This window comes from Neolamprologus brichardi, chromosome 20, assembly GCF_056152115.1.
Source record: "Neolamprologus brichardi isolate AB-2024 chromosome 20, ASM5615211v1, whole genome shotgun sequence".
Taxonomy (NCBI): domain Eukaryota; kingdom Metazoa; phylum Chordata; class Actinopteri; order Cichliformes; family Cichlidae; genus Neolamprologus; species Neolamprologus brichardi.
Window position 1 is genome coordinate 628,391 of NC_142123.1, and position 288,358 is coordinate 916,748.

The 288,358-nt window shown below is 41.8% G+C and overlaps 14 protein-coding genes and 1 non-coding gene across 18 annotated transcripts in view; 1 reads left to right on the plus strand and 14 right to left on the minus strand.

Moving 5' to 3' along the window:
- Nucleotides 1-3,674: 3,674 nt before the first annotated feature.
- Nucleotides 3,675-128,360, minus strand: cacna2d3a (calcium voltage-gated channel auxiliary subunit alpha2delta 3a). Of its 2 annotated transcripts, XM_087834355.1 has the most exons (37): nt 127,872-128,360; nt 127,520-127,601; nt 97,539-97,655; nt 84,860-84,919; nt 70,676-70,838; nt 65,784-65,915; nt 64,024-64,235; nt 63,005-63,079; nt 58,467-58,556; nt 57,733-57,846; nt 50,373-50,451; nt 45,514-45,647; nt 43,296-43,313; nt 39,717-39,788; nt 39,273-39,353; nt 38,496-38,570; nt 34,994-35,077; nt 34,803-34,874; nt 34,056-34,117; nt 33,842-33,909; nt 32,664-32,709; nt 32,124-32,221; nt 31,935-32,028; nt 31,683-31,778; nt 31,423-31,544; nt 30,625-30,702; nt 18,918-18,979; nt 17,533-17,577; nt 17,395-17,457; nt 14,833-14,903; nt 12,790-12,865; nt 12,647-12,699; nt 11,921-11,976; nt 9,388-9,502; nt 5,665-5,780; nt 4,652-4,731; nt 3,675-4,552 (listed from the first exon to the last, which is right to left on the minus strand). In XM_087834355.1, the coding sequence occupies exons 1-37, from the start codon at nt 127,994-127,996 to the stop codon at nt 4,460-4,462; spliced, it is 3,279 nt and encodes a 1,092-aa protein (XP_087690481.1). In that variant the 5' UTR covers nt 127,997-128,360; the 3' UTR covers nt 3,675-4,459. The 2 variants fall into 2 exon arrangements, with proteins under 2 accessions (XP_087690481.1, XP_087690482.1); XM_087834356.1 differs by lacking the exon at nt 43,296-43,313.
- lrtm1 (leucine rich repeat transmembrane protein 1) lies at nt 22,450-28,358 on the plus strand. Its single transcript, XM_006785702.3, has 4 exons — nt 22,450-23,143; nt 24,723-25,107; nt 25,197-25,402; nt 27,014-28,358. Exons 1-4 carry the CDS (start codon nt 23,107-23,109, stop codon nt 27,523-27,525), a joined length of 1,140 nt encoding a protein of 379 aa, XP_006785765.1. The 5' UTR covers nt 22,450-23,106; the 3' UTR covers nt 27,526-28,358.
- Nucleotides 128,361-147,071: 18,711 nt separating the features above from the next.
- Nucleotides 147,072-160,161, minus strand: atp6ap1lb (ATPase H+ transporting accessory protein 1 like b). Its single transcript, XM_087834218.1, has 7 exons — nt 159,897-160,161; nt 151,993-152,030; nt 151,427-151,509; nt 149,917-150,155; nt 149,764-149,814; nt 149,391-149,634; nt 147,072-149,086 (listed from the first exon to the last, which is right to left on the minus strand). The coding sequence occupies exons 1-7, from the start codon at nt 160,028-160,030 to the stop codon at nt 148,850-148,852; spliced, it is 1,026 nt and encodes a 341-aa protein (XP_087690344.1). The 5' UTR covers nt 160,031-160,161; the 3' UTR covers nt 147,072-148,849.
- A 3,222-nt stretch (nt 160,162-163,383) lies between these two features.
- Nucleotides 163,384-173,682, minus strand: b4galt3 (beta-1,4-galactosyltransferase 3). Its single transcript, XM_087833997.1, has 8 exons — nt 173,403-173,682; nt 172,751-172,838; nt 172,138-172,660; nt 171,768-172,003; nt 167,856-168,046; nt 167,634-167,756; nt 166,752-166,856; nt 163,384-166,325 (listed from the first exon to the last, which is right to left on the minus strand). The coding sequence occupies exons 3-8, from the start codon at nt 172,418-172,420 to the stop codon at nt 166,001-166,003; spliced, it is 1,263 nt and encodes a 420-aa protein (XP_087690123.1). The 5' UTR covers nt 172,421-172,660; nt 172,751-172,838; nt 173,403-173,682; the 3' UTR covers nt 163,384-166,000.
- A 476-nt stretch (nt 173,683-174,158) lies between these two features.
- bgnb (biglycan b) lies at nt 174,159-191,235 on the minus strand. Its single transcript, XM_087834115.1, has 8 exons — nt 191,011-191,235; nt 185,037-185,298; nt 179,813-179,925; nt 178,752-178,965; nt 178,536-178,646; nt 178,111-178,204; nt 175,564-175,702; nt 174,159-175,468 (listed from the first exon to the last, which is right to left on the minus strand). The coding sequence occupies exons 2-8, from the start codon at nt 185,281-185,283 to the stop codon at nt 175,271-175,273; spliced, it is 1,116 nt and encodes a 371-aa protein (XP_087690241.1). The 5' UTR covers nt 185,284-185,298; nt 191,011-191,235; the 3' UTR covers nt 174,159-175,270.
- Nucleotides 191,236-197,602: 6,367 nt separating this feature from the next.
- Nucleotides 197,603-211,594, minus strand: si:dkey-32e6.6 (extracellular matrix protein 2). Its single transcript, XM_087833510.1, has 11 exons — nt 211,405-211,594; nt 211,088-211,236; nt 210,467-210,721; nt 210,234-210,371; nt 210,058-210,154; nt 209,721-209,836; nt 208,089-208,221; nt 207,845-208,002; nt 207,548-207,687; nt 198,012-198,338; nt 197,603-197,768 (listed from the first exon to the last, which is right to left on the minus strand). The coding sequence occupies exons 1-11, from the start codon at nt 211,592-211,594 to the stop codon at nt 197,603-197,605; spliced, it is 1,869 nt and encodes a 622-aa protein (XP_087689636.1).
- Nucleotides 211,595-215,204: 3,610 nt separating this feature from the next.
- On the minus strand, nt 215,205-222,701 carry tktb (transketolase b). The gene is made up of 14 exons (XM_087833939.1): nt 222,446-222,701; nt 220,481-220,598; nt 220,279-220,392; nt 220,057-220,154; nt 219,551-219,742; nt 219,285-219,412; nt 218,993-219,189; nt 217,418-217,582; nt 217,105-217,261; nt 216,893-217,023; nt 216,720-216,803; nt 216,524-216,620; nt 216,261-216,380; nt 215,205-216,029 (listed from the first exon to the last, which is right to left on the minus strand). Exons 1-14 carry the CDS (start codon nt 222,550-222,552, stop codon nt 215,857-215,859), a joined length of 1,881 nt encoding a protein of 626 aa, XP_087690065.1. The 5' UTR covers nt 222,553-222,701; the 3' UTR covers nt 215,205-215,856.
- Nucleotides 222,702-223,286: 585 nt separating this feature from the next.
- lrrc23 (leucine rich repeat containing 23) lies at nt 223,287-228,091 on the minus strand. The gene is made up of 8 exons (XM_087833941.1): nt 227,601-228,091; nt 225,901-226,010; nt 225,691-225,811; nt 225,449-225,590; nt 225,030-225,160; nt 224,762-224,898; nt 223,624-223,825; nt 223,287-223,545 (listed from the first exon to the last, which is right to left on the minus strand). The coding sequence occupies exons 1-8, from the start codon at nt 227,679-227,681 to the stop codon at nt 223,513-223,515; spliced, it is 957 nt and encodes a 318-aa protein (XP_087690067.1). The 5' UTR covers nt 227,682-228,091; the 3' UTR covers nt 223,287-223,512.
- Nucleotides 228,092-228,225: 134 nt separating this feature from the next.
- rbm10 (RNA binding motif protein 10) lies at nt 228,226-240,914 on the minus strand. Its single transcript, XM_087833940.1, has 23 exons — nt 240,800-240,914; nt 240,238-240,291; nt 239,615-240,158; nt 239,367-239,525; nt 239,214-239,283; nt 236,742-236,815; nt 235,780-235,866; nt 234,924-234,984; nt 234,674-234,832; nt 232,981-233,141; nt 232,734-232,831; nt 232,044-232,131; nt 231,754-231,958; nt 231,529-231,638; nt 231,366-231,447; nt 231,106-231,197; nt 230,662-230,853; nt 230,308-230,499; nt 230,136-230,192; nt 229,856-230,047; nt 229,337-229,384; nt 229,203-229,258; nt 228,226-228,975 (listed from the first exon to the last, which is right to left on the minus strand). Exons 2-23 carry the CDS (start codon nt 240,252-240,254, stop codon nt 228,885-228,887), a joined length of 2,835 nt encoding a protein of 944 aa, XP_087690066.1. The 5' UTR covers nt 240,255-240,291; nt 240,800-240,914; the 3' UTR covers nt 228,226-228,884.
- Nucleotides 240,915-241,125: 211 nt separating this feature from the next.
- On the minus strand, nt 241,126-244,599 carry LOC102798798 (rho-related GTP-binding protein RhoA-C-like). The gene is made up of 5 exons (XM_006785701.3): nt 244,528-244,599; nt 243,826-243,981; nt 243,260-243,380; nt 243,044-243,174; nt 241,126-242,947 (listed from the first exon to the last, which is right to left on the minus strand). The coding sequence occupies exons 1-5, from the start codon at nt 244,597-244,599 to the stop codon at nt 242,774-242,776; spliced, it is 654 nt and encodes a 217-aa protein (XP_006785764.3). The 3' UTR covers nt 241,126-242,773.
- A 1,420-nt stretch (nt 244,600-246,019) lies between these two features.
- usp21 (ubiquitin specific peptidase 21) lies at nt 246,020-250,739 on the minus strand. Of its 2 annotated transcripts, XM_087834006.1 has the most exons (11): nt 250,584-250,739; nt 249,576-249,632; nt 249,365-249,482; nt 249,154-249,268; nt 248,914-249,033; nt 248,768-248,832; nt 248,493-248,680; nt 247,755-247,833; nt 247,547-247,654; nt 246,761-246,875; nt 246,020-246,609 (listed from the first exon to the last, which is right to left on the minus strand). In XM_087834006.1, the coding sequence occupies exons 1-11, from the start codon at nt 250,737-250,739 to the stop codon at nt 246,516-246,518; spliced, it is 1,215 nt and encodes a 404-aa protein (XP_087690132.1). In that variant the 3' UTR covers nt 246,020-246,515. The 2 variants fall into 2 exon arrangements, with proteins under 2 accessions (XP_087690132.1, XP_087690131.1); XM_087834005.1 differs by having other exon boundaries at nt 249,154-249,482.
- A 1,139-nt stretch (nt 250,740-251,878) lies between these two features.
- arhgef3l (Rho guanine nucleotide exchange factor (GEF) 3, like) lies at nt 251,879-256,741 on the minus strand. Its single transcript, XM_006785700.3, has 13 exons — nt 256,547-256,741; nt 256,168-256,216; nt 256,000-256,044; nt 255,417-255,470; nt 255,213-255,320; nt 254,968-255,126; nt 254,510-254,572; nt 254,326-254,422; nt 253,825-253,901; nt 253,409-253,666; nt 252,623-252,793; nt 252,255-252,447; nt 251,879-252,126 (listed from the first exon to the last, which is right to left on the minus strand). Exons 1-13 carry the CDS (start codon nt 256,582-256,584, stop codon nt 251,879-251,881), a joined length of 1,560 nt encoding a protein of 519 aa, XP_006785763.1. The 5' UTR covers nt 256,585-256,741.
- Nucleotides 256,742-257,269: 528 nt separating this feature from the next.
- On the minus strand, nt 257,270-271,335 carry uba1 (ubiquitin-like modifier activating enzyme 1). 2 transcript variants are annotated; one of them, XM_087833356.1, is made up of 26 exons: nt 271,120-271,335; nt 267,928-268,044; nt 267,790-267,848; nt 267,518-267,686; nt 266,159-266,293; nt 265,969-266,075; nt 265,796-265,886; nt 265,533-265,665; nt 265,348-265,445; nt 265,039-265,185; nt 264,632-264,808; nt 264,309-264,416; nt 264,139-264,219; nt 263,300-263,452; nt 262,640-262,805; nt 262,351-262,547; nt 261,909-261,973; nt 261,316-261,511; nt 260,398-260,472; nt 260,123-260,312; nt 259,893-259,978; nt 259,443-259,535; nt 258,996-259,187; nt 258,592-258,693; nt 258,405-258,505; nt 257,270-258,318 (listed from the first exon to the last, which is right to left on the minus strand). In XM_087833356.1, the coding sequence occupies exons 2-26, from the start codon at nt 268,042-268,044 to the stop codon at nt 258,183-258,185; spliced, it is 3,174 nt and encodes a 1,057-aa protein (XP_087689482.1). In that variant the 5' UTR covers nt 271,120-271,335; the 3' UTR covers nt 257,270-258,182. The 2 variants fall into 2 exon arrangements, with proteins under 2 accessions (XP_087689482.1, XP_087689484.1); XM_087833358.1 differs by lacking the exon at nt 271,120-271,335 and adding an exon at nt 269,508-269,742.
- LOC118453872 (small nucleolar RNA U6-53/MBII-28) lies at nt 258,784-258,905 on the minus strand. Its single transcript, XR_004843476.2, has one exon. It is a non-coding gene; the product is annotated as a small nucleolar RNA U6-53/MBII-28 (small nucleolar RNA).
- A 425-nt stretch (nt 271,336-271,760) lies between the features above and the next one.
- Nucleotides 271,761-288,358, minus strand: part of camkvl (CaM kinase-like vesicle-associated, like) — a 40,598-nt gene continuing 24,000 nt past the window's right edge. Inside the window, exons 2-11 of the mRNA XM_087834040.1 lie at nt 283,137-283,243; nt 282,053-282,184; nt 281,746-281,820; nt 280,859-280,997; nt 278,328-278,448; nt 277,660-277,735; nt 276,340-276,476; nt 275,999-276,077; nt 275,834-275,921; nt 271,761-274,327 (exon numbers count right to left, since the gene is read on the minus strand). Of these exons, the coding sequence (XP_087690166.1) occupies nt 272,837-274,327; nt 275,834-275,921; nt 275,999-276,077; nt 276,340-276,476; nt 277,660-277,735; nt 278,328-278,448; nt 280,859-280,997; nt 281,746-281,820; nt 282,053-282,184; nt 283,137-283,231 (2,433 nt within the window). The 5' untranslated portion in view covers nt 283,232-283,243 and the 3' untranslated portion in view covers nt 271,761-272,836. The remainder of the gene's footprint in view (nt 274,328-275,833; nt 275,922-275,998; nt 276,078-276,339; nt 276,477-277,659; nt 277,736-278,327; nt 278,449-280,858; nt 280,998-281,745; nt 281,821-282,052; nt 282,185-283,136; nt 283,244-288,358) is intronic.

Below are 288,358 nucleotides of genomic sequence, written 5' to 3' on the forward strand. Positions count from 1 at the left end.
TGCTCAGTTTGCCATGTGTAAGCCAATGAGGATTTTCGTGGACTAGATGAGTTGGCAGAGGTCGGCTTGTAGCTACAAAGACTGCGCTGAATATGCTAATGCTGAAAACTCTCACTCAGCTTGTTTGCACAAACACAGGAGGGCTAAATATACGCCTGATTTGTTCTGGTTTTGTTTTTCAGCGTGTGGTTGATAAAGTAAGCTGACTGTCTGAGAGATAATTGATGATCTTCAAGACTGTGAATTACGGACACTCACCAAATGCTGCATGCTAATCCTAACCAGAGCTCAAAAACAGTGAGATATAGTTTCTCAGCTTCTCACACTAGCTTTCTCCCATTTTCTTGCTTTCTTGCACACAGACACACACGAATATACAAAGTGTATTAGTACAGCTGGCTGTCAGGTCCTCTAGCTCACCAAGAGGTCTCTAAGTACTGAAGGCTTTTCTTCCTGTCGCAGCAGGGGGTAGGCAGCTATGTGTGTGTGTTACGAGTGCATGTTTTCTGCTCGCTGCTCCAAGCTTGGCAGCAGCGCGTCTCCTGACACCCACAGGAACAAATTTGTCTTTGGGGTCTGCTTCGGCTTTTTCCGATGTGTGAGTGCGCGGGTACATGTGAGTCGACAGGTCTGCTCATTATCACGAGCATGGGCAGCAGGGAAAAGGTGAAGGAGAGTGAACGAGGAGGTAAACAAGGGCAGAGCTGAGGACATGATGGCGAAACTAAACACGCCGTTGATGAAAGTCAAGCTACAAAAGCGCAGTCGATGTAATGAACCATTAAACCATTTAAGCGCAGTCAGGCCATCTTGCTTTCCTATCATTGCTTCTCTAAATTAAGACATTTGCTGTAGTAACCCCACTCTATGCAAGTCCAACCTTGCACGCAGACCGTGGCTGCAGTGCTGATGCTGCTCGTCACCCTGTGGAATGTGGACAGAATCGTGTGTGTTTTCCCAGCTTGTCTCAGCTCTGCTGTGTTGTGGTCAGCGAGCCTGTGTGTGGTCCTGCTGAGGTTCAGCTGCTCAGAATCATTTCCATTTAAACATATCTGTGGTCCTCGACGCAAACCACCACTGGTATCCACGCCATTGGAGGCAACACCGAAAGCTTTGCCCTTTGCGTGACCGCCCGTGCATATTATGTTCATCGTGCATGTATGCAGAGATGCCTGAATGTGCGATTCAGCCATCGCTGGTCTTCCGATGTATTAGCAAAGGAGATTTGTCTTGTGCATAATGGTGAACAGAGTTGGAGTAGCATGAGTGCTGATGGATATGTTTGAACTTCAGGGCCCCTTTAGGGCATTGTGTCCCAGTGACTCCTCTCTGGGGTTCCTCCCCACCTCAAACAGCAGTGCAGATTGGATCACTGGGAAGGAATGTGGATAAAATACCCCCACTGTTTGTCACTTAGCTCTTCTTTGAGTGTTTCTTCTCTGACAGATGGGGATGGCTTTTTCAAAGCCTCTTCTTCAAATTAAGTTTGTCACAGTTAAAGTTCTTTTTCCTCTTTCATTGTTTCCCCTCCCCCTGTTTCTTCCCACTTTATTAAAGTGTTTTTGTCATTGTCACCTGTATAAGCAGCTGCGTGCTGTGGGAAATCCAGAAAACAGAGTGGAAGCATTTGCAGGCATTTTTAGCATCTGAATGGCTCATGTATCCATCAGCGTGAGGGCAAATAGCTTACAGAAAACACCGATGAACATTTATCACTCACAGGAACAAGGAAGGGGGCAACAGGGCTGCCATTGTGGCAACACCCCAGAAAGAAGAAAGCTTTCCCAAGTCTGCCTTTTGTACACACACTTTCCCATAACTCATCTGGCAAACAGGAAGGAATCACAGACTGGGTTGGATGCGTGTTGACCCAAAACAGCTCCAATCCCATTATGCAGTGATAAATGACCCACAAGCAAGTCAGGGAGAGAGGAAGAGAACTGGGAATGATTAAAGTCACAAAGTTCTGCTGAAGGGACGACTTCAATTAAACAGAGGAGAATAGATTAGACCACTAGCAGTGTTGGGAAGGTTACTTTTAAAATGTATTCCAGTACAGATTACAGATTACATGCCCCAAAATGTATTCTGTAACATATTCCGTTACGTTACTCAATGAGAGTAACGTATTCTGAATACTTTGGATTACTTAATATATTATCATGCTGTTTACAACTACATGAATGTACTATTGCTGTGATTTACTACTGTTACTGAAGGTCCGCGGCTCCGAACCGTAGTAAAGGGACCTCTGGCTAATACGGTGGGTTCTGTGTCGGCTCGTAGCTGAAAACTAGCTTTACTTTGTTGTCTGGGTCAACTTTGCTAGCAGAGACAGAGAGAGGCGTTGAAAGGCTGCTCCAACAGAACTTATTGTTTCAGAGGAAAACACGAACACGGTGTACAGTCGAGTCTTAATAGCTTACTTACAGCTGGGCTCGTCAGGCTCTCTTCTTGGCTGCAGTGGTTATTATTATATTTACATGCTTCCAGCTCCCGTTTCTGCTCGATGACAGCTCGTACTTTTCCTTTTTCTCCCTCCCTCGCTCACAGACACATAACGGGTATGACAGTCCATTCTCCCTGCAGCACGGACTACACTGCCCATGATGCTACATTCTTTAGAGCTATACCTGTAGCATTCTGCCTGTTAGCTTAGCACAACAACAACAAAAAGGCCTCTCTCACCCAGGAAACACGCAGAGAGAGAGCGTCACCCTGTAACCATGGCAACCGTAACGCTGCCGCCTGGAACAACAGAACGTAGCTGTCAAACAAAACCCAAACAGTCCTGACCCGCCACAACATGAAACAGGGAAGTACCGCCGTGTAATCCATTTATTTCAACAAAGTAACTGTATTCTAAATACCACCTTTTTAAACGGTAACTGTAACGGAATACAGTTACTCATATTTTGTATTTTAAATACTAACGGCGGTACATGTATTCCGTTACTCCCCAACACTGACCACCAGGACGCTGAGCATTACCTCGCCACTGGAGCTTCACAGAACAGGCTCGTTGAGAGGCGGGGAACGAGAGGGAGATGAAGCACGTCCCGTTGTTGACCACAGGGACCTCGGTGTTGATATGGAGGCCACAGCAGAGCTTCCTCTGACCGGCACCGAAAACGTCTTTGTTGCTTTTTATTTAAACTACAGCATAACACATGCATATGTGTCTCTCTTTGCACTACTCGAAAAATTGTGTTATTGCATGTATGCGTACATGTGTGTGTGTCAGAAAAGTCTCTGTTCCTGTGCAATTCCCTGCTCTATTTCTAAGCAGATACAGATGGTTGTTGTGGTTGGTCTTCCATTGCAGTGTCTTGGTCTTTATTGTTTCTCTGAACGGGAGGATGAGCCTCTGGGGCAGAGGGGGTACGTGAATGAAACAGTGAAACACCAGATGAACATGCAATTACACACACACACACACACACACACACACACGGTTGCTGCATCTCTGTTTATGGGGAGGTCACAAAGCAGCCAAATATTTCCCAGACCAAGAGCAGACTCTGCATTAATCAGTCATATCTGCCAAAAACAACAGCGCAATATAAGAAAAGTAATGATTCATATTTCATCTAGTGTTTTAATGAATATCTGCCACGCCAAGCTCCTTTCGACAACATAGCTTTTGACAACCACATAAATTTTTTAACATCATTTTATTTCAAAAGTACATAAACAGGACCAATGTTGTTTAATAAGGCAAAGCTCAAATATTAACAACCACTCACATCAGAGGACTCAGACATCTCATAGTCACAGTTTATGGGTACCACTTGCAAATCATAAATAAGACTCTTTTGTTACAATATATTTTTATATACATACACTAGAACTCTTTATTTTCTCATTGTGGAAAAAGAAATATTAACAGACAGACATTTCATTACAACCCAGCCACATATAATCATCATCAGTATTATCTGTGTTTTCTTTTTTTATCTTCATAAAAAGTCAAAGTTGGCCATGTGTATCTGTCTTTATCCGTGTGGGTGTTACGTGGCTTTAATACCCAGTTCCAAGCCCAGCTACAGACCCAGCCCATTACTGCTACCTGAAAGGACTGACCTTTGTGGTGCTCGTGTCTGTGGGTTTGTGCAGTTGTTAAGCTACTGAGTGCATTGTCAGCATTATTACTATGTGATGCTAAACTTTGTCTCCTCAAAAACCTCTGCGCAGGTCACGTGATATTGCTCAAGCACCTTATTTATTACTACTTAGCAGCTGTATCCATTATTAATCCTTTCAGATATTCACCGTGTAGGATGGCACATCAGGGCTAGGGACTGTGTAGGTGGTGAGTTGAAATTGGGCACAACTTTATACGGGACAGGAGTGTGTTTTGTTTTTTTGTTTTTTTCGGTGGCATCATTGCGACTCTTTTGCATGCCGAGCCAATCCAAGCCAAGTAAAGTTCTCAGTGGAGAGGCATGGTCAGCTCTGGTCACCTGGGGAGCAACGCCACAAGTAGGCAGAGCAGCGTCGTAGCGAGAGACTGGGTAAGATTCACAGCTCCCCCACACTCCATGGAGTTTTCCTAGAGAGAGAGAGGGGCGTTATGGGAACAGATATGTTTGAATCAGAGGTGTACGAAGCAGGACTTATAGTGAGTTATTGTACGTTGCAGTATTTGTACCTCTGGGTGAAAAGGGTGGCAGGTGTCTGGGCGCCTCCTGTCCTTTTGCATCTTCAATCTTTCGCACTTCAGAGATTCATTATGTGCAGTTGGAGTTAAGGCAATACTAGAGAACATGTGCACTCAGCATTACTGCTGCTGTATTTCTCGTTTGAATTCAAAAGGAATGTTTGTGTGTGTGTGTGTGTGTGTGTGTGTGTGTGTATGTGTGTGTGTGTGTGTGTGTGTGTGTGTGTGTGTGTGTGTGTGTGCAGAGTAAAAGTGAAACAAGAGCCAATTCTGAGCGATGTTTGATGAGGTTTCCTTTGTTGCACAGCAACAAAACAGCATGCTACAGTGAGCGCCCCACAACAAAATAAACACTGGTGGACATGTATACACAGCGTGACTGTAGTGCATAAAATTTCAAAGAAATGCACATTGTAGGAGAATTCAGCCAGTTATGTGGTGACAAATTAAGTTCCTGCAGTCTCCAGCCTTTCCGAGCTAGCTGTGTCTGCTGTTGATCAAGATCCAATCAAAGCGTGGCATGTGACAAAGTCCAAACTCACACAGCCAAAAGAAAGTCTCATTGCCTCAGCTTTGGTTCTTGTCCCATACAGCAATTAGATCGCGTACCCACACGAGGTAGAGTGTAAACAAACTTCTTACTTTAAAATGTTTTGAATTCATAATCAATGGAAATTAACTATAAAAAATCTAATTGTGAAAGTTATGGAGGAGAAACGTTGAGTAAAAAGAAAAGAAGACAACATGTATATTTATCTCAGCAGGGTTTGAAAACCAAAGAATAATCAATCCTCTCGTACTCGTGTAGTTATTCAATCCCAATAAAGTTTGACGCGAGGTGATGACTCCTAGGAGAGTTGGTTACATTTGAAGCCGTTTGATGAATTGACACACTTTTAGTAACTGTAACTGCTTCACGTAACCCTGTCGCTGTTATATGTCCTGCTTTAATATCATTCGTATACATATACTCACAACCGTCTCCCTCACACCTCAGCGAAGGATATACATGATTTCGATGGGGTCCATGGTGATTGGCTCAAACATGCTGCAGTCACACTTGTTGTCCACCACCACCATGAAGAGATTACTGCTGGGGATCTGCTGAATCACAAAGGACCTGCCAATCACAGCACAGCCAGATAGAAGAAGAAAGAAAGATGGAAAAGGAAGAGGGAACAAGAGACAGTTGAGAGTGAGATCTGGCCGGCAGTCAGGGAGCATGGGTGTGATGCAAATTTCCATGTGTGTCACGGGATTTGTGTTATGAGTCTTCACTTGCTCCCCTGGCAGAGAAGGACTCTGAAGAGACTCCACTGGATGCATGTCAAGAGCATGAAGTATCTCACCGCCAGCTGTCAATAAGCACACAGCGACACAGACAGACTCACACCAGCGTACACACACATAGTTTACACACATACTTGTCTAACTCACTCCATCCGCCCCTCTTCCTCGCTCTCTTCCTTTCCTTTTCTTAAGGCTTTGTTGTACCCTATCCAAGGCAAGCACCAATGAAGTGTTGCCGAATATAAAACACTCCAAAGGGAGACAAATGGGAACCACACTTTTGTGCTTACAGCTTCCCATGGCTGTGTTTTACTGGTCGGAGAGATCAGGCCTTGCCTCGGCCTCCTGGCCGGTGATTTATGGCCGTGGATAAGCTTTATTAAGAAGAGAGGTCGTAAAGATGATCTCTTCTTTCTATCACCCTTTCTTTCTTGATCTCCTGCTTCTCTGCCGTGCTCTCTTTGCTGCAGCTGGGTGATTTATCGAATTCACTCTGAAGCATTTATCAGACACATATGAAAACACGCACGTGTGACTGAGTGAACACACACAGATGTAAAAAACACTGTATACACAAACGCACTTCACTATTGTGAAGGAGAGCTTGAACAAAGACAGAGAGGGAGAGACCCGATAGATCAAAACAGACCCAATATGTGCAGGAATATCTCCATCTTTACTTATTCAATACCAGGACCAATTTAATCTGACCACAAACAGCCTTCAGTCCCTGAGGAGTGCCAATCGCTGCACTTAATACACTTATCCCAGCACGACCGGCCAAACCAAACCAAACCAACTCAGCAAACACGCCAAACCAGTTCCAATCAGGGTGAATTAGGATCTGCTGATGTTTAATAATCTGTGCTCGCCCCTGCACAGCGCCGGTCCGGTCCACGCTGCCCGCTGATGGAAAGCAGAGCAAGTGTTTTTGGAGAAAAGACTTAAACACATCCTGACAGCACATCTGCTGGCCTTGAACATACCCAGAGCTGGGAAAGGGAGCATCACACTGCACACACACACTGATGTGTATAATGTGCGCAGATACACAAGTGACAGACAGCAATGCATATCACAAACACAGATAGCGTAACAGACAATTTGTTGTTAATGTTGCCTCATAGCGCTGTGGCCTCTACTTTTTGGCTGGCGGGGAGACAGACAAGGACATCCAACATGTTTCTCTGAGAAAAATAACGGACGACCTTTTAAACAATGTGGAGCCTCACGTGGGAGACAAAACGCTAGAGTTTGATATATAAAGCTGAGAACTGTAGGAAAGGATTACGACATGTGCAGTCGGAGAAAGACTGACTTCTTTTTAGTTTCGACAAAACATAACACGTCTTTCTACAGCTGAAAGGATGAACGACTGTCCCGGCTAAATGATATCTTGTTACTTATGATAACATAATGCTAATTCATGGGTCAAGCTTAGTTGGATGAGCAGGCGACCATGTGCTGCGTGGCTGAGAGTGGCCAGCCCAGGTGGCTGATCTGTGGCCCTTTGCCGCCCTTTCCTTCCTCTTTCCTGTCAGTCTTCACTGCATCACTGAAAAAAGGCCAAAAAACTATATATATAAAAACAGATAATGCTAATTCACAATACATTTCGTAACGCTTCACTATAGTTTCCAAGCTGGACGCAGCCTCGTACATTTCATGGAAAAATCATTCGCTGCACAGGTTCGGATAAATGTTGTTTTTCTGTCCAGCCGAGAATGTTAATGTTTTTCTAAGGTTTTAATAACTGCAGCGCATAACCATGAATGCACGTCCAGCATGGTTTTCAGAAATATCTGTCATCACAGTTGAAAAATCTGACCAGTAATTACTGTGTGCAGTTTAACTCGTACTAATCGAGTCGAAATCGCTCCAAGAAAATCTCAACAAACAGATGAGTTTTAAGAGGAATGCTGTCGTTTTATTTCCACGTCTCCTGTTACTTTAGGGAAAAACGAGCACCGTGATTCCAATATTCTCCTTTTACACATGAGTCCACTGCATGCATCTGACAGGGGGGGGCTCTGGATAAGTTGATGTGAAATATGATGAGGATACTGGCACTAAAGTTGGAAAGGAAGATTATTTATTATTACTTTATAATTTCTTTAAAATTATTTTAAATGCATTTGCAGAATTAAAATCCATTTTTCATGCTGAATTAAAAACGCCCAAAACCTAAGAAGAAACATGTACTATCCCAGCAGATTAAGCAACGTCTTACTGTAACTGAACACCTGAAGCTGCTCCTCACTGCAAGCTTCTTTCTTTTCTTTCTGTTTCTGGTGACGTGAATCGTCCCTCATGGTTGAGAAAATGTGTCTTTGGAAGATATACAACCAGGATTATTGTCACTAATGGTCCCACTGAAGACCTTCTCCGGCTGGAGACACTCTCTTTGTCCTGAATCTCACGTTACCATCTAGAAAAGCTGCAGATGCATTAATAAAGGTTAAATCATCTTATTGGGGCACTTAAGTTACCAGAGCACTCGCCAGGGCTTGATGTTTCTTACGTTGTGTCACACTAATCGGGGAGCAGGGCGCACACGTACGAGATCCGACACACACATCCACACAAAGAGTCAAAATAGAGTAAAGAGAGGTTTAGCAGGCGAGAGCTTAGGATATATTTCCTCGAGCATAAAGCACACACACGTGTCCCAATGAAAATATGAGAGAAAGGCTTCAGTCAGGCTGTAACTTGAAACAGATGTTTATCGCCAATAACCTCCAATACAAATATGAGCTATAAACTTCCATATAAGAGAAATAAAAACTTTTTACTTTGTCAAATTCATCGTGTTTTAAAAAGATGTGTTTGAAGGCGGCATGTTGCTGAGCACACAGCTTGTTCCTGCTAATCCCATCATCATTGCAGATTATGCCCTCTTCTCTGGAGCATGTGTGGCTGGGCATGGGGGTCTCTATGTGAGGGTCTCGCTGTATCTCCAGCCACACCACAGTCCTGGCTCTGAAAGCGGAGGATACCCCGCTGACCCTCTGCACCGACAGCGCACACACAAACACACTGAGACGCACACACAGCGCTCTGAGCTCCCTGGCAGCTCCACAGCTGGGAGCAATGAAGGCCCATTGCAGGGATCCAGAGAACACCCCACAATTGCCTGACAGAAAAGCCCAAATTGTTAATGGGGACCACACTCATTTTCCCATTTTTAAAGGAAGCCTTTTTTCCACCTCTCTCCCTCATCTCTAAATGCCTCGTATTTCAAAATGCTCACTGTGTGTGTCTGATGGATTACTCTGGATAAAAGCGTTTTCAGCAGACAACAAATGATTTAAATGTGCTTCTCATTATTCAGGATTACAAAGACAAAAATATGTCGCCACGATGAGAGCTAACAGGATCATTCAGCTGATAACCAGCGGCTCTTATCGTTGATGTTTACGTGTCTGTGCATCCCATACTTGATGCAGCCGTCGCAGTCGATGTTGCCGGTGTTCTCTTTGATGGTCCTCTCGGAGATGAAGGCCGGGTACTCTGTGTCACACGGTACCTGCATGGTCCGACCCGTCCTCTGAGCTGCGAGGTGGGAAAAGAGAGAAGGCGGCGAGAATGAGCGAGACATTCAGCCAGAGATGAAACTTTGAACCACCCGTTTCAAAATCAAATAATAGCTACGCAACGAGTTACGCAAACACACGGCTAAACACGCCGCGTCCATGTAAATATTCACGTTTGAAAGAAAACAGCGTTTCTGCACCAGAGCTGTCTCTTGTCCTGCTGCAAATATTTCCGATGTAAATCTAGGCCAGGCGTCCTCGCAGCATTGCTTGAACTTTCCTGCCACCCAGAGGTTTGAAGTGACCCTGCAGAACGGTCGGTTTGAAATGTCATTAAACCTTTTTTTAAAAATGGTCGACATCATCCAAACGTAGTGTTTTCTTTTAACATGAAACGGTTTAAAAGCTGAGTCGCAGCGCGTTGCATATCTGTGCAGAGAGGCTTGTAAACGTGGGTGATTGTGTGTGATTTGGATGCTGTGGTTTGATTATTAAGAATCAGGAGTGCAGCGCGACTCATTGTGTGTGTGTGAGAAAGACTGCACTGTAAATAAACTATATGCATGTGAGGAACGCAGCCTACATGTATAAACGTCTGGGATTAGTTCAGCTCGAGAGGTTGTGTAGATTGGGTTACGGCTGCTAAACGATGGTGTTTCAGCCGTGTGTCACAGGCCTGCGTCTTTATTGTGCAAAGATATAGAAAGCGCTAAGACCTGAGGCCAGCCAGCTGTGAAATTGTCTCGACTGCTTGGTGAGCAGCTTCACTTCATTCAGGATTAAAGTGTGCAAGGAAAGCATTCTGTGGTTCTTTCTCCCCCCTGTTTCACACACTAAATATTTTCATATTAGTTTTGGCAGAATTAATGCTCCAATATGATGCTGCTTAGTGAGGCTTTCATTTCAAACAGGCGAACGGTATCCGACACTCCATAAAGCACGAGGAATCACAGCATTCATAGCCTGGCAATGATCATACGAGAATGTGTGTGATTGCATGGAAGCGAGTACGACGGAGCAAAAAAGAGAAAGGGATGAAATACAACCAGAGAAAAGGACGTGATCGACTGGGTGACACGTGAGAGACCTTTTTCTTGTGTTACCAAACGGCACCATCACCAATAAGAGCTTACAGATCATAAGATCACATAAAAACCCCTCTGGACGCACAAAGAAGATTGTGTGTACAGAGACATGTATACAAAAACTCTGAGGTCACTCGAGGTAATGGTCTGTTTTGCTTTTTTCTCTTTTCTTGCTTTTAGCTTTTGGATTGCGCCGCTTTATTCTGTTTTTCCAGTGGTCACACTGACTCAGACCAAAAGGAAATGGAGGGGAGATGGTGAAGATGAAGACGCGAGGCCAGTGGTGAGGACGTTGGATGTTTACTCTGTATGCAGTGTTGTCCCCTGTGAACTCAAACATCAGTATAAAGCAGTGCGTCACGTTTTTTTCTTTCGAAAAGAGCAACGGAAGGAAAAAAGGAGGATTTTCAGTGAAAAAGACGCATTTTTAACTGCGACTCTTTTCTCTGTTTTGCAGGAAAGATCAGACTGAAAATTAAAATAGAAAATCTACACGTGAAGCTATTTTACAGTCTGAGGTAGTTTAACTCAGTTTTCCTTGCTACACAATGTGTTTGATTTTTCTCTAATATGTTGATGAGAATATGTTGTTGTTTCTGTTAAAACAGCTGCTCGATTATCCAATCCTTTTTTTTTAACATTTAAAATTCAAAACAAATAAAAAATCACAAATGATCAGGCTTAACCCATATGGAAAAGAAATAGTAAAAACTTATATGACTTAACTCATGAAAGTGGCCACTTTCATGAGTAAATCATATAAGGCTTACATGATTTACTCATGAAAGTGGCCACTTTCTCATTACTTTCATATATTGTTTTAGTAAGTATCCAAAACATACAAGTTTCATTATATAATTTTTCAAGGGATCTTATATCTGTTTTCACTCTTGTATGCTTTTCATACAAGTTTCACACAAGACAGATACAAACTTTATAAGATTTATATATATCTTTTCCATATGGGAAGTGACAATATTAGTTTAAATATATGCAACAGAAATTTAAAATAAATTCTGAGCCACTCGTCAGCTGATTAGTAAATTATTTTTCTAGCTTTTGATTATAATCATTAATAATAATAATAATAATAATAATAATAATAATAATAATAATAACCTTTTACTGACTAAATTATATTAAAGTTTGCATTTTGTATGAATTCTTTTAAAACGCAGCAGATTTGTTTATAATAGATTTGAGTGTTTTTTATTTAAAAATATATCATTACAAAGATTGCAGTTTGTCCAACATTGTTCTAACTGAGACAGCGGTACAGTGCATGTGCATGTGTGAGTGCTGTTTAGATGGAAAGCCGGAGATCAAGCACATCCCAGAGAGATCGCTCGTACCTTTAGCGGTGAGGTCAGAGTACCACCAGCTGTACAAGTTGAACTCAACCAGGAATCTAAACAGGGAGATGACATCAGCGATAATCATATCCAACACATGCTTATATAACATGTATGTCTGTGTAATATAATATGTACTGCATACTAAATGGTTTCTCTGCACAGCAGAGAGCGTTAAATTGTGTAATTCTGCAAATTATAACTTTAAAAGTGAAAGTAAATAAATATCTACAGACAACCTCTTTTCATGTTCAGTTTCCATTACAATTTAACCTGAACTCTATAAAAGACTATATTTTAGAGAACAGCACATCAGCATGAACTGAAAATGAACACTTACAATATTCATGCACATTATAGAGTTTAATGTGGTTTGTGCTCATTTCTACGCAGTGACATCGGTTCAGCAGAAGAACAAAAACGTAAACACAAAAACACGTCTTCACTATGACAGACTGTAGAATGAACACTGACAGATCAATCCTCCCATGATGCACTGAGGCAACAACAGACCACCCAGGAAGACTCCAAAACCACAACGTGGCACCACAGGAAACATCAGGTAGCCATTACTGCTCATGATCACCGAGGATCATGTCAACGTGCATGTGGAGACACTCGTAAACAAACATACAGTTCGTACTCACAAACACACGTTTAATCTAAAAAGGACATACATGCAGCAAACGCATGTTATTAGAAACAGACATGCACACAAAGTCTTACATGACAAGCTCAGTCAGAATCCACTTCACAGCTGAGAAGAAAGCGAAGTAGGGCTACAGAGAAGACACAGATATCAGACACATGTAGGCCCAGCTCTGCATGGATTACAAACAAAGAGGCTTCAAAACATTTGCAGGGCTCACGTCCAACAGCGTGCGTCCACTGTCGCTACTCTCTGAATAGACCCAGCATAGAGCCTGGTAGTCATATAGAGTCACCCTGCAGACACAAAGATAGAAAAACAAAATAGAGAATGAACCAGAATATCAGAGATAGAGATCAGCTAAATCATTTTGGGACAACGCAGCCCTGATAGGGTGATATAAGTCTTGATTCACACACTCTCTTTGGTATTATGTGCCTGTGGGGCCTTTTGCTGTGTGGGAGCAGGAAGAAAAGATCCCATCTCTGCTATAACTGCTCCTTTGCCTACCAATAATATGTTGGATGGATGTGGCAAGAATGGGAAAAGGAAAGCATGTGAAAGCCGAGAGCTTCCTGAGAGGTTCCTCAAAGTGATGTAGGAAGGTGTGTGTGTGTGTGTAGATGATTTGGGGATATTGGGGGGATCACAGAGGATTTAGAGGCTTAGCAGACCCTGAGGGTGTGAGATCTAGGTCTGTCTGGGTGAGGTTATTGAAGGCGTTTCTAACTTGCACAAACACGCACACACTGGACACTGTTCTTATAGCCTTTGGACAAGTTCCTGTATGCTTGACAGTGCTTTGTGTGTGAACGTCCAAGTATGTGTGTGATGTCTGAGCGGGCCCAGTATATCCGCAGCCCTGGGCGATGTTCAAACCAGTACGGGTGACACACAGCTCCAGCACACCGCCAGGAACCAATTAGCACTAAGCCAGGCCACATAATAGCGTTAGCAGCAAATTCAGACCAGTGCAAAAATCTGAGTTTGTGTGATTACTTTGTGTCAGTGTGGGTGTGTACGAATACTCTTCATTTTCTCAGCACAACATCACTGTTTATGGATTTCTCTTTCTCCTGCTTGGAAAGATGGAGAGGATGCAAAGGGAACTAAAAATAATTCCCGTGCATTTATCTTCATGCAGCGTCTCCGTGCCGACCGATAAATTCAGGCTGGCAGTTGGTTTCATCTTTAAGTCGTCCACTTTAAAATGTCATTAACAAAAAAGAAAAGGCACATTAACAGTTTACAGATGGCGCTGGGTTAGGACAGATCACACTGGATTCATTAGTGTGAAGATCTGAGGGCTCTGTTACTCATCACGCTAATACTTCACCAACACGAGTCACATTATTCCTTCATCAGACGTCGACCTCGATTCTAAACAATCCCTCGTCAGCCGACATTAAGTATTCAGTGAAAGCACTTGTAGGCCTGTTTGTTTTTATGGGTGGATCTGTAAACTATTTGCTGTCAGCTTTTGATGTTCATCCCTATGACACACAGGCGTGGTTGTCTCCTCGTGTGATAATTTGTCACCCGTGATTTTTATACACTGAGACAGCTCAGCACAAATCTCTTCGCCCACGTCCTGAAGAACGGCCCGGCTGCGGTGTTGTGGTGGAGACGTAAACGTGGCCATAAGCTTCTGTGTGACGAGATGTGCAACTCAGTTCAGATTGCACACATGACGCCACGGGGCAGTTTCAGTGTGTGTCTGTTTGGCATTCCTACTCTGTGAAATTAGGAAAGGTATCCTCTTGGATTAGATTTCCAAATTAATTGCAGAATGTTGCCACCCACTGCTCTCGGCGTTTTCCAGGACACACAGCATTGCAACAAGTCTAATACTTGTGTGTGTGTGTGTGTGTGTGTGTGTGTGTGTGTGTGTGTGTGTGTGTGTGTGTGACTTCAGGTTTTGTCCTAATTCTTTTGTTTCAGGGAAAGATTTGCTGTAATCCCCTAATGGAGAACTTTGCTGAGTGAGGGGTCGGAGTTCAGCTCAGAAAAGCTCAACGTGATTGGCCAAGTTAAGAGCTGTCAGCATGAGGAGACGTGCTCTCATCCTGCAGCCTCCCTGATATGATGTACATACATTTACACACATGCAAACACTCACACTCATGCGTGCACTTGAGCTGGCATGTTCAAGTGCACCCTGAGACACACACACACACACACCCTCAGACACACACACACACACCCTCAGACACACACACACACACCCTCAGACACACACACACATGCACTTTGAAATACTTACCTCTTGAAAGAGCCCATCTGCAGAAGCTTATTCATCACAGCCCCTTCTGCTTCACCAAAGAAATTCCCGGTCTGAGAACAAAAAGAAGTCAGAATAAAGTCTTTATGTTCATTTAAATGTAAATTGTAAAAATTAGTAGTAGCTGGATCCTTTTTGCACCCAAACCCTGGAACTAAACGTATCTTCTTTACCGACTGACCTGGAAATTATTTTAGTTCGTCAGTTCTTTTCTAAAATATCAGAAAAGAAAAACAGAAAACCTGCTTGTCCATGTCACCTTTATGAATTGTCACAGGGACTGAAGTCAGGTAACTGTAGTGCAAAGTCACATGACAAGTCGAGGTTTTCAAGCCTCATAATCCTGCTGCATTACAAAACAAAGACACTAAATAATGTGGACAACACTGGACATTATATTCTTCATTTCCAGTTAATACTTGTACAGCTGCTGTTATTGTGTATATATATATATATATAAATATATATATATATATATATATTTATATTTCTTCATACATTCTTATATATTTCTATACTGTGTATTTTGATGTACAGTTATTTTATTTTCAACTTTAATTTATATATTTTATCTTATTCTTTCCCAGTTAAATTTACCCTTCATTCTAATTTGTGTTGTAATTTTTATATTTTATTTTATTTTATTCCTTCCTAGTTAAATTTACCCTTTTTATTTTCATATTTATTTCCTATCTTTTTCATAGCCTTTTCTTTTTTTCTTTAGGTCACGAGCAGCTGTGTAAGCATTTCACTGCATATCGTACTGTGTATGACTGTATGTGACAAATACAATTTGATTTGATTTGATTTGATTTGATTTGATCATTCTCCACAAAGAAACTTATGGAAAAAACAAAAGCAATAAATATTCCCACCACCAGGTGTGTCTTACCTTTAACATCACATTATCTTTCTTTCCAGTTGTCTCTGTGTGTTAATTGTCACAAATCCTAAACGTGAAATCATCAGTAAATAGAAAAGGCTGGTATGGATTAGTCCGTGGTGAGGAGCAGCTTTCCTCTGACACTGACAAACTGCCAGGCGGCACTTTTGCTGGAGTCACATGTTCTTTATGCAGCCAACTCTGTCATGAATCCGTGTATTGGTGAACACAGGCTGGTGTATATGTCTCGTAACACGGAAGAGATTTACGCCCTGAGCTAGCATTTTTGAACGCTACGCACTCGCTCCTTGCAAAACCTTCTGCCCGGGATTTCAGAAAAACTGCATCTAACATATTTTCTTATTTTATGTGTTTTAAACTCTTTTACTACTGAATGTTTCTCAGTCCTGAAAGTATTGGATGCCTTGGTCTACACAAAAATATGGCATTTTCTTGCTAAAGAGTACTGTGATATATTCTCACCATCATTCTTCCTTATTCTAATTTTCTCGACTCTGTGGGGCAGAAAATGTGACTCAGCCTATATAACCTCTGCCTAGTAACAAAATAACAACCTGATAGTCAAAGCTGTTCACACATTCAATGCAACATTTTATAATTCACATTGTTACCTTATTAGTCAAATACATTGTCACCATGTAATACTGTTATTAAAAAATGGTGACATTTGGTAGCCTGAAAGCTCTGCCACATCCAAATTAAGTTACAATAAAGCACAGAAGCCTGCAAGTGAGATACGCATGAAAAGAACATGCAGGGTAAGGCAAGGGCAGTGACAGCCAGCGGACTGGTTTCTGCATGAGGCAGAGTCAGAGTGACAGCATGTCTGGTGACAGCTAAGCAGAGGGTCGAGTCTACGCGAGAGCAGCAGCATGTCTCACTGTGAGCAGTCAAAGGGACGATATTCTGTGTGAGACGCAGAAAGAAAATTACACTGCTCAAAAAAACTGATCATTACGATATATTACAAAGTTAGTTACATGCCAGTGATATCGATATATACAGTTAGGAAACATAAAGTATGAATTAATTTCAGCTGCTTTGGTGCAAATGACTCTGTTTGGTCAGAAACACACGAGTGGCCTGCTGGAGGTCATTTTTAGAGCTGCTCCTGTTCCTCCTCGCACGGAGGAGCAGATCACGGTCGTGCTGCTGGGTTGATGTCGAGCTCTTATTGTGTAATGGCCCATCTCCTGATATCCCCCCACACAACTGGGAGTGCTGGGAGCCAGCAAAACCTGTGTGACAGCACATATGGACGAGCCATCCTGGAGAATGTGGACTAACTATTGGTCTCATGCTACAGTGACAAGGACACGTTAAGAGGAATTAGTGGGAGCAATGATCCACGGCTGCTGCCTGTAAAAACCTTTCATTTGCACCAAACCAGGTGAAACTGACACACAGTCGTTAATCCTTCTTCACAGACTGATAGCCCTGAAGTATCACCGACTTGCTGTTATGCTGTCATGATGTGTTCCCTTAATTTTTTTGAGCAACGGTTTTTCACAGGGACGCACATCCAGGGTGGAGATGACCAGGTGCACGATGGATTCAATTTTCTGTTTGCAGTGAAATCCAAATGAAATGTATAACTGTGACAAAAAGAGGCTGTGCACGCTCTTTCATCCATGTCTCACCAAAGTATAGTCCTCTGCTACCAGAATGAAGCCATTGTTGTCGATTAAGTAGCAGTTAATATTCTGTAAAACAGAAATATGTGTTAGAGAGTCGTAAGATTCACGAAGGGTCGACTGTGAAAATGAAAACAAACTGACCTCATCATCACAGCTGATGGAGCACTTCCCATCTAATGCTGCACACTGTAAAAGGAAAAGTGATGTTTGCATGTGTCAAATATTCAGGCTGGTTGAGTAACCCAACCTTAAGTGTTTATTAAGGTGTTTGTCACATAGATATAAAACAAGCTCAGAGACTGAGCGGCTGTTATAGAGAGGGTGGTTAGTTTATGTAAAAATGTAGTTTGTTGTTGTTGTTCTGGTTTACGTGCTGAAAATGGTTTTTATTTGTGTATATTCAATGTGTTACACTTGTACATAGTTAACCATGTATGATCAAATAATGTTGAATCCTGGATATGGATGTGTAAGCAATGAGATTTGAAATAAGGGGGTAGGAACAAGAAAAGTGTAAACGTCATCCTGCTCCTTTTCGAGCACACGCATTCTGTAGGCAAAGATATCTACATGAAAACTTGATGATTTTTACGTTTGTTTGTTTTGTTTTTTTCTGTTGTTATTTCAGTTATATTTGCATGTTCGAAAATAAAATAAAATTATATCTAACATAAATCCCCTTTGGCAACGGAAAACCTTTAAAGACTTGCGGCATGGGAAAATGGCGTGCATGCCAAGGAACCTTTTAAAAAACAAGCGCGTCCATGCTCACAGGTGTACACACGGGTGCTCACACACACAAACTACACCCTTTTTGGCTCCTACCTCAAAGCACACTGTGCTGTCGATCTTACGTGCTGCACAATAATGTTTAATATTTTGTATTTACTGTTATATTCACATAGATCATTGTGATGTTGTTTATTCTATTACTCTCGTTTTCTTCTGCTTGTTTTCTTTTTTCTTTCTCAACAGGTGATCGATATATGTTTTTTTGTTTGTTTGTTTTTTTCTGCTTATTCTGTTGGTTTTTGTTTTTTGCCCTTCTCCCCCGTCCCTCTTCTCAACTGTTTTTCTTTCCCTCTTTCTTTCTCCCTTTTCTTTCCCCCAGTCAAGTCTGTCCCATATTCAGCAAGTGAAAATAAAATAAATAATAAAAGGTGAATCAAATGGACCATTACGGCAAAGCTGGGATGGTCAATTTGGTAAAGAAAATCCGTTGGGCATCTTTCTTCGCCTTTAGACAATAATTCTGATGCAAAAGAGCCAAACGGGACAGGCAAAAAAAAAAAAAAAAAGACTTGCGGCATGGGAAAACTAATGGATAGTAAATTTAATTGGACAGACCGACGACCTTTTGTGTGAAGTTTCAAATTGTTATTATGGACATTTCATCAAATGTGAAATATTTTTTCTACATTCAAACATAAACAAACATAAACAACATTAGTTACAGTTTTTATATTGAGCTTGCACGCGGTTATTCTGCATTTCACATGTGCAGATTCTGTGTTATGCATTTGTACCTGTCGGCTTGCCGTCCAGAATTTCTTCTGAAAAAACTCCAGTTTCATCTGGATGCCCACAGCTGTAAGAGACACAGACAGCAGCAGGTCATGTGATCTCTGTTATACACAAAGTTATCCCGCTGGCACAAGAGAATCTTAATATACACGCAGCATCAGAACGCATCATTCATTAACCTCCAATGACGAAAACAGACAAACCAGGCTACAAGGGCGAGCGCGCCCCCGCAGCAACATGCATCAGCTTGTTTTTCTGCAAGGCTGGATGTGTAAGTCTACCATGTGTGCAGATGCCACTAACCACACATTTCACATCATTCTAAACCAGACTTCTTTCTCTGTGGCCACATGAATTCCACTCCTCAGTCTGCTTCCCTGCTGCTCTCCTGACGTGCACTTCCAGAGCTGCTACACTGAGCTGCTCTCACGTCCATAAGCCACAGCGCAGCAGGTCCTTAAACGCACAGATCTGACCAGAATTCCTCGCCTGGAAAAAGACACCGGCTGACATTAAATGCGTCAGCTTTTTCAGTTGACTACGGAAAGACTGACACATTTACCACAGGCTTTAACTTCTTCTCCTACTCGTCCTCCTCTCTCTACCTCCTGCTATTAAGACTCAGGAGGACGAGCTTCCTCTCAGTGGGGGTTTGTCATACTTTAGGTGGTCTGTAAATCTTTAGAAGCACGTCACAGAGCTTTATCCAAGAGCAGTGCAATCAGGTAGCAAACTAAATCAAAAAGAAGGAGCATCTGAATAGATTTAACAAACTGGATATTAAACTACAGCATGAAAGATTGGCGAGTGTAGATGGTTTTGAGTCCAAGTAGTGTGGATATTTGTACATACTAAAGAAGGCAGCATTCAAACACTGAGTGTGTAACAGATTTTATTCCAAACGAAGCAGAAGTTAAACATGCGCGGCCAAAACCACCGCTACAGTTCACCAGACGCACATTTAGTCACCATTCTCACTCCTCCTCCTCTCCGGGTGTATTAAAGGCAAACTGAATTAGTTTCAGCCTGATGGAAAGGCACACTTCTGTGTTTCTGTCTGATTATGCACAGAGACACACAGTGTAGCGTGTCGATGGGATCAAGATAATAAATATAAATATAAAATGCTAATTTAAAGCATGAAGCCTTCATAGATGATAACATTTGCTTTGCATTTCTTTCAGGATAATTATGTGTTTGTGTGAATATTTAAGTGCAGCGGGGTGCTGCTGCATCCTGTTTTAGCTCTTGCCCAGAGGAACAGGTGCAGCTTATCCCATCATGAGCTTTGCCAGATCCTTTCAGCGGCCCACCGTTTCTACACCCACATGGAAAACCCAGGAGAAGAGTCTAATTTAAGATGCTGGGCAGCAGCACTGGAAACACACGTGATGCAAGACCAGGAAGAGTCCACATCATCAAGACAATAAAAACATCATCTTCTCTAAAAAAGTAATAAAACAAAGGAAATGGTGAAAAAGGAGGTAAAGGTGTGTTTATAACACAAAAAGATGAGTGAATGTATATGCCAGTTAAAATTATTATTTTCTAATATAGAGACATTAATATGATGGCATGTGTGTTACCTCAGAAAGAAAATCAAGTCAATATAAATCCAGTATGAATGAGTTTGCTCTGTGCGAGATGCTATTAGGGGTTAAAAGTGCACTGATTTGGCTGCTGTGTGGAAGCTGGCTCAGAACAAAAGCCCAAATCTGTCTCACTAATGCTCAGGAATTTTCTGTACTATGGGGGAACATTTAATTTCCTAAAGTATGATTTAAGAACTTGGGGGTATTTATGCCCTGAGCTGGGTTTATGAGTCCAAACGTGAAGAGACATAAAATCCACTCTAAATCCATCCGATCACCAATCTTGTATGAGTGCAATCCCAGGCAGGGAGAGATGACATCGACTTAAAGTCCACAGGTATTTGGGGAGTCTAATAAGGATTGTGTAAATGTATATGTCCACCAGTGCAGGACTGCATCTGAATGTTAGTGCTCTTGTGCATAACCATAATTTGTTGAGCGTGCACATGCATCGAGTCACATTGCAGCGGCAGAACAAGCATGCACGCATACACAGAGAAGAGAGAGAGGAGTGATTTTCACATTTGTTTGTGCATTCATGCAGCAGCAGCAACACAGCACACGGGCGGATCATGTCAACATCCTGCAGAATTGTCAGAGGATGAACAGAACAGGAGCACACAGACTGACCTCTCCCTCCTGTCTTCCTGTTGCATTAGACTTGATTCACTGCTGTTCAGTAATACAGAAATACTGGAAACAGCTAGTTTCAGCCTCCTCGCAGACGCCTCTGTGGTGTCAAAATCCTGCATCGCCTTATTCTCAAGTTATCACATTCACAAGAACCTCTGACCTCATGAGATTTGAAATCAGCACATATGATAGCATTTTGAAAATCCTCGCATTCGCAAGATTTTCAGAAAACATGACCTCTGACCTTGAGGTCAAGGTCACTGAGATTCAAACTCATCCAAGAGTTTTAGTAGCTAGACCTCATCGATCAATTTGAAGCTTCTGCGTTGCCTCAACTCATCTGATTCACAGACTTGGGCGTCCACGCCATCTGCCTTTAATGGCTACAGAATAAAAAGGCAAACAGTTTGTGAATGAGATCATCACAGATAGCATCTATGTAGCTTCCCCTTAAGGTTATTTCCACATGCACTGAAGCATCACAGGAGATCACGTGGTGATAATATGTGGCGTCCTAGTGAGAGGAGGACATGTTTTTTCCTCTGTTTTTTAGGTAACTCGAGGAGACGTTTACACGTTACAAACACAGCCGACTGTCTGGGCATATCAACCATATGGGCTCTTAGCAAATACAAAGGTGTCATCACACATTTGAGGATGTATTTGCCTGTGTAGGCGTACAGAACCACTCCAGTGTGCGATGTGTCGATTTGTCTTTATGTGTGTGTTTGTGTGCAAGTACATGCATTTATGTTTGCCTGCAGCAGTCGCTCCAGGTTAACTCAGCAAACCTTTAGAACAATAATGATGAATTTAATATAAACTGGTGACACAAACTGACGTCAGGTTTAACATGACAGAACTAAAATAATTGTCAGGCCCTTCGGAGGGAAGAAGGGATGTAAACATGGATGGACAGGAGAGCAAAGACCACAGAGGGTACTGCAGGACTGAGGCTGCATGTAAGCTTAATCATATTTATCATAAAAAATGATAATCTCTCCAATCCCTTCCTTTGTTCATTTTTTGCTTCTCCTTCAAGCCACCCATGTGTTCCTACGAGCTTAACAGTCGATGCATTTACACGCACATACACACGCGTATGAAAAAGGAAAAAAATCCATGTGAATACATTGCAACAGCTACATCTCCTAATGTGTGTGTACATGCGTGTGGGTGCATTCGTGCATCCTGTGTTGCTGTGCTGGGGGCGTGTTCTGCCAGCCCTTCTGCCCGCGGCTCATGCATAATACCATCCAACCATGCCACAGCGATGGGCATCCTCTGACAACGCTCGCTGCGTGCTGAAGTGTCTGAATATTTGTGCAGAGGCTGCAATCCAGATCTAATTTTGTCTAGTTCGGTTCTTGCCAGAGCAAATAGGAGGTAACGTGAATGTCAGTGAATGTGTTTGTGCTGTGATTTAAGAGGCACAGCTGTCCACTGAGAGATGACACACCATCACACTCACAAATGCAACTGGGGACAGGGAGAGCGAGGGAGCGACAGAGAGAAAGACACAGGAGAGAGACAGAAGTGTTGATTTGGTTTGAAGACAGGAAACTCAACGTGAACGAGCAAGAGGAAATGTAGAAGATTAGGATGCAGAAAATTACAGACAGAGGCAGAAAAAGAGGTTGAGAGATGATAGGAGAGCAACAGGGAGAGAGAGATAAAGAGCTAGAGAGGAGAGAGAGAGAGCGCAACCAGGGAGAGAGAGGCAGAGCTGTAACTCCAGTGATTCCCCGACTGGCTGCCACTGAGCTCTGTGCGCTAATTCACCCGATCTGATGGGGTTTCATGCCCCTGCTGCCAGTGCTGGGGTTTAAGAGCAACACGGGTTTCTGCTGCTGATCTTACATCTCTCCTCACCTGCTGACCATATCAGCCTACACAGATGATTACCAGGACGAGCTCATCTCAGCCTTACTGACGGCTAATGGATCTTCAGCTGAAACACCAGTAAATGCAAGTGGCCCAAAGACGACTGGCAGAAATGAGAGGTAGGTGCTCCATCGGTGGAAACAGCATAAAGAGCATTTGTGTGTCTGTGTGTGTGTGTGTGTGTAGATGGAAAGGCTGTTACACTAGAACATTATGTAAACTGCTCCCTGACTATTGGAAAAGGGTTGCTTACGAAAGCTTTTGAATAAAAACAGTTAAATGCTTTTATACCAGCACAACTTAAAGTGATGCTGTAGGTTGTGTTTGTCATGAAAAACTTCTTTGTAGGTGCTTTGTGCTGCAGGGACACATCAGAGCAAAGTGCCTCTCTGTTTGCTTGATCTCATTGCACAAATGCTGTCAAAGAGCCGCTGCTGTGCTCGTGCGTGCATGTTCACTGGAAGTAGGACTGTTTGTGATCACATGTGACTGAAGTCATTCTTGCATATGGACGGTCATTTCAGTAACAAGGATGCAATCATCACAGGTCGTTGCACTGTATTAAATCTCAACGCTACGTTGACGCTACATGTTATGATGCGCTTTGTTTGGGGCAAGTCAAATAAAAGCTGCAAAGGCAACACCGCCAAGAGCCGTCGTACCAAACAAACACCTGACATTACAGCACCTGCGCCTGGATATCTCCACACTTGTACAACGTAATCGGAGAAGTCCACCAGCTAAACAAAGATAAAATGATGCTTTCATGCTTTTAACTGCATGTTAGAAAATAGAAGACGGCGTTAAAATGTGGTTTATTTAAAGAATGTAGCGGTGAGATAAACTGCAGAATGTTTTAAATTATTATGTTTTGCTACTTAATTCATGCTAACGTTCCTTTGTGGTCGGTTATTTATTGTGTTGTTGGCTGCAGAGTGTTGCCTAACATGATTATAGGGTTTTTATGAGGCTAAGAGCTCCTGCAGGGTAAATAAATAAAAAATATTTGGAATTGATCAGAGGAACATGGAGCTTCTATTCCTATGAAAACAGATGCGATGCAGCAAATCCATCTATTCAGCAGATATGTTTGCGACTTGTGAGCTAGCTACATTTACAGGCTTGGGTCAGAGCTTCATTTCATTGAGCCTCGAGCTAGTCAAGCCAAAGCTATAAATACTGCTGTAATGTTCCAGAAGGAATGGACGTGAAGTTATCTCAAAGGGAATCAGACACCTAATATGTGCTGCGTATGGATTTGTGTGTGGGTGAGGGGTTACGAGGCTTTGGCAAAGTCACCAAAGGCCACTGTCTAAGGGGGTGGGAGGTGGGAGTCGGCATATTAGCAGAAGTTTACTTTCTTGTTTATTATACAAAAAAACAAAGAAAAAGTTACATATTCAAGTCAAAAATGACACAATCCTGTATTTTGTTTTTCCCAGATTAAAATATGTTATTTCTGTTATTATACACTACAGATAATATAGTGACAAAATAAACTGCAAATCATCGAACGCTGTTTTGTTTACATGGAGACTAGACTGTAACAGTGTGGTGTGAATCAATTGCAATTATGTAACAGTACTGCAGGATAGTATTGAACACTTTTGAAAGCTGTAGAATGAAGGGTTACAGAGCACCTTCATCTCTGACGCGCAGCTGCAAATATCCCACTAATGTGTGCCTTTGTTCCCACAGCGATACTGGTGTGTGCTGTCCTCTCACTCCTGTCTCTGTCACACGCCTGTCCGAAGGAGTGTAGCTGCAACAGCAACACCAAAGCAGTAGACTGCCGGGGTCGAGGACTGTACGACATCCCGCGACGGCTGCATCCAGACACCCAGGAATTATACCTTCAAGATAATCGCATCAGGGGGCTTGGATCAATGGCTTTCAGGGAAATACCCCTCGTTCGCATTCTCGATATATCTAATAACTCTATAACAACGATTTCGCCAACTGCTCTGCTTGGGCTGAGGATGCTGCAGCGACTCAGCCTGGCTCACAACAACCTGAGGGAGCTCGACAAGCGGTTGCTCGGACCTATCCGCTCACTTTCACACCTTGACCTCTCACACAACAGGTTAGACCTTGATGCTAGAAAAAAGTCACATTCCCTGATTTGATTTGGCATGACTCTTATTTTATTTTGTTTCGTTTCCCTTTCACCAGCCTGTGGGGTTTGCCTGGAGCCATGGGGGACAGTTTGAGGAACCTCAGCCACCTGGGGCTAGCACACAACAGGCTGACACGATTAGATCGTTCCCTGTTGGAGGCCCTGACACACCTGGACAGCCTTGCACTACGCAGCAACCCCTGGAGGTGTGACTGCCAACTTATAGGCCTCAAACTCTGGCTGGAGACCTACCTCTTTAAAGGTCAGACCACTATCAGCTCCAGGCAGCGACTGGGAAACTTCTAGAACATTTCCAAGGTTCATCCATAACAATGCCTTTCCTGCTGGGCAAAGAGCTGATTGTAATATTTAATCACAGCAGTACAAGAAAATGTGGGGAAAGCATGGGAATAAATCTACAGCAAGCCAGAGGTCAGGATACGACAAGTGAATATTCTTAAAAAGAAGAACTGAAAATGTGGGATTTCAGCATAAAAATGTCTCCAAATGAATATCCTGCTGATCATTTTTCATTGAAGAGACTATCAGCGTTAACTGTTAATACAGAGACGGTCATTTCCAGCTGCAATAATGTATATCAGCACAGCTTAGCAGCAAGACGCCTGCACAGAACAGACGAAGCATGAAAGGAGGTTGCAAAGAAGCTTGCAGACAAGCTGAGCTTTGCTTTGTATGTATTAAAAGTTAAAGTTGTACTCTGATCTTTGAGCAGTTTGTATCATATCTCAGACTAATTAAAGAGGAAAATGACTGATTTTGCACCTCAGCCAATGCAGTTACCCTTTGAACAACCTGGAAACTCTTCTAATACTCGTCAAACCTGGTTGTTATTAATATATACTCGGGGTACTCATGATTACCGGGGAGCTCATCAAATGTCATCTGTATGGGGAACGAGTTAATGATAGTTAATTGTTGTTTTTAGTTTTTAAAACATTAAATCAGTCCAGTTGAGAATCCACTGAACACGGTGTGCTGCAGCTCTTATAACTGTGCTCTTCATACAGTGAAGATTAAGAGTTCTTTGTTACTGTGAAACACATTATTTTCCACGCAAAACTAAATCCAGCACGCATTAGATAACAAAATTACCACTATGATGAGAGCCGGGCGTGCATGGAGCTGGCTGGCACGCCTACATGCCCGAGTCACCCTGACACAGCTCTCATCTTAAAGGCTGAAAATTCTAATTACTACAAAACAGAACAACAATAATGCATGCTAACAGAAAACCAGTGGTTAATCACGCAAGCAGAGTCTCAGTGTGTGACAGAGCATGCTTTACAGAGCGATGAATATTAACCTCCTCAGACCTGAACTCTTCCACGACAGCATTTTTAATTTCTCTTTGATATTTGGGCTGATTGGGGCCTGATGAACGTAAAAACAAAGAATTACCAGATTTTTTTTACCTTATTTTAGTTTTTAAGAAAAATGAGAGCCACATATGAGGATATTCGTTTAATTTTGATAGAACAGTAGCAGCATAACGTCCTCGTAAGAGGATATCAGGCCCATGTAGAGCAAAATTGAGTATTTTGGTCTAAATAACCCAAAATGTGACGTCCACATATGTGGACGCAGGTCCTAAAGTGACTTATGGTACATACAGAAGGCGGTTGACTCATGTTACTCAGCTCTAGTGATCCAACTTCTTTTAATCACATAACACTTGCTAATGTGGCCGTTTACAGTAATATGTCCTAATACAAATATAAATGAGCTCGTGTAAGCGTAGCTGATGATTCAGGTTTTCTCTGTAAGCTGCTGCAAAGATACTTGGTTATGTTATGAACAACTGACACAACCTACTCCGTGTTGGTCATGTCTAACTATTGAACTCTGACCCCAGGTGGAGCGGTGGATGAAGTGCTTTGCTCCCAACCAGAAGAAATGAAGGACAGAGACCTGCAGAAGATCCCTTACCAGCTCTTCCACGTCTGCATGACTACAAGCTACCATTACCTATTTGCCAACATACACCACCTTGAGTCTGAGAGACTACTACAAAGCCACACCCATGGCAACCACGCTCATCCCTCCAGCCACGCTCTCCACGTCCCCATGGCGATGGGGGAGGGATTTGGTGGCGGAGGCGGAGGTGGCATGGCAGAGTGCGAAACCAAGCAGAAGCCACGGCCCGTCAACCTGCGGCACGCTATCGCCACGGTGATCATCACCGGGGTAGTGTGTGGGATCGTGTGTCTGATGATGCTGGCCGCCGCGGTGTACGGATGCGCCTACGCCGCTATCATGGCCAAATATCAGCGGGAGTTAAAGAAGAATGAGGAACTCGCGGCAGCGCAGGGTGCAGATCACGCCACGGCAGATGAGAAGGAACCACTGGAGAACGCCATCGCCTAGGAGACGACAACTACCCCGAGACTTAAAACCTGGGCCTCGACCCTTTAACCTAATTGTCTGCGGATGTGCCACGCGTGTGCTTGTGCATGTGTGTCTGAGCAAAAACAACAGAAGAAGAGCGCGAGATTATTTATTTGCGAGTATGTTGACCTCCTCTCTGAGACTCGGGTAGCTAAACTCCACAGGTATCTATGCACTGAGCAGTTTCTACTGTATGCGGGTTTGAAGGACAGGCCAAAGAATCCAACATTCGTTTGTCTAAGAAAAGCATATCACTGATAGTACAGATATATTTATAACTGTGTACTTGTAGGTATCATAGTGAAGCTCTTGTATTTAAAATGGACTTTAGAGTTTGGTTGTCGTTTGGTTGTTATTCGTAATTTTGATAACTCATAGTAGGCAGCTGCTGTCAGTCGCATCATTGATGTGAGTGTATGTGAGTGTATGTGTTTCTATCTGAGCGTGTGAATGCGTGCTCCACTGTACGCACATATTACAGATGCGTCTGTGCCTAATAATGTGACATTTGAGGAGGAAGCTGTTTTCTTAATTTATTTTTCCGTTTGTTAAAAATGAGAAATTCGCTGAAGCAATAATGAAACAAACGAAAACAACAACTCGGATTCAGCCTTGTTGTTTTTCTCTTCACTTTATGAGTCTGAGTTATCGTCACGCTGCACACAATCACACAATCACACACACAGACACACACAAGTTTTAGAACTACAGGTTTTGAGAACAGTCGTGTTTGTGATTTTATGCTGATTTCATAATGGTAGTCATGTCCTACAATATGTATTATATATAATAAAGGGAAGCGTTTCACCTGATCAGTATACTGCAGTTAATTTGATAAGGTATCCTGTCCTTAAATATTGTTTAAGGAGGGGAAATTTGGGGAAATTTGGGGAAATTTGCTGGAGACAAATCAACTCATGAAATATTACTTGTACATATAAAAACATTATTTTAATGTCTAAATTAGAAGAAAACTAACACAACTCAATGCACTGTTCTGTAACACACAGAGTAAGCCCCTCAGGCCACAGTCAGTAGTTACAGTTACAGTGAAACGAGGGTTATCTGTGTGGATGTTTGTGCCCGTCAGCTCAATGATCCGCTGAAACGATGGCACATCTATAACAATTTGTGACTTCTGAGGGAAACATCGGGAGATTTGACATTATATTTTTTGCATCTTTTATTTTATTACAAGCAAAATGTCTCGAGAAGAAACAGAATTATTTTAGATCACACTGAACATATATTTTTCTTGTGTCTACTGTTATTATCGATTTTTGGAAAGATTCGATTACTTAGCGCAGCGACAGATGAACGTGCAGAAATGCTTTTGGTTGAAATGCCGTGACTTTTATGGTTTTGTGTATATCAGGATTGGAGACTCGCTGCACGTGTGTTGGGATGTGACCACAAACTCTGATCCACACACAAGCGCACTGGAATACAAATGCGTGCCTCTGTATGCACATATTAAAATTGTGACTCAGTGATGTCTGCGGGGCCAGTGGTATGTGATGTCATCAGCCTGTCCTGTTAAGTTAGCGTGTTCGCGTATTCACAAGTCCACAGCTCAGTGGAGCGCAGTGCAGTGGAAACTGGCCCTAACCGCCCCACGCTAAATTTGCATTCTAGCCTACATCTCTCCTCCCATCTGACTCTCTTATATAAAATCCTCCGTACAGACACCCCCTGCTGCTCTGACAAACGTGGTCATCAGCACCCACTCCAACAATAAGGTCTTCACAAAGTCTTGATGCTGACTAGTCATTTGCATGCTGCTGAGTAGGATTTGAGAGAAGGTTGTTATCTTAAAACTACAGTGATCAAGTCATCAGGGTCAAATAACACTGTGGGCTGGTGTAAACTGTGGGCTGCTCGTGTAGCGCTCTGCTGGAAACCTGAAGCATACGCTGCATGCATACGCTGCATGCATGCATGCGTGTCTGCGTGTGTGCATGCATGTGTGTATGCATGTGTGTATGCATGTGTGCATGCTTGTGTGTATGCATGTGTGCATGCTTGTTTGTCTGCGTGCGCGTGGCAGCGCACAGACTCTCCCATCTCTGTCCTTCTGCTCCACTGGTTTCCCCCTGGCCAAGAATACCCACAATGCACTGCTTTCATGTCAGCGCATCCAGGCACCGTGAAATAATTTCCTCTCTCACTGCCCTTTTATTTGGTCTCTTATTTTATCACTGCCAGCCCAAAAGATTTCCCTCGTGTTTCTCTCCACATCAAACCGTTTTCTCTCCACTGGCATGAAGCTGGTCGTCGTGTGTTGACGAGAGCGTGGACACAGATTCTTTGTCTTTGGTCCTTTGTGTACATTTTCGCCAGTGGAAAGGATGGCTATACTTCACAAGTGTGCCTCACTATATGTGACTAGAACAATTCATTGATTTAAAACATCAAAGATACAGAAATTATTCCAATTACTACGAATAAACATCACAAAACTTTCATAACTCAACTGACCCATGCAGGATCACTGTAACACTGACTCTTCCTGTGGCTTTGGGGAGAGTTAGATCATAAACAAATGTCCTAAAATACAACATAGTGACAGAGAAACCATATGTATGCTTCCATTTATTCTTTTCCTCTGTAACTGAGATAACAGTAACTCAACAAGAGCCACGCTTCATACCATGAACTTTCTGACTGCACCGAGTTGCACTGTATGGGCGTTACATTGTGGGGCTTCTGAGTCACCAGGATGTGAGATGAGGCAGGCCACAAAGAAATCATCTAGGCTGCAATATGCTTTAACCAGACACAGAGGCGTAAGAAAAAAATGCACGAAAGGCACTTAAATGCAGACTTTCAGCTTTAATTTAAAGCAGTGCTCCAGTGATATGCAGTAATTAAGCATAATGACTAAAGGATGTAACAATCTACTGTAAAATGCAGGAGTAAACACACTGACAGGGAGTGTTTCACCTCAAAGTGGACGAGCGATGTGGGGAGACAAGTGTAAACTGGGGAAATGAAGCCGTGTAAGGTTGTGATGACGTGGATGTGCGTACAGGTGAGTGGGTGTAAAACAACAATACAGGGAGACACTCGAGTTCTTACCTGCAGCTATTGGTGATTTCCTCTCATCCAAAAGCTGAATAGCAGTGCTGGCCAACACAACACTCTTGTTCTCTGACCCTGAAACGCGCACAAAAGCACACACAAATACAAATAACAAAGCAGAGTTCACATATCAGTCATATCATAATTCCTTATATTATTCTGATCTGACCACAGGGAGAGAGGAACGCTGATCATAAATACCACAGAGCCCTATTTATGGCTGCAGCTAACCACCACAGTCCTGAGAGGAAGAGTGCATCCAAGGCAAGTCCGGCCAGTAAATAAGAGGCTTTCAGATCACTTGTATTAGCTGGCACTAATGGAAACCCTGAGGCTGAGCGCAGATGAGAGCTTCTGCCTCTGGAGGAGAAAGCCTTTTCTTAGAGAAACACTGAATATGCGTGAGCGGCTTGTGTGTATGTGGCTCTTTCTGTGACTCTGTGTGCGTCTGTATTTGTGTTCTGGGCAAGTCACTATGGAAAGGGCTGAACTTCCTAATGTATCTTATTTCAAGCCACAGCAATCAGTCGTGTCCACAAGAACACAGCCCAGAATTAATAAGAGAGGAAGGGGAGACGCACGGCCAGAGAAAACAGCCAGAAATGGGTGAAAGAGGGACAGAGAACATTTCAAAGGGTCCTTTTAAAAACACATTAGTCTATTAAATTAGTTTACAAAATATAATAACTGGTGGGTTCCAGTGTCGTCAGCTCACTAAAGCGGATTTAACAGTACCGATGTTTCCTTAAACACAGAGACAACATCATCAGCATCCAAGTGAACGTCACGACTAACCTGTGTTAAAAGGCAGAGAGTAAACAAAGGTACCAGGAACTTGTTCTGCCGCTCGCTTGTACCACAGGGGGAAGTGGTCGGCGTTGAACACCCCCTCTCGGTCTTCAGCTGTCAGAAAGTCTCTTAAAGCAGACGAGAAACAGAGGATATGAATGACGCACACAACGCACCAAATATACAAACTGGAATCGTAAACAACACTAAATTCAACACAAACATCAGGTCACGCACACACACATGCGTGCAGTCAGAAAACGTACTTGCTTGTAAGTTCATCTGGCACCACAAACAGGTTGATCCTGGACAGGCCCGTCCTCGTGCCCAGGTAAGCGATCTCCACTCCTTTATCAGAATTCCTGATGTGACAAACGAACATCCGGCTGATGTGAATTCATCTTAAGCCAAAGAAATCACCAGTAACTGTGCTAAATATGTGCTCCATATTATGGCATTTTAAAATCCAATATAAATAACAATTTCGGTTTCCTTTTATTTTAAATAAGGGGACATACTCTGACTTATTAAGCACGAGGCTGGTCCAGTAGGCTTCCAGTGGAGCCGTCACCACTGCATCAAAGAGAACTTCCTGAATCAGCTCCTTGTCACCTGACAGCACAAAGGCACATGTCCACACATGAATCTTGTTCATTAACTTGCTAATAACATATAAAATATGGCGGCTGTAAATGAGCATAACTAACAGTATAAGTGGGGTTCGTGCCCACTGAGGTACAGTTTAATTGCCTCTATCTGGCTCAGGTAGCGGTGCTCCGGGTGCTCGTCTGTGTTGCAGTATGTCCTGTAACATGACCAGAGAGAAAAATATGCGTTAGAGTCACAACCAGCTGCAGATCAGTTCCTTTCTTCAAACTGTGATCGCTTCAGTTCTGGTCACATGATCCAGTTGCTTTCAGTTGCTTTTGGATGGCAAAGCATCTCCAATGAATAAAACCGGAGGTAGAAAGAAGACACTTCTTTTCATTTACAAGCATTAGTTTGAAAAGCATTTATTGTAATGTGTTTAGATGTTGGTTCCCAAGCCTGCAGACCACAAGTCATCAAGTGACACAAACAATCAAGTCAAAGTTCTGCAGAAACTGTTGTAGAGCTGTTGTACTTCAGTCGACATCAAACCGAACTCTGATTTATTTTTATGATTTGGCAGTGTTTTAGGATTTAGTCCAGTAAAGATGTCCTTTGAGTAAGGGACGGGGATAAAACAGCGGCGGGAATGCTCTCACCATTCGTCTGCCAGGGCTACATCAGGATGCTCCAAGTCATGAAGTCCTGCAAAAAAGAAAACCTGAAAACTATTTGGTTCAAAACAAAAACGCAAAAACACTCAATATGAAGTCATAATAATAGAGCTAGGCATCTCCACTGCGCACACTTAAACACACACGGGATGAAAAATGTGTTTTTTGAATGGATGTGACAGCTCTGATTAGATCAGGAAGAGCCAAGTCATGCTCCGAGCGCTCTGCGTGATGGACATGTTTAGAGAAACACACAGACAGACACACACACCACCGCATGAATATTAACATGCATGGGGTCTGACATGAAAACAGACACACAAGCGGGAGCAGACACACAACACTGTCAGGAGAAGGACGCACAACACACCGAAGGAGCCGCAAAGGGGAATATTTAACTTCCTGTGAAGTTGTGGCTTTTTAAATACACAAATCACTGCATGAAGAGAAAGACTAGACAAAAGTTGTCTACAGGTGTGAAGAGGAGCTGGTTAAGTTGGGCCAAAGAGAAGTTAAAGACTTTACATACCCAACACATAACCAGCTTATAAAACATGATGAATGTTTACGGATTTAATCAGATTATCTAATGTAAACTTCATGCAGTCATAAATGTTATTTTAACCTTCATGTAATATTAATCCCTTAATACAATAATCATGAGATTTGAACGGGCATAGTTAATGTCAGAATCCAGCTTTGTCTGCACAGATATCACCGAGGACGGAAAAGTTTTTCTTCTTGTTATTGTTTTTAAAAAAGGCCGTTTTATTGGTTCTGACTAATCACTCTGCAAAGAGACTTTTAGACCATTCCTAGAAAATTTAATCCAAATATATTTTTATTAAACATTTTTGTCTTAAAATAACTTTAGAAAGTGCATTTTTTGATTGTTCTTATGTGTTTTTATACAACAAAATAATAAAATAGTATTATTATAAAACTCTCTGTGATGCTGCATTTCCTGTAGTTCCTCAGAGAAGCATTTAAAAACTAAACTACCTGCTGAGTGCTTGTTTAATGAGAAACGGAAAAATAAAGGAGGATGAAGAAGAGGGATCGAGAGAGTGCGAGGGAGAGAAAAGTAGGACAACAAAAATAAAAGTAACAAAAACAACAACAACACAGGAATGAGTCAGAAAGCCAAAAGGCTGATTTCCTACCTTCCTCTACTGTCACGTTCCCCCTGAAGAAAAACTTCCCATGGCCTCTGGAAAGAGCAACCCCTAGACTAAAACAAACAAACAAACAAACAAAAATAAACAAAAACCCCTAAAACAAAACAAACAAACATATTTCCTAAAAATCTGTTGTTGTTTACAGATCAACCACAGGAAGCTTCAGTCGGTAGCTTAAGGAAGTCTTCAGACTTCTTACCTGAAAGGAGTCCCTGTGATGTCGGTGTAGTAGTAATCATTGTGCAAAATCAGCACACGTTTCTGAAAGAGGTGAATACAGTCGTGCGTTAAACACCAGGCGGTGCTGTCTCATATCATTTCTTGCAGTCTAGCGCCATCTAGTGGTGGAAGTAGTAAAAGCTTCTGTTGGGCAGTCCTTAGCTGCAGATGGACATCAGTCCATTCTTAGAGTCTCTGGTGAGCGTCTCTGTCTCTCTATATAAATATAATTATAGAGAGACGTGTGTGTGTGTGTGTGTGTGTGTGTGTGTGTGTGTGTGTGTGTGTATGTGTGTGTGTGTGTATGTGTGTGTGTGTCTGTATTTACATACCAAATGCTTAATAATCAGCCTAATGCAAATCTCTCTTTAATATCCCGTGTGCGAACACACATTTAACACAGTCACACATCCACACACATCTCTCGCTCTCTGACAGGCAGGAAGTAAAGCAGAATCAACGGGCTGCTGTTTCCCCGTATTCAGCAACATGTGCTTTGTGGAGATAAGGGGCTCACACGCAGAGACACACACCAGTGCATGCACAGCAAACCAAATCAGAGACAAAATCCCTAAGTCCGTCCTGTACATCACTGAGCCAGCTGTAACAACCCCTCAGCAGAGTCAATGCTTGCTGGGAAGTATTCTCTCTCGCTCAGCTCAGACTATCTGACAAGTGCGTTGTTTGTGCGTTTTTGTGTTTCATTTCTGAACTTTGCATTTCTCACCCCTTTGTCTACACTCTTCTTCACCTCCATTGAGAAGGTCCCCGTCTTCCTGTTGACCATTGCGTTTCTTAGCTAGAAAGACAAAGCGCGCACACACACACACACACACACACACACACACACACAGTTGTGGTTGATGACACTGATTTTCAGAGCACTGCTGTCATGATGCAGATTTACTCGTGTCTCACCGTGTCTTCCTTATCCTCCCATTCCACCTCAGACAGATCCACGCTGCTATAGTTCGGTTTTCTCCTCTTCTTGCCGTCTCCATACTGGACAAACAGCCCAACACACACATGCACGCACAATCAGAAATACTGGAAATGACATCACAGAAAGAGTATGCCAAACTACGCCAATTCTTTTGTTGTTATCAGTTATCAAAACAAGCCACATAATGAAACTGTCATCACAACCTCCAAGAAATGTTTGTATTTGGTTTTAAATAGTCTTGAACAATAGTTGTCCAATGTTGCATGTTTGTTAAGCCACGTAGCAACTGCACTGTGATCGAGTCAAGCAAAAAAGGGACTAAACTCAAGGGATGGACCAGTGTTGTGTGTACATATAACTTGGCAAAGAATCTATTTTAAATTGAATCTTTGAGTCTGACAGGTATAAAATACTATGTTTGCACCAACAAGGTGATTCTGAAAGCACCACTAGCCAAAAACTGTTGCCTGGTGGTTCTAGACAAAACTGTGCAGGTGACAGGCCAAAGCAAACATCTACATCAGATGAACAGTATCTAAAAGTCATGTCCTTAAAAAACAGTCCAGTGGACACCAAACACGGGACCTGAAGATAAAGAATCATCAGAAATAGTTTCAGTGGGATGGAGGCAATCATGGAGCCAGTTTACCTCTTTTCTTTCCTTAAGAAGGGAAAGAGGGAAAAGACTGAGATGAATAATAGCAAAAGAAGAAACTGATACATGATAAATTATTACTGAACCAAAGAATAAATCTTTTGTAACCCCAACAGAAATGACTGTTGATATTGTTATCATAATTTACAGTTAAGTATGAAAGTAAACCCCAGAAGCCATCAGCCAATCTGTGTTTAACTGATACAGAAGCAAAAGTAAAAATCACAGTTTTACATGGTTACTGCTGCTGTTTCTTGCTTGTGGTTACTCAGTCGTGCTGACAAATGACCTTTTGTCTCTGGCTTTGAAAATTAGGACTGTGCTGTAATGTAAGGAGAAGTAGCCACAGAAAGACAAGCAACTGCTGACAAACTATCTCCACATAATCATGTTTGCACCTGTGCAATAATAGCAGAAGCTCGTTTTTCAAAGCTACTGTAATGAAAAAAAGCAGGAGTGACACAAGAGAAACAGAAAGCAAAGCTTCAAAAATGTAAATGTCCTTTGATGTAAGTGGCCAGATAGTTTTCACTGGTTAACATACAACAAAGAGACGACGGGAGTGGGCGGCGGCTTCAATTGTGCAGAATATGATGCAGCTGTAACAGTTTCTAACAGCTTGTCTCACCAACTACATGCATGAAAAAGAAGAGGATCTTTTTCAATAAGTAAAGGGTTATTTATTGAAACAGTGAATATGTTTTCTGTTTGTTCTTGACCATCCAAACCAAACGGCCTGTATTTATATAGCGCTTTTCTAGTCCCTAAGGACCCCAAAGCACTTTACACATCCAGTCATCCACCCATTCACACACTGGTGCTACATTGTAGCCACAGCTGCCCTGGGGCGCACTGACAGAGGCGAGGCTGCCGGACACTGGCGCCACCGGGCCCTCTGACCACCTCCAGTAGGCAACGGGTGAAGTGTCTTGCCCAAGGACACAACGACCGAGACTGTCCAAGCCGGGGCTCGAAACAGCAACCTTCTGATTACAAGACAAACTCCCAACTCTTGAGCCACGATCGCCCCGTGATACGTTAATACGACTTTAACTTTATTAGTAGAGTTTTGCTTTATTTCTCGTGATGAACTTCATGATTAATAACTTCATATTTCAGGGTAACAATCAAAGCTCCACAACTTGCTGGACAAAGACAGTGTTGGTAGTTGTTGTCTCTGTACACAACCACAATCAACACTTGGCTGATGTGCAGATTTTAATTCAAGGAATTTAAAAAAATGCATTAACTGTTTAGGCATTACAGCTGTTTTTATACATTTTCACCGGCTCAGTGTTTGGATCTTTCTTAAATCCTCCATATTTCCATCCATGAAGACTTCTCTTGCTTGTTGCTGTCATTTTTTGATGTTGTGAAGCTGTCTTTCTAAACCATGGAAATAATTCTGTCATCATTCACTTCCTGTGGTCTTTCAGGCCTTTTGCTCTGTTCTGTCTCTCTGACAGGTTGATTTGGTTTCTTCAGCCTCCCTCTCTTGAATTGACACATCTTTGTGAAAATTACAGCAAAAAGCTATAAAATACAAACACTTTGAATCAGCTTCAGATGTCATGTCTGTTTCCTTTGCTATGAAATAAACAGGGAACAGGCTTCACATGGCCATGACTGCCTGTCAGTCAGTTCTCCGATTACCTCTGAAAATGCAGGTCTGTGTTTAAATTCCCATAATGTTTAAACACTCAAGCATTTTTTTGTTAAAGCTGAAAGTTTCATTTCAATCATGTGTTGATTGTCTGATTTGTCACTGTGGTGACACACAGAGGCAAAACCATAAAATCTGTATTTTGTCCAACAAGCTGGATTTGAAACTACTTTGATTTAAGAATAATCTTCATTTTACGTACACCTATAAAAAGGTGGTGTCATCACACCTGCTGGCACTCGGGCCAATAGCTGCATAATTGAGTCTTAATTTCACTATTCCTTTATTTAATCAGGTGCTTCAGCCTAATAAAGCACCGATAACTTCTTAAGAATGAAACCGTGGAACAACAGTTTATGTATATGTGACTTTTATTAAGCGTCAGGATGCAACGCTCCAGGAATACACCCTGCTGGGTAGCCCACTGGCTTGACCACTGACCCTTTTTAAAGTGAACATTAAATGAAGGTGAAACAGATCAAAGTACTGAACCTTTTAATTGCATTTGATGTGTGTTTATGCGTACGTCTGTGTTACTACTGTACGTGTGTCTGCTTTTGAACCTGTCAGTGAGGACAGTCTCCCAGCCCTCATTAGCTGTTAAACACTGGTCATTAACGTCTTTAATTAGACCTCTATTAAACCATCTGTCTGTCTGCCTCACTCATCTCATCTGTTCCCCTCGCATCCATATGAGCATCTCTTCTCGCCCAGTGTTGCACCAGCCTACCTGCACCTTTCCTCACACTCAGCAGGTCCCTTGCTTCCTGCAGCCTCCCTCTCTTTCTACACTCGCTCTGTCCAGCTCTTGTGAGAGGAGTGGGTGAGTACAATAGAGTTAATCACAGCCATTCAGAAGCTGTATCTCTGTCTATTCACAGAACAGCAGAGGCCTGGAACATGCTCTCCTCATCTACATACCACCACGCAGCCAGCATACTCACACCACACAGAGCGCCACACAATTACACGCCGTTTTGTTAAAGTCAATCACAATCTCAGTGTGACAACAAAAAAAAGAAAATTGGTAAGTGACTTGATGTGAACTGGAGAGGGTGTATTCATCTATCAGTACAGTTTCAACTTCAACCTGTGCATCCTAAAAGGCATTGTTATGGTAACAAGGGTCACACTCAGGAAACCTGCAGGTAATACTCACGAGTGGCCGTAAATCCGGGTGGGTGAGGATGTAACCGTTGTTGGTGATTGCAAAGGCGTAGCCATGAATGCCCAGCTAGTAGAATATGCAAAAGCACACACAAAACACACCAAAATGATGCATAACAAATCAGAAGCTAATTGTAAATCTGGTTAATCAGGCGCCTTTCACAGTCTTTGTTTTTGTGGTAAAAGCGAGAACCGCACAACGGGAAAGGACGGCATCGTTCATCATGTCATGTCTGAGCAAATAACACGCTTTCAAATGTCAACACCTTACACACATCCAAGATTCAGATCTACAAAAGAAATCAGTGCAGGGATGTGGGTGGGGGGACACGACCAGAATGCATTAATGAACCGAGTCAAACCAGCAGCTGTGACTCAGTTCATCTCTAATTTATCTGCGACTTGGCTTTGCATTCAGTTACTGTACTCTGGACTGACTGACGGAGTATTTGATGTATTATAAGGTGGGGTTTTGGACCGCTGGTGGGACTGGAGAGGTGGAGTTCAGTGTAGAGGAGAGGGTGACTGGCACAGGAGTTGCACATCGTGTAATCAGTCATCAGGATGTGGTGGAAACAGACAGTGGCTGTTGTAGCCATACAGTAAAACATCTTCGTGAGCTAAAGCTGTGTGCATGGGTATTCAGGACTGTGCCAATGTGCACAAGTGTGTAAAACTGCTTGTGTAAGCATTGGGAACAGTCAGTGTGATAGTGTAAAACAGTAAATAATGGCTGTTGAGATCCCTAATCACATGCAGGATGTGGTACCTTATATTTGGGGATAGTCTTGAGCAGCTCAGAGACTGGCACATCTGTCCCAACCACCCCCAGAAGGATTCCCCGGTTTCTCTGCAAGCAAATATACGAAAATTGGTTAGCTCAGTTTAAAAGGTTACTTACATAACAAACTTCTACAGCCGCATCAGTGCCTCCGTTTATGTTTTTATAAAGATATTCAACGTGCAATGCGCTGCTTTGTCCCAATTTTCAAACTGCAATCAAAGTGATATTAGCATCCATCAAATACACAAAAAAATGATCAATGATTTTACCATTTGTGTCAATTCTCTCAAAGATTAATCCCCATGATGGAAGAACTCATGAGGAAAATTCAGTTTCTCAGTTAAGCTGTAATTTCATTTGCGACATCGAGCTTTGGAATCACGAGGCAGTGACGGTGAATGAGTCATGTATCACTGTATGTGAGCTTACAGTCTCGTTCTTGGTGCTGAACACTGGCATTGCCACCGTCGTCATCAGAACTGGACCTTGACCGTCCTCCAACTGATTTGTGAGGCAGAAACAGAGAAACAGAAAGAGCCAAAGGGAGGGAAGAGAGGGAAGGTAATGATGAAACTTCACTGTTTTTGTTACAAATTTTATGTAACCACAGAGCACATTTCATGCATCTTATATGAAACATCTTGCCTAGTCACACTGAGCAGTGTTTTCAAGCTGCAAAACATCCGTGTGGAACATAGAGTTTGATGGGAATTTAGCCGAGGACCTGATCATCTTCTTCAGAGACCAACTAAACGTCCACGACATGTTTTATTCATGTTTATTATTTTCCCTAAAATATGTTCAATCAGAGTCTGCCTTTGATCTCTTGCAGAATAAGCTCATCCAAAGGCAGCGCTTCTAGTCTGGATCTGGGTATCTCCCCCCTCTAAAGACTGCTGGGATAATTATGATATTTATCTTTCTACCGGATGTCTGTATCTGACGATGATATCCATTACAGATGAAAGCTTGACACTGTTTTCTTAGGAGACTGGAGGAAGGCTTGAAAAATATGATCCAACCTTGCCTACCCAGAAATGTTGAATCTGTGTAAATGTCAGTGACTTCTTCCATTCAGCATCAGTAATTGGATCATTAAGCAAAGAATAAATCCAAGATGAAAATCTACAATAGTTCTGGGAACACGGAGCGGAAAAAGCATGAAGCATGTTCTACTTACGCGGCACTAATCAAAGAAATATCATCTTTTAAATTTGTTGGACTGACTAAATATCAGCACGCATCTTTTACACCCACATTGTAAAAGTGCTTTCTCCACCCCAAGACTTTTCTTTCTTTTTTACCATGAGAGATAACAGGTAATGACAAGGAAATCTGTCAACATCCCTCAGACGCTAAGGAAAGAGGAATTAGTGGCACGAGTTTGGACAGCTGCTAAATGTAATTTGGAGTCCAATATTGGACATAGACGGGAGAACGAAGCATGCCTCGATACTGCAGCTGCAACACGTGGCAGCCGTGCTGCTACAGAACGGGATAAATGAAAGAGATTTATCCAAACCCAGGTCGTTTCAATCAGTGCAGTATATCACTGGTCCTATGGGCTGCTGTATCCCTGTGAACCCCGATAGAAGACTGTGTAACATGTGAACTCGTTGAGCAGAAATCCAGATTGTTAAAATTGGTAAAAATGCCCAGGCTTACCCAGCACTTCCAGGGATTGCCATACTTTTAGGTAAAAAAGAAGAGGCAGTGCATTTAAAGTCACCATCAGAGCCACAGAAAATCCTTATTTACCTCTTAAGACCTTTAGAGAAGGTAAGATACACTTTATTCAGCCCCACGGGGGATTTCTGCTCTTTGCATAACCCAGCCTAATTATTAGGAGCACAGGGCAGCCAGCTTGAAGCAGCCAGGCCAGTAACTGCATGTGTGAAATATAAGACTTATGGTAGAGCAGGAGGATCCACATCGAAGGCCGGCCCTAGCCTGGTGTTGCTGACTCGACCTTCTTGCTGTGAAAGTGGAAGTGGTGCTAACCCTAATCCTTACGGGATCCTCCCTAAGTCAGAACTCACACATCGGGGCCAAATCTGCATCATCATCGCCTCTGTGAATTTACCTGCATGAGTAAATGAGCTGTGGAAGTTCTTCCCCTGCTGTGGGTCAGATAATGAACGAGAACACCAGTGGGCATTAATACACTCGACACCGCACTAGCACATACCCACACACACATAAACACGAATACCCATCAGAGGGCTAACACGCACACGCTGGCCTGTGTTTTATGTTTCATAGTACACTTTATAATCTAGGTTGCTGTGACAAATTGCACGGAGGTAGAGGAGGTGACCCCTGTTTCCTTGGAGACCAGGTTTGTGTGTTTGTGCGGGAGCCAATGCCACCTCTGCAGACTAATTTGAGGAAACTAAAACAGACCCCATGGGAAACGGAGCTGGCACACATGCAGCACATGTTTTTACTGCGCAGGTGTTTGGGGATTATCTCTTAATTACCTCAATCAATATTAATGCTTTGCTTTGAAATAGCGGCGTTCATGTTCATCCAGCAAGACATTTTGAACATCTCAGCATCTCCAAAAGGCAATCAGCTGCTCACAGATTCCCCATGTTTTGGTCTTCGTACTTAATCAAGTATCAGTCTCGTTTTTTAAACTCCTGTCACTCCCACAATGTTTATGATTCTTTAATCTCGTATATTCTTTCTCCAACCCTCCCTACCGTTGTCCTCAAATATCTCCCCCTGACACATTCCTCTCACCTCCCTCGCATCGTCCCTGAGCTCCAGTGTCAGTTCATCCAGCAGAGTGGGAAACAAAGCCAAATGAGCCAGAGAATGATGAATGAAGCTGGTGGAACGAGGGATAGGAGCAAGAGGGAGGATGGCAGAGAGGAGAGCACAGGTGGAGGGAAAGAGATAGGGGCGAAGAAGCAAAGTGAAACAATAAAACAGAAAACAAAAGAAAGGTACGATAAGAAAGACGGACTGCTGGCTCGCAGTGAGAGGGAGAAAACCGGCGAAAGATAGCATGAAGGAAAGATGATGACTTCAGTCCTAGAACACAATGCTCATCAATTTTCTAACAGAGTCAATCCAAGGAGTTTTGCTCACTTCTTATCACACATGTTTGCATCTTTCTGTCACTGGAGTTGTGTATGTGTTGTGTATGTGTTGTGTATGTGTTGTGTATGTGTTGTGTATGTGTTGTGTCTGTGTGTTCATGGCACCCAGAGCAGTGCTGGGGCAATTATATGCAAAGAATTGGTTCAGATTCCTGCTAATCCTAATAAAATGATATCTATTTCAGTTTTCTGCTGAGCTGTTTGAGGTCGATCAGCTCGGGTGTGTCACACTAACAGCACTGTGTCAGCCAGCTGTGTGATGCTACTGCTGCTAGCTCACACTGACGGGGAGCGCTCTTTTGTTTCGCCATCATCACTGTTGTGATTACAGAGCTGCTTATCTCGACCCACATACGATTCATAAATCATCGGACAAATAAAACACTGAAAATGATAAAAAGGCATCAGAACAGATCGTCCCGCCAATCATTATGGACTATTGGATTTTCACCCAGAAGATGACAAAACAGCTTATTCTGGAAAATTCCACCAAAACAAATAACACAGGCAGTCTTGTTTTCACACCAAAAATCACACAAACAAAACGAAGCCTCACATTTACACACATCACCACGATGCCAGCCCAGAGACACTGGCAAAGCAAGGCTAACATAGCATCACCAGTGAAGGATGAGCGAGTTTGTGCACAGACGTGTGCGAATGCGAAATCAGACGTGCAAAAGAGAGCGCGTGAATGGCACCCGTGACAACCATGAGGCATGGCTTCAATCAGGAAGTTGACAAACAACATATGACAACGACACATAAGAAAATGCCACGAGCTGCTATGATCGTTCATTTCACAGATATTAGAAACCGAAACGCACATGCACAAGAAACGCACACGACACACAGCAGGCCTCACCACAGCACAATGCACCAATGACCTCACACCAGTTACCTTTTGTGCTTGGGGGAGCTAAAGAGAACAGATCAAGAAGGAAGAGGAGGTGAGAAGGAGGATGACGATGAGGAGGAGAGACAGGGTCAATACATTTGTGGATAAGTGTCAGAAAGCCTTTCAGTGCAATTTTCACTGAATGGAGTGCCAGTGGGCACATAAAATCCCCTGACATTGAACACAACTTAAAAACAGCGACTGTCTCAAGAGAGGCGACGTTATAGTCAAAAGGGCAGCAGAGAGGAATCAACACTCGAGTGCCGTAAGAAAACGTAAGCATTTCCTTATACGTGTTAGGTCAGTGCTGAGAGTGTGCACTTCTGTGATAAATGGGGGGAAATGAGGACAAAGAGAAACAAATGAGCACAGAAAGACAGAAAAGGGTAAAACATAAGGGATATTAAAAGGACAGCTGAGAGAAAAGCGTCTATTTTTATGTCGTTTTTGATTGCGTGGTGGGTATTTCTAGTGGAGGCACTTACCTTTGCCTCTTCACATGGCCAAAGCGCTCACACTCTTGATCTATACAGAAACTGTTGACTCCTGCTATTTTCTCTCCGTGTCTAACACAGTAACTTCAGCCAAGAAGGACCAGTGTGGGTCAGTAATGCAGCATGTTGTGTGAGGATTCGTCCTTTTCACTCTGTTATTATCATCACTCAACTATAGAGGCTGTACAGGAGACGAATGCACAATTTTGGTAAATATTTCTGTGAAGGTTCTCAGTCATCCAGGTCATCGTAGTCAAAGGAGCTTGCAAAGAAAAGCGTCTGGACTTCTTTAAGTTACTTGAAGACGTTTCACCTTCATCCGAGAAGCTTCTTCAGTTCTAAGGTCAAATGGTGGAGAGTCCCAGATTTAAACCTAGTGGGAGTTTCCCCCCACAGAGGATAGGGGGATGCTACAGGACACGACTCAGCTGTCCATCTGAATCTTAAGGTCAAAGGTCACTCTTTCGAGGATGCCAACGTTCACATTTTGGACAGAGAGGACAGATGGTTTGAAAGAGGAGTGAAAGAAGCATCTATGTCCACTGTGAGCGACCATCTTTGAACAGAGGCGGTGGTTTACGACACCAACTCTCTGCCATCTATAATCCAGTTTTGAGTTCCCTCCCAGACGCCTTAACGCCCACTCACATCCTGGGCCATCTGACCTCAGGAAGTCACATGATAAGGTGGGGCCAGGTTTCACAATGAACTCACCTGAAACTCTGGCTGATTGGGACCCACACCCAGTTCCACACCTTGGCTCAGGCGATTAGAGGATCATCAGGGGGTCCTTTTGTCCCTCTGTGGGGGGAAACTCCCACTAGGTTTAAATCTGGGACTCTCCACCATTTGACCTTAGAACTGAAGAAGCTTCTCGGATGAAGGTGAAACGTCTTCAAGCAACTTAAAGAAGTCCAGACGCTTTTCTTTGCAAGCTCCTTTGACTTTGGTAAATATTATTATTTTGACTGTAATTCACAATATTCACCACCTGCTCAGTATGTCGGCCAGTGTTGTGATAGAAGAGGAGATTTAGAGAGAACTATTCTGTACCTACCTAATGATGGCACATGTGGGAACAATAAATGGCGCATGCGTTCAGATCAGACATTAAATGTACTTTATTATAGCAGCTCCCCAGTACAGTTGCACAATGTTGCATCCATGTGAGAAGAGCCCACATAAATGCCCTGGTGACTGTGACTCATCATGCTCTGGTGTGATGCCGCCCTCTAAACCAAGCACAGCATTTCCAGTATCAATAAATCTGAGGTGAGACTTTTTCACGCGGGAAAGGTCAACTATGGGCAATGCCCCAAAAAGGATTCTCCTAAGACTGTGTGGAGTTGAAAATGCTGCAACTCACAAATGTTCTGCTCACCCTACAAAGCTCCAAGCACACACAGGAGGCTCGTTTACTTAATGGGTCCATCTGCTACACACAGACTCGTTTAACTCACAGTCAAAGGTGCAAATGCAGAAAACATCGTCAGCCCTCTGCTCGTCTTTCACCCTCGATCACTTTCATTTGGCTTGTTTAATTCATTCCCCTTCAAAATACATGTTTTCACAATACGAACTTATACAAAAGGTCCTGTGGTTTATGTGTACAATGATTCAGCCCATTATAGAGTTTTCTAAACCTACAACAGCCCAGTGGATATGTGAGGCTATCAAGGACCACGTGAACTGGAGTTTAGTAGCAAGCGAAGGCGTGTTCAACTCACAGTGCTATCGATGTAGGCCTCAGTCCAAACTGTGTCGTGCTCCCGGTCAATCACCTTGGGGCGACTGAGAACATGGAGATACTCCATCACGTTCTCTTGCACATCTGCCAGTGTGGAAATTTGAGTGAAATACCCTGTTGAGCAAAAAGTGGAGGAGAAAGATAAACAGAAATGAAGAATTGTTCATTCTTAATTAAAGTAGATTAATTATTGAAATTAGATGCTTCAACAATGAGGCAGCACAGCTCAGAGGTCTAACTGCCCAAAAACACATGCTCTGTGTCTCTAAGCTGTTTGAGGGTTGATCAGATGCCTGAAAAAACATTTGAGCTTTATGGAGCCAGCAACATATTCCAAGTCATTGCTGCTATTTTAATCATCTTGGTAACAAAGCAGACTAACTACATGTGGGATGCAGAGCTGCTGACCTGCTGTTTGCATGATGGAAACTTGGTTAAATGTATGACTAACTTTTAAAGTATCCGCCGCAAACTATTCAAGCAAAACCCATCATGGGTTTTTAATGTATCTGTATATGCATGTGTATCTAAATGTAAGAGCAAAAATATCTCAGTTAAACTACAAGCGATTCCATCTCCCATAATGGCATCGTTATGATACTAATGTGTACGTGAAGGAGGAAATATACTGTCTCAGGAGGAGGCTCAGACAAAGCGAGAGCGTCAGCACTGCAGTCAGAGACAGAGGCGCCGTGAATAAGGGAAAGAAAAAGCCCACCACATTTTCACCCAGCTGTAAAAACAGCAAACGGCCTCCATCACTGTTGGGCATTCAAGTAGAAAATCATAGTCGGAGGAAATAGATGTTGGGGTCATCTTTCCCACAACAACTTTCACTCCACAGGGAGAAAGGACCTGAAGTCTAGACACAGATCTGTGATAGATGGTGCATCAACCCAGCACAAATATCTGATAATATGCACCATTAATTATAAGCTAATATTAAAACTATATCTATAGTAAAGCCCAAAATAGAATAATTAACTAAAAATAAAATCTATTATTGAAAAAAGTGCTGATGTCACATAACTGCTGTAATCAGTAGATTAACAGACTTAACTCTGAACTTGACCTGGAAGTGAACCTTTGCAGGTCTTTTTGGAGTTGGCTATTATTCCACCAGACGGTGCAATGAGAACACACATACAGACACACATCACACACAAAGACACCGTCTAGTCTAACGGCATCGTTCATCATAGCGGTGAGTCGAGAATTACCGCTCCCTCTCGAAGGCTGAGGGCGTCCTTCGAGCTGAGGCGTCAGGGCCGGGTGCCAGGGGAAGAAAGATGAAGGCTCCCAACTTTCAGTGGATGGTGCCCATGTTGTACATACAGCCTCAGCACAGTGTGGACAGGGTGAGGGCATCAATATATTTTTACATGACCTTGGTCTGGGTCACATGTAGCAAATAAGATCCAGTAAGGTGTCCTGATTCGTGAAAATAATGGATGAGGTGGAAGTGAAAATGTATCATCGTGTAAGGAAGCGCTGTGTTGGTGCACAGCTGTAAAAGTATTTTACAACAAAACTGTTTGTTGCTTATTAGAAGGAGAGAGCTCGTCAAAGGAAATGAAAGATGATAACTTTTACTCCACAGGGAGAAAGGACCTGAAGTCTACACAACACACAGATCTGTGATAGACGTGGTGCATCAACCCAGCCGGTAAATAATCTACTTAAAGAAGACTTAGAAATGTTGCCTTGCTTCCTGTTAAAATGCCCTTTAAAAAAGTCCTGATGTAAATGCTGTTAAAATGTTCTGTGTAGATTTCATGACGTAGATGACTGATTTATAATAAGTTACATAGTTTGAAATGTACATGTGTAAAGTGTAAGAGCTAGTGTCTCGTGAGAATACCCTTAACGAGAGTACACGAGACTTTGCATGGACCGCGAGGGAGCAGATGTCTCTCATGAAGCGATTTTAAGCTAAAAGTTTGCTAAAACAAAAAGCAACACAAGGACTTAAGGACCTCGTTTCAGGACAAGCAGCCAACGAGGTATTTGTCTCGTTATTTGTGTTTGGACTTAATATGTTTACTGTAAAGTTGCTAATTGGTTTGTACTGTTCGCTCGTGACCAGTTCTCGCGGCGTATTGGCGTATTGGCGTATCGGCGTATTGGCGTATCGGCGTACTGGTGATGGTGAAGCCGAGGAGAGAAGGCCAAGTAATAAACGCCTGTTTCAAAGAACCGACCTGTGTCTGTGTTGTCATGAAGAGAGCTACAACTGATTACCTGCAGAAATACATTTAAGAATACTCAAATGACACCAGAGGAAAACTACTCCTGCTCTGGTTGCAACAAGGCAAGTACTGATGTAGCGTTTAAATCTGAATACAATTAAGATATTAAATTGCACGTGTAATAAACTATTTATAAAGAGGTGTTGATCAGCTTTGATACACATTTTGGCAAATAATTGCTACGAACATCTGAAACAACACTAAAGTTACTTGTAGACAACACGGCGATTTGTAGTGAGAATATGGAGCAGATGGAAGTAACCCCGGAGAGGAAGCCGAGGTATGAAGGTAAGAACATGTGTGAATGAGGTCGAAGGAAATGTGAAGACGCAACAAGTAGAGGGAGCGACAGGGGACGAGTTTAAATAATATCGACCGTCCAACAAACTGCACACGAGAACACGGTGAAGGTGTGGTAGTTGTGTAACAATAAGAGTATTTGTCTTTTTTTCTTTTAAAAAATGTTGCCTGATATATCAGACACATGAAACATAAACAGATTTCTCTAATATCCTCTATGTGTTGTTTATTTACTCATTTACGTCCGACTCAACTCAGATCAGCGGTTATTTTGCTTGTGGTCAACAGCTGGTGTGTTAACAGGGAAGCTGCACAGTTAGTGAACAAACTGTCCAACATCAACACTCGTAACAGGACTGAAAAGTGTTTCTCCCAAATCTTCTTTACTTCTTACATTTTCACAGATCAGCCATTATAAATACCAAAGGATCAACAATAAGTTACTATAACACTGGCCCACTAATAAACTGGTCGATTAGAGGTCGATCGCTAAAAGAGTTACTAGTTGTGTTCAAAATGTGCTTTTAGCCATTCTTTCTTATAAGAAGTTGAAAATGTATTTGTTGATATACAAGTAAAGTGATGTTATTGTTTTAATAAAGTTGTTATTGGTTTGTTGTCACTTTTATTGTACTTAGGATGTGACAACACATTAACCAGTGGGATTGACCAACCACTGCAACAGCCCTATGGAGTCAAAAATGTATCTACCATAACTGGATAAATAACCTTTGACCTTTACACACTCACCGCCAACCAAACGTATTCCTAGTATTTCAGGTGTAGTAGTAAATATACAGGGCAGCACGGTGGTTAGCAAGAAGGTCCTGAGTTCAATTCCACCATCAGGTCTTTCTGTGTGGAGTTTGCATGTTCTCCCCGTGTTCGCGTGGGTTCTCCCCGGGTACTCCGGCTTCCTCCCACAGTCCAAAGACATGCACTTTGTGGGGTTAATCGAACAATCTAAATTGCGCATAGGTGTAAATGTGAGTGCGAATGGTTGTCTGTCCCTGTGTGTTAGCCCTGAGACAGACCCTGCCTCTCGCCCTAGCTGGGATAGGCTCCAGCCAGACCCTGAAAAGGATAAGTGGATGGATGGATGGATAGTAAATATGCAGTAAATGCTGAGAGTTAGTGAAAACATCTAACATTATTTTACCGATACTTGCACCAGTTCAACCCAAACAAATTCCTCTGGGGTTACATCAGAGCCATCCAGCATAAAAATCTGCCAAATCAAACATGCGGCGCCTCCCGCTCTGGCGACTCCTCGTGAATAAGGAAGCAGCCAAAAGTAGCTTTACTTGCTCTGTGACACTCGTAGCATTTGCAGTCCTGCTAATATTCTGGGCCATGTTTTTGACAGAAGACTGTTCTGCATCATTTCTGCAGGATGGAGAGGATGTCACAGTCATGCCCCTGAATCATCATCAGTCATACACATTAACATCCGTACTATAGCATCACACACACACACACACACACACACACACACACACACACACACACACACACACACACACACACACACACACACACACACAAGTCTAAACAAACACAATGTTTTCAGCAACCAAACAGGTCTCATGTGTACATCACATTGTTTGCAACAGACTTGGGGCAACATGTGCATTCCCTGGTGCATGTGCACACAAGCGCACACAAGCGCACAGCCAAACAAAAATACTCAGACGTCTGTGAGTCTCTTTTGTCTCAGGTTTTATCATCACTAATATCCTCAAAGTCACTGGATGGGTTCTCTGATATCACGTCCAAGCAACACTGTGGATGTTCTTGTATCACACATATACGCTCACACACACACACACACACACACACACACACACACACTTAACACCCTTTGTGTGACCTGTGGCTGGCCTGTCTTATCTGCTGGAGCCTGAGGAAATGGAGCCAGACTGTCTCTGTCAGCCACCTCCAGCTAAATATAGATCCTGAAGGAAAGTGCTCTACGCATTAAGACAACCATGACCACACAGAAAGCTGCTGGTGCTGCATCGCTATGATTAATCTGGACTTTAAGCTCCAAGAAGAAGTAATATGACACATGTGGCCTGTGCAACTGGAACCCGTCGCCTCCTGTCGCATACGCCTGCTTATGCTGATGAGCGCCGACAAACTCATCCATGCTAGTGCGTGCATGCACACAGACACAAACTCCAAACACATCCTGCATAATGTAAAACTTTTCATCCAGCTGACAGCGACACGCTGCAACCACCAACACAGATTATAAGGAGAGAGGAAGTACCGTGTTTTAAGAGCCCACCTTTGTTAGCACACGCCATCCATTTGAGATTTTCTGCGAAGGCTGATTCTCGACCAATCAGGTAAGGAAATATACGGACCTGGGGAAAGAAAAGCAGATACCTCCCATCATTCATTTTAATCATATTTGATAGGGGCCGCCGTGGTACCATTCAGAAGATAACACTGTGAAAGCCTGGCAAAAGACTCACTCTTTCTCATTTAGTGATTACCAAGTCCTTTCTCCTAGTTGATGATTGAACGTTTATTGTGTTACCTTTAAATTTACATTTTCAGTTCCAGCTATTTTTATTTATATATTCAAGAACCTAAAAATTAAGGATGAGCAAAAGCAGGCGAGTGTTTTGAAAATCTGCAATTACAGTGATTACAAAAGATAAAACGCAAATTTTAATTTGAAAAAGCAAGCTTTATGTGCTCAGCACGGAGAATCTTCTTTACTCTTATGTGCCAAACCCATTTTTTCCTGGCTCATTGGCTCCAGCAGCAGGTGAATTTGGCAGGTGCATGTATGAGAGTGTTAAGAGATTTGTTGCCAGATTGGACCAGATGCAAGCCTCTGGGGGCACAGCTGCTGTGCCTATTGCATATGCATTTTCCACTGACTTCCTTAACCCCGACAGCATGTTTCTGTTTGTGTGTGTACTGTGTGTGCTGCATATGAATACACATGAGTGCGTAGACCTCTCAGAGTTTTAAACATGTATTTGGTACAATTTTGGAACTCAGAAAGTCTGAAAATTGCAAAAATTAATGCAAAAATATCATTTATGAATAGATGCAATTGACTTTTCCTGGAATATGTATGCGCTGCATTCTCTATCACATTGTTTTTAACTAAAAAAGTCTTTAAAATTAATACGTAAATTTACCACCTTGACCGTGGACAGTTCTGAATTGTTTTTCCAGATAATGTCGTCTGTTGATAACGGTAATATGTTTCACTGAATAAGCACAGTTGTTTGACTGTCATTTTTTAAGCACCGCTCATTATCTCGACCACAATAATCCTCTATTCATCAAACTTCAGCCATTTGACTGACACTGTTAGGAAAACACTACACAGCTGTTACAATCAGAATAACGCTGCGTCAGACTTTGATGAAGAGGTGTCATGTAAGCTTTTCTTTGTGTGATTATGTGTTTACTTCACTGAAAGCCAAACCGCAACAGACTGGTTATTAAATATGGACGAGGTTTACAGCTGAGTAAGAAAAACTGAGCTAGAAGAAGAAATTGTAGAACTTGAGCCACGACATGCAATCGTTAAGATAGTTGAGTGCACAAAGTTTACATACAAGGAGAAAAATGCACATGCACGAAAGAACAGACACAGGATATAAATACTGCAAATTCACGCACACACATACAGAATGCATAGATAATCATATGGATGTAATCAGTGTTGGGAAGGTTACTTTTAAAATGTATTCCATTACAGATTACAGATTACATGCCCCAAAATGTATTCTGTAACGTATTCCGTTACGTTATTCAATGAGAGTAACGTATTCTGAATACTTTGGATTACTTAATATATTATCATGCTGTTTACAACTACATGAATGTACTATTGCTGTGATTTATTACTGTTACTGAAGGTCCGCGGCTCCGAACCGTAGTAAAGGGACCTCTGGCTAATACGGTGGGTTCGTGTCGGCTCGTAGCTGAAAACTAGCTTTACTTTGTTGTCTGGGTCAACTTTGCTAGCAGAGACAGAGAGAGGCGTTGAAAGGCTGCTCCAACAGAACTTATTGTTTCAGAGGAAAACACGAACACGGTGTACAGTCGAGTCTTAATAGCTTACTTACAGCTGGGCTCGTCAGGCTCTCTTCTTGGCTGCAGTGGTTATTATTATATTTACATGCTTCCAGCTCCCGTTTCTGCTCGATGACAGCTCGTACTTTTCCTTTTTCTCCCTCCCTCGCTCACAGACACATAACGTGTATGGCAGTCCATTCTCCCTGCAGCACGGACTACACTGCCCATGATGCTACATTCTTTAGAGCTATACCTGTAGCATTCTGCCTGTTAGCTTAGCACAACAACAAAAAGGCCTCTCTCACCCAGGAAACACGCAGAGAGAGAGCGCCACCCTGTAACCATGGCAACCGTAACGCTGCCTGGAACAACAGAACGTAGCTGTCAAACAAAACCCAAACAGTCCTGACCCGCCACAATATGAAACAGGGAAGTACCGCCGTGTAATCCATTTATTTCAACAAAGTAACTGTATTCTAAATACCACCTTTTTAAACGGTAACTGTAACGGAATACAGTTACTCATATTTTGTATTTTAAATACGTAACGGCGGTACATGTATTCCGTTACTCCCCAACACTGGATGTAATTTCAGTTAGAACATGTATGAATATTTTACATATTTAGCATTTAACTTAATAACTGATTGTGTCGTCCAGAACATTCACACATGTTTTTAAAGAGTATGTAAAGCAAGCAAAGTGTTTGATGTTTCTGTTCAATACTTAACAAAGTCTAAGACCTGCCAGACAAAGTGCTGCTTTCAAAAAACTGGCTAATTCTACATTTAGATCAACTTGATGATTTAACCTGAATCCAAATTAGCAACAAACACAGAAATGGTTTGTATACGGACACTATCCAGTGAGCCTACATGTGTCTGTGCAGAAGATATCTGGTCAGAGAAGCTTTTATGTTTGCAGTCTGTGTGGGCACGGCTCTTCTATTTCCATTCAGATACAGGATCTAACAAGCTTCATCAGCAAGTCTTACACATTGATTCACAGGCTTCTCCAAGGAATTCGTTTTTCCGGTGTAGTATTAGTTTTCAACTTGCAATGAGTATGTCTCACAATTCAAATTGTGAGGCTGAGACACACTGAGACTGACACATGAGTGCTCGTGGCATCACCAGTCTAGGAGAGAGCCTAAGGATTGGCTGTAGTGCTGAGTAATCTCCACTCTCCAGGCAGTTATGCTCTAGGAAAACGAGGCACAATGTTGGCAAATGCAGGGTGATGTTGCCTTGTGATGCACTGCCAAACGGTGGTGACAGATAAGGTATAGGCAGTGCACAAAGACAACTCAAAAGCTGTGTGTAGGACAGCATATCAGATATACATGTGGCTCTCTGCAGCATCTTTCAATAGGCAGGGACGTCGTGTTTCACCTCCCTCTCAAAGAGTTTCCACAGTCATGTCTACGGTCACACTACAAGCTCCCACATCCAGTGCAGCTCTTTGCATCCAGTGGAAATCTCCTAATAACAAATCGTCTGATTCACTGCGCCTGACTTCTCAGTATATTGAAAAGGAAATAAGAGCAAAGGACACAATACTGTGACGCACTAATTAAAAACAAAAACAACAAAAACTAATCTTGAAATGATTACAATACGTCATTGGATGCAATATAGTGCTATCAGCCTAGAGCAATATCAGCAAATACAAATTAATGGAATTTGTGCAGACAGGCAGTCAACTCTTCTTTTAAGCGCATGTACACAGTGTTCAACTTTAATTGGCATTAATCTGCTCCGGCTTGGAACGCCGTATCCCGTTTACATAATACACTGATGGCACATCCCAGGTTTCTGTCCCCGAGGGCAGAAACCTGCCAAACAATTTGATCACAAATTAGCTGTCTGGGGATTTTACAGCTCAGCAGGCTACAGTCTCAGGTAATAGATGGAGTCTGGCAACACTACACACAGAAAATTGTCAGTGTTTTAAGTCAAGGGACTCGTGATTGTTCTAATCAATGCCATCGGCTTTTTCCTCATTTTTTGAAAGGCACTTCAAACAACGCTGAGATTTCCATCTCACAGCCCTGTATGGTCACAGGAAGTGCTGCATTGTGTTTAAAAGGTTTTATTTGCTAGGAGAGAAGAAAAGCATGTGCATGTAAAGAGCATGTCAGTGTTTTGTATGGTTACACTCATCATACAGGTGTGGTTATGTGAATATTTGTGTGATGCTGGTTTTAGTAAGTCTGTAGTAAGTTGTGTTTTGCTTCAAAAATGTGAAGAAAAAAACGTTTGCACATTAAGAGAAAATCACATAAAATCACATAATCGCTGCTGTAACAGGAAGAAATGTTTTAGACTGTTATTTTCTTATGGTAATCAACCCTTCATGATGTTTTTGTGTGACACATGCTGTCTGAATACAGACATTCATCATGTTTTTAGCATTCACGTTTGTATAGTTGGTGCGATTCTCAACGGTGGTGAAGCTCAGAGATGGGTTGGAAGGAATCCATTAAAAAAACAGCAGTGGTGGGTGGAGGTGGGAGATTGGGGGTGGGGGGGCAGACTGAAGAGAGTGACAGAGACTGAAGACTTCTATTATCAGTGGGGCTTCTTCTAAATGGAACTATCTCGCAGCCTTGTCCCCTCTGCTCACTGATGTTCAGCCTTGAGCTGTCAGGAGGGGAGAGCTTTCGGCAGTTTTAATACAGACTGCAGCAGACATGCAGAAACACGATGTGGAAGTGGGGCACTAATAGTAACTAAAAGCATCCATAATGATGCACAGAAACATCTACTCAGAGTTAAAAATGACTAAAATATGTCTTAACACCAACAACTGCCTAATCTCACAGCCCTCTTACCTGAGTAAAAGAACTGTTTGTTTAAAGTCATATTCACTTTTACAGTGTGTGTACTGTATATAGTGATGACAGTGAATATGTACTATTGCATTTGATACTTCTGTCATTGACCTGTTAAGTTTTCCTTTAGAGAAAAAGACCTTAGAATAACCTTTTCTGTCTCCTCCTCCTCCATCTTTTCTGCCCTTCGGTTGCATTTCCCGACAGATCAGAAAGCAGCACAGCAACACTGCAGGACAGCAGCAAAAGTGTGTTGTCTTTTTCAACAGGGCCATGCACCGTTACTTCAAAAAGATCCCATACTGCATCCACTCAATGCCCTCTGCTTGTCAAAAAGATTTATTGCACACAAACTGTGATCTTGGTGGTCTTTTTAGACAGATTTACCAAGACACTGAACATTTCTCAAGCAACTGTATTTCTAATTGAGTTATTTCACTCGCTGGGCCCACCTCCTCGTTTTAGGTGTGACAGCGTTTTAGCAGGTAAATGCTTTGACATGAATTGAGCTGCGGTGTGGGGAAGCCCTCAAAGGGGACTGGCGATGGCTCCCAGGCCTGGCACATCCCCGTGCGCTATAGAAATGAAGAAGTTAGAAAACTGAGAACAAGGAGGGAGGGTGGGCACGTAAACGAGAATGAAGAGCTTGCAGAACTGGAGGAACCTCTGTAGATGACAACCGGAAGGAGCGTGTTTGGAGGATTCCTGCTCCTGAAATTCCCAAACATAATCTCCAAAATAATTTTGCATAATTAGAAGTCATTGCCCTGACCCTGTAGTGCTCTTCTCATTCTTTCTGTTGATTTATGTACACTACATTCACCCATCTAAATGACTGAATTCAGGTGTTCCAGTCACTTGCATTGCTGCAGATAAATGAGATCAAGCAGGCATCCACACTGCTTCTACAAATATTTGTGAAAGTCGCTCTCAGGAGTTCAGTGAATTCCAGTGCGGCACCGTGATAGGATGTCACCTGTGCGAAAAGTTCTGTTGTGAAATGTCCTCTACACTAAATATTACACAATCAGCTGTTAGTGTTATTATAACAAAGTAGAAACGATAGGGAACAACAGCAACTCAGCCATGAAGTGGTAGACCATGCAAACTGCTGACGTGCATAGTGTGCAGAGGTCGGACACTTACAGAGACGGTGCTTGTCTGACCTCATTGAGCCAAGTGTAACGTTTAGCAGAGGCGGGATTATGATGCGGGGTTCAGCCTCTTAGCTCCAGTCAAAGTAAATCTTAGTGCTTCAGCAAACCAAAACATTTTGAACAATTTCATGCTCCTAACTTTGTGGGAACAATTTGTGAGTTTGGTGTAAAGAACTGAAGAAGAGTCCTGACATCTTTAGGATGAATTGAGTGCAAACCTCAAAAACTCTTGAGGAAATCTTGTGGAAAATCTTCCCAGAATAGTTGAAGCTGTTGTAGCTGAAGCTGTTATGGGATAATATATCATATTTAACCAGTGTTGGGAAGGTTACTTTTAAAATGTATTCCATTACAGATTACAGATTACATGCCCCAAAATGTATTCTGTAACGTATTCCGTTACGTTACTCAATGACAGTAACGTATTCTGAATACCTTGGATTACTTAATATATTATCATGCTGTTTACAACTACATGAATGTACTATTGCTGTGATTTATTACTGTTACTGAAGGTCCGCGGCTCCGAACCGTAGTAAAGGGACCTCTGGCTAATACGGTGGGTTCTGTGTCGGCTCATAGCTGAAAACTAGCTTTACTTTGTTGTCTGGGTCAACTTTGCTAGCAGAGACAGAGAGAGGCGTTGAAAGGCTGCTCCAACAGAACTTATTGTTTCAGAGGAAAACACGAACACGGTGTACAGTCGAGTCTTAATAGCTTACTTACAGCTGGGCTCGTCAGGCTCTCTTCTTGGCTGCAGTGGTTATTATTATATTTACATGCTTCCAGCTCCCGTTTCTGCTCGATGACAGCTCGTACTTTTCCTTTTTCTCCCTCCCTCGCTCACAGACACATAACGGGTATGGCAGTCCATTCTCCCTGCAGCACGGACTACACTGCCTATGATGCTACATTCTTTAGAGCTATACCTGTAGCATTCTGCCTGTTAGCTTAGCACAACAACAACAGGCGCTCTCTCACCCAGGAAACACGCAGAGAGAGAGCGGCACCCTGTAACCATGGCAACCGTAACGCTGCCGCCTGGAACAACAGAACGTAGCTGTCAAACAAAACCCAAACAGTCCTGACCCGCCACAATATGAAACAGGGAAGTACCGCCGTGTAATCCATTTATTTCAACAAAGTAACTGTATTCTAAATACCACCTTTTTAAACGGTAACTGTAACGGAATACAGTTACTCATATTTTGTATTTTAAATACGTAACGGCGGTACATGTATTCCGTTACTCCCCAACACTGTATTTAACCGTATGGATTAAGAATGGGATGTCAGTCAAGCTCATATGGATGAAGGCAGACGAGCAGATATGTCTGGCAGTGCAGTGCACTTGAAAGCACATTAGATCTCAGGGCTTCCTTTGAACGTTGGGTCAGACAGACGTGTGCTCTTCTCAACAGTGCGTTTAAGAAGTCCTTCATAGCCACATGAGGGATTAGCCCACCTCTCTCCACTTCTCATCAAACACTGGTAAACATGGTTACATGCTCATGACGTTGTGACCAAAGTATAATGGGAAACTGAGATGAGTTGCCCCGACTATCTTGGAACATATTTGCAGAATAATATGATGTGTTCTGATACACTACCTTCCTCTCTGGCCAGTTATACTTGGCAAAGATGGCATCGTATGTATCCACCGCCCCATCTGTCACCAACATAATAGCCTGGCTACACTCGCTGCCCCTCCCAGTCTCGTTGAACTAGACATCGGGAGACAGACAGAGAGAGACAAAGGAGGAGAAAAACAGAGCGTTACTACGTGATGATCAAAGAACACAAAGCTCTCATCCAGGCAAATGTAACCAGTTCATTTATTAACAAACTTCCACTTCCTTCCCATTAGAGCTTATAATGTATCATCACAAGACTCTCCGCTGGATCATGGACGCTAACTGTGTCGTAACAGTGACTTAATGGAATTATAATAGCACGCCTTCAATACGCATGCATGAACGCAAGGTAGAAGGGCTACTGTGAGACAAAATCACAGCGAGGCGTCACTATGCAGCATTTTATTACACTTTAAAAGATACATGCTGCTGAAATATTTAGATTGTGTGTCTTTGTCCGGATGACTGTTTGATTAATTACATGTCCATAATTAGGAAATGTCAGATCAGTAACCTGAGTCATCGAGTGCCTTGTTTACTTGGATTTTGCATGAATCAGTTGATTTAGCGATTAATTACAACCCTAATTAATTTTATGCATAAAACTGATGTGTGTGCGTGTTTGAAGAGTGCATCTGTGTGCGTCTGTGTGCGTCTGTGTGCGTCTGTGTGCGTGTATGACCGCGATCATGCATGAGTGCGTTACTTACGTCACTGAGAAGATTGAACGCCTCAGTCAGAGCTATATCCAACATCCCGATGCCTTGAGCAAACAGCTTGTCGAGGTGTTCCCGGAAATGCTGGGAAAGGTTTGAGAACATTACATCATTACAAACTCGCTGAAAAAGCAGAGAACTAAAGTGACAAAACCACAAAAGGTGACAGAATCACAGGTCTTTATGAAGAAAACACACAGGCAGAGGCAAGAGATAACTACAAAAGCAGAGTTATTACTTTTCACTGTTTCTATCCTAGATAATGTTTTACTGAATTTGCTTTGCCATCATTTATGTGTGAAGAGTTTGCATCAATGGTCTAACGGGCTCTTCACTTCAGTCCTGAGCCAGTTTATCTGGCAAACTCCCCCATTACACTGAAGTGAAATCTCACACACTGACTGAAAAAACCATAATGACTAGTTTCCTTCCCTTGCTTTTAAGCTCAACGTCATTTATTGCACCGGGTATGTGTGTATACACGAGTTTGTGTGTGTGCGCATCTGCTCACAGGCATGATTGCGTTACAAAGGATACATTATTTCTCCAGCAAATCATGGTGAGTTTAATGTTTTCAGCAACTGCACAGGTCTCATGTGCACATCTCATTATTTGTAACAGCCTTGGGGTAACAAATACATGGCGCATGCACGCACACACGCACACACACACACATACGCACACACACGCACACACACACTCCCCATTATCCAGTATAATCTACTTATAGATATTTAGATCCTGTAATTGGCATTTTGAACTCTTCCTACTGAGATTTGCTGAATCCAGCAACTTTATAAAACCAACTCCATCCATGCTGATGACTTTTACATATATCAGTCTTACCACTGGTAATAGAGGCATGATAAGCCATGAATGCAATCAGGTTTCATCATTTAGAAACAGACTAAAGCTACACCCCCTGCTCCCTTTTTCTACCACTATCATCTAGAGGTGGGAATCACCATACATCCCACGATACGATATTATTGCAATTTTTTAAAATATTTTGCGATATTCAGATTCTGTACATAAAGGTAAACTTTATCAATATTCATTTTCTCTAATATCAAAGTCTCACACTCAGTCTTTCTCTCATTTCAGTTTGATTGTTGACAAACTGAACGGTTTGTATTACAGTCTAGTCCAACTTAACTGAATCAACCATCTGGTACAATTATAGCTATTCTGAACTATGCAGTTTATGAAAACTATGCAGCCCCTTCAGCAACTGAAGAATTTGAAAGTCAATGAAAACAAAATATAATTTTACATTAAATAAAAAAGTTTTAAACTTAATTAAAATAAAACATGTCTTAAATTAAAATAAGTAAACTGTCATGTTTATTGCTGCCAAAAACAAGTTAAACACATTTGGACAGTGAAGGAATGTCAGGATTCTTGCTCAGAAAAAGGATCAACATGCTCTGAAGTCAGAGCACAAAAACCTTTTTGTAACAAAGTATCGATTTCTGCTGTCCCTGTATCCATACATTATTAGCAAACAAAATATCACCATGCTACACAGTATCCATTTTCCCCCCACCCCTACTATCGTCATCTTTTCCTGTCTTTTGTTGCTTACTCATGGGAGGACCAAAGTCTCTTGGTACACAGTGGGGGGGGGGGGTCATAAGAAACATAAGGCCATTTCAGAGCTTTGCCCTCTTGGGAGCAAGCACACACACACACACACATATAGTGCAAGTGCAATGTACAGATAAATGTGTACACAAAACCAACTTCTGCTGTTTCAATCGGCAAAAAGATAAGCTATCCATGGATGTGGATAAAAACGGCTGTACCCTGGAGCATAGCAAACTTTACCTATTGCTTGCAAGTGTGCGTGTGAGCTAAGATTGAAGTGATTTTTCTCAGCACAGCGGGCCATGTTCAATTCCTGGCACAGCAGTGTACTAAAGTGGCAGATTGAAAATGTGTGTGTCAGTGTGAATGCAATGCTTAATGTTCCCAACCTTTTGTCCTGCACCAAAAGGCTCAGAAATGTGCACATCAAACTTCTTCAATCCTTCAGACACCTTTGATTCTTAAAAGCGATCGTATCAGTGAAATGAAAGAAGCCAGGGTACAAGGACATTTTAATGATTAACCAAAATATCTCAAATTGCAGCTTGCTAAGCCAAAGCTTTTGATTGCTATGATAAGTTATTTAACTCAACGTGAGGACAGATGCAAATCCGATACCTGCACAAAACATGGGCGTTGTTGAACAAAGAAGAGAGTCAAACAGGTCTGTTTCAGAAATAAATCAACAGGCGCTGCTCAAACCAACAGTTTGAAAGTTTTCTCTTACTAAACACAAGAAAAACACATTTCTGCTCACGAGAGTCATTTAAATCCTAAGTTCAGTCTGTTTCAGATAACAAACAATCAGAGCTTCAGATTCCAGCGTAAGTCGAACATGTTTCTATTTGTACAAAGTCCAAAAGAGATGACGTTAGAGATCATCTCTTTAAAATATCTCTTTAGAGTAAAATTGCTGCACATGTGAATGACAACAAGACATGAATGACCTCCACATATTGACATACCTGTTGACATGCATATGGACAAATAAATACTATTAATGTAGTCATATTCATGTGTGTCACATGAAAACTTGATGTGGGTTTTCACGCCCAACATGAAAAAACACATTTCAAACGTCAGATCAGTATGTTTAAATCTCCAGCGTGACAACTGTTTCTTGCCCTCAGCTGAAACAGAAGACATTAGCCTTATCTACTGCTGCAGACTGCCTTCCCCTCAGCTGGCCGACTCAGGCAACATTAAACTACATTCTGAAATTAAACACACAGTGCTAATCCATATGCATAAGTGTACACTCACTACAAAGTAAACAGAAACTAACTTAAACAAACCCACAGAGAATTCTGCACGACTTTCATGTAGTGCATGGGAGGTAGTCAGTGTATTTGCTAGAAAACAGCTGTGTCAGAAGACTGAGAATGTAAGAATAGAGGTTAACTGGATTTTTGAAACGAACCTTTAACGGTTTTAGGAGAGACCAGATTTTTGATGCAGTCTATGCTGCATAAATCAGAGATGAAGAGATGAAGAGGGAATCATGCCTCAATAACAGCAGGAACTGCACCATGTTGACATGAAAATTTGAAACTACGTATGCAAACATAATGCACTCCAATGAATAAACACTGTACTTCTCTAGCACCGGACTCCTTCGCGCTAGTCTCACTACATCAGTCTGATTAGCACATCACATCGGCTTTTTGTTCATACCTAAATAATATGATGATATTAGTAATACATTACTTTTTTTGAGTAAGAACCCCAACACTGATCACAATAAAGAAGGGAAAGCTCGCTCCACAATACACAGACGTTAGCGCACACACTATACGATTAATTTGCATGAATGTAATGTCTGTAAAATGCTGGTTAGAGATGGTGGTGACTCAGAGATGAAGAGGGGAATCATGCCTCAATAACAGCAGGAACTGCACCATGTTGACATGAAAATTTGAAACTACGTATGCAAACATAATGCACTCCACACTCCTTTTTGCTACGACTGGGAATCGAGGAATGGTTCTTGTAAGTAACCAGTATTTAAAATCCTTGGAATCGTTAGTCTGCCTGCCCATCAGTTCCTCTTGCACTTGTGCTATAATCAGCTGTCCGTTTGTGTTCTCGAGGAGGAAACAGTGGTGCAGTCTACAGCATGGATATGAGAGCAAATTGGTTTGCAAGCTGCATCCAGGACAGAAACAACTGCAATATACTGCTAACATAACTTAGCTCTTTGCAAGAACTTGCACCCACAGCTAGCATGCTAACACTAAGCTAGCCAAGAACCCAGAGAGGCGCTAAAGCTGAGTGAATACAGACGCCGACCCTGAACAACAGGTAATAAACTGATGAGCCTCAGTTTCTACCTCTTCATGGTTCGACATTAGAATCATTTTAAAGTGTGCTGGTTGTCATCTTTGTTTTGTGTTGTCGGCTTTTCGTTCATACCTAAATAATATGATGGTATCAGTAATACATTACTTTTTTTGAGTAAGAACCCCAACACTGATCACAATAAAGGAGGGAAAGCTCGCTCCACAATACACAAACGTTAGCGCACACACTATATACTGATGTCTGTAAAATGCTGGTTAGAGATGGTTTTGACTCTCAAAGCGGAGCAATAATAACCCAATGAGAATCGATAAGAGGCTCAATAAGGAATCAAATAGATAAGTGATATTGATCATTCCTATTGCTACCATCTCTTGCTCGGATCATAGAATATTTCCTATCGTTAGGACACACAAACGTCACCTCAAGACTAAAGTCCCCTTGACTCTAAAATTGCACTGAGCAAATTATAAGAGTAACTTCCAGCAGCTGAACTAAGAAATGACTGAAATAGTTGTTTTGGCCCTAAAGAAAAGATAATAAAAGTCTCAGGTTATTTAGAAAGCGTTATACTTAAATCCTCAAACCAGGCTGGTGTAATTATGGACTCGGACCTGAATGTGTCTGTAACATTAGGAGATACTTACATCTTTATTGGTGACGTCTGCTTGGACCAGAGTCCCATTCAGGCATGGCTCCACGTAGTGCAGTTCCTCATTGTACTGGAGAATTACACAGGTACAAAGTGTTAATGTTCTTTGACCCCAGCATTCAAAAAGAGCTGTTTAATCCACCATGAGAAAAGCAGTGAAGATGTTAAACATTACACTGCACAGAATAACCCTTATGTCATGATACCTGTCTACCATTCAATGCCTTAAAAACAGCTCAAATTAGACTAAGAAAGGCAGTGATTCTGCGTTCTTCCAAAGTAACTTTGCCCTTTTCAGTTTATGTGCATATGTGTGAATATGTTTCTTTTAGTTTCACTTCTTTGGATGTGTCGACATTTTGCCCCACATATCCAAATCTCGCTGCATGAGCATACACATAATTTGTTCCACCTCTGCAAATACTTTAGACAAAATAAAACTATTTCCATTTTAGGATGTGTGCAACAGCGTAAAAGTGACACAGTAATAAATAACAAACAAAAAGAGGAAACACATAAGTCAAAATGACATATCCTTTTAAAGAGAGTCTGGGGAAACAATGTGTTTCTGCCTGATTGTCAAATCCTCTTTTTCTCTATTTTTCAAAAGAAGAGTTTTCAACATGATTAGGATATTAAATGATAATGAAAACTTTGCTCAGCGAGGAAAGCAGCTGAAAGTGACTGTGGAAATGTTTTGATGTGAAATCACATCAGACACACACGCACGGTCATGCACACACTCGCAGAGTTGCATCACGCTGAAATACGATAACAATGTTTTAGGTGCCTGAGGCTGGATCCAATCACAACTGCCTCTTTTGCATTTTAAATCTCCATTCAGCTGACTGTTAATTGGTTGTGAGCATGACAGGAGAGAAAGTTGATTCGTTCCAGCATTTCCTCTGATCTGAGAAGGAGAAGATGTGGGTCTTTGGGGGTTTCTGTTTGTTTTTGTGAATACATTTGCGCACCTATCCGAGTCTAACAATGTTCTCGACTGTGCAGACTTACAGCGATGATGTTAAAGAAATCGTCATCTCCAAGAGTGTCCAGTATGGAGGAAACCGTCTGCCTGGCGATAGTCAGTCTCAGGCCTTTCATGCTGCCACTTACATCCACCAGGATCACCACGTCCTTTGGGGAGGTGGCAGCCTGGATGTACCATTTCCGGTTTCGACAGTCAAAAGCAATAACTCCATGCTCATCTGGCTTCCATTTGATTCCTTTAAGAATGCCACAAATCAAATAGATGCACAAAGAGATGCTAAAGTACTGGAGTACTAAGACAAATAAAGTTACCCATCTAAGCTAAGTGATAAAAAAAGGTGGGCCAAGAAGTCATTTCTTTAAGCAACCTTTGGGATTTTGTACCAAAACGTACTCTCCCAAGAGCGAGAGCGAAGTGCTCTAATATCACCCTATTAGAGCACTTCGCTCTCGCTCTGCAGGCCTACTTGTTGTTCCTAGAGTATTTAAAAGTAGAATGGGAGGGAGAGCCTTCAGTTTTCAGGCCCCTCTTCTGTGGAACCAGCTTCCAGTTTGGATTCGGGAGACAGACACTATCTCTACTTTTAAGATTAGGCTTAAAACTTTCCTTTTTGCTAAAGCATATAGTTAGGGCTGGACCAGGTGACCCTGAATCCTCCCTTAGTTATGCTGCAATAGATGTAGGCTGCCGGGGGATTCCCATGATGCATTGAGTTTTTCCTTTCCAGTCACCTTTCTCACTCACTATGTATTAACAGACCTCTCTGCATTGAATCGTATCTGTTATTAATCTCTGTCTCTCTTCCACAGCATGTCTTTATCCTGTCTTCCTTCTCTCACCCCAACCGGTCGCAGCAGATGGCCGCCCCTCCCTGAGCCTGGTTCTGCTGGAGGTTTCTTCCTGTTAAAAGGGAGTTTTTCCTTCCCACTGTCGCCAAAGTGCTTGCTCATAGGGGGTCATATGATTGTTGGGCTTTTCTCTGTATCTATGAAGCGCCTTGAGGCGACATTTGTTGTGATTTGGCGCTATATAAATAAAATTGAATTGAATTGAATTGAATATCACAGTTGAATTTATCGTTGCTTTAAAAATACGTCTGCCCTTACAGTGTCCTGCTGTGTAGAAATTATTTTATATTAAAACTTTAACTTGTGTTGCACAATTGGCAGTCCCTTTAGCACCTTAGTGCAGACTACAAATACACAGAACACACTGCAGCGTATTTTCATGTTTTGTTTTGGGCTTTTTCCAGTTGACAGAAAATATGATTTGATGGGTTATTTAAGCACAGAAGTGATTAATGCAGTAATGACTTTGGGAACTGAGGTCAGATGCTTACAGCGGACAGCTGAGGTATGATAACCGTGTGAAATTCAACAGGTAACACTGAACTTTTAAAATTTTATTTTTTAAATTTACAGTTAAAAAAGTAAAAAGTTAAGAAAACAGAAAAGTAAAACACTTTCTGTGGATTTCATCATATTCAATGCTAAATATAACATCTATCCCTCCTTTTTTGATAATGCTTCTCCTATAAAAACATTTACGCCACCTCACCTGTGTCAAATGTTTTTATATTTTTTTCTTATTTTCTTTACACAGAGTCTAATCACGACAAACTTCCACTGTTCTGCATTTCTACTCCCCTCTATCTCGTTGCTAACCTCCAGTCTCCTGTCAGTTACTGAAGATTCCCATTTCTGCCTCATAAAGACGACGACTTAATTACAAAAACACAGACATCCCCAGATCACATCCATCCTCACAACAAACACACACTTACCTGGGTACTGCCTGAAAAAGCCTTTGGCACTGCCAAAGTACTGCCATATGAGCGATGGGTCTCTCTCAAAGTTATCCACAAACACTTTGTTCAAGGCCTCAGACCAGAACACTCCATTGACAATGGCAGAGTCTGAGTGAGAAAAATGGAGAGGCAGACAAACAGTGAAGGGAGGAAAAAAGGTTAAAAAAAAAAAAAAAATATATATATATATATATATATATATATATATATATATATATATATATTTGCAGGAGGTTGGAGCGTATATTCTGTGGTGCCTGCTCATTCAGTCATATCATATCACACGCTGCACGTCCACAGGCTGCTACCAGGCTTTATTCATTTCAGAGAGATTCAAGAAAAGCAGTCAGCAGAAAAACAGAGTAAAAAATGAGAGAAGACAAACAATATTAAAAAGATGAAAAAGAGGCAGGATAGAGGAGACTGCTGAATTTTATAATAATTATATATAGTCATGGTAAAAAGAAAGTACACGTCTTTTCAAGTTTTATGTATCAGGACATTAAAAAACTCCCAGCAGGTCTTACAAGAAAGGCGAGTACGACCACAGATGAACAGCAAAATGCTATTATTTATTTAACAAGTCCAAATGTAGAAGCAGTGTGTAACTTAAGTAAACTCCATAATCTGTGGAGCCACGTTCAGCAGGCGTAACTCAAATGTTTCTGTCTTTCTCACATTGTTGTGGAGGACTTTTCTTCTTTACAACGTTGCTTCAGTCCATTAAGATCTGCAGGCAGTTGTTCTTGCACAGCTCTTTTGAGGTCCCACTAGAGCGTTTCAGTGACGCTGAATACTCGACGTTGACTCGTCACCTCTTTTCTTTTTCCGTCTGTTGTAGATTTGCGGCGCTTGTGATGACTGTCCTGGTGCGTGACCCAGTTTCAGCCCAGCTTTAATTGTCAGACAGGCAGCAACACTTTAGTATAGAGTGTTTATACTTTAGTAGACTTGACCTTGATTCACAGGAGTTCATGGCTGACTCAATGATGTGCCCAGTTTCTGTGATTGCAAAAAAGGCCAAAGCTTAACGTCTCTGTCACCCTGTTTTACAGCTGGTAGATGTTAATGTTGACCTGCTGTGTTTGACACTTGTCTTGTCTGAACATTGTTGCAGACGTCTTGTGGTCTGTTCAGATGCACACTGGCCATCTAAGCTCTGCAATGTTCTTCTCAGAGAGGAGAGGCTTTCTCCTGGCAACCCTTCAAAACAACTCACTCTTTTTCTGTCCATTCTGTCTCTAACTTCAACGTTTAACACGCTAACTGATGCCTGTCGAGTCTGAGGGGCGGTTTTTCTGAACATTGAACGACCTTGGGGTGAATTTGCCTGGACCTTCACTCCTGGAAAAACTGCCTTCAACATTTTCCACTTGTGGATAAGCTTTCTCGTAGTTGGATGATGGATTTAATATTTTTTGGAAATGGTCTTCTAACCCTTTTCAGGCTGATGGGGAGCATTCAGCATTGCTGATGTCTTTCCTTTTTGGCATTATGTTAACACAACCCTGAAGTTTACATTTGTGCAACACATTTAGATTCATCTATAACCTGCCATGGCCTCTGCTTTTATAGAGGTGCTCACACAAATGCATGTGATTAGCCTCACTTGGCTGCTCCTCTTAATTCCTGTGGACATAGTGAGCGTACACTTGCACACTGCTCCTGAATCTTTGTCTTAATATTTGTTAAATAAATAATGACATGGTGTAATATGTCCTGTTTTGCAGTTATTCTGAGGTTGCTGGGGACCAGATGATTGGATGTTATGTTGATGAGTAAAACCTTACTGCTATTATTTAACATTTATGTTTTCAAAGTAACTTTTTTTAAATATATTTGCAGTAATTTACAAACCAGTAGTTACTGCATCCTGAATTTATACTGACAGTTACAGGCTCAGTGATATCTATTCTATATTATTATTATTATTCTATAATATCATGCTACAACTAAACTCAGCTTGGCAATTTAAAACCCAAAAGCAAAAAGGACCAATTTAAGACAACATGAGGGTTACTACATTAGTGCCAACAGACAGACAGACAGAGACAGCTATGAACTTCAAGTAAGCTAAATATTGCATCAAGCTGCTAAAACTGGAAATGTGGGCTTATTCATTGCACATCTTCCACAATAACCATGTGCATCTATGCACTGCATACATTATGTGCAATAGTATTTGCTTATAATTCTGTCCAAATGGCAAATCCAATTACTAAACCTTCTTTTCAATTTGCAGGCTGAGAGCGTTATGAATGTACTGGTTAGAGACCAGACAGACAAGCTTATTATAGCTGGTTATTACTTCGCGGGGCGAGGAAGATGGGAGCAGAAAAGCACGAACAGACAGACAGACAGACAGTGTATGGCAGGACAGACACAAAATACACCCTTTACACAGCAATAAAAAAGACAGGAAGGCAGATAGAAAGAGCTAGAAAATTACTGGGAGACAGACAGACAAGTAGCTAATGGACAAAGAGAAAGAAAGTAGATAACAGATTCCCCGTCATTGTCTACGTTGCCAGCATTGTTCTGCTGTCAACAGTCATGCCAATAAGCCATGATTGAATTATTCTTCTGGAAGCTAGCACACTAAAGCCCTCTCGTGATAGTAAACACCCATCCACCTCTATGAAGTGGAGCTGAGAGGAGGCTGGATTTGATCCAGCCCATATTTACACAACAATAGTCACTTCTGGTGCAGTTTGAGTGTCTATTACAATCTCAGCTCATGATGAGGAAGGAAGTATGGGCTCTACTTCTATTAGCTGTCATTTAAATTCATCTCAGCTAATGCGCTCCACTACAGCATGTACACTATATATGCATGTTCATGTGCACAAATATTACTTTTATTATCCTGAATCACATGATTCAGGTTATTTTCATCATTCATGTTATCAGGTTACATCCACTGATCAAGGAGGAAAGCTAAAACACAAGTAAGAAACCCTGAAAGGAGAGAGTTGGAAAAGCATTTGCTCTGTGTATGAATATACAGACTGGATTTACATACGTGGACTGTTGTGACCCCTTTAATGTGTGCAGAGGTTTACTTCTTCCATGTCACGTTTCTGTCCTTCAGCATCATAAAAATGACTGTGAGACGTATTTTTGAAAGATGGATGTTTGAAAGTGGCGAGCTCCTTTTGCGATTAATCTCTGGAGAGGGGGAGAGCTCTCTGCTGCATGGACCTAAACTGCGATTCATCACAGCTGATGCCAAACAGTTTATGAAGTACAGAGGCTACAAGCAGCTTTCAGCAGCATTACGAACAGGTTGAGATGACTGTGATTGACTGTGTGGGAAAAACAGCTTTTTCATCCCAGAACTTTGCTCAGAATCATCATCAGTTTAATTTACTGAAGATCAGTGAAAGATTACCTTCTGATATTAGTAAGATTGTTAGACTGCCTGCTATAGATTTTAAAAAGTTCTAAAAATTTGCATTACAATGACCCGAAACACTGCGCAGTGCAATAGCATCAGATGACCCTTCAAACCTTAGATTTGTTACTAAAACTGTCCTTGGATCATTTTTCATCCTCTCAGCTGTACCTGTAGCCCCAAACCTGCCCTGATAGAGCACCTTGTGTTTTCCAGCACAGGCTATTTTCTGTCTGAACACCTGCGAGCCCCCTTTCTGTAAGATTGTGGTACTTAAAATAAAATAAAATATAGTGCTAGCTAGCATCCTGTAACATTAAACATAAAAAGTGCAAATCCTGCATTAAAGACATGCACATGCAATTTTCACAAAATTAAAATTTATTGCAAAAATGGTTGAAATGCTTTAAATAATTGTACACATACATTTTCTTACTCTAAGGAGACGTAAATGTCTTTTAACAGAAAAGTGAGGCTTGAAATCTTGAGAAGCTCCCTGAAGTTCCAGCTAATATGCTGAAGTTGTTGCTACCTGCGAACAAATCTCGCAAAAGTAAAATCTTTAAAGCTGTGTGTGCGTTAGCTTGTATGAACGTGTGTGTAACTCATTTGCCTGTGAATCAAATCAAAATTACTTTTGCTCGCTGTATCAGCCTACGAGCCTGCCAACCCCAGCTCCCTGCACTTTCATTCATTTCATTTCATTCATTCACCTCCTGTCACTCTCACTTCCTTCCTCTCTTTTCTCCACCTAGCTGCAATTAATCTGTTGCTCAGACCTTCCATCAGTCTGACTTAACCTACTTTCTTTCTCATTTACTTCTCCCTCTCCCCTTCTCGCTCTCGCCCTGTAATTTCTTTGCCTCTGTTAGCTTGGTTAAGTTGACATGACATTCACGCTGTCCGCTGAGCCTCGTACAAGCCCGTGACTTCTCGAGTTGTGGTAGTGGAAGTCTAATTATTTAACTGCTAATTAAGTCAGTGTGTGGCAGGAATGATCCAAACAGTTAAAGTTAATGAATTCAAATCTGCCTCCTGACATGCGCATCAGCGCACACACCAACTTTCTTTCTGATTCCACATTTTTAGTGTTTTTAGTTGTTTTTTGTGACACAACAACAACAAAAGTGATCTCAACATGTAGATTAACTGTTGAACTATAAAAAACATGGGTTTCATCCACATCCACAGCTTGTTCTGATGTCAGGACCACAGGTGTGAGAGTAGGTAGGGGCGAAAAACCTAGTGTCATGTCTGAAATGCTCCAGGCCATCACTGATTGGTCAGATACAATTGTGTCACTGTCACATAACCTGATCTTTGCTGATTGGCTGGGAGAAATCCATGTGGTTCTACACCCTGAGTCATGGGGAGGCCAATTTTGATGTCTTTTCTCACCCATTTAAGGGCTAAACCAAGCCAGTGTTGTGCACATGCATTTTGAAGCACTTTGCATCGGGGGTCGTGAACGTACCTTTGTTGTACATGTTGGTGGGCACTTGCACCACGCTGAGGTTGAGGTTGACTGACAAGTTGTTAAAATGGTCATTGGGTTGCAGGATAAATTCCCCTCCCAGCTCTACACTGTTCCCCTCCTCATCCACCTCATTGATCAGCACTGCATTAAAGTATTCATACTAGAAAGAGACAGAAAGAGAGAAACAGACATAAAACAAGGCACACACAACATAACAAACACAACACAGCTGAACAGTCCCTGAAGCTGCCACACAGAGTCGATATTCAGCCCAATCACTCGCTAGAATCCGATGCATCAGGAAGTAGGTGCGTGCTGTGGTAACCTGAATCCTTGGATGATCCCAGACGTGCATGTTGTTACAGTGGAAAGCTGCTGAGTTGACAGATCTCTCCTCAAACCTCTGAACGCTCCCTTTCTAGCTCGATGTTCTGGCTCTGGTGTATTTTTAGTACTGCGCATACTGGGGAGACTATTAATAAATCATAAAGCTGGATAAATATAGAGCACATGACTCCCAGCATCCCAAAGGCTCTTAAGTCTGAGATGCTTACAGGGCGATGCCTGCAAAGGCTGCAGTTACAGCAGAACAAAAAGACAACAAGCAGATGAACACAGCAAGTGAAGAAAAACATCTCAGTGTTTACATGGAAATAAACTATACAGACATATTTACATATACAGAGGAACAAGAAGCAAGCTGAAAGCAGCATGTTTGAATGTGACTTGACACTATTTTTGATATAAAAACAGTGTTTAGTTGTGAAACTGTCCCCAAATAAAAAAATGTCATCCCTCCTCTTCCTCTTATCCTTTTCAGGATTGTTTACAAGCAGTGTTGGTCAAGTTACTTGAAAAAAGTAATCAGTAACTAATTACTGATTACTGATTACTTCCCCCAAAAAGTAATCCCATTACTTTACTGATTACTTATTTTCAAAAGTAATTAATTACTTAGTTACTTAGTTACTTTTTAAAAACACGATTTACAACCTGAATAGGTGATAAAGTGATAGATCTTTCAGCCCAATTCTACTTTTTCTACATAATCATCATACAAAATGTAATCAAATGGAAAAGTCTCTTTTTAAAACTTGTTTTATTAGTTTTAATCTTTTAACTTTATGCATCAAGCAAATATTTAATTATCTGCAACATTCTCTGACTGGAAGACATTAGTTTAACATTTAAACCTATTTTCTGCACATTCCAGCACATAAAATAAAATATTTTGTGTGTTTACACTCAGTCTTTCAAATAGATGCAAGTAAAACACAGCAGAAAATAAATAAAGTCAAAGACTAGCGGTCCTGTTGCTCTATTTTCACCTGTAAAGCAGGAGTGGGGTAGGCGGAGGTTTACCCTGGTGCAGGTGTGCAGCGGTCAGTGGAAGAATCCGCGAGTTTCTCTGTGAGTTTCCCATTACGTCGTAGCTACTCGGTGCTTGTTTGGAAGTTTAGGATTTTTTTTCGCTGTAAAAAGAAGTTTTCTTCCCACGCACAACGGACACTAATGTTTTTGTCACTTTTTATGGAATCAAACTCAAAGTAAGGTCAGTACTTCCACGCTTTAAACGCTGCACGCTCATACTCTCTCTGCACTCGATATATGATCCATTGTTGATCTGCACACAGCTGTTGTCACGAACGTCGCACTCGCTTACGTCACTGTCATGAGACACTCGCAAAAACATCACGGTTTTAGTAACGCAGTAATGCAGCGTTCCTACGGGAAAGTAACGGTAATCTAATTACCGTTTTTGCAATAGTAATCCCTTACTTTACTCGTTACTTGAAAAAAGTAATCGGATTACAGTAACGTGTTACAAGTGTGGCCAAAAACTCCCAAGTGATGCCAAATTGATTTTGACATTCAAACCACCAGCCCTACATTTAATTTAAACAAAATACAGTTTTCTTCAAAACGATTACAAACATGTGGGTCCTTACAATAACAAACGCTTTTAAGCTCTGCTTAATTTCTTTCTTACTTGAATTGAAAAATCTTTTACTTTGTGTTTATTCTCAGCAGCAGCGGCAACACTCCCCTGGGCAGGTGTGCAGTGGTGATTACATGGCTTACAGTCACAATGATTCCTCTTGTAATCAAACAGAATAAGGTCTGAAAAGGGCTCTTGACACAAATGAATAGCCGTTCCCTCAAGTCTAATACAAAGCCTCCGTATGTGCTATCATTCAGAGGGGCACAGACACTCTCTGGACTTCCTGAGGCATGAGCTGTAACTGAAAAGACAGCAGACTGAAGAGTCAGTCAGTATGGAGGCGAGCGCTTAGCCCATAGACCTACAACTTACCTCAGTTGGCCCTTTTCTACCTGGGACGGAGGAACCCTTTGCCCCATCAACCAAGTCTCTATTCTGGCACCAATAACCTTCATGTGGGCTAAACCTTTCTAGCGTCTCTGTGAAGCACCATCATCCCTTCAGCACAGAGCAAAACACAGATAAAGCCATCAATTAGGCTGGCAACAACAGTGCCTATCGGTGTAATTAATCAGGCCTGATTAGACTTATTAGCCTTTTATCAAGGGGAACGCTGCCATTTCAAGGTGAGCAGATCAGTGTTGCATATTCTGCTCCATATTTTTAGGCTTTTACCTGAATCTTTCTATTCCTGCATGAACACAAAAAGATCAGACCAAGCATTTTAGCATAAGAGGAAAAAAAGGATGAAATGACCCAAACATGCGGAGCAGCGAGCAGATTAAGCAAACACAACATTATAACATCAGCCACTGCATCCGTAAGCATTTAGTTACAGTACAAGTACATTAGTATGCAACTCACTTCAGGGACTTGACTTGTAAAAAGAAATCGTGGCACATTGACCTTTATGATGCTGGGAATATCATCAGTGTGGTGCCTGTGTTTTTCAGTCCAACACAATGAACAGGATTTAAATGAGCTCTGACATCAGCATGTTCATGTCTGTCTTGCTTTGGGGAATCACTTCAAAATGTGAAGTGATTGGGTGGCTGTAGCTCAGGTGGCAGAGCAGGTCAGCCACTAATCAGAAGGTCGGTGGTTCGATCCCACGCTGCCTCCTGGCTGCATGTCAAATATCTTTGGGCAAGATACTAACCCCATGTTTGCCTGCTGGTAGTGGTCAGAGGGCCCGGTGGCGCCAGTGTCCGGCAGCCTCGCCTCTGTCAGTGCGCCCCAGGGCAGCTGTGGCTACAACGTAGCTGCCATCACCAGTGTGTGAATGACTGAATGTAGTGTGAAGCGCTTTGGGGTCCTTAGGGACTAGAAAAGCGCTATACAAATGCAGGCCATTTACCATTTTGCCTTTAAGGAAGTGCGAGGATATTTTAAAGGGTTTTCTTTGAGCCTGTAACTATGAAACAAACAGGCTGTTAACAAATACAAATGCAGTGAAACAGAATAAATTTTCACTGCTTAATGATAGAAAAAAAATCAGGAAAGGAGACGAGATGAAGCTGCTGAGAGGGACAAATAGAAAATATTAAAAACAGATATGTGCAGAGCTGTGAATGATACGTTAGCCTGTGTTCACAGTCATTCTAATAATGTATTATAATATATATCTCGTCTACAATACCACTTGATCTGGAACTCAGAATCTCCCTCACATTAGAAATGTTTTTATTTATTTTTGATTGTACTTGATCTAACTGAACCTTTATCCTCTGGTAAAGAAGGTCTGCTTCCTCGCCACAGCACAACTGTACTTAAACCTCTCAGAGTCGAGCTCCAGAAGCATCACACAAAGACTGTGTGAATGGCACTAATGAAAATTACAACTGTTGCGTTTGTGGCTGCGAAATATTCAATCAAGTCTTCATTTAAATCATTTTTCACATGTTTTAAATTTGCATTACTTATTGTTGATCCTGGCAAAGCAAACCTGCTGTGAACTCTGTAAAAGACAATATAATATATAAAATTATAACATTATTATAATATCAAATCATTTAACAGTTTTGTGTTAATAAAGCAAAATTAAGCTATGAGAGTTAAACATTGAGAAGGAGATCATATCAGCAGTAAAACCCACTTCACAGCAGACTTGATCTCTACTTAACATGTTGAGCATTTAAGGCTAACACTAACAAAGCGGGAGTTTTATTGACACAGCCATAGATGCACACACTAATATCTGGCACATAGAAGCTAAAGTGACTGCTCGTGCTGAAGCTAAAGCTCCATTGTGTCTTCGCTCTGTTCACGCTGTGTCTTTTGTACCGTTTCTCTCTCATTTACTTGCTTTTCTGCCTCTCAACTCAATTTTCCCCTTTTGTGTTCCTGCTCAGGCTGCTTCTTATTTCCTGTTGTTAGCTTGTTGTGCATTCCTCACCACCGTCTGTCTCTTCCTGGTGTTCAGCTCCCATTGGCTCCCTTCTGCATTTATGTGACTTGGCTAGCATCATCAGCTCTATCTGTGGGGAAACTGTTGCACTTCCAGGTTGTCACAGACTGATATCCCATCTGCCTGTTCATTCCCTGCCTGTACAACAGGTGGGATTTTTTTTAAAAGTCCACCTGTTGTAAAATACAAATTAGCATTATTACTGTTATTATGATTAAAACATAAACACATCAAAGTTGTTTCTTTATTTTAGTGAGTTTAGTTTATCAGTTCTCAGAGTCAGAACCAGACACGGAAAAGCTTCAGCTTTTATTCTCCGTACATCTGGAACAAACTCCCAGAAAGCCTCAGATCAGCTGAAACACTCAGTTTATTTAAGTCCAGGTTGAAGACTCACCTGTTCTCAGCTATATTGGAATAAAGCACCTTTTAACTACTGATTTTATCTAATGTTTTTTGTTTGTGTTTGTTTGTTTTTTCATTTTAAATCATGCTTTTTATTTGTTTTTTAATGTCTCTGTAAAGCTCTTTGAATGTCCCTGCTGTTGAATTGTGCTATATAAATAAACTTGCCTTGAGTAATCGAATCGAATAAAAAGATTTGGGGTTTTAGAATAACTTTGCCTTATTTGAACTGGAATAAAAACTGAATAACGGTGTTGTTATCCTGTTGTTATAGCGATATGAGGAATGGTTGGCGTTTTCAGTTACCGAGTGGCCATAAATGTTCAAATATGTTTGAGCTCAGGGACTGTGAAGGTTAAGTCCATAACACTCAGCACTATTTGCACTTCAACTGCCTTTAAGTGCTTCTTATGTAACGTTTGACATACTGTATGTTAGCAGGCGTTACTGCTGGGATCGTCTCCCTCGTCATGAAGGTGGAAACCAGAGAGTGCAGCATGTCTCTGAAGACTGAAGTGCTGCTTTCTCTTTACACCCCACTCAACAAACAGTTCACTGTGGATTTGAAGCACATTTTGTCTCATGCTTGCCTCCTTACCGTTCTGTTGCATCAGTAAATTGGATCTTTCTTTTTTTACAGTCATCCACTCAGACGTATTGATATGTCTTAGCCCATTCCAGTTATTGGCCTCATTTTCCCTCCTGAAACGTGCTTTCAAATCTGCTGCCCATCACTGAGACTACAACTACACACACATGAAAATCTCCTCAATTTATTTTAAGCAAACTCTGTATCAGGATAAAGTTGCAGTGATTTGATGCTTTTAATCAGTGTTGCCCCAGCGGTGGTTAATCAGGTACCTTTTAAGGTTAATTGTAATTTGTAACTTCAAGTCACCATTAGCAACATAATCACTGACAACAGCAAGCGTCCAGCTCCCGAGTGTAAAGTTTCCTCCAGTTCCAGGTGAGCGATTGAAGCCAGTGACAATGAGAGCAGAGAATAGTTTTGGATGACATGTGACCTAGTAATAAATATATTAAAGAGTTACCTAGGCAACCAGAGTGTGCAACATCTGCGAGCGACCAGCAATCAGCTAATAGGTGATGCGTGATGAGATAATCTCTTTCAGTGTGGATGCAGCTGTAGTAAGCAGCTTGTCTGTCACTTTGTCACTAAAGAGTCGAGTCAATTAAGGTGTCATCTGGTTGCAGCTCAGATGGAAGAAAAGCAACAAAAATGCTCAAATTTGAAACAGTGAGAAGTGTTTCTGTGTATGCTTTATGATTATTTCTGATTACTTTAAAATTATTACTTTTTAAATGACATTTTAAACATTGTGACCTCTCTATATACACTTTAACAACAAAGGTTTCTTGTAGAAGTGGCTACCTAGCAGACACAGAGCAACACTTAATGACGACTCAGTTGAAAGACACAATTAGAGCTGTGCATGTGTTAAGTGTTAATTGTTCTGAAAAACAGAAATGAGAACGATAAGTCACCAGAGGCAACAGCAGTTCAAAGTACAGAAAACACAATGCTTAAAAAAAGTAAAAACATAACACAGCTAATTAATCTGCTAACAAACTCGTTTATATTCACAGTATGTCTTTAATTTTGATTAAAACTGCACATTTTCAATAGTGCGAGAGCGAGTGTGGGTGTCTGAATGGAGTCCAGGGCAAAGCATGATGTGTGTGTGTGTGTGTGTGTGTGTGTGTGTCTGCATCTATGTGTGTCCAAGTGTGGGTGTCTGTGTTGAGTACGTCAATTATGCCATTCCAGCAGTACAGTAAAGGAGAGCCCAGTGGCGCTAATGCAGTCCCAGATCACGGTGTTAACAAGCTGATCTTTAACGCTGCGCTGCATCACGTTGAGAGATTGTAGCATCAGCACCCACTCACTCAGTGTGGGACAGACGAAGAGGGAGAGGATGAATAAAGGGTTAGCAAAAGGTAAAGAGTGGAGTCTTTTCAGTTCCCTTTTTCAAAATGCCAAAAAGGATACATTTATTGTGTAATATGTACCACCTCACATTAAAATATTATTATGGCACTGAGTTTGATATAATCACACGATGAGTGGATTTACCAAAACAATCACTTTCTGCCTTTAATTCTCTGGCTCGACCTTTGAACATATAGAACCACGAGACTGATCGCTGAGTGAAAATCAGCCTTTTAACAAATGCTCACCAACCACTTTGTTAGCTACACCTGTTCAATTGCTCATTAATGCAAACACCTTCTGTAATGAACCAATCAGACGGCAGCTCAATGCATTTAGATATGTAGACATGGTCAAGTTCGAACTGCCAATCAGAGTGGGGAAGAAGGGTGATTTAGGTGATTTTGAAATGCATGATTTTGTGTCTCCAGTGCTGTTTTGTCTCTTTGGTGGCTCTCATCTGCATTTTTTGCTTCTGCATTTTAGTAAATGTGCTCCAGTGTTTCTCTGGAAATTTTACAAAGTTGCACAATGTTGAAGATTTGTGCAACTTTTGCAGGAATGTCTTACAAATAGAAGCACATAATTTTGTCTCTAGAATTAAAAAGTGGCCGTCTCTCTAACACTGGCTGCACACCAGACAATGGAGACTGTGTTGAGTACGTTTCTATCAGCCTGTATTCATTTTTAGTTATAGATCAAGATCAGGTCAAATTATTGCTTGTCAATGAAAGAAAAACTAAAAAGCAAACACACAAGTTTAATTTGCCTCCTAGAGGAGCACCGACGCAGTTTAGTACGAGCCATGTATCTGAAGGCTTTTGTTGATTTTAATATTTTTCCTGCAGAGAGTCAGACAGTGGATCAACAGCCTCGAGACAAAAAGACACAACATGTGATTTGGGGAGGATTGACCATGATGCCCCACCCTCTGGTGCTCACGTTTAAATGTAATCTTGACTCTCCTCTTTTCCCCGCTCACCTCCCTGCTCTTCTTGCCACAGTTTGGAAAGGAAGAAGAGTCCCAGAGTGTGGAAATGTGAGTCGAAAACAACCGGGGGCATGGATATAAGTAATCAGGGGTAAACAAGACAGCAGATTGAGTAAATAACTTGGAGGAAAAGGCCGAGTAAGAGTTTATATACCTTACTTGAAATCCTACTTCACGCAGCTTAAACTGTGTGCTCACAACTTGGAGTCACACATGTGTGGAAGTCTATAGAAGCCACATGGGGCATAATGCACAAACACACCTCACAACAAATCTCTCACAGATGGAGAGTTTCTGTCTCACCTTGTCAGGTGACATAGAAATGATCTGCGTTTATCTGACCTTTTGTAGAAATATAGGACAAAGTCAGCTGGTTTTTTAAAAGTGATTAACAAAGTTTGTTTATTTAAATCCACTTGTTTTCTTAGTTTTAACGTTAGCTTGTGAGTGAATGTAAAAATGTACCAGTAGGTACGACTTAAGTTTATTGGTAGACAAAGCACGACGAACAACAGTGAAGACTTTGCTTCCAAGTTTGATACTTGAGCTGCATTTAGCAGAAAACAGTCCGATGCTTGCAAATAGTCTGAGTCTTTTCTTTATTCTCACTTAAACATATTCTACAGTGTTGTTTCACATTATGCTGTTTTGGTACCGAACTCACGTTCACGCATATTAATGAAAAATACAAACTCACATGCTTCACTTTTATCAAAGTTTAGCTGTAAGCAACATGTGTCGAACTGGCACGTGTGTCGATGCTCTGTGCTGTTGCTGAGGAGATAAAACCTCCACTGCCTCACTCAACAATCAGCACTGTTTCTGTCTCTGTGGGGAACCTTGTTGAACCATTTTCTGTGACACTGTTAACAAAGTACTTCAGACTACTTTGTGTGCAAGTTTCACTTCAATTCAATTCATGTTTATTCATAAAGAGTCTCGAGGCACTTCATACTATAAGGTGCAAAACCAACAATCAAACAATCCCCTGTAAGCGACAGTGGGAAGGAAAAACTCCCTTTTAACAGGAAGAAACCTCCAGCAGAACCAGGCTCAGGGTAGTTTACCCATCTCTCAACCAGTTGTGTGTAACTGTGTAATATACAGTGGGTGTTCAAAGCCTCGTCTTGATTAAATAGCTATTTTAAAAAAAGTGCCCTACATGTGACAGGACACTGAAGCAGGCAGAGACACGGGTCAAAACATTTTTGATGTTATTAAGCAACAAGCAAGTGGCTGCCTCTCTGCACTACGATAATACCCCAGACACGGGAGTGTGAGAACAAAAAACAGATTAAGCATTTCTTTCTCACTGCTCCCGCCTGACTGGGGCCACATTTTCAGTCAACATCGAGCTCAGCAATTGGCTGTTTGTTTCCAACCTCCAAGGAAGGATTCGCTGGCTGGAGAGTGCACGGCTGCTCTCTGCTTTCCTATTTACAGTACATGAGCAATGCGGGTAAAAGAGTGAGAGAGGAAAATCGCAGCAGATTACCGTGCCAATTTCACATGGAAGCAGAAGAGCTCTGGAAAGGATAGATAAGGAAATTCCTATCAAACCGCTGCCAGCCAAATATGTATCCAATAGCAATAAACCACACAAACATTTTATAATAAACTCAGAATAGTGATGGAGGAGGTTTCACCCTACAGGATGTGGTATTTTTAGCACAGCTGGCAATAATTACCATCTATTCACCATGTTCTGCAGTAAAACGTGCTATTAGAAATGCCACCATCAGAGCAGCGCACACATGAACCCTGCACACCTACACAGGTGTACACGTACAGCGCTGCAATAATACACATGCATGTTCACATGCAGGTAAACGGCTTCTGCATTTCATGATCACACCTCAGCTTAATCATTTCACTGCTCAGACAATTTAAACACAATTTACAATAAAAAGAAATATTTAATTTAATTACGTAACATATTAGCCCAGTTACCCGTAGATGAGCCATCAGATAAACCAAACACGCTAACAAGCATGCTGAGCAAAGACAATGATCTAGCACTACCACGATGAGCCCGATAAAGATGATTATTATACGTATGAGGTCGTCACACGATGCAAAGTCTGTCTTTGTCTGTGAAATTTAAAATGTACCAATATATTTGTTAGGACAACACAAAGTTGTCTAAATATTAGGACTGAGGTCATCTCAGTGATTCCTGTAAGAACAGGGTGATGATGAAAAGAGGAGAAAGATGAATAAGATACGACGCTCAGATTGAACAGCATTTAAACATTTCTTTTATAAAATAAACAAGCTAATCACATGTGTCTTTGATTCTCTGCTGTTAGTGATCAATGAATTATTAGTTATAAGTGACGCACAGCTTGACCACGAGTGATACTGAGTTTGCTGTGCAGGTATAAAAGAAACTGAGCTGTTACTGAAGAAACCACAGTTAGCAACATATTTTCTTTGCATGTTGAAATTAGAAAACCTTTTTCAGACTCTGTGTTTTCTTTTATTTTTTGTCTTCCAGGTTTTGGTGTCTGCAGCTGTTGAATATATTCCTTCCAAAATACAACAGACTTCTCAGTCAGCTCGGTTTGCACGGTGTCCTGTTTGAGCTGTACTGCAGTTTGTGTATCAGTTTGTAGCCTTCGTCTGCCAGTTTGAGGCAATATCTGAAAAAACGTAGTACGGAAAATGTAGAGTACTCTATTTCCAGTTGTGCTACTAATGCTATTTTTGCTTTGCTCCTATCAGTGACAAGACGAAGTCGTAGTGGGCAACAATATTCTTTAGTTAGGTCAAATTACAGGTTTATATTTCCTTTCTTCTGTCCCTCTCACCAGCTTCCTTTTCTCTCCCTTTGTCTTCTCTTTGTCTCCAGATACGTTACAGAGGTGTGGCAGTAGAAGGTATCTGTAACTGTATATCAGAAAATGCAAAATGCTCAATTTACTGTTTTTATTAGCCAGTATCAACGTCTGAAGCTAAAAAGCATTAAAGCTAAAACAAAAGGATGCTCATCTCATCACCTCCAAGTAATTATCAGCATAAAGCACCACTGTGATCCCACACCATGTTATTGCATATTAAGCTGCATAGCAAACAGACCAGTACTCCATAAATACAAATGCACATGACCACAAAAACATGCAGAACTATAACCAGAAACCATGTTAAACGGAGCGGTTTCTCTTATTTCTTTTGTCTTCTGTATGTCAGTGCATGTGTGCGCTTGTGTGTGAGCATTGTTCTAAAGTCAGAGTGTTAAATGGTGTCATTTTCCTTTACAGATCAAAGGAAGGAAATTTCAGTTTGTGGAAAAAAAGAAATGACGGGGCAGAGCTGGACATCAGTCAGTGGTTAAATTTAGCAACTGATCCTCCTTAATAACCAATGACAGCAGAGCACCACAGGATATTCACTGTAATACCTTTAAAACCTGACGGAGTAAACACATACTCGCTGCCACTAACACACATAACACGGCTGCCAAGCAATTTATAAGTAGTTTTGCAGCAAACACTCCCAAGTCGACTTAGTTTCACATTTCCTCTTTAAAACTCAAGTTTCTGCTGTTGCTCCTCCCACTTCAAGAAACTTCTGAGATGTGCTCGATGCTTGAACAAACTCGCCCCGCCACATATTCAGCTACACACACACACACACACACACACACACACACACACACACACACACACACACACACACACACACACACAAAGCTGCACTCTAAAAATTAAAGCTGCTCAAATGGATTTGAGGCAGAACCATGAGAGCAGAAGCTTGGTTTGGGGGTGTATATACAGAAATGATTAGCTGAATGCATTTGCTCAAGTCTGCAGAAGTGAGGATGGAACTCCCAGGGAGTCATTTAGAAAGTGTTGAATGTTTGAGTGGGAATATGACAGAGATATAACACCATAAATAATTCATGATTTATGTTTCAGACTCAGAAGGTGTTTCCCACAGAGTACACCCAGGTATAAAAGCATGACTGTTATTGCTTGCTTTACATGTCTATTTGACAAACTAGATGTGTTTCCTCCCCCATGCAATTAAATGTTGAGTTATTATACATCTGTAGGTGCAGCTGCATCACCTTTACTGGCTCCAGATGTGTTCAACTAAAAGTAAGGGTTTGCAGTAAAACTGCACAGAGTTTCCCCTTACCCCGCGCCTTATTCAGGGGTATTATCAGAATGTTGAAAGCATCACAGGATCTACCTGAGACAGCAGGGGAATGCCCTCGTCATGCTACACATGAACATTACAGCTGATATGGGCACTTTGCGAGCCCCCATTAGAGCCGCAATTATCCTCCTGGGAGTGAAGGAAAATTCCACCTGTCGATGTGGTCGGGTGGAAAAGGTGTTACCTTTGCTTGCTCCTGTCACGTCCCAGCATGCCTTGGAAAAGCATGAGGCAAATTGTGTACAATAACTCCCTGCGGTGCAGTGGTTGCTGGTCTCCACAGGGGCTGCTGTTTGTCACAGATTCTGTTCGTAATTTTTATGGATAGTTTTTCTAAGTGCAGCCGGGGGCAGAGCATGGAGGGGGAGGATTTGATGCTCTTTGAATTTCGTCTCTGTTTTTTGGCAGACAATGTGATTCTGTTGGTTTCATCAAGCCATGACCTCCAGCTTGTACTGGGGCTGTTTGCAGCCAAGTGGTTTGGATTCAAATTAGCAAATCTGAGGCATTAAAAGGGTGCAGTGCCCACTCCTGCTCTGGTTTCAGAACGAGCTGTTTCCCCAGGTGGAAGCGGTTATGTATCTCAGTTACTGCTCACAAGTGAAGGAAGAGTAAAGCAGAAGATCGAGAGGCTCGACAGGGACGTGGATGCTACACTAGTCTGATGAATCTCTATTCCTACCATCCCTCGTTGTCACAAGATCTTGGTAGTGACCGAAAGAATAAAGATTATAGAAGGGAGTGGCAGAAATGGGGATCCCCTAAAGGGTATGTGTGCTTTGGTCATTTAGGAGGGGCTCAGAGTAAAACTGCTACTCCTTGACTTTAAAAGGAGCCAGTTGAAGTGGTTTGGGCATCTGACTAGGATGCCTTTTAGGTGAAGTGATCTGGGTATGTACTGGACAGTGTTGGTCAAGTTACTTGAAAAAAGTAATCAGTAACTAATTACTGATTACTTCCCCAAAAAGGTACTTTACTGATTACTTATTTTCAAAAGTAATTAATTACTTAGTTACTTAGTTACTTTTTAAAAACACGATTTACAACCTGAATAGGTGATAAAGTGATATATCTTTCAGCCCAATTCTACTTTTTCTGCATAATCATCATACAAAATGTAATCAAATGGAAAAGTCTCTTTTTAAAACTTGTTTTATTAGTTTTAACCTTTTAACTTTATGCATCAAGCAAAACTTTAATTATCTGCAACATTCTCTGACTGGAAGAAATTAGTTTAACATTTAAACTTATTTTCTGCACATTCCAGCACATAAAATAAAATATTTTTGTGTGTTTACACTCAGTCTTTCAAATAGATGCAAGTAAAACACAGCAGAAAATAAATAAAGTCAAAGACTAGCGGTCCTGTTGCTCTATTTTCACCTGTAAAGCAGGAGTGGGGTAGGCGGAGGGTTACCCTGGTGCAGGTGTGCAGCGGTCAGTGGAAGAATCCGCGAGTTTCTCTGTGAGTTTCCCATTACGTCGTAGCTACTCGGTGCTTGTTTGGAAGTTTAGGGGTTTTTTCGCTGTAAAAAGAAGTTTTCTTCCCACGCACAACGGACACTAATGTTTTTGTCACTTTTTATGGAATCAAACTCAAAGTAAGGTCAGTACTTCCACGCTTTAAACGCTGCACGCTCATACTCTCTCTGCACTCGATATATGATCCATTGTTGATCTGCACACAGCTGTTGTCACGAACGTCGCACTCGCTTACGTCACTGTCATGAGACATTCTCGCAAAAAAATCACGGTTTTAGTAACGCAGTAACGCAGCGTTCCTACGGGAAAGTAACGGTAATCTAATTACCGTTTTTTCAATAGTAATCCCTTACTTTACTCATTACTTGAAAAAAGTAATCGGATTACAGTAACGCATTACAAGTAACACATTACTGCCCATCTCTGGTACTGGAGGGCCCAGAAGACTCAGGACCCCCCTCAAAAGATGGTAAATAAGATGTTGAATAATAATGTGGATTATAGTTGGGATAAAAGCTGTAAGTTGTATTAAAACAATGCATAGATTTTAATTTTACAAAATATGTAAATAAATTGTAACTCTGCAAAAATCATATTTTGTTCTTTACATGACATTAACTACACAATTCACAAAGCTGTGAGTAGAAATAAGGTTTGCTACTGTTATTAATATTACTACCAAAAGTAGTATTTCTCTATAATAATAGCAGACAAAAATTACAAACCTAAACAACAAATGTAAACACTTATTTATAAAACATGATGCAAATGGATACTTTTTCTTTATTACTTTCATCATTAATGACAGAATTATTTAGCTGGTTGAACTGTGAGATACACACCTGTAGGTCTGGATCCTCTTCGTGTTGAAGGTGAGCTTCCTCTGCTGCCTCCACCAGCCTCTGCAGGAGTAGAGAAGAGAAATAGAACAGCTTGAGTAAAGAAGTGAATTGATTAGTGGGTCAAAATAATAGGCGGAGAACCCTTCATACAGAAAAAAGCTTTACGACCAGCTTTAAAAGCACCCTTAGCACTTAGGCTACACTAAACCCCTGAGGAAACGCACAAACACACACACACACACATTTGGCGATCTCGTGAAAAGAGCCTATTTTCCTTAATGGTTCAGCGTAGAAGTAACGACCGCCTGAGGTTCTTTGGACACTATGACAACAAACAACTCCATCAGTTCACGCTGTTTTACACATGCACTTTTTCGCTTATAAACTCAACAACAACAACAACATGTGATGACACACGAACACACACACATACACTCCATTATCACCCTCTTGCTGTTACCGTCTGCTGTGCGTGAGGGTATGTCTGTGCCTTCTTTCACCCTATCTAATGAGAATAATCATCCTTCAGAAGCTGATGCTACTGTTTGCAAATGAAAAACAATCATGGAAAATTAACAGTTTTAAGACATGGAGTTGATCATGTAAAAGAGAAAAAGCAAGAGGCCCCTTCTATCTAATTAACAGTTTCAGCACTACTGAATGTGGAGTCTAGGGATGCAACAATACCAATTTTTTCAAACCGATACGATACCGATACTTCTGGGATCTGAGTACTTGCCGATACAGAGTACAAAAAACGATACTTCTACCACACACACACACACACACACACACAAATGCAATGAATTGGAAGACAGGTTTTATTATATTCCCTGCCGATAAAAAATAAAATCTTAATAAAAATGACCACAAAAAAATTTCAAGTGAAAAATAAGCACTTCTGTTAAATTATTGCAGAGTCTCCACATTGTAATTTTATAAAATATCACTGAACTATTGGCACTGTCTCGAGCTTTCAGAATAATAAATAAACACTTCTGTTTGCGAATAAATTAAACTTTTAAATTATTGCAGAGTGTCCATATTGTACACAAACAAACAAAATAATTATTATTAAATAAATAATAAAATATAAAAAATTATAAAATAAATAATAAATAAAATAATAATTGGCCCCCTAGTGGCCAATCTAAAAAACTACAACAGAAATGACAAGCCACCCTCTGATTAATGAAATAAGTTGGTATCGGTTAACTTTTACGAGTCTGAGTACACACACATTTTACAGTATCGGCCCCGATACCCGATACCAGTATCGGTATCGGTGCATCCCTAGTAGAGTCACTACAGAAATGTTCATTCTTTCAGTTTTTTGCAAACTTGTGGTTTTGTGGTAGCATAAAATTGTCATTTTTGCATTATCCAATTTGTCCATTTGTGCTCAGAGCTTACAAAGTCAAAACATTTAACTTAAGACAGTTTATCCATTTTTTCTCATCCTGGACGCTGGTTCTGACACTCACAGTCCTTGGCTTCCTTCTTTCTGATCATACAGTCTCAAGATGGTGGATTTGGGGTAAAACCCTCCATGGATGGTCAGGAGCTTTCTTTTTCTTCTGTCTCCTCCTTTGACCAGCTTATTATAGCAGTGGATATCTGATTGCCAGCAGGGCGTAGGTGTTGATTGCCTGGATCTTGTTCTTCCCATTCAGCTGACTTCTCAGGAGTTGCCTTGTTCTCTGCAGTATTTGGTGGTTGCAGCTTTCCTAGCAGCCTTGTCATGGTTCCCATTTGCCTGTGGGATTCCCAGGTACTTGTAGCGGTCCTCGATGTCTGCAACGTTGCCTTCTGGTAGCTCGACCCCCTCAGTTCTGACTACCTTCCCTCTCTTTGTTACCATCCGACTACACTTCTCCAGCCTGAACGACATACCGATGTCATTTCTGTTGACACTTAGTGGTGTGGATCAGTGAAGTCTCGTTCGCTCCTGGCATGTAGAGGAGGTGGCTGACAATTGCTCCATTCCTTAGTCGGTATCTGTATCTTGTCAGTGAGTCTTGTCTTCTCACTGAGAGGGTTCAGGCCTTTGTAGAACAGCAGTGGGGACAGAGCATCTCCTTGGTAGTTGGCCTGTAGTGCTGTTTGCCATATCCCCATCAAATTCCTGATGAACCTGTTGATCCTGTATAGTTCCAGGCTTCCAGGATGCATGTGTCTCAGGCTTTCTTGTAGTCAATCCAAGAGGTTTGGAACCACCAGGACTCTCGGCCAATCTGAGTGATCAGGGTAGAAAGGCCTTAATCAAAAAAGTGACCAATACCCTAAAGGCCACTCTGACAGAGCTCCAGTATTGCTCGTGGAGGAAGGAGAACCTTCCAGAAGGAAAACTATTTCTGCATTACTCCACCAAGTTCGCCTGTATTGTAGAGTAGTCAGTAGACGCCACTCCAGTAAACATCACCTGAAGGACTCTCAGAATATGAAAAACAAAATTCCCTGGTCAATGCTGGTCAATGCTGTCCCCACAGTGAAGCATGGTGGTGGCAGCATCATGCACTCTGGAAGTCCGAGGCAAAGGTTCATTTTCCAACCGGACATTGACTCTAAGCACGCAGTCATGATAAAGATGGAGTGGCTCCAGGACCACTCTGGGCCTAGCTAATCCCCAGACTTGAACCCAATTAAACATCTCTGGAGAGATCTGCCAGTAATGCTGCCACTTGATGGAGCAAGAGCCAATTTACAAAGAAAAATGGGAGAAGCTGCACAAAAACAGGCGTGCCAAGCTTACAGCCTTATAGACCCGAGGCTGTAACTGCTGCCAAAGGTGCTTCAAATAATTACTGAGCAAAGGCTGTGAATACTAATGCACATGTCTTTTAAAAAAATACATTTTGAAGAATTTTAAGCATTTTTTCTCTTTGTCATTATGGGATGTTGTGTGTGGAAATGTGAATTGAAAAACAGACCCTCCCCTTTGACCCTTTGTCCAAAGGCCAAGCAAATATTTTAACCCCACACATTGTTAAGTGAAGTAGGCGTGTTGTGTTCTTTTGATGTCTTTCAGAACACCAAACATTATTAACTAAACTAAACTTAACCAAGTCTTGCATTAAATTCACTTAACAGATAGTTTATAGATATAATGTTTAAACCATAAGAAAACCTTAGTCAGCTGCTGTTTCTCCTCTTCAGTTGCCTGAATGGATCCATAAAACTGTCTCTGAATTGTCTTCAGCTGGGTCCACAAAATGCGAGTTGATAAATATATTTTTTGAGAATTAGCCTTAAAGCAGTTCAAAGTCCAAAGTGTTTGCCCTGCAGAGCCCAAATTCATGATTTTACTCAAAGGTTTCTCATGTTTATCTTTGCTTTTGTTACAGTTTAACAGACAGAATAACAAACATTTATGTAACTGCTGGTTATCAGATCATTAGCGTGACAAATGTATGGCAAGAACTCCAAGTGATATTATACTCACTCACTTGAATCACTCGGGTAAAACTAATATAATGTAATCATATATAATTAAAGTGCTGACCTGTCCAACTCTTACACCAGGGGCTTAGGTCCAGTAATGCCAGTGAACTCTTTTAATGTGTCCACGTCTAGATAGCTCCAGTCATCTGTGTTAAAAATGAACTGTTGAGAAGTCTTAACAGTTATTCTCACTAAGGAGTCTAACGATGGCTGAGAGCTGAAGACAAAACTTTAAGGGACTCTGCTGTTAGTAATGATGATTTAAGACAGCGGTCTCCAACCTTTTTTGCGCCACGGACCGGTTTATGCCCGACAATATTTTCATGGACCGGCCTTTAAGGTGTCGCGGATAAACACAACAAAATAAAACTAGTACCGGTACCGAAAAAAAGAAATGTATTCATAACACACGTGAAAAGACCCAGGAAAACCGAGTAAACGATAAAATGATAACAAAATAACGCTGAAAACCGATAAAAACCCTGAAAACTATACATTTCACACCTGAGCCTCAACTCTCGCGGCCCGGTACCAAACGACTCACGGACCGGTACCGGTCCGAGGCCCGGGGGTTGGGGACCACTGATTTAAGACATACCTGCGCCAAGCCTTACAGCCTTGATCCCTTACCAAGGAAAATTCTTAAGAAACTAAAAAAGTACCAATTGATAGCATATGCTAGCTTTTTAAACAGGTGTAGCAGATCTGCTGATTGTACAACGTACTGGAGGAACAGTTTAAGAGAGAAAAAGATTCTCATGCATGTGCACATTTTTTAAAAATGAGCACAATTTGGAGTAACCTTGTTTTTGGGTGTTTTTGTTGATTAAAATAAATATTGTGAGGAGCTTTTAGAATAATTCTCTCAGTATAAAGAAGCAGGACTAGAAACTGGCTTTTCGGGCCGAGAGCAGCAGGACCGACTCTCAGGAATCTCTATTCAACACACAAACACACAAACACACAAACACACAAACACACAGACGCACAAACACACAGACGCACACAGCAATGCTTCCTCGTACGTACTGATGCACATTGTAAGTTCTTATCACATGTAATTCCTCTCTCTCACAGCTGGTCCTGATGTCTATGAGTTTTAGTAATAGACTTCCACATTTCCATTCAAATGGCTTCACCAGTAAAACTACTGCAATCAGCCAGCTTATTCCAGCCAGGCCGTGTGCTAGTGCGCTTGTGTGCTGCGCTGCTGCTCTTGTGTGTGCAGGCAGACCGTTTTTGGAAGTGAACGCTGTAATCTAGAGTCCAACCAATCATTTTCTTCACCATAGCAACACACCTGGCCATTGCATACTGTTGCATATCATCTATGCTTCATTCTAGTTGGCTTTGATTATGTTCAACCTTCTTTATGATCTCTGAGAGGCTGAGAGAGAAGCACGGCAGACCTGGATGTCTTCTTTCTGTGTGTGTGTGTGTGTGTGTGTGTGTGTGTGTGTGTGTGTGTGTGTGGCAACACAAAAAAACCTCAGGCAGGTACATTTGCTGAGAGCTCGAGGAACAAACAAAGATAAGGACGGGGAAATAAAGGGAGGATGAAAGAGGAATGATAGAATAGCATCCGCTAAAGGTCTGATCACTTAGCCTCACACTCCCAACAAAATGTCAGCTGCTGCTTGCAAAAGCCATTGTCGATACAAACATACTTGTCAGCATTTGTGAGTGGGTAATGGTCTGTTTTTGTGCGTGCACGTGAGTGTTAATCGTTCTCTCAGCTGACACCTTGAAGTATTAGCTCCTTGACCTATTCTGCTTCTTTTGCAAATGTCAGTCCTTAAACATGTGCAAGTATGCATGTACTATATGTGTCCATGAACTGCATGCATGTGTGTCCATGTATAGAGTTATAAGGTAACCTGAACTTCCCTCCAATCAGAATTGAGCCTATTAATCTGGTCCAGACAAAAATAATTGGATTTAAGTGTTACAAAGCTTTACATTTTCTCAAGGAATACATAAAGGAATATACGGCTTGTTGTAATTTCCGCTCTACTGCACTCTACCGAACATTTAAACACTTATTTTCTACCTCTGTTAATCAGTTCTGACATATTATTAATGCAGTTTAACTTACCAAGCAATAAGATGGGACTAAAAGCTCTAGGGGAAAAATAACTTGCATAGTAGCAGGGAGTCTCTCAATTGGAAAAACACATTAGAGATAAGTAGATACTCCTTACTCCTGTGAATTTCAATTCCCCCATATCACCAGGATGAACACTCCAGGTGGCGTGTTTATCTTTGTGTGCGTGTTGCGTTGCTGTGGGCGTACACAAGGTAGCATGCTGTCTGATTGCATGCGTTCGTGTGTGTCTCGCAAAAATTCAAATGAGCCTGCCGTGTCTTTTTGTCAATAGGTGGTCCTGCCAAAATGTATGATGCAGTTTAAAAAGAGAGGAAATGACTTTTCTTTTCAAACCGTTCTGTCGAGGCTTTGCTTGGGATGAGATGACAGTAATAATTAAACTGACACAGCAACAGCCCTTTTGCCTCTTTGAAAACACACGCCCTTATACGAGCACATTTCACTGTCGCCAGAGTAAAAAGCTACATGTGCAGTGCTAACCTGCTAGAGGAAAAAATAAAATTCCTCCAAAAACGATGGCAAGAAAGAAATCTGCTTTATTAAATGTAATTTGACAGTTTGCTTAGATGTTACATTTTAATTAGGATCTACTTAGATCGAGTGTCTTTAAGCTTGAGCGAAACCTTGCTTGTCTAATGGTTCCAGATCTCTAACGTAAATAAGTGATGTCTTCCCACTGAATTAAACAAAAATCCTGTTGCGATTTCATCCCTTTCCATCCCCCCACCTCCATCCACCCCCTCTTTTTTCCTGACATTTGGACTCATCTACCCCCTTTCATTATCTGACATCGTGTGATTATGATTTGCCTAACAAAGGATTCAGTTTGTTTACACTTTCAAAAGTTCAGAAACGATCCCCCTCATTTAACTGTCAGCGTGATTGGCTTATTGTTGTTCCTGCGCCATGCTTGCTGTATCCTGGGTTTCCTGACGGATGAAGCCGCTGACCTTAGCAAATGCCTATCCATTATGAATGCAACACTAAAGCTGTGAAAGTTAGGCTGTCATATAGCTGAGCTATGCTAAGAGCCACCGTCAGAGAAGCGGAGGAAGGATGGATGGGGTGGTCACATACATTATTGACTGGTACCGGAAGTCTCTGACTTTTTTAAGCAGTACATTAAGCCTTGCCTCGGGATGTTCCCTCCACCAAAAAGGGAGGGCAGTGGCCTGAATCTGAATGTTCTCCAGAGGTAACAAAGAACGAGACCACATCAACTACAGCTCTAAATAGACTCACATAAAAAGCATTCCCTAAGGTCCTGTGTGCTGTTGCTTCAACACACATTTGTACTTCGGAGAACAACTTAACTTCCCATTTGTCCTGTAACCATCTTTGGAAGTTAGACGTTATTGCAGAGATCTGTCCATAGAGCAGCTACCCAATAAAAATGTTAAATATCAGGATCAGAACCTATAATTTATCTATTTATCAGCCCTGTTTGAATTACATATTTTTCTCTAATATAATGGCATGAATAGATAAACTTATAAATATGTCCATGTGATATATAAAATAAAGTATGCTAAGCTAGTGCAGTTAAAAACGTGCACACATAGCTCTGTCTTGGATATAAGAGGAAATGCTAGCTAAGCCTTGGCCTGCGAGTCCTACGTGTCTTGTTTCTGCCATAGTCCTGAGCTCAGGTGAGAAAGCTTGGCGTGGGACAACCCGTCAATAGCACTAGGGACAGCAATTTTGTCAAACCAGCCAGGGAAGAATTGCAGAATCAACAAAATGGAAAAAGTGCCCTGTGACACTTCTTCTCCGTTTTTATAAGTCAAGCGACTGGAGCATGATGGAGAGACAGAAGGGAAACAAAATAAAAGGAAAAGTGGAAAATAGAGGGGATGACAGAGATGAAGGGACACGGCGTGCTTTGAAACATCAAGTCCCAATAATCAATAGCTCAGCAGTTCTGCTGACTGAAAGGGAATCTAAAGTGCAGCCCTGTTACCCGATCCCTGCACCACCTCAGCCTGGTCCTTGTGTCGTGTTTCAGTTTCTTGCTTAGGCTAAACTTTGGACTCATCTTTTCTTCTTGGCATTCACCTTAGCCATGCTCGCTGTATGCACGCTCATTTCACTGTTCAAGACATGAAATCCATTAATGATTTTTTTGGTGACAGGGAGGAGAAGGACATCCACTGGCCTGCCATGCCTCGCCATTAACAGTGATCACTCTCAACAGAAACGCATGATTGAAAATAATCTTAGACTGAAGATCAGTAGTGAATGAAACAACTTAACAATGGCAAAAGTGCAGTTAACTGTAGTGATCATTTAAGCTACATATATAATTAAAAAACAGTAAAAACAAAAAAAGTTTCAGGTGTTTTTAACTCAGGTCAATTAAACTCAGTATTATTTATAAAGCACCAATTCACAACAACAGTCACCTCAGGGCACTTTCTATTGCAACGTACAGATCCTACAATAAGAAGGAAACAGGAAGAAGGCTTCAGCAGCATGCTCATTAGGAGTTTGATGCTAACAAGAATTTGTTTTTGACACATGTCATATTTAGACTTTTTCTTGTAACGGCAATCAACATTTGGTGTAATTTTACAATCATTTGTGACGTAGCATTCAGCTGATCATCACTTAAATATTTAAACTTATTTAGTTTTAGTTTTGTCAGTAATTTTAAATTAATTACTGACAAATTTAATTTAATTTTATTGCTTAGACCAGGTCATCAGCACACTTTTCAACACGTTTACAACAATACACGAAAATGAGTATGTAAGGGCACATTTTTGATTTTATAAATCAATCAATCAAAAAAACAAAAAAACCGAACTTGGTGCATCATCAAAATCTACAGCTGCACTTTGAGTACATATGATGATTAGGGCTGCCACAAACGATTATTTTGATGGTCGACTAGTCACCGATTATTTTTGCGATTAGTCGACTAATCAGATCATCATTCATGAAACGTACAGCTTATTGCACCAGCAGCGTCTGCTCTTATATTTATTAAATTGTAATGAAATTTGCAGATTGTTTTGGTGAAGTTTAATAAACTCCTTGCTATCTAAAATATAACAGGACACCAGAGTATATTCTCGAGCATCTCACACTTCTGATAATCAGCTGTCTGCTTGACGTTTATTCAGCTGTGTAAAAACTATAACTTTAATCTCAGCCAAACCGATTTACTCAGGAACAAATAAAATACTGAAAAAAGCCAAACAATAACATTTTGAAGTTATCTAAGTGACTTATATATCATGTTTAACCTGAGTAGTGAAAGACGGCGATGGGTTTGAAAACGATTTGCCGGATTTGTGTTCTCACGGCTCTAGTGAGCCTAGCCCCCGGCTAGCTATCGAGCTAGTGGGTAACAGACGTCTCCGAAAACGTCGGAGCTCTTTTGAAAATATGTGGTGTCTTGATAAACTGAGCCGATATTTGAGGTTTACACAGCTACATTCTCGCCTGAAAATATGTTAAACGTTTATTTTGTGACCCAGAAAGAATAATAAGAGTAATATTAAAACTAACTAGCTGCCGCCATTGTTGGAAACTGAGCTGCGCTATGAATTCTGGGATAGGTTGGGCCACGAAGTATACACCCGACCCATCCTTCAAATCTGGGGAAATGAAAGACGCATTTGTCGGAGTCTTCGGATTTGGACAGGTCGCTGTAATGTAATCGGCCCACAAATGCGGCACAGGAGGATGCGGTTCCTGAATTTGGACACAGCTACGGTACCTGACACAGCTTCTTCTTCTTCGGGGTTTAACGGCAGCTGGCATCCTTGTACATGCAGTGCTGCCATCTTCTGTTTCAGTTCGTTATTACACTCTTAAATCCTACTACTTATTCCTGCGTCTTTTGTGATCTTACAAAGCTTCAAACGACGTGTCGACTATTAAATCAGTCGTCGACGATTTTGATAGTCGCCTAATTGTGGCAGCCCTAATGATGATAGATATTTCTTTGCCATCAAGAGAGCAGGAAATTATGATTTGCTAAGCAAATAATTAGGCAGACATATGATGAAAGGTTCATCTGTGTGAACCCCAAGTGAAAGTGTTTAAGTGTTAGCATCAGTTAAGACCAATTTTCCATACAGTTAGTATAAAATATACATTAATTGGTTATTAACTGTTAGGTGATGATCAAATGATTTTACTTATCTTAGAATATAACATATATCGTTGTCATTATTTATTTAAATAATCGGTTACATTTCTTTTAAAAATGTGAGTATTAAGTCTCACCTGTTGGGAAAAACATTTTAAATCAAGTTATTTCCCGCAGAGGATGAGAAATGCTAACTTCAACATTAACATTCAAAGTACATTTCAGCAATAAGAAAATTAGATATCATAGGAGGTTTTACTGGCTGAGAAATTTCACTTACAATCCCATGTTTGCTTTTTATTTTTACCCTACAATGTTGCAAACCTTCTGTACTCTGCACTAATCAGGCTGAGGACTTCAGAGGCAGAGTTGCCACAGGTAAATGATATCAGCAGGTACAGAGCAGAGACCGAATGCCATTACAGGAGAAACAGCCCTAGCAGCAAGGCATCCACTCTGCTTTGAAGTGCATTTGTCACATGAAACACAGCCATGCTTGACTTCAAAGGGGGCATTACAATAGCTCCACGCCTTTCAACTTTGATAACAACGTGTTCACTGTTTCTTTAACCGTCTGCTGTTGCCACCATTTTCAGTCTGAAGACAAGCATTTTTTGTTTTATTGTTTTTTTCTGGAGCGACAGAAACAGGAGTCTGCGAGACGATGATAATATCCAACTTCCACAGGAACTGATGAAGGTAACAGCAATTAAAAATAACAATGGCGGGCTAATATGCAAACCACGCAAGTGTCTGTGGATTTACAGCACATACAAAAGCTAGACACGCAGACATGCAGTATATAATGTCCTTTAAAGTCTACATCGAACTGTTTGATTGCCCTTTTTGTTTCCTGTATAATAGTGCAATTAAATCTGCCAAAGCAACTACAAGAACAAACTGCTCCCACCAAGTTTTGTTAAATCAGTGCAAATATGAGAGGAGAAAGAAAACAGACATCAATAAAACAGCAATTCAAGAACACACAGTCCTACATACTTTACTGTATGAAAGGTTTCACCTGCCATGGAAGAAAGATCGCAGTAATGACAGAAATATTCACATTCAAGTGAATATTCCTACTTTCACTCGCCACGATGCCTGCTTTGAAAATGTTGAGTCATTTAGGTTACATTTAAAATAATATTTCAGTACCTAAATAAAAAAAATATATTTTGAAAATTAGGAACTAAAATACCGGAAAAAAGATCTCTCTAAGGCGCATTTAAAGACAAATGAAATCAATGGTCATACACATGCTTTCACAGGTGCACGCTTTCACAGCAACAGACGCTGTTGTCTCTCAGCAGGTGGCGGCGAGCGATAAAGAGGGGAAATCGACGTGGAGACGAGGAGATAAAACCATGTTGACGGACAGGGCAGAGCACCTGCACGGAAATTGAATCGCTGAAGCGCCACATATACTTTAGTAAAAAGCAGAGACATGGGAAGAGGCGGAGCAGGGAAGGGAGAGACAGACAAAGGAGAGAGGGATGGCTTAAGGACAGCTGTGGGAGTGCACGCCAGGCCAGACAGATGAGAGCTCTGGTAATAAAGAGAAAATGGAGCAAGATGGGAAAGAAGAAAAGGACTCATCGATGCGTCCTTTATACGGCTGAAACAAACAACTCATCACGAGGCCAAGACCAAAAGGAGGTGAAATGAAATCGTGAACCTTATTTTCCCAAACGCAAATGCTTCTTTCAAATGATTTTCTCCAACATTTTTATCTCTCTTCCTCTCAACAACTTTTTCCCTGTCTAAAAACGTACCAGGCACCCCGTGATCTTCACATCGATCCCCACAACTTTTACTTCATACAGATACAAACACACAAAGCCTACCGAGATGTACAATTGTCAGGCATCCAGCATCCCGACAGGGACTTTCAAGAAGCCGTTAACTAGCTGAACCTCGTGTCTCTGTGGACTTTACAGAATCCCAGGGAAGCACACAGACATCTAATCTCTCGGTTTCGAAGCCGTTTGTAAAAGGGCAACGAACCTCTCTGTGCGTTCGTCACAAAATACAATTATGTAAGCTTAATCTTCATGTGGAGCACATGGCATTTGGTTGAAATACAAAACAATGTTCATTATTATTAGAAAACTGATTCATTCCTTTATTTTTCATGACAGGATTTAATGACAGTAGAAATATTCAATTAGAAGCCTTCATGCCAGCAAATGCTGTATATGAGTAGGAGTGATATTTTTAAATGCCAGATGACGCACAGCAGTTGGAAATACATAATCTTTTCTATGTCCACATATGGAAATCTGAACATTTTAAGGGTGATTATAACACTGCAAAACAACCATTATGCAACCTGAGCAGGAAACCGTAAGACTTGGAAATGGCTTAATTCTATCTGCACGCCTCTCACTCACTCACTTCCTTTCGGCGTGTACCCTCTGACCAGATTCTCAGAAAAAATCCAATTTCTGTTAAAGCACCATGTTGTCCTGATAGGATCAGTCACCTGAAGCCAAAGAGGCAGCGCACTGTGGACACGCTGCCACATTGTGCAGTGCGCCTTACAGCACTGACACACAACATCCACAGACATGAGAACGATGTTGGATTAATGCACCAACAATACACGGACGTGTTTACTTAAAAATAGATGCTTACAGTGTCAAATAAAACATTCAAAGCTACAAATAAAAGCATGATTTTGCACAAGAACCATCGATACAAAAAGATCTTCATGTGTGCAAAGTAAAAGAAAGAAATGCATATATATCATATACATATATAGATGAGATGGAGGTTAAAGTCAGAGGACGTGTGAAGGAGCAAGGCTGGTTATACTTGCACTCAGTGTGTCAGGGGGCTGAAGTCTGTCTGCCTTTTCCTGTCACCTATTCTTGGATCGTCACTCCTTCACATATCATATCACAGAGACTTGAACATATGGAGCTAAAAAGTCTCTCTTTGCAGTTTTGACATCATTGTTATTTGTTGAGATAATTTTGGGGTTTATTCAAGTTGTTTGTGTGATGGATGAAAATTAGCGTAGGGAAACATACCTTCATCGCCTGAGCTTTCTTGTGAAACATCTCCTCCATGCTCTCTGCCAGCCTCTTAACCAGCCGCAGACCATCGATCTCTTCCACCCGAACTGCGCGCTCAAACTCCTTGTATTTCTGACAGGAAAAACACACAATCATGCAATGTTCTTGTGTTTCTGACATTAGGCCACACAATCATGAGTCTACAGAGACAAAGTTAAACACAAAAACGCTTTGATTCCACTAAATGCTGTCAGCAGATTCTGAACAAAATATTCAGGGATGTGCGTAACATGCAACACTATATGAACTCGTGTATATCTATGATACTTAACACTGTTTTGCTGAAACCTTAGCAGGGTAAGGAAAGTAAGATAATCCCACAATCTTTTAGGTTGTAAAGGCTTTAAAGTCGTCCAGTGATACATTATGAGTATTGAAAGCATTAACAAGAAGAATGTATATTTTATATGTACAGTGCAAACACACAAAGTCTTAAGCAAGCTTACATTGTTTTATATTTTGCTAAGAAATGGGAATTAGGTCCAGTGATTGATTGAAATGTGCAAATATACATGGATATATGATATAAAGGCAAAAACAGAACAATACTAATAAGCTTTAAAGTCAACATTTCATTTGAACACCTTTACTCTTCAACACAGAAACACTGAAATCTCTGGTTTATATTGTTGGATTGTCATGTTAGAAATATTTAACCATATATTCTTAGAGGTGTATAATCGATTGTGTAGTGATGTGTGATCCTTAGCGGTCTGCAAAGACTCTGTGTGCACTCTGGCGTACACACTCATCCTGAGGTCATGAGATACAAATACACAGACGGTACTCTTTGTTCACATGTATGCCTACGTAACGTATGTTAATGAACCTGTGCATATTCATGTGACCACAATAAAGAGCAGTGCTACGAGGGGCTAACTGAGAGCGACTGGGGTTCGAGCGGCAGGAACGGCGCTCGTCACGGTTCTCTCCCTCGTGCACGAGTAACACAAAGAGGTCAGCCTGGTGTCTGATGCGTTTGCTGTTGTAGAAGAATTGTCTTGGCGTTGCAGCAGTAAGTTTCTGCTAGATGAACCCATCAACCTCTTAGACAAGACGTCTTTTTTAGGTCAGTTTCTTCGGGTCAGTTTTCCAGGCTTCTTGAAGGACATTAAAAGCTTCTCTTTAGATGTTTGCTGCCTTTGTTCTGTTCTCCGTCATGATGATCCCACACTGCTTCAATAATGTTAAGATCGGGGCTCTGAGGAGGCCCGTCCACAGCTGACAGTGTTCCAGTGTGCGTTTCTATATCTTGGTCATTTAGATAAGATCATCACTGGCTAAAATGCAGCCCCAGACCATGACAGCCCCTCCACTGTGTTTTAGAGATGGATACTCTCTCCTGACCTCCTCATGAACATAGTGATGATCATTTGAACCAGGAATGTGAAAGTTGGATTCATCATAAGACCTTTGCCACTCATTTCAAGGCCGTTTCAGTTCTTCCGCCTGTTTCTACTCGTTTCCCTTCCCTGTCAATGATTCCTTAACAGCCATCCTTGCATTAAGACTATATCTGATGAGGCTTTAGGAATCAGTAAATAGATCAATCGAAGGGCCAGATGCATCTCTTAGGTCCTGTGTCAGCTTTATGCAGCATTTTTCCTATTTCTTAAGGACATGACTGTCAGATACTGTTCATCCGATGGGGATAGTTTGTTTAGGCCTGCATCTTCAGTAATCCTCCACTTTCTAAGTTTACTCTATTTTTTAAGGACACACATCACACCATGTTAAGATACACCAGATTTTACCATAATTGGGTTCATGTGTTTTGTCATGTATTATTTATAGCTTTTTTCAAAGATTCAGCTGAAGAATGAAAATGGTTAGGTACAGTAATTATACTGAAATTGAAAGACCTTTAAAAAGCCTGCAGAACAACTTCTCAAGACCACTTTAAATTGCAAGAAAGTCTGGCTTCAAACTGATGAAGGGTGACTTAAGACTTGACTAAACAGTACTGTATGCTTGCGGTTAAAAGGCTTTTAAAATACATATATAAGTGCACAAGTCAAAATTACTCTGGGTATTGTATATATAGATATATAGATATATGAAGGAGGATCTCTGTTGCCAGGAGGAGCAAGGGTAAAATTACACAGACAGAAACAGTTACAATATACGATGGAGGACTAGGTACCAACTAATAGTTTGAAGTAATAGTTTGAAGTAATAGTTTGAAGTAATAGTTTGCCAACTTCAAACTTGAACGACCACACATTAAGTGCTGACGAACACACCACTGCACTCAGTATCTGCACTTCACAAAATCACGTCATTCTGCTGTAAACCTATATTAGGATGCTTAGCTTAACCAGCGCCTTAACTGGGGACAGTGACATTAAGTCTCAGTAATTCCACACCCATACATGTCACATACACACATGCAGAGCTGATCTAAGTTAGGGTGTATATCTGTACAGAGAAAAAGGAGGAAAAAAAGCCATTTTTGAAATCTGTGCAAAGCTGCAGGCGGCTGTGTTTCACTCTTGGGGGATTTAACAGAAGATTACCGCCATATCAAATAGCATGCCCTCTCTAATGTTATGCCAACCTGCTTAGATGCATGCTTTAGCTACTCCTGTACAGCAACCACACATGAGAAGCATAGTGAGGGAAAGAGAGATCATGGTAGGAGGAGAGGAATGAAGACAGCATCACACTGAAGCAGCAGCTTTTGGATTTAAGCAACCATCTGAAAAACTGCAGGACACTTCAAAACAGAGGGCAACACTTGTTTCATACCAAAACTTTCAAAAATGGTGAATTTCTTTGTAGTTGAGGGTGTAAAGTCGAGAAATTAGCCAAAATGTGATGATGTGATTTCAGAGAACAAGACTTAAGACGAGTTATTTTATTGTGTATAAACTGTAGATACAATGCAGCGCACCGATTCTTTGACCTGAACACTGGCCTAGCTACTGAACCCCCAAAAGAGATAAATAGCAGAATCTTCCAGTTCTTGCAAAATAGTCCCTCACATCTGCATCATATAGCTAACAGAAACATTGCGCTTGCAGCTTTTACCCCTCAGCCATAAAAGGATGACGGGATATTGTCAACACCCTGCTAACCAGGGCAAGGCAAAACCTCAAGAAGCAGGCAATGTAGGAGCTTCACGTTGATCCCGTAGGTGTATCTACTAAAAATCTTGGGCAAGTTCAAATCTCAGTGACCTCAACCAAGGTCAGAGGTCAAGTTTTCCGAAAATCTTTTGAATGCGATAACTTGAGAACAAAGCAACGTAGGATTTTTAAATTTGCAGGGTCTCGGAAGATAATTCCAAGAAGGTCAGTCAGTCCTGAGCTCCTAAAGAGGAGGAATACTGATACATACTTGGGGACATTCCTGCAGGACCTACATGTTTGCAACACAACAAGGTACTCACATAACTCTACCTGACTGTGGCGAAACATTTTAAGGCATACATCCACATCAAACAAAGCCATTTAGTTACACCTCATGTCACCAGCAACATCAAAATGTGGGCAGGGACCCCCTGATGGATCACCATACTGCGTGTGGGCCACAATAATAATAGAAACTGAATTTTAAAATTACTCACAGGTATGTTAAGTTACATATGTATATGTTGAATAGGAGGCGGTTAGTTTGTGTTGCTACTCATTACTCTAAATTTACAGCTTTGATATTGACGTTTGTCTCCAGTGGCAGGTGGTTCACCCGTTAACACTTTGGATATGACTGGGTGGCAGGTTAGAGGTTGCGTGGACACAGTGGGATATTTTTGTTTTTAAGGGGGCTGCAGCACTCTTGACTTTGGGCTGTTGAGTGTTACAGTCACTGGTGGGTCTGCCAAATAAGATGTGAGTTGTACCAGGTATCATAAAACACTGCACAGTTCTTCTTTTTCTTTTCAAGTACCTGGTTGTAAGGTACACAGAGACAGAATACACAGGGCCTGTGACCAAGACTCCAGCGTGACATTTCCCAGTAGGAGCATTAATGGCTGATCTGATTGTCACTGCACTTTCTCCCAGGCTGCAGATGGATACTTCTTCAAATAGGCAATGATCTGTTGAAAAACAAAATCATGGTGTCTAGTGCCAAAGCAGGTGGGAAACACTGAAGTGCTCTCCTTCTGACTCCTATCCATCAAAGGGTAGCCGGTCATAAGACTCACAAAGATCTGTGATTGCAGCTTCAGATTTCTTTGCTTCAACAAAATGGAAAAACAAGACAAAATTGCCGGATAGATTATAGGTGTGGCTTCTGCCATAGCATCTTGAAAGAAGAGAGAGTTCCAGACTTGTGGAGGTGTGCGGTCTGCTGGAAGCCTGTGATGGTAGCCACAGAGCATTTGAGGGCATTCCCTTTGAAAGTGTTAACAATACTGGTTATTACCGGTGAGGGGAAGGGAAAGGCCAGACATGCTTCCACAAGGTGGCTTTGGACAAAAGGGCAGATCAGATTAAGGGAAATAGCCAGAGAGAAGTAAAGAGATGGCAGCAAGATATTTAAGGTTGAAGTTAACAAGTATAGCAATAGGATGATGGGTGAGCAGAAAAATCACAGAAAGGTAATACTTAGGCGAAAATTTGTGGGAGGGTGAAATGCTATTTGTTGCAAGTGGACACAGAAAGCAAACACTAGGTTAGGGCTGTTCGATATAACGATATATATCTGACGACGATATAAAAACGTCTATTTTCATTTTACACTATCATTTGTTTCGTGGTGTCGCAAAATAAACTGTTTACGGTAATATTTATTCATGTTTTGATGTCACTGTAGTTATTATTAATTTCTTAAAGTTCTCTCTTTCTCTTATATGTAATATAACCACACTACTGACGGACAAGCATTTGTTTTTATGCGTTGTCGTTAGCAACAATGACGGTAACACCATCGCGTGTCTGCTTGTTTATGTTCCACATAAACCTTTCACAATAAAGCTCAAGATCCTGTTGAGACTTTTCAAAATAAACTGAATCACGTGAAAGAGCAGATTATTTACGGATGAGAAGTAAAAAAAGAGCCGCCAGGTGCTAAAAAATAAACCTTAGACTCAAACGTTAGAACAGGCTTTTCCCCGCAGCACGCCGTGTAATAAATACTCACAAAGAAAACGGCGCCGTTACAACTTATGTCTAAAAATGTGTCGTTTCATGCATCGTTAAAACACTCGACTCCAGCTACATGACCCACAGCTGGAAACACTTCACGCAAGTCGAGCTGCCCGAGATTTACAGAAGTTACAGAAAATGTTACATTTTTGTGATTTATATCGTTATCGGGACGATAGATGTTTTATATCAGGATATGAGATTGTGGTCATATCGCACAGCCCTACACTAGGTTAAAATAACTAACTAGAGGACAGAGTGACTTGTGCAGATTATACATTAAGTATAAATCCACTAATTTCCTACATTCCTCATTACGAGCAACTTGCCACAAGGAGTGCAAAGAGGAAGTCTATATTACATATATTACACAAGTCTATATTATTTTAATCAGCTGGAAAAACCACCTGATTAATGGTAGCAGTGAAAAAAAACTTAGAAGAGGGTCAAATTCATTAAGGTACTTTTTCAGGATCTGAGTGTCTGACTTGAGCAGAAAAGGTTCCACTATTACTAAGGAAGGAGAGAGATTTGAAGATGGGCTGAGCAAAGCAGAACATGAACAATGAAGTTCTCCTGATAGCAAGAATTCTGGGATGTATCAGGCTCATAAAGGGAAGCAGCCAGTGTTTCATCTTAATCTCCGTTTCATAGCATCAACACTCTGTTCACCGTCACACTGAATCGTCTGCGAGTCTTTGAAATGCTGCTGAAACGGTGCCTTCACTGCCAAATTAATTTGCACGCTACAGCCAGAAAGTTTCAAATTTCAAAATTCTCTTGAAACGTCCTGGTGGAGCTAACCAAAATAGCTTCTGTTTGACTGCCACAGTGGCAGAGCAAGAAAGCACATAAATAAAGGAAGCAAGCAAATCCACAAAGCAATGAAGGTGTACCTAATTACATTATTTTAATGCCCATTTAGACTTTTTTTTCAGGACTAACAATTACCTGACAATTACAACAGCCACGTTTTGCATTTCCTAACGCAAACCTTCGTCCCTAACTCAACAGCACAGCTAATTAATTGTAGCCTCAAATAACACCGTCTGTGTCCAATCAAAGTGACTGGCTGATGACTCAGAATCCAAATCACAGCGACCAAAACCGTATGAAAATCAGTGCAATAATCCCGCTGGCTGACTGACAACTGCAGTATGGCTGAGGGACAGAGATTCGAGGTTTTAAGCCAATCCTGGTTCCTGGCAGACTCTGGTGGGCTGTTAAAGCTGACAGGTCAGTGGCAGCTCACACCTGAACTGGCTCGACAAGTTTCTTTGCCAATTTCCTCCCTTTCGCTTTAGTGCCTCTCCTGCAGATTCTTCTTTTTCCTGTACGTTGAGCATCTCCTGCTTTTCCTTTCTTATGCACCGACTTCCTCTCTGAAATAAAAATACATATCCTAAGACTTTTCCATTAACAGTCATATATTTCCATCTACAGCTCCACTAAACCCACAACAATGAAAATGGCCAGAAGTGGCAGATAATACACACTTCATCGAGGTGCAGGGCAGACGCAGAGAGCCCACGGCCCGCACTAAAGCGTTTATGATCATGTTAGTGTGGTCAGGGAGAATCTAACAGGGTTCAGCTTACCACAGGCAGTTTGCAGCACTATGTTCAGTAAGGCTGGGCCACAGCAGACTGGGCCCAATTAGCCTGAAGCCATCCTCTTCACATCATTATTGCAGGAAGCCAACTGACATACATCCAGAAATACCATTTCCCAGGAGAACAGAAATAAATCAGTTAAAGCAGGAAAGCAGTTCAATGATTGGAAAGACAACTGAGGAGTCAGGGTTGGTGAGTATTTGCTCAGTGTAATGTCTTCAATAATAATAATGGATTTATATCGCACCATCCACCTCTGACCATCACCAGTAGGCGGTAGGTGAAGTGTCTTGCCCAAGGACACAACGACCAGGACAGAGAGAGGGATCGAACCAGCGACCTTCCAGTTACAGATGCGCTTCCCGACCCCCTGAGCCACGGTCAACCTCGACAGAAAAAAGTTAAACTACAGGGCTGCTACTACGTCCCCCAGCATTACTGCAGTTATCTGAAAACACATTATGCTCTAACACAACAAGTGAATGCTGGAGGACCGGCTCGTGTCCACCAGGATTGATGCACATCAGCTGGTGATGATTGCATACTATGGTGTGACTTGCTTTAAGCACAAAGTTTTCTGTTTTCAAGGCTTCTGGAAAGAATAAAGTTTGTGAATAAAGATAATGACCTTAGTTACAATCCTAAGAGTACATGTAATAAAATAGTGAAATCAAAGTTATGTCAAACCTTTTGCAATCAACACAGATGTTCCATACAATCATTGCTCTATTTTTCAATCTTTATTGTTGTCCTACCACAGTTATACCTCATTGTTCTGCACACCCAGCTTTGCTTTTCTCTCTACAACAGACACACAATAAAGTATCTAAAGGTTTAGTACTAAACTCTGCTACATCAAGGCTGTAGCCTAAAAAACAGACGAGCAAACCTGCACGTAGACACAAACAACTACATACAAAGAGAACTTGATCAATGTGTAAAAGAGGGTGGCTGTCACACTAACAATGCTTCTGTCTACTTGGAGGTCATCATTTAAAGACTGCAGGCGTTGACAGACATAACACTGGTGTTTGTATCTGTGATTGCCATTTCATTGTGGTAAAGTGTGAAGCGATTAATGAGGGGGAAAACTTCATTCCACAGTAATACTGAACCCCAATCCCCCAAATCCCAGCTCATTTTACGCGTCACCAGAGCACACTTCAACTTGGCCAACTCGCTCGTAATCTCACAGCTGTTTGGATGCCCCCCCCCCCCCTTTGTTACACACATACACACACAGACGTGCACCAAAATAAATGCTTACACTCAAAACATCTGTGGACAGACATGAATATATGAACCAAACTTTAGCAAGAACGTGATTTTTACTGATTGTATGTTAACGTTATGACTCGTGTCAGGGCCCCAAAACACTAAACAAGATAATGATTTGAGAAAAAGAAAGAAGAATTTGGAAGCATGTGTTAAAAAGGCAAATAGACTATCCTGAAGTCTATATTTGGCCACGCATTATTTGATGAATTTTTTATGAATGAATTTTTTATGAATTTTTTTTTTCATTCATAAAAAGCATCCTTGTGTGTTTTGTTAGCCTCTGCATGCTCGTCTCACTACAAGTGGATGAGTCTGGTTTGATGAACAAAAGAGACTCAGAGAAGCTCGTGAATACTTGTGTTTGTGTGTGTGTGTGTGTGTGTATGTGTGTGTCTGTGTGTGTGTGAAGGACAACGAGACCAGCGAGTCCAATTTGCAGTCTAGCGAATCTACTAAACCACTAAAACGAGCAAAAAGAAGAAAACTGGGTTTAAAAGTGTGTGAATGGGTGAATGACTGAATGTAGTGTAAAGTGCTTTGGGGTCCTTAAGGACTAGAAAAGCGCTATACAAATGCAGGCCATTTAAAACAACAAATTAAAAAACAGTGTAGATGTTTGAAAAAGGGTAGACTATCATTTTAAACACTCGTCCTGTTGTTTCTTTCATTCTGTCGTCCTTAAAGACTTGGTAACAACATTCAACACACAGCAGTAAAGTCAAAATCAACAGGTTACAGCCTCCATTCAGGTGCAGAAAAACTCTTCTTGTGTATTTTGCTGGTGAGTGCCACCCAGACCAGCTCGTACAGCAAGATGCAACTTCATCTTTGGGGCTTTTTGGAGTTTTCTTGTAAACAAACCGTTTTCAAATTCACTGTTAGTCAGCAAAATTCAAAGAGTGCATCCTTGAGGTCTAACAACCACTTTTCCTTTCTTACTGGAAATGCATTTTCAAAAGCATTTCAGAACATGCAGCACTGACGTTCACGTTCACGAGCCTGGACTCTTAATATTTAATAGTACATTGCTGCGTGGCTAAAAGTAGAATATATAACACTGTCTATAAGAGCGGACACACGTCTGCATAATGAACTCTTTATACACTCCATGCTTGAAAAATATTTTATATGTAATAGTTTTTGGTGTTTTGACTGAATTTACCAATATATCAACGCCATCCCTCAAAAAATAACATTTTAACTCTGATATGAAACATTTGCATTGCTTTTTGGGCATTTTGGAACGTAGGAGATTTAATGACCTGCCGGACGTAGACCTTGGTAAATTGTTAAATTAAATCCCAGGACAGAGAAATGCAATTTGGAATTGATTGTCCTTAGGATGGAGAGCACTTTGGGCATGTTTGTGCTTTCAGGTGGTTGTGTGTGTTCTTTAATGGGAAAGTACGAGCATGTTTTCTCCTAAAATATTTCACCAGAACAGACGTGTTGCACTGTCATCATTTAACATAAAGGGCCACAGATTCCCCAAAGCCATGTTTGTAATTACAGTGAACATGGCTCAGGGAAGAGGAGGAGACAGGAGGTGAGAACACAAGTAGAGATGAGGTGAGGAGAGGAGAAGTGGAAGGACCTCAGGCTGTCACATAGATGTGGCTAATTCTGTTTGTTGCCATCATGTCACTGAGGCACTATTGAGTGTGTCTGTCTGAAGAAATGGGAGAAGAAGAGAGAGGGGTTGAGAAACTGTTTGAAACAATTGCAGCTTGACGGATGTTGCATTCTGCTCCCTGTGAAACACTCTGTATACTTAAGCAGGGGACAGAGGCGCCAGCCGAAATCCACAGCAGGAAATCACTGCTGGATCACAGGATCTCTCAGGAAACGCCAAGCCATTGCTATGCCCCCTCCTCTTATATTCTCCCTTGTATGCCAGCCGACAAATTGTTCCCTCAAAAGAAGAGCGCTGGCCGGAGATGAAGTGGAACAATTAATTTCACGCTTGTCCTCCTTGCCTCAAAAGCATGTTGGTCTGAGTCCTGTGTCTGGTGGCACAGAGACACTCGCCAGAGATTGTAAAACACACACACACACACACACACACACACACACACACACACACACACTTACACAGATAATGTAAGTAAACTGTAAATTCCAATCAAACACACATTAGTGAAAGAGATCTTTTTAAAGATCTTTTAAAAAGGCATGGATCATAAACTCCTCTTGGCTACCGCACCTTCCCCGCTGCCCCGCTTGCCGTAACCCAATCTATCAGTGGAGGCGAATGGAGAATTAATCATTACATGGACATGTCTCAAAATTCGATCAATACACTTTGAACGAATGGGGAGGAATGTGAAAACACATGCATGCAACCACAGCCTTGACAGACCACTCAGTCATATAGTGAGAAGAGAGCCTAAAAGGAAACAGATAAGCAGCTGGAAACAGTCTCATCGTGCACAGTGGCTGTTTGGCTCCTCAACCTTCAGCACATGGCACAGCACCCAGCAAGAAGCTGAAAATGCAGTGGCAAACCAAACGGAGATTTTTATTATTTTGGGGGGTTAGAAAGTAAAGATCGTCATATCTTAGGCCATTAAAGAGGAGATAGACACACAGTAACACACTGTAACTAATAAACTACAACTGAAGGCTGTTTTGTGTTGGACTTTGTTACAATGTTCCAAATTCTGCTATTTTGTAGCTATAAATGTTCTGTTATGTCTAAACAGATACTCCTGTTTTTAGACAGACAGACTTTAGACAGCGGGGACAACAGGCACAAACTGCACTATTGCACTATTATTATTAATGCAATTATTATTATTCATTCCAAATTGGTTGCTGGAGATGTTTTAGTTATAACTAAAAATGAGATGAAGGGAATAATTAAGTGAACTACAATATGTTGATTGTTTCAGGTTTGTTGTGCTTTCCCAGTGTCCTGAGTATAAGAAAATGAAGGCTTATCTAAATAAATAAATGAATGCAATGAAAAGGACCAAATGAATAAGGTGTTATTTTTGTTTAAACGTTTTGTAAACCTCTTGAATATATGATGAGTGTCTATGCTGCAATGTTTGTGTTGCAAGACAGACACAAAGAAGCCAATATGCAAATATTTCTAGACCTGACTCTACATTTGTTTTGACAAAAAACACAAAAAACACATTGCTTTGCTGTAAAAAAATATTACTTACAGAATATATTCATTTTTGTTGTTGTTGTTTTGTTTAGTCTATCACATCAAACGCAGGCCCCCAATTTTTTTGTCCTGAATTTTTGTTAGAATTTTCTTTTTAAACCTTAAATGAGCTTTTTAGAAGTAGAGATGATTAATATTGTTTTAAGTGATTCGACATCTATAAAATGCACAGAAAGTTGTCTTGTGTTATTTTTACATACAGCTACTTCAACACAAGCAATCCAGCAGCACCTCCTGACTGTGTGCTGCATTCATACAGTGTTTAAAAGCTGCCTGGAGGCTACTGAGAAGAACAGCTGTACACCAACACAAACACACACATAAGGCCTTATGGCGTAGCTGGTAGAGATGCTCAGGAGTTTGTCCCAGGGTGCACTGCGTCTGTTAGGTATGCACCATTGCCCCGCGTAGTGGGTGCCAAATCTGAGCTCTCTCTAATGACCGACATCTTTCACTGTCCTCACATGCCACACCATTGTGGTGTACCCACAACCTACACACACAGAAAAACAGAAGCTCCTGGCTAATCTAAGCCAGCATGAAAACATATCTGCCCCCAATTGAATGCATTTTTGAAGAAGATGCAGCCTTTGCGTTAAACCTTATAAGTACAAGGATACATAATCTTCACTCTTTTTTTGGGAAGCATGATACAGTTCACCAGAAGCACAACGGCACCAGAAGCAGGTCTAATCTGATCACACAAAACTGATTAATAGTCCACCACCTATCTGTACATGCTTGAATTGAGTTGGTTTCAACAAAGTCCTGGAAAATATTTTTCATGCTTAGCAACACATACAATGTGGCCTGCTGCTTCCCAATTCCACTCGATGTATTTTCACAGTCTCAGATTGATTTCAGCAGCAGCTAGCGTGAAAGTGGAATGAGAGAGCAAAACATTGTGGTGGATATATAAAGGCAATATTCATCCTTGCAAGTGCAGCTTTATTACACTTTCTGGACTGCAGTTTCATTTGAGTTTGCTTTGAAGCCCTCACAAAGAAATGGGGGGGGGGGGATAAATGTACCACATACGGCTGGCAAGAATACTGCTGAGAACCGCAGAACATTTATCAGCAGACACCATGAAGTTGAACTGAACACATAAACATAATGAACAATTTGATGTAAGTGTTAAAAATAAGCTAATGATGTTGTACTGTGCTCACATGACGGGTTAAACAATACATACAAAGTCTACAAATCCCTCCATATTTACAGTAGAAGCACAGAGTCTTTAGGGTATCCAGTGGCCGAGTCTTTTGCCAGCCTCTAAAACATGCAGCTACCTGGGTTTGAAAGATTTGACAGATTGCAGTTGCACTGGCAAACATCACTGTCACGCTAATGCGACCTTCTTGTGTTCGTGTCCTGAAGATCTTGTTCCACATCATTTCCCAGGAGCGCACTGGGATGAGATATATGCGCATCACAGAGTAAACTGCTTTTGCTAGCATTGAGATGGTGCCTGCTTTGTGGGCTACATGTGGGCGTGCATGACGTCAGTATGTCCACACTGTTAAGTACCATGTAACCATGTTTTAAAACATATTCATGTGTGTTTTTCAGTTCTTGTTGTTATTTGCTTAGCTGGCAACACTGTAGCCCATGAACTTCTCACATGGACAATGGGTGGATACAGCGCAGCACATCTATTTTTTTATATATTTATTCTATCTATATTATTCATCTATTTTATATATATGTTATATATGTTTTTCAATATAACAGAAAATCATTTTAACAAATGAAGCTTTCAAAATTGAATTAAAAAATACTACATAAAAATATCATATAATATGAAGTGTTTTTCATAAGATATTACTTCTTTGTGTTGCTACAAGCATCAGCTACTTTTATTTATAGCATGATATTCAGTTTTTCTGCTCAAATATGACATAACATCAAGCTGCAGTACAACAAGCTAATGATGCTAGTAATTGTTCTTTTTTTTGGTTCAGCAAACCTTGGGGACCTTTTATAGACACGTCACCTGAACACTTGAAAGGTCTAATAAAGTACAATTGATCTTGTCTGTAAGAATAAGTCCTTTTTTATGACTTCGCTCTGTTTCACTATGGGTACACTACATTGGTGTGACCAACTACAGAAGCTCCAGTGACACCACGTCTGTCTATGACAGCCCTGTCGGGCCATGATCAGGGCGCCACCCCCTCTTTTTGAAACAGCCGGCCCTCCTTACTCATTCTCCCTTTCTTCTTACTTTGAGCTTCCTCAGCACATCCAGACTAACTTGGTTAGCTGCTTAACAGTTCTCAGGCGTCCTGTAGAAGAGCACATTGCCGAATAGGGCTGTTCGATGTAACGATATTTATCGATGCCGATATAAAAACGTCTATGTTTCATTTTATGCTATCATTTGTTTCGTAGTGTCGCAAAATAAACTGTTTACGGCAATATTTTTTCACTGTTTTGATGGTCACTTCCCGCAAGTCGAGCTGCTCGAGATTCACAGAATTTACAGAAAATGTTACATTTTTGTGATTTATATCGTTATCGGACGATAGATGTCTTATATCGGGATATAAGACAGCCTCTGTCAGTGCGCCCCAGGGTGGCTGTGGCTACAATGTAGCTTGCCATCACCAGTGTGTGAATGTGTGTGTGAATGGGTGGATGACTGGATATGTAAAGCGCTTTGGGGTCCTTAGGGACTAGAAAGGCGCTATATAAATACAGGCCATTTACCATTTATATCGGGATATGAGATTTTGGTCATATCGCACAGCCATATTGCCGAGTGCAGTTTTCTAGTTCCAGTCTGGATTGTGCTTCAAAAGAAGTGCACTTATAGTTAAGCACTGTGGAACAGCAATCATGTCAAGGTGAGCTGTTCCAGCAGTTCCTGCTTTAAGTTAATAAGGCAGCTGATGTTTGTGTAACTCGGGCTAACACGTTACAGGGCACTAAACATGCCAACACCCCGTCCAGCTCGTGGTGGACGGGGGGTTGGCATGTTTAGTGCCCTCGCTCTTCCCCATTGTTCGAGGACCTCCTCGACCAAAACATGGGCAAGCTGGGTGGCGACAACTCTGACTTCCACAACAGTCTAGGCCACAAAGTGGAGCCGAAGTTGAATAAATTGGCTACCGCCAAGCTTGATATTCCTTTTTTTTTTTTTTTTCTGCCTGTCCCATTTGGTTCTTTAGCCGTCAGAATTGTTGTCTGAAGACCAACAAGGATACCCAATGGATTTATTTTGCCAAATGGATCATCATGGCATTGCTGTATTGCTTGATATTCCAAGGCCAACAGCCCAGGATGCTATAAGGGCAGAATGCGACCTGCAGAGTGGGGCTAGAATGTAGACAGGAGGTCCACCAGATCAAGGTAGACCTTGCTGCAAGCATTCCTGTGCAGCAGCTGCTACGAAGAGCAAACCATCACACCCAGAAACAGAAACAGAAACGTTAGCCTAGCATGCCGGGAATATATTCTGTGTCCCTCCTCTCTTCTCCCCCAAAGAGAAGGAAGGTGTTGGAAGGAGTAAGCAAATCACTCATAAGTTCAATGTTCAGAGTCTTCTGAGGTTCCCAGTAGCACAGCAGCGCTCTCCCAGTCCCCATCTCCTCAAGTTCAGGGAGGGAGACTCTTGGACAATTCACACCAAGCTCTCCTAAGCACTTTGTCAGTGTCACCAAGTACAGCCCAGGGTCATCAGACACTTTATTGTGTTTTGGGGTAACAAAGGAAATAAAGTGTGCATTCCTGTAACCTGGCGGTTTACCAAGGGCAGCCCCCCCCCCCCCCCCCCCACCCCACCCCACCCCACCACACCCCACCACCAATTTCAAAAGAAAAACTAGAGCAGATCAGAGACTCTGGTGCCGTGAATCAGCTCACAGGCCTTGGTTTCACAATGAACCTGGAAAAGAGCTACTTGGAGACCAGATAGCGTACACAGTACCTGGGGTTAAGACTCCATCTCTTATCGTGTCACACTTTCAGAATGGAAGATCGTATCCTTCAGTCAATGTCTCTCCCTTTTTCAGCCGGGGAAAATAACACGCGATTCAAACTCTGTCTCGGCCTCATGGCCTCGGTAATATTTGATTTGCATTTGCTGCTTATGATGAGGAATTTTCATCTCTACGGATGTGCCCTCGCCGCCAATCTCGGTCACAGTGTAAAAATAACACCGTTATGTATCGTGACTCTCCGGCCATGGAGGAATCCACCAGCTTTTGGTGACTCTGGCCACAGATGCATCCCTGTCAGGTTAGGCTGGAATCACGATGGCTCACATAAATGTGCTGGAGCTCCGCACAGTGCTCTTGGCATTGAAGCACTTCCTGCCATGTCTCCGGGGGCAACATGTGTTAGTGAAAAAACTCCACAGTTGTCGTAGCACATGGCTCTTCACCTTTTAAGCCACTCACGTGCCAGGTATTCTGGCACCTGCACCTGCAGGTTATGGAGCAGATATGGCAGAGATGTATCCAGGCAGATCTCTAAAACACAAACTGTCCAGTGATTTTCTTCCTGTTAGACGCAGATGCCCGCGGTTCGTGGATCCGCTGGCCCACCCATGGCCAAACACACTGCATTATGCTTCCCCCTGCTCAGCCTGATCTCTCCAGCATTAATCAGAGTGAGGGATCAGGAGCTGTCACTAATTTTAATAGCTCCACAGTGGCCATCCAAACACTGGATAGCAGAGTCATTCAGCTTCTAACGGATGAGCCAAGGCCACTCCCAATCACAGGGCCTTCTGTCTTAGGCGCACAGGGAGATACAGCATCCTCACACCAGGTTGAAGTTTCTCTTAAAACTGCTCCACTGTTGGCTCGAACCACAGCCAAGCGAGTTAATGAATTACAGACTCATTCAATCAACTCTCTTGTTTGCACATGGATCCTGGATTCACTAAAGCATGTTTGAGACCCAACCCAACCTTTGGGTGATGGGTATATCATCCAGGTGATCCACAGCAGAGCTGCTAGCATTCCCCACCATCCTGGGCTTTACACAGAGATGTGTCCATCCAATTGCTGCGAATTTCCGGCAGCAAGCTCGACTACACTACAGACATTTGTGTGTTTTAATAAGCTGGATGTTGCTGCACTGTCATCCCTGGCTCAGGCATTGCTGGAATCTAGTGCCTCGGGTCCAGGATCTGAGATCCTTGAGTAGTGCCGGAGCGTAGCTTCAGAGGGCTGGCACAATCTTGGAGTGAGCTACATGTCCCGTAGTGAGAAAAAGAGTGTTTGATAACAGAGTGAGGTGTTTCACCAACACTTCCCTCCTTGCTTGAGCAGTGCTTAGAAGGAGGAGGGGCTGGTTGGCTGTGTTAGGATGAACCCTGAGCATGGTCTGTCATGGACAGATATGGTGTCATATGAGCTTCCCACAGTGATACACCTCACTCTGTTATCAAAGAACCAGGAATTGTGTTCAGTAACACAAAATTGTTTAGCAAGATAGAACAAAACAACGATGATCTACCAAACGCCTGCAAAGTTTTGATTCTGATAGCCTGCAAATATTAACTTTAAATATTAACTTTTTAAAGACATGCTAATTTCAGGTAGCTTGAATATGAAATAATCTAATTATTTCATATTTAAGACACATTAATACAACTAGTATTAAAAGCTTCTGATAAGGTTTACAAAATAGCCACTTGGTGTACAAACAAGTCTTACTTTCCTCCGAGCACATCTAACAGTGCTGCACCATCAGCTCAGCATCAAGAAGATGTTCGACCTTATATTTGGCTATTTGTTCCCAGCATTACCTTTTATTTGCAAACAAGCAAACAGATAACAGTAGAGAGAAGATACGGTCGTCATCGCCCTCAGAAAGTTTCAGAAATGGCAAATAAATTCACAACAAAACATTTTGTCATATTAAAAAGACATATCACACACGGCATTGATTTCAACACACATTTATTCTGAAAGTGATCATTATTATTGACATCATGGATTTAATCCAGTGTCTAACATCTGGTCTAATTCTTTAACCCTTTAAGACCTACCATAGAACCAAGTCTGCCAGAGCTTATATTATATGTTTACATGCTGTGGAGCCATTTTTGGGAGCATTTCAAGTTGCTATACATCAATACAACCATTACAGCCTGTATTTTAATAATATGTCTGCATTAAGTGCATAGTAATTACATAAATTGCAAAAAAGTGCAATAAACTACAAAAAAATTGAAAATCGTTTTTGTTTTTTTAACATATATTTCTAGTTAGAGAAATTTAAGAGGCTTATCCCTCAAAACTGTAAATACAAAAAAGTTGCACAAAATAGTTTCCCACCACAGGAAATTTATTTTGAGTATCTTCATAGTTTTATTTTTGAAATACACCAATTTTTATATACTGCAGAAAAAACGAAAATAAATATTATAATGCAAATTTGCAAAAAAGCAGCATATGCATCAAAATAAACTATTTCCAGCAGCAATATGAGTCCTAAGCATCCCAGAAACCACACAGAAAGTCATAAAGTCAAACATAACTTTTAAAAACACCAGTATAGGCTCATGAGGCCCTGATGGTAAAAAACTACATTTCCGCGAAAATGACGTCACTTCCAGTTTCGGGCAGGACATGGCGGACATGCGATAGTTCGTGCTGATGGACGTAGGAAGTGTTACAAACAGCTGATCGGATCGGCAAAGCGTGTTTCTGGAATATTATGTTTTTGTTGCTGCAAGTGCTTTTTATGCAGTTTTTGCAAAACTATATGTGGAAGGAAACTGTGACCGAGGACAAGCTGATGGCATAAGATGTAAGTACAACTCCTCCGGTTTCATATGCAAAAAAAATTATTGCGCTAGCTCACGTGGTTGCAGAGCTACCGGGATTTAAAAATAGTTACGCAAAACAGAGCGTGCTGCTCTGACGGCTTTCAGCTGTCTCGTAGCTGATCGCATGTTCTTAATTTAATGGAATTTAAATTCTCACTTCATGGATTTGGTTCTGCAGTCTGAGGTACTTAGTTGTGCTCTATGTTAATCTGATGCCTTCTGTCTTTGTTCCATGCCAAACAACACCATGTAATCAATACAGGTCATGATTGATTGATACTGATCCCCAGTGTCCTATGCAAGTAATCGTTCGTCACTGCTTGCTGCTCAGCATTGCCTCTATGCCATCCGCACATTAGGCACTGCTAATTTACTGTAGTCATTGAATGCGTGTGTCACTATTACTGCTCCGTTACACTAACACACAGGGAAGTTATAAAAATGTAATCACGTATATGCACGGGTTTGCATATCAGACCGGATCTGTTAATAATACTCGTGTGTTGCTACGTTGCTATTCAGTTACAACTGTACTCCTCCACCCTGCGTTGTGTGCATGTGTTAGTTGCTTGCAAGTGCAGGTGAAGGTCGTGATGAGGAGGGGCCACTGCTGTCCCACTGAGCCGGAGTTGGCAGCGCTCTTACAGTCTATAAGAAGTGTTGCACAAACAGGGCGTGTTGAAGGACTCCATAAAGCACAGTAAAACTAAATGTGTGGGTGTGTGCACGTTCGCACAGCTGAAGCAAAAGGGTGACTTGGGACAAAAGCTGTCAGCAAGAGCACCGAGTGCAGGGCGTTGTGCTATAGCCAGCGGAAATATTTTTGCGGGTGTGGGCTTAACACTTGCTCCGAACACTGCGGTGTCCCAAGATCGGCCTCCGTGTATTCTGTAGTGCTGTAGCTGCATCCTATCCATTATTAAAGCAGAGGGATGGAGGGAGTCGAGAGACTTTGGGAGAAAGGCGAGAGGGAAGGAGAGAAGATTAACTGAGGGAGATGCAAAGAAGTGCATAAATGCATGGGTGAAAATATTGACAAAGGAAAGAGTTGACAGAAAGGTGAAAGCCACAAACGTGAGTGAAAGAAAGTAGAATGACCTGAGCATGCAGCAGTTTAGGACATGTACACACACACACATGGAGGGATCTGTGATTGATGGCGCAGCTATAATGACAACGATGTTCATTTTCCTATTGACAGCATTTCTTTATAAGAGCAGTCCTTACCTACAGCATGCAGGGTGGATCCAGACTAAAGGCTGTGTGATTGATGTCGACAGCTGCAAATCACAGACAGTCCTTCACACGGTGCTGCGCGCGTTAATGTGCTTAATAGTACTAGCTCCACCCCTTTACCAAGTTGGCTAATCTTTACTCTCTGTATGCAGTCAAGTCTGGTGCACGCCAGGTGAACAATCTGTCATAATTACAAAAATCCGTGTGTGTGTGCCTGCTTGCATGTGTGTGTGTGTTCATTAATGTCCTGTGCAGCCACAGTGAGATCCTCTTTATCTGCAGGGCAGCAGAGGCAGAGCTGAGCCGCCGATGACAGATGACAGTGGATATTTATCTTCAAAGTTCACATTCATCATCCCAGCAGCACCGAGCAAACACGAGGTGTGTATATGTTTGTTTGTCCATCTCTGCCGGAAATGTCGGGAACTGGACACAAAAATTAGCTTCTTTGTAAATCAGCAACTAAATCAAATATATATACAGAAATATTTTATAAATCAACTTGGAGAGAATTTGGGGGAAACTCAGTGATTAAAGCAGCGGTCTCCAACCTTTTTTGCGCCATGGACCGGTTTATGCCCGACAATATTTTCATGGACCGGCCTTTAAGGTGTCGCGGATAAATACGACAAAATAAAACTAGTACCGTAAAATTTATTCATAACACACGTGAAAAGACCCAGGAAAACTGAGTAAACGATAAAACGATAACAAATTAACGCTGAAAACCAATAAAAACCCTGAAAACCAAACATTTCACACCTGAGCCTCAACTCTCGCGGCCCGGTACCAAACGACTCACGGACCGGTACCGGTCCGAGCCCCGGGGGTTGGGGACCGCTGCTGTAAACCACACAACAAGCCATCAAAGGCACTTGACTTTTCTAAGCTCACAAATACAATGTCAGCAGTTCAGCTCTTTAAGAATTTAAGTTCTTTAATCTGGTAGCAAAGGGACCTGAGTCCTTGCTCCTGAGCTCTCTACAGTAAAGAAAGGCTGTTTGATTCATAGCTTTTCTCACCAACAAAGCACTAATTACAGTATGAGTGAGTGGCTGTGTTGGCTAAAGCGGGCCAGCGAGACATGAAAGGATGGCAGCACAGGCTTCACTCCTGTCTGCTAACGCTGTAATTAACTCTGTGACACGACATTCCTCTTTCTCTTCCTGCTCTTCCTCTTTCTCGCTTACACACACACGTTTACATTTCTATCCTTGTGAGGACATTCACAGAGGCTAGTCCTTTAACCTGACCTCAACAATCAGCTGAGGCTGTGGCCAGACTGCAGGGAAATAAAATTAATTTAAGAGGGACTGTCTGTGTTATTATTCACAAGTGATTCTAACAGATTTATGAATCCAGACACTTATCTGCATAAAAATGGACCAAGTGAGCGTGATTTCTTGTAAAGCATTTTTAAGCTAGTTGCCATATTCAGATGGGAGGTCGAGCATGTAGTTAATACTAGTTTGGCAACAAAGGAGCATCTGTAGTGGGATGAATGCATTGCACAGACGCGGTTATCTTCTAATTATCTGATAGAATAAAATACTGAAATTCCACTCACTAGTTCAACATTAGCTTCACTTTCAGCATCTCACACTAATGACTGTGTTGCTGTTTTAACTCCAGAAGGTTAGTAGCTATGGCACTATTCCCTTTATTCCACATCAGATATCGCTTGTTAGATTGTGTTGTTCTAGCTTTACCTATACATGCTTTGCCAACGGGCAATTTATTTTAGCTCAGGGTGAGCAGTTTGGAGACAAAATTAGAGAAGAAGGTGGAGACGATTTGGACATAGGTGAGGAGGATGTATAGTGAATATATTGAACAAATTAAATGGATTGAATATGGATTTGCCAGGCGTAGGGAAAAGAGGACAAAGCCCAGAGGAGGTTCACAGATGTAATGAAGGAGGACATAAAGGGCTGGTGTGACAGAGGAGGATGTTAGGTGTAGGGTGAGCAGTTCCCATTAACACTGACATATCAGTCTTAATGAGACAACAAGACTGCGGCTTCATAACAGGATAAACCAGTGGATGATGTCACTGTAGCTACATCATTTCTTATACTGTCTATGCTCTGAGCCAATTCTAGTCTTAACCATCACACCAAGCCGTCTCCTTCAGAAAGCTGTTTGAAGGGTGTGAAGAAGGAAAAGCTGAGGGGAAAGGTCCTCGCTTCTTCTAAAACCATCCCCTGATCCCCTCAAACTGGTCCTCACAGGGGTATTCAGACCTGTCCACACACACACACACACACACACACACACACACACACACACACACACACACACGCATCACTTTCTCACCTCTTGCCATCTAGGAGCAGTGACGGAGTCAAATTTAGCAAGATCACGCTTTGGTCAATGAGAACAAGTGAGGCTGGGAGAGGGAAGCGAGGAAAGAGATGGGAGGGTTAGGGGAGGAAGTAGGGTAGCAGCCATATAATTGTGGGTCTGCAATGGCGCCTGTGTTTGGCTTTGCCGCTGCTGCTACAGCACGTTGGAGGCGACAGTGTAGTTTTTCACTGTCGTCACTTGTCGTTTGCAATATATTTTTTGCTCTTTTGTATTCTGACTTTGCTTCTGCTGCTTTAAATTATGATCGGGATACACTGTTAAACATCAAAGACTCAATGGAGATCTACTGTGACAGCTGGGACAGCTACAGAAAAACTTTTCCTCCTCCTCTGGTGTGTTCCTCACCTGAGTGCGTGCTACTATGCACAACCCGCGGCATTTCCACCCTCAAGAGACGAAAAAGGGGAACGAGGGCCGGCGTCCAGGTGAAACGGAGAAGGTACCGGAGGCTAGCTGCTTGGCTGTGGGGTGACTCTCGGTGCTTGAGACCAGTTCCTCTCCTGTCGTTTGCTGGGGATGTTACGGCGCCTGGGACCCGAGCCCCATGGCTCGAAAGCAGTTTGCTCACTCTGTGTCCGTCATCCATTTTCCGTTTTGCTGGTGATAGCTACGTCTGCTCATCGATCAAGGTTTTTCCCAACTCTGGAGTCGCCGCCCTGCCCGGCAGGTCCACAGGTGTGCACAGGTGTTTAATTCAAGTACCGCTGCAGTCAGCTGTAGATTCCGCAGATAAACCGTCATCAATTCGGTTCGCCCTGCTAAACGTTCGCTCTATAACGAACAAATCATTTATTCTAAATGATCTTTTTATTAAAGAGTCTCTAGATTTTATGTGTCTGACTGAGACATGGCAGCAAAATAAGGATTATGTCCACTTGAATGAAATCTGCCCGTCTGGCTGTTCTGTCATTGGAACTCCGCGTCTTTTAGGACGTGGTGGAGGACTTGCTGCTGTTTACCAGGACAGACTCATATGCAAACTGATGACCTCGGACTTCTTTTCTTCATTTGAGTCACAGATGATGAAGGTCGGTTCTCTGAAAACCTTTTATTGTATTTTAATCTATCGACCTCCTGGACCTGCTGGGGTCTTTCTAACTGAATTTAACGACCTTCTGACATCGATCATTAAACTGGAGAAGGTTGTAATATTGGGAGACTTAAACCTTCATATTGATGACGCTTCCTGTAACACTGCTGCTGAGCTCATCACTATCACTGAGTCTTTTAACTTTAAGCAGCATGTTTCTGGCCCCACACATACAAAGGGCCACACTCTTGATCTTGTTTTCTCCCTGGGTTTAAATATACATGATGTATGTGTGGAAGATGTCCATGTGAGTGACCATAGTTGTATATTCTTTAATTTGTCATTTTACGTGGATCCTTCACCTCCTAAATTGATGATCCAAAGGCGGATTATAAACCAGGATGCTGCTAGAAGGTTCTCTGCCATGTTTGTCCCTCGCATGGCTCAAAATGATATGGATTCACTTATTTTGTCTTTTAACAATCAATGTAAATCTATTTTAGATACAGTGGCACCTCTGAAACTAAATGTTGTCCATTCTTCAAATTTCTGTCCTTGGATAAATGAAAATATTCGAAATTTTAGGAGATATTGTCGCAAATTGGAACGTTTATGGAAGGCTTCCAAGCTTGAGGTCCATAGGGTACATCTGAAGGAATCAATTTTCTCACTTAACGACATGATAAAAAATGCCAGAACTGAATATTTTGCTAATCTAATAGCTTCAAAAAAGAAAAATCCCAGAGTATTGTTTGATACAATTAAAAACATTGTCTCTCCTGATATTCCTCATGTACCAGTCTATACTAAATCTGATTGTAATGACTTTTTAAACTATTTTGTTAATAAGGTCGCTGCTGTCAGGTCTAATATCTCGCCATCATCCTCTCAGTATCACACTGACACGTTGCTTACCTCTGATACCTGGTCCTCTTTTACTCCTGTTACCTTACAGGACATCAGTGCTCTGCTTGGTCGAATGAAACTGACCTCAAGCCACCTTGATGTACTTCCTCCATCATTTTTCATTAGTGTGTTTGACTCTATTGGCCCCTGTATTCTGGAAATAATCAATACTTCTCTTTATACTGGCTCAGTTCCCAGCTATTTTAAACAAGCTATTGTTGAACCAATATTAAAGAAACCAAATTTGGACCCATCTCTTCCAAGCAGTTACAGGCCAATATCAAAATTACCATTGGTGTCAAAGATCTTGGAAAAAACAGTTGCAGAACAACTTAACAACTTTTTGGAAAAGAACAATGTTCTGGACATTTTCCAGTCTGGTTTCCGCAAATTGCACTCTACTGAAACCGCTTTGCTTAAAGTGTCTAGTGACATTCTGATGGCAGCAGACTCTGGAGAGTACACCGTTCTGGTTATGTTGGATCTCAGCTCTGCTTTTGACACTGTTGATCACAACATCATGATAAATAGGCTGAAGGACTTGTTTGGGATTACTGGTGTTGTTTTAAAATGGTTTATGTCGTATCTATCTGAACGATCCTTTACTGTCTGTATAAATCATGTGCTGTCGGAAACATCAGTTCTGCCTTCTGGGGTACCTCAAGGATCTGTTTTAGGTCCTATTCTCTTTTTGCTGTATATACTTCCTCTAGGCCACATTATCAGACGTTACAATAATATTTCTTATCATCTCTATGCTGATGACATTCAGTTGTACTGTTCTTTCAAAGCTTCTGAGTTGTATAAATTGTCTTGTTTAAATAATTGTCTGTCAGAAATCAAACAATGGTTAAATGACAATTTCCTTCAGTTAAATGCAGATAAAACAGAAACTTTGATTATTGCACCTGATCACATGCTCTCAGAAATTAGGCAGCATATCAGTTTTTTAGACCCTTCATTTCAGTCGAGTCTCAGAAACTTAGGTGTTATATTTGACAGTTCAATGTCTCTTGAGAAACATTCTAAACAACTTGTCCGGAACTGTTTTTATCATCTAAGAAACATTTCTAAACTCAGACTACTGGTGTCAAAGGCAGAACTTGAGATGATTATTCATGCTTTTATTTCTTCTCGTTTGGATTATTGTAACGGTCTTTTTACGTGTCTTAACAAATCAGCTCTGGATCGCCTTCAGTCTGTACAGAATGCAGCGGCAAGACTTTTAACTGGTACAAATAAGAGGTCACACATTACTCCAGTTTTGGCTTCTCTTCATTGGTTGCCTGTAAATTTTAGGGTTCATTTTAAAATTTTAGTTGTAACTTTTAGAGCTCTACATGGTGAAGCTCCCCAGTATATCTCTGACCTGTTGAAACCTCATGCTTCATCCCGAGCACTTAGGTCTTCAGGTCAGAGGCTACTGGTGGTCCCACGTACCAGGTTTAAAACACGTGGGGATCGGGCTTTTCAGGCACTGGCACCTAGGCTGTGGAACTCTCTGCCGTTGTCTTTACGCTGTCTAGACTCTACTGACTCCTTTAAAAAACAGCTGAAGACATTTTTATACAAACGGGCTTTTAATTAATTTTAACTGGTATGTCTGATCTTATTGTAAAGCACTTTGTGATTTTTATCTGTGAAATGTGCTATATAAATAAATTTTACTTACTTACTTACTTACTTACTTACTTACACACCCTTACACACTCCCTTCTCTCACCTCATTGCCAGCCATGCTGAACCAAACCTGACAGCTATTCAATTTTCCCAAAGCTAAATCTAATCTGCAGCCGTCTCCCCCTCACTGACACAGTGTTACACTGCAACACCTCAGCCATCACCCACTATGGCAGCAGACTGGCACCATCATGCATACTTCAACCATACACACACACACACACGCACACGCACACGCACACACACACACACACACACACGCACACACACACAGACATAGAAAGTCAAATAAAGGGCAAAAAGAGAAAAATAAAAGTGCTCTTCAAAATAAGTAACAGCAATATTTTTCTTCTGTTCTTTGACAGTCGAGTGAAAACTCACATGAGCCACAATTTTAGAAAAGCTTTAGTCAGCCCAAACCCCTCAGGACATTTTTCAAAGTTTATAAAACAAGCTGATAATATTCACATATCTAAATGCTGTTTTAAAGCTTTATGTATGAATGATAATTACCATGGCCCTTAATTTCTGCAGCTTAATAAATAACATAGTCACAGTTATAGATACTTGTTATTATCCAATGTGTAATTTGGGTGTATTTGCAGAATTTAAATCTCTCCATAAAATTCCATAAAGAGAACTGTGGCTATTGGAAAACCCGTTGGATGTGTTAAGAATTAAATTCCCACTTTACAACAAACCTGCTGCTAACAAAGAGACCGTTTTCTCTGTAAACATAGAAATGTTATGTTCTTCTTTTTTTTTTCAACATTTGTAGAATAAATAAAAAATGCTAAATGAAATTAAAATGAAATGAGTTATAGTCAGTCATGCTGTCCTCCAAATAAGTAATTAATTTGAAATGAGGGTTTAAAAATATATATTTATATATACATATATATCAAATCATTTCCATTTCAAAAGAAGGCAATTAGTCGTGCTGTTAAAACTGGTTAGTGTGACTAAAATTTTAATTTGACATAAAACCAGAATTTTTTGGTAAAACATCAGAAGATCCTGATGTAGCACCGAATGACAGAAATGATCATTTGTGTTTTTATTAACGTGTTCGTTCGATTTCTGAAAGCTTGTGTCAAATAAACCGCTCAGTACCGGCTTGTAATACAAGTGTATAGAAAGCAGATTCACTGATGTGTGATAGCATTTAATCACATGTCGTATTTGTTTTGTAGATATCAAACTGGAAAGTTTGAATTTCCAAACGTTCTTATTGATGACACAAAAGCTTTGCACGGTTTGTGCTGCTGGGATGGAAACTACAAGATGAACACTGTCACTGTATCATATAAACACACATAGTTCATCTTTCTTGCAGATTAGTCCATCCATCAATTAAATGAATTCAATTAAGATCATTGAAATGATTTGTTTTTTATCCTCCTTAACTTTTCCTCTCGATTTCAGACACACATGGAGCATGTTTGACTGGAGAACTTAACTATTTTCTTTTTGAGGAGCCACTGAGTCTTATTCAACTCATTCTTGAGGATCCTTGTCAACTGACATGTCAGTGCCTTAAACCATTAAGCCCTTCTGTAAGAGTAAATGATGTGGCATCGTTGTATAAAAAACTATACGTGCACCCACACACAGACACACACTCCCCACCCAAGCGAATCGGTTCCAGCGTAGTCTTGTCACACATCATTACACCTTCACGTCACCCTCTGCTCTTTTCCTCTGTGTATGTGCGTCTGTGTGAGAGATGGTGTGTGCATGTGCGACTGAGCACGCTTAACGTACTTTGGGTATGCTAACTTAACGCACACGGTGCAAGCACGTACCTCCTCGCTCTCAGATTCAGCTTCAGCTTTTAAAAATAGGATTGCAGACGTGCATTAGGAAGCTTCACACAGCCACAGTGGCAATCCTGCTGCCTGATCATTTTTCTTGTATCTTCCATTACCAAAAGGCTTGAAGTTATTTCAGCCTCACATAATGTCCCACTTCTCTGATTCCAGAAAGCCATAACATCAGTGAGCTGAAAACTGGTCCAGCCAACGACACGCACACAGCCGTCGCAGCCAGCCTGGCTCTTATAGACAGGTTGCTCAATGATACATGAAATTAAAGATCTCAACAAAATAGCAGTGAAGAGGGTAAAACACACAGAGCTAATTCTAACTATCAGTGGGAGATAATGTGTCTCAAACAGAAATCTCCTTCCTCTATATCTGTGTGTGCGAGTACAGCTACACTGCGCTGAACATGCACCGCTAGCATGTGAGAAGATGAGTCGCTGATACTGGGTTTGTAACAGACCGAAGGCATTATTGATCATAGCTTCACACAAGCACACACACACGTGTCCTGACGGGTATAACCTTGAAACAAGAGCTGTTTCCGATGGATATAGGAAGGGAGCGATGGCGTGGGAAGGGATGACAGATCAGAGCCGCAGAAGAAGGACAAAAGATAAACGTGCTCACAACAAATTTGTGTCTTTGCACTAAAGGTGAAATTTCTCAAATGGATTTGAATGGATGAAGCTCAAATCCTTTTGAGAATCATACTAAAAAGTCACCCAAGTCATAAACATATTTAAAAATTATTCTGGAAATCTGTTTTTATTCTCACTGAAATTACTGAAAAGATCTACATGAATTATTTCTGGCAATATTAATTTAGTATACTAGCGTGTTTGAATTAGGGCTGTTACTCAGTTAATTAAGCAGGAATTAAGTTAACTGTTTCTTTCTTTGTACTATTAATTATGATTAACAACACTTGTGCACTTCTGTAGAATATCTCTTATTAAGGAAGATTAAATAGGAAGTCAAATCAAGCATCAAATTAAAGCAGAGTCAACACAAAGGAAGTATCCAATTCAATTAGCAGCATTTTAATTTGACACACAAAGAAGCAGCATGAAGCACAATAGGTGCAACACAGAACTGTTAAAAAACAAAGTGTAAACGCCGCTGAGCACTATTTCCTCTTTCTGGTACTTCTGTGTAAGGGTAGTTAAGATTAGCGTACTGTTTAGATTATATTCTGTACAAAAAAGTAATTAGGAAACTTTAAAATTTGCAGTTTGTCCACTAGAAACTATTTCTTTCTTCGTGCTGGTTTGATGGCGAGATGGTGCTGAACCGAAAACGCGGCATGTGTGCGACTCGTACAGAAGTATCGTCATTTCCCAGGGAGTTTAGTTACGCTAGGGTCAGAGAGATAACTGAAGAGAGTCCATCTGTCCTCTGCCTGGGGGAAAAACACACGCACGCACGTTTTGGTCTTTTCTCTTCACTACCATCCTCGTCTCCGTGTACAACACGTACATGCTTCATTCTTTCTGCTTATTTAAAAGCATATGTGCCCTCGAGGTGCGTGTGCTCCCTTCTCAGCATTCCTGGACAAAGGCTATTGGACTAGACTGGACACACAACACGGCATAATACATGATGTGACTTGTTAGCAAAACTTACAGGTGTGTATGTATGTGTGCATTTACACATCCTGCACATCCTGTGGGACTGTGCACGTGGACACAATTGCATCCTAACAGTTTAGTGTGGAAAATGCACTTTCCTGACAAAGTGGTCGCCAAGTCTTTTCTGTGCTCAATTAACCCAGAGGCCTTAATTTGCATTTCATAAAGAGGTCATTACTCTGTAGGAGGGTTATCTCCTTTTTGGAGGCAGAAAAAAAAAGATGAAAAGGGGGAACAGTTTTTATCCTGTCAAAAAGATAACACCACTCAGCTGCCTTATCAGCCGCTGATGAAATCCATGCTGCAGGCCCACATATGTGGCTGCGCACATGAATATGAAGCGTGTGGCCACGTACGCTGGGCGTGGAGCTGTAAATGACACACGCGGCTCCACGTCAGACCTCCGCCCTGGCCTGTGTGACACCGCAGAGCGGCTCTTTGCACCCAGCAGAGTCCTGAGATTGTGGACACATGTGCAGCATTTTGTCTGACTGCACACTGAGAGGTTAGTTTCAACTTGGCCTTTTATCCACTAATTACCCATTAGCCAGTTTTAACTCAAGCTTCATAAAGTGGTCCTCCATTAGGGAAATTTGCATTCCATCATAACTCAAATCTTGCATTAATGCCACAAAGCAGAGTGGAAGAGCAACGAAAAGAGATGCAGAGAGGCATAAAAAGAGGTAAGGGGGCGTTACATGTGTGAGAAATACAGCTTTTTTTAATGCTTTTTTTCTGACAGTAAACTGTGTGTGTGTGTGTGTGTGTGTGTGTGTGCATGAACAGTGCTTGAGAAATGACACCTATTTAAATGGCGTGTGTTCCGAATATGCTTTTAAATCCATGCTTACACAGTCAAAGTGCATTACTGACTCTCAAGTGGCTAAAAAGCACAGATCCTGCCGTTTAAGAGCAGAAAAGTGACATTTCTCTCAACTCGAAAATTACCCAACACCACTCAGTTTCCCTCACAAGCGTTATGTTTCACATCTACCCAACAATTCAAAAAGAAAGTATTTTTAAGCTTTTAAATAAACAGTCTGCTGCAGAATCACATCAATGCAGATTTGGACAAAGTGAAGTTTGTGTGCTGGGTATATTCACTCCTCTGTACTTCCCCAAAAATGCAAATCTTTTTTTAAAATAATAAAAAACATATTTAAAACTCTCTTTTAACAACCTTGTCTTTCTTTTAGTGTTCACAGAAAAGAAAAAACCTACCCGAGGTAAACCATCTGGAGATTTGAATATTGTTTAAAGCTTCAAGGGTGTACTTCTGTTTGGACGCCTGAAGAGTTGAGTTCTGTTAATAAACCAGCTCACCTTCTGCAGCAGCTGCGACCCAGAATACTTTGCTGAGATGGACTTCATCTCCCCACCAAACGCTGATGCCCAGAGCTTCACCCTGCAGATATTAAAAAATAGGCACAGTGCACACAGCGAAGCCAGAAATGAAAACAAAAACAAGTTAATAAATAAATAGATTAAAGTGAAGATAAAGTTGTTTGTTTTTTGATATATATATATATATATATATATAGATATATATATATATATATATATATATATATATAATAAGACTGAAGCGATGAGGACACACTGCCGGTTTTTTCTTTGTCTTTGTATAAAGTCTCGCTTTGAAACAGCACTTTCGCGTAAAAGGACATCTACTTACACAGACGGAGGGATGCTTTGGTGGGTTCCTCCCACCCCCGTGACCCTGATGCTTAGAGTTGAGAAAAGTAAGAGGAGCCACGTAGACCCAGCACTGAAAAGCACGCCGCTCCGATCCACCTGCATCTTGGGCAAAAATAACGCCCCTGCGCGCTCAGAGCGAGTTTTGAGCTGCTGCCACCGTAGAGATTTTTCCCTCCAGAGAATCCAAATTTTAAAATAAAAATAAAATGGGGAGCTTAAAAGTCACCTGTGCTGACTGACTAAATTATTCATGGTAACATGTCCAGGTGTTCGGCTGGCGTGGGACGCGGATGAGCGATGCGCTTTGGCGAACGGCAGAATCCGCAGCTGTGTGAGTTATCCAAAGTGCTGCGGTGTGGCCCCGCTGACCGGCGAGGTGCACCCCGCGATGCCGAGCGACGGAAAGTGGAGCTCGTGTTCACCGGCACGGAAAGTCCTCTCGGTCGCTTAGATTGGCCGACCTCAGCCACGGAGAACACAGAGTGGAGGTTCTGGGGGGAAGCGGGGAGATCATCAAACGATGCAGCGCACAAGAGCACGCCCACTCCAAGTGAATGAAGCGACTGGTCTTCTCTCTCACTTTCTCTCTCTCTCCCGCACTCTGGTGCGCGCTCGGAAACACACACACACACACACACACACACACACACACACAGGAAAGGCTACAGAGGATGCCGTTGTTGTTGTTGTTGAATTGCGCCATACTTGGGACTTGCCCCTGTCGTTCTTCTTCATTCACAGGCTCTGATACAGGGCTATAATAGCTATAGCCTTTAGCTTTCATGTCAGATCAAGTCATGCGCTGTATGCCGAGTTCACTGAAGCAGGAGTTACTGCTGAAGTGCTGATGAAAGTGGGAGAACAAAAAAGAAAGTGTGTATGTTAAAAAAAAGACACAGCAGGAAATCGGGGTGTCTGGCCTCTTGGTAGAAGCAGGGAAGGACCAGATAAGTCTGCTGTGGCAGTGTGTGGGCATATGGGTTGTGAAAGAGGATGAGAACCCCACAGGCAATGGACCCTCTGTGATGGATCACATTTCACATAGAAGGAAGGATTCTGGCAAACCACAGGAAGCATCAACACTGCCTGAATAGCCTGTTTCTACCCCTGCAGAGGGGTTGCTTAGAAGATTGCATGCCTACAAAAGAGTCACTGCAGCGACCCAGGGTCCCTGAGCAGTTATGGACTTGTATTATATTATATGTGTTTTTGGTGTTGCTGTCTCTCATTCTCCCAGCTTGCAGGTATATGTGTGTGTGTGTGTGTATATATGTGTGTGTGGGTGGATGCAGGTGTATCTGGGAGCACCTGTTTACAGGCACCTTCAGGCCTGGTGGGTGTGGCCCTGCCAGGTGGTTGGCACACACACCTGCAGCTGATCAAGCCTCGGAGGAGGAGCTACTTAAGAGTGTGGTGGAGCTCTCTCTGACTCGTTGCGTGGCTTCACGTTAGTCTCTTGGCTAGTTAGTCAGTTTACGCTGCTGCCTTGTGGTCTGACGGCTGCCTCTTTGTTGTCTCCCCAGGAGAAGTGTGGAGACGAGCGGGCAGCGAGCGCAGGGTGCTCAGACACTGATTAGTGGGGACAAAGAACACTAACACTGGGAAGAGGACATGTCACAGGAGTCGGGAACGCACTGAGGATTTATTGTTATTTTCCATTCGCTGTAAATAAACGCACTGCTTGCATTCAGAGCTCCTCCTTCCTCACATCCACAGCGTCGACCGTGACACTCACCTTTGACATATGTGGGTCCAACACCAGTGTGAACAGCAGGCTTGGGTCAAGCATACAAAACACCCATCATTGTTACAGAGGGAAGTCACATTCAGTCAGCTTTGGGACTCGTTGGGTCGATTCTGAGTATGACAAATCTACATAAAAAGTAAATTAGTGAAGCAAAAACTCTAATAGCTCGTTCTACTGACAGACATGAAGCGTTAAAATGGCATAAATGGGAAAAAAAATCATTATATGACTTTTACTTAACAGTTATGTTTATTACTTTTCCCACAGGAGTCGGGACTTTGATGTCTACTCCAAAAAAGCAATGCATTATCCTACTTAATTACTTTCTGGAGAGAGTAACTCGTTACACAATTCATTACATTACTTTTGTATTACTCCACAAGATGACCTGTGATGCTGTGCCACATAATTACCAATTGATAATATAAAAGTCAGTAGCTTTGTATCAGCATGTGGTCTGTGCAGATGCTTGCATGGAATCAACAGTTCCTGGCAGTTTACATTTAGTTTAATGCAAACAATGTGTTACTTAACACAACACTTTGTAACTTATTTTCTTGCAACACATTAACCTGAACATTGATTGGAACTCTTTGTGCTTCCACAACAAGGATGGACTGGTGTTCAAAACACAAACAACTGATGACTGCTCGAATAAATAAAGGAACATGTTTTTAATCAGATTACAACATTAAGTCAGTTAAACCACCGGGATATTGATCTGCTCAGTTAAGGAGGTTGTTAATCAGTTCCAGCTGCTTTGGTGTTAATGACATGAACAACAGCTGCACTCGAGGGGCAACAATGAAACAATCCCCAACACAGGAATGGTTTTACAGGTGGAAGAATTTTTCCTCCTCATCTGTTTCACTAGTGTTGCACTTGATTGGGATCATTGTCACTACTATTAGTGTGAAAGCCTACAGAGGTTGCACAGCTAGTCTAACTCCTCTATGGCACATTAATACGTGTCATTACCAGAAGGTTTGCTGTTCCTGAACAGGAAACTGAAGAGCATGAGGGAGGGATAACCACGGAGGAACAGGCTAGGTAATGGGACGATGACTGCCTTTAGGTATCAGGTTCCTTCATGAGAAAAAACCTGTACGTTTCACACGTAAGGCTGCACATTTGTGTAAATTGTGTGAATAATGGTATTTAAATGTTCTCATGAACAGTCATAATGAAGAAACAGACCAATATATTACAACACAGTAACAGAAAACCTACATTAGAAACTGGGAAAGAACATTTACGACGTACGGAGAGCCGGACAAAAACACATCAGGTTATTAGAAATGCAGAATTTACTGCTTTTGGTGTTCAATCCATAATAGAAACTAAATGTGAGGATTTATTTTTCTATTTATATATTAGTTAGATTACAGTGTGCCGTATTTCACTTTTAATATACTGTTCTTATTTTAAAGGATGTGCAGTTTTGTTTATCACGTTATTTCAGCTACAAAGTAACTGCAAAGCCTGACAGTGCAAAAACACAACGGCTCCAGTTTTCTGCGTTTTTAGTAAAATAAAGAGAAACACTAGAGTTTAACTGCTGTTTCTCATCACTTTGCTCCCATTTCTATTGATATGGTGGCAGCTCTACAGCACAAAGAAAAGACTGCTTAGGAGAAGAAATCCAACCATCCTTTTTCACGAGGTAAATAGATTACCCATCACACAGAGCATCTGAAACACAAGAAACCCGAACAATACGAAAATATCAGCTGTGGAAGTTGGAGTGATTTTTCTCTGTGAATGGAAGTTTTTATCCACAAGGGTAATGCCTCCCAGAGAGTTCTTGAGTGTGTCATTGTGTGAGCGACTAAGTACGACCATTTCACTTAAAAACACTGATCTGAAGAACAGGAGATGCAGTAGTTGGAAGGAATGGCCAAGCAGAAAACACATGAAACACAGCAAAGGTGTAGGGTTATATTTTCTTTCTCTCTGAGTAGTTGTTATTTTCATGTTTCCACATCTTATTTAATGCTTTGTAATTACTTACACTGTTGAGTAGATTTTCTCAACTAAAGCTGGGCAAAATCCCCCATTTCATGGATGCCATAAATCAGCGGTCCCCAACCCCCGGGCCTCGGACCGGTACTGGTCCGTGAGTCGTTTGGTACCGGGCCGCGAGAGTTGAGGCTCAGGTGTGAAATGTATAGTTTTCAGGGTTTTTATCGGTTTTCAGCGTTATTTTGTTATCGTTTTTATCATTTACTCGGTTTTCCTGGGTCTTTTCACGTGTGTTATGAATAAATCTTCTTTTTTCAGTACCGGTACTAGTTTTATTTTGTTGTGTTTATCCGCGACACCTTAAAGGCCGGTCCATGAAAATATTGTCGGGCATAAACCGGTCCGTGGTGCAAAAAAGGTTGGAGACCGCTGCCATAAATGACCAGGTCCCCCCAAACCCAGAGATGCAGCAGCTTCCAGCCATGACACGAAAGACACAGCTTGTTAGGACAGAAGTGACGTTGTTCCACTGATAATATTTATGAAATTAAAAAAATATGTTCTAGTCACTAGCTAGGAGAAAAACATGCTTCCATATAATTCCATGCACATCAGCTAGAGGCAAACCCATGTGTTTTTCTGCATGGTTGAGGCGCTAAAATCTGGATTAACAAGGGATTCGTTTACACAGTACAGTCAAGCTTGAAAGCAATAAAGAGCATGCAGTAGCCAGGGGATGAAGCTAATGTAGTGAGAAAAACTGAAATTATTAGTGAACATAAAAAAATAAACGTAATAACATATTTCTAGACAGCAAAGGGATAATGGGTTACATGAGAGAACAGAAAAGTCTAATGACTAAGTCTTCGCTTCCAGCCATGAAATCCCTCGTTTTGCCTCAGTGCTCCAACTTCCTCTGTTCTCGGGCTGTAATCACACCTGATTTTACAGAGCAGCGTGTACCGTGCTGGTAGCAGATCTGACATTACAGCAAAGAAAAAATAACACTGTCACATCTCCAGTCCTATTTGTGCTATATTTGGTTATGTTGGACATATGGACGATTTAGCACGGTTTGTCTTGCCTCTGCAGTCCTCAGCTGACCTCACTCTGTCATTGTGTTTAAATACTAGCTGGAAACTCCCACTGACATAATAATCTACCTCTAAGATTTATGGTTGTAGATAGGGATGCAACGATACCAATTTTTTCAAACCGATACGATACCGATACTTGGATCTGAGTACTTGCCGATACAGAGTACAAAAAACGATACTTCTACCACACACACACAAATGCAATGAATTGGAAGACAGGTTTTATTTTATTCTCTGCCGATAAAAAATAAAATCTTAATAAAAATGACCACAAAAAAATTTTAAGTGAAAAATAAGCACTTCTGTTAAATTATTGCAGAGTCTCCACATTGTAATTTTACAAAATATCACTGAACTATTGGCACTGTCTCGAGCTTTCAGAATAATAAATAAACACTTCTGTTTGGAATAAAATAAATACAAATTAGGTTTAAGAATAAATTAAACTTTTAAATGATTGCAGCGTGTCCATATTGTAAACAAACAAACAAAATAATTATTATAAAATAAATAATAAATAAAATAATAATTGGCCCCCTAGTGGCCAATCTAAAAAACTACAACAGAAATGACAAGCCACCCTCTGATTAATGAAATAAGTTGGTATCGGTTAACTTTTACGAGTATGAGTACACACACATTTTACAGTATCAGCCCCGATACCCGATACCAGTATCGGTATCGGGTATCCCTAGTTTTAGATCCAGTGTTCGAAAGACTCATCTGGTTAATAATATACTGATGTTAGTGATAGATAGAAAAGTAATAAACAATTCAGATAATATTATATAAACATAAATGAGACTAAAACTAATTTAAGGATGAAAGCTTTAAAACTGTTTTCCTTTCTTTTGTCCCCAGGTTGACCTCAGGGTTACCTGTTATTCTCTGGCAGCTCATCGTCACCGAGGTCACTTCTGTGTACAACTGCAGAATACAGATCAGAGGCAGGGGTGGCAGCACTGGGCAGATTGACCTGGATGTGATGATATTTCAGTGAGCTTCAGCTGGACCACATCCATATTCGCTTTTTATCATGCTCCCAACATCCTCGGGATTTTATTTGAATCTCTCCCTCATCACCACCTGCCCCCCACCCGCCTCAAACAACATTCAGGTGGTATTTTAGCACCAGATATGCATTTGAAAGCAGTGAATAGCAGCTTGATGAAACAATACGTGAATATCTGAAAAATTGCTCGTCGAGCTTATCAAACCAACTTGTTCCCAATATATTCACCACAGTGAGATAACTTTTCACATACTTTATACAGACAGTGTGGCCGGAGCCTTCCCTAATGTGAGTAATGCACTTGGACTACAATTGTAAATCATAACATTTTCAGTCCAGATGATACATATTCATATGCAGATGCTTGCAGAGATTAGACTGCCCATCGGTGAGTTTATGAGTACAGACAGTGACAGGTGTCGTCCCACTGGGAATGTCAGAAGAGTCTAAATAATTCTTTGTAAGGCTCAGAGTTCACCTTGCTCTGTGAATGCCTTGATTAAATGCAGTTAATAATGAGATGCCAAAGGAGCTTTCCCTGTGAGCACTGGCACAGAAATATTCAACTTCATTTGATGAGGCTGCTGCCCCTGGAATATGCACTGTCATAGATCAAAATACCCACTGCACTCAAGATTCATGAGCCTGAGGACAAATTGCACCAAGCTTGCAAAGGATGTACAACAAGAACTGGTGGAAGCCTTGGCGTGTGCCTGGCATGTTCCTGTGTACCACCGGAGAAGGAAACATGAAGGATTACCGTCTTTCCTGCAATGCTGGAAAAATGTGATGAAGGTTTTTAGATGGATCACAGTAGCTGCTATAAACATAAAAAGTTCAGTGATTGCATGGACTCTTAAAGCTTTCCTGCAGTGCCGGTGAAAGGTAGCCTGATTTTCTAAACTAGCATCTGCTCTTTGGAAAATTACTGTGGCTGTTTCTATGTAATTGTGAAACATTCAGAAAATGTGATAAAAGGTTTTACTTATTGGGGTAATATTCTGTCAGAATCAAGAAACAATATTTATTATATGAAAGCTAAAATCTGCACTTTAAATACGTTTATTACAGCTCGTAGATCTAAAGTAGATCCTCTGTGTTAAAAGTTCAGGAATTCCTCCTTGGATAAGTGGAGAGTGGGTATCATGGCTGGGATTTTTCAGCTGAGGATATCTGCACAGTAGGCCTGAGGCATAAACCGGATACACCGAGCAGCTGCCTTCATCCCCAAATCCTCAAGAAGCAAATAATAAACTCCCGTTCAGTTATTCTTAATAATTCAGGCACTTCATTAATATGTGTTTTTTGTTTAATGTTTGCACTTTGTAAGACCTAACTGAACATTTTCTGCTACAAGCTCAAGTGCAGCAGGAAAACACGCAGCAGTCGCCATTGTTTCATTTTCTTCGGACAAGCAGTCAATCTTAAAAAAAGAAACGGCTTGTTCAGCGAAAGAGAAAAAAAGTGAAATAAAGGGTCGAAGACATCTTGTGAAAAGCCAGAGGAAGATAATAGGGTGAAGTAACTGCTTTCTTAAATCACACCAAAGATGAACTCGTCATTGAAAAAAAGAAACTCACATAAGGGGACGCATATTAGTGAGGATAATTGTGTTTAAAGGCCTTTATACACCAGTCATGTCCTCTGGCCAGAGATAACAGAACATGGAGCTATTTTTGAGAAAGAAATGAGCTGATGGAATATTGTGATATTATAATAGACAACAGAGCTGCGATGTTGTATGTAGTCACATAAAAATGACTGTGCTGGAGAATCTGAAAGACCTGTAAGCCTTCTATGTGATTCAGAAATTTGTTGATATATTTTGGCAATGGGGGGGGGGGGGGGGGGGGGGGGTCCATGTGCCTTTGTTTCTAGACCATGCTAAGAAAGTGAAGATGCACTATACTGTCAAAAGCATTCCCCGACCCAAATGACTGAATTCAGGTGTTCCCATCACTTTCACAGGTGTATAACATCAAGCACCTGGGCATGCAGACTGCTTCACAACAACTGAGGCTGTATCCCAATTCAGGGTCTGCAGCCTCAACGATCCTCAAGGGCCGCGTACTTAAAGACCGCTAAGGCCGGAAGTGCGAGGCTTGTGAAATGGGACGGTGTAGCCTCCGTTGCGCTGTCAGGTTGCCTAGCAACCATGATACTAACAGCTGGAAACGTTTCAGCTTTGTTTGACAGAAATGAAGGAGAAAATCTTTTGTTCATCTGTTTGTTTCTACATGAGCTTTGATCATTCTCTGATTAAGCTCAGCTATTGAACGGCGTATATTTTAAAGTAAAGGCTTTAAAACCAAGTTAGTACAAACGTCACTAATGTCACATGACTTTGCCGACATGTGGCCAACAGTAACGTTTTAATGTTCTTCGTTATTAAATATTCAGTACTTAGTTTACTATGTTACTCTTCGGCGCCCCTCATCCGCCATTTTTTTTCGGCAAAATTATCCACACCCACCGCCACACTATGCATTCTGGGATATGTTGGGCCACGAAGTCTACACCGCCACGTCCTTAAAATTCAGGGAAATGAAGGACGCATTTGAGGCCGCATTTCGAGCAGCCTTCGGATTGGGACAGCCTTCGTCGCGTCGCTGTGACGTAATCGGCCTTAAAATGCGGCCTTTAAGGCTGCAGACCCTGAATTGGGATACAGCCAACGTCAGGTCCAGTGTGGTACCACTGTAGGATGCCACCTTTGCAACAAGTTCAAGTGAGAAAGTTCCTCCTTAGTAAATACTCCACAGTCACCTGTTAGTGCTACTAGAACAAAATGTGACTGGATGTGACAGCAACTCAGCCACAACGTGGTAGAGAATCACAGAAGATGCTGAGGCTCACAGTGGAGAGATGTCGCCAACTTCATACAGAACCAATGGTTACAGACCTCCAGGTTCAGATTACCTGAAGGAAAGTGCATCAAGAACTTCATAGAATGGGTTTGCATTGTTGAGCAGCTCCAGCCAAGCCTCACATCATCCAACACAATGCAAAGAGTCGGATGCAGCAAGCCACCACTGGACTCTGGAGCAGTGGAGACTTTTACTCTGGAGTCATGAATCATCCTGCTATGTAGACAAGTGTAGGTTTGCCAGGGGACATACTTGTCTGATCTCATTGTGCCGAGTGTAAAGTTTGGTGCAGTGGGGATTATGGCGAGGCATTGTTTCTCAAGAGTTAGTTCCAGTGAAAGTCATTCTTAATGCTTCAGCGTGCCGAGACATTTTGAGAAATTTCATGCAACTTCCTGTTCCAACATGACTGCACACCAGTGCACAAAGCAACGTCCCTGAAGACACGGATGAGTGAGTTTGGTGTGGAAGAACTTGACAGAGTCCTGAGCTCAACCTGAAAAAAAGGTGCAAAAGGTCTGAAATTGAAGGCATTGAGAGCGTAGCAGGAGTGTGTAGGAAAGGAGATTTGGCAGGTCATATAATTTGGTATTTAAGAGTCTGTCTTGTTAGAAATCAGTGAGTGACAACTCAGCATGACTTTCCACACCTTAGGTTTGTGAGGAAATGCAGGAGTCATGCTGACTTCTCAGCTGCCGACCAGTGCACAGCAGTAACCCCATAATTTTGCACAAATCTTGACATGAATGTTTAATGTCCATCAACATCTCACTATATGCCTCTATTTTTCATATCATTAAAAGTGTAATCACAGAGCAATGGAAGCTGAATACTTTTAATAACTTTGATGAATCATTGTTTGAAAACAAAGAGTAAAATCAGAAGGTTATTACAAATATTTAGAGCAGCGCTGCACAGCGAAAACAAGAAGCACAGGCACATGTTCATGCATGCATGCATGCATATATGCATGCTTGACCATCCATCCAGTCCAACACCTTTACTTCTGTGGCTTTATCTCCTGATCTCATCAAACACTTCATAGTTTACACAGTTCTCACACTGGTTTCCAGACTCAGCGTGAGCCTGGTAAACACAAAGAAAGTAGGGACCAGGCCGTGTGTGAGAGAGATATGCATATCATCTTAAATAACACTAATACTAAAAAGCACTATGAAAACATGCATAATTAAAGACACGCTGCCTAAAAATAGAAGACTGAAAAAGAAGGCATAAATAAGAGACGAGTCAGATATAAGAGCGAGACAGAAAGCAGCGACAGGAATGATGCCCGTGGCCATGGCAATAATAAAAACTGAAGAGAAATAAAATAAATCCAACACGCAAATTGTGTGGACAGTCTGACTTCTGTATCACTCTGTAAACTTGTCAATTTACTTTCCCGTCTTCAAACAAACAGTGTGAAATGACTCAAGCAGCTGTCTGATTGCTTCAAAGAGAAGACTTGATGGGAGAGGCAACTTCATTATGTGGAGCAATAACAGCAGCAGAGAAGCTGTCTGCGATATTTGCATTGTTTTGTGTAGCATATTAAAAATGGTGCCAAAGTGTTACATTACATTCACAACATGTTCCCAGCTGATTCGCCCGCAGCGTCCCATTCCACATCCCCCCGCCACTTCAATTAAAGGAAAAACACCTTGCTGTTACAAGTTCCCTCCTCAGCCCCATTACTCGCCCTCCCTCTCCTTTATTGGTCCCATCCCTTCCATCATCAGCTTATTTCAGATATGCAATCTCCTTTTTATCTTTTTCCTGCGTCTCATTGGCCCAGCCTCACTGCACCTTATTAAAATGTATAATTTCAAATTATTCTTCAAAGGCGAACTGTTTGCCAAGAGAAGCAAAGCCATGCCCCGTGTTACAGGAAATTACTCTGAGAGCACAATAAGCCCACCACCTTTGCTGTGTGCTTTCTCTGCATTGTTTCAGAAGCACGATGCGCTTCAGCTGCAAAAATAAAGAAAAGAAAAAAGCTGAGTGACTCAACAGTATATAGTTTCAATCATTACATCACAGTTTATCAGCGTTTCTTCACATTTTGAAATGCAGCCCGTGCACTTGGCACAGCTGTCACAGCAGCCTATTTTTAGCCTTTAATAATAAGAGAAAATCTATCTGTAAAGCACACATTCTGCAACCCAAATGTGTTTCTTACAAGAACAGCCGAGCATATCTTCAGATAAAACGACTTAGCTACTGTGGAGCAGCACATAGCGGAGCTCCTCTGATCCACCCTTGGACTGTTTATTTGTTTAAGCCTCATAGTCTACGCCGTCTTGTTGATAACCAACTCATTTGCAATGATAACATGCCCAAGAGGCGAAAATGAGGCCATTCACCACGGCTGTGCTGATAGCGGATGAGGAACTCAGAAGCTGTGATTGGCTTGACTGTGATGTTCAATTAATAGTCGACTCACCGAGTGCTAACGCACATCAAAGTGCCCCATTGGGCCAAATCAATGATTGACAGAGCAGAATAATCCTGGCGCTGAGGTGCTGAGCTATGTTATCTCTAACACAGCGGACACCAAACAAGTAATATACCGAGAAAAATGTCGGGGGGGAATGAAAATGTTGAAGAAAGAGGAAGACTGGATTGTCTACAGTCAGCCATTTTTTAAACAGGAAGCTGTCATCCAGGTCTGCCCCCAACACGTCTTGTAAAAAGCACATGAGCAGAGATTCATATAAACTTTACCCACCTTCCATCTTCAGTGTCTTGCAATCTCTCGTGCAACCAGAATAAAAAGCAGCTTAGACAGTGGGACCCTGCCACAGTTTGGCTGCAACAAAGGAATTGCATGGAGCACCCTGTGGGCTGTGCTTTCTGGCTGGCAGCTTTACATATAAAACAGGCAGGCCTATCTGTCTCTGCACAGGCTGCGGCCACAAAGTCCGAATCCCCAGCTTTGAACACTCTGAGGATCCTGGCTCTGGAGTTCTGTACAGGGTGAGATTAACAACAAACACTAAACATTACTCTTCTGCTCATGTCTCAAAGAAGAAGGGAAAACACAAAATGCTGGGAAGTTTGGTCGAATGAAAGTCTCCGCTTCGCTCTGAGCACACTGAATATTTCACTGTGTCCTTTAAAGTGATAAATCTTTGCCGTTCTTCCTCGGATAATTTTATGCTGTGTTTGTTAAACTCAAGTGCTAAAGTGTTAAATGCAAACAAAGATTTAGTAGTGCGTGATAGTGCCATGCAGATTGATGGGGTGGTTATAGAACGAGTTGTTATCATGAGCACATGGTGCTCTCAGCCTTTTAAAGAACTGTTTGGATTTCTGCTTTAGAATGGATTTCATAAAGGATCATAGTTTGGGCAAAAACTCGTTTATTAGGCGTTACAGTCAAAAAACCTGAGATGCAAATCAACACTGACATCTACAGCACGTTATATGAAGCTGCACTTCACTAATGACAGGGAAGCCAAAATATGGTTCATTGATTTAAGCTTTCTGATAATCAAGATACCTGAGAAAATAATATCACCCCTGATTGATTTCTGCAGCGATGCTCTGATTGTGTCTTGTGTTATGAATCTGCTTCAGTCCTGTCCATTGTAATTGCTGCTAATGCCATTATCACCATTCTTCTGTTCATATGTAGCAAATAGTGCTAATTTAGCATCTTCCTGCTCCTGTGGCGACACATTGCTGCATATCTAGACTGACCCCCAGTGGATGTGACATAAAACAACATATTCAGTGCAGTCACACAGATTTCCTCTTCTATAACAGAGCTTCATTTCATGTGTCTGTTGGCTGCAGTGCATCAGTAAAAAAATGTATCTGCAGCACATCGTGAAATTAGTTACCCCGCTGCAGTCCAAGAATCTGGGACCATATGGGAAAAAATTATTGGAATATTTCATTATTTAGAAACATTTCACACAGGAAGTTACTGCAAATAAAACTGAAAAGGAAATATTACATGCCTCAGGTTGTGTCCTTTCCACTGAAGAAGCCCAGATAAACTTTCATCTTCTTACAGTGCCGTGGAGAAGTGTGTGTGCCCCACTTCTTTATTTATTTACATTTTCTGCATATTTATCATACTTGCATGTTTCAGATAATAAAACAAAGTTTAATACTAGACAAAGATAACCTGAGAAAATGCAAAATGCAGTATTTAAATGCTGATTTCATTTAATGAGGGAAAAAAGATATTCAAACATAACTAGTCCTGTTTAAAGAGGTCATTGCCGCCTCCTGGCAAATCATGTATTAACTGTGATTATCCACATTAAAAGGGTTTAATTTCACTAGCCACATCCAGCCAAGTCTGATTACTGCCAGACTTGTTGAATAAAGAAATCACTCAAGAACCAATCTGACAAAGTGAAGTAAGGAAAAGATCTCGAAAAAATATCACATCATGCCTCGTTTTAAAGAAACAGCTGAGAAACAAAGTGGCTCACAAAGCCATTTCTAAGGCTTCGGGACTCGAGTGAAACACAGTGAGAGCCATTATCCAAACACGTAGAAAATCTGGAACAATGCTAAACCTTCCCAACAGCCTACCAAAATTATTCCAAGAGCACTTTGTCGACTCATCCAGGAGTTCATCACACTCGTACGTTAAGGCCAGTGTTCACGACTCAACAATAAGAATTAATTCTTATTATCCTCAACTTTGTTTTTCTTTTTTCTGTTGCCCAAATTGTAGAAGATGGGTTTGCCTTAAAGAAGAAGATGTGTACAGTCGGGGGTTAAAGTGTGATTCAGCAGGTCGGGGAACCCTAAAAGTGTCTGTGATGGCTTCGTGTGGGGAAAGAAACATAACTCGCAATAATTTCTATTGAGCGCTCGCATATGCTCAGTGTGCTGTGATCAGCTGACCTGCTGCTCTTTGTGTATTTACACAACTAGATTAAACCAGATGTAAGCAGACGTGTCCTGGCTGATTTCCATACACTGACAGTCAGTGTTGGGCAAGTTACTTTGAAAAAGTAATTAATTATAGTTACTAGTTACTTCTTCAAAAAAGTAACTGAGTTAGTAACTGAGATACAAGATTCTAAAAGTAATTAATTACTTGAAAAGTAACTATTGCGTTATTTAAAAAAATGTTTAACCCTCTGGTGTCCAGAGTATAATCGGCCATTTTTTACTACTTTTGATGTTTCCTCCACATTTACCCTTTAAAAACTGTTTACTTGTTTGGTCTCATCCTGTTCAGCACAACCTCACATGTCTGAATTTACAGTCATGTTTTTATAACTTTAAATGCAAATATAAACTGTCAATTTTAAAATCCTATGCACAAGTTTTGCAAACAACAAAGTTATTTGCATCCATTTACCTTTGACCTTGATTTTTTAAATAACCATTTCAAACTGTTTACAGAACAATCAGCTGTTCTTCAATAAGATGCCACAAATTATTTGTGCCACTCCAAAAACATAATTTCTGTCCACTATAAAGGAAACATCACAGCCTGATACCTGCAGGTCTGACAGCAGCAGGTGTGTCACTGCTGTTTCTACCTGGAGACAGCAGTCGCCTCATTGTTCTGACACACAACATAAAACTGTCCACAACACTACACACTAACTACACAAGACAACACATTAACTACACACTCCAAACACGCTAAACGTCACAAATCTCTCACATCTCAAAACTCTCTCTCTCTATTTTTCTCTTGTCTTTTTCTCTCTCTCGCCCTCACTCCTAAATCTTCCCCCTCTTCCTAAACAACCAAATGTCATGTTGCCATATCATTTTTTGATTGGTCGACATGGTGCATTTTTCCACCAACACGAAAGAGGTTGTTTTTTGTTTTGTATTTGTTTGCTCATAAGCAGAGAGGTCTCGCTGCGCTGTCCTTAGACAGTAAACGTGACGAAACTATTGAGGAAAAAACGCTGCATATATATTGTTAATCATGACTCTGGTTTTACGTGGCCTATCAACATAATTTAAAAACTGGTATATGTCACCTTGTTGCTTTGTCATTTTGAAGTGGTCATGTGATTGGCTTACCACGACTGCTTTATTCTTCCTCAGTCAAACAGCAGCACTCATGCCATTGTTTTGCCCCCTGAGCTCCAGGTGTTGTGCCAAAAAGTGATCATTACCGTCCGCGGGAGCGCGCAGCTGCTTAAAGCTGCAGCGTCCAGATTACTTACAGCTACTTCCGTTAGGGCTGTGCGATATGACCAAAATCTCATATCCCGATATAAAACATGTAAAAAATGTAACATTTTCTGTAAATTCTGTGAATCTCGGGCAGCTGAAGTGTTTCCAGCTGGCATCGTGTATCTGTTGTTTTTATCCATGCATGAAACTACACATTTTTAGACATAGGTTGTAACAGCCGCCGTTACAGGTTTATTTTTTAGCACCTGACGGCTCTTTTTTGCTTCTCATCGGTAAATATTTCACGTTTATTTTGAAAAGTCTCAACAGGATCTTGAGCTTTATTGTGAAAGGTTTATGTGGAAAATAAACAAGCGGACACGTGATGCTGTTACCGTCATTGTTGCTAACGACAACGCATAAAAACAGGCGCTTGTCCTGGTTATATTAAATATAAGAGAAACAGAGACCTTTAAGAAATTAATATAACCACTACAGTGACATCAAAACATGAAAAAATATTGCCGTAAACAGTTTATTTTGCAACACCACGAAACAAATGACAGCGTAAAATGAAACGACAGATGTTTTTTATATCGTCATCAATATATATCGTTATATCAAACAGCCCTAACTTCCGTGCAACTGATTTAAGATGCGGTGAGCTGAACACAGCTTCAGTCGTCTGTTTGTTGAAAAATAGCAACGCGACCGCATTTTCTTGTTAGAAACGGTAACAGCCTTGTAATGATAGAAATAGTAATTAGTTAGATTACTCATTAGTGAAAAAACTAACGCCGTTAGTAACGTCGTTACTTGTAACGCTGTTATTCCCATCACTGCTTACACTGTTGATGCTGTCTTTGTAGGTGTTGGACTGTATAAAGTTCGTATGAAGGTGGAATTTACGCGTCATCAGCTGAAATTCATATGAATCTCTGCTACACTTGATGTAACTCTGACCATGAAACCACAGCAGTCACACACTATTCTTTACTAACTAAAGTGCTGAATCCATCACAGCAAACTAACCTGCAGAGTATTTTTATGCAGCCTTTAAATAGCAGTTAGTCTGCCTCAGTTTGACTTGCAGCATGTTTCACAACATGACAACAATAATGTCACGTACAGACCAACGACTGTACACCCAACATCTGATTTAAAAACACGAGGACGTGTAAGCTTGTAATGTATCAAATCCCACTGAGCAGTCCTTTAAAAATAACCTCTCTTCTTCCTCTCCATCTCTGAGTGAAGTTCGCCCTCTTTCTTTTCTCTCCCAGTGAAAAACAGCAGCAGGACCTTCAGCAACACGCTGCACACAAACGGTTTGTGTGTTTGCTGATGTTTGTTGAGCTGATAGAAACGTTGCATTTACGTGACACTCCTCTGCTCCTCTTCAGTAGCGTTAGCTAGATGCTGAAGTACCAGCACCGCAACTTATGGACACCTGCAGTTGTTCACGTAGTGTTGTTCAACAACAACAAAAGCTCCCACTTTGAACCCCTGACTTTGCCACTCAGCATCTCTTTTTATGACCAACACGACTCCCTTCCATGTGTTACTGTTTAGGCTCAGATGTTGATGTTTGGAGGCTGGCAGTGACGAAATAACTTGTTAAAGAAAAAGTAAGGAGCCTGTTTTGAGGATGTAAGGAGTAGAAAGTACAGATATTTGTTTAAAAATGTTGGGAGTAAAAGTAAAAAGTAATCCGAAAATAAAGACTCAAGGAAAGCACATGAAACGTGAAAACTGAACAACAAAAAGTTGAACTTTTTGAAATGTTTGAGTCCCATAAAACTAACATTGAATTTCCTAAAAAGAAATCATTCCAACAGTCAAACATGGTGGTGGTAGCATGATGGTCTGGGGCTGCGTTGTGCCTCAAGGCCTGGATGACTCACTGTTATTGATAGACCCTTGAACTCTGCTCTCTACCAGAAAATCCTGCAGGAAAATATCCGACCATCTGTTCAAGCCTTGAAGCTCGACACACGTGTGTGATGCAGCAGGAAATGATCCAAAACACACCAGCAAGTCTGAGTAGCTCTAAAATACATAGTGAAGGTTTTGGAGTGGCCTAGACAAAGTCGGAGCTTAAATCCGATCAAGATGGTTTGGCGTGAAATGAAATAGGCTGGTCAACCTGAAAAACATTTTAATAAATCTTAAAAACATTTTATTCAATCTTAAAAACATTTTATTCAATCCTAAAAACCCTCCATTGTGGCTCAATTTTAAAAAATTGGCAAAGAAGAGTAAGCCAACATTTCTCCACCGCAATGTGAAAGACTCAGCGTCAGTCATCCAGTTATCGCACAAGCAGTGATTAGGTTTAGGGGTTAGAGGTTAGAGGTCGCATAGGGCCAGGCAGGTTTGAATAGCTAGTTTTTGTTACTAAATGAAATCATTGCTGAAAAACTGCATTATGTATTTACTGAGAAATCAAAATGAGGAAGAAATGAGGAAGTGGGCCCTGTAACAGTGGCTTTTTAAAATGAATCAACCTGCAGTCACCGTTCACTGCTCACCCGCTTCTGGAGTTAATGTTTATTTTAACATTTCGCTCGGCTTGTAACCTGATGCTTTCTTGACTTTCGTGAACAATATATCAGCATAAGACCCGTTATTAAGAGTATTCTGTTCTTTTTCAAATGCAGTACCAAGGATTTGACCACAAGATGTCAACATTTTTCCACATAAAAACAATCCCATATTAGTGTGTTCACTCTGTCATTATTGTACAGGAAGTGATGCATTTTACGTGTAAAACGTACGTTTTTTTACCCCACATTTGACTCAAGAATACTTTGGTATACAGTGATCATGGTCAACTCAGTGACTGCAGGCTGCCCAGGTCCTGTGGCTGCAAAACGAGTCCAAATCCTCAGCCCTGCATCACCATGCTTCAGCTTTTTTTCCAATATGTTATGTTTGATTTTCACCAAACGTGGTGCTGTGTATTATGAACAAACAGCTGCACTTTGATCTCCTCTGTCCAAAGAACAGAAGTGTTATAGGTGGTTCAGATGCAGCAAACCCAAACAATGTGTCCATGTTCCTTTTACAGGGTAGAGGCAGCTTGTGCTAATAGCCAAACTTGTTTAGTCTTTTTATAATTTTATGGTCATGAATTTTTAAATGCTAACCGGGGCCTGCGTAGTCTGAGATGTAGCTGTTTGGAATTGCATGGTCTGACCTTGGGGTGAATTTTCTGGGACATTCTCTCCTGGGAAGATTGTGGCACATCTGAGTCCTCCAACCAGCAAACTACCAAAATTTACTTTTAGAAAAAGTTCAGAGATGTGATCACAATTTCTTATGATTAGTTCCTTTAGTGCATTGAGGCAGTATGTGTTTTCGTTGTTTTTCACAGGAACGCAGAGTCCTGTGAAACAGTTTATTTCCCTTTAATGTCATGTTGTCTCGCACTTTCAGTCGCTCTGAACCAGAATGAATGAAATGAACTATACGTCTAAAACACCAAACTTCAAAGAATGACCATAAAATAAAAACGACTGACGTTTTAACACAAAATTTAAATTCTGTTTTCTCTCGTGTCCAGTTTTGTGTTTGCTGGCATCTGGATGTGACTCAGGGTATAAAAACCTGACAGTTCTGTCTGATGTACCAGTTATGTGTCGTTTGTTTGCTTCTGTGACACTATAATTATAATTTTTATCTCCGTAAACTTAAAAAGCAACAACGTGTTTCAACAAGAACTTTCTGCACTGACCCAACCCTTGCATCACATCTTGAAATCTCCATTTGTGATGCTATGCTGCCACTGCCAAGCGCTAGCTGATAGGATCACTTGTTGCCACTAGGTGTCAGTGTAGCATCTCAGCTGCTATGGATGACGTTAAGGGCTAAACATATTATTTCATAATTATTCATCATCAAGGAGAGTCGTATTATAGCCACGTCTAGTCTGAGGCACATACTGTAGCCTGTTGCAGTGCCATGTGGATGAATAGTTTAATGTGAACTCTGTTAAAATATTTCAAATTTGGATACAGAGTTATCCTGTGAGATCGTCTTTTCAAAAGCAGAAAAGAGAAGTGGCTTGAGATTGCAATTTAACTCATGGCTGCGACTGCCTTGGGTGTTTCCACGAAGGAGTTTTATTGGATATCTGCCGGCAGGTGAGACATTTTAGATCAGAGAGAGGTGAGAGGAGAGAGCAGATGGCACACAGGAGGGGGGGGCCTGGCGCCCGACCTGGACACTGAGCTGGAAATCTGAAATTTGAATAACAGTTAACAAGATGAACAAAATGTTTGAAACAATATTATGCAGCTTACCAAAAAGAGGATATTTTGAATATGTGCATTGATGTTTTTAAGTGCAGCAAACTGCTTCTAACATAAACACAACAGACTTTTTTTCCTCTGAATATCTTTTATTGTTCAGTCTACATCAGCCTGTGCTCAGACAAACTGCCTCCAACCTCTTCATAGTTTGTAGGATACATTTATGACCAAAAACACATTTCACACTGCTACAGATTGACAGAACTGCCATATTGAATGTTAAGATATCTATTTACTGTCATGCTGAGTGTTTTTATCAGAAGTAATGACTTACTGCTGCTGTTACTGCTGCTAGTGTGGCATCTGGCTTTATAATGGCATCTATGAGTCCTGATGGATGGACGGCATTCCACAGCATTGTCCTTCTATGGTAGGAATTTGCACTGTAATTTACAGTTCAATGAAACCGGACCTTACATCCTCCAGCCCAGCGTCAAACAAATAGACAAACAGTGTAACAGGTTAATCCTTTGTCGTAAAAATCATATGCATTGATACTTTCACCAATCCTTGAGCACAATGTCTGACGCTTATGCTTGTTACTTGTGCAGTATTTGAAGATAGTAAACAGCTATGATCGTATAGAGATCTTAAAGTATCTACAGCTTTGTATATCCTTTTGGTTATGAGGATTAGCATAGTCATCCTGTACCTAATAGTAGTTCATGATTACAATGTATATAAAAAACCTCCGCAGAGTGACACTTTTGTACATGTTGTGTGTCTCTTTTGTGTTTTGTACATAGCTGTAATGTTAGCTTTTATTTTCACATTATTCTGTCTCTCACCATAATTTATGGCAACTTCGTTGTAGCTTCACTTTGGCAGTCAAATCCAGTGGTGCAGATGGAGGGCGTGGCCTCCCCTGGTCAAACAACGAGTCGTTTCAACCCGCGTTCCTGCCAAGCCCTACGACGGGCCGTCTTGTGCAGCATAGTTCCTTGTAGAGTCTTTGAGTTTGTGGTTAGCGCTTTCGCACTGACCAATGTTGTGCTAGTTGGTAGAAACCCCCTTATCTTGCTGGTCTGTTTAAAGGCCATTTCACAGTTAAGTCCCAAGCAGCAGTCTTGTTCAGGGGCAGGGTGAGAGATGCCAGAGGCTCTGAAGGGCCAGTAGTGTCGGCACATTCACTCCAGTCGCTCCGATGCTAGACCAGTGGTTCCTGAAATTTCCCTTTGCTTACCAGTCCACAGCTTTTCAAGCTCCTTCCACTTCATGCCATATCTGATTCTTTTAAGCTGCAACTTAAGCCAGCCTCTCTGTAATCCTCATTATTAGGAAACACTGCACTAGCCAAAGCGGACTTTTCAGCATGTAGCTAATACGGCTATCTCTGCTCTAAAACTGGCTCTTTGAAGTGTTCCTACAACAATGTCAGACAAAGTTCTGTCGTAAAAGCTCGTCGGCCGTGTAGTACATACATTTATACATCTGATGTTAGCTGTATTAGCTACAGCTGGTCAGCTGATAAGGTGTTTAATAGCCGACTGGGGTAAAGAGCTGTATACACTGTTGCCCTTCAGGGCCCCGGGACAGACCTTGACCTTTGACATCAGGGTCATGAGCCATCTCTGGGAGAGGCTTGAACATCCACAGGCTTCGTTCAAAATATGGACGCCAAGATGCAGGTCAATGAGGAAAGAAGAAAAAGTATCCCACCACGGTCTACATTTACTTAAAGCAGTTAAGACTTAGAAGGTTTTCATATGAACAGGCAAAGTTGTCATTTTGTTAAACAAATATTCAGTGGAGGATACTTTTTCGATCTTGTAGTCCCTTGTGCTCCCCGCAGCCTTGCTCCTCAGCTTTCTCTCTCCCCTGCCATCTTCTGGCTCTTCGCTTTCCTTCACAGACTGTTTTTGTCTGGCAACTCTGCCTCTGGACTGCGGGGGAAGTAGACCGTGGCTTTGTGCTCCTCGTAGCGGTCGATGTGCTTGAGGTGTACCACCATATGCAGGGCGTAGGCTAAGACGAGGAGCAGAATCAACGATGTCACCAAGCCCATGAGGATGGCCGGTGTCAGGAAAGTCGCGCAGTCACTGGCCGATGCAAACTTGTCTGACTGAACATTGAAGGCCTGGATCTGGAAGAGCAAAGAGAAGCCAGAGAGATGAGATTAGGCTGAACTAAAGAGGACAACTGGCTCTTACTGGGCAGATGGACAGGTTGAGACAGCCTCAGCAGATGGCTGAGCAGACAGAAACAGACTGACGGTCTGCCAAACAGGCAGGAAAAGGACAGACTGACTGACCTATGGCCAAACAGGTGTAGCACGAAGGCAAAAAGCTGGCAAACACACACACATGCACACATATATAAGAGCAAATGTGCAGACATTATTAGAAGAGTTACACAACAAAGGCGGTGCCCTTTGTGCGACAGTATACCTGGAAGTCAGTGAACGTGATGTGCCAGTTAGCAGACGTGTCCGTGTGGGAGCTGGGCACTAGCAGGGTGTCGTATTTGTGCAGGCTGCTGACGTGCTGGCAATGGTAGGAGGAAGTGGCGGGAGCGTAGACCTCGCTGGCATTGAATGTAGCCTCTTGGGTCCAGTTGTAGTGGATGTGGACGCTGTCTAGTGTGAACCAGTTTTGACCAGCTGCCTCGTAAAAAGTGTTGGACATCTGTAGCCTGGTGGAGGCACAGTTCAGCTTGTTAGACGTGCAGTCTGCACACGACCACTTAAACTGCCCGTTCTAATACAACAATGATGTTGAATGTGATAAATAAAATGTAGGAAGTTAGTCGGTGTGTTTTTACCTTATTACAAGACCTCGCAAATCCTCCACGTCACCAAACTTTAAAGAAAGCCTTTAAAGAAGAAACGTAAACATTTAACACAGAAACAGAGGAAATATAATGCATCATGCACAATGTTAAAGCAGCTGCGCAGTAAGGGGTCCTCTGACTTACGTAGCTTTCTCTTTGGTGCAGATGGAGCCTTTAGTGTCCACAGGTGAGTTTGGGTTGAAGACCCTTTCAGTTAGATCGATAAAGGTGTGGTTCCTGTAGCGGATCGCGAGTCGCTTTGCCTTAAACAGAATGCAAGTCTTCCCGTTGTAAGACACGCTCAGCGGGCCGTAAGGCCCCATCAGAGACTGGAGCAGCTTCCTCTTACTGTGAGAGATCCCAGGATGGTGCCAGTTAAAAGGCTGCCAACATATGAAGAAAGTCATTAAGCACAGGAGCAATTTCAAAAATGACAGTAAATCTGCAGAAAAAGCACAAGTAGCTGCACTTTTGCATCCTTCTACGCTTTTCTATATGTGCTTTTCTCTGTTTCAAAGGCAGGAAGTGGCTGTGACAGTGTGTTCAATAAAGAAGTTCATCTAGAAATCAAAAGAATTTCTATTTGTTGAAGCCAAACAAATTAACCTCTTAAGCCCCAACGCCCCCTGATACGGGGGCAAGGAGATCAGTTAGGCTCGGGGCTTATGAGGATAATAAAATATTCTGTAACCTGTGATTACTTTATTTAATTATATAACGTGAGCCAAACAATTCGACAGTGTAAACGGTATAAAGTTTTGCTTTTCCCTCCATAACAGCAGACCCTGGTGGATCCAGCTGCTCTACAGGGAAACAGCTTCAGAGACCATAAATCCAAGTTATCCTTTCTCTGTGCAGCCGTTTCTGTCACCGTTGCTCTTCCACAGCATATGTCAGCGTGACACGTGCACACAATCGCCTCCTGATTTATTTCCCCACCGAGCGAGCTTGACTTAGTGCACAAGCTGCCATGCCTCCTTTTTATGCATGCAGTGATATTTGATTTCAAAAGGGCAATTGAAAAATCACCTTTCTGTCAAGCTTGTCATCATGATTATAATTTCGCTCGTGTGTAAAGTTCAGCGGTCCAACCGCCACTTGAATGCTAAATGAGGAAGGAGCTGTGCGTGGAAAACAGCATCTTTCTGAATTTGCAGATATTTGTGTGGCAGCTGCTGGTTGTGAAAATAGTAACTGGCTCTTTAATCTCTGTGCTCAAAGGCTACATGTCACTGCAGGCTGTTTGACACTAATTTACAATATATATATAAAGACGCAGTCACACTGTGATATTACTCTTAAATAACTGGGTATGTGTGGCTTTTTCCAAAACATTTCAAAACTACAGTCGTTACTATAATAATATAAAAATCTTTATAAAAGAATCAGTAAACCAGTATTAACTGATACGCTGATGCAACAGCGTGTGCAGCATGTTTATTGCAGAGTTTTCAGCAGTCCTGTGTGTGGGTGGCAGAGATGTTTTACCTCTGGTGAATATGAGACTACAATATTCCCACATTCAAGGTCATGCAGTACGGCTGAGTGAGCATGCTCTGTTTTGTTTGCGAGCATCCTAGTGTGTGTTTCGGTGTGTGTGTGCGAGCGAACGGCTGATGGTGGAGAGAGCCAGGCAAGAGCAGAGAGACTGTACCTGCAGTATTCTCCTGAGTGGGTTTTCATCTTCGGGCGTCAAATAAACCTCTTCGCTTTCTAAGCCGTACTCACCATCTTGACCTGAAAACACGCACACACGTTACCGCATCGTTGAACATGTTGGTACACAAAAAAGGCTGATTGCAATACTGCAACGATGGCACGATATTAAACGCACACGGTGACACAAAGAGGCTTCGTGTGCACCTCATTGCTCAGGCTCGTATCTATTTCCAGCTGTTTTGCGTCATCACACTGACTCATCGGCAGTTTATTTCACAGTTACGGTGCTGAGTGTTTACAAATATTATCTGGATCCAGAAACACGTTTATGTAACTGAAAAGAATGTTTTCATCAATTTTCCACCTTTGTGTCAGAGAAGCATAGAAACAGCAGCACGACTGTGTGCACGGATCATATGCACTCCACACTTTATAACGCTGAGTGTCTCCAGTGTGAGGAAACAAATGCATTTGTCACGTCTATCCAACACATCAGTGTCAGAATGACCACGGCAGGTTTGATTGAATCAGGCCTCGCGTCACAGCAGATCTGTTACTTACTTGATGTGACTCTTGTTGCTTGTTTGGGGTTCTCTTTGCTGTGGGAAACACAGAACACACAATCAGGTCCTGCAACTGCAACACAAAGGATCGTTTTTAAGAGTTTTCTTTCGTTAATAATGCCTCGATCTGTAACAGCTGTAAAAATTCTACAAACACAGCAAACACACAACAACAATAAAAAAAAGGTCTGTTTACATAAAATTGAGTATTATGCAAAAAATGTGCATTTTAATGTTCTGCATGCAACTAAATGTTCCATGAAACACAACATACAGCTGTTTTATTTATCTAACTGATGTGTTTTATGTTTTAGCATTTAGACCAAATTACCACCAAATGCCAGGTTCATGCCACAGCTGCTCTAAGTCAGCGGTCCCCAACCCCCCGGGCCTCGGACCAGTACCGGTCCGTGAGTCGTTTGGTACCGGGCCGCGAGAGTTGAGGCTCAGGTGTGAAATGTATAGTTTTCAGGGTCTTTATCGGTTTTCAGCATTATTTTGTTATCGTTTTTATCGTTTACTCGGTTTTCCTGGGTCTTTTCACGTGTGTTATGAATAAATCTTCTTTTTTTCGGTACCGGTACTAGTTTTATTTTGTTGTTTATCCGCGACACCTTAAAGGCCGGTGCGTGAAAATATTGTCGGGCATAAACCGGTCCGTGGTGCAAAAAAGGTTGGAGACCGCTGATATAAAGTAACATTAATGGATGGTAACTAACAAAATCCTATTTTAAGTCTCTGTAACAGTTGATTCACCAGTATGTAAAAGCTTATTAGCTAAAGTGATGTTTTTAATGCTAAAATCTAATATTATTGTTATCAAAAAAATTTTAAATTTACTGTTATACAAATAAAAGCTGAAAAAATAGTGAAACACACTTTATACAGTTATTTACTTGCATGGCTGAACAGACAATGTTGTTTTTTAGTTGTTGCATTTGATGCTGAGTAATTCCAAACTTCTCTGAAAGGTTTAGTGTGCCGGCTCAAATGTGGGTGTAAAAACACGAGTTCAGTTTGTTTTTGAATAATAAATAACAAAATCTTTCTGGTCAGACTTCTAAAGTAGTCTTTAGGTAGTTAAATTCAAATTCAAATCTTATTTGTCACATACAGTCATACACAGTACGATATGCAGTGAAATGCTTAGACAACTGCTCGTGACCTAAAGAAAAAAAGAAAAGGCTATGAATAAGATAGGAAATAAATATGAAAATTAAAAAGGGTAAATTTAACTAGGAAGGAATAAAATAAAATATAAAAATTAAAGTTAAAAATGAAATAACTGTACAACACAAATTAGAATGAAGGGTAAATTTAACTGGGAAAGAATAAGATAAAATATATAAATTAAAGTTGAAAATAAAATAAAATAACTGTACAACAAAATACACAATACACAGTATAGAAATATATTTATGCTTCTTTAATCTGTTTATACGTGTATATTTAAAAGACTTCTTTCCATATGGGCGTGCACCGAGCACATAGACACATTTACTCATTGTATCGTTGTTGGTCTGGTGTGTGGCTTTTTCTATAAACGTGTCTTTGATTTGGGACTGACCCACACTGTGTGCTGGGAGCAGATTTTTCCACACCTTTGTCCTTGCCCTGCTGCTCTTGGTCTATTTAAACTCCACACAGCCTGGACTTCTTCAAGCTCATCCTGATCCTTTTAACTGTCTAATCAAAGACGTGATACAACAATTGGCTTACAACAATTGGCTTACAACAATTGGCTTACAACGTGGCGCTAGCTACTTCTGTTTATTACAGTGGTCCAGCCTGATCGTGACCTGCCCTCATCCATTATTTGGACTGGCTGCCTAAGCTCTCCACTAGAGAGTTATAATGGGCTTATAAAAGTTAAATCCCAAGATCTGTTGGAGTATTACAATTAACATCTATCCCCTATTACTTTAGCCAGTTTCTCAGCATTTCAAGTCATTTTATGAACTGCAGTACAACAAAAACAATGCATGGAGGGAACTTCTGTTAGATATTATCTTTGTTATTTAGTTGAATATCAACGCTGCAAATTTCTTCTTAAAAGACCGAAAGAGGATGAGCTGAATATTTATACTACGTTTAAACGCACAAAAGCAATTGAAACATCTGCTGTGAAGGACTGCTCACAATTATGTTTCAGACAAAAGTGCAACAACCTCCTTTAAATCCTGTGATAAAAGGGGAACATGAGATTTAGTTTATTTATTATTATTATTTACTTATTTTGGAGTTAAAAAATACAGATTTATTTCACACAATTTTAATTAGGAGACCAAGGTGAAGGTGGGATCCTGTGCAGGTAAGCAGACAGCTGACGAATGAATCAGACGGTTGCAGTCTGGGAGGAAGCTGCCAGACATATCAGTGCCAGGAGACTGGAGCAGTTATTTGGCCGTATGGTGCCGTTTCCACCTGGGCAATATGGTGTAGTGAAGTGTCAGATGGATTAGGATTAGTGGTAAGTACAGGCCAGGTCCACTGGGGCCCAAGTTATGAGAGATGAAGCCCAGAACAAGATGAAGAGATTAAGGACTGATGTCAGAGGCTGCAGCGTTCACAACAGGAGACTGCATCAGACCTGACCTCTGAAATCGTGACTTCTATACAGACGTCCAAGCGATTTCAACTTTGGCCATGACGATCCAAAACATGGCAGGAAAATGTGTGTGAAATAAATATCTCCTTTCATTTTCATATAAAAATATATCAAATCATTATTAGAGATATATGACCTTCTCACTCTTACTTATACAACAGGTTATGTTTTTTTCCATGAAATTTGCAGATTGTTTCGGTGAAGTTCAATAAACTCCTTGCTATCTAAAATATAACAGGACACCGGAGTATATTCTCGAGCATCTCACACTTCAGCTGTGTAAAAACTATAACTTTAATCTCAGCCAAACCGATTTACTCAGGAACAAATAAAATACTAAAAAAAGCCAAACAATAACATTGTTAAGTTATCTAAGTGACTTATATATCATGTTTAACCTGAGTAGCGAAAGACGGCGGTGGGTTTGAAAACGATTAGCCTGGAGTCCGGTGTCACGGCTCTAGTGAGCCTAGCCCCCGGCTAGCTATCGAGCTAGTGGGTAACAGACGTCTCCGAAAACGTCGGAGCGCTTTTGAAAATATGTGGTGTCTTGATAAACTGAGCCGATATTTGAGGTTTACACAGCTACATTCTCGCCTGAAAATATGTTAAACGTTTATTTTGTGACCCAGAAAGAATAATAAGAGTAATATTAAAACTAACTAGCTGCCGCCATTGTTGGAAACTGAGCTGGGCTGCGCTATGAATTCTGGGACACAGCTTCTTCTTCTTCGGGGTTTAACGGCAGCTGGCATCCTTGTACATGCAGTGCTGCCATCTTCTGTTTCAGTCCGTTATTACACTCTTAAATCCTACTACTTATTCCTGCGTCTTTTGTGATCTTACAAAGCTTCAAACGACGCGTCGACTATTAAATCAGTCGTCGATGATTTTAATAGTCGACGTAATCGTGACTAGTCGACTAATCGTGGCAGCCCTAAATTTCGGGTATATGGATAAAAAAAAAACAAAAAAAAAACATGAAATTCTGTAATAAGCTTGTGGAATGAAACACGTGGATAGAGACTCGGGCTTTCTGTGCACAGCAACAACACTGTTGACGTTTCAGCTTTCTTGCTACATCGCTGCAGTTATCAGGTGAGCATTTGCAGGAATCATTTGAAATAATCATCAGTTGAGCGGCATCGGCATGATGATTTCTGCTGAATTGTAATGAGTACACGCTCTGGTGTCAGTCTCATTTATGGCATACGTGTGCCAACTTTTACATCAAGTCTTCCTGCACTATGTGTCTGTATTCTTATGTATACATTCCAAAGGACTTGCTCCCACGTACTGGCTCCCTAAGCTACTGTATGAAAAACAATAACAGGGTTTATGTATATGGTAAATCCAAATATTTATATTTGCCTGGTGAATGCTGGGTAAGCATGACTGTATGAAACAGCTGCCAAAAGCACTACATTTGGCAGCAGGCAGCTGCAACTGAAACCTCACTACGTGGTAGACACTTGGCTGCTGCTCACTGACTGCCTGCACTAATATTGGGGACGTATATGATATTATAGCTACAAAAAAGCAAATAATATCTGATATATATTTTCTCTCTGATATTCATTACGAGTTAATGAAAACATTTCAGTTGCAGTCACCGGTTAACACTCAGATGAACTAAAGCAAACAAGGACGTCTTCCTGCACATCTTCCGGGCCTCAGCTGGCTGATAGCTGCCAGAGGAGGCTGCGCAAGTGTGCAAGTGCTAACTAAAGCCCAGCCGACTGTTCCTGTGCCAGTTCAGCAGATATAGCAGACCTGGACTTCTGCAGCCCCATCATTGGCTCAGCCCGTCACACGGTGCCTGAGTGCTGAACAAACCCTTTATATAATCAAAGCCAAGCCGGAGCCACTCCTTGGGTCACTGCAGTCCCCTCACATATGACAAAATAAATAAACCCCCCCTGCAAATGTTCAAACGTGCTCCCATGCATTATTCAAGTCCACTTTAACAGTAAGATGATAGCCTCAATACATAATGATGACAATCTTAAAATTACAGATATTTTCAGCATTTTCAGCATTTTCAGCATCTGGTTCTATCAAGCCTACACGTGGGATCAATCGGTACATGTTTACTGGACATTCTTGCTCAAGCGTGCAGATAGCTGATTATCTCGGCTCGTCTGGGCTTCTGCTGTGAGCTGCTGAGCAGAGAAAAGGCGTGGTGCCTGATCCCCAAACTTGTAAACAAGTCCCATTAGCTTCTGCTAACACAGAGCGCTGCACTGTGATGCTCTGTAAACCACCATCAGTCCATCCAAACCTTTACATTCGACAGCCTTTGTACAATGAGTTTTACTTTAAATACTGCAGTTCATTCATCTCACAAACTGAATGTTTTTATTCAAAATGTAACAAAATGATGAGGTAACATTTCTTTAACATATATTTATCCACTCATTTCAGATCTCTCAGCCTACAATCGCTGTCATTGTGTAGCTCAGCTGTGCATCCAGTGATGTGTTCTAGCTGCTCATGTTTCCTTGTATTATACCTACATGAAACTTCAAACCCAGATATGGCAGCATTTCACAATGTACAGGAAGAACTTCTATTGCTGGCTAACATTAATGTCAGAGCCATAATTTTTTTTTAGGCATGCAAAACATCCTCTACTTTCAATTGTTTAAAATTATTTAATCAGATAATAAATTATTATCCCTGTCAAGGCAGGAAAACATGTCTCAATCCCAGACTGTGCAGGTGTCGGCCTATTAATAGATTTATTAGTGCAGATTAAGATTTAGGAGTTAGTTGGCGTCTGGCTGCTATTTCTGTGTAGCTCTGGTTGTGCTAGAGTTGTGCAAATCTTCCTGCTCCTTTGAGATCAAAGGGTTAAGGGTCAGGGCAGCAGTGCTGAAACGCTATGAATACATTCAAACAGGGACCAGAACACATGATTGTTCACTTTTGACTTGATTTTTTTCATTTTGTAAACACAGCACACATTTTTATGATTTTAAATAGTTAGTGAAATATTCTAAAATTAGCTGCTGGTCTTTTTAACCCTTTAATCTTTCTCCTGGAAATCTAGCACTTTGACCTCTAATCTCTATGTTAAAGTCAAGACGCCAAAATACATTTCAGCACCTGCTGACTGCAGAACGTGATGGATACACTTTTTACAGCCACATGACTGATCAACAGATGCACAGAGAGAGGGTGCAACTTGCAGCTTTGATGAGTTGTATATTGTATACTTGCTATCTGTTCTTTGCAAAAAACACAGTTTTATATAAAACTATTTATATTGACAGGTTTTTGTAACTTGAGAATAAATTTACCTTAATATGGAAAAGCATGCAAGACATCTTGTGCTATTCTAGACACCACTGGGAATTATAAACACGCGGAGGCTATTTTTCACTGTACAGTGGGAGTGATGAAATGCAAGTATAAGTGTGATGTCACAGACTCAAGACACTGTGTTAGTATCTTGAGTTATACAAGTGTAACTTGTGTAACTGTTTGAGAAATGTTTTGGGACGTTACTCATTTAAAACTGGATTCCATGGATAACTGAACCTACTTAAGTTTGATTAAAACATTAAACATTAAAACATAAAACATGCTCTTCTGATGTTATATTCACAACATCAGAGGAGCATGTTGTGAAGGTCTCCAACACTTCTCAGTCTTGCAGCATAAAAAGGTCCAAACAGAAACATTTTAAACTCTTCGTAAGAACTTTAAACTGCAGAACCTCGTGCGTTTGCTCTCTCAGTGTGTGATTTCCAAAATTACAACTTCATTTGAATCCTACTAGAAATGTATAGTATATATGTAAATATATATATTTAAATTGCCAAAAGTTTACTGGAAAATGTTGAATATTATTTAAAATGTATTTAATTATAACATGCTTAAAAGTTTAGATATTTAGCTATAGATAGATTAAATATGTCTGTGGCTAAGAGCTTTATAATGCTGCGATGCTCTAGGCTATTAAACTTTGCCACTTCCATATTGTACATGACATCACTTCACTCACAATCTCTAGTTTCCTGCCTTTTTTCTTGTCATTACTTTCCTGTAACCTTCTATCTCACTGTACCTTCCTTCTACGTCTCCAGTGTTATGCTCCACTACGAGGCTGCTTTTATATAACAGCATTTCGGAGTGTGTCAGCGCTGAGACCGAGGCTGTGTCTGGGGACCAGAGCTGTTACGTTGCAGAGTTACATACAAAGTTTGATCCAGGCAATAGGCTCACAAACCCCTGGAGATGTTTGCGCAGCCTTTCTCTGTCAGAGGCTATCTGTCGGGTTTTACGACTCCAAATTGAGCTGGAATGAAAGAAATCCCGCGAGAATTCTTATATTAGGCTCTAAATCCAAGTTATTTGTGCCCCGGACTTGCAAACATGTACAGATAAGATTGTTCGTGCAATAAATGAAAGCATCGCAGTAATAATCTCCCACCCTCCACAGTGTATTACCACACTCAAAGTGCAATAACAAGGGAAATCATTTGAACTCTGATTAAAGAGTACTCTGCTTGGCTCTGAAGCGTTTGTGCTATAGAGGATTGTTGAACCATCGTGCATGGCATAGTTTCAAGAGCCTTACATGGATTTGGCACCGTATTACAGGTCTTTGCTGTGATGTCTCTGTAAGCAGGAACTGGCTGCTTGCTCGCTGCTGTCCCGTCACACTGTTGTGAACGCCTGTACATTCGAGCCCTGAATATTTTATCCAGATTTGACCTGCAGGACTGCATGTGCATGATGCAGACATAGCTGGCTAAAATTCTCCTCTCCACTCTTCCTCTCTCTCCCCCTCCTCTCCCAATGACTGCATCAGTAAACAGACCCCAACAGACCAGCCCTGATGCATCCTCTCCACCCTGTCCCATCCTTGTTTACCTTTCCTTCCTGCTTCCTTCTCTTCTCTTCTCTCTCCTCTCCTTCCTTTCTCTACCTCTCCTGCAGGCCCACTGCCCCAACCTTATTTAGCTTCCTCTTGCCAGACCAGCACTACTGTACAGAGACAACAGCCCCATCCGTGATCGATGAGCAGCGTCTGATGCAGTCCCCAACACTGAGGCAAACAAAGCCTCGCACCTCAGCTCTTTCTGGCGCACCAACACTGCCCGAACCATCATTTGAGGCAAAGCCAAGGTGAAATGTTTAAAAGCGTCGCAAAGGAGAAAGAGAGGGGCGACAAAAACGACCCTGCGAGAACACATCAGCATCTCAGCATCCCTGCATGCATCTCCGTGTACCCCTCCCCCTCCCCTACACCCTTCCTCTGTTCACAGCCGTAGAGATGGATTTACCTCCTGTCCAAGATCTCAGGCACTTCGTCATAGGTAAGTCCTGGCTGCGCTTCTTCGTCGTGGAACGAGAGGCCAGGCCGGCTGAGAGCGGACAGCAAGGCGAGGGAGCAGAGGAGGAATGCGTGTGCAGCCATTGAGACAATAAGAGGAGACTGCCGCTGGTTGCGCTCCGCTTCATAATCTGCTCTTCAAGCAGCGCCCGAGACCCAGCTCCTCTGACTGGCAGGCACGGCGGCCAATCAGCTGCGAGCAGAGTCGATCGGTGTGCGTCACAGTCCCCCCACTCCTCGCTGCACCTTCTCTCCTCTCACCCTACTCCCTTCTCTGTCATCCTCCCTCTGCTGCCTCTCACTTTGCTCACCCTCCCGCATCCATTCCTGCGCTCTCGCTCTTCTCCCCCCTCTTTCATGCTCACATGGCTGCAGGCGAGCCACAGCGGCTCAGTGCTTTTTCAAAAACATTTCATCATACCTATGCTACCAACAAACCAATAAATAAATACGGCACAGTGGGCACAGACGTACTCACACGCCACACACGTTGACACGCGCGCCTGCGCACACGAACACACGCGCAGACTAAACGGCCACACTCGTGTCTCTGTGGAAAATCACCTGAGAATGACAAGGTCAGGTTGTGTAGGAGGACAGCAGGATGTGGACATGTCTTTAGGTGGCCGAAGGGAGGGGGGGGGGGGGACACAGAGACAGAGCTGCATGACCTAGATCGCCAGTGCGCTGCCACAGCAGCAGAATTAATTCATTTGATGTGTTGTTGTGAGCGCTGAAGAAGGCCCGAGGCTGAGCAAATTGTCCACTGAGGCTGCAAATATGGATGACAGAAGCAGCTGAGCAGCCGTGGGTAAGAGAGCGAGGGTCCAGCACTGAAGACCCCCACGGCTGATTCCGTTTCCTCCTCATTATCTAGCCCGCATGCGTGAGACGCCGCAGGATCTCGATACGTCTTCTCAAAGGCCTATCTTTCATTTCCATATCCCACGATGGGATGATCTTCGTTAAGAGTGGTTATATAACTGAATGTGGTGACCTAGTATCGTGGTAGATTTTCACATCGATGCGTGGTAATAAATCATAAGAACGACTGCCAAGCGAAATTGTGGATACCGTCGTTTTCTTTCATAAAGCAAACATCACTGCTTCTCTAGAATAATAGTGTTCAGTAGCTCACCGTCTTTGCAGATAAAGTCTGCGCACAGATAGATAGATAGATAGATATGTGGCTGTGCATGGTTTTGTGAGTGACGTGTGTGTTTGTGCTAAGGCTAAAATATTGCTGAATGTGTGAGAGGTCAGCTATGAGCCCGTACAGTAACAGGAGTTGACCGAAGGCTGCCTCAGCCTCCGACAGTGCGTCAGCCTGCCTCGGTCACTTCAGCAGGCCACTGTGTCAGTCTACTGGAGGGAAAGTGCAAACTAGCCTGTCACTGCTGCCATCAGAGCATGACAGCATCACAAAAGACAATCAGGTGTGATGACTTCAGAAGACAGTATTACCCAGTGATGTCTCGTGACATTAGCCTCAATGCCATTGCGCTCTCGAGGATGGTCAATGCAGATCGTTTAGCTTGGAAAATGGAGAAATCGCAGCAGCGACTCATCGAAACATTTGCAAAAATAAATGAAAAAGCAGTTTATAAGGAAAAAATTGAGTTTCTACCATTTAATGACCATCTTTATTCTGCACAGCCTGATCTCTCCTATAAGCTTTTTTGTAATTTCCTGAAGCAGTCTTCAGTAGATCTCCAGGCTTCTTGAAGGACATTCAAAGCCTTTCATTGGGTGTTGGCTGCCTTTTATTTTCTTCTCTGTTACGATGATCCCACACTGCTTCATAATGTTGAGATCCAGATTGTGGGGAGCCCAGTCCACGATTGTTAGTGTTCCACTGTGTGTTTTTCTGCACAGGCAGTGTTTGGGATCATTGTCATGGTGAAAATAAAGCCACTATCAATCCAAATGCTATTGCATTGTGGATTAAAATCTGATGGTACATTTCTGTGTTCACAGTTCCATCAATTTTGAGAGATCCCCAACACATTTGACTGAAAGGCAGCCCAAAACCATGACGAGCCTCCACTTGTTATTCAAATGGCTGGAGACACTCACTGTTGTCTGTCCTGACCTCCTATGAACATACTGACCAGGATTGAAACTTTCAGAGCTGGATTCATCCGTCTATATGTCTCATTGATTCTGAGTCCAGTTCTTGTGTCTCTGGCACACCTCAGCCTTTTTCTTCAATGTTGCCCATTCTTACTAGTTGCTCAGCCGCTCTTTCACTGTTACCTTTTTGATGAGCCTTCAGTGAACAATAGATGGATCAGCTGAATAAATCTCTCAGTCCTGTGTCTGGACTTTTTTTTACCACTTCTTTTGTTCTCCACTTGTCTAGTTTCCTTAAACTGTTTAAGCACATACTGCACACCAGGCTAAGATATGCCAAGATTCCAGCTGATAGCTCTTTAGAAATTACCTCGATGAAGCAACAACATTATTATGTACACATCTAACTATGTTATCTTTGGCATTTTTCATAAAAATAAAGAAATGCAAACTTTTTAGTTTTGGACAAACTGTTAGTACCAAGTGCCTAAAAGTGCAGTTTAAAATGGGTTAAAATTATAGGAACTGACTCCATTGAAGCAAATATACACAAACATAAAGCTAAAGACTGTTTCACAGCACAAAAAGCACACAACATACAAAAGAATGATTTAACCACAAAAATATAGCAAATGGAAAGCTGAGCTCTCGGGGGGTTTCGGGGTTTTGCTATGTTGCAGCATTACTTACATTACTGAGTTTGTTCAGTCAGACTTTAAGCAGGAATGTTGATAATAAATTCTGATTGGTTAAAAACACACAAAAGCCTGTTAGGCCACGGTTACTGCATTTGAACTTGTACAGTAAAGAATCGTTGACGACATCAGGCTGTTGATTCAGCCCCACAGTCCTCTTTGCTGCTACTGCAGCAGGATTGGCTGTGATGTTTTTGTCCAGCCCTTCTCATGATTTTGTTTTCGCCCGTTCTTGGTGAGTCACACAGCTTTTTAGATTATGAAACAGATCGAACATACAGAGCTGGGGTTACTGTCTATTTATAGGATCTCATATCCAACTTTTTAATCCTGCTTTGATGCTTACATGGAACACTGAGGCCTGCGATACACTGGGTGATGTAACAGGTTAGTGGGTTTTTTAAACCTCTCCACAGCATGAGTGGATGGTGATATATGACTTATAATCTATCAGCCATGCATGAGCATCTGATGTCTGCAGTCTGTGAGCTGCAGCACCATCAATCAGATGGTAAAGGCGATATTCATTAAGAGGCTTTGAGTGTTCGACGAGGGTAAGTGCTTCACCGTAAGCACTGCAGTGTGTTTATAGTGTGGCATGCACGCTGCATCAGTGTGTGTATACTTGTTATCAAATGTGTGTAGCCATCATAATCATAGACAACATCGTTATTTGATTTAGTTTTTTATTGGAATACATATTTGCTCGCTATCACAACACTGTCCATCATATGCGTGCGTTGCCTTTTTTGCTGACTGTGTTCTACACTGACACACGGCGTGCACACATACACACACACACACTTTCATCTTCAAGATAACATCAGTATATAAGGCAACCTCCATTGCAGACGGGCATCAGCGTCCCTCGCGGTGACGTCACTGCTCTCGCCGTTTGTCACGAGAGCGCAAACGTCTCCGGCCGAGTGAGTCTCATCATTTAAACTTCAACAACTTCGTGAATAACAAATAAACAGAAACTGTTGCTATGAAATCTAAATGCTGTTTACTGACTTTGCTTTCCAACAATATATATTTCCAACACGTATGCGAAAATGTTTATAAAAACTAGCCTATTTATTAAATATAGAACAGTCTCCAGGTAAGCACATAGTTCGCTGATTAATCCAGCTGAGATTATGCCACATAATGTCCTTAAAAGCTTCCAGTGTGTCACTGTTACATGTCATACAGGATTTTCTCCCAGATAATATGATATATGGAGGATAATATTATGATATATAACCATGTTTATAAAGCTAAGAAATTAGATGCTATTTATTCTAAGTATTCTCTCAATGCAGCCTTTATATAACATTCTTTGCTTAAAACATTATTTCAAAAGAAACAAAGATTCTTTGATTATGATGCACAAAGCTGTCTGTTACTTTACCCTCTGAAACCAGCAGGATCAGTCACGTGATACTTCGAAATGCAAAGATTTGATTGGTTTAAAACTGTGAATGGCGACTGCGAATGATTAACATTCATGTCACAACTCTGCAGTTTCATTCAGTCCTTGCTTCCCTCTCGGCTGGCGCTATGCCCGACTTTGCCACTTGAGGGAGCTCACATAAAATCCAGCAGCATACCTTTAACAGTTCAGTGGCTCATTTCAGAGGCACGATGTAAATGTGAGAAACGTGGAGATGTGATGTAAAGGAATGATCATCTGATCTGCAGCGGAGAGTGTTTCACACATCTGCACCACAAGATCCCTTCAGAGGTCTGCACATGACTATCAGTGACTCAGTACTTACACAATGAATTAAATACATTCAAATTCGCTTCAGTAATACATTATGTAGAGTTACAGTATGTCATTTTAAGCTATTTGTAATTGTACAGTTTTCCTCGTCAATTAGCAGCAAGAAATCCTGTCGCCCATGAATGAATCAGACTCTCGTCCTTCATCAGTAAACTCCCCTCATGAACTCTGCCCTCACATAAGGTCAACAGAGACGAGCTCTGGAAATAAAACATTACAAATTAACAGAGAAAAAAATATTTGATGCTTTCAGATTATACGTGATCAACAAAAAATGACCTACATGCATGTCCTGATTTGGCAGCCCTCCGACCGTGATTACATAAAGCACATTGTCCTACCGGCTCGTCTCCCCGTCAAGACACAGAAGCTTCGTTTCAGGGAATCAATACAGCAAAGAAACATCCATTTATATTGCCCACGAATGCGTCAGGGCTTCTAATCAAACACTGACCTAAATCTATCCACAGTGCTGCAGTGTAACCACGACCACTTCAGATATTAAACACCATCTGAAAGTCACACGCTGTAAGTGTCGTCTGCGAGTTTGTTATTTTTAACCATACTTGACTAATCTAAAGAAAAATAATCAATCACAGATAACATCAGAAGCACAGGTCTGTCCATGTACTGAGAGTATAGTCAAACTAGACGACGAACACCATGACGAGTCTGTTTATCTGACATGATAGGACTTCCTCATTTTGTTATGTGGCTGAATACAGAGCGATCATCCATGTAGTTTGATTGTCTATGAACTAAATGTCAGAGAGAGAGCGAGGCACCAGACGTAAGGTAGGACATGTAAAACCAAACGGTAAACAAATAAAGAAGTCTCTCTATATAAATATAAACTCTAGAATCGTCCCATATCTACCGAGTTGGTCTGCGTTTGATCAGTGCACACAAATATAAAATGGCAGTTCTGAACAAATTTCCTCTAATCCCGGGTCAGCGTCGTCATCCCTGCCTTCTACGTCTCCCCGTGTGGCGAAGAGGTCAAACTAAGCTTGTGTGGGCATCTAAAAGCAGCTATGCCAGTCTATAAAATGCGCATAAAAGAGAGAAGGCACAGAAACACAAACCCACTGCAGAGTGGCGTGGACAGACAGCAGCAGACTGGACGAAGCCACAGGTCTGCCTGCAACAGACGAGTCTGTGTGCAGAGGTTTTATATCTGCTGTCTCCTTCTCACCGTTTGTTTTGAACCTCTGCGTATGACTGAATCGCCCATCGTCCGTCTCCTGGTTCTGCCACGAGCACGACCACAGACGTGTCAGCCACCACAGCCAGCAGATGATGAGCCGAGACGAGGTGACTCAGAAGTGTTCTTCACCCTGTTGACAAAACCGTCTTCTTCATTTGATCCGTGGTGTAATTACCCCCAATGACCCCGAACCTACACTGAGCACAAAAAGCTGCTGCACTTAAAAGTCCCACGACAGAACAGATCTACGCTGCTTTTTGTCTTTCAGATCAAACTGAAAAGGGAAGCTACAGGTTCACATGCACCTAGTCTCATTTCATCTTCTTCTGCTGCGTTATTTGATTGGCTGTCTTTGACTGACCAGGTTCTGTCTTGGCCACAGTCACATTTGCTGGCACTTCTTGCCTCTTTCCCTGTTTGAATGGGTCTCCTGTCTTGCTGGTGCTACGTCGGTGGGCAGGGGTTGTTGCTTTCACAGGAATGGGGACCCTGCCCAGGGCCAGATGGGGGTCTTCTCCAATGTTGACGGTCAGGTTGGTGTACAGCGGCTCAAGCTCTTTGGAAAGCAGCTCATAGGTCAAAGAGTTAAGGCCGTCAGAGCGCCAGTTGAGCCTGGTCCTCTTCAAAAGGTCAAACCTAGAATGACGAAAGCCATATTAAAGATTGTGTGAAGGTTCACCCATAATAAAGCTTTTCATCTGGCTCTCTGCAAGGAAGCAAAGATGTATATATGGCAAAAATGACAACGACTTTCCATAAAAGTTGATAAAAGGCTGATGACATGGAGAATGAGACCTAATTACGTTTTAGATACAATCAGTCTGAAGACACACGCCCTGAGGGAAAGTAAGCAGAGGACAAACTCTGTGCAAATCACTGTGTCAGCAGACAAAAAGCAACAACTATGATGGTAAAAACTCAACATGAGAACAGTTGGAGACAAGAAAAGTTCGTGACATGATCGGTCATTTGAATATCTTCCCCTTTACTGAGGCAGATCTTCCATTAGATCAGATGAAGAAAGAGAAGTCTTTACATGCCTGTGAGTGTGCCAGCACGTACCTGCGTGGGTTTTGCTCATTGCCTCTGTCTCCTTTATGCTTGATCATCTTGTAATGGCCAATGGCCACTGGAGGGCGCACAATCTTCATGCCAGACAGACGCACTCTGGATCAGCAGCACACAACAGTAAGCCGAAAACAGACTCTTAAACATGTGCTGCATAAAACTGCAAAGCTAATCTCACAAAAACAAACTTTACATGAACATCTAGCCCCCTGCATTTAAAGAAGGAAAAATCAGGAGGGTGAAAACGTACTGCCATGTCTTATGGGTGGAAGAATATCTGCGCTTCCCTTTTTCTTTTCCATCTGTTGCTTTTGTACGACTCCAGTTATCTAAATCAACCAAAACAGGGTGTGACTGATGCTGCGAATGTGCTCTGGATGATATAATTTGCAAACATCGTGCACAAAAGGCAGTGTTTCCAAAGGTTGTGAAACATTCTTGGATGTGTTGTCCTAATTAAATTTTATTGTTGCATTCAGTTCTCACAGATTGGCAAATGCTGGAAAAGCCACAGAGTGGAAAGAGGGGACCACAGTAAAGAAATGAGAAGAGTTTGAAAACTCTTAAGCACACAGCCTAGTCCAAGTCTGCAAGCTAGTGCATGTAACATACCCATCGTGCCCACTGCAAGACATACAGAGAGCAAAGCCACAGCAATGGGAGGAGACATGAAGATGAAAGATGATGTTAGGACATAAAATATAAGTCAAAGCAAAAGAAAACATGCGGTGCTGAAGCTGTAAACATGAGAAAATGAGTGAAAAAGTACAAGAAGAGGCAAACTGATGGTTATGCATGTAGTTCTGATCCCAGCATGCACAGTCTACACTTCACTCTGTCATCATGCAGCGTGTCTGCCTCATTTATCCTCTTTACCTGGCAGCAATGTCATCATCCTCCCCGCCCCAACCCCAGTACTGGTTAGGGAAGCCGTTCATCTTCATGTACTGGTCCGGGGTCACCGCAGATACCCCGCCAAAATACTGTGAGTATGGCAACCTGGGAGGGTCACAACATGCACAATCTTGAAAATAATGTCTCAGGGCAATGCAAATGTATGAAAGACCAGCCCCTCCCTCGTTTATTCTGTGCTGCTACCTGTATCTGAACTTGTCCATGGCCACCGACAGGTGTGTGGGGAACTGTTTGTGGCAGGTGTAGGTGTTGTGGTCGTTTTCAGGCAGCAGGTCGACATCATGCAGGAAGATGCAGCTCCAGTCTTCATCTCTGAGTGCCTCCCGCACCCCAACGTTTAACAGCTTGGCTCGATTAAAAGTGCTGTTTCCCCACTGAAACATCAAATGAGGCGGATTCATGTATTTACACATTAATATGTGAAGACTTAAATAAATGCAGCAGTTAGAACAACAGGGATGTTTGAGGTACATCGCAGCAGAGCACAGGGAAATCTGTTGACACTGATTAATAGCTCATCATTTTAAAGATTTGCTTATTACCTGAAGGAAAAATGAATCTCCAACTACACCACTATGGTTCAATTCAGCTGTAGCGTGGGAATGTAATGGTTAATACACAGAAAGTATGACGTCCCATCTACCATGGAAATATCTGAGGTTTGCTTAGATCGAGAGCTGTGACCTAAAAACAATTCACCTCTATTGCACCGGTCCAGGCAGATAAATCTAACAAACACATATCTCACAACCATTTTAAATGAAACCACACTATAATAATAATGACTATAATTTGCAATAAAACTAGTTAGAAGTCCTACTAGAGCTGTAAAAACAGCAACATTCAAATGTGTTCACTGGACACTTTTTAATTAGGTACACCTCCTTTCTTTAATTCTTCAATGCTCAGATTCAACAAGGCGCTAAAAACAACATTTTGTCTATACTGAAAGGACAGCATCACACAGTTGCTGTAGATTTATTGGAATAGCTTCAATTCCAGCACAAAACAAAGGTGCTCTACTGAACTGAGACCTGGTGACTGTGGAGGCCATTTGAGCAAACTGAACTCAATTTCATGTTCAAGAAACTAGATTGAGATTATTATAGCTTTGTCACATGCTGTGTTATCCTATTCGAATCAGCCAGGAGAAAATGGGTACACTGCAATTGCAAAAAGGATGGACATGGATAGGTATGGTCAGCAATAATGACCATGACCAATGGGGCAGGGGCACAGCCAAGGGGGGCGACGAGGCCTTTTCACCCAAAGAACTGCTGATTTCTGCTGTTCTCTGTAAACCCCAGAGATGGTTGTGTGTGACAGTCCCGGTGGATCATTGTCTCTCAGACAAGCAATGATGCCACGTTTTAAGTCACTGAAATCACCTTTGTTCCCCACTGTGATGCTTAGCTGGGTTGGTTGTCACGACAATGTCTAAATGCATCGAGCTGCTGCACAGTGATTGGTTCATTAGATGTTTACATTTACAAGCAGTTGAACAAGTGCCCCTAATAAAGTGGTATATGTTAGATACAGTCAATGCAGGACTATTAAACCTTAGCCCAATACCCCAATATCACAAGACCGATACTTTGTAGCAGCACATACACTACTATTACTATTACACTACCATTACTGTTACACTACTATTACTATTACACTACCATTACTATTACACTACCATTACTGTTACACTACCATTACTGTTACACTACTGTTACACATGATACACCATTACTGTTACACTACCATTACTATTACACTACCATTACTGTTACACTACCATTACTGTTACACTATCATTACTGTTACACTACCATTACTGTTACACTACCATTACTATTACACTACCATTACTGTTACACTACTATTACTATTACACTACCATTACTATTACACTACCATTACTGTTACACTATCATTACTGTTACACTACTGTTACACATGATACACCATTACTGTTACACTACCATTACTGTTACACTATCATTACTATTACACTACCATTACTGTTACACTACCATTACTGTTATACTACCCTTACTATTACACTACCATTACTGTTACACTATCATTACTGTTACACTATCATTACCCTATTACTGTTACACTACCATTACTATTACACTACCATTACTGTTACACTACCATTACTGTTACACTATCATTACTGTTACACTACCATTACTGTTACACTACCATTACTGTTACACTACTATTACTGTTACACTACTATTACTATTACACTACCATTACTATTACACTACCATTACTGTTACACTACCATTACTGTTACACTACTGTTACACATGATACACCATTACTGTTACACTACCATTACTGTTACACTACCATTACTGTTATACTACCATTACTGTTACACTACCATTACTGTTATACTACCATTACTGTTACACTATCATTACTGTTACACTGCCATTACTGTTACACTGCCATTACTGTTACACTACTGTTACACATGATACACCATTACTATTACACTACCATTACTGTTACACTATCATTACTGTTACACTACTGTTACACATGATACACCATTACTGTTACACTACCATTACTGTTACACTATCATTACTGTTACACTACTATTACTATTACACTACCATTACTATTACACTACCATTACTGTTACACTACCATTACTGTTACACTACTGTTACACATGATACACCATTACTGTTACACTACCATTACTGTTACACTATCATTACTGTTACACTACCATTACTGTTACACTACCATTACTGTTATACTACCATTACTGTTACACTACCATTACTGTTATACTACCATTACTGTTACACTATCATTACTGTTACACTGCCATTACTGTTACACTGCCATTACTGTTACACTACTGTTACACATGATACACCATTACTATTACACTACCATTACTGTTACACTACTATTACTGTTACACTACTATTACTATTACACTACCATTACTATTACACTACCATTACTGTTACACTACCATTACTGTTACACTACTGTTACACATGATACACCATTACTGTTACACTACCATTACTGTTACACTACCATTACTGTTATACTACCATTACTGTTACACTACCATTACTGTTATACTACCATTACTGTTACACTATCATTACTGTTACACTGCCATTACTGTTACACTACCATTACTGTTACACTACTGTTACACATGATACACCATTACTATTACACTACCATTACTGTTACACTATCATTACTGTTACACTACTGTTACACATGATACACCATTACTGTTACACTACCATTACTGTTACACTACCATTACTGTTACACTACCATTACTGTTACACTACCATTACTGTTACACTACCATTACTGTTACACTACCATTACTGTTATACTACCATTACTGTTACACTATCATTACTGTTACACTGCCATTACTGTTACACTATCATTACTATTACACTATCATTACTATTACACTACCATTACTGTTACACTATCATTACTATTACACTATCATTACTGTTACACTACCATTACTGTTACACTACCATTACCGTTACACTACCATTACCGTTACACTACCATTACCGTTACACTACCATTACTGTTACACTACCATTACTGTTACACTACCATTACCGTTACACTACCATTACCGTTACACTACCATTACCGTTACACTACCATTACTGTTACACTACCATTACTGTTACACTATCATTACTATTACACTACCATTACTGTTACACTACCATTACTGTTACACTATCATTACTATTACACTACCATTACTGTTACACTACCATTACTATTACACTACCATTACTGTTACACTACCATTACTATTACACTACCATTACTATTACACTACCATTACTGTTACACTACCATTACTGTTACACTACCATTACTATTACACTACCATTACTATTACACCTTAACATCATCAGGCACCTCTGACCCACTAGAACAACAATGCCACTGCATAATGCTTTTGCTCATGGAAGGCAAACATGCAGCCGTTGACAATCACGCTGAACAAGACACTGGAGGAATCACCATAAAACAGCTTGCACACTCACTTATACATAACCTGACCTGCTGCACTATGTAGATGCTGTAGTGTATCTGCTGTCTCTGCAAGAAGGGGTGGAGGTGGTAGAGGAGGGCACGGAGGTGGCTCTGGCGGTTTCGGTACGGCACCACTATTGCTGTGTGGTGGCGTGGTTCACAGTCTGGAGGCCGGTAGCGTCCACCTGGCAACACTAGTGGGTTTCTTTGTCTGATCTCCTCCAGAGACAGAGGAGATGAAAGATGGACGGACACGGGTCCAACTGGCCAAAGGAAAGGAGACAGAATGTTTCTGGCTTCGTTTCTATCAGCTCAAGAATACAAAAAGAATAGCATCATTTTGCGTTTCACTGTGTGCTACACTCACAAACATTTATTTGTCACCCTTCTCTCTCACCCAGCAATGGAGAAGGGATCTGGCAGTCTCTTAGTGGTGGGCCGGTGGCAGGGGGTCCAGTGCCAGAGTTGCGAGGCGGGGGAGGCGGTACTCCCAGATGACTGAGGTTGGTGTATACATCATGTGGTCGAGAGTAATCAAACTCGGGCTCTGTGGTGTGCACCAGGACAGACACCAGGCCTCTGAAGCCCCCAAGGGAGAAATAGAGCACAAAGGCAAACTGGAAGCCTATCAGCAAGGCTAACGTGCACGGAGAGTCCAGAGAGCGCCCACAGTACGCCATTATTCAGGGAAACAGAGTGGAGAGATGGGAGGAGATGAGGGGAAAGTATTGCAGTTGAGTGAGGTGGGGGTTGTGGAAGAGGTGGAGAATGAGCAAGGAAAGGCAGAAGGAGAGGGAGGGGAAGAAAGGAGCACTAAATGTGGACTCAGGTGCTCTGGAGGTGGGCGTCCATTTTTAGGAATGGGTGATAGTAGTGGTGAAGCTCGGTCAGCACTGCCATCACCTTCTGACACAAAACAGCTGAAAGAAGAAGAGAAGAACAGCTGTTACCTCATGGTAACCGTTGTTTTTGTATCATTATCACATTACAACAGTCTAGATGTCAGGCACCTGTTCTTGTCTGATTAAAACCTATCAGGGACCAGCAAAGCCTCGCTCCACGTCTCTCCTGCTCCTCCTCCTGTCATCATCAGGCTCTCTGCGAGATAAAGAAAAGAACGCATAACAATGCAGCAGCAGTCCTGCAGCTAAAATAGGCCAGGGAATGACAAGCAGCTACAAACAAATGTCATGTTTGCTTCTTTATTTAGAATGGCTTCGTCTCAGCTGACATTTTCATGATGCGCGGATGGAAGCAAGTCTGGTAAAACAATTTAACCCAACATCGCAGCCCCTTCAGTCCAAACAGATGCGACAGCTTTCCAAGTGGCTTAATCACTTAATATGATGCTAAGTTTCCCGAGGGAGACACAGTTCATTCACTTAAAAACAAGAAGAAGAAGAAGGAAGTGGATGAACGCAAAGGCGCCGACCAGGGACAACCTCCCATGCAGGTGATTAGCCTATGAGCATCCATCTTTAGGCCCATGCAGTGAGCATGTATTGCAGTATTTACATAACTAAAGGGAAAATATGTCAGTGACATTTATTCAGCAGCATTGCGACTTCTCCCGTTACCCGCAAAGGCTCTCGTTTACGTCAAAGATTTCTATTCCCAGGTTCGCGCAAGCTTCCGCGCACCCCGATGCACGAGCCGACTCACCAGCACATCCCTGCGACATGTCAAATCCAGCTCCTGGCTTCCTCTGAGAATCGACGGGCCGCTACGGTCGCTGCAGCGGCGCGATGGACTATGAGATGCTGTTTTTCTCCTGCTGATGCCGCTCGATCGTCTTTGCCCTCTTCCTCTCTCGTCCAACGCGAAATGTGTCCGTAGCTGCTCCGAAACCGCTGCAGACGTTTTCACACGCAAGATCATCGCCGCATACCCCGCTAGTGTCAACACAAAACACACAGACAAGTGCGCTCTGCCTCATCGGAACGCGGAGGAGAGGCGCGCCACGGTGACGCGCACAGCGGCACATTTGAAAATTAAAGGAGAGTGTGATTGTGCCAGCAGTGAAGATCTGACCCTGCGCAGTAAATGCTAATAATGATGACGAGAGGTTGACTGTGCCATCATAAGGAGAATTTAAATTTATCCGTCATGGTGACTTTATTTTACAGGTTTTCCACCCAGTACTGATTGATTGATTAGGGCGAATTTCCTGCGTCACCGCCCTCTTTTCTCTGTGTGGGTGAGATCATCAGCTCTGAAAGAGCACTGTTATCTGTTGTGCATGAAACAGTCCTCACCTAGAATACACATAAACAGCTCAAAGCTACAGACTCACCTTTGTCTGTAGAATCATTTTCTCTCTTTAGCTTCTTTCTTTACAAAGTTCATGATTCATTCATCAAATGTTTTTTTGGTATTTCTTCTTTATTTCTCACAGAGCATCAAACCCAGGGCGATCGCTTGTTCTTGCACTTAATGCAGCAGACTAAAAATGTCTTTATTCACATGCAGCAGTAGGTTGTCAGATTACAGAAGAGAGACAGGACGTAAGACATCATATTAAAGTATTTCCACATAGGTCTACAAATGCAAAACAAAACCAAAGGCTGACCTCGTAGTAAACCTCCAAGCAGAAAAGGCAAAGCAGAAAAAACTGTGCAAAACGATGCAATGACACTACCACTGATTGTAGCACAGAGTGAACACACTACTCTCACTGTTTCAAAGCAAAGCGGACTGTGTGTTGTCTCCATCTCGGGCACACTCGCACTACTGTACTGCTCCGTATGAAATACTGTATTAAGGTATCGCTCAGATGGTGTAATAATGGCACAAGGTGGTGGTTCAGTCAAATATGTTCAATAGGCACATTTATTTAGCAGAATTTAAACCCGTCACTTGTTGTTATCTTGAACTGAAGTTTTTATTTTAGTGCAACTGCTTTGTCTGTAGATGGTGGGAAAAGCCCAAATTCTGGTTTATAAATAATTTAATCACAGAGTGACGAGCCGAATGGCTTCAGTGAAACAGGGAGGACTTAATGTATTTACCAAATCAACACACAGAAAGTTATAAAAAGCACCTTTTATATATAAAAATCTATAATGCGCTGCCTTTTCTATTTCGTTTCTCATCATCGTAACCAGAATGTTAATATAAGAAGAATGACCTCAATTACAATAAGAACTATTCTGAAAAAATGTTTCACGAGTTTTAAGCACTCGGTTTTCATCAGAATGAAACATTCTTCTTATTTTTGACTTCATCAAATAGAAAAAACTTTCAAATCCTTGAATTCAAAACAAGCAAAATTCACGTGCAGACCTGTAAGCCTTTTGCTTTCCACTCCCTTCAAGTTATGGGATTGTATTTTTCACTTCCTCTGTTTCATCAGTTTATTCCCCCCCCTCTTCCTCACTTATCCTCTTTACAAAAACAATAATAATAAAATTAATAATCTCAGATATAAATTCCCCTCACTCCATATCTCAAGTTTTATTTCATTATTTAAATTATCCGTTCTTCATCCCTTCATCAATCATCCTCCCTCTTTTCCAGCGTCTGCCTGGTTTTTATTTTTTGTAGTTGCCAAACTGGATGGCGAACCGGTCGCTCACGCAGCGAAATGCCGCTGGCTGCACCTCCCAGTACTTGACAGGGTTAGAGAACAAGCTGATGCCATTATAGAACGTCCTCTTCATCCCGAATCCACGAGGACAGAAGTCATCCACACCCACTTGGCTGATGTTGTTGGAATGGAGATAAACCACCTAAAACAGGAAGCACGAGGAGGGACAGTAGAAGAGAGCACTGTGAGAATCAATATCAAATGGAAATCAAAATTAGTTGCACACATTAGATTCACCTGCAGGTATTTCATCTCTGGGAGGCCTTGGGGAACACGAGTGAGGCGGTTGTTGTCCAGATGCAGCTCTCTCAGCATGGTCAGGTAGGAAAGGCTGCCATTCTCTATGTTGCGGATATGGTTGAACCCAAGACCCAACCTGGAGAATGCCAGGCGAAAGGAACATTTTAAACAGGCAGAAAATGGGGCAACGCATGGCACATTGCACTCAAATGTTTCATGTATTGTGAAATAACAGGATCATTCCAGATTATTATCACTTTAAGAAAGTTATATTAAGCCAGGTGAGGAAAGGGCCACGTCAGCCTGTCTCTGGCACGATGCCACAGGAGCAGAGGAAGAAAGTCTTTGTTCTCATCTGTGTAGCAACTTAATGGGCTGAAAAATGAAGCATATGTGGCACAAAATGAGGTTCCTGCTGGGGTAAATGTCCACGCTAACAGCAATAAAAGCATGTTTGCAATGTGGCATAAAAACATAGTTTAATAGTTTAACCCTTCATAACATGGTGAACGTCCTTTAGCCCACTTCCTTTGGAGAGTGGCTGATAGTCAGGGCAGTGCTGGTTGAATGACAGCTCTGCTGACACGAGGAGCATTAGCCAATCACTGTCTGCCAGCCCTTACCTCCAATATTTAACCTTAACGTGCACGAGTGACCTCACCCTACACTCGTCCGTAGGTGGGTCAAAAATGATGCGTGTTAAAATCATTGTGTTTATACTTTTGTCGTTTTGGTTAAGAATAATCCTTTGTGTTACATTTTGTACTAAATGTTGTTCCACACAAGACGATGATTTAATGTTTAAACGTTTAGAAAATTAGAACAGAAAAAGTTACAGAACAGCAACAATGTTACGATCAGTTTGTTAGTGTGAAAGAGAATATATGCACATGTGTCCGGACGACTCCTCTCTTATCGCCTTGTCCCGTCACTGTAGCTGTGACAAACCAGCTGTTTCTGGCTGTAATCATTGCACACATCACATTTCCACACCGACTGCTGACTTTATGATCTTTGTTATATGAAATATTGTTGTCTTTGGTTGGTCCTGTCTGCTTTTTCCCTGTGGCTGAGTTTTAGCTTTTGGCACCCTACACCTTTGCTTCATTGATTGGAGTTTGCAGTTGGAGGCAACTTCCAGCCGACTTCTCTTATTGCCACACCAGGAGGACCCATCGTGCGTTGGTGATACCTTCTTGAATTCAGGGTGCTTAGCTGTGAAGAAGGTGTCGGCATCAAGGCTGGCAATGTCAAGTTGTACCGCAGCACCATGGGCCACCTCTATGTTTTACACTTGCAGGTGCAGAGTGGGCGCCAACCATCTGGTCCATAGCATCGACATCTGCTTTGGTCTTGTTTTAAAATATGAAAAATTGTGGCTTTTTTCACTTTTCTGGTACCAGCCACCATGTTGTTGTGATACATTGTGCTCAGGGGTACAACAGTCATTCATCTCTTGCTGACATAGCTGACCATTGTAAGGCTGCCATTGAATCCAAACTCAGTGCTGTAAACGCCCAGGAGTCAGTAGCCTTCATCAGAGGAAGGATGTCTGCTTTGTCCCATTGTAGAGTCCCCACAACAGCGTCTCCAGCAGCACAAAGGCACACAGGGGGAAGTTATCTGTGGTGATGCTGCATCTTGTCTTTCTGAATCTGCTGCACAATTGCTGGTCGGTGGTTTCCCCCAGATTCTTATGAACTTTGGTCAGGCCCCGAACGGCACAAGCTAGTCGCCTACAGTGACACAATCACTGGGGATGAATGAAGGCTGTCTGTTAGTTAAATAATCTCCTTGACAGGTTGCACTCTTTGTGGTTTAAAAATATATCCCTGACAGCCCCAGTTGATAAGAAGGTTCCCATGAAATTCCATAGAAAGAAGATTAAAGTCTTTTTGTCAAATGTAGGAAAGGTCAGGTATAAATTTCAATATATTAAAAACATGTTTTTTGGAGTTTTCATTACAAAGATAATCCCAGAAAACAACCTCAGGTCGTTTTGAGCCACTTATAAGGGTTAAAGTAGGTGAACAGGACCTCTCCACTGTATTATCTAAAAATGATAACTGCAAATGTGGATCACAGGAACCAGTGGTTGATCTCACAGTGGCTACGTCTATTTGTTTTGTATTTCTTTTATAACCTACAGTTTGAACTCCATGCAGATTGGATTTGTGCTCTCTGTGATCACTCAGACAATCTATAAGACTTTTCCTTTAACACGAGAGGAATCCTGCAGGGAGACGTTTGCAGAAAAGATGGAAGAAACTTGGAACAGCCATTAAAAGACATGATGGCTCTTTCTGACAGAAGACATTTTCATATGTTGTCCAAACATGTGCAGCAAATAAATATTCAAATCATCTGACAAAAGTTGTTCCACACCACACACGCTGCAGTGTGGGTCAGCTCCCTGCTACTTTAAGTGGCCTGTCAATGTAGTTTGTATTATTACCCCTAAGGGGCACTGCTGACTGGGAATGAATCAGGGTGCAAGAACTCAGCTGTGGTCAGGAATGAGTCTGGTGTTTGTGTGAAGGAGACCTGTAGAGGTGTTTGTAGCGGCTCAGGTCCTCCAGCTCCACAGCCTGGATCTGATTGTGGTCCAGATGGAGCTCATGGAGACTCTGTGGGAGATCTGAGGTGCAGATAACATAGTAAGACTTAACTTCAGCGAGACAACAGATTTGTGTCTCGCTGGACTTTCATTTTTTGTCATGTTGACCATTTGCTTTTTATTTAAATATCTAAAATGGATACATTTTATTAGATACACTTTGTCACTATTTTGGTCATACACGTTTGATCATAGATGCAGAAATCTGAGCATTAAAATGTTTTTGTTGTCTATCACAATGTGCTACAGGGCACATAAAAAACGCTGCTGTATATATTTACTAAAGAAAACACTCTACTGTAAATCTACCAAATAGATCTTTAGCATTTTAGCCACAAAGCTACGTTTTTACCTTTTGGGACTCCGGTTAGTTTGGCCTCTGATATACGCAGAAAATTCACTTTCAGTCCCTTAAAAGCTCCAGGTTCAAATCCGCTGTTCTGGATGGGATTTGCTCCCATTTCTGTAAAAAACAAAAAAACATCATAGCATGAAATAAAATACTTTCTCTATAATCTTTAAAATCCAATGCAGCAAAGCCTCACAGAATATACTCTAGGATTCTGACCTATGCAGTTCATGTTATTCAGTCCTGCGAACGCTCCAGCTGGGACCTTCCTGATGCGGTTCTCGTGGATCCTTATCTCTACCAGCGAGGCAGGCAGGTTTTTGGGGATAGTGGTCAGCAGATTCTTGGAGAAGTAGAGCTTCTGCATGTGCTTCAAAGGAACAAATGCTCTGGGGTGGACTTTGGAAATAAGATTATTCCTCAGAGACAGGCCCTAAAAAGAAGCAACAACCAAAGAGAGGCCAAATTCAACACCCGTTTGGTCTGTGAGCTACCAGGAAGTCAGAAAATGAAGCACAAAATGTGAAAATCGTTATTTATGCTGCTCCTACTATAAGTGTGTTTCAGCTAGAAGACTCCCACCTACACTGGCTGAAAGATGGAGACAGTTTGATGTAAGCAGAACTCAATAGAGGTGATATTGTGTAATTTCATGTCAGGGGTTTCCTAAACTGCCAGACTTAATATTCCTCTTGGTCAGAGCTTCAGAATATGGGTCAGCAGTAAGCAAAGCCTCATTGCTGAGAGCTTGAATACTCCCATCTGGCTTCAGGCTCCAACTTTAATACAATTAAAGCTCTCATAGTGGAGGACGACAGAAAGCAAGGAAATTAACCTTTAAATCCCAGAGAAATGGGGGTCTTAATTATATTTCTCACTACTGAAGCCAACACAAGCTGAGAGGACCGAGTCGCAGATCTGAGCCGAATCTTAACAATGTAACTGAAACAAATTGCTGTGAAAATACAGGAAATTTAATACAGAATCAAAACATTTCTTCTAAATGCAGCTGAGTGCTGTAAATGCTGATGCCTTTAATGAAAAAGGAGTAGATAGCTACTTAACAGTCCCACAGGTTAAAATATAAACTCCTTACATGTTTTAGTAACCTGAGAATGAATCATTAGAGCTGTAATCATTTACACAGTTGATTGTTGTGAATCCAGGTTGTGTGAGACAGAGGAGGCTGTTTCGCTGTGGGTCCATTCAGGCAGTGAAAAATGTTACAGCCGTGGTGCCTTTATTGTGAAGGGGAACATGCTGTGCAGTGTTTCTCTTACATATAGGTTAGTAAGGCCTTTGAAGTCGTTCTCTTTAATCTCAGTGATGCGGTTGTTCTGCAGGTCCAGGAACTTGGTGTCTCGAGGGATATTCGTCGGCACCTCGGTGAAACCTGAAGACAAAACCAGTGAAAACACAGAAGAGCATCATCCTCTGGTAAACGCTCCCATGGGGGACTACAAACCAACACCCTAAAAGCCAGTTTGTTTTAAACTGGGAACTTCTAAGGCTACTTTAACCAGACACAGACTTTGGAAAATAAATAGACAGCGTGTGGTTTAAAGGCCCAAGAATTAACCCAATCACACTCCCACACGGTAGCAAATGAGCACCTCCGTGCTCCTTGTCTATTATTTTAATGAAAGGTGGACACAGACACGACCATGGAGGTCACACACACACGTCAGCATGGCGTGTATAGCTGCCATTATTGGTTTGTCGCTGACAAGCACAAGCATACACACTGTCGCACACAGAAGCATAAACTCCCCTCCCACCAGATGGGGACACCAGATGTTTTCCATCTGGTTTCCAATTTGACAGAAGTCACAAAGGATGTGATTTAAATACTATAAAGTCACACATCAAATAGAGACTCGCACAACCCGACATGTACAGACGGATAAAAGCTGTGTGTGTGTTGATGTGTGAGTGGTGGGTAAGTGTTGAATTGAGAAGAAGCATTTTAACCTCGTTGTGACTTGATTGGTCTTTTACAGTTACACTTTCTCTCCTCACAGTCTTGTTTTGAACTTCACTCATGAATCATTCGAGACTTCCCAGAATATTTGTGTTCTGTGAATCAATATTATACAAATATCTGTCCCAAGAAAGAGCTGAATGTTTGATTTTTACACTATTTCATGAAGTGAAAACACTGATTGCTACAATATTTCATCACTGAAGGGCACCGTCTATTATCTTTGGTTACCAAGCGATAAATTCAAACGGCCTAGAACAGACTGCGACACGTGAACACCAAAGTGGCGTTAGAAAATACACCTTTGCTATTTTGTTCAGGGAGCTCTGGAAAAATGACTCAGCACACGGATAAACACAGCTACCAGTGATCATTAACGAGGCCACATCAAAGAGCCACGTGGACGAGTGTATCAGATGTGGTAGCTTACTCCAGACAGGCCACAGTGGACGAATCCCAACCGGGGCCGACCTCATCTGGACCGAGGACATGATGCAACTGGGCATGCTGGTGAGAGAGTGCCAGCTGTCCCACTGGGAGCGAGTTTGCCACCAACCACATCTGACCCACAGGACTCAACCAGAGCTGTCCATCTAGAGGTAATTTTAGATATATGGCTTTGGTTGTGCAGTGCCCCACCCTCCATGACACCACAGAGGATCCAAGCCTTAGTCGCTCCCTCTGACATTCAGCTCCGACCTCACAGTAGAGAGATCGAGTGCAAGATTTTGCCTTTAGAGAGCAAAGCTGTGTGGAAAATATCGAGTTTCTATCCTCAGTATATTCTTTAAATCATAAACCTCACTCTGCATTTATGATTTCTTTTTTGTTTAAACATACAATAAAGTTATTACAGCTGCTGTGAGACTCTAAGGGTGCAGGATGTTACCAGGGTGATTCATGTGGTAGGAAATATTTACCTTGCAGTCAACACCTGCAGCTTTTGGCGGGCCTCCTGCCAGTTGGAAACCAGTGCCAGGCATCAAAACTAACAAACTTGATGGGAATAGCGAGAAAAAAGCTTTCACCGAGACCCTGATTAAATGAATCCTTAAACCCTCTAAACCTCAAACCACCGCTCTTCAACCGCATCTGCCACAAATCTCAAAGGCTTCACCGCAAACTGACAAAACTAGCACCCTCTAAAACCCCAGTTCAACTCAACACAAATACTCAACATCATGCTGGGATCCACACTGAGAGGAGACAGACGCCAGCACCAAAATACATCTGTTCTAAATAAGCACTTGACATCTCGGAAATTATACGCTTCCACATTTACCCGCTGCTGAAAGACCAGGGACAGTAAGTATATAGAGGTTGTAAAATGATGATTCGACAAAACCATTATGTCTAAACCAAGGCGTCTTATTAGAGTTATATAGCTACTATAATGTGAAAAATCTTTACATCCATAATTAAGACATAACTCAGTTTCTTTTAGTCTCTTTTAAAACGTCTACAGTGACTAAATTGTACTGGATGCTTTTATGGAAACGACTAAAATTAACTCACAGACAGACAGTAAAAACATAATGCAGATTTCTGCTTTTATTTTTATCTACTGGAAAAGCAAAAATATATTTTTAAACAAACCGCTAATACTAGCTCAACGTGGTTTATTGCTCATAGTGAATATAATGGCAAATAATCCTCACGAGGTGTTAAAATAATAAAAGAAAAACTCAATATTTAATTTCATTTCCTTCAGGATCAATAAAGTTTTATTGAATTGAATTGTTAACATCTTGTTAAATGGTTTAATTCTATTCTCAAGCTTTAAACTTTAAAGATCACCTCATTGTCTTTCACATCACCTAGCTAGCTAGCTAGCGAACTAACAAGGTGCGTACAGCACTTAGCTGCTTATTTATGCTGTTTATTTGCCATTTTAGAGAATTTAAAATGTCTTTGGCCATATTTTAGAACTACTAGGAATTGAGACTTTTACTTCTTTACCTTCTAATAACTGCCTATTAATAACATACAGAAGTTGTACATTAATTCCTTTTCAGTACTTCAGGTTTTTTAATCTAAACCAGCAAAAACTAACAATTGTTTGAAGTGTCTAAATAGGTTTTCTAACTCTGAACATGTTTTCTATCTAAAGGGAAGTTTTACTCATATTTCCCAGCAGTTTGATCTTCATGCACGTGTGTGACTGTCTCCGAAGTGCAAAGACAGTCACACAAGGTCACTCGTTCACAGCTGGCTGCTTTTCACACAAAATATGCAGATCTTTTATTTCCAAGAACTTTTTTTCGAGGAACTGAAAAAGCTCTTTCCTTCAGACCATTTGGTTATCTGCATTTCCATAATAGTTTCCAAGAATAAGACTGCTTAAGTATAAAAAGAAACTCTTTTTAGCAAGTGACTACACCTGCACTCCTCCTCTTCAGCCCAGTTGGTTACAACAACGCTGAAGATTAAATAAGAGTAATGAGGTGACCAAGATGAAAAATTATGTGAAAGTGCCAAAAACTGTGAGCCCATCAGAGCCGAAATAAACATGCTTATGTTTAAACATTGTTACATTGTTCTTGGTATCTATAGATAAAATTTCCAGCTTGGCAACTGTGAAGTGGATGATTTCTGTTTTTTACACTCATGAAGTCAGCATCCCGATTTCACATCACAGTGAATTATGAATGCATTTTGTTTCACAAAGCTTTAACTGACAGATTTCCAGGTTTGCCCTCTTGTCTGAATATTGTCATGTCTGGCTTCAAAAAACCAACATGGTAATCCCCAAAATGACAAGTGTGCAACTTGCAATCTGCAAACCAAAAGCGTGACTCACTGTCACCACTCCATCTATTTTACAGTCTTATTTTAGAGGCACTTCACCAACAGTGAGCATACGACACACTGAGGTAGTATTGTTTGAATAGTAATGTTAGTTGTAGCAAAATTAGTGTCAAATTGTCCAAATTGCTGCAACTACATCAGACAGAAATATTCCCTGGAACTAAATTTAGCTACTGCCTCCAGAAGGGGCCAGGGTCACCAGTCTGTAGGGAAGTAAAACATGAATTTAACTCTAATTATTCTATTAAAGGGGTTCTGGATTATGTGTGTGTTACATTTTTTTCAACTGTTGCATTAAACCTTGAAAATACACATTCTGCAACAGAAGAACAAAATTGGGAAAAAATAGAACTTTATCTTTTAAACTGGACCGTGATGTGGAACACATCTGAGATCCGAAACTTGATGAATAGTTTCAGAATCTTTTTGTTGTGCAAAACCAAACACTTCTTATTTACAAAGAGCAGTTGGCCTAATTAGGATGCTTTTAAGCAATAATTACAGTCCCAGTAACTTTCCCAGTGTTCATGAAATATGTGGTCATTTGTGCTTTTTTTCATATAGAAAAAGTCATAAATGAGTGTTTTATATTGGTTAATAAAGAACAAATGCAAAGAGCAAGTAGTTAGACGTTGAGTTGACCTTAATACTAGATGTTACCAAGCATATGTGCAAAAACATTTACAAGACTCATTTACAAAGTTCCCTTTTTTGCCCACCGTAGGGTGGCTGTGGCTCCGGAGGTCGAGCGGGTCTCCTACATATCAGAAGTTAGCTGTTCGATTTCCTTCAGTGTGCATCTTGAAGTGCCCAAAATACTGAACCCTGAGTTTCCCTCAGTTCTCTGGAATGTGAATGTGGCATAGAGGCATAGATAAAAGTGAGTATGATGCATGTTTTGGGGTAAATGAGGCCAAAAGTGAGCAGAAAGTGTTTTGAGTCAGTCTGAGGATAAAAAAGTGTCGTGTAAGTATCAGTTATTTTTTTAATTTGTCTTTTCTCTGCCGACCTCTAATTCTCTGACTTTATCACTTTTTTCTTTTACTCTCGGTTACTCCTGACATCTTTTGATATATAAATGGTAAATGGCCTATATTTGTATAGCGCTTTTACTAGTCCCTAAGGACCCCAAGGCGCTTTACACTCCCAGTCATCCACCCAGTCACACACTGGTGGAGACAGCTTCAGTTGTAGCCACAGCTGCCCTGGGGCGCACTGACAGAGGCGAGGCTGCCATATTTCGCCATCGGCCCTTCTGGCCATCACCAGTAGGCGGTAGGTGAAGAGTCTTGCCCAAGGACACAACGACCGAGACTGTCCAAGCCGGGGCTCGAACCGGCAACCTTCCGATTACAAGACAAACTCCCAACTCTTGAGCCACGATCGCCCCGGCAGTATAGTATAGTCTTTACTCCTGTTCTGCTCACAGTCTCTCCTCCTCTCCCACCCAGTAGCTTCCCTCAAAGTCTGGAACACCAAATCCCTCAAAGACATGCCTTTCCCTGTCAAAATATACCACCATTATCCCAGTGGAGAAACCCCCTCCCTCCCACTCTAAAGAAGGGCTTATAAATGTTATGCAAGGTTTGGATCAGTAAGACAACTATTTTGTTTCCCTTTCTGAACTTCCTGCCACACTCACACACTGTGAAATGAAGACAAAGTTTACAGAAACACATACTGATGCTCTATTTCCTCCCCACACACTCACTAACCGAGATCAGAGCACTGGACGACCCTGAGATGGCACTGGCAGCCAAAGGGGCATGTGGGTATTTCGTGAGGGAACAGATCGTCAGCTGAACCTTCTTCAGGATCCCTCATCATCTCCATGGTCATCTCGGCGTCCATGCTGTCCAGGGCGAAATCCCAGAAGCCTTTCTGCTCAAAGGGCAAGGCAGAGGAAGGGGAGGGCAGCTGGACCGCGCATAGCAACAGCAGAAAGGAGCAATGTGGCAACATTTTTAACTGAAGCACCTGAAAAGACACAAAGGAAGGAGAGTAGCCTCAGCGTTAATGCAACAAAGTGTGTGTGTGTATGTGTGTGTGTGTGTGTGTGTGTGTGTGTGTGTGTGTGTGTGTGTGTGTGTGTGTGTGTAGACAGGAATATGCACATCTAAGTGTTTCTGAAGTAAAAATGCAGGAGAAAGGAAAACTGCATGGGTGGATACCTGTTCTGTCACAGCACATACTCTCTGGTGTATTTATCTAAAATAGCATGAAATGCTCTGCTCATTCATAATTACAGTCCTGCTCTTTATTGCACACCTAGAAGGACGAGTGAAACTAAGGCTATGGAGGGCAAATGCACCCAGTCCCCTCCAGCACTTGCCAGCGTTTGACTCTGGGAAGAAAAGTGACTTCAACCGCACCAAAATGTTACTGTCTGCCTCGTGCACACCACAGGTCTCATAAGAGTAAGTCTCTTCTAACTAGCCAATCAGATAGTGCGAGGGACATCACCTACAGTAAATTGTGGAAAAGTTTATTCCTGCAAATGAGCAACAAAGCCACCATTCATTTACAGGAGAAAGTGTGTGTGCAGGGGCAAATGTGTGCACACAGGTTTGCACGCTTGAGTGTGTCTCAGGAAACAGACTCCATGATGTCATAGTATGCGCGTGCACACACACACACACTGCTTACATGTCATCAGACATGTAAGCAGTGTGTGTGTGCATTTGTGTTTGCCTACTTTACACAGGGTGCACTGACCTAACTAACACTTCAGCACAGTCATTCCTCCCACAAAGTCATTCCTAGAGAAAAAAGAGCGAGACTGTTAGCAGGTCACTTGAGCCGTGCAGCATGCAGGGTCATAAACACGACCCCAGAGGCTAATCCTATGAAGTGACCTTTTAAGCTCTCATTTTTTCGTGTTAATTCCTCCTCTGATCTCCAGCTTCGTAATCCTGCATAAGACTGAAAAGAGGGTTAGTATGCAAATGGACCTTGAGTTTTGTAGCAACATGATCTGTTTTTCACTGGAAACAAGAGCATGATATGACTCAGCTCCCAATATTATCAGAACTAAGGGGAGTACGAGGGGGAGCCGAGGGAGGAGCTAACAGATGGAAGCAAGTGAGCGTGTTTTTTGAGCATTTGAGCCTCTCGTGAGTAAATATTGAGTTGTGAGCTTATTTAAGAAAATAATGTATTGATTCTCTGACAACTGCAATTGCAAATGGAATTTTCTCTACTCAAAGAAATAATGGTATTATTTAAGGAAAGAAGAAAGAGGTGGATGTGGACCTGGCCAGGAAGCACGAATATCTGGCCCCTGTAGTTTGCTCCCTGCAATAAAAATAGCTGCCAAATTATACCAGAGAAGAAAAAGCACCACTGGCCTTGGCTTGGTCAGAAGAATGCAGCCAAAAGGACACAGCTAGGGCATATATAGTCAGCATCACACAGTGACACGCAGCACACAAACGAGCTGGAAGATATACAGAAGACACCACTAGACTTATTTAAACACCTACAATTTCTGCAGTTTGTCCCTTTGCAACATTATGGGAGGTACAAGAAGTATACGTTGTAAATCCAGAAAACGTGTCACCCATGCTCTAATTTGTGGAGCCTTTTTCTCTCAGTCAGACCAAAGAAGCAATGTGACAGAAGATTTGCAGACAGAGGTGCTGAGCATCAAAGAGAAGACAAAAAGGGAGACAGGAACAAGTCCGATACGGTTTATTATCACCCAGGAATTACATACAAGGCTACTATAAACACGTCGTGAAGATAAGCCTTTACTATGTCCCACAATTAAGGAGTCGGTAATACCCACTGTTATCCAACCCTGGTGTTTGTACGTATGAATTTCTTTCCTCCAGCTGTGAGCTGTGAAACATCCGGGCTGAGACGGAAACAAACCAAAGCCTTCAGCCTTAATTGTTGTTGCCTTGGCTCTTCATCTCGCCTCTCATCCAAAGGGCGAGCGGTTTAATGGATGGATGGCTATTCCTGTCTCACTTTACTGTCTGCAGTGTGTGTGTAGCTGGAGGGAGTGCAGACGACACAAAGAAGGAAAGAGCAGAATGATAATTATGAGACAGACAGAGAAAAAGTGGGAGTTGTGTGAGCAGTGGGGAGAAGGTTGTGGGCAAGACAGGAACAAAAGAAGGACTTTCCAAGTCGTAGCATCTCTGCTGCTCTACTTGGCAAAAATTAAGTGGACACTCAGTCGATATCTTCGCCGTTTGGACTTTACATCTATTTTTAGTGCTTTTAACTAAAACACTGAGTCCGAAACTGCACCTGAATCTGCAGCTGCAACCAGTCTAATGTTTTTCATAAGAAATCCCCTTTAAATCTATGTGCATCCACATGCTTTTGAGAATACAGCGCTGCTACTGATCCCTCGGGCTCGGTGCTGAAACAGCACAAGCACAAACATCTACCTACAAAGAAAACAGACCAAAGAAAATGAAGGAATTTCCCTGCAAGCTTAAAGGTGCCTCGCTCTCAGTTTGTCAGTCACACCCACACACTCACACTTAATGTGTCTGTGTAAACAACCACATGTGGTTGAAGCTGTCATAACAGGCAGGAGAAAACAGAAACTTCCAATTCTTCACTGTTGAATTCAAATGTGAAAATTGGACAAGAGGCAGAAGCAGGAGACGTAGAATCTGAGACACACAGTAAAGTCTGCTTCTGGCTGCTCCTTTTTCACATGCTGGGTATCTCTCCATGGTTAATTTGGCGGTTTTTTATGCCGGATGTTCTTCCTGACGCAACCCCGAAAGGATGGGAGGTTGCGTCAGGACGTAGTTATGGTAAAAAGCATCCATCAAGTCCTGGGTTATTCATCGGGCCTCACATCACTGCACTGTATTACAGCCAGAGTTCATAAAAATAATAGCATTTTTCAAGCTAAACATATATGTTTAAGCTCAGTGCTCTCTGAGATGTCAGTGATGTCACTCTGTTCTGCAGATGAAAGAAACATTCATCTTTTTCCTACTCTGACCCCTGTAAGGTCTCACCCTGTGACATCGCTGCCATTAAACATGGACGTTCGAAGTACAGTGAACCTGACATAAAACGCACCTCGTTTTCATCCTCTGCAACATTTCAGCTGCTTTCTTAGCAGTTGAGTTGGCAGAATTAAGGTGGGGCAGAGAGCTCAGCAAGTGCCAGCTGGCTCTGCAACACCACAGGATTGGCAGCCGCCACGTCAACGCTCGGTGCCGATTAAGATCACATGGTGGCTCAAAGTGATCACAGTGCTGACTGTGCTGAAAGATCTGACATGGCTTAAGATGTTGTTGCAGAGAATAAACAGCATTCTGGTCCCTGAGTGAGAACGTTTTTCCCCTTGAATTGGACAGAAGCTGCAGTAAACTCGAACACACGTCACCTGCTTGTGTCAGAGTTTATTAACTCATGAATACATGACACATGGTCTTGTAAGCAGCGTGGGTGACACTGTACACCTGTTTTACATTTTTACACAAGTGTAAACCCACCACAATGTTTGCAAGTAGGATGTCAAACTAACACAAAGACTCACACACTCACACGCGTCCCCAATTCATGCACTCTTCAGACAGGCAGGCTGTTAGGCGGGTCTGGGACAAGCATTCGGGTGGAGTTAACTGCCCCAGCGGCTGTAATTTGGTGACTGCCGTCCCTAAAAAAAGGAACTGTTTGGCAGCTCCTCTGATGCCACCAAGCTTGGATGTGGTGGTGAGCAGCTCAGTGCTGCAGAGATGAGGCTTAACCAAATGCACAGCAGTGAGCAGAGCTAAAAAGCAAAAAAAGAGGCTAATCAGTCAGCTGGAGAGGAACGTATGACCTGAGGATCCACGCCTGTGGGCACATGAGCCTCAGAGCATGTGGACTATTCCAAAACTTGGGCCAGTTATAAGTGTGGTATGAAGAGAGTCTATAAACAATGGTTGCTTTATGACAACCCAAAATGGAACAATTGGCATATTTTATTGTCAAAACACGGCCAAAAAAAGCACAACTTCTAACTGGAGAAAAAAATGATAACTACCATCTGCAGAGAGAATGTGTAGCTGCATGGGACTGAGGATGCATTTAGGCAAGTGTATGATAGAAAAAATAAATGTTGGCAGCTTCAGGTTGTCTTGGAGATAATAAGTGCCCAGACAGGCAGGTGGACGGATAGACAGTGAGATAGAAACACAGGACAGACAGAGCAGCAGGTGTAGAGCGGCAAAGCAGTCTGTTTGTTCCTGAATCTGTTTGTTCCTGAATCTGTTTGTTCCTGAATCTGTTCCTGAATCTGTTTGTTCCTGAATCTGTTTGTTCCTGAATCTGTTTGTTCCTGAATCTGTTTGTTCCTGAATCTGTCTGTTCCTGAATCTGTTTGTTCCTGAATCTGTTTGTTCCTGAATCTGTTTGTTCCTGAATCTGTTTGTTCCTGAATCTGTTCCTGAATCTGTTTGTTCCTGAATCTGTTCCTGAATCTGTTTGTTCCTGAATCGGTTCCTGAATCGGTTCCTGAATCTGTTTGTTCCTGAATCTGTTCCTGAATCTGTTTGTTCCTGAATCTGTTTGTTCCTGAATCTGTTTGTTCGTTCCTGAATCTGTTTGTTCGTTCCTGAATCTGTTTGTTCCTGAATCTGTCTGTTCCTGAATCTGTTTGTTCCTGAATCTGTTTGTTCCTGAATCTGTTTGTTCCTGAATCTGTTCCTGAATCTGTTTGTTCCTGAATCTGTTTGTTCCTGAATCTGTTTGTTCCTGAATCTGTTCCTGAATCTGTCTGTTCCTGAAGCTGTTCCTGAATCTGTTTGTTCCTGAATCTGTTTGTTCCTGAAGCTTCAGACCATCATTTTGACGGGCTGAAGTCAGACTAACACAGTTTCCTCTGTCTTTAAGGAGACTCAGTTCAGTGTCTCAAACAGGGGAGTTAACCACTGGACATATAATGATCATTACAAGACAGAACTGGGTCACTGAGGGAGGAAAAAGGTTGTTCTTCAAAGAGCTTCATATTTTGTCTGCATAATATTATGTTAAAAAACAAAATACAGCTAAGAGGAGAGCGAGCTATAATAATCTTTTTGCCAAAGAAACTCTCTCCACACACAGTTTTCCCAAAACACTGCGTCGGCCTACCCAGAGCTGAATTTGAGGGTAGAGCAGGTCTGTATACAAGAAGGCCTCGAATGGCTGTTTCACTATAATTATTCTCCCAAAATGAGGATGCATGGATGGACCTGAAAGACCTGCTCTACACGATGTTACATTTAGAGCCTGATGATAGAAGAAGAGCCCACTTATTTAGAGAACCAACTAAGTGGAAAGAGGTTTGCTTAATTATCATCTTACCTTGTAATTAGTTTGAATGAGCTTTGGAGATTCATTGCGCCATCTAGTGGGCGCCTGGGGTAACAGCTAAAACTACAGGTCAACGCTATGGACCACAAGATGCAACAGGTTGAATCCCAAAGCCATCAAATACACATATTCATAATCAGATATTTGCAGGGAAATAAATGAATGATTAAAATTATTTATATTCATTTCTACCAGTGTTGTGTTTTCAGCTATAAATATAAACGCTGACATCAAAATTTAAAAAATATTTGGGAAACTTTTTGTTAAAGTGGAGGCAACTATCTCATTTTAATTAATACACATTTATACTAAAGTTGCTTCCGAGTCAGCTGCCAAGTTAAAAGTACATATATTAAAATAACCCAACTCCCCTACCTTTGGGAAAGAAATAAGATTTTTATTCCAAGTTCCAAAAAGTAGTTTGACGATTGCTTTTCTCCCTCTGTGCGTCAGTTTATCTTGGAGGTGATAAAATATCCTATATTTTCATCACATTTAGGGATTATCACGGCGCTTCCCTATGATCCGCTGACATCCAGCCGCAGCTCCGTGTGCAACTGCGTTCCGCGTCAGGCCACCGTGTGCGCGCCTTCCAGTCCAAGTCGAGGAAATGACTGCGTTCCGAGGGAGTTGAGCCCATAAAGTTAACAAGCCAGGCTCTGAGCTTCGGAGAAGAAGGAGGAGGAAGAGGAGGGAGTAGGTCTACTTCCTTGCTGTATTTCAGCAGCCTGCCCATAACGGCTGAAAGTAGCAGAGCTTTGATATTACAAGCAATCGTTTCTGCAGTGAAACCACAGCAGATAACATCCACAACTTTGAATAATTAGGGGGCAGTGATGCAAAAGCCTGATGCTTTAGTGCATTTTGATGGGTGTGATTGATTTGATTTCACCATTAGATGGTCTTTTTATAGTTCTGTGGAAAGGTCTTGAGCCAACCCTTATTTCTTTATATTTTGCATCCAAGGAGGCAAAGTTTCTTGTATTTCTTTCAAGTGGCTTTGAGTAATATTTCTGCAGTTTCTCTACAAGACGTCCTATTTATGTATTTAAGCGGATTTTTCACAAATTTTTAGTCCTTAAAACTGACCATTATCAGTGGAATTGTTTTTGTTTGTTAGGCCACTTAACACCGACCTATAAATTATTTAAGCATATAAATGCACCAACTTAAAGGATGAACCAGTTCTGTGCCTACACAGCAAAGAGCTAACATATCCTTTATCTTCTGATGTTTTGTTATTAGCAGCCTGCTGCAGAACACGTTTGTTTCATCTGTTTCCTTTTCTTTAGTTGAATCTATGTGGATAACACAGACCAACAAGGTGATTTTCAAAGTGCTATTAGCCAAGAACTTGGCACATCTTAGTGTGGTGCAGTGTGCAGTGTTGGGGAGTAACGGAGTACATGTACCGCCGTTAGTATTTAAAATACAAAATATGAGTAACTGTATTCCGTTACAGTTACCGTTTAAAAAGGTGGTATTTAGAATACAGTTACTTTGTTGAAATAAATGGATTACACGGCGGTACTTCCCTGTTTCATATTGTGGCGGGTCAGGACTGTTTGGGTTTTGTTTGACAGCTACGTTCTGTTGTTCCAGGCAGCGTTACGGTTGCCATGGTTACAGGGTGACGCTCTCTCTCTGCGTGTTTCCTGGGTGAGAGAGGCCTTGTTGTTGTTGTTGTGCTAAGCTAACAGGCAGAATGCTACAGGTATAGCTCTAAAGAATGTAGCATCATGGGCAGTGTAGTCCGTGCTGCAGGGAGAATGGACTGCCATACCCGTTATGTGTCTGTGAGCGAGGGAGGGAGAAAAAGGAAAAGTACGAGCTGTCATCGAGCAGAAACGGGAGCTGGAAGCATGTAAATATAATAATAACCACTGCAGCCAAGAAGAGAGCCTGACGAGCCCAGCTGTAAGTAAGCTATTAAGACTCGACTGTACACCGTGTTCGTGTTTTCCTCTGAAACAATAAGTTCTGTTGGAGCAGCCTTTCAACGCCCCTCTCTGTCTCTGCTAGCAAAGTTGACCCAGACAACAAAGTAAAGCTAGTTTTCAGCTACGAGCCGACACAGAACCCACCGTATTAGCCAGAGGTCCCTTTACTACGGTTCGGAGCCGCGGACCTTCAGTAACAGTAATAAATCACAGCAATAGTACATTCATGTAGTTGTAAACAGCATGATAATATATTAAGTAATCCAAAGTATTCAGAATACGTTACTCTCATTGAGTAACGTAACGGAATACGTTACAGAATACATTTTGGGGCATGTAATCTGTAATCTGTAATGGAATACATTTTAAAAGTAACCTTCCCAACACTGGCAGTGTGTCCTTAAAAATGATGAAACTACACAAGAACTGGACTGAAAATCTGTGACAATGGGTCTTATGGAGTGATGAATCCAAATTTGATTTATTTTTTGCTTCAAATTTAATTATAGGTGAAGAAAGAGATACAAAAGTAAATGTCTATGAAACATAGTATGTCATGGGCTGTATTTCAGCCAGCAGTGTTGGGGATCTTGTCAAAATTGATGAAATTATGAAAGCAGAAACGTAGATTAGATCCAAAATGGAAGCGCTTTCTCTGACTGGCAACAGCTTCCTTTTTCAGCATGATGGTGTCCTAACACTTTGCCAGTACAGTAAAACCATACCTGCCATGGACTGACACCCCCGAGCCCGCACCTTACTGAAGCAGCGTGGAGTCATCCAGACCTACAATGAAGCAAAACGGAGCAAACATCCAAAGAAGCACCAAATCACAACAAGCGTTGTGTCAAGAATAAAGGAGGTCGTGCCAAATATAATCTTGTTAGAACTGTACAAACTCTGCTTTTGCCTGTTTTGCTGTTTTGTTCATTCACATTTCCTCCTGTTTCAAGATGTCTGTGCATCTATCTCCACATTTACCTAGTACAATATAAATGGCTGCTCAAGACTTTGCACAGTGTTATATGTATACAGTTTTCAAGCTGGCTATTAGGGCAGGATGGTGGAACAGTGTTGCCTCACAGCAAGAAGGTCCAGAGTTCAAATCCATCATGTGGACTTTCTGTGTGGAGATTTAAAGTCCTGTTCAGGTACTCTGGTTCCTCCCACACCCCAAAACATGCAGTTAGTGGGATTGGGCTAAAACTGTGACTCTAAACAGGCTGCAGGTGTTTATGTGCTTCTCAGTGTTAGCCCACAGACCGGCGACCTGTCGATCCCCGACTCTCACCCTATGGTAGCTGTGATAGGCTGCAGCGCTCCTGCAGCCCTGAACTGGATAAGAATAAAATGAATTGATGGACAGTACCAACAATATTATTCTAGAGGTATGTCGTGACAAAACAGGTCAGGAAATTCCATTTTTGAATTGCTGTAGGAGAAAATTTGCACGTCGCTCTGTAACAGACTCACAGACTCATTTTCATTATACTGTAAATATACTGTAGCACCACAGGAGAAGAAGCCGGCCCAAAGACCCGGAGTGGCCCAAACACTGAGATAGCACCATTTTTGAGGGACACTGGAAGGTAACAATAAGATAAATCATAGTTGATTTTTAAGACAATACTTATTTACTGACAATAGAAACGTCTGTGTACTGTATCCTATGCAGATTACACAAATATCTGCTAAAGAAGGGGAAACTCCCAGGACATTTAATCCTTCTCTGCAAGTAAAGCAGCCACAGCTGTGCTCTATGCTTGCAGATGCTTTCCATGTAATTTTTTAAGCACGTGCAGTCAGCAGCTGGTGAAATAAACCCGTCTTTTATTGTGAAACATTTCCGTCTGATTAGTGATAGCAGCTAGTCGCACCACAACAGTGGACAAAGTTTATATTTTGGTTCTGGGATTATAAAACATGATTTTGGGCCTTTTCACAGTTTTCTATTAAGTTTCATTTTGGCAGGAGGAAGTGTTGTTTCTAACTGAGGGAGCAGTGAGTTTGGCGAGCCACGCGATCTGGGAACTCTTATGACCTTACACGAGGACTGCCACACAGACATTAATCCATGAGCTCTGCTGCTCCAGGCCTGTCAGCACAAAACCACTTTTGCCATCATATAAACTCAAGAAGAAGCTGACACTGCCCGTCTGATGTTCAGTTATCTACTCTTGTCACTAACAGTGTCGTATCCACAGTGGTGGAAAGGCATGCGGGCCGGATCAGTGCCCTGCAGGGGCTTTTGGCAGGGGACAGTGTTTTGATAAAGGACTTTGCAGATGACATTCCTTCTTTCCCTGCTTCCTCTCTTTCTCCCGTTTGTAAATTTGCCCTTTCCCTCTGCTTCACGCATTTTAATTTTCTGTGTGCCTGTGTGTCTCTCTCGCTGTGGTTCGGTTGATTATGGTGTTGGGCTGTAGCTACAGGGCTTGGCATCTAAATTAAACTCTTTCTGCTCTATACGAGTGTTCATCTAACGTGTCTCCAGAGATTAACACGCCCACTAGCTCTTAGATAGCTGCTGCCATGAGGCTCTGCACCATTGGATGATGATATTTACTCATATGTTGTTTAGTTCTTTTACACTATGGTTTATATAAATGAAAAACTATTTCCTACTTATTGCATGCTTATACCTGCAGAGAATGCACTGAGGTGACCAAATTCTTTTAAGAAGTGAACTCATAACAGTTCTAGCAAAAACAGTGTCCTCACTTTTAGACCCTGCATCCATCCTCTCTTCTTGCCTCGTGTTATCTCTTTCTCTGTTGTCTCAGTCCGAGTCAGGAAGAGAATCTTTTTGCAGCTTTTCTCTGTAAGTGTTGGAGCTTTTTATTTGATCGACCAGCACTTCATCCGCCCACGCCCGATCAAAAAACAAACACAGGAAGCTGTCGTCTCAGGGTAGGATGGAGAGCTACATGGGAGACAAAAAGCTCGACCCCCCTCTAGGGCCAGTCAGACTGAGCTCGACGGGATGCAGACATCTGTTGGCTATGACAGCGCGCTGATTTAACAGTTTAGTCGTGTCACATGCGGCGTCATGCATGGAAGTGAAGCGGTGAGCCCGTGACATTTGCTAAAGACTCCGTCTGACAGGCTGTGGAGGCATGTTTAAGGATTTCAATTCAAAACTGCTGAATCCATCTGTGCAAAGATGGGAAGGTTAAAAAGAGGAAGAGACACAGCTCGGCCATTTTTGTGCAAAGCTTCGGCTTAGCCTGTAAGTACAGGAACTGCACTATAAACGTGAACGTGTAGTTTCTTAGACAGTAATGTGCTGTTTACAAAATGACTGTACAATTATGGAGGTTGGAGGCTGCACCACATGCACAGGGCTGAGAGCACAAATGCAGCATGTGCTCACACGCCCAGGATAGAGAAGGATGTACGGGTCTGTCTCATCTCAGAGGGTCTGTAACCTGCTTCACTTTGTCATCAGCTCCATCCTTAATAACACAAATACACTCGCTCTGCTGTTAAGTGTCGATCGCTCCCCGCCTCCCTCGAGTGTGTTTGTGACTCTAGCGTCTGCAGGGGGCCTTCTGTTCTTCATTTAGAGCTGCAGAGCCGCACTCTGCTGAAACCTGATACCTTAAGCCAGCTTGTCAGCACAGCAAGCGCACTCTGCGTAAATTACGACTTCATGCGTTAAACACAACTCAATGTTTTATCGTTTTAATTATACACATTACTCTGAGTGATATACTGTGAAATGTGTTTTGTCTGAGTACGAGTGGATTAACTAATTAAAGAGACTGCTGCAGCTTTTGATTGCTCACACTTGCATGCGTTCTCTTAAAATGCCTGCTTCCAAGTGAAATGTTACGCTTTGAAGATGGAGATATTAACGTGGGATTAGATGAATGAAAACACTCCCATAAAAAGAGTTTCCTCTGCTTTGTTCTCTTTAGGACTGCTTTTGCATGTCACGCTTCCAGGATTGGATTATTCTGCACAAAAGCTGGCACGAGCAAGTGATGAGTGGGACAGAAACACAGAGTTTGTCAGTAAAGGGCAGCAGAGCTCCAGCCAGATGAGAAAAGCCCTCTGAACATGATCTGATCCCGGCTTCTTTATCTTCTCCCCGTGTTGTAAACCTCCTTTCTTCTCTTCCTTGTAGCCAAGTCTTATTGAACTCAACTGCCATGAATATTCTCCTGTTCCACCGATCACCTCAGAGGCTTCCTAAGTACAATGGATGTATTGTATCTTAAAAGTCAGCCTGTTGTTTGTGCCCGAGCTGCACTCAGCTTTAACATGTTCCTCAGCTTTTCCTGCTGCTACCTCAAATAATAACGAGCTGCCTCCTTCTTCTCACGCACACACAAACATGTTTGCACTGCAATTATTGAAACACCGTGACTGACGTCATCATCTACATGTTCGGAGACCCCAAACGAGGCCCCGCTTTCACAGTCCAAGTGACCCTGAGCATTTCTAGATGGTGGATGTTTATTTTGGAGGGTTTCTAGTTGTAGGAAACTAGTGTGATGTTGATATTTCTCTTCTTAATGGTCCCCTTAGGTTCACGCTGTGTTGCCAGAGATCTCACTTTCTTTCGGGGATCGCTAAAGTTTGATCATGAAGCGTTCAAATGCCATCTCTGCCCTTCCAAACATCCTGCTTTAGTTCCTCTTCCACTAATTAAATAGTTGAGCTCAGACTACTGTAAGTACCTCAGGTTAGAGACACAGGTTAATCCTTTTCTTTGCTTTAGTTTCCATCCCACCCCTTAATGAAAAGACAAAACTTGTGTTTCATGTGCATTCTGACTGCAGTGCAACTGTTACAATATAAAAAGCAATTTTCACAACATTAGTTATTTTAAGCACAATGTCAAGAACATATTTGCTTTATTACAAACTGAAATGATCAAAGATGTGAAAGGAAAATGGTTTTAGAGATGATATAATGAGAGCTGCAGCTTACTAAGCAAAATACATGGTGAAACATTATTTTCTGCAAACACTGCATCATTACAGGGTGATGCAAACGTGAGAGAAGAAACGTCTGTCCTATCAGTCAGACCACTGCTGTGGATACAGAACAAGGCCCTGAGGGTCAGTGAGGCAGGAGAAAGCGTTTGGGGGAATCTTCTCGACTTCCAGCAGATTATTTTCGAGGTGGACTGAAGCCAAGGAGCCCGGATTGCGAGGGTGGCACACGCTCCACTGCCTCACCAGCCTATAATTGAAACATATGCACACTGAAGTTCAGGCAGACAATTTTCACTGTGAAATAACGCAGAAACCAAACATTCAAAAGTCTTAAAGCCGTATATAATGTAAAGATAAGAATTTGAATGTGTTCTTTGTTAAGCTCCTTAGAATCATTTCACAGGAAGCTACACCAGCAGAGCTAATGGTGTTAAGCAGGAAGCTCATCCCAGCATTATAGAAATCACATTCATGGAAAATCCAATTCTACCTGATCTGATTGTTGCTCAGTCTCAGCACCTGCAGGTTTTTAAACTGTCGGATGCAGCGAGGAACCTCTCCAAGGCGATTGTGGTCCAATAGGAGCTCACTCAGCGAGCGGTAAGATCCAACAAAAGAGAACTGTCCTATAGCGTCGCTGCTCAGGTCATTGTGGGACAGACGCAGGGACCGCAGGCCCGGCCGCAGGTGACGGAACGTGAAGGCTGGGATGTGACTGATGCTGTTGTGCTGGAGGCTCAGATTACGAAGAGGGCGCGGCAGGTTTAGAGGAACGGACGTGAACAGGTTGTGAGATAGATCCAAGGCTTCCAAGGACCTGAAGAAATACAGTGCAGAGAATAATCTCAGTCATATTTGCAAAAAACGTCCAATCAGTGATGAGATTGCTCAGAGACAACCTGTAGCTCCAAGTTTCCAGTGATATCACAGCACTTATGGCATCATGCTGAAGATCTCAGTGATCTCCCAACCTTTCTACTAGTGATCAGAGATGGGCAGTGTAATCCGATTACTTTTTTCAAGTAACGAGTAAAGTAAGGGATTACTATTGCAAAAAATTAGATTGCCGTTACTTTCCCGTAGGAACGCTGCGTTACTGCGTTACTAAAACAGTGATTTTTTTGCGAGAATGTCTCATGACAGTGACGTAAGCGAGTGCGACGTTCGTGACAACAGCTGTGTGCAGATCAACAATGGATCATATATCGAGTGCAGAGAGAGTATGAGCGTGCAGCGTTTAAAGCGTGGAAGTACTGACCTTACTTTGAGTTTGATTCCATAAAAAGTGACAAAAACATTAGTGTCCGTTGTGCGTGGGAAGAAAACTTCTTTTTACAGCGAAAAAAACCCTAAACTTCCAAACAAGCACCGAGTAGCTACGACGTAATGGGAAACTCACAGAGAAACTCGCGGATTCTTCCACTGACCGCTGCACACCTGCACCAGGGTAACCCTCCGCCTACCCCACTCCTGCTTTACAGGTGAAAATAGAGCAACAGGACCGCTAGTCTTTGACTTTATTTATTTTCTGCTGTGTTTTACTTGCATCTATTTGAAAGACTGAGTGTAAACACAAAAAATATTTTATTTTATGTGCTGGAATGTGCAGAAAATAGGTTTAAATGTTAAACTAATTTCTTCCAGTCAGAGAATGTTGCAGATAATTAAATGTTTGCTTGATGCATAAAGTTAAAAGATTAAAACTAACAAAACAAGTTTTAAAAAGAGACTTTTCCATTTGATTACATTTTGTATGATGATTATGTAGAAAAAGTAGAATTGGGCTGAAAGATCTATCACTTTATCACCTATTCAGGTTGTAAATCGTGTTGTTAAAAAGTAACTAAGTAACTAAGTAATTAATTACTTTTGAAAAGTAATCAGTAAAGTAACGGGATTACTTTTGGGGGGAAGTAATCAGTAATTAGTTACTGATTACTTTTTTCAAGTAACTTGACCAACACTGCTAGTGATAATGCTGAGGTTAGCTGCTCAGCAGAAGCGTCTGATGATGAAGTCTCTTAGGTTTTGCAGGTTTCCTGATTAAGTATGTCAATAGACCCACATCCACACTGACTCATAAACTTTTCTCTGCAGCTTTCATCTCATGTTTTATCATTTCTGGCCTCCTGCATTGCGCTGTTGGGGGAAAGGGAGGCGAGCCTGTGGGCTGGAATAGCAGCGTGCTCCAGCCAATAAAACAGCGGGGCCTGAGGGGTACGATGGCTGTTTGGGGGAGAATTTGAGGCAGAATTGCTGATAGAGCTTAGAAAATGTTTGGCTTATGGGAAACCTAAAGAATAGCCACAGAGATGGGACCAGATTTCTGAGGCCTGAGACAAAGACAATAATAATAATTCTGACTTATCAAAGCTGTCTTCAGGGTGCACTGCAGCACTGTGATTCAGTGTTTATTAGAAGGTCTTACACAGCTGTTTTGAGTTTACAGCACAGCTCGCAGCAGGAGACAAAACCTCATTTTCGGTTCTTCCTCCATTCACTGACATCACTGAACAAAAGACTCAGAAAACACTCAGGTGGCCAGTTAATGACTACAGATTGATGGGAAATGGGGCCCAATAAGTGAAGGCTTGTGGATGCTGAACACATTTGGGCCAACGCATGTCTGACTGATGCTGTCTGCTTCACAGTTACTAGTAGCTTACAATAGAAAGCTTACAGCTTACAATAAAACACAACTCTCCTTCTTTTGAGCATTACACCTTCAATAAATCACAGCACATATTTCCTCTTTTCCTATTAAATATAAAGAAACCAGGGTTTGCTCAAGACTTTGCACAGAATTCAAGTTTACTACCAACACATGTTTCCTATAGATTTGTCCGGGCTGTGCAAAATATTCACATTTTGTGTGTACGGTGAAATGCTCTAGAATACACAATAGTACACAATAAACGCTGTGACCCACTAACAGGCTCGGCTATTAAGGTGCGACTGTAAATATTCAGTAACAGAAGAACCAGAATAAGCTCTTTCAGTGTTTCATATGATGAAATAGTGCATTAGCACATGTAAGGGTGCTTGAAGGGTAACAATAAAATAAAAGCAGATTTAATCATTATTTGTTAGTTCGTCTTTTCCAAGAGTTACTTTTATTTACTGGCAATAAAAACTTTTTATGGTATATATCCAGTCCCTGTTCACATCATTAGTTTGCAACACAAAAAGATGTTGTTTTGTTTTTTTTAAAGGAGCATAGTTTATATTTGCTCAGAAGTATTTCTGGATCACACTACAGTGGTGCAACTGAAAGAAAAACACAGGAAAAGCAGCATCTGTGGAGATGGATGGAAACTGGATGTGGAAGTGCCAAAACCTGCAGTTCCTGTCCGGACCACTGGCTCCAAAAGTGAGTCAGACCTCATCAGTATTATATACAGAGATGGGCAGTAACGCGTTACTGTAATCCGATTACTTTTTTCAAGTAACGAGTAAAGTAAGGGATTACTATTGCAAAAACGGTAATTAGATTGCCGTTACTTTCCCGTAGGAACGCTGCGTTACTGCGTTACTAAAACCGTGATTTTTTGCGAGAATGTCTCATGACAGTGACGTAAGCGAGTGCGATGTTCGTGACAACAGCTGTGTGCAGATCAACAATGGATCATATATCGAGTGCAGAGAGAGTATGAGCGTGCAGCGTTTAAAGCGTGGAAGTACTGACCTTACTTTGAGTTTGATTCCATAAAAAGTGACAAAAACATTAGTGTCCGTTGTGCGTGGGAAGAAAACTTCTTTTTACAGCGAAAAAACCCCTAAACTTCCAAACAAGCACCGAGTAGCTACGACGTAATGGGAAACTCACAGAGAAACTCGCGGATTCTTCCACTGACCGCTGCACCAGTGTTGCCAACTCCTCAGTAAGGAAAATCGCTATTGGCTGTCCTAAAAGTCGCTAGAAGTCGCTAAAAGACGTCATCACCTAATTTGCATAATTGGTCATGCTAATGTAATTGTAACCTACGCTGCTGGAGAGAGAAATAACATCGTGGACGAGACATAAAGTGAGCAAAAAACGTCCTAAATGCATTTAGAATTTATTTAGAACTACAAATTAAATTTCTTTTAGCAATTATTGTTTTTTTAATGTCACAATTCCAACCCTGCTCCTTTACCCGGGCTTGGACCGGCAAAAGTGACCCGAAATAGGCTCTCTGGTGGAGTTACTTTGTGTGTGTGTGTGTGTGTGTTTATAAGTAGTTTTAAACCTGATCCACAAAACAGCATAAGAGTAAAAGAAGAACTGACTGCGTTACAGCACCCGCTGCTTGTTGAGAGTAAAAGCGATATGCGCTTTCACGTCTTTTTTTAGCGACTTTTTCTAGAAAAAAAGTCGCTAGGGGGTCTGAAAACTGGCTAAATATAGCGACAAAGTCGCTAAGTTGGCAACACTGCGCTGCACACCTGCACCAGGGTAACCCTCCGCCTACCCCACTCCTGCTTTACAGGTGAAAATAGAGCAACAGGACCGCTAGTCTTTGACTTTATTTATTTTCTGCTGTGTTTTACTTGCATCTATTTGAAAGACTGAGTGTAAACACAAAAAATATTTTATTTTATGTGCTGGAATGTGCAGAAAATAGGTTTAAATGTTAAACTAATTTCTTCCAGTCAGAGAATGTTGCATATAATTAAATGTTTGCTTGATGCATAAAGTTAAAAGATTAAAACTAATAAAACAAGTTTTAAAAAAGAGACTTTTCCATCTGATTACATTTTGTATGATTATTATGCAGAAAAAGTAGAATTGGGCTGAAAGATCTATCGCTTTATCACCTATTCAGGTTGTAAATCGTGTTTTTAAAAAGTAACTAATAATTAATTACTTTTGAAAATAAGTAATCAGTAAAGTAACGGGATTACTTTTGGGGGGAAGTAATCAGTAATTAGTTACTGATTACTTTTTTCAAGTAACTTGACCAACACTGATTATATAACACATTACTCTTACTGGTCTCTTTGATTGGCACGTGTGCCGACACAGATCACTATTGACCTCTCTGTTGTCTTTGATCTCCTGCTGCCTGTCATCCTTAATGACATTACCTGACAAACAATAAAGCCTGATGTGTGACACGGACTCTCCAACATGTCGGAGCAGTTTTGGTGAATAACAAACGTAGTCTGTGCACCAGTGCAGGGACACAGCTGGCCCAGCCGTAGGGTCGAGGCTTCAAAATGCAATTTGAAACCAATGAGTGACATCAATCTGTTATATACAGCTGTGTATCTAATCTGCATTAGAACGTCCTCCACCTCCATCATCTCTGAGAACAACTTTCAGAAACTTGGGGAAGCAGAGCAGCACACAAAGACACCACCACGCACTAAATGCAAGATTTTTCTGTGAATTTCTATTAAATTAAATAAATAAAAAAAGAGCAATTACTGTTCCCAGTTGAAACCATAAAACACATCACTATGCTTGTTTGTGTGTACCAGTTTAGACCAGTTGTGTGCAGCTGATTTGTATTCAAAAACTTTGCCAGTGAGCTCAGCAGCAGTCCACCAGTGTTTAAATACCACATGGTATTAATGAGTGGAGAGACACACAGTCCTCTCTTCTCAGAGACCTCCACCCGTTGGCTTGGCACCTACACAAAAACACAACAACACTCTCATTCGCACAACATGACATGAACTATGCGCATCCACAGAAACTAAATATGCTGGCAGACACAGATGGCATCAAGGAGGTGCAGCGAGGATGCAAATGCATGGATTTGAAATTGCTGATCACCCAAAAAGAAAAAGATACACAAACTATGATCAAATAGTCATGCACAAGCACGCAACACACAAGCTACTCCAGGCAACACACACGCACAATTCACACCAAAGCAAATGTTTTTGCTTTTCTTTTTTTCATTAAAAAAATCAAGTCTGTCTCAGTTTTATGCAAAGTCCAGTCCTGCAGCTACTCAGGGTGATGGTCTGCTTACAGCAGGTACTGCACTTACAGACACACACGGCTCCATTCATGAAAACCACAGCCGGGATTACACAGAGTAGTCGAAGCCTTTTGGACAAGTATCCAAGCCAGGCTCTGTGATTATGCTGAGCACACTTGAAAGTCTGCAGCTGGACTTGAAACTGCACCGATCGATGGATGACGGCACATTTATTAAAGCTGCGTGTGCACTTTTGTGCGCCCTGGATGTATTAACACTGGCTGATATCTGGAAGTATTTGAGACAGTCCCTCCAATCATTTTTTTAAATCGCTTGTCCAACTGGGGTCCTGAGGGGCTGGAGCCTCTGCCAGCTGCCATTGAAAGCACACAGAAGCATATTTGAAATCATTTACCGTATTACTCGAACAAATAACTGCAGCTGCTATAAATCGAAAGTGAGTTTTTACACTTGCTAAATGTTACGTGTTGCAACCACGCAGGAAACCCTTAAATGTGAACTGAAGATCACTTAAATGAAACGCAGCGGTCTTCACTTGATGTTAGTGTCATATGTTAGCCTCTGTGTGCACGTATAGAGTGTGTGCACGTATAGAGTGTGTGCACGTACAGAGTGTGTGCACGTATAGAGTGTGTGCACGTACAGAGTGTGTGCACGTACAGAGTGTGTGCACGTATAGAGTGTGTGCACGTACAGAGTGTGTGCACGTACAGAGTGTGTGCACGTACAGACTGTGTGCGCCGTGTTTGTTTCCCAGTTTATATAAGCTCATTACGAAACCAATTTGCGCCGGGCCAAATAAGAAAAAGGCTTTTGATACAAGTCGTATCAGGCTGAGACTCGTCACGATGCGACACACACATCTTTGGTGTGATGATCACTGAACCTGCACCTCCATGCAATCCGTCTGAGCCTGCAGCGACGATAAATATACACAGATCTCCCATGACAGCTTGTCTGTGCAAAATGACACAAATAATAAAAAAATAATGGAGAAAAATAACATTTGATGCGCCATAACAGCCATCTGTTTCAGCACAAACCACATTAAAAAAGACTCGACTTCTGTCAGTTATTATCTAATAGAGCTGGAGTGGCTGTTACTGGGTAGTTTTTAGTCGAAGATCCTTTTACACGAGTGTTAAGTCAAACCACAGAGCGCGCAATAAAACAAATCCATTATTACACAGAAATGTTTGGCAGCATAAACTACAGTCTGCAACCAGAAAGACATTATCAATGAAATATGATCATCTACAGACATTTGGGCGTCGTGATGCAAATCAGAAAATGCTCTGGTTTGAGATCAGGCACCGACACAGGCAGGTGTCAGGTGTGTGTGTCTGTTTTAGTTGTACAGCTGTGTTTTTGAACAGGCTGCTCATTGTGCCTGATAAGAGTCGATTCTAACTGCTTGTGCAACAGCATTAATTGTGTGCCAGCGCAGCTTCGCTTACATAACAAACATGTACAGGGATAAACAAAGGAAGGCACCGTTGTTGGAAGACGTATTGCGATGCATCGCTTAGCTAAAGGTTACATAACTCCGGCTACATCACCTCGTGAAAAACGAGTAATGCATTCATGTTCTTTTAACTGGAGCAAAACTTCATTTGATTTTCATCCTGAAACACACAAAGTAGATCCGATACACACCCTTTTTGTTTATGAGGACAACACCACTTTTGTACACTTCTGGTTTTTTACCAAGTTTATAAAAACAGCCTTCTCAGTGGTGTGCTTTAGATTAGCCCAGTTTGAGAACCTGAGCTCTATTAAAATGGTTTTGTGGATCCATCAGTGGCGTCCCAGTCCATGTACCAGGACATCCCTCAACAGGATAGTGTCACCACTGCGTTGGACTGTAGTGATGGTGTTAATCGCTTCTTAGTGCCTGGTTTCAATAATGCACACGAGCCCGGGAATTATGAACTGAATTATGAATCTTTGTTTCAGAGGATTTTGCATGTCATGCTCTCTTTTCCACCGTGGCGATGACAGAACCCATTCAGACGTGGTAGCATGCCCACCAAAGGAAAAAAAAGTGACTGAGACAGAATCACAAAATTGCTGGGCCCAAACCAGTATAGGAGAGGCCACCACAGCAACTTCAAAGCTGATCTGCTGACGCAGCAGCACATTTGTTTCCCACAGAAAAGAAAAACCTGCTGAGATGTAAGCTGGTTCTCAAACAGCACCACAGCGCTGTCTCCAGAGAGGCACTGAGCCAAGCACGAATCAGTGGAAACCAGGTATCCAAGTCAAACTGTGCAGCCATTTGCCTTTTTGTGGATACCTGCATTAATGATTGTCCTACTAAAAAAGTGACCCATCTCTAAATCTTACAAATCTCCCAAACTGAGTAATCCCTGTTTACCCAGCTGGGCTCGGTGTCTGCAACTTCCAGTCTGAAGGTGTTGAGCTCCTGGACACCGAGACTGCTACAGGTATGTTTTTCGTATTCTCCCTCAGCTTACGCATTGACGTAATCACGTCTTTGTGCTTAACAGGTCATTTTCTCAACATCTCACGCTGGTCTTTACTCTTTCATACAACATCAAGTGTCAGAGCTTTTTGATTGAGTCCAGTGAACTCAATAAGCAATGAAAGATTGTACTTGTAGACTCAAGGATCATTAAAAGAAGGATGTGAATACTTTAGTATACTGGATATTTTGTTTCTTTTCAAATAATATTACCTGTAGCTATAATTGTGTAGACTGATGAGGGGAAAGTAATGCATATGGGGAGGGGGGGGGGGGGGGGGAGGGGGACATCAGAGACATTTCACAGGCTCTGGAAATGTCCTGTTTTCATTACACATTATTTAAATACATAATGAGGTAAGTGAGCCCAGCTCCCTGTTACCTCGTTCTCCTCACTCAAACCTCGATCACCGAACTTGAAGCAAAGCAACACTGTGACACGAAACAGAAGCGCTCAGCCAACTGCAGTTCTTTTCACATTAAGCAATCCACTTTTGATCTTTGTTTTCTCAGCTTTTTCAGGCACTTTCTGTTTCTTAACATGCCTCAGTAGGACCACATGATGATATACTATTAAAGGTCTGCAGACAATCAGCTGGAAGGCTTCTGGTCTTGTTAGCGACCTCACTTATTGTCTCCTGCTGTATAAGCGGAGTTTAGGTCAAGCTGAGTTCATCCACTGTCTGCAGTCCTGCAGAAGCCTTAAAATCAAGGCCCAGCTACTGAGCCTGCAGACGCGATGAGAAGTTGATGCTCTCACGACTAATGAGGTCAAAGTGTCAGACATCAGAAACAAGCCTCATGAAGACTCAGTAGTTTGTTCGAATTTCCTCCAGTGAACTCCATCTTCCTGTCCTGAGTCTGTTTTGCATCTAGAAGATTACAAGAGTTCATCACTTCCTAAAGTTTTCCCAGACTGCATCTTCTCAAGTTAACGCTTCTGCTTTGTGCCCTATATACAAAATCTCCACAGCTTCACTTTCCTGCAACTCTCTTTTGCATTCTCTATTTCCTCAGTTTTCCCTGAGGCTCCCACTTTGGTTCGCAAGGATCCTAAGGAGCAAAAAAAAAAAGAAAAACCCACTGGAATTCACTATATTTAAACAGCACACACACAAACACAAATACACACATACAGATGCACACAGTTGCCCTCGCTCACACGCCTGCTCATCCAAGTACACAAGGTCAGCTGTCAAACGTGTGTGATATGTGAGCATACATGTGTTTGTCTGTGTGAGGAAGGCTGAGAGAGAAGCAGAAGAAGAAAACTGTCTGGCTTTGTGTGAATCAGTCTGAATGTCTGCTGAGAAAACACGTAGTGAAACTGATGTCCAACACTCCAAATGTGCTGTCATTGTAATCTGGATTGTTTCAGTCATTTTTAAGGCGTCAGCTTTAAACATCGATGATTTACTTTACTGTAAAAGTAAATTATTGCCTGTTTAAAAAAGTCTCATCGTTTATTGGAAATTTGTTACTTTGTATCTTTTAGTGGCCACTTTAACAAACGACAGCTGCGGTCTTCAGATTCCTAAGCAACACCAGGCTGCCCTCTGGTGGCTGATGGAGGAACTACATAACATTGGGTTGGATGGATGGACATACTTAAGACGCGTCCATGCGTGGGTGGCGATGTCTTGCTCATGCAGGCGGTTGTGCCTGAGTTCGAGCACTCTCAAATGAATGCAGCCCCTCAGCGCTTCCTCTGTCAGCTCCTCAATTAGATTTTCATTCATTCGCAGCGTCTACAGAAGGAGGAAGACAGAGACAGATGCTGAGGTGTCAGACATGTGACACAGTTTAAACTGAAAACAGTCAGTGAATATGCAAACGGTGTCAGAGAGTGTCTAACTCCAAGCAGTGAGAGAAAGAGGAAAAAATGACTGTGTGGTACATGTGCACCTGAAGAGAGGGAGGAAGGTTCGATGGTAGCGACCGGAAGTGATTGTTGCTCAGCTGCAGGTCAAGAAGTCTCTGTAGCGGCCTAAAAGCTGCAGGGGACACACTGGCTTTGTGAAGAGCATTTCCTCCCAGCTCTAGCTTCAGGAGATTCATCAAACCTATTAGGGAATAATACCTCTGATGTTACACCTGTTATAATCTTTACACATGACTGTGTTCTCACACACACACACACGATGTGTACCTTTGAAGCAGTGCGGTGTGAGTCCACTCAGCTTATTGTTTTTGATTTTCAGCTCCTGCAGAGATGAAGGCAGCGTCGGGATCACGGTGATGTGGTTGTCATCCAGATCCAGCTTCCTCAGAGAGGTCAGGTTCTGCATGAAATGAAACGCAGCACAAATAAATAAGTGTTGAGCAAAACTGGGATGATAAAATACACTAAACAGATACTTGTCTCCAAGTCCGTAATTTCCCATCCCTGCTTGCCAATCGGGATTTAATCACAGAGCTCACAGAAACACACCAAATGAAAGATGTCACATTTGTGCATCTCTTCCATTCATGGGATCTGTCCTCTCATATTTTTAGCAAAGCCACTGCGGGTGGCTCTTCAGTGAAAGCTGCTGTGGTTTTGATGAGTGAATAAAAGCAGTGGACAGGACTTCGCAGCATCCCTGCAGCCAGTCCATCAATCCTCTGTCATTACAGGGATGTGAGCAGGAACTGAAGAAGAATATTCCTCTAAAAATAATTTCCTCATATTCCCCACATCATTGGCTGCAGCTTTTTCCAACAGGTTCTTTCAGCCAATACCGTGACAGTATAGCAGTGGCAGTGTGTAATGATTGGTCAGAGTGTGGTAGGCTCCCTCGGTGTGGCCTGTGGTCTAAGAATAACCTCTGGTTTAAACCAGAGGTTATTCTTAGATGGATTAGTTAATGCTCTTTTATTACCATAATGATACAGGACATAGCCTGCTTTTTATTTTAATTAGATGCAAAGTGACCCATAAAATGTGCTTGTAAGTCAGAAAAGTACTGACAGGCGGAGGACTCTCTGTAAGAGTGAAGGCGGAGCTACTGAGGATAATGTCAGAGCAGTTCAACACGTCCACGTCAAAAGGAAGTCAAACAGGCTTCAGTTTCAGGCCTCGAGGCGTAAAGTTTTTGGCTTTTTGTTGACATGTGTGTTTGTCTCAGCTGGTGCTGTTTAAACACACCAAATAGTTCTTCCCACAATATTATTTGTGGCTCGAACTTACAGTGAATACAAACTTTGTCTCATTACGAAGGTAAACTACAGTCTGGCAAGACAAGCAGTATATTAAATGTTGTTGTTGTTGTCTACTGTAAATTATTTTATCACAGCAGACAACGAGAGAAGCAACACTGACTTCTCTAACAGAGTTCAGTCACTGTCAGTAACACTTGTTTGTTTTTCCCAGCCTGGATAAATAATACTTGATATTTCATCACAGTAAATATTTTCTAGAAAACAGCCAACAGACATGAAGTGCAGTTAAAAATATATAGTTAGAAAACTCATTGAGTGCAGGCAGAACAGGAAGTGCAAGTCTCCAACTGCAGTTGTAAGACGAGTGGGAGAAACTCTGCAGTCGAGCGGTGTTGGACAGGTTTGTGGTGGATTTTCACACTGCTATTACACACATATTACACACATATTACTATATATCACTATATATTACTACATATCACTCACTGGGACACAAACCTCAGTACAAGAGCAGTAAATTTAAGTCAGAGTAACCGCCACCCTTTACTGGTTTTACTTTACTTTTTCACTTTTTATATAAATAGATAAATAAAGGGATACAAATGTGTCACTTGTGAGTAATTGTGACAGTGTTACTCACAGAAAGCGGGTTTTGGCTGAACGAGTCATCATCCAGTATGTTTTGACTCAGGTCCAGCACGTCCAGGTTCAGCAGGCCCGAGAAAGCTCGCGCCGTGATGATGCTGATGTTGTTCTCTGAACATAAAGTCAGTCACATGACACTTCAATTTTCAATTTAAGGATTCACCAGCTGGCAGCATAATAATCCACGTGGTAATGTATTCCAGTAGTAAATTAAAAATATGGGCATCGATGGCTCACTAATGATGGCTGGGCTTCCTGAGCTCTGGTGTTTGCTCTTTTTTCTCTTTTTAATCTGTGAAATTTCTGTTCTGTGACTACAGCTGTACATATACCTGCTAAATCCACCTTCGTGGCTTCAAGGTTGTGGAAGCTCGGCAGGTGAGTGATGCCGATGCCCCTGCAGCTGATCTCTCTCTCGGTGCTCTGACACTTAATAGAATCACAAAACTTTATTAATGCCCAAGAAAATCATGCAATATGTAACAAGCAACTCTATAAAGTTAGAAACCGTTTCTGTTTGATTGCTGGGCGACTCAGTCGTTTCTTCCTCTGCTTCTTCTTCTTCTTCCTCCTCCCCCTCTTCTTCTTCTTCCTCCTCCTCCTCCCCCTCTTCTTCTTCTTCCTCCTCCTCCTCTTCTTCTTCTTCCTCCTTGGAAGAAAAGAACAACATTTAATTACACGGACAAATCAGTAAGTAAATAAGACAAGTTTAAAAAGATAACTAATATTACAAACTATAACCTCTTCTTCTTCCTCCTCCTCTTCATCATCATCATCGTCGTCGTCTTCATCGTCGTCGTCTTCATCTTCATCGTCATCATCCTCATCGTCCTCCTCCTCCTCCTCCTCATCATCATCCTCCTCTCGTGCTTTCCTGAGATCCATCAGCCTTTTCTTCTCAGCGTGGAGTTCCCTGAGTGCAGCCATAAGAGCGTTGCTGTCCTCGCCTCCTTTTCCACGCTTTCTCCAGCCGCCAACGGGTCGCCCCAAACCCGCCTACAGAAAGTAGCAGGAGACCATGACAGGAAACAGAGACACGTCTCACATAAGGACTGTGTGACTGTGTGTTACAGTTGCTGTGTGTTTCTGCTTTTTGTTTTGTTTCTGACAGGTGCACCAGTTTTACACCGCGCTTTTCTGTTTGTGCTCCTTTTGCTATATATTCACTCCTATTTTCCTAGAAATGAATCAATAGGCAGATAAAAGAAACACATGAAGAAGAGCCTTTTGGGAATTTTTAGAGCTTATCTTGGAAAAGCAAAATGTGTTCGGCACAACAATTCAGATCATAACATCTGATTACAAAAGCTGCCAGACAGCGACATGACCTAAAAGATGGTGTAATATGATTGTGTGTCATACTATTCTATATGCGATGGACTCCACTGTGGCTGCATGCTTCCTCCAGGCACTTCTCCTTCTTCTGATCGCCTCCAGGTCTCCAGAGCCAGTTTTTTCCTGCTTGATCACTTTCTCAGCATTTGCTTGGAGATGCTCATCCTCACTCTCTTCTTCACCGGGGTAACAGAAAACACAAATCAAACCAAAGATGCAGTCATGAAGGAATACACTGTTCGATTTTTAATCCTCTGTGTGCAAAATAGGTTAAAATTCTCCGTTATTAAGTGTTTATTAGCCGAGAGCGTGCAGACAAAAGTGGGCAGACTTTTAAAACTTACCAGCAGTGTGTGCGCCCGACACCGTCACCCCTGCGTTGATCCTTGGCGAAGGAACGGGTGCTATTTCTAATTCGGATATCTCAGCGGAGACTTGCATTAATGCATCCACGTCATGCCAAGAGTCCAAGTTTTGTTCTGATGACACTATTCCACTCAGACAGATGAACACGACCCACGTCCACGCTTGCATTGCTGTATATTTATACTCTAATCAAGCTTTTTTCTAATGCAGAGAAGCCCAAAGGGTTTAATTTCTAATCCTCAGAGCTGAAGCCAAGAAGAAGCATCAGAGCAGGAAGCGCAGATGGTTAGAAGTCTACTCAAAGAGCAGCAGACAGTTCTTCAGTAGAGCTTTGTGAATGCAGGGTGAACGCTGTGGTTTCCCTTCTGTTCTGAGTCACCTTGAAGCAGTGGTCAAACATATTGCACGAGCTCGCTGCTCAGAGGAAATGTTACAATGAAGAAAGAGAGAGAAAGAGGACGGGACATCCAGCAGGCGGAGAGGTGAAAAAATAAACTCTCAGTGTTAATAAAGAGCCTCGATTGTTGTACCGTGAAATACACAGACACACCCTGCTCCTCCTGGTCTCCACTTCATAACTGTCTGCGAACGTTGCGTGGAACAGCTTTTTCTCTCCTGGAGGAGACGCTGACAGGACGGTGGGGGGGTGATAGCACAGTAAGTTTTGCACACTGGTGATAGATTTGAGTCGTACAGTCTGTTGTGATTTGACAAATGCGTTTTTGTAAACCGCTGTCACTTTTGTGCTTTTTCTGGAGGGCATCAGAATGTTAGTGTGAGGATAGTCGACCTTGTCCAAGAGGAGACGGTTGGTACACAGTTCCCGTCGGAGGCAACCTTGTTTGGCAAACGTCCGCCAGCATCTACGTCTGAAGTCAAACATGAACCCTGAGTAATAAAAAGTGAGGACGTCTTTACTTTCTGCACGGCGGAGTGTGTACATCCTCACACTCGCCGTCTGCCCCTCACTGAGTGTGGAGCCAAACTGGGATGTTCGCTGTGGGGTGAAACCTCTTTATTTGCTCAGCAGACACACACAGTCGTGTTTTCATATCTTCGTGTGGACGTCTAATTGACATATTGCTTTCCCTCGCTGCCTAATCCTAACCCTGTCTTCAAACTCATGGGGCATTTTGTCCCCATACGTGACTGTTGGTCCCCACAAGTAGAGCAACTTTCCAATTTTTGGTCCACACATTTACACATACACAAACATTACATTCAGTCGAATGTGCTTCAAAACATCTTCTTAAATTAACACTACTGTAATATGCAATCAAATCTGCAGATTGTGCTGTTTTGTTGTTTTTCCACACCTGAGGAGAAACTGATGAGACAGCAGCAGAATGCAGACATATTCCAAATGGCACTCTGGACAAGTTGACACCAAACACTGAAACACGCAGGCCCTCGTGTGCTCCTCCAAAGTAAATAGCAACGTTTCCAAAGATGATTCATTTTTATATCTCGACAGGAACACGCTGTCATCTACAGACCACATTCAACCCCTTCATTGAGTGTGACAACACCCTGAATTTGCACAGCAACAAAGAGATGAGGAGTTGAGGACACGCAGCATAAACGCTAAGCTTACTTCTCTGACTTACATGTTTAAGAAACAGCGCATGTTTTATTATCCTTCCTGCGGATGACCAAGTTAATCTATTTCCTTTTCACTCTGAAGGAATATGTTAAAGTCAGCACGACCGCTTTCAGGTTTGTAACATCTCTGACACCAGTTTGCCAAATGCTAAATGTAAACTAAACATCTGCAGTCACGAAGCATCTGAGGTGACAGTGAGGCAGTTACTGAAATAACGAAGCTTTTATGCTCACAACTGAACGGCATTTCAAATCAGATATGTTTATTAGGCCGATTGTGGCTCAAGAGCTGGCAGTTCGTCTTGTAATCGGAAGGTTGCCGGTTCGAGCCCCGGCTCCAACAGTCTCCGTCGTTGTGTCCTTGGGCAAGACACCCGTTGCCTACTGGTGGTGGTCAGAGGGCCCGGTGGTGCCAGTGTCCAGCAGCCTCTGTCAGTGCGGCCCAGGGTGGCTGTGGCTACAATGTAGCACCAGTGTATTAATGGGTGGATGTGTAAAGCGCTTTGGGGTCCACAGGGACGGAGTAAAGCGCTGTACAGATACAAATACAGGCCATTTACCATTTCATAAATACCTAAGGAGTTAGGAACAAAGAATGGCGCATTGTTTAGGGCAGTGGTTCCCAAACTTTTTTCGCTGGGCCCCCCTTTGTTTTACAGAAAAATCCCCCCCGTGCGCGCACATACGCACGCACTAACACATCCTCCAACCACACGCACCCATATTTTGCTCAGTTGCGGTTTATTTCACACCTCAAACATTTAGTTAACAATTAAACAAATACAAGTAACCTGCAGGTAGTAAGAAATTAAACTACGAACTCTTTTATGCTGCGTCCACACCTACATGGGTGTTTTTGAACACGCAGCTGTTTCGTCCACGTAAACGGCGTTTCAAATCACCGAAAACTGAGATTTTTCATAACTCATTTTTTGCGTTTATTTGTGGACGAGGAATACAGAGTTCATCATGCAACAAGGTATGTGCCTTTTTCACGTCACGCTGTGCGCCACGTTATTGTTTACATGGGATGAAGAGCAGAATGGCAGACAGTCAGATTAACAGTATTTTGTCTGCAGGTTTTACACGCAGTTACTGTCCCTCCGTTTACAAAGGCAGAGGCGTCACTGTGTGATTATTTTACATGTAGTTGTGTTTTTTTTCCTGTGTAATAATCTTCAACATTGCTATCAATACATTTTTCAAAAAAATGCCTCTGTGTGCAAAATGGGTTTAAAAACACAAACAGCTGTGGGATCCTGTTTGTCTGTGATGTAAACAGCCCAGCGCTGCTCCCCACGCAGGGAAACTAATCCTGCAGGGAGACCTACCTCTGCACCTGTGCAGGTGAAGCCAAAGGGAAGATTTGCTTCACCAGATTTTCTAGTCTTTGGTTTAGAATGAAGTTGGTTTGGAAACATATTCAGCGATGCTTCATCTCCTGCTTTGCATTTGTGTGGGCGCCCCGTGCTAGCAGTGACCAAGCCTGTTTTTTTTTTTTTTTTAATTTGTTTTTTTCCCCCCTTTCATTCTGCGCCCCCCCACCCCCACCCGGGGGGCGGGCCCCACACTTTGGGAAGGTCTGGTTTAGGGAAAATGAGAGGTAAGTGTGGAGGCTTAGAGTATGAAGGAACCCAGGACCCACTGCACTAATGTGAGGTCCAACAATAGGTTTAAGGATTTCATCTTGATAACTAAAGGCAGTCAGGGTGCTGTTGGTGTGTGTCTCTGTGGAAATGCCTTCCTGGACAACTACTTACACACCACAGAACTGGTCAAGCTTAAATGATGTTACATGAACTTTGTCTCCTGGATTCTGCTCCATACTCTGGTATTGCTAGAAGGTTTGCTGTGTTTTCTACCACAAACATGTGTCCTCCTGCAGGGGTCGGACTAACTGTGCAACCTCTTTATGGTCCAGATATCACTTCATGTGAGCCCTTCAGAATCCACTTCTGTTATTCATAGACTAACTTAAGTTTATTTAAAATGAAGCCATTCATATTTTCACCTTCACACTGAATAAATCATTTTGATCTTTTATAACTTCATTACAACAATTCATTTTTCGTGTGTGTGTTGGATTTTTAACCAGTGGAAACTTTCATTGTTGACGTTTACGACTGCTGGTCCACACTTTGGCCTCGGCTGACATAAATAAACACAGACAAACAGCTTTGGGAGAATTATTTTTAATTCAACACTACAGCAGTGACAGCATCTCTGTGACCTTAAGCGCTGGAAATGTTGAGCGACACCCGTGTGGTCCGGAAACATTAGTGGGATGTTTAAAAACGGAATAGCCAAGCACTGAAGGCAGTTACTGAACACAATTACAAAAGTAATCTAGTAAATTATGACGAGCAGTAACAGCGCTTCTTATAGAAAACAGGTTTGACTACCAGCTGAGAGTGAGGACAATAGGAACGCTGCCAGGAATGTGAAAGTACTGATGGTTGGAACCACAGATGTTGAAGCCCATCCATCACGAGGACACGTTGCTGTATGACGAGCTTTTCATCAGCGTAACACTTTACAGTATTCAGTGATGCTGTTAACTGTGCACCTTACAAGACTCTGAAAACATGTATAACAGGAAACAGCAGAACCCATCTGGAGGGAGGGATACTAAAAGGTGCACATAGGGGAGGAGCATCAGCACTACAGGCTATGACCGCACTGCACTCGTCTCTGATATTAATACAGGGTTAACACAGCTCAAGTGGGAACTGAAAGTTGGGTTTTCCATGGTTGTGCCTGTAGCTGCAAGTTTGTTGTGATTTAGAGAAAAAAACCGAGAAGGGAAAATGAAGAATGAAGTGCAGTTCTTAGTTTGCGAAGGTCTGAGTCACAGCTTCAGCAATATACTTAGCACTGATGCCAAAGATGTCCAGAAGCTCTTGAGGCTTTCCGCTGCGGGGAACACCGGTCACTGCCAGACGCGTCACAACAATACCAGGCTCACCTCCCACTGCCGACAGCACCGCCTCACCAAGACCACCTGGACAAAGATGGACCGTCAGGAGGAATGAATGCATAAAGGTGATGTTGGCATTTCTTTTAAATGACAACACAGCCAAAGGAAAAGAGCAAATAATGATATGATGATGCTGCTTTATTCAAGTTGTTTTTTAAAACCAAACCCATCTAACGTCTAGGAGCCATAGTTGTTGCCTCCATAAGAAGATCCCTGCCTGCTTTCTGTATGCACAGACTCATGAACTCAGCCTACCCTCCTTGTAGTGGTCCTCCACAGTGATGATCTGTCCCCTTGTTGCTCGGGCACTGGCCAGAATGGTAGCAGCATCCAGGGGCTTGATGGTGAACGGGTCAATCACACGGATGTTCTTTCCTATAAGAATGCATAAGGAAATTAATTTACAGGTTTATAGAGGCTACAGTGGTTCACTGGCCAGTTGAGGAGGCCCTGCATTAAGCCCTGTGTGTCCTCATAACAATAGCAGCAGGTGTCAACTAGAGGGCAGTGTGGGTCACCTTTAGCAGCCAGCGTATCAGCAGCAGCAAGGGCCTCGTGCAGAGTAACGCCAGCTCCAATGACGGTCACCTGGTCATCATCAGACTGGCGAACCACCTGACCACAGAGATATTATAGATGTATAAACATTTTTGGGGGTGGGCATTTTGGTATGAAGACTGACTGCATTAGATTTATAGCGATTAAAAAAGTTACCTTGGCTACGCCCACTTCAAACTTCTCATCTGGGGAATAGATGACTGCAGTGGCTGGTCTGCTTGTACGGATGAAACATATACCCTGGAAATGGAAAGTGCATTACAATATATTAACTGCTCTGCAACAGGATGAAGACATCTTGGACAAGCTACCACCAGGTGGCCACCAACCTTTGTGTTGGATGACAGTTCAACAGCTCTCTCTGTGGACACGGCGTCACTGGGGTAAAACACGGTACATGTTGGGATGGCGCGGAACATGGCCAAGTCCTCGAGCGCCATCTGGGACGGACCGTCCTCACCTGAAGCCAGAATACAATGAGTCGATGACAGACACTCACACCTGCACCGCTCAATAGAAATCCAGTAGATGAACAGCTTACCGATGGAGACTCCGCAGTGAGACCCCACCAGGTTGACGTTCGTCTGAGAGATGGCTCCCATACGAATCTGGTCATAGGCCCTGGAGAAAAATGCTGCAAATGTGCTGGCAAATGCAACAGCGCGGTCACGGCTGGCGCAGCCAATAGCCACTCCCACCTGCGGTAGTAAGGAGAGACATCAGCAACACTTTAGTTTAAAGTACTCGTCTTTCATAACTGTTACAGGATTAATAGGTTGACTAATAGTTAGCAGCACGGTTAAAACAGACCACGGATGAGGGAAGGTCAGCCTGAGCACTGAAGGATAGTTTACCATATTCTGTTCAGCGATGAAGCACTCGATGTAGCGATCAGGGAAGGCTTTCTTGAAGGTCTCTGAGAAAGTAGAGTTTTTAGTGTCTCCGTCGAGTGCCACCACTCTCTGGCTTGCCTGGCCCAGTTTTTTCAGCGCCACACCGTACGCCTGCCTCGTTGCCATCTAACAGAAAATACAACAGAGGTTAAGCAACAAACAGCCTTGATTGCTATGCTTAGCTACTTTAACACTCATGTGAAAAAGAAGCTTTACCAACATGATGAGTCCAGCACAATATTCTGCAGCCACAATAATTCACACACATCAGTTTTGAAATCGTGTTCATTTCAGACAGCATCGCCCCGCAGTTAGCAAAAGCTGCAAAAAGCAAACTACATCCGATGTTTCACAGGTTCATGTGTGGAAAGTCTGAGATTTACTTCTAGCTGAAGAAAGTTGTACTGCTGTAAAAACTGGTGCAGCCTCTTTATAACATAGGAACAAAAATGTAAACGGTTTTCACGATCATTCAAAATCATAATGACAGTTAAAACGTGCTTAATCTTCCAGCTCTGACATGTGTGGGGATATAAAACAAACATAATCCTTCAGTGTAATATGAAACAGCACACTGGGATTCTGACACAGTCATTTAAGCCCTGTACACACCGTCTGTACAAATACTGCATGTGCACTTGTACAAATACTGCATGTGCACTTGTACAAATACTGCATGTGCACTTGTACAAATACTGCATGTGCACTTGTACAAATACTGCATGTGCACTTGTACAAATACTGCATGTGCACTTGTACAAATACTGCATGTGCACTTCAAAGGTATTTGAGGTTAACGTTGCACAATACTGCACATGATGCCATTACTAGATAACTGCAGAGTGGGGGTCATGTTAGCAGTGCTAGTAGCACCAGTCTTCTCTTATTCCAGGTTATTGTGGAAATGCACTCTTTAGTTAAGCCATAATAATTTGACCCAGCCCAGATTCACCAGTTTCTTTCTAGGTTAAAATAGTGCCAAACTGCTCTAATTTCACAATTCTGGTTTACAACAGCTCAGTAAAATCTCAGTCCCAAGGATTAAGCAAAGTCTACATTAAATTGTGAAGAATTTGTTTAACCTTTTAGTTTCTGGTGTCCACTAACCAGAGTGGTAAACTTTAAACTAGTTTTCTAATCAACTACATCCCTAGATAAGAAGAATTTGCTAGTCAATACTGATGTCCGTGTCTCTGCTGTATCTGCAGGTAAACACTGCAAAGTTTCTCAGTATCTTTAACCTAGCAGGAGTCTGCATGTAGCTGAGCGGACAAAAAGCAAAGGAAAGTTAAATTATATTTAATTTATTTAATTATATAAAGACCCTTAAGTGTGGACAAGTGTTCCAGGTGGTGTTTTTGTGCCATATTAGTAATGAAACAGCCTCCACTCATGCTAAATAACATTCATGCTGACAGCTGTATCGGTAAACTTTAAACTGCTGACCACTCAGTGTTGAGTGACTTTGGACCCATTACTCCAAAAGATCCCAACTCAAAAACTAAAAACTGGACAAACAAGCAACTCTGAAGGTACCTTGTCTCCCTTCTTGTATTCTGGAGGTGAAGGCAGTGAGATGGGGCTAAGATCAGCTGGCGCTGTATCGTCATTGGGCAGATCAGGGCAGAGCGTTTTGTTGGGCACCTGGATCTGTGACTGCAGATCTTTCAGGATTTCATCCACCCTGTCCTTGGGGATCGGCTTTCCATGCCAGTTCTCCAAATCCTCAATACCTACAGTTAAGTGGCAAATAAGTCATGTTTAATATTCAGAGAACAGTTCTAACTAGATACAGTAAATAAGCACAAAAACAGTTGTTCACACCAACCTTTGAGGCCTCTGCCCTTGAATGTCTTGGCAACAATGCAGGTCGGTTTGCCTTTGACCTGCTGAGCCTGCCAGAAAGCTTTGCACAGCTCCTCCACATCATGTCCATCCACAACATACGTGTTCCACCTGCACACACAGAACGTTATTAACATCTGAACATGTCTGTAGACCATCAAAGAGCAGATACAGGGAAAGAAAAATATAAGGTCAAGTTCGGACAGTTTGTTTCTGCAGGTTATGAGATGAGATAAATGACGTGCTGACCCAAAGGCTTCACAACGTTTGCGGTAGATCTCCATGTCGTGCTTCAGAGGCGCGGGCTCGCTCTGACCAAGCCGATTAACATCCAGGATCGCCACCAGGTTGTCCAGCTGGTAGTGGGAACCAAAGGCCATGGCCTCCCAAACTGAGCCCTCTGAGCACTCGCCATCTCCCAGCATGCAGTACACACGATAACTACAACAGTCAGTTAATAACAGACATGAGAACTTCCATAATATCTACTTTGAGAACTTTTCTGTTGCTGCAGTGCAACAGATCATGCTTCACAACAACAACAGTAACAGGATTTCACCACTGCAGAAACGTCCTAGTTAGAGTAAATACGACTGCTTTTAAGTGGTCTTGAGCAAATGAGAGTATAAAGCATCCACTTTAGATTAACACCACACACTGACAACTGTGCAAGAATGTTTCAGGTAAGCCTGTGCAAGTTCTAAAGAAATGTTTGATAGTCTTATGATTTGACACTGATACATAAACACACTGACCTGGATTTGTCAAAGTGTTTGCCGGTATAGGCCATCCCACATGCAGCCCCAAGACCCTGTCCCAGAGATCCAGTAGCTACATCAACAAATTCCAATTTCTGTGTTTGAAAAGAAGAATTGGAAAGAAGGAAAGTTTTACATCATACAGAGAGTGGCTTGCACACAATTTTGTCTTTTTCTTCCAAATAAAAACCAGAATGGGTCTCAAGATTCCCAACTCACTGGGGTGGGGTGTCCCTCCAAGTCAGAATCAATCTTACGCAGGTTAACCAGCTCAGACTCTTTCACAAAACCTGCCTCTGCCCAGGCAGCATACAGGACAGGTGCAGCATGACCCTGGCAATAAGAAGGAGAGTGATAACAGATCTCAGGTTTGCTGACCAAATACACAGCAATTAATCTCAATTAAAGGATATGCACCTACCTTTGAGAGAACAAAGCGGTCGTTACACTGATTGCGAGGATCATCCGTTTTGTAGCGCATGGCGTGGAAAAAGAGCACGGACATGAGCTCCGCTGCACTGCAACATGACGTGGGATGACTGGAGAGAGAGAACAGAAAAGCTACTGTGACAGTATAAATGCCAACGGGTTAGAAAGAGAAGAAACTCCACCCAAAGTGCATAAACATGCATGTGTTGCTGCACTAAAAAAAGAACAAAAAAAAACACAAAAACAAACGCTCAGTTTTAGTTTTACAAGACACAGCAAACATTTAATATGCCAAACGATGATGCTCTTTAGCACAAGTCATATATTGTTAATTGTTATGTATTTTTAGACCATCACTGCCTCAGGAAGGCAGCCAGGTTACCACACTTCAGAGGAAAAACAATCTTGTGAAACTGTTAGTTGCTACACAGTCGTCGAGTACTGTAACCATTTAGAAACTCCACATTGCCCAACACATCTCAGCTTCCCTGTGCAGGTTAAATCACATATCAACCATGCTTGGAACAACTGATCCAATCTGAACAAACATCATTAAAATAACTCAACGCTCCGTTTACCACGTGTTCTTCTGTTGAGAGACAACCTGCTGAGAAATGAAGGAGAGTCAGAAAAACCACAAGAAAAAGAAAGAGGCACAAGTGTAACTTTCTTTGACTGTTGAGGAACAATGCTCCTCAAGGAGTCCTTTGTTTAAAAGGGATATAATCTTTATAAAGCCCTCATAGTATAGTTAGAATAAACTCCTGCATTTCCTTGTCAAGAAACAAAAGGAAACAGGTTAGTCAACTGTCTACTAAGGCTGCATTTGAGATTATGAAAAAGAAATAAAAAAAATTGCACAATGCAGCCAACTGGCTGAGGGATAACTGTAAGAGAATCAAGCACAAACTAAAGCATCTGGCCAGGTGACTGACAAAAATAAAGCTGAGGGTTTTTACTGCCTCTTTGATTCCAACATCCACTTTTCTGTCTCAGATTTGATGTTATGAAGCAAGATATGCGACTCTAAGCTTTAGTCTGCTCACACAAGTCTAAACAAAGTGTTGTGATGTATGTGAAATGTAGTAGATGACTTGATTAGCGCCAACACACAAACTATGGTTTGAGTTTTGGATATTGTAATCCTTGTATAGATCCATTTGCTCTCTAAAGTGAACATTAACAGAGCAAAGGGCGCTCACACTAATCCCTATAAGCTACACCCTCGTCAACTCCTACTTCCCGCTTGGACTCGAATCAACCTATTGGGTTACTTCCCGACAGTGACACGGAAGATATCAGCGATAGCTCAAAAAGACAATTCTGGCATTCTGGGAACGCCAATATTTATGATAAAGTATTACCACAACCCCCTTCCCAATAGCCATTTCCCAGACTTACCATACTTTACGCAGATATCCTCAAGCTGGCGATTTGACCGACTAAGAGCCAGCAGCAAAGCTCAGCCTCAAACCAACCAAGAGATCCATCCTTTCCTATCATCATGTGATTTCTGTTAGCTAGTAAACGCCTGTTGATGTTCATAACCACTTGACTTAAAGTGTTATAAGCATGTATGCTAGGCTAGAGTGCCTAAGAGTCTAGCTACCAGTAAATAAGGCCGTCATTTATTTAGAAAAAACTAAACAAACACTGTTAGCATATGGTAGCCTTAGCAATAGCTGTAGGCTCGGCTACCCTCAAGTCACAGCGTAACTTATTAAAACGTTTCGCAGAGCAGTCGCAGAACATTAGGTAGCAAACGTGCTGCTAGCGGCTTGCCGTGGCTCGGAAACCGCGTGAATTTAATCTGCAGCACGTGCAACCAGGCCCACAGGTAGTGCACGCCTTCGCCCCAGTAACCTTATAGCACAAACTATATATATGTGTGTGTTTTTAATCGTATACAGGATTTATTTAATGTTCCAGCTAATGTTTGCAACTCTGAACAACTTACCCTGAGTTAGAGGCGCATGTTGCCTTGATGGAGTTGATCCTGAGCTTGTTAGCGACGTCCTTCAGTCCTTGCAGAGTCTTTTCATCGGGTTTGTGGTAGCTAGTCATGGTTTATGGACGTATGGTCGTCTGCTTCAGGTGGTAATCGTGGTTAATTCAGTGCGAAGGCTGCTTCCCCGGTGTCGTCGTGTCAACGCTGGGCCACTGAGCTGCTAGCTGCCCGGTGTTAAGTACAGGAGAGGAGGGGGAGATGTCGCACAGGACGGGTTTTGTTTCCTCGAACAGCCACGCCCACCAAATCAAACCATTGGAGGGAGAGTGGCGGTTCAAGCCGCCCTCGTCAGTCCCTCTCAGCGTGTTCAAGATACAAATCTGATGTTGCTTCATTAAAATCAGTACATTTCCAGAATAACAGTAACAAAAGCGTGGACCCCTATTCTATTATGGAAAATACAGGTATCCACAAGTGGAGCTGCACTGCACTGATGTGCGAACAGCTACCGCTTTCTTAACTTACTATGTATGTTTTCTTCAAGTGGGACGTTAACGTCCTGGTTATATTTATGGAATGATGATGGTGTGTTTAAATGCCAGTCAAACAAACGCAGGATCTGATTCCGAAATCAGGCCCATAATGTCACTGTCCCCTTAAGACTAGCTGGATGGCTGCCAACAAGGAAGCCGACGGCAGATTTTGCTCTCTCATCCTTACTCAGGGAAACACACGGAGTCTGTCTAATACCACCGTCTATGAACAATACAGGGTACTAAGGCACAAGTTACAAGAGTCACTTCAGCTTGCATCCGTTGTCATTTTTGCATTTAGACACATCAGAAATAAACATTTTCTAAAACTTTATTGTTTAAAAATAGCTCAGCTGTAACAATGAGTGTATGGAAATGAAAAACACTATTTGTGCAAAGTCATGGATGATTAAGCTACTGTTTCAAACATAGAGTACTTCATACAGAGGTGTATTTGGTTATTCATCAACAGACAGCAGGTCTGCCATTTTAAACAAATGAAGTCAGTCCAACACTTCCCCATTCTGGCCATAGTTACACATCTTATTGTGCATACATTTCCTCTTCTTGAAGTTCCTGAAATTACACAATGTCACTAAATCAAAAGGGTAAAAAATAAAACCAAAAATAAAAAAATATTTAGTTTTTTGTTACCCTGATTCTTTCCCAGGCTTCAACTCTCTCCTCGGGGACGACAGGATTTTTGTCGAGTCTTTCCAGCTGTGGCACTACTGTCAGCACATTTATCCGGTATTCGGAATTTTCCGCGACTGGGTTCCCAGAGAGAACCAACACACGAAGGCTTTGTGACAGAAAGCCGATGTATCGTAGAGCAGCATCTGTGATTGCATTGCCTCTAAGGGAGAAAGAAGACAAATTATGGGATTAATATCATGTTTGGTTTTTTACTGACTGGATTATTGGAAGCGTTAGTATGACTGATCTTTATTGTTACAACACATTGCAGCCATGTGAAAAATAAAGTTATCCATAGGACTTTATGCAGGGCTGTGAAAAACTAAGTACAACATAACTGCTTCCATTGGGATTGAGAGGGTAAGTAGCAGCCAAGAGCTACTACTCAAATTGCACTTGATTCCCTGAGTTGATTAATTTGTGACAAAAAAGAATGATCAAGTACAGCTTAATTGGAAGTGTTGACAAGAAAAAGTCTGTTCCTTCTAAAAAACAAAAGAAAACGTGGCAACACAGCTTAGATTTGCAAAGCTGCATTGAACAAACCGGAAGACTTGTGAAACAATGTCCTTTGGAAAGACATGACAAAAGTGAAAATGTTTGCCTGTAATGCACAGCACTATTTGTGGTGAAAACCAAACATAACTTCTTAGGACAAACACCTCAGGTCAACTGTCAATCATGGAGGTGGAGAATGATGATTTGGGCCTGTTTTGTAGCCATAGGACCTGGGCACCTTGCAATCATTGAGTGAAACACCAAAATATTTTAGGACAACAGTCCCAAGCACAGCAGCAAATCTACAACAGAATGTCTGAAAAAGAAAATGTTTTGCCACAGTTTTGCAATGTCCCAGTCAAAGTCAAGACTTCAGTCTCAGTGAAATGCTTTGACAGAACCTTAAGAGAGATGTTCATACACAAATGCCCCCAAACCCCAACGAACTGAAGCAATGTTGTAAAGAAGTGAACCAAAGTTCCTCCACAATGTAAGAGACTGAATAAGTCATACACAATTACTTCAAGTTACATCTAGTTAATTATGGCATCTACTTAGTTTCTCACAGGACTGAAGTTTTCCATGTGACTGCATGCACCTGGCATTGAGGTACTGAAGACACTTCATGCTGGGACTGAGGCCGTTGAGCGACTCTAGCTGATTGTCTCGAAGGTGAAGTGTGGTGAGGCGCTCTAACTTCTCCAAACCCTCAAGACGTTTGATAGCATTTTGGGCCTGGACAGAAAGTAAGACTAGTCACAAGCAACCAGGTACCTGGTTTATTACATGGGGATTAGTGTAGTGGTAAAGGATTAACGTAATCAATCATGTCTGTGTTAATAACCAAACCAAGACACTTTGTGTACCAGATACAATTGCTGGAGATGTGGAAGGTTGATGCCATCAGTGGTTTCCAATTGATTTCCCCTCAACTCCAGAGTTACCAGATTTGCAAAACTGCCGTACTGGAAACCATTAAGCCTCTGAATATGGTTACCTGCAAACGAGGTTTGTTGGCATCTTTAGTTAAGTCAAATATTGCTTTTAACAGTGATACTGTGGAATAGTAAATTCCCATCTTTTTGCAGGAACAACTATTTATATCAAATAACAGTGACAATATCTTTCGCTTAACGTATTTTATTATACTTGCAAGACAACTTCTGCGGCTTGGATAAGTATTAACTATTAACGGTTTCTTACTTGACTGACCTTGCCGTAGAGATCGCCAGATTAGCTGAATAAATTCATTCCACTTTACCTGACGTAAAACCAATAAACCAACCTGTAAGATTGAGGCTTTCCAAGGCAGGCCCAACGAGGCCATCTACATCAGTTAGCTGATTCATTGCTATACTCAGCCACTGCAGGTAGGTCAGTTGAGCAAACGGTTTCTCTTTGAAGCACATCACAGAATTATTGTTGACCTACAAAAGACGAATTACATTAAATAAACGTAATTAAAGGGATTCTTACTGACAGCCACAAAGATGTCCTTAACTAAATGTATAAGGAATTTCTTCTTGCCTGGAGCCAAAGAAGCTGGGTCAGAGATGACAAAGGAGAAAGATCAGTGAGGTGGTTGTTGGATAAATCCAGAAAACGTATGTGAATATAACTGCTGATTGCAGCTATATCCTCCAGTCCTCTAAGGGTGAAGAAAACTGGTTTGAATCAGAAGAAACTCGTTCAAGTTAACAGAACAGTTTTGCCCTGCGGGCATCTTTCTCTAATTACCTTTTCTGAAGGTTCAGCTTGACAAATGCGTGTGCTAATCCATTTCCTGTTCGGCAAAGCAATGACAGCCCTTGACTTATGATTTCTTGGGTTAAATGTTGAACTTCAACCTGTACAAAAATGAGATATAAATGAAAGGCTTGTGGCTTCAACACAGAAACGACAAAAGTACTACAACTTTATTTTATTCAAAACACAAAATGAATGACAGCTTAAATTGCACAATGATAAACCAATGACAGCAAGTTATCATGTAAGGTGAAGGTCAGGCTTGCTGCTTTGTTCGGTACACCTGTAAGAATCTAATCAGCCAATCAAATGGCACCAACTCAATGTATTTAGGCATACATAGAGAGTTAAGACAACCCAGTCAGTGGCTGAAACGACCCACTGAAACTGGGCGCAGGATTAGGGAAGAAAACTGACATTGAATGTGGCTCGGTTCTTGGTGCCAGGCAGGCTGGTTTGAGTATTTTAGAAACTGCTGATCTACCAGGATTTTCCCACACAAACATTTCTAGGGTTTACAGAGAGTAGTCCAAAAAAGAGAAAATATCCAGTGAGCAAAAACTTCTTGTTGATCTCAGAGGTCAGAGAAGAATGGCCAGACTGCTTTGAGTTGGCAACGGTAACTCAAATAATCACTCATGACAACCAAAATATACAGAAGAGCATTTTTGAATGCATCACATGTTGAACCTTGAAGAGGATGGGCAACAGCAGCAGAAGACCACACTGAGTTCCACTCCTGTCACCTGCGAGTAAGAAACTGAATCTAAATTCCCACAGAATCACAAAATTGGACAACAAAACATTGGAAAATGTTGAGTCTTGATGTCTGCTACAACATTGAATGATAGGGTCAGAAATTGGTGTAAACAACATGAAAGCATGGATTCAGTCTCTCTTGTATCAACAGTCATTGCTGACAATAGCTCTCTCTTCATGTACTCATCTGCTACCGGGTGCTTTCGGGTAGATGGCGTGCAATGTCACAAAGCTCATATAATTTCAGACTGGTCCCTTGAAGATGAATCCAATAAAGCACCTTGGCGTATAATCATGGATGTGCAGCTGACAAATTTGCAGCAACTGTGTGATGCTGTCATGTCAATATATCAACCAAAATCTGTGACGAATGTTTCCAACACTGTGTTGACCCAATGCCACACAGAATTAACATTCAAAAGTCTTCTCTTAACCAAGGTATATAGTAATGGACCAACAAATTACTAGCCACTGATTTGACCGTTTTGCCAAGACAGTTTCCCGGATAAACCTACCGTCAGAAAAATAAATAAATTAAGATCTTCATTGATAAACGTTTTTATTCTAAGACTAGGCTTAATCCATGTTAGTGAAACCGCCAGCAGGAGGGCCACTCCCAAGGCTCAAACTGTCACTAATTAGTCAACAACTAGAATTTAAACGTGGAAGAGCTTCAAACCCACTTGTGGGAGTACTTTACAACAAGCTGGGCCTCTTTTGGAAACTAGTGACCAGAAAATACCCTGTGTAGGGGGTTAAATGGTGCACACACACGAGTAAACAGACAAGCTCCAACTTCATCAGACATCACCTTGTTTGGGTAATCAGGGGGAGGTACGTGATTCATACCAGATTAATAGCAGAGATATCCGCTAACATGTACGAATTAGCTGTACATATACTCGGCAGATGCCCCCCATTTACTGTCATACCTTCTCATCTTCGGCTTCTTTAAGGTGTTCTTCTCCTCCTTCCACATCCGATAATTCTGGGTCTTCGTCAAAGTCAGACATCCCGATTAGTAAACTTTATAATTTGACTAGTTACAAACCAGCTGAAGAGCGGATTAGAGAACTGCAACAGGATTTCCAAACCAGCTAACTTGCTTATTTTGTGACTGCAGCCCGACCAAGCTAGCTATCTATTTACAGTGTTTAGCGTTGTACATTTATGTTAGAACTGCCAACACATGCAGACACTGTGAATGACATACTATGGATGTTACCTCCCAACGTAATATGAAGGAAAGACAGCTAAATTTATTGGTTATTACAGGTAATCCAAGTGTTTTTTCTCCGATGGCTCTCAGCAAACCGACGACTGAATGTTGCTGATCACCATAGAAACCATTCCGTAGTAACCGGAGCACAATTAATTTAAGGAACACAAAAGTAGTTTGCAACAGCTATACAGTTTCACCATGTCAGTGTTGCTTTACAAACCCGATGCCAACACATTACATTCCTCTTTTTGTGCGGATAAACAGCTTTGGAAATTTCAATGCAAAATGTTGACATGTTAGCTACAGTTTACTGACTAGCCCACACAGTACACGAGTCAATATTGGTGAAAATGTATTTGAATTCATTTACATGAGCTTGATGAAACACGGTCACATTACTGAACAAATATAGAAATAAAAAATACTTCTCTGAAAAGTTAGCGAATGTGAATCCATACCTGCTATATGATAAACTGAGACACTTTAACCCTATACACTAGTGTTAGCATGATCCTGTCCAATTCATGAGGCCACGAGTCTGTTAGCTTTCACTGTTGTATAAAAATGCTCTTTTTAAAATGTACACAGTTCAAGCCCAGATTAGTCATTCACTGAATGACAAGGCATATAGCATTAATTAAAAAAAAATCTATGGTGCATAGACAGTAATATTAAAAATCCCAATTTGCTGACATAAAGACAGCAAATGTTTTCCCGTCCACAAAACTTGTTTATCACACACAGGCTCTGAAGCAAGTGAGAACTCAAAACTGCATCATTCAGGAAGCAAGCAAAAAGGTGCAATCTGTGCAATATCCTGACATCTACTGCTACAGGATCAGTTCATAAGATCATTACCACTGAGCACTGCCATTGTTGAGGTAACTAATGTCAAATCAAAATTTTTTAAATATATTTATCTATATGATGTTAATGGTGAAGTGTTGCGTGCTGGGCTTCGTCTTTGTCTTTTGTGGGTCAGGAAGATTAATGGTCACTCCACTTGCATATTGCGCAACAGCAGTCCTCTTTTCACGCCTCCCTGTAGCATTCTTGCACCGAGACTAGTGTCTGTGACCCCATCACTACAGGAAGAAAACAAAACGTATAAGGGGACACACAAGTACAAATAAGTTGTGTCACATACATCGTAGTTAAGTTATACAGTTGCACCAACATCACCACCACACAAAGCTGTAACTAAAATAAAACTAAAGCAAAAAAGGAACCAGTCCATGGCAGTGTCAATAGCAAGCTGTAACCCTGAAAACCATACAGCGTCTAGTTAGTGGCATCACTGCTGCTTCCTTACATGGGGTTAAACTTCCTCTTCTTAAGTTCAGGGCCGTCAAGTCCACCTGCTAGTCTCTGCAAAAAGAAAAGATAGAATTATTTTAAAAAACATGAATTTCAACATGATTCTGCAGATGTGGAGGATTGACCAACCTCTTTGCTTGCAGCTTCCTGCTGGGCTCTTCTCTGCTCCAGGTTTTGCTGAGGGCACAAAGAAGTGAAATTCAAGTCACAGCTGCAACAGGAATGCCAAACTGGATTTTACACTCGTATTGCGCACAAAAGGTCTTATATGCAACATTCAGTTTACACACCCTGTAAAACTGAATCTGAATGGACGGCTGTTAAAAAGTAGATTAAGGTGACTTTGTTCACTGGACAGACTAAAATAAATAAGATCTTCATTTATAGGCTCTGCTTTCAGGCTTTAGAAGCCAGAAACCAAATTCAACTTACTTTAGTGCATAATCAGCACATGTATGCACCTGCATCTGCCCACTTTCAAATTCTCCAATTTCACATGTGTGCCTTTAATCACCAATAACAGCAGCTGCTGGTGCGCCTCAGTACTTGTGCACACGAGTGCAGAATGTATGGTGTCGCTCCTCAACAGAGCACTGATGCTACTTATCATCTGTAGAGTTTTTATGATGAAGTAAAACTTTAAACCACCTTATGTAGTTCAGAAAGCTGCTGGTGCCTGATGAGGGCCTCCTTGCTTGGGAACTGCCTCCTACACAGCAGACAGGCCAGTTTAACCCAGTCTGTCAATCTTCCTTCCTTTTCATCCTTCTCGCCTCCTTCTTCTTCACTGTCAGTTTCTCCACTGTAGGCTGGGACCAGACCCTGCTGCCGAGGAGGCGACTGCTCAGGGAACAATAAAAAGAAGAAAGAAAATAAAGAAAACGTACACCTCTAACACCTACAAAATCTCTCTCTCCCACTTCCTTACTTCTGCACTTTGGCGGATCTGATCCAAATAAATCTGAGGCCGTTCAGACAGAGCCCCCTGGAAGACAGAAAAACATTGATTCAGTGATCTGTTAATATCTGCGTCTATGATTCAGACAGTCACCATCACAACCTCAGCCCCGAGGGTTCAGACATTTACAGATAAAACACACCTTTTTCTCCAGAACAGCATAGCCTGCATCAGCACTCGCAGACTCTCTATGATCATCTAGGCGACTGTGTCCAGGTGCCCGAGTATAACCAGGAGGTGCTGTTGAGCCGGTGGCAGGAGATGAAGACACAGAACGCATGTTCTCCTTTTGTCTGTTGAGACTTTTAGCCCAACGCTCCATGTCTTTGGCAATCTATTATAACAAACCACAAGAAACTCAGTTAAAAATTACTTAACTACATATTTTAAGTGTCAAACTGAATGGGTGGCAAATTAACTTCAATTAGCCATTAGCAGATATATTTGTTAAAGCAGAAATGATAATGTCCAAAAGCTGACTTCTGTGTATCAGCACCTGTTGAGCTGTTTTATTCTTGGGTTTGTCTTTTTTCTCCTTGCTGCCCGAGGTAGCAAACAGTGACTCTGAAGGAGCTGCACCATCACTTGGAGGAGCTCCTTCTGTGTTTGACTGACTGGCAGCAGGAATGTAGGTATGTTTCTCTCCATCCCAGTACATGTACTGCTGAGTGTGAGAGTTGTAGTAGTACTGCAAAGACAAAGGGAAATGCAAAAACAGATAAATACCAAGGGGCATAAGCAACACACACACACTCCTCGTGCCTATGGTACGACAACTTTTCTCCATGCCCCTGGTACACTGGGTAGAAGCACTTTGACACACACACACACACACACACACACACACACACACACACACACACACACACACACACACACACACACACACACAAATGTCCTACAAAACATAGATTGCTTAGAGTTACCATGGGCTGTTTACCTGTGAATTAGGGTCATAGTAGAGACCTGTGAATGGGTCATAATAGTAGCCAGAGCTTTCGTCATAGTGGTATGTGGAGACATCTGGCACAGCTGTAGTATGAGACACATGGTATTTGCATCAGATTTTCAATATTTTTCCTGAATGAAAGGTAAGCTTGCCAGTCGTCAGCAGCATCAAACTCAAACTTGACAATTATTTGCAATTATTAGCGAAGATGTAAATTCCCCAGAGGGAACACTAAATACACAAAGCCTTACGATACTGCTGGAGCTCATGTTCAGTGCCTGGGATTGCAGGCTGGCTGGGTGCAGCTGGTTGTGGTTTTCCCACTATTTCAACCTGTGAAGTGACAGATTTTAAAAACAGGAAAAAAACACAAGGAACAAATGGAATAAAGAAGGAAAAGGCATCGAGTTGTACCTGTGTCCCCGGGGTGGTGGCAGCTGTGGTGATCAGAGGAGTCTGTGTATGAATGAGCGGCTGCTGCACAACCACTGATGCAGGTTTGGCTGCCTCAGATGAAATGACAGCTGCACATGGGCAAACAAGTGCAAATAAGTGGCTTCAGAGGAAGCTTAATGTAATTGTATGCAACTACATGATATATAGATATGTGTTATAACCTTGTTGGCATGTCATACAAACCTGGGGCTGCTCCTCCTGCGTAGGCTCCATTCAGGGAAGCTACTCCACCTGTCAAAGCAGTAACCCTGTTATCTGCTTGGGGCTTGAAGGTTGTGCCATCTTGCCCTGCATACTCGAGCCCCTCCTGACTGTATGTCACTGCTGCCCCCTGCTGATACACACCCGTATCAACACTCTGGCCTCCACCTGGTCCATTTTGAGAGGTCTGAGAATTTAAAAGAATAAATACAATACAATGATCATGCAATCTTAAGGATGTGGTATATATGCTGTAATACGTCAAACTTTACCTGAGTGACAGCCCACTGTGCAGCAGCTATAGCTGTGCTGGCCACTGTAGCAGCACTCACTCTGCTACCATCCGTTACAAATACATCCCTAACATGGACAAGAGACAGAGTGACGGCTTTAATCAAAAGCTTTTGGAGGGTTGTTACATCGAATAGCTTAATTTCAACCATCATTGCTCTTCCAATACATTTACGGTTATCTTCACAAAATGCTTTATAATTTTAATAATCACATGATCAACCTGCATTTCTTTGTAATGTGATCAGCCCATTTACTAGTCTTATTTCACACTCCAGTAAAATGCCTGATTCTTACACAGTACCTCGCTCTAGCACACAAAGCACGTTAAACACATGTCATCGAAGGCCTCGAGGAAACTGTTATATAAATAAAACTGAATTTAATTCATTCACCCATTCATGCAAACACTTTTCTCTAAGCTTTCTATCTTTCTAACCTTTACACACATTCACGCATCAACTGACGTATCAGGAGAGCAACTTAAAGTTCAGATATTTTGGCATGCAGACGTGAGCAGCCAGGATCAACCCACCTATCTTCCGACTGGTAGATGACCTGCTCTACCTGCTGAGCTACAGCCACCCACATCCACTGTGCAATTATAATATAGTAAAGCGTGGAGTCCCCGTATGTTCTTTGCAATTAAGTTTGGGTGTGTGAGCATTTACCGTTTGGAGCCTTTGGCAAATTCAACTACAATGACCTTCCCATCAATAGATAGAGGGGGCTGGAGAGCCTGCAAGATCTGGAGCAACTGAGATGCCTCCTGTTAAACACACAGAGACCACTGGGTGGGTGAACACATATTTAAGACAAAGCTCATTAAAAAAATAAAATAAGTAAGCAAAAACTTCAGATACAAGTCAGTAAAACAGAAACAACCCTGGCTTATGTGTGTGTGATCTTGTGTCTCACCACTATGGTAGATAGCTGTAGAAAGGCGAAACCCCTGTTGAGGTGTGTGTGTTTGTCCTTGATTAGGCGAACGTTGGAAGGGGAGAGGGTAGCAAACGGAGCCAAAGCAGACAAAATGGCTTCTACTGATGTATGTGGGCCGAGGTTCCTCAGTATCAAAGCTGTTGAGAGAGTGGATGAGGTATATTTAAGATGCATTATCGTTTACAAAAACATACTGGCAGCTGCCAGTGCTACCCCTCAGCTCCCAAGTAGATGCACATAAGGTTTAAATTTGAAACCTCCTACTTGAGTTACTGCAGTCACCCAAACCCTCTGACTTTGAGGTTAAGGTCAGTGAAATTCAAACTAGTCCAGAGATTTTTAGTAGATGCAGCCATGGCATGAATTTCAAATCCATCACCTTGTTCGTGACTCATCGCATTTACACACAACCCACCCAACCACATCTCAGGGTGACAAAAAGACAAAAACAGCTGAGGGGTAAAAATGAAACAATTTGTGACCCAAGTACACTGATGCACACAAATAGCCTACAAGCTTTAGCTAAGTAGGTATCCTATGGCAAAAAATAAATCATTAAAAACAATTTTAGACATAAGATTATCCCCCAAGTCTCTTAAAAGAAAATATTGCTATGATGAGGAACATGAGTCTTTCCATTTATGTTTCACAACAAACCTTCTTGGTCACTGTGGGCGTACCACAGGGTTCTGTTGTAGGTCCTATTTGCTTCCACTTGGTGACGTTTTATGACTTCATATCCGCTCTCACTGCTATACTGATGACAAAGATTTCCCAGGAGATCTCCTGACCCCCCTCAAACTGTTTCAGTGTTGGATGGCACAAAATCTTCTACTTTATATCTCAAAATCAGAAATCTTATTGCTCAGTCCTACAAACAACCTTAACCAAACACCATTTACAGTTCCCTCGGTCCTGTATCTTGTGTGTGTGTGTGTGTGTGTATAAAGCTTGTTGTCAGAAAATTGGAGCTGCAACTTCAGTCTTTTCTCGTGGGTTTTAAAAAGTCCACCCAGTCTTGCTTCCTATAAATGAGAATTGCTGTACAAGTGTCATAGCTATTAAGGCTCATGTTCCTTCTCTCTGGAGTTAATGGAAAGTTACTCTCTCACCTCCAACTGGTTCAGAATACAGCAGCTTGGCTTTTTACTGAGCAGATGGCATCACATCACCCAAATGCTGGCTTCTCTCCATTGGCTCCCTGCACTTTTTAGAACTGATTTTAAAGTGTATTCATCATGTCAAAGCATGTGGCGGTCTGGCACCAAGCTCTATAGCAGAAGTTTTAACCACTGAGGAACTAGTTTGCAGCCGGAGATCCTTGGGCAGAGAGAAGGCAGTCGTAGGTGCTTTTGGCATTAAAACCCTTCACTTTTTGAAGAACTACTTGGGAAGACCAGGGTCAGAATTTGTGACCATCTATGAACCAGCTTTTATCTGATGTCATTTGTGATGACAATTATATTTGTTGTGTTTTTAACACGAGGTTTTCAGTTTTTAAGTAAAGTCCACACATTTTCTTTAAAGTTTTCCCTCTCAGCACTCCGTTTTGGTCTGTCAAAGCAATCTGTAAGCCTTAAATTAAAAGACGCTTTATTAATAGAGATGATTATCATCATCACCAATATTAGCATTATTATTTTCATTGTTATTAGAGGAGATGACTTACTGTCATTAGCAACATCTGCCTGTTGTGGAGCCTGGCCTGGTGTGACAGGAGGACCAGAAGAGTGGTAAGGTGCTGGCAAGGGCAACAAACCTTGGGCTCCCTCCTTTTGAAGACCAACAGGCAAGTCCTTCTGTACCTGGGGCAACTTCAGCTCAGCCTCTGGCAAAATACAACATGTTAGCATTAATGTTCAATAAGCAGATCTCATGTTATAAAGGAGAGAAGAGGTGAAACATTCAGTGAACCTTACCCGATTTAGGAACGTTGCATTTAAAGCACTTCTCTCTCCTTTTGAAGTTTTGTACACCGCACTGTTGAATTGTTATACAAGCTTGTTAACAATCTTCATAAATTAGCCAAATGAATGACTGGTGTCAGGTGAAAAGGGGTGTTTTACTTCATTTTTAGCAGTAGCATCATCATTATATCAGAATCATTTAATAATCATTGCATTAAACATTGATTGAAGCTATTGACACTACATTTAACCTTTGTATTACAGTGATTGTTATAACCTGGTGTTAATCTTTTATTTACAGGTGTCAGAATAATTATATGATCTCTCTTTGCAGGTGTAAACATGATCACCTTATACATATGGCAGTTTGTTGCTTATTATAGAGTTGTGCCCGAGTTAATAAAGGTCAAAAACTTCAGTCAGCGTTATGACTGGCTGATCCATGGTGTGGGATGACTTTGGGCCCAGGAGGTTGCACGCGCTTACATAACACTGATATTATGTGATTCTTTGTGATTTTTTATTCAGTTATATCTTTTTATTAAGTTTTTAAGTAGTGGTAGTTCATTAAACTAACCTTCATTTAATATTGTATCCCTGACTCAGCGTATTATATACAGGTCAACTTGATAATTTGGAAAACCTTGCAGCTGTTGTATTGAGATCTGATGCTGTCTGATGTATGGTGTCCATCTCCCACGCGTGTGTTCATTAAATCATCGTTTGACTTGACCCGGCCGGACCAGTGTGGTTATTTTGGGTTTTCCTCCTGTATCCCTCCTCAATATTTGGATCCGTAACACTGGCTTTATATTATACAACACGCATTCAAATTGTACATCGTGGTAATTCATAGCAAGCACCGGACCTTGTTGCAGAGCCAGTCCTCATTGGCACGCGGTTTGGGGTCGCTGTAGTGCATCGACACCCTCTGCCCTAGAATCGACAGCACTCCCTGAAGGAAAAAGAAAGAGAGGGAGGAATAACAAAGAATGATTATCAGTGATAATTAGGCCACACATGCCATAGAAAGGCCTCATCTCACAAGAGATGAGAGAGAATGAAAGGGAACAGAGAGAGGGAGAGGAATAGAGAGAGAGTACAACTGAGGCTGAAAGGAAGAGGACACCAGAGAATTGACCTTCAGCTTTAGGAAATTCGGACGGACGGTGAGATGGTATATATGTAGTCTGTGAGTGCCCATTTTTAAAGGACACAATGTGCTTTGTTCAATTGTGTCATCCCTCCCCCCTTAAGGGGAAACCTTTCCAAAGTTGTCCACACAACCCATCCCATTGTCACCACCTTTGTCCCCCAAAGAGACAATAGCTCTGTCCTAAAGATGTAATCATGGCAGATGTGAGAAGCTCAAAAACAAGAAAATGAAGCAATATATTGGTTCTGATTCAACATACAACAGACCATGTGAGACATTATATTCACACTGTCATACTATCCCAAAGGTGGTACTGTGAACTCAGGAAGGAAAGCGAGACAGTCACTGAATAAAAGAGGAGAATATGATGGACAAATGATGATCAGTTTGACTGGGAGGTCTCGTCTATGAAAACTATCAAGCTGCCCCTTGGTTGTCAGAATTATGCAACATAAATTGGTTTGAATTGTCTAATTGTGGAAAGAAAAGAGGAATCTTCCTTCAAGTTCTACCTACCTGAGGACCGATGTTACTTAATCATTCTTAATATTTATTGTTACACTAGAATGCATTTTAAGCACAGGATGGTATGACGTGACTGTATGAGATTAGCTTTTGTGTCTCACTGAATACATTTATATATGTGTATTTGTGTCTGTGTAGGAGAGAGTGACCTGGTTGGTCTCCATCCAGCGGGTGGCCTCCTGTATGACATTAAACTCGACGAAGGCGAATCCTCGGCTCTGACCTGGACACCGCCCAGCGCCATGGCAACCGAACAACAACAACAACATAACAACAACAACGCAGTGAGGGGTTAGTGCTGCATATACAGAGGAGAGAGAGACCCTGTATCAGCACCAGTCAAAAAAAAAAAATCATTGCTTCCTCTCTCCTTTAAAAATACCACACATGATAGTCAGTTGGAGGCACTGTCAAATTCTCTGCATGGGCAGGAGGATGTAATGTCAAGTAACTCAGTAGGGTCAAGGTAAGAGGGAGGGATAGAGAGAGAGAGAGAGAGAGAGATCTACCCACTCATCAGTTTGAAACTGAGCTCTTTGGTTTTTAATGATGAAGCACACAGGCAGCAAGAGAACACACACACGTGCACACCAATGTCTCTCCTACCCTGCGAATCAGAGTCTGAACAATCTAGCTCTGTGACGGCAGGTCGCCTCTTAAATGCTCCATATCCTGTCCAGACATTACAATAAATGATCATATAGATATTAGGGGTGCAACGATACACAAAATTCATGGTTCGGTTCGATATTTTTTGATACAAAAAAAATGTTCATGCCTTTTTAATTTGTCATTTATTAAAATTCTAAATATATATTTTAACTCAAAAGTACAGTTTTTAAATTTAATGTTGCTGAAACAAAGTAATGAAAAAATAAATCTATCTGATGGAGAAATCCCTCATCTTTGGAAAAGAGAGTTTATTACAGAGAAATGTCTCTTTCCAAAATAAAAGCTCTACTATACGCTTCTTCTGGGCTATATTCTCAGCAGCATATTAAACATATCAGGTCCCCATAAGGAGAATCATGTGCTAACGGCTGTCTAAATGACTCGGCTAAAGTTTGTAGCATGCGTGCTTGTTGTTTTTGTCTGCTTCCACTTGTCTTTGCACGAGGATGATGTCGGAGTAAATGTGCAGTCATATTCGTTGTGTTCCCACTAGTGCTGTCAGCGTTAATCTGAAATGACGTTAACGCCACAACACGGCAAATCTCCGTTAACGAGCTACCGCGGATCGCCGTGCGTGGGGCTGGACGGCCAACACGTTAACGAGCTAACTGCGCTAACGCACTAGTTCCCACCCATGTAATTGAGCATTGCGTGGCACATCCAACATACTGTTTTACTTTTGTCCATGACGCGCTTACCTTCAGGGTCATACCTCACATGAAAACCAAAATAGTTCCAAACGCCAGATCTGAATGAGGGTGCGGGAGGTTCAATTTGCCATGTTGCAACGAGCTTAGCATCTGTCTCGCTAGCTTGCGCTGCGCTCAGTGAATCTGCGTTCGACTACTCCGCCTAGGCTGCACTGTCGAGCGCAGATCCACTGAGCGCTCAACACAGACAGCATCGTCAGAAGGAAAGTTGATAAAATAAATTAACATTTTGTATTGTTCGATACATATGCGTACGGAACCGAAAGCACTGTATCGAACGGTTCAATATCGATAGGAGTATCGTTGCACCCCTAATATAGATATGTAACTATTGAAATTACAAATTGATCTGCATTTAAACATTTATTACTTGAGTACTTTTCCTAACACGCACACACACAGACAGACAGACCAAAAACAGTAAAACGGTGATGTATGAAAGACAGAGCAGTGTGGGGGAATGTAAGTGTGCCGGTGTAAGATAAGCACACCTTACAGACAACCAGAGAGTTAGCAAAGTGGGAGGCCAGTGAGACAATGACCTTAATGGAAAAGAAAAATGACACAAAAAGAACCAGAAGCTTTTCTGAGTGGTATGGTTGAAACATATGTAGCTGAGAAGTAGCAGCAACGCTTGCATCTAAAATAGCGACAATAGCAAAATCTGCTTCAGATGCTGATTCCTCTTTGACGCTGTTAGTTTGTGAACAACACCTACTCAGACACACCCCACTTCAATATGGATAAGGCAGAAGTTAAAGGATAAAGACAATAAGGGCGCCAAGATGGAAAGGAAAAACAAAGTCATGAACTAAAAAACTACAACTTATGATGGTATGAATGCTTCTTAAAAAAAAGAAAAGGAAAAAGTAGTCAGGGCTGTGAAGCGTGCATTAATTTTCTTTTTTCCTGTGTAAATGCTAGCAAGACTTCAGACATCCGTAGACCAAAGTATCAAAGCAGGAAGCTATGCAAAACTTCGATCTGTATGAGTTGAGAAATATGACTGGGTATTTTGCAACAGTTATCTACCATACAGTCACAGCAGAAGATAGCCACCAAGGATAGAGGAAAAGACACTTATTAATAAAAGAAAAGACAAAGCAGGTATGGAAAAGTCACCTGAAAAAGCAATGAAATGGAAGTGTTGGCAGTGCATGAGTTTGAGAAACAAAAGAAAGAAAAAAAGAGCATCATAAGAAACACAAAAGAAAAGAGGGGCAATGGACAACTTCTCACCTGAAGATTTATTCCTCATCAGGCGAACCTCTCTCGGCTGGATCCCCTGCTCTTGAAGTTGTGCACGAATCTATGGACAAAGCAGAATTCTAGCTTCAAACTTTTCACAAACAACCTGCGCATCAACTGGCCATTGTTGAGACAAACACGCACCTCGTTGGCAGTGGCACTGGGTGGCAACATACGAAGCATTATGATGTTGCTGGGCCGCTGATTATGGTCGAGCTCGGCACGGTAATCCTGGTCTCTCTGATCCAACTCTTTGTGGGACAGGTCTGGGCCAGCATGCTCCTCCATTCTCATTGGAAATGTCTACACATCCGCCACAAATGAATAACCAAAACCAAACAACAATTAAACGTTATTGTAGTAATTATAAAGATGGACTGATATTGACTTACCCTTCTCTTTCCTGCTCCGGGACGAGAAAACCTGTCATCCTCTCGCTGTCTGCCTGTACCGAATTCCATCTGCTCGGAATGGGAAGCACCACGACCCCAGCTGCTTTCCCTGCTTCCTGAATGTGGGCCACTGTTCTCCGGGAAGCCTGTTCCACCTTTCCCCCGTCCCCTTTCCTGAAGGCCAGGCCGTAACTGCTCAAATTCCTGCCTGGAGCCCTCCTCCTCTCGCTGGAGTATAGGATGGGCTAGATCAGGTTGTGAGGTGTGAGGGGACCACAGTAGCCCTTTCCCCTCACGCCCTGCTTCTCCTCTACCATCTACTCTCTGATGAAACCCCGCATGCTCCTGCAGACAACCTGGTGAGAAGTCATGGATACCCAGTGACTGCTCATCACTGCCATACTGTCTATCACCCTCCACTCTGACATCAAAGCCCGTGCCTGCCTCCTCATCCTCTTGGCCATAGCCACGATAGTCCATGTCCCGGAAATTGTGATCATTGTGAGTGCCACCATAGCGACCCAGGCGATCACCTCGCCCACCCCTGCTGACCACAAAAAAACTGCGTGAGAGACTTGTGTGATAAAATGCGCGAAAAAGATGTCAAAGTCACATAAACTCACCTCCTCTCATAGTCCATGCTGATCCACTTACTCTGCCCCTAGTGAGTCGTTCTTCTGTTTACAGAAATACAGCACACAAACACACAGCACTTCAGATGAAACACGTTATAGAGCCACGCTACAATCGTACAACCTCGTGAGCAGGTACCTTAAAGTCATAGGCTGTGCAAAGTGTGAATAATTAATTAATTAAATTGATTTTAATTTTTAAAACCTTGCACAATCCAATGACTTCTCAACTTTGACATATCAAAATGACTTCTCTCAGTGCCTCACAGACTACTAACTAAAAGCCACAAATAAACAAACAGCAAAATAACCCTGCACCATTAATAAAAAATAAATAAATAAACTGAGGGCGCAACGCACAGGATCAACCCGCAATCCGAAAAGGAGTAATCAACAACAATGACGTGTGACGGTCAACTGCGTTAGCGGCCAAGCTAACTATGTTAGCTAGCTAGGTTGGTTAGCTAGTCCAAGAGGCTACATTCTCTCTAAACGACTGTCAGCAGCTAGAAATACGAGTGCAGTCTTGTGTGAAATTTGAGGGAAAACTCACCGGTAACTCATGTAACCTACAATTGTTCTGTAAAGATCACGCTGAAGCCCAGGTAAATGGTGTGTTTTATTTTCAGGCAAGCAAGTGTAAAATGGCCACAGCGAGACATTTCAGAGAGGGAGGGACAAATCCCTTACTCTGGAATTTGATTGGTTGCTGGAAAGCGAGTGCATTAACGTCGACGCTGATTGGACGAGACGAACGGGTCAGTCCTAAACTTGCAGCCCAAGATTGATTTAAAAGGGGGAAAAAAAAAAACGCACTGCGTTGTTACAAATGTATTTATATATTCGAGTTGATATGAACAAAAAAACAAAACAATCAAATATATAGACATGTTATGTGCAATTTTATTTTAGGAAAAAACAGGAAAGTAATTAAAAAAGACACAGGGAAATGGTAAATATTAATAAATGAATAAATCAAAGAACACATAAATACCTTAAAACAGATAACCCTAATACCAGCTTTATGAAAAAAAAAATCCAGAAATACCCATACATATCACAGTAAAGAAAAAAAGACAAAAAAAAACAACAAACAAAAAAAAAACCCCTCTAGCAACCCACCCTCAAAATACTCTAGCCCAGCCCCTTGACCTTGACTTTCTATTAATTAAATGAGACAGCGGTTACAATTCATCATTTAACTGACATAAGCTGACCATAACAACAGGATCGAGTAAAATGATTAAAATATATGAAGTAAATTAGGCATCAACAATAAAAAGTTATATAGTACAATAATGACAATATCAGTAAAGAGGGGAATGGGGAGAATGGAGTAAAAGGCAAACTCGAAGTACACAACATTACCATGTCCTTACAAGGCCTTGTAAGACATACAGTACATAACAGATAATATAGTGATAAGATAAGCCTACCATCTATCTGAAAGAATATTAAACTTATCAGCTACACCACTTATGATTTGACCCACTGATTAACACAATCAAAAAAGGTCCTAAAAACTCATGTGTTTAACCTGATTGTGCCTCTGGCTATATAGTATGATGTCTTCCAGTAAAGTGAAGGTTTCTATGTCACTCTGAGTAGCTGTTAATTTCATTACCCACCTGAGCCATGAAATGTGGCCATTGGGGGGGAGGGTAACTTTGGCATGGAAAAAAGGGGTTACGGTCAGTGACACAGACGGCCTTTCCATGCATACAGTACGTAGACACATGTTAATACACAACCACACAAATATACACACATTCACTGCATGCAGAGCTGCACTGGAGAAAAACAAACTACCATACAAATGCATACACACACTCTAAAGTACAGGTAAGTAATTCTGTATGGGAAAATATCTCATACAATCTAACTTTAGGCATACCCCTGCATATCGCCTGAGTCAGAAAATGGGCCTGAAGTACCCAAGCCAGTGACAGGGAGAAAGCCTTCAAATGTGAGGTGTGGACTCTTACAAATGACAAATAATACCCTAAGTTATGAATCCCCACCCCTCAACAACCATCACTCTCAAGGCACTACATGTAGGCGATACTGTGTAAAATTTACTTAGAGATGGCCTAAATTCAAACCTACGCTATAATCATGTCCTTTTCTGACTTCTCTTGCGTTCTCAGTGTCTTTGGCCTTCTATCGACCTTTTCTCTCCTAATTTCCATCATGGCACATTTGCTCCCCTGTTTTGAACTAGTCAACTTCAAATTATACCCATAACCTGCCCTGCTAACTTCTAGATTCAATTTCTGTTCTTTTGTATTTAAATTGATGCAAGAAAAGTGGCACACAACTTAAGAGTCCAAAAACCGTGGTGTGTGTGGTCTTTTGAATCATTTCAGATCTGCTCCACTTTGCTGGGGTAACTGGGTGATCGGAAATTGAGCATCTGCATAACTTTTCTTCCCCATTCCCCCACCCCCAAATATCCCCCCCTGTCAAATTTCAGTGGAAGCTGTCCTCTCTATCTGTGCTTAAGGACAGCCCCCTCTGCTCCCAGTGCCTATAACAGTAGGCAGGTGGACTTCCTGTTACGCTTCTTGGCCTGCAGCGCAGCTCTAGTTGCCATCTCAAAGACTTCCCTCACACCATCTTTGGTTTTGGCAGAACACTCTTGGTAGCCGTAGGCACTGATGCGGTTTGCCATCTCTTTGCCATCTTCATATTTGACTGGTTCCTGGGGACACATGTCACAAAGAAAGTTTACATTTGAATATTATTTTATTGACTTAACTTGTTTGTTTAGCTGAATTTTCTGAACCACCACATTTACCTGTTTCATTTTGGCTAGCTCTCGTCTGGTGTGGTCATCGTTGCGCAGATCTTTTTTATTTCCTACCAGGATGATGGGAACATTTGGACAAAAGTGCTTCACCTCAGGAGTCCATTTTTCTGGAATATTCTCTACAGTGAGGAGAATGAAAAAGCAATTAATTACATACATCAAGGTGTTCAATACTTACTAGTATGAATGGTGCTCAGATGGTACCTAAACTGTCAGGACTGTCCACAGAGAAGCACATGAGGATAACATCTGTGTCTGGGTAGGACAGGGGCCTCAGCCTGTCATAATCTTCCTGACCCGCTGTGTCCCAAAGTGCTAGCTCTACCTGAAAAGACAGAGAGTAACAGAGTTAAATGACTGGATAAATCTACGGAAGAAGAAAAGCAAAGGCAGAAATGACAATAATATAATTTGATTAGTTAGACAGACTAGATATGGTATAGCAGCAGCTAGTCTGATGGCCACGATGCAACATAATAAAAAAATCACTGGTTGTGATGAAGCATCCTGAGACAAGATATTGAAGAATGAGTTGCCCCGATGCACCCATTGAAGTGTGATAATGAATGTTAGATAAATATGTATGACTGAGTAAATGTCACTAGACTGGCAGAAATCACTTCAAATGCTCAAATTGAGTAGAAAGGTGCTAAGCACCAGCCCATTAGCAACTAATTAAAGAGGGTAATTGCTTTTTATTTAAATGCCATACAAGCACCCACAGCATTACAATCAATCAAAGTTATTAGCAAACCATGATTCCCTCTCACCTGTTTCGCGTCCACTTCAATGTCTGCCACATAGTTTTCAAACACCGTGGGTACGTAGACCTCTGGGAACTGGTCCTTACTGAACACGATGAGGAGACAGGTTTTCCCACACGCACCATCACCGACGATCACCAACTTCTTTCTGATAGCAGCCATCTACGGAAGAGTTGAAAACATTGTTGCACATCCTAAGACAATACTCCCCAGTTAAAAAGAAACAACTTTGAGCTGCATTAATAAATAAGCAGTCTAAACAGGACTAAAATTTCCCGATGCTTCGCTTACAGTTTCCCTTTGCTGACATCTAGCACAAAAATACATCAGAAATCGCTAGTAACGCACAGAGGTCTCGTTAACCGTACAGTTTGGCAAATAGTTCCTAGCTTACGTTACTATGTACATTTAAAGCCGGAACCGATGGCAAACAGGCGGAGGTGCCACTGAGGTGTAGAAACTATTACTCAAACATTTCCGTGCTACATTCCTATTCCTACTAAAAGCCCGACTACTCCAGTCTGGGGCCTGTCAAACCAGCCTTTGCTAGCAGGAAAGCTAGCGGTGTTTCCTATGAGTTTTATTATTGTCATTCAAAATCCTCTCTCTTAAATTATAACTACAATATTCATCCCATCACAGCCACATTTATGCGCCTGAAACAAGAATCGGCTTAAAGTTTATACGTTATATGGAGAATTTGATTACCTTGGTGTTTCTCTGTACGCCTTTCTCCTCTTCCTGACCGACTGGAAAACTCCGCCCACCGCTAGTACACATGCGCACTATTACGTCATTCGCAAGTAAAGACCGGGGAATAATACATTAGTGGCCGTTTGTTTATCTGTTTGTTAGCGAGATAACGCAAAAACAACCCAACTGAATTTTATGAAAGTTGACGGGGAGGTGGAGCATGAGCAAAAGAAGCATCTGTTGAAATCTGAGGCAAATCCATATTACTTTCAGCAAAATTGGGTATTTTGTTTGAAGGACATTGCTCTCTCTGAACTGTGCGAATTCATTCATTAAGTTAAGGTACTGAATGTCAACCTATGGTGATCATAACCAACATAGGTGATCAGTGTGTTTATAGTTTGAATACACACAAAATGGGTGTGTATATATGAATGCATTTGTACATATGCACCATTCAGTCTGGTTAGTCTCCCCAGCTGACTAACCATTCTCATCCTATTTGAACTTGGGTTTTAAATCCTATTTCTCCAGCAGCACTCAGTTTATTAATAACAAAATGTATAAATCCCATTTACTACTGGTGTCCCCCAAGAATCTGTCCTGGGACCCCTTCATAAATTTAATATCAGCTTCCATTGTTATGCTGATTGTATGCAACTCTACCTGTCTAACAAATCTACCATTACACTCCCACCCACAGCCTTCTGCATTTGACTCAAATCAAAAATCAAATCCTGGATCTCCTACAGCTTTTTTCAAATTAAACATTAATAAAACTGAGGTTCTCCTCATTGGCAACAAATCCATCATGTCTAAATGTAATTTTTTACCCTCCCTCTTGACTCAGGCCAAGAGTATAACATCCTCATCCTTTCATCTTTGTAACATCAGTCACCTTGGTCCATTTCTCACACCTGATAACACTGCGGTACTTGTTCACACCTTGATTACGTCCCACATTAATTACTGTAACGATTTTCTTTTTGTTTTTTCTTGCAAGTCTAGAACTCTGCTGCTCACACCATCACCAGAACTCCTTCCATTAATCACATCACACCTGCTCTTCAGCAGCTCCACTTAAAAATCGTACTGATTTCAAGATTATTTACCTCTCTGAACTTTTGCTCATCAGCAAAACAATTCACACTCTTCTTCTTCCTTCCTTCTTACTGTCCATTCCCCGCCTTTGACTACCATGGGGTCCAGAGGCCTCAGCACTCTCCTCGCCACCTTTGGAACTCCATCCCACCAGACACGCTTCTTTAAAAGTGGCATATTCACTCCTTCCACGTCTAATATGAATCCTCTGATCTCAACAATTCTGCATATTGTAGATTTTGTTTTATTAACTTGAGGGGTCAGTTTATTATTATAGTTTTAACTCTTCTGTGTGAGATGACCTCGAGTGTTTTGACAGGCACCTGAAATAAAATGGGTTATTATTCACTGAACATTTTCATGATCGCTGCATAACTTTTTACATTTGATAAAAAGTAGATTGACATTTGAAAAAGGTTGATTTTATTTAGAGATTTCTGCAGGGCTTTTATTTATGTATTTCACTTACAAAAATCCACAAACTCTGTAATTTCACCCAAGGGAACAAGTCTGTTGCATATATTTGTATGTCCCAAAAGAAATGTTGCACAATATCATAACAAGCATGAGTCGTGATTGTATTACATTAAGAGCTCTGCATCATTCTAAGCACGTCACTCGCTCATGCCTGAGAACGAGGGCACAGAGACTCTTAAGGCTATGGTCTGTCTGAGCTGTGTTAGTGAGACACTTGAAAAGCATCTCTACGGTTTTTAGGGGAGGACCACGTCTTCAAGCCCTGTTAGGCTGACCATGGCCGCTCTCCTCCTCCTCAGTTCATTTGAGGGTAAGCTCAGAGAGTATGAGAAGTTTGCAGATGTCAGAGCACAATACTGCTGTCTATTCGTTTCTATGGACACTGGAGGTAAAGTTGCTCTGATTGGCTGCTTGGCTCAGCCAGTCTATTTCCTGACGGTGGCGGTGCTGTTGCTGCGCTGGTAGAACAGCACATAGGCTTGATTGGTCTGAAGCTGGTTCTCTGTGAGTGGAGTCACGCTGTCAGTGGGCAGATGAAGGGAAAAGTTTCAGGTTTATGCAAACATATCTTAATACAGAATAAGCAGGGTTTCTCAAATATATAGACCACCTTTGATGTACAGTTGTCAAAATATGTATATGTTGTGTGTAAAACTAAACAATATCTCACCTGGAATCATTGTAAAAGCACCAGCCATTTTCATCTAAGCAGCAGGCTGTGTAATGTCCCATGTTTACTGTCCCAGCATGGTTACATATTGCATATAAATCATACAGAACTGAGCCTGTGGGGACAAACATAGATCCAGAATTATACAGTAACATAAATACAATGAGTTGCTTAATCCAGGGTTCAGAACTGTAATGTGTCAGAATTCCAGATGTGCAGTTTATGGAATAATCTCTGTTGCAAGCGATTAAGTTAGGATATGATTGCGTATATCCCAATATTGCTTTATTTTCTATTACAATGCATGGTTTGAGTCAGTGAATCATCATGTTAACCTCCCGATGCTTAAAACAATAGATTCATAGTTCACAGCTAAAAACGTTTTTTTTAGCTGTGAACTATGATTTATATATTTATATTTTTTATATTTATATTTATATAAATATAAATATAAAAAACATATTTTTTTATATTTTATATATTTATATAAATATAAATATATAAAATATATATTTTATATTTTTATATATATTTATATATTATTTATATTTATATATTTTTTACCCCTCTCTCACCTGCCATTTGTCAAAATAAAATCATGTAAAACAAGCTCTTAAAACGCTTTTGTAGTGCGCTCTACCCACTTGTGTCAAAAAGTTAAAAGCCCAAGTTTTCTTCCACATTTTATTGCTTCAACCTTTAGCTCCTTTTGTTGAAACGACAGCACAGAGGAACACATCAGGTTGAGTCAAGCATGAATGGATCAGACAGGCTCGGTTCTCTTACCACAGTCGACGGGTCCGTATGGTCCGAGGTCCAGGTGGGTGAGTGGGAAGGACACATATATAGTGCTTTTACTGATGGACCACCTCGACGTCGTGAAACGGTTCAGATCTTATCGAGACTGTTAAGTATTATTAGCGTCACACATCTGTGCAGATTAAAATCACACGCCTAAAAGCATCACAAGTGGAAGAGTTGTTGCCAAGGATACGGATCACTATAACCTGGGGAAACCTCTGGATAGACAGCCGCTTGGTGCACTCTGTACGCCTGTTACACCTCTCGCACATCTGAAGGATGCATAAACACACATATACACACCTCAACACAACATACCGTACACATGTACACAGGGTCCGGCGTATATATAAGTACAAAGGAGCATATGCTTGCTGATGCCATGTTGTTTAGTGTGCCACTAAGAACTCAGATGAAATTCGAGAATTCTCATCATCTGCTTCACTGTTTATGAAATTAAATGATTTTTTTGTTTCTTTTATCTGCGTCTGCTTCCTGTGCCAGATGATTGCGTTTCTTTGAAATGTTGTCATGTTGATGAGATCGCTGTATTAGTCGTTTGGAGTCTAGCAGTTTACCCAACTCCCCGGTTTGATCCCGGGAGGGGACACAAATCCCTTTGGGCTCGTGACAGGAAGTGTAAAAACATCTGCTACATCTGGAGCTACCTGCTGTTATTACCCCCCATGTAAATAAGACAGCAGCTGAAAGTAGCTTTACTGTTCAAGCCATTTGACTTCTTCCACACATCTATATGTTATGATCTTTATATGGAATAAAGACAAAAATGTAATGATATGTGTAGGTTATAAATGGATCAAAACTGTGTTAAATCATCTCCTTGCTTACAGTGTCTGTGTCGACATGTTTTAATCACACTATTGCTGATCCGAACAGTTGCTGAGATTCGACAATCATCGCTTTAACTTACTGGCGAATTCTCCTTGTCCAGTTTCTCCTCCTGGGAGAAGAGGTCCAGACACTCCCTGAGCGTGACCTCCCCAGTGGAACTCCTCTTGGGGATGGGCAGTGACAAATCGCAGAACACATCGAACGTGTTGGAGTAGTGCGAGCAGACGGAGCAGTGCAGCGAGCTCCGCAGCTGGCCCGAGAACAGATCTGTAGGGAGGGGGGACCAGAATCATCAGCCGTCTGCTTTAACGGGGATAAAAATAATGGATGAATTTGACTGGACCGGCTCCTCACCAACAATTATGCTGTCATCTCTCTCCAAGTGCTTCTTCCACATGACAGCCGCCTCCTCAGATATTCTAAGGGAGGATAAGAAAACGATCAGAATGTGCTCACATGCAGGTAATTAAGGACAGATTCATTCATTTTCACATACACACCGAAACCTAGCAAATTTTTGTTCAGGCTCCTTCCCGGCTCGTCTCACGTATGGTCTGCGATTTATTTCGGTGTGCAGCTTATCGAGTAGGAACCTGAGGAACTCCTGAGCATCCTGTTGACTGTGGTGAACGCAGAAAAAGTTATTCACTTTTTCAAGCAACTAGTTCTTCACAAGAATCAAAAATCAGTGGAACAAGATGAGTTTAACAGTTTACACACAAACAAATCCATATCCTCACCTGTAACCACTGAAGTAAGGCACTGCTTCTGTGAATACATTGTAAAACTGTCTGGGATTTACAACTTTGTCTCCTTCATTTACATCCCAAAGGCCCGACAGCACCTTAGAGAAAGCTGGGATGGCAGGAAAAACAGAAACAAGAAGAAAACATGAAAATCTAACAGGGAGGAGAGACAGTGAAGAGAGAGCAGGAAGGAGAGGAAATGCACCTTCCATGAGTTTAGCTTCCTCTTTGGAGAACTTCTCGTGCTTGTAAGATCTGAGCAGGCAGTAGCCTCGTAGGCCACATGTGTGAGACAAACACTGGACAACTGCATTTAGAAAACACTGGGTCCAAAACAAAAGACAAAAGGGAAAGTGATGTCAAACAACGTTCATTTCAGAGCGCCTTTAAGAGTTTCATCTGTGATCTTTACTTACGGTGTTTCCTATGTTTCTGAGGCCGGTCCTGCCTCTTCCTAAGGTGAGCTGCTCCTTCTGAAATTTAAAAAACAAAAGGAAGTCGATGACCACACAGACACTGTTAATTTATTATAAACACACTGGTCATGTCCAAATTCATGGGCTGCATCCTCCTGAGGACCCGGCCTTCGCGGTCTACGTGGGCCGGGTCCTCAGGAGGTCGGGTAGGCCGGAAGTAAACGGCCGTGAAATTGGACGGTCTAGCCTTCTCGATCTACTCCCGCCCTTAATGCAGAGTATTTCCGGTTGTCAGCGCCACGGCACGAAAATCGAAAATGGACCCGAAATCTTTCTCCGTTTTTTGTGTTCATTTTTAATTATCAACGAGCTAACCCACATTCTTGCCTGAAAATATGTTTAAAGTTTATTTTGTGGCCCAGAAAGATTAATAAGAGTAATTTTAAAACTTAGTAGCGGCCGCCATTGCCGGAAACTGGAGCTTGGCTGGGCCGCGCTATGAATTCTGGGATATGGTGGGCCAAGAAGGACACACCCGACCCATCCTTCAAATTCCGGGAAAAGGAGGACGCATTTGTCGGCTGCATTCGGAGGAGTCTACGAATTTGGACAGCCTTCGGCGCGTCGCTGTGACGTAATCGGTCTACAAATGCGGCCTCAGGAGGATGCAGCCCACGTGACCTCTGGATGTGCTGGTATGCCATGTGACAGTCTGCCTTGACCTCGCCATGTCAGTGTGTGTTTAACTTTGGCAGGACAGATTTAGCTTTCTTATCTCATTAGCATAGCAGAGAGACTAAAAGGAGGTCAGCCTGGAGAGTTCATCCTATTAGAGACCACGAGGGCTGACAGGTGTTTAAACATGTGTTGGTGTGTACTCTCCCTTAACAACTTCACACCTTTCTTTGTCTGTGCTTGTATTTTTCTCAGGTTAAATTTCACTTTAAGAGCTTTTAAAACGTGTAAGTTTGAGGATATATTAAAGCATATTTTTCCTGTTGTCCACACCTCATTGTCAGCGACCAGCAGCAGGCCCATCAGCGATGTGTAGAGGACAGACTGGGAGATGTCGGTCGTCTCTCCCTGGAGGCCGTTCTGAGACACCAGGGTCCGACACAGAGCTTCACAAGAGCCCTCCCCACTGACGCTGCTGGCTCCAGGCATCCTTTATACGAGTAAGCGGCTAAAGTCGCTGACAGGATGGGTCCTGAGATAGAAAGGTGGTCTTCCCAAAGAAATCCTAGCCAGATGGTTTGCGCCTGAGATGGGGAAAGTTGTTCTTCCTAATTTATTTGACATTCAGACTCAGAGGTGAGCCGGACGCGGTGGTCTCACACAGGCCTAATCTGTCTCACAAGTAATCCACCTCTTTGGTGAGTGAAGTATGATGGAGAACTTTTTCCTTTTCAGAAAAATGACATTTACAGCTGAAGGGAAGAAAAACAGAACTCTGTGAATGTCTCTGAAGCTACACCCGTCTCTTAAATAGAAGTTGATCCATTACACAACTGCCTCGTTACTACGGCGCACAGGAGAGCACAGAAAGTTTGCATCCACACACGAACATGTTTGTTTTTACACATTTTAAAAGCATTTTTGGAAACATCACTCGAGCTGGATTCAGCTCAACACATTAAAACACTTGGTTATGTAATCAATAACACAGCAGTCACACACACGAGGCATCTCCGGAGATCTAAGCAACGCAAACGTTACTGACTTTGAGGTAACCAGTAAACACTTTATTTGCAAACAAAGTAAATTTGCAAACGATGGCGGTCAAACGTAGCAGGACTAACAAACAGAGCGGACTCACCTGATCACTCGGTCACTCTATCTGTGGACAAACTGTCCCAACCCAACTGTTCCCATCATCTGCTGAGCTGTTAAAAATGCATAAGGGGACGTCTACTGTTTCAGCGTGTGCCTGTTGGCTCGAGCTGAAAGTCTACCTCTGTCCTGTCACCGGCGTCAGTGAGAGGAGGGAGAGTGTGAGGGAGGGATGGAGGATAATCAGCTCTAATCTTTCTCTGTAGATCTTGTTGGCTATACTTAGACTGGTCTTTGTGTACTTTCCCACGAGTGCCTCAACAATCTTTTACGTGTCAGTTTATTAATTATACAAACTCAAAAACAAATTTTTTCTTTGGTAAATTCACATTCAGTTCTGTTCTCACTTCATACAGCGATCACTGCAGTTGCAGACAGAAAAAATAAAACAAGAACATTAATATCGTTGAAAATATCTAAACACATTCATCATTCGCAGACAGTCAATGTACACGTGCTGCTCAGTCTGACAGTCAGCGGCTGGTGTGGTCCGCCATTTCTGTGTCCGAGCTGAGGCTGAGCTCGGCTATGTGATACAGGGCGGGATCGTGGTGAGGGGACAGCTGTGACTGGCTGGTGTGGGCTGTCCTGTCACGTGACTGGACGATGGCTTGGCGCAGACAGGTGATCCACTGCTGCTTGCTGAAGGAGTCGTTGGCCTGCAGGCTGTACGAGTGAGCTTTGGCGCGCCCTCTGCTGCTCACGCGGAAACAATTCTTCACTAGAAGATGGAGAGAAGAGAAGGAGAGAGGAAAGTTTCACTTCAGCTAAAACAGGGGACGGCTTACTGACACTTATTTGTGTCACAGCATTCACCAGCAAATACAAAACAAATAAAGATCGTATTACCTTTATCGTTTCCCCCTGTGAAGGCTCCTCTGAAGGTGCCCCCTCCAGCAGCCTCGCCGTCTGGGATCTCCTCCAGATTTATCAGGGCATTGGGCAGAGGCTGCCGGTACACATTAAACACCTGACCGCCGTCCTTGTCCTCTCCTGGTCTCGTCAGCACCAACACCAGCTCGAACAGGAACACATGCAGCCGCTGACAGAGACAAGTGATCAGGAGAAATGTGCAAACAGCTGACACAGTTTCTGAGGCAGAGGAGCAAACTTTCGAGCTCTCGAATCTGAATAGCCAACATCTCCTGCCCTTCTTAAATGACTCTAGCATCTTCATTTAAATTATGAAAGTGTGAAGACCAATAAACAACATCTACCTGGCCCTTATTGTTCTTGAGTTCTCCGTGGCAGTACAGGAAGCGGGACTGCTGGATCTCTGGCACTCTCTGGCCCTCTTCGAGGTAGGAAAGGCCGCGCCTGTAGAACTGACACTCTGCTTCCCCCGTCTTCTTATTCACCTCCGCCACGATGCTCTGGATCAACTCCAACTGAACACAACCAAGACGTTTTAACATGTCATCAACACAGGGTCCTTTCCTTCCTGTTGCCTTCTTGTAGGGCTACAATTCTGGGCTGGAGCCAAAAGAGTCTGACTATGAATATTTAGAACATATTTAAACGTGTTTTAAGTGGTTTGGTGTCATCATTTGTTCAGTCAACAGTATCCTCCATCAAACCCCATCAAAGGAAACCTTAAAGAGTCTGCAGGCATCTTAAATGCAGAACTAACTGCTGAGTCATGTTTTTATTTGCTTTTGCAAACTGTGAATGTGAACGTGATGAGCCAGATTAGTGAATATACTGGTAAACATTAATAATTGGCCTTGTTGCCCTCTGGAGGCGCTGCTGTGCAACGCAGAAAAGGAAATACTGTATTTTAACTTGAAGACTGATAGATAGAAATGTGTGAATATGCAACCTAATAATTTGGATTTACAGCATGTGATGCAACAAAAAAGAGGCTTTATATTTAAAAGCAACACCTTACAACCATCCTGATAACGTGGAGATCAGTATTTTGCAGCTGCAGACTGGCACTGATTAAACTGTGATTTCTCTCACATGCTTGCAGATGTAAATGATTGTGCAGGAGCCCAACTCACAGCGTCCGGCAGCGTGTCTTCATCGGGGTGGTCTGGCGGAGTGCACTTCTGTATCTCCTTCAACAGCAGAGGGTACTTGACCAAACGGCTCCGAGGGAGATCCAGGAAGTTCCACAGGTCCAGTTTCCTGCTGAACGAGGACTCCTGACACAGACGCAGAAAGTGCTCCACTCTTTTCTCGTGCTTCTTCTGGTCCAGCAAAGCTTTGGCTCCCACCTGGTTACAGCAGTATGTAACATACGCCTCCAGGCAAGGAAACTGCAGAGAAACATGGGACGAGAGCGCAGCAGTGAGATAAGAAGGTGAAGTCAGGGGGAAGAAAGATGAAAACATGAAGACAGAGCTTAGATGACGTTAAGATTAAGAAGGAAAACCAGAGAAGCTGAAGGTTGATCTTTCTTCTCTCAGAGACTCACCCAGTTCATTAAAGTCGGCCCCACCTCTCCAACCGTTTTCTCTGATCCTCTCAGGCGCTCAAGACGAGTCAGCAGATCTGATATGAATTCAAAGAAAACAGGATACTCAAGTTGTGCTGACCTTATTTCACTATTACTACAGCTCAAAAACAAGTAGTGTGCATAAAAATACAGCACTGCTAAAAATAAATAAATAAATACAACTTCCCATTTTATTGTTTCTTTTCAGGGCAGTGAAGACGTTTTTATTTAATTATTTATAAAGAGCCTTTAATTCAAATTATACCTACATAACAGTTAATACATGGTGCTGTAAAACTACTTTACCTGCTCCTGTTTACTTGTAACTATTTCAGATTGTGATGTAATGACACTGAACTGCAACAACCTATACTTTATCAAGACTTCACCTCATTGCTTCACATTCAGGAAATGAGCTGGTGTGTTGATGCATGAGTGGAGCTCGAGATAGCAGCACAAGCTGCACAAAAACAAAGTTACCTTGATGGAGGGGGATGAGTGAGTCCAGAGTCCCGAAGATCTGCCCAAGCTCACTCTCTGTCATTATGTCCAACTTCAGCATGGGCTCGTAGTACACCTGGGAACAGACGCAGGGCGTTTAGCATATAAAAGCCTGCAGGTGAGCAGATTAAAGACTTTGTTGAGCCTTTCGGTGAGCAGATACCTTCTTAACCAAACTGAGGTCCTCGATGAGCTGTCTCTCTCCTTGGGTGAGCTCGTATATGACCTGCAGGGCATTTAAAACAGTTAGCGAATGCGCACGTTATTGCCAGTGTGATAACAAAGATATCAGCGCACACACACACACACACACACACACACACACACACACACACACACACACACACACACTGTGTGTTGAGTTGCATAAGAAGTCAGTTAAATAGACAACACCAGCTCTCACAGCTGATTGTTCAATAAAGGAAGTTGAGCCTTCAGTGCCAGCTCACATCCTCTTTCATAATACCCATGAAGAGCAGCTTCACAGAAACGAAGAGTAGGTACAAGTGACTCCGCCCACACTGCAACCACAGCCACACAACTTGACCCATATACAGGCCCCCCGAACATATTCTGCTACAGTAACGAGGTATTTTAATAACAGGTTTTTGTTTAGCACACCTCTTGCCGTTTGATTTCCTTTGCGGTCAGATCGTGACTTTCCACGGTGTCACTCCAACACTGGCTGTTGCGGCGACGTGGAAACGAGGAGGCCTTTGTCCGTGAACGCAGGGGGGCTGTGGGCAAAGGTCGAGCTTCTGTACGAAAACTAATAGACCGCTGTGAACAGAGGAGCAGCTGACCGTTATACAGAAACCCCAAAACTCATTCACCGGTCACTTTGTGTGACTGCGAGTGTTTGTTACCGAAATAGACTGGCCGATGCGCTTCAGAGCAGGGGTCTTCACAGGGTTTAAGACGCCGGTCAGGCTGTTGGACTTTGCCACAGGTTTCACCCTCTTGTTACTGGGCTCCTGAAGTGAGCAAAAAACATTTTTAAGATCTGCACAAACTAGTCTACAAGCTGCGGTTCATTCATTCAAACCTAACTGAACACAAGAACACCTCACCTCCGATTCCTTCAGGTCAGACGTCATCTCACACTCATCCTCGCCCTCCTCGTCCTGAAACATGTTAAAATGTTAAAACTCAACTCGAGGTACACGTGAGTTCAGGAAAGTGGAAAGACAAAGATGGTGAGAGGCGAGATGTTGCATGGTGCAGATCTCTCATTTCCTGTGTGTCTTTCAAAGAGGAAGAAGGTTGAAAGTGTGCCTCTATAGTGAAATAACAAGATGTCTGCCTCTTTCTTTTTGCCACACTAACCACATCAGCTGTGCATTAATTTCAAGCAACGCTTTAACAGCGTGAATAAAAAGCCTCGGATTGTATGGATGTTGTGATGTACAGCTGGCAAAAAAAAAAAAAATACCTGAAAGGTGAAAATAAACCGACATGAGCTGGAATTTAAGAAAATGAGACAAACTCGATTTATAGACTCGCAGAAACGTCCATGTTTGCAAAGCTGAACGCTCACATCAGTCAGTTCTGCACTCAGCATTGTGGTCACAAAGGTAAGGTTGACTAACTTCCGCTCGTTACAGAGAAACAGAGAAACGAACATGAAGCAGCATCGATGCGTCTCGTACTCACCTCTGAGATTCTGATCACAGGTTCAGGGTCTTGTTTTCTCTTCTTCTAAAGACAGCAGTGTATGAAAGTCAGTTTCTTGGACTTGTTTTTAGGACAATAATTCATTTTTTTAAACGTTAGTTTTTAATGCAGGAAAAAGAAGCTGCAAGAACCAAAGCCGCAGCTTACCCCTGCATGATCACAGAGGACCGAGTGTCCCTCTGCTGGCACGCCGGACCTGAAAAGAAGAAAAGCTCTTACTGGGCACAAATTAAACACTCATACAGGGAATTATCTTATTGTGTGATACATTCAAAATAACACTTAAGTAGGCAGTGTACATTCAAACGACTTGTTTATGCGCCGCGCTCTAGCAAAGTACATTAAAATGAGTTTTTGTTCCACAACGTCGCACAAATATGTAACATGAGTTTTTTTAATCGTGCTGGTGACAAACAGAAAATTTACACTTAGAACACGAAGTACGATTAAACACGGATATTTTTCAGCACCAATTTGTAACAGAGCAGCCCAAGGTGGAAGCAAAATAATGCAAAAGGTATCGTACCAGGAAGTCCTTTTGTCACCAGTCTCCTCCACTTCCATCGTTTCTCTCTTCAGTGCATCTTTACCGAATCATGACACGTTCTCAAAATCACAAACGGTCAAATAATCCAAATTTACACCCGTCCTGTCTTTGTTTGGGTCGTTTACAGCGAGTTGTTTGCAGGAAGCGTGTTGAGAGTTCAGTGTACTCCTTCCTCCTCACTTTCTTCCTCATCTCACAGTCGACCACATCCTTTAGAGTTGCACACATTCACGTATCCGCTCGTCAGGGAGGAGCGTTCAAAGCCTTACGCAAAACTTATCAAACATGCATTTAAACTAAGCACTTCGCACACTAAAGTACGACATACTTCCTCCTGTGTGAGATTAGTAAAATATAAAATTATCCTTTGCCTACATTTATAAATTCAAAACGCCATCACAGATGATTTACTTTAACGCCGGAGTAAAAGGGGAAGAAAAAAAGAAATCTGATTACTCTTCACTGTCGTTTGGTATCTTGGTATTCAGGCAGCATTTCCCGGATGTGTTTAATAATGAAACTTCTCATTAACACGAAGCAGGTCAGACAGGAAAAACAAACCTCTGACACTTTAACATAGTTGAATGACGCTGAAATTTAACCACATGTCAAACTGAGTCAGTTGGAAACGGTCAGTGTGTGTGTGTGTGTGTGTGTGTGTGTGTGTGTGTGTCAAAAATAACCACACAATCTTCTTCAGTATGTTTTTACATCTTTATTCACTATCACACTAAGTGCTCCCGTTTCAAGATACATCTCGTTGCCCTGTTCTTACAGTTAAGTCATTTGGAGTTAACAAAGTAGAAAGACAGTTTAGGATCTACCACGTGTGTGCGCCAAAACTCTGTCCAACCACCCCAAAAAATAAAATAGAAAATAACAAAACACATAAAATATAAAGAGAAAGAGAAAACCAATGTCATGTGCATGAACCCCTCCCAAAGCCACAGAGTGGGTTTAATGAGGGTGTAGGGGTACCTCACACTGGCAGGGGTATTCAGGTGGTGTGAGATCGTCAGATATCCAGTCAGGAAAGGCTTGGGCTTATTGGTGTCTCCTGGGCTGACCTTTTACATATTAATTAGGTGCATATGTTAAGAAAAAACAAAACAAAAGAAACTAATGTGGGACTGTGTCTATGAGACAGAGGCTGGAAGAGGGAGAGAGCAAGTATAGTGGAGGGAAGAAGGTGGATTCGATTAAAAAACAAAAACCTCCATTACTGCTGAAGGCCAATAAGAGATGTTTTTAGGGACACTGGTTGGATATGGAGTACCAAGAGACCACTAAGGCTTATCAATTTTGCTTTTGAGAAACATCAGGATGTCCAGTGTACGTGCTCCCTTCCTCCAGTGACACCCCTGTTCCCACAGCCAAGAACCAACTGGATTCTTAACATATACAGTTATTCTTAATTCAGCTTACTGGGGCTATGTACACTCAGGCACAGGTTTACACAAACCACAGGCCTAAAAAAATACTGATTGATCCAATACAGCCAACCTGGATCAACCCACGCACCCCCATCCCCATTTTAGCTCCTCACTTAGAACACCCCCATCCCCATCTCCCCCCTGTAACTCCCACCCTCCTGCGGGTGGGCTCAGTGCGGAGCTCAGCGGATGGTGTATCTGACATAGGGCACTTCCACGTCCTCGTCTGAAAGGTCGTTACAGCATAGCTCAAACACCAGGGCTTTCACGTGTTTGCCCAGCTTCTTTTTGGACACCTTTGTCACAATCTCCGTCATACTGCAGGACACAAAGAAAACCAGTGAATACAAACTTTAAAACTCCAGCATGCAAACAAGGAAGCAGGTGTATGCACGTGCACTCACGGTAGGTCCAGTCTCTCTTTAAGTTTGGCAGCAGGCATGAAAAACGAATACAACATGGACACTCCCTGAGAAAGCATGGTGATCTCCAACTTATGCTCGTTCTAATAAAGAACAGAAACAGACAGTGGTTCATTGAATGCCAAGAACATGTCAGTGTGGAGAAAAACAAACCAGGAGCTCAACATACTTTAAAGTAATCCAGAAACTGTCGGAGTGTCATTTCTTCCCCATTGGGCTGCAGTCCTGTGACCTCAAAGCGATCCCACAGCGTCCAGTCAATTTCATAGTACTGTGAAAACAGCAACAATGTATTTTAAGTATATACATATTTAATATTAATTATAAGCTCAATAAGATAACCAGTTATTACATTAAAATTTCTCCTCAGCACACACTGATGCCATCAGTGTGAGAAGACGAGCTGAACTCACTTACACCCAGGCAGTGCCGAATGCATCTGACTGGTGCATCAGTATTAGCATGGCTGAATCATCACAGGAGTTTATTATACTGGAGTTAAACATTTCTCTACAACGCAGACATCGTGCACATCTTTTTAAAATCTCAGCAAGTGGTAACGTATTTGCTTACCTTGTGTTTCGGAGCAGCAATGGGTTCAGAGAAGGCAAAGAAAGGCAGGGCCAAGTTCATGAAGCCATTTTTGTAGGACTCCAGCTTCTTGTGTCCTTTGATAATCTTGAAGAGCTCCAAGCACACCAGGCCGACAACTGCTGCTGTGGTAGTGGCGATAGCAGGGATGATCTTACCAGCTATCAGTTTGCTCTGTTTGGTGATTAAAAGGACAGTGATGAAGGAAAACAAACAAAAAACAAACAACAACAACAAAAACATCCCCCAAACTTTATTTATACATAGAGAGAAAAAAACTAAATGTAAATTTCTGAGGTTGAGTTGAAGTTGTTTGTTTTCACAGAGTGCACGCTCAAATGTTTTTCATTACTATTACAAAACGAATACCATTAGCAGGCACATTTTCCAATAATACCAGTGTGAGAGCAGCTACGTCTGTTGTCTTACCTTGTGCCTGTCTGTGGGAGGGATGTCATAGTTCTCTGCTCTCAGGTTGGAGGCTGCCACGATGAAGTCCATGTGAAAGTTGGTGTCATCATCCTATTAACATATAGGCCACGGCCATTACAAACCAAAAGTACCAGCAGTGTTGACTAAAGTTATATTAATAGGTTGAAATTCTAGCGTGAGGGTTACAATGTTTTGGCAGTGCACCACTTAAAGGCATCTAAGCAGAGTTAGTCTTGAAAGCTATGGAAACAATACCTTCTTACTCTCATTATTATTAACAGACTAGGTTTGGCCTCACTGCAAAGCCAGATGCTGCGTTTTATTGAATCTTTCAGATAAAAAGAACAAAGTCCTCAATGCCACTGACCAGCTTTGCTACTGGCAACTGTAATAAATTAAAAAAATTTTATTTATCGTCATTAAAGCTGACAAAAGGAGATGCCTTACCTTTTCAAAGTCAATGGAGGTGAGTTTGAACTGGAAGGACTCTGGTGAAGGCAACATGGCTTTCAGCTCTTCCAGTTTGGTATCATCTGCATAATCACAAGATCAATGGTTGCATTACTGTCAAAGCATCCACAATGACACATGACTCAGTCATGATTCACAAACAACTCTTAGCTGATGTAACATCCCCCCCAAAATATGCTTTATTGCACAACCACATGTGAACATACCAATAGAGGAATTGTTATTTTGCAGTTCCTGATCAGAGACGTGGATTTTAACTCCTGAACGTGGGGTGAAAGGGGGCACCTTGACATCCTGCAAGATCTTGATCACACCTGCACGATCGGTGCTGCCCTGCAGGCCGTACGTTTGAGCAAACAGGTTGGCTGCTGCCACAACATAGTCCATATGCAGCTCCTGAAAACAAGAACATTCACTAGTTTGAGCCTGGCTGGACTAGACTCAGGTAATATTAACCTTTAATTGACAGCGGCATACTTACATTGCTAGTGCTGAATTCTAATGGGTGAGGACATCGCTTTGGACCAGACCAGAAGGGAGCACCGGAACTAGTGAGCTAAAAGACAGATGATAAATGTAGAAGTGCTATAATGGAAACCTTTCATGTCCATTTTGTCATTTTTGTGTCAATTGCATATTTATTAAACAGGAAACCGTGGATAAATGACAGGAAGGGGGGTGAGAAACTACAGATGCAAACTAGGGTTTTGTGGTTCAGCGTCAGTGCTGCTGACTGAGCCACTAGGCAGCCTTTCGTGCAATAGATACGCAGCACCTCAAACTGCCGTTTGTAATTTCTGCTGTTTCTAATGTATGCCCACCATCTATAAATGGCTTTTCAGGGGAAATGAGATGTACAAACTGGCATGAATAAGTAAACAGGAAGCCCCAAACTGTCTTTACACAAGAGTGTAAAGTAGTTTACTTTTATGTAAAAAGTCTCTTAATCATGACAATGTTTTTATGACTTACTAAAATCATCTATCTGCCATCGAACGATTTTAGAAATGTTCAAAACCAGTATCACGGTCCGAGTATGGTTTAGCATGTTTGTGACAACTTTCATGCTATAAGCTAAATCAGATTATCAGCTGCTATGCTACTCTGTGCTAACACATGCTGTAACACGCAGCAGCATCTCTCGCTACATTTGGTGTCACTGAGCCGACCTGCAGAGCTCAAAAACAGAAGGTTTGCAGACATAACGTGCGGCCATTGCAGAAGTTACATTTTCATGTAATCTGTTGAATAAGTTAAAATATTCTAATACTGTATGAAAAATGACACTTTTCTTGTTGCTGAAATAAATACCACCAATGCAACTATAGCTGCAAACAGCTGGTAAGACGGGTGAAACAGATCAAACTGATATTCATCTCGTAGCACCTTCACTTTGTACCTGATCTGGTGGGAAGTTGTGCAGTAGCTGGCGGATGTTGTTGCTGTATTGACACTGCCAGTGGTTGCGAGCCCAAGCTACGCAGTCAGCCCAGTTTTGGGGGCAATCTGTGACAATACTCTTATAAAGAGCCTCCAGCACCTCCGCAGGCTGAGCTCCTGGAAGCTTCAGAGTACGCTCCATGAACTTGGGATCTCTGCAAGAACGGAAATTATAAACCTCATTGACTAGTTTCCACGATGTGAAGAGCCGTCATCTTTTTTTTAAACCATTTACTCTGCAGGCTGATTTTATAAATTTCGAGCATGAGGTTTGGGTTAGATGTTACAAGAAGACAGCTCAACGGTGCCACGAGAACCAAGAGGGGGCGGTGACATTTACAACATTGATTCTTAGTTGAAAGGCAAGTTATACAAGTTTATAAGTACTGAATTACCAACAATCCACAAACACTTATGAGACTAAATTATGAGGAAATTTGTCCACTAATGAAAAGTAATTTTATCAATGAAGAATTTCTATGATAAAGGAGCCCAGCATATAAATCAGTATAATGCTGACAGGTGATAGAATAACAAGGAAAAGCGACATACGTGAGGTACTGCATGGCATTTTCTGGGGGTTGTTTGAATAGTCCCTCGAACTCATCGCGGGCCCACTGCACAGAAGGAACCACAGCAGTTCAATAACAGAAGTACAAAATATTTGGTAAACCTACAATATTTCCACACTGTGACACACTAACCACACACAGTGCTGTTTAAAAACAAAAACCTATATGAAGATATAAAGTATATGAAGAAACAGGTAATGCAATAAAATTATCTGAAGCATTTAGTGCTGAAGTGATTAACTCATCTATTACACTTGTGCATTGTGTAGTTGGTGCACCAGGTGGAGCCTTTTAAGTAAAGATTAACATAAAGGTTTCTGTACGGCTGTTCAATACTAGTTTGTGGGCTTCGCTGACTCCAAGCGTCAGATTTGATCCTGCCTGGCAAATCTCACTGAGACTCTCTCTGTGTATATACTAACCTGCAGCGTGTGTTCAATGGCATTTGGGAAGTTTTTGAGGGTGCAGATGGGGATGGACTTCTCAGGTGGATCTTGACTGGAGCTGTAGGACTCGGTGAGGAAAGGGATCACAACCTGGACATTGCCTTTGGTACCCAGAGTGCCTGATTCCAGTAAGGGTTTACGATAGTACACACACCTCCGATCCATATACATCCCTGAACATTAGAGGAAAACGCACATTTTTTACTGAATCCATTGTTCCCCTAGTTAGTTAAGCAGTTATTCTTAATGTCTCATCATCTCTTACGTGCATCAACGTTGTCCAGTGCATTGGCAACTCCATCGAGGCTTTCAAAGAAGTCGTCATCGTAGATCCTTTCTGTGTCAGGGCCCACTCTGTTCTGGTGACCTGTGATCTTGATTGCCGGGTTCATCAGTTTCACTGCAGCAGCAGCCGTGTCACTCTTCATTTTCTGTTAACACACACACTAAACAGTCAACTCACTAATAACATTATCATAGGTGACCAAAAGAACAAAGATCAGAGACATTCTGTACAGAGGTCACTGCTGTCCACATCAACGCTTTCTTTTCCAGGGACACAACAAAATGTGCACTCCTTTAAAAATATTGGTGTCCAACAGCTTACGTCAGGTGAGGGTTCCTCCTATCAGTTTCTTTTGGGCATCAGATAACCTCAGATTAACTGATAGTGCATACTAGCATTTAGTAGTCCAGTGATACTACAGGTACAAAGCTGCTCTCAAGTCTCAGTTTGTTAGGAGCTGGTAAATTTGCTTTGACTTTTTAAACTTTAAGAACACGAACACACACACAATGAATTTTAAATTGCCTCTATCAACATACAAAACATAATCTATAAGTGCACTTCGGTGTTACAGGAAAGCCATAAAGAGCGGAAACATCGATCAATAGAGTTCATCAAACGAGTTAAGATGATACAGACCGTGACATCCCAAGGTCTGAAGAGGAACTGCCTGTTGAGGTTCGATTTTTCTATGGTGTCCATGTCAGTCACGATGACCTCTCCCTCCCCAGTAGCCAGTCCAATCATGGCAAAGTTTTTCAGCAGCTCACAACCAATGGCACCAGCCCCAACCTGGAGGGATTAGAAATTTGTGAATAAAGCTATAACGGTTCGTCATACGTGAACCTTCCATTTACACGTGTGACTCAATGTCAGAGGAATGCTTATGGTTAGTGGGAAAAGCTGACAGTCGTTTTGCCGGATTCCCACCAGAAAGGTTAAACCCAACAGCTCTGACATGCACTGGGACAAGGTGGGTGGCACTCAATTAACATGGCAGTGTCAATACACTATTGTGCCAATTATGAGACAAAGAACTAACAGCTGATATATTTTGGCTTAGATGCAGCTGCCACCATCTCACTCACTCACACTCAAATAGTAAATAACTGCCCATGAATGAAGACCTGACAGTGTTCTTTGTCACCGTGCAATTAAATCAAATTATAAATAAACAAAAAAAAAAAACTCAACTGAGCATTCAAACAAGAATGAACTTTCTGTTGGACAATTTTAGGCACAAGAACAAAAGATAAACACTACCACTAAAGATCTCATAAGATCCATTTCCCGTAGCATCCTGAGAACAGCACCAAGAAATATTATTCATCAGATTTTAGCTCGTAGTATTTTATAGTGGGATAAAGGTATTTAACTTTTTGTCTTTTGCACAACATTTTTTTGGCAACCTTATTTTTAAAAACTTCCTAGTAACAGGAAATTGAAGACGGTAACAGAACTTTTACACTGACACTCACCAAGAAGTAACGCTGTTTGGCAAGCAAATCCTGCATTTTGGTGCCAAACACTGCGATCTGTCCATCATATCGGCAGTTTTTCTTGGAGAAAAAGACGTAACAAATTTAGCACCATCATTTATTGCAACTACATTCAGTACTTGCATTTTGAATATGCTTTGAACACCTACAGGGGCACACTCTTCCTCTGTGAGCATGAATCCCTCCTCTTCAGCCAAGCACTCCAGGGCATCAAAGTACAGCCATTGCATTATCGGCATAAATTTTCCCGTGCATGCCTAAAACATCAAACAGCACATGAAATACAGGAAAACCTTCTCCGTTTCAAAACACGTCTAATCACACCCAACGTAAAATGACTCTTCACAAGCATTGATAAGAACGGGCTTATCAGTGCCTGTTGATTAAAATAGATTTGTCTTTAATATAAAGAACAACTACAGTTAATATTGTAAAGCTTTCATCTTCAATTTGCACACAGCTTTCCACTGACCTTCATCACTTCCTGTGCAGCCAGCCCTCCAATGAAGGCATTGACAGGGGCCAGGTCACCAGCAGCAACATACGACATCTTTTTGATAAGAGATTCGTTCAGCTGTTCCACTTTGGCCGAGCCAGTCTGAGCAGAGTTCAGGTCTTTGGCCAATGCCAAGAGCTCTTCACCATCCGCCTGGAATGCACACAGTTCACGGTAAATTACAAAATATTAACTATAAACAGACTTTATTTTTGCTGTTGTGCTGCACTTTTTATGCAGAACTATTTTATTTTAGCACAAGCATCTAATCAAAGTGGTTCCCTTTCCAAGAAGATCCCACTTTTAAAAAAAAAGGAAAGGTAAATTGGAGCAACCGATTTCTCAAATAACAGAATATTCCCACCATCATGAGTGATATGTACCTGGCTCCAAGGTGCTGGAAGATGGCCGTGTTTTTTCTGGAAGGCGTGGATAGCCTGGAAGCCTAGGTGCATCTGTCCTGGAAACTCCATCTTGGCAAAGTCTGTCATCAGGAACTCTGGCTCGGCCAGCGATGAGGAGACAGATTTCTGAACAGGGAAAGAAACGCAAGGTAGTGAAGCTGGGCTTTTCCACTGGTGACAGCAATGCCAGACGGTAAGGTCATATTGGTATTATCATGAGAATTCACACTACACCATCTGTGGAAATGAGATAATGCTAGTTTCATGTGCAAAGTGGCAGCTACTTACAAAACTGATCTTCTTGGGCATTTTAACCTGGGAAACGATTCCTCCTCTTATGTAATCTGTGAAGCCACTTGTGTCACAGATGCTGAAGGTGTATGGACCTAGTAAAATACAGGACTTTGCATGAACTTGTAAACTCATAACAGAGTGACCAAATGTATTCAATTCAAGAAAAAGAGTGATCTTACCAAGAACTTTAATTTCGACCGGCTTGCAACCATTGAGCTCAGTCATACCCTGAATCTCAGTAAACGTAACATAATCTCCACTCTCGAAGCCATGACGAGCTTCATCCAGACATGTCACGACCCCTGCATTGTCCTGGGGAAACCAAAATGTGCAACTTTTCAGGCACAGCTGCCATGAAGCTTTAATTTACTCCTAAAAAGCAGGTAGTAGTTAAAAAAAAAAGATCAGCATTGTCAGGGGGGATAAAAGAACCAAAACTAACCTTTGTGATCATGGAAATCATAGCACTTAATGGCTGCTCTCCATTGGTGTCATAGACAATCATCTCTTCTCCAAAGTCACAGAAAAGTTGACTACAAAAGAGAAATTAGAGCACAAAAACATTAGACGCTGACGGTGAACACATGTGAACACTAAACAGAGTCTTAATCTTACCCAAACAGACCACGAGTGTCTGCAACAATCAGCTTGATTCCCTTGCTGTGGCAGAACTCTCCTAGAGTCTGCTGCTCATCCAGAGTTGAGTTAGTCAGCACTACCGCCTAGATTTCAAAATAAGACAAAATTAAAAACTCTTTCCGAAATGGTAAAATGACTAGGGAGTTTTCTTATGCTAAATTTATACCTGGAACTTGGTCAAGTAGTCTTCAGTCAGTGGTCCAGTGTAACCAGTCACAGGAACATAGCTGTTCAGTTCAGCCAGGCGGGCCTGACTCACTTCTGCCCTGTTCTTGCCCAGGTCCTCCTCCCGAAGGTAAAACTAGCCATACAGAAATACTGATGCTGTCATTAAGCAATAACTGCCAATACTATAGCCAAACATGACATTAAGGAATATTCTAGTGAATAACATTGACTCAGTGCGTTTAGCCATATTCTTCTGTGGGTCCGCCTTTTCTTTTGAAAGGACTTCAGAATGTGTCAAAGAGGATAAAAACGACAGATTACCACTTAAACGGCTTGACTGATCACAGTATACTCCCTGCATTCTCACGCTTAAGTCCATAACAATAAAATGGTTATCAAGAGCAGATGAATTTTATTTGTAGTTATGCTGTTATATTTATGCAGTGATTAGATTTGCTGAGAAGAGAAGAAATCCCACCCAACTCAGTTTGGAAGTGGACTAACATTATATTGTTAAGTGGTCTTGGCTGGTTCATTTGCCCTAAACCAGTTTGGACTGTCAGCCCAGAGAAAACCAAGTTTATTTAAGGTAAAATGAAATATAGACTAAATGTAAAATTTGGTCTCAAAACTTCAAACCATTATTTGAGCTTCTAAAGCACATCAACAATAAGAGCTTTCTTAAACTACAGGTTAACCATTTCTTTTTCCATATTTCTGTTATTGAGACCGAATCACATAATTGAAAACACAAATGTAAAATGCAAATGCAATACACTTAAGCTGCCCTGTAAATAAATTAGGGGTGTGTCTTATAATATAAGCCACAACACCAGTATATCTTTTTAAATGAAAAAATGTCACATCGCAACATCATTCGTATAAAAATGACCACGTTCCCAAGCGAGTCTTAAAATCTGTGTCTAACCACGATGACACTTCTGCAGCAACAACACCAGAAAAATGCCTCAAGTTACCACCCAAGGAATCTGTTCATACATGTTTGCAGTTTGATGAGATATAACAGGATTTAACAGACAAATAAAAGCAATCTACTCTGCTGAAATTATGTCCTTTAATAGACTGGCTGTACTACGATCATGAACCAGGGAAGAGGCCACCCACTGGTAAATCTGGGTCAGCTCATGGTTAGCAAGGGTGGGGGTGGCTTTAGTACCCTTTCTGGATGTTAGCAATACACAACAACACACAACTCAATAGATAAAGCCACAGTGCACTTTGGAATCGTGCTCAGACAACAGGCGAGTCCACAAACTGCAATTTCCTTGTGTAACTTAATCGGGAAAAATAAACTACTGCAAAAATTTTAAATTAAAACATCTGTGCTTTCACACACCTGGGAAGAGAGGTCTCTCCATTCTGCAACTCCTTCGTCATGTATAGTGACACTTCTAACTCCTCCCAGGATCACGTTCTTGGCAATCTCAACTCCAAGGCCTCTCATACCAGAGATGAGGACATTGGAGTTCTGCATGCGCTTCATAGCTTCATGGCCCAGCACGTAACTAAATAATGACAAAGAACCATTGGCAACATTATGTATTGGTAGATGTCAAGCCCAATAACGATGAAGTCCAACATCACAAAAAGGAAAAAGAAGAAGCTTACAGCTGTCTTGAGTACAGGCCTTCATCGATCTCAGCATCATTGCCATTCTTAGCCATGCCCTGGGAAAACAACAGGAAGTGCAATCAGTTTACGTTACAAGTTCTACTCACTCTATAGAGTAAATGTGTTTGCACTCACGTTGGCAGGTGTGTGGGACAGATCAGTTCTGACAGAGTTAGAGGAGGAGCAGTGGGATCCCGTCTTCGTCTCTGTTCCTGACAAGCGACGCTTCTTGGACAGCGGCGAGCTGGACATCTGTGCATTAACCACCATCATAAATTAAGTTGTCATTCAAGCACACGAATGTTACCAGTTAACAACTGCCCTATAACATTTTTGGTAGTTTGTAATAAATCCAGAATAAAAGAAAGACATTTTACATCATTAAGAAAAAGAGAAAGACAGCACACTGTCAACAAGCTTGGGTTTCCTGAATGTTCTCAGAAGCCAACTCATTCCAATTCATATAAACTTTAGTAATTTTATAATTCATTGCTATGGTTCCATTATAATAAGTAGCTAAACTAAAGGCTAACCAGTCCCCCTCATTTGAAGAGAGGATTTTTAGCCTAGAGAGCAGCTGGGCTGGCTTCAGGCCAAACACAAATCTGCTAGAAAACGAACTGAGGCTGGAAGAGACATGAATAGCATTACGGTTCTTTCATACACACAGAAAGCACAGGTTTGTTTAGATACTTCTATTGTTTTTTTCCTGGTATTTATCGACACCCAACATGTTTCACGGAAAAGAGCTGAATCATTAAAAGTTCACTGCGGTAAACTGAGCAACACCACACAATGGCTGGCAGGTGCGGACACAAGGACCATACTGTGCTGCAACTAAGTTGTAGATGGCGACGTTACAAGAAAGCTCTAAACGGCAACATTTAATAGCAACGCATTTACTTATGTATTTAGATTTCTGATTAACGCAGTAGTCGCGGTAAATCTCTGCACTCGGAGGGCCGCAGTGGTTTTCAAACACATTCTAGGTGCACAGAAAAAAAAAAAAAAGGTCGGGCACAATTTCCGCATCCAATGCGGCGCCAACTTCCGTGCGTTTCCCAAGGCACACGTATCAGTTTATAACCCTCTCTACGACTTTAAATTATGACGAGGCCTGGGCAAATTTTCATACGACTGCAACCAGCCTAAAATAGCCTTCATATCACCGTTAGCCGAACGGTCGCGCTTGACAAAACCGAAAATGAAGGCGTCCGGCATGATACAGCAAAGCCGCCCGGCTGTTACTGTAGTTTGCCAATCCTACTAGAAAACGTTAGCGGGTAGCAGTCGATTTAAAGATCTCAACGTGTGGAAAAATATTAATCAACTGTCAGATAACAGCACCAATAGAAAACTAAGTAGGTTCCGAGCAACTAATCGGTTAAGTGATTTGGCAAGTGGACAGAGTCTAAACATTAATAACTTAGAGGGAAGAAAACACCAGCTTGTCAGCTTATCCATTAGCAGCTCGGCCTAGGCCTGCATTACCCTCAGTGCGGAACACAATTTTACAAGCTAGCAGCTGTGGCTACACTCCAACCGACCTCGCACTGGAGACGGATTTGACAGTAGTCTACCACAGCTCCTATATGGATATGGCTAAATGTCTAAGCGTCTAACAAAAAGACAATTTAACTTTGTCACTTAACATAAACACCGCGAATTCAAGCCAAGCCACTACACTCGTGCTCCATTGATTTCCCTTTCCTTACCAATAATCCTTCTCGGTCCCTTCCCAATGCGAACCCGCTCCTCTCCTGCTGTGTGTAGCTGTCAGTAAAAACGCTGATTGTATATTCGACGATTTGTACAGAGAAAAGAAACGCGATGCGGGATTGGGGTGGTCTGCACTATATTGTCGAGTCACTATGTCGTTGTGCCGATAGTCTCTCCTATGTAATTGCGCTGCTGGCTTTGCGACTGCAGACAGGAACAAAACCAAAATGGCAGATGGGGAGAAAGGGGCGGAGGAGCTGTGACGCAGGGGCTGAAATATTCAACAGGAAAGGGTGGCTGCAAGCACGCTGCTCATCCAGGTCCTCGGCTCATTGGCTCTTCAAGCCCAAGCTAAAGCGCGTTGATCCCGCCCTCGCTACGAGAGGATGCATGCCAAGTATCTTACTGTACAATGAACAGTAGGATCTCCAATAATCTAGCGAAAAAAACATCACTTAATGAGAAAAATAATTGCGGGTATGTCTGAGACCATTGCATGAAAGGATTCCCCCTTAACCGAGCTGAATGTAACTCATCAGTAACAACACCTTTGTTTCAGAGGCAGATTAGCAAGGACCAGTCATCTTCATGTGAACTCCATAAACAAAGCTGAACATCAAACTTGCAACAATGCACCATCAGAAAGAACACATTTCACAGTTAAACCCCATTAGATATCCTCTCACTGGAGCACTATTTGCTACATTCCACTTAAAACACCGATTGTTTTGACTATTTTATGAATTCAGCAATTATCATCACTACTCAAGTCGGATAGTGTATGTATGTATTAGCTAGTGATGCTGAGCGTCTGGGCCTTTTAGTCACACTGAGGTTAGGGGTGAGCATTCCTTGCAGAAGAGTATTGGGGGAGGGGGTGCCTAGTAAATGACAAAGGCCCAGGAAAAAAAAAAAAAGAGTGGGCCGCATATAGTCGGGTACACATGTCGAGGTGATCCCCTATTTTCATCTTCCAACTAGAAAATGCTTTGAACTGAAGCATACGAATATCAATGATGCCCGAATAATAGGCTGCTTAACTTGACAAGCTAAACAGAGAGACTAGCCAGTGTTGGGTTACTGTGATAACGCCGATAAACGTGCTATCGAAACGGGAACCCTACATATACAAACGGATATACGAGGAAAAAAATAGTGCCAGCATGTACGCTCGTGATGCCAGTTAGCTCGTGTCTGTCTTTCAACGTAGTATCCATCAAATGTTTGAAGCAACTAGCCTTCTAGCTACCATTAACGTTATTTATCGCCTAAAATTAATTAAAACAGCAACCCCGTGCACATAAAAACGTGCAAATGCTAATTTGCCGTTAACAGTTACGTGTCAGTGCCTTGTTAGCTACCGTTAGCGGAGCAAGGAGCTTAAATGGTTCGCTCAGCCGTCTGCAACTAACATTAACGACTACCGATAACGCACATCAAAAGACTGCGTAGTTGTTAGCTTGTGTGCGGCTAGCTTTCGAGCTATCTAGCCACCCAGCGACTTTTTCCCCTTCTTGTGCCGCTATGTTAGCTAACTAGCTAACATTAGCAAACTAGCTGAGGCTAACATAACCAGGACGAGAGCTTACACAAGTGTGCAGAACTTACCACATCCGATATTTACTCGGCCTGATCTGGAGTATTAAAAATCGGCTTCTGCTTAAGCAAAGAAAAACAACAACCAAGGTGACAATTCAACACCGCCACTGACTGCAAAGTGAAAAGTGTGTCACGGTGGCGGGCTCTGTGTGAGTTTTTTCCGCTGGACGGCTGCCTGTCCGGCTGTTCCCAAACCGTTTCCCCTCACTCTATTTCAGTTGAAAGCAAAGCAAAGCAGCAACATGTGCACGTTACAGGCACAACCATCATTCTGGGTCTTGGGGTTAATTGAAAATGAATATGATTGGTTTGTGTCTGCTCTGTCTTTTAATTAATCGTTAACGCTCACACATCCCATCTAGAAGATAAAGCGTACTGAATATTACACTGCTTTGTGGTTTAGTTGTATATTTAGAAACAAGAATACTTTTGTCACCCCCGTACTGTTACAAGCATGGACTAAACCGAAGTTCACGCAGTGCCTTATGGGACTTGTAGGCATATAGGATAACGCCTGTCAGAACTCTGCCTTTTGGATAAATGTTGATTAAGCACGTAAACAAAACAAAACTCGGCTGTAATTCTAAAATGTTTTTTTTTTTTGAAGAGTGATCAAATGATTTTAAACAACTCAATATATATGCATGTATTTACGGACTTACTTTTATTGAAAGACTTGCAAACAGTGCACATTTTACATAGGGACAGAATAGTGGAGATCTAGACTTGTTCAGGAGAAAAGCACAGAATCTGGTATTACATACACCCAATAGCAGAACAAAAGTCAGAACAGTTTTATGATGAAAAGGATAAAATAGGCAGGACTGTCCAGTTAAAGGTACCAAATGAATGTGCTGACAAAACTGGAGCAAATGAAAACAAACTATCTGGAAATGTTTGGGGAAAAAGGAGAGAAAATGTAAGTGTTACTGTGTTATTGCAAAGCCTTTATACAGTATATTCCAGCTCTCTGACAGATGTGGAACAACTCATAAGTCTAAGTGACAGTTTAAGTTTAAATATACCGTTTAATAAAACAAATTATAATTTCTTGCAACCAGGGGAATGGCTTCATCAGATCAGTTTCACATATTTCTGTACAACTTTGTGACACCAACCATCACAACAGAATAACTAGCCACATAAATACATAGTAACTGAAAAAAAAATCATGGGACAATCTGCTTTGAACAAAAAGAAAAAAAAAGTAAATGTCACTTTGGATATGAGGAAGTTCACACCATGGAAGAAAAATATGACTTAGGAACCTAGTTTGATTCTGTTTATTTACAGTTTTTAGGGGATAATACTTTATTTAGAGCTTTTCTTTCACTGTTAGTTGAGGATTTTGCCATTCTTATTTGTGCAGCTTCATAATTTGCAAATTTGTTGAGTGCTTGGATTTCCATATGAGGTGGTTGTGTGGTAAACATTTAGGCACACAATCTGGATTTAGCATAACAAACCTTTAAGATCTGTGAAGCTGTCATACAGATATATTGTACTCTAATCCCTCTAGACTCCAGTGACGAAAGTGTTGAATGTCAGAGGGGGGTAGGGTCATCTGGTATATGCAGCCAAACCAAACAACAGTGTAATAACTTCTCTTTTTGCGCACAATTAGGCAGTCCTTCTGGGTGAGACAGTCATTAAATCCTTAAGTTTAACTATGAATACAGTGTTCCAGGTATTTTTCCCTTTGTGTATTGCATCATGCACACCTGCCTCATAGTCCCCTGCCTATCCCAGGTCTTGGTGACTGGCTGGAATGAGCAGGAGCCGCCTGTCCGTCTCTGTCTTCCTGCTCTCCCAGCGCCTGGGGCGAGGCTTCTGTGGGTGGGGATGGTGGGGGATAGGCAGGAGGAGGAATGCTAATGTGAGGAAGAGATGGCAGCACAGGTCTGGGAGAGGTAGGAAGTGGTGGTGGGGTGCCGGTGGTTGCAGATGTGGACCGCTGTGAGGGGCGTGCACGAGAGGTGGCGGGAGAGGCGTGTGTGCTCCGAGCTCGAGGTTGCTCAGCAGGACAGTCACTGATTTGCTCTAGGAGCGATGGCATGTCTCCCTCGATCTTCTCCAGCACTGCAGCCATTTGCTTTTCTATCTGCTCGATCACACTGTCCATTTGCCAATCGCTTGAAGTGCTGCTCCCCCCACTGTGCTGTAGCCCAGTCCCATACCTCCCTACACCTCCTCCACTCGTATACAGGGAGCTGTATGGGCTCCCATAGCTCCCAGCCATCCCCATCCCCATAGCCCCAACCTCTGGATTGTATGGTGTGGCATGACGGCCCAAACTAGCAGAGCTTCCAACTGCATAGCAAGCCTGTCCCGGTGTAGCACCTGCTCTTGGTAAACTAAACTCAGCGCTGTATCTATCTGTTCTTCTGGCATTCCTGTCCTGCCTCTCTACTGGACTCTCATCGCCCCTGAGCCTAACTTCTAGTCCTCCATCCACCCCTGTACCTGGCCCCACTGCTGGAGTAACTGGCGCCACCACAGACTTCTCTGCCACCGCTTCAGGTACTTGTGTCTGACACCAACTTCCGTCAGTCTCATCTTTTTGCTCGCTTTGTGTGACTGGTCTCTTCAGCGGTGAGGCTGATGCTGCAGCGGATGCTGTGTGTGAAGGTGCATGAAGTGTTGCAGCCATTTTACGTTTGCTGCTGGGATCGGGGGAGGACGATATGTGTTTTTTGTCACGATCAATGCCCGGAGTGCTGTCTAATAGCTTTGAGGCCTCAGGGCTCACCGCAGGCGTCTGTTTGAATTCTGGAACAACTTTATTTTGGCCCAGATTTGCAGCCATTTTCCTGGTTACGTCACCTGCACCTTTCTTTGCACCAACCTTGTCAGGCTGTTCCTGGGCACAGTTGGGGACTGCATTTGGTTGACAGGAAAGGTCCTCTACACCTGAAGGCGAAGTTCCTACAGATGGGCCTATATGCATCTTTACCTCCTCTTGTTTTTCTCCAGCCTTAACTGTCTCTTTACTCGGCTCCATACCAGAGGGCATACTCTCAATAGTAACTTCTAAAGACACGCTACTTGATGTTACCCCACCATCACTCATCCCTTTCTCTCCCTCATCACTTGTTCCCTGCGAAGCACCCCCTTCACCATCCCCTGCCTCCTCACTGCCCTGAACCTCAGCAGAGCTATCAATCAATGCTTCTGAATTCTTCAGGCGTTGCATGAAGGTGGTGACACGGATCGCTTTCTGCGAAACAGACAGAAGTAGAAGAAAAACACGAGAAGGATGGTTAGGATGAAAAGAATTCGATTTGCAGCACATTTAATTTTCGTTAAAATATACTTCCTCTTCCCCCCCTGCTGATAAAAAAATACTTTGATAACATAGTTATGGAAAAGCTTAAAAAATAAGCTTCAAGTACAAGCATTTGAGAAAAAAGCCTGTCAACACACCATGATTTTTGCAACTTCGTACTAATAGCTGAGATATGATTTGTGTGACATGAAGGAAGATTAGTGCCGGTTGTTTACTTCCAGACGGCTATGACATATTGTGCCCTGGTTTAAATCAATCTCAAGTCTCACCCTCCCCAAGAAACTCCTTGAGTGCTTGCTGACTGGAAAAAGTAATCAAGCAAATGCGTATAAATCCAGTTCTTATAAATGTTACATGATCTGATTCCTTCTGCTCTACAAACACTGAAGGAGTCAGGGGGATGTGTGAGCTTAATAACTGCTAATAAACCAGGGAAACGAATTCCCTTGAATTCTCTGGAAGTGAAAAGCCACTAGGACACAAAAATGCTACTGAGAACAACATCTTTTAACTGAGATTTTTTTGTATTGCTTCAAAAATGATTTAAATGTAACAACAGTATGGGACAATGGGCCAGGATTCACGTAAGAGGAATGCCAGAGGGCCTTACAGTAGAAATCACGGCAGTTCATAAGTTCACAGTGGCTAAGAGCCCTTATGTCCTTTCCATTTAACCCTCTCCTTATCTACACTAATTTAAATACTACAAAAGTAGTGAAGAAAAAAACCTTGCTTCTCTGCTGCTTGTCTCACATTTATAGATCTGGAATCATAAACCAGTGCAGATGAGGAGAAGGAAAGGAGTAGAGCAGGCCACTTTGAACATCTGGGTGTAATCCAATGACAAAAGTGGGGCAGAGTGGATGGATCTCTTCTGGGACAGGCAGAGTGACAGTGGGCAGGAACAGAGCTTGGGAAGACTTTCAACGGCCCCTGACGTGATCAATACATCTCAAAGCTGACTTGGGTTTAACATTTAATATAACATTTTTTCCAAACTGATTTTTATAGAGATAGCTTCTGATAAAAACCTCTTTTTAATTTAAAAGCACATTTGGCTATCATGAGTCATTCTGGACTAAATGTGAGCTTCTCCCCATGCTCTGCCCTTCCACTGTCCTTCAGAATGAAAAACAATACCTTTAATTCCTGGGAACCACATGGAGAAAGAGAGAAGAGGATTGTTGCTGTTACTTAAGCTGTTAGGTTAGCATTGCCATTTTCCTTCTTTGTCTTCACCAGTCTCATCCCTGGATCGCCTTATCAGTTCCACCATGTCATTCACAGATTTTAAACATACCTCTGCTGAGTTGTGTTAGGAGCTAAAAGCACATTAACACCCTGGTCTTCACCTGGTTTCTCCTCCAATATGCCTCAGCTGCTATTATTTCCAACTTCATGTAATCTCACATTTACAGAGCAGGAGTGAATACATACCCGCCATTTGGCCTTTGCAAAGTTCTTTTCAAACTGGGCGCACACGCCGTCCTTCAGGTTCTTTTCTGATGCACCGTTCCCTGCAATCCTGAGACACAACATACAAGTAAATGTAGCTGTGTGCCACGATTTCTGTGGCTATTGTCAGCATGTACACATGATTACCACTCATGGAAAAGCGCATCTTGCGCTGTGATTCTCAGCATCTGGTCCACTTCCATCAGGCGACAGACAAGCTCCTTAGCTGAAAGAGAGCGAGCAAGGAAAAGGCAAACGAGGCATCTTAAATCATATATGCAGTCTTTAAAAAGCAAAAACATTAAAACATTCGGGGCTGTTTTCAGTTTTGCTCTGCAAGATATTCCTGACAATGGCAATTTTGATAAAAATGACAAAGTGCCACAAAATGTTTTACCTACTGATGCTCTAAATTAAGTTTACTGATAAACTGTCTATTAAGAAAGAAAGTGAAGTATCCACTGCCACCATGTGGTGGAGTTGTATACCTGCAGGTGAAATGTCGTCCCAGTAAGGAGAATCAAACTCAAAATCCCCAGCAACAATCCGGCAGAAAATGATGCGATTATGCAGATCTGTGTTTTCTTCCTCGGTTTCATCGTAAAAGGGAGGGTTACCCGATAAGCTGCAAAAAGACAAAAAACCAACAAAAAAAACACAGAAAGAGAAAGAAGAAGTGTAACTATCCCATGTACAGACCTTATATATATATATATATATATATATATATATATATACAGTGTTGGGGAGTAACGGAATACATGTACCGCCGTTACGTATTTAAAATACAAAATATGAGTAACTGTATTCCGTTACAGTTACCGTTTAAAAAGGTGGTATTTAGAATACAGTTACTTTGTTGAAATAAATGGATTACACGGCGGTACTTCCCTGTTTCATATTGTGGCGGGTCAGGACTGTTTGGGTTTTGTTTGACAGCTACGTTCTGTTGTTCCAGGCAGCGTTACGGTTGCCATGGTTACAGGGTGACGCTCTCTCTGCGTGTTTCCTGGGTGAGAGAGGCCTTTTTGTTGTTGTGCTAAGCTAACAGGCAGAATGCTACAGGTATAGCTCTAAAGAATGTAGCATCATGGGCAGTGTAGTCCGTGCTGCAGGGAGAATGGACTGCCATACCCGTTATGTGTCTGTGAGCGAGGGAGGGAGAAAAAGGAAAAGTACGAGCTGTCATCGAGCAGAAACGGGAGCTGGAAGCATGTAAATATAATAATAACCACTGCAGCCAAGAAGAGAGCCTGACGAGCCCAGCTGTAAGTAAGCTATTAAGACTCGACTGTACACCGTGTTCGTGTTTTCCTCTGAAACAATAAGTTCTGTTGGAGCAGCCTTTCAACGCCTCTCTCTGTCTCTGCTAGCAAAGTTGACCCAGACAACAAAGTAAAGCTAGTTTTCAGCTACGAGCCGACACAGAACCCACCGTATTAGCCAGAGGTCCCTTTACTACGGTTCGGAGCCGCGGACCTTCAGTAACAGTAATAAATCACAGCAATAGTACATTCATGTAGTTGTAAACAGCATGATAATATATTAAGTAATCCAAAGTATTCAGAATACGTTACTCTCATTGAGTAACGTAACGGAATACGTTACAGAATACATTTTGGGGCATGTATTCTGTAATCTGTAATGGAATACATTTTAAAAGTAACCTTCCCAACACTGGAAATATATATATATATATATATATATATATATATATATATATATATATATATATATCAAACAAAGTAATCCTGTTAAAGCCTAGGGAGCGTTACATCACAGTGTTTGTAATGAGCAGTGAGACTCACAGTATGAACATGATGACACCCACAGCCCAGCAGTCCACAGGACGGCCATATCGGTGACGAGCCACCACTTCAGGAGCTGAGAAACAGCAATGAATGAAGCAGATACAGAATGTGTGTCAGAGGCAGAGAAATGTCCAAGGATTTTATTTACAAGCCTTCACACCATATTTATATCTCTGAGCTGCACGGCAACTTACCTCCGAAGGCTATCTCCAGTTTTAATTCCCTCTTTTTATTTTTTTGCATCATTTTCCCACCAGGGCCACTATTCGCTTCCCTTATTTATTAGTGTAATTACTCAGTTCAGCATTATGAATAACTGTCCTGGCATTTCAGTTGAGAGAATCAGGCCAAGGCCCAGTCGTGTACTTCAAGCTGCCCTCACATAAATCTCAGTGACACAGAGAGGAGAGACGGCGCACATGAAATGAGATGAATAGAATAGAAGAGTTTGATTGTTTGCAATTCTGCTCATGTTTTCTGTCGGTGTACTGGCTGGTTGTTGGGGTTGGACTCTGAATGCTCACGAGCACAAGTCCTCAGTCATATTTACACAACAGAAGAAAACAAAGAAAACAAAACAGGATGATAGATGGAGAAAAACTGAAACGCAAATTTGGTTCCAAAACAAAGCCACACACTGTAAAGTGATGTCCAGAGTTACTTACCCAGGTATTCAGGTGTTCCACATGGCTCCGTGATTGGTCCGTTCTCAAATCTGGACAGGTAGAAATCTCGCAAAACTACTTTGTTATGGTTGTTTTCTGTGTAGTACATCAGGTTTTCCAGCTAAAGAGAATGAGAAACGAAATAGCATTCCTACACAATTTCACACGTACGAAACGACAACGTGGAGTCAAGGAAACGGGCTACTGGCTTAAACATCGGATGGAGGGTATTTTAACAGATGAGCTCAGATCAGGACCAAGTGAACGTCCATCAAATTTGTCAAAACAACTCTTGTACTTGTACAAATCCAAGGAACTGTCAGTCTTTATGCTCCAAACTATTGGACTTAACAGGAACAATAACTTACAATGAACGATGGTAAATGTACATTTATGTACTTTTTGCACAAAGAGGTAATAAATTTAGTGAGTCTCATGAAAACTGTTGGCTCACACATTTCTGCGAAAATGGATCTAAAAATAATTTAACAGCTGCATAAACTCCAGTATATTCAAGTTCAAAGAGGTGAGACTACAAAACTTCATGCATGCAAGAAACTATGACTGCAGGTAACAGCAGCAGCTCAGAAAACAAATCTCTCCTGTCGAAAATGAGAACTGGAGCAAAACTAGTTTGCCAGTGAAGATAGATGCCTTTAGGAACAATGTGTTTGTGTAGAGCAAAGAAAGCTTTTCAGGAGAAAAATCTATTCAGATGGGAGGGATGTGAAACATGCAGCGCATGCAAGAGAGCCCTCAAACATCTCACAACTAAAAGACCTTTGGACAAAACCGTGGTGAAAATTCTTAACAATCCAAAAGGTGATGATTTTAATCTACTTAACTTTTATTTTGTAGGAACTGTAGCATTAAATGTTATCCTGATATGTCAAAAAACAGTTCCAGTAAGGTAATAACAACACATAAGGGGCTAATACGTCCTCAAGGCCATTTACTTAAAAGTCATTAGTAGGCTAATCAAGGCAAAACTGGCAGCCTTCCAGTGCAAATCATCAGTACAAGAGTAATCGTCATTTCATGTCACTTATAGAGGTGTGTAGACCTTTGACTGCAAAGACACAAATAACCGTGTGTCATCTAAATAGCTGTGATGGGGCTGTGAGGGATCTGTCTCAGAGGCAGCATGCATATAAAAGACAAACGTGGTCCTAGTGTTGAGCCATGAGGGACACTAATTAAAATGGTCTGCACAGGATCAAGTATTAGCTTTGGCCACAGTTTTGTTAAATAAGTAAGAATGAAAACAACGTAAAGCCGATCCCTTAATCCCAATCTAGGTTTCAAGATGGTCCAGCAAAATAAAGTAGTTGACTCTGCCAAATGTAGCTAACAGCACTAGCACTGAGCAGTCATCACAAAGACATTAACTAAGATGAAAAGACTTTCTCTAGAAGCTTAGATAAAGAAAGGTTCACAGCAACGCTGCTCTATTCACTTGAATGTTTGTGTTATGATCACATTAGAGGGATTAGGCCAGATTAAAAGGCAATTTAGTTTTTTTCACATCAGGCATGCTTAAATCAGAACAATGACACTGATAAGTCAACCTGTTAGCAAGACAAGCAAAATTAAGACGTAATGAACCAGCAGATTTAGCAATGTAGCTGGAATACAAATGATCATGTTGTTCCTGGACCATGATGAATTCATTTCATTAAGTGCTTTTAAATCTAAGCTACGAATCCTTGAGGCCAAGTCCATAACATGCAACTGTTTCAATTAGATTGATTGTCATTTTAACTGACTTTTTTATTTTTATTTGAATTTTATTGAATTTTATTTTATTTTATTTGTATTCTTTCACTTATTGTTGCATGTGTGTTGTTGCTGCCTGTGTTTGAGTAATCTCTGTAACTGTGAGACATCTGCTGCTGCCTATCTCGGCCAGGTCTCCCTTGAAAAAGAGGTTTTTAATCTCAATGGGATCTTCCTGGTTAAATAAAGGTTAATAAATAAATAATGAAGCCAAACCCAAACACACTAACACAAGTAAAGTAAGCATATTGGTTTCCCTGTAAGAAGTAATTTCTAGTCCTGCATTTATTTCAATTTCATTTTTATTCGATTTTGATTTGGTTTGATTGGTTTATAATCTGATTTCTGCCCCTGGGTTTAAGCAAAATAAAATGTCATCTTTTACCAGTAGAGGGAGTCTGAAGCCACGAGATGCTGTAGCTCATTCCTAATGATGTCCGCTAAAGATATGAATCTCTCTGCATGTGTGTCTGCCACTAGAGATTGTTTCGAGCCATAAAGACAGTGTTTACTCCCGTGGTAAAAATGTTATCAAATGTTCAGTCATTACCGGGATGGCAGAAGTACGCTTTTATGTGTCTCCAAAGATTCTGTGCTGACTAAATACTTAATATTGCTTTCTGGAGTGTGACGGCGCTCACTCGACAAAGTTAGTTAGTCACTAATCTATTTTTATCTTTTTATGGTAGTGGCACTGACTACACACACACACACACACACACACACACACACACACACACACACACAGCATGTACCTTCAGGTTCCTGTGAACTATGTTGAGGGAGTGTAAGTATGCCACAGCCTCCAGGACTTGTCTGATGACATTGGAAGCATCTCTCTCTGTGTAGTTCCCCTGGTCCAGAATCCAGTCAAAAACATCTCCTCCTGTGGCACTGCGTGCACACACACACACACACACACACACACACACACACACACACACACACACGTAAAATGCTATTTTGAAACACTGTAAACCACTTTAAGTCTTTTCGCAGTTTCCTTTTATTTACTGAGGATAAACAACCTTCTCTACCAGGCTGGAGCCAGCACTGCTGAGCATCTAAAAACGATCCTATTAGTCATTACTCTAACATACTTAGTTAAATTTTGAGATGAATGATGACAATGATTATCATGTAATGCTTCCAGCAGGAGGTCTGGTGCCTGGGCTAATGTGTGAGCTACACATAAATAGCCCGATGTACAGTGCAGTTTGTCTTTCTCTGTCTCAGTAACACGGCATAAATAATGTGTCCACTGCTCCAATCATTATTATTGCTTTCAAATAAAGCTGCAAATATCAAAATGCGCAAGTCACAAGTGATGTGGATTCGGTGAGTTCCTGTGTATCGATCCCAAGCTCTCCACAGAGACTGTCTCGTAGCAGAGCAGTGCTTCAGGAGCTCTGAGTAATGTTGAGTGTTACTAAGAGCAAATATCTCATCAAATCTAACACCTTCCCCTGTGTCTGAGGGGAACAACAGAGCACACAGTAATAAGAGGATAGACTCAACTCCTACCCTCGAGCTGCTGGATTTGTGTTACGGCACACGCATAAAAAACGACACTCAAACAGATACTGACAATGATGTTAACGCGAGAAAGACAATCGGTGGAAAAGTTCAAAGAAATGCTCACAGCTCCTGGATGATGAAATACTCCTTCCGAGTCTCAAACGTGTCTATCAGCTGAAGGATGTTTGGATGGTTTACCCTGGAAGAGGCAGAAGAAGTCACAGACTGCAGGACGCTACGTGCAAACGTAACGAGTCTGTCAGGTGACTGAATAGCTCAAAGAAAGTAAAAAGCATAATTCACATCTCAGCATATCAACCAGAATTACTGCACAATTTATTTCACTTTCCAAACATTCTCTCCTTCTCCTCCTCTCCGCCTTTCTCCGTTGCTCAATCATACATCCATCTGTTCACAAACTGATTGCGTACAGTTTCAGAATCATGATTTCGTTCTTGGCAGCCTTGCGGACTTTCCTGCCATCTTTCTTGAGGAATTTCTTGCAGACAAACACCTTGTCTGTTTGTCTGTCCTTTGCCAGGCACAGCTCGCAGAACTCCTTCCTACGCGATAAGAAAAAGGACAGAAAGACAGACAGACTGAGAACAGCAGAAAGAGCAAATGCTGGAAGAAGGATGAAAGTTTCTGATATTTTTTGCATGAGAGTGCGGTCCAGGAGAGATGGAATAATATTCAAATTAGGGGCACAAAGAGTACACTGGCTGCTTCGGTGAAACACAGTGAAATAATTTAATTAGGAGGTGAAGCTTTGGATAGAAGGCTTGAAATGGGTCTTACAGCCACCATCAGCTGGGCGGCATTAGGCTTTGAGCCTTCGGGGCATTCAGGGAAGCTTCGTGATGGAAAATGAAACTGCAATGTTTCACAATGAGAATGAAAAAGAAAAAGCGATAAACACAATTTTAAGAAGCACATGTACAGGCCTACAGCAAAAGCTTTGCACTTAATTCTGACTTAATGTGTTTTTAAGTTTGTGTGTGAGTACGTGCACGCGTGTGTGTGTTATATAAAAGATGAGCAGAAATCTCTGAGGCCAGATGCTGATGTTGCCATATGGCCTTTTACACTGATTGGTATTTGTGTGTATGGTTCGCATGCCTGCGTGTGTGTGTGAGTTCGTGTTTCTCGAAGAAGAAAATGCTCTGTTTTCAGCCAGTCGAGCAGCAAACTGATTTTCAGAGGTCTTACGCGATATGTCTGAATATTTTTTGAATAAATAATAGATCCAGTGAATAAACAACAAACTTCGAACAACTTTTACAATCAAAAATATTGAGACAATTGGCAAATTTGTCACATTTGTCTGTTACACACAGGCCTGTTACCTTCTGTCATTCCTGCAGTGAAACCTTCTGATATGCCAAACCAAGTCTGTGGTGAGAACTGTTCAATTCAGAAAATAACTAATGAGGTGAATAAAAACCTTGTGCCTGTGAAATGTTTACAATGGAGAGGAGGGAAAGAAGTCCATGCTTAAAGCTTTATGGCACTTACGCTCGCAGGACTTGTCCGAACTCATACTTGTCTGTGACATCAGATATCGTGTCGTACGTTCGCCCATCTCGCAGGGCAAGGCACCCAAATGGCATGACGGCATTCACCTGAAAAGAAACAAAAATGAAAAATGAAGAGAAAGGTCTTTGAGTCACGTCACTATCGGGGTCAAATAAATTATTTTGACGATACCTTCAGGTGACAGACAGATAAAAGGAAACGGCGAGGCAAAAACAAGCGTGTTAAAGAGGAACAGAGTTACTGATGAAACACTGTGAAAGCTTCCCAGTTGTTGAAGTCAGAGGAGACTGAAGGAGCGTCATTACTATTAGTCTTTAAAATACACAGCATGATGGAGCGCCACAGATACAACCGTGAATGCCGATGCTTCTGGCAGCCTGGGTTATGCCAGCCTTGTCAACAGACACTAAGCTACCCACTAAGCTTCTCTTTACTCTGCTAAAGTCTGCAGATTCAGTGCAACGTCTGTCAAGTTCAAGTTAAACTTTATTTCTAAAGGGTAGCGTCCCTGCATCCCTGAAGCAGCTGGTTTCTTCACCAATCGCTGGACTACCGAGTAACACTGACACCGCTAGAGTTTAATGACATCATTTCTTCTGTTCACAGTCTGTCAGTCTCAATATGACACAGAGTGACTTTTAATACTTCCTTTTTATCTCATTGTAACTCCTGCTGCTAGCCTTGCATATACTGTATATAATACTGGTCTTTTCACCTGATAGTAGCTCATACTGTTAACACTGCACATACTGTATGTAATACTGTATATTTATATATAAAATCTTCTTATCATGTCTACCTTAAAATAGCTCGTGACCCCACAGGAGGTTCCAAACGCCCAGGTAGAATATGAAGGATCTAGATAGTGAATCAGCAATCGATATACCATCTCACCACCGTCCTCAGGCAGTCCTCACCCACATCTTTTAAGCACACCATCTACTGTAGGAGACAGATTCCCTGGAAACTTCACTCATCCATCCTCAAGGTGCTTCTCCTCCATCACTGTTACCTGAGCCGTAATATCGAACCCATTTGTCATATAATTTCTATTGTTTCTATCGACGAGTCTCTTCAATTGAGTTAGGAAATGATGCAATAGGGAGGGAATGGGACATTTGAGAAGGAGCTTTGATTAATGTGAGTAATTGCATTGAGAGCCAGTAATGTAAAGATGACTTCATTGTTTATTGTGTAACAGAGAGGGAGAGAGAGAGGGATAGCCAGATAACAGAAGAGAAAGACAATCCTTAGCAGATTTGGCATTTTGTGGGTGCTAATTTAGGATGAAGGAATGAATATCAGTGACATAAAATCCTCTCTCTTCTCTTTGTGTGCATGACATCACCAGTGTAGATGATAGGGCCAGAGGTGGGTCTGTCCTGTGATGGAGGAGGGGCAGGAAAGTACTGTGTAATCCCAGTGCTGGCCGTAATCTTTAATCTGTACCCCTAATCCAGAGTGCTGGGATACAATGTGTGTGTGTGTGTGTGTGCCTGAGCAAGTATAAAGGCTGATGCGGGTAAGTCGCAAGTACAGAGAGAGGTTTGAGCAGGAGTGTGCGTGCCTGTGTGTACGTATGCATCCATATGTCCATCCTCGTGTGAGCGTAACGCCCCGGTGAGATGGGAGGTATTTAGTGGTGAAAATGCATCGTACTGCCAGAAGATTATGTAAGCGCAACAACAATCCCATGACAAGGTCCAGGACGGTGAAGGTGAAGCTGGCATGAATGGAGCACATCCATCCCTCTGGGAACAAAGTGTACCCGCTGAAATAAAGGCCGCCAAGCCCCAAATATCATTCCTCAGAAGGGTCAGGAAATCGGTTTGCCGAGAACTTTGAGACACTACGTTTTCAGCCCATCGCTTTCTCGCTCTGTCCCCATCTGCAGACACCATACACACTATTAAAATAAATCTGTTACACTGGCATTAACGTTTTTAAAAACTTTTCCTCCAGTTTGTTTAACAGTCGGTGTCGGTTTAGTTGAAACTTCACTTCTTTGTGTGAAGTACAAATTCCCCGAGGGTTTGAAATGTGGATGGCCTTAAAAAGAACACTAAATAACTGTCCGTGCTTTCGATTTGGAGGGATGTAATCAGTCTAGGGTGCTTTCTTTCAGTTACAGTGTATTTCACCTTTTCTCTTCTTGTGCCAATAGTTTCTCAGACTGCCACAAAAACACCGTACCTGCAGAATACTGAGTCAGTACGAGCCTTGAAGTTGACGAGGAGTAGGAGGAGATATATGGAGGATATGAGGAGAATGGAGATGAGAGGGAAGGACTGGAAAAGATGGAAGACGAGGGAAAGGGTGAGAAATAATGGGAACAGAAAAGCAAAGTGAAAAGTGCACTGTGACTAAGTGGAAAGGTGGATGGAGAAAATAGTGTACATGAGAACAGAACAAAGTGTGAAACACTGCAGAGGCAGATTGAGAGTACCTATCAACCTTACAGCTTCACAGCTATCTGTGTGCAAACGTTTGCACAGGTGAGTGTGTTTCTTTGTGTGTGGGCACATGTGGCTGTATGTGTGTATATGTTAACAGGCTTTGTTAGACTCACTGTGTTTGGTACGAAAGGATGTCCCCGGAGTCAGAAAGCACTTGAAGGCATGACAGGGCAACCTCTCTGTACGAAACATTTACAGCCACCAGCCTGAATATGTGCCACAGATTTGCAGGTAGCACGATGTCAGGGATGAAATGAAAGAATTGAAGTGCAGTGCAACGTTCCAGCCTTTCTAAGTGATGCCATCACTGATCTCTCAGTAGCAGGTTCGACTTTGAATCAGTAGGTCTGACTGCTGCATGATGTGGGAGTCCATCAAAAACGTTTCCTTTTAACATTTTCAGATTTTTCAGTCATGCTGTGGTTCAAAGTCGCTACGTGGAGACTAGAGGTGGGAATCACCACACATCCCACGATACGATATTATCACAATACTTAACGCACGATACGATATTATTGCAATTTTTTTAAATCTTTTGCGATATTCAGATTCTGTACATAAAGGTAAACTTTATCAATATTCATTTTCTCTAATATCAAAGTCTCACACTCAGTCTTTCTCTCATTTCAGTTTGATTGTTGACAAACTGAACGGTTTGTATTACAGTCTAGTCCAACTTAACTGAATCAACCATCTGGTACAATTATAGCTATTCTGAACTATGCAGTTTATGAAAACTATGCAGCCCCTTCAGCAACTGAAGAATTTGAAAGTAAATTAAAACAAAATATAATTTTACATTAAATAAAAAAGTTTTAAACTTAATTAAAATAAAACATGTCTTAAATTAAAATAAGTAAACTGTCATGTTTATTGCTGCCAAAAACAAGTTAAACACATTTGGACAGTGAAGGAATGTCAGGATTCTTGCTCAGAAAAAGGATCAACATGCTCTGAAGTCAGAGCACAAAAACCTTTTTGTAACAAAATATCGATTTCTGCTGTCCCTGTATCCATACATTATTAGAAACAAAATATCACCATGCTACATAGTATCTATTTTCCCCCACCCCTAGTGGAGACATGACTGAGCACCTACAGGTGGGAAAATGTATTTTTATATTTTTCATTTCAATAAGAAGCGATTAACTAACGTATGATTTCAGTACTTACAAAATAAGTCGGTCTTTCTGAGGGATGAGGAACTAACTGTCCCTTCATACTTGCTCTAATTAGACCACAAAACATAACAAGCGCAGAGCTCAGGAGACTCACTGTCAAACGTGGTCAAAATAAGCACTGAGCCTCCTATAATTAAACAAAACTGTAACACAAATGGGAATAACATGATTTACATGGATCTTAACTCACTTCAGCTGAACTTTTGAAATTTTAAATAAGAGTCCATCGACATTACTTAATACTGTAGAATTCAGGGAACAAAAAAGGAACAACTGCAGAGTTTGCTCCTTATATTCTTATAAAATGCACACCCATTAACACACACACGCACACTTAGGTGTGAAGCCGCACCGAGCTATCCGAGACATCACACTTCATCTTCGGCACCCCTAAATCAAATTGCCGGTGCACAGCTCTGCGTTTGTGGGTGTCTGTGTGGCTGTTCACAAGTGCTGTGTTTAGGCTGCAGCAAGGCTAAAAAAAAGAAAAATGGAACAGAATAGCTTTTTATCGGCTCATACAGGAAGCTATGTCTACTTTTCCTTTGGATGTGCTTCCAGTTTTAGAAAGCTGAGAATAATTGCAAATGGATGTTATGTAAATATTTCACCCACTGCTGTGTGAAGCTGCTTTTTGTGTTGTCAGTCAAGTGCTTAGTTGTGTCAGCATGTCCTTGTCACCGTCGACAACATTGTCATTATCTTCATCACCACAATGCAAATCCTGATATCCACACAATTCGATTAAGTCGTGCTGCACTGCCTTTGTTAAGAGGTGACTGGAGACGCACAGTATAATAAGATAAACGGCACCAAAGTGTGTGTGTCTGCATGTGCGTGTGTTTGTGAAGAAAAATATTAACAAGTATGTCGATGTTTGCCTCCGGAGAAGGATGAGAGCAGCAGATTTACTTGAACGAAACATGACAGGCCTCGCGTGTCAGCTTGCATATGCCTCCATGCGCAGAGACGGTATATTTTTCAGAGCTTCTGTCCTTGGCAGAGCAGCAGGCTGAATATATCGGCCCCTCGTTAGTGTTAGACATGCACTCTGCCTACCTCACAGCATCGACACAGGCGCGTCTTTCCCAGGAATAGCATGTTTTCACTTTCCCTGCCTCTCCTGCTTTCTTCTCTCAGTCTTTCACTTGTCCTGAAAGCTTCTGTGTCATTATTGTTTCTAAGTCCTTGACTTAGTAAACCTGTGAAGGTGATCATTTCAGCCGGGATAGCCGCGACATTGGAGGTTAATACTGATACAGCAGCCTCTGATATGCAGGAAGAATCTGGAGAAAGAAAAGAAATCTATCCTGTTCAGGGGTCACCGCTGAAGGTAGCTCCACATATTTGATGTGACAGATTTTTGCACCAGGTGCCCCCAAAAGGATTCATGTCTCCCTCAGGACCAAACTGGGGATCGTTTGCTTTGTAGATGAAGGTGTGACCACAGCACGGAGCAAACTGGTGTGAGAGAGTAAGACGATTAAATATATTTAAAGTGTACAAACAAACCTATTATGTGACAGGAGGTCATTTTCTGACGTCCTAAAAGGCCTTGAGAGGG

What these genes read in the sequence shown, in the direction of transcription:
- rbm10 (XM_087833940.1), bottom strand. An exon ending in ACATGAGCTCCAGCAGTATC is followed by an intron (nt 231,198 to 231,365) that starts GTAAGGCTTTGT and finishes CTCATACTACAG; the next exon opens with CTGTGCCAGATGTCTCCACA. An exon ending in AAGAGGAAGTTTAACCCCAT is followed by an intron (nt 228,976 to 229,202) that starts GTAAGGAAGCAG and finishes TTCTTCCTGTAG; the next exon opens with TGATGGGGTCACAGACACTA.
- si:dkey-32e6.6 (XM_087833510.1), bottom strand. Translation starts at nt 211,594, where the DNA reads ATGCAAGCGTGGACGTGGGTCGTGTTCATCTGTCTGAGTGGAATAGTG. An exon ending in AGGAGGAGGAAGAAGAAGAG is followed by an intron (nt 210,372 to 210,466) that starts GTTATAGTTTGT and finishes TCTTCCAAGGAG; the next exon opens with GAAGAAGAAGAAGAGGAGGA. An exon ending in ACCTTCCTCCCTCTCTTCAG is followed by an intron (nt 207,688 to 207,844) that starts GTGCACATGTAC and finishes CTCCTTCTGTAG; the next exon opens with ACGCTGCGAATGAATGAAAA.
- lrrc23 (XM_087833941.1), bottom strand. Translation starts at nt 227,681, where the DNA reads ATGTCTGACTTTGACGAAGACCCAGAATTATCGGATGTGGAAGGAGGA. An exon ending in AAGAAGCCGAAGATGAGAAG is followed by an intron (nt 226,011 to 227,600) that starts GTATGACAGTAA and finishes ATTTTTGTACAG; the next exon opens with GTTGAAGTTCAACATTTAAC. An exon ending in AAGCTGAACCTTCAGAAAAG is followed by an intron (nt 225,812 to 225,900) that starts GTAATTAGAGAA and finishes CTTCACCCTTAG; the next exon opens with AGGACTGGAGGATATAGCTG.
- b4galt3 (XM_087833997.1), bottom strand. Translation starts at nt 172,420, where the DNA reads ATGGCGTACTGTGGGCGCTCTCTGGACTCTCCGTGCACGTTAGCCTTG. An exon ending in GCATCTACATAGTGCAGCAG is followed by an intron (nt 168,047 to 171,767) that starts GTCAGGTTATGT and finishes TTGATGTTTCAG; the next exon opens with TGGGGAAACAGCACTTTTAA. An exon ending in ATGGACAAGTTCAGATACAG is followed by an intron (nt 167,757 to 167,855) that starts GTAGCAGCACAG and finishes TGACCCTCCCAG; the next exon opens with GTTGCCATACTCACAGTATT.
- lrtm1 (XM_006785702.3), top strand. Translation starts at nt 23,107, where the DNA reads ATGCAAGTGGCCCAAAGACGACTGGCAGAAATGAGAG. An exon ending in CTTGACCTCTCACACAACAG is followed by an intron (nt 25,108 to 25,196) that starts GTTAGACCTTGA and finishes CCCTTTCACCAG; the next exon opens with CCTGTGGGGTTTGCCTGGAG. An exon ending in GGAGACCTACCTCTTTAAAG is followed by an intron (nt 25,403 to 27,013) that starts GTCAGACCACTA and finishes CTCTGACCCCAG; the next exon opens with GTGGAGCGGTGGATGAAGTG.
- cacna2d3a (XM_087834355.1), bottom strand. Translation starts at nt 127,996, where the DNA reads ATGCAGGTGGATCGGAGCGGCGTGCTTTTCAGTGCTGGGTCTACGTGG. An exon ending in CACCAACATGTACAACAAAG is followed by an intron (nt 65,916 to 70,675) that starts GTACGTTCACGA and finishes TTTCTCACTCAG; the next exon opens with ACTCTGCCATTGTCAATGGA. An exon ending in AGAAGAGTGTAGACAAAGGG is followed by an intron (nt 34,118 to 34,802) that starts GTGAGAAATGCA and finishes CACCTCTTTCAG; the next exon opens with AAACGTGTGCTGATTTTGCA.
- usp21 (XM_087834005.1), bottom strand. Translation starts at nt 250,739, where the DNA reads ATGCCTGGAGCCAGCAGCGTCAGTGGGGAGGGCTCTTGTGAAGCTCTG. An exon ending in TGCTGGTCGCTGACAATGAG is followed by an intron (nt 249,633 to 250,583) that starts GTGTGGACAACA and finishes TTTAAATTTCAG; the next exon opens with AAGGAGCAGCTCACCTTAGG. An exon ending in TGCTTTTACAATGATTCCAG is followed by an intron (nt 246,610 to 246,760) that starts GTGAGATATTGT and finishes GCCCACTGACAG; the next exon opens with CGTGACTCCACTCACAGAGA.
- uba1 (XM_087833356.1), bottom strand. Translation starts at nt 268,044, where the DNA reads ATGTCCAGCTCGCCGCTGTCCAAGAAGCGTCGCTTGTCAGGAACAGAG. An exon ending in GGCCTGTACTCAAGACAGCT is followed by an intron (nt 267,687 to 267,789) that starts GTAAGCTTCTTC and finishes GTCATTATTTAG; the next exon opens with TTACGTGCTGGGCCATGAAG. An exon ending in CTCCCACAGACAGGCACAAG is followed by an intron (nt 259,188 to 259,442) that starts GTAAGACAACAG and finishes ATCACCAAACAG; the next exon opens with AGCAAACTGATAGCTGGTAA.
- LOC102798798 (XM_006785701.3), bottom strand. Translation starts at nt 244,599, where the DNA reads ATGTGTACTAGCGGTGGGCGGAGTTTTCCAGTCGGTCAGGAAGAGGAG. An exon ending in GCGTACAGAGAAACACCAAG is followed by an intron (nt 243,982 to 244,527) that starts GTAATCAAATTC and finishes ACTCTTCCGTAG; the next exon opens with ATGGCTGCTATCAGAAAGAA. An exon ending in GGACAGTCCTGACAGTTTAG is followed by an intron (nt 243,175 to 243,259) that starts GTACCATCTGAG and finishes TCCTCACTGTAG; the next exon opens with AGAATATTCCAGAAAAATGG.
- tktb (XM_087833939.1), bottom strand. Translation starts at nt 222,552, where the DNA reads ATGACTAGCTACCACAAACCCGATGAAAAGACTCTGCAAGGACTGAAG. An exon ending in TGGAGGGACACCCCACCCCA is followed by an intron (nt 220,155 to 220,278) that starts GTGAGTTGGGAA and finishes TTTCAAACACAG; the next exon opens with AAATTGGAATTTGTTGATGT. An exon ending in AAACACTTTGACAAATCCAG is followed by an intron (nt 219,743 to 220,056) that starts GTCAGTGTGTTT and finishes TGACTGTTGTAG; the next exon opens with TTATCGTGTGTACTGCATGC.
- bgnb (XM_087834115.1), bottom strand. Translation starts at nt 185,283, where the DNA reads ATGTTGCCACATTGCTCCTTTCTGCTGTTGCTATGCGCGGTCCAGCTG. An exon ending in AAGGCCTTACTAACCTATAT is followed by an intron (nt 178,966 to 179,812) that starts GTAAGAGAAACA and finishes GCTTCTTTTTAG; the next exon opens with GGCCTGTCTCTGAGGAATAA. An exon ending in ACTAACCGGAGTCCCAAAAG is followed by an intron (nt 178,205 to 178,535) that starts GTAAAAACGTAG and finishes TCTGCACCTCAG; the next exon opens with ATCTCCCACAGAGTCTCCAT.
- arhgef3l (XM_006785700.3), bottom strand. Translation starts at nt 256,584, where the DNA reads ATGGAAGTGGAGGAGACTGGTGACAAAAGGACTTCCTG. An exon ending in GCATCGGCCAGTCTATTTCG is followed by an intron (nt 255,127 to 255,212) that starts GTAACAAACACT and finishes CTCTGTTCACAG; the next exon opens with CGGTCTATTAGTTTTCGTAC. An exon ending in ACTCATCCCCCTCCATCAAG is followed by an intron (nt 253,902 to 254,325) that starts GTAACTTTGTTT and finishes AATTCATATCAG; the next exon opens with ATCTGCTGACTCGTCTTGAG.
- atp6ap1lb (XM_087834218.1), bottom strand. Translation starts at nt 160,030, where the DNA reads ATGGCTGCACACGCATTCCTCCTCTGCTCCCTCGCCTTGCTGTCCGCT. An exon ending in CCTGAGATCTTGGACAGGAG is followed by an intron (nt 152,031 to 159,896) that starts GTAAATCCATCT and finishes TGTTTCCCACAG; the next exon opens with CAAAGAGAACCCCAAACAAG. An exon ending in TGCACCAAAGAGAAAGCTAC is followed by an intron (nt 149,815 to 149,916) that starts GTAAGTCAGAGG and finishes TCTTCTTTAAAG; the next exon opens with GCTTTCTTTAAAGTTTGGTG.